Consider the following 276,602-nt stretch of genomic DNA (forward strand, 5'->3'; position numbering starts at 1 on the left):
AGGTAATTAGTAAGGACTTACAAAAACCTCATGATTTTCCTTATTGTCCTGAAGATTCTCTGTTGCAATTTCTGTGGTGTGCCAGTCACAGTGGACTGCCTTCCTTGCGTTTGCCCACCTGAAATATAAATGAACTAACTCCCAACCTACTCCGCCCTCTTTTTCACAAAGTTTCAAGGGTCTTGATAATTGTTGAAGAATCAGACATTCTGGAATTCATGAATAACAGTCATCGTAATTCATGCAGACCATTAGCACTTGATGAGAGAATAGTTAGTCCCCATTGAATTTTCTTGATGCATTTCATTACAACATGGTAGCCACCATTTGTATCTAAAACAATACAAAAAGAAGAAATGAATATTTACTCCAAATGCATTTTAAACAGTGGGTATCAAAGCATGTGTATAAAATCAATAGATCTGAAATCTTTGTGTAGGGATTCAATAAAGAGTATCATCCCAACTTCAAACCACTTTCCTCCATTTCTTATAATCTTATGAGAAAATGGCTTCCAATTAGGAGTCTAGAAATCAGCAGCACTACCCCAACAAATAGCACTTACTGTTTTCAGAAGTCAAGCCTGTGCCTGTGTTAGGGTAATGCTGATGACAAATTGATGTACATAGCTAGTCCTGAAAATAATGCTGCAGAAAAAAGTATGTCTGGCATGCTTCCTATTTTGTGGAAGTGATTTAATCAGTGCTTTAATCAGCACTGTGGACATGTTTCTGTGGCAAAATTTCCCAAAACCAAGACAACCCCAAAGAGAAGCTCTGTTTGAAGTTATCAGAGTTGGATTTCCAAAAGAAAATGGCTTCCAAAGAGGTCCTTTGCTTCTGTCCATTGAAACTGCCCCAACAAGTAGCACTTACTGAATTCAACAGTCAAGTCAATGCTCAAGTTAGGGTAATAATAAGGACTTGAATACATGTGAAGTGGAAGTCAAAATTCCCAGTACCCTGTTCAAAATGGCTTTGGCATTGAATTCTTTGAAGGGCTAAAGAAATCAGCAACACTACCCCAACAAATAGCACTTACTGTTTTCAGAAGTCAAGTCTGTGCTTGTGTTAGGGTAATGTTAGTGAAAAGTTGATTTATGTAGCTACTGGTGTGAAAAGAACTCTTTAACCAATATCATGTGAAATGTTTCCCATGATTGTAGAAGTCATGTTCAGTTAATCAGCACTGTGGAGATGTTTCTGTGGCAAAATTTCCCAAAACCAAGACAACCCCAAATAGAAGCACTTATGAAGACAGCTATCATGAGTGGCTCTGTTTGAAGTTTTCAGAGTTGGATTTCCAAAAGAAAATGGCTTCCAAAGAGGTCCTTTGCTTCTGTCCATTGAAACTGCCCCAACAAGTAGCACTTACTGAATTCAACAGTCAAGTCAATGCTCAAGTTAGGGTAATAATAAGGACTTGAATACATGTGAAGTGGAAGTCAAAATTTTCAAAATGGCTTTGGCATTGAATTCTTTGAAGGGCTAAAGAAATCAGCAACACTACCCCAACAAATAGCACTTACTGTTTTCAGAAGTCAAGTCTGTGCTTGTGTTAGGGTAATGTTAGTGAAAAGTTGATTTATGTAGCTACTGGTGCAAAAAGAACTCTTTAACCAATATCATGTGAAATGTTTCCCATGATTGTAGAAGTCATGTTCAGTTAATCAGCACTGTGGAGATGTTTCTGTGGCAAAATTCCCCAAAACCAAGACAACCCCAAATAGAAGCACTTATGAAGACAGGTATCATGAGTGGCTCTGTTTGAAGTTATCAGAGTTGGATTTCCAAAAGAAAATGGCTTCCAAAGAGGTCCTTGCTTCTGTCCATTGAAACTGCCCCAACAAGTAGCACTTACTGAATTCAACAGTCAAGTCAATGCTCAAGTTAGGGTAATAATAAGGACTTGAATACATGTGAAGTGGAAATCAAAATTCCCAGTAGCTTTTTCAAAATGGCTTTGGCATTGAATTCTTTGAAGGGCTAAAGAAATCAGCAACACTACCCCAACAAATAGCACTTACTGTTTTCAGAAGTCAAGTCTGTGCTTGTGTTAGGGTAATGTTAGTGAAAAGTTGATTTATGTAGCTACTGGTGTGAAAAGAACTCTTTAACCAATATCATGTGAAATGTTTCCCATGATTGCAAAACCCATGTTCAGTTAATCAGCACTGTGGAGATGTTTCTGTGGCAAAATTTCCCAAAACCAAGACAACCCCAAATAGAAGCACTTATGAAGACAGGTATCATGAGTGGCTCTGTTTGAAGTTATCAGAGTTGGATTTCCAAAAGAAAATGATTTCCAATGAGGTCCTTTGCTTCTGTCCATTGAAACTGCCCCAACAAGTAGCACTTACTGAATTCAACAGTCAAGTCAATGCTCAAGTTAAGGTAATTAGTAAGGACTTACAAAAACCTCATGATTTTCCTTATTGTCCTGAAGATTCTCTGTTGCAATTTCTGTGGTGTGCCAGTCACAGTGGACTGCCTTCCTTGCGTTTGCCCACCTGAAATATAAATGAACTAACTCCCACCCTACTCCGCCCTCTTTTTCAAAGTTTCAAGGGTCTTGATAATTGTTGAAGAATCAGACATTCTGGAATTCATGAATAACAGTCATCGTAATTCACGCAGACCATTGGCACTTGATGAGAGAATAGTTAGTCCCCATTGAATTTTCTTGATGCATTTCATTACAACATGGTAGCCACCATTTGTATCTAAAACAATACAAAAAGAAGAAATGAATATTTACTCCAAATGCATTTTAAACAGTGGGTATCAAAGCATGTGTATAAAATCAATAGATCTGAAATGTTTGTGTAGGGATTCAATAAAGAGTATCATCCCAACTTCAAACCACTTTCCTCCATTTCTTATAATCTTATGAGAAAATGGCTTCCAATTAGGAGTCTAGAAATCAGCAGCACTACCCCAACAAATAGCACTTACTGTTTTCAGAAGTCAAGCCTGTGCCTGTGTTAGGGTAATGCTGATGACAAATTGATGTACATAGCTAGTCCTGAAAATAATGCTGCAGAAAAAAGTATGTCTTGCATGCTTCCTATTTTGTGGGAGTGATATTGAGCTTCTTTAATCAGCACTGTGGACATGTTTCTGTGGCAAAATTTCCCAAAACCAAGACAACCCCAAAGAGAAGCTCTGTTTGAAGTTATCAGAGTTGGATTTCCAAAAGAAAATGGCTTCCAAAGAGGTCCTTTGCTTCTGTCCATTGAAACTGCCCCAACAAGTAGCACTTACTGAATTCAACAGTCAAGTCAATGCTCAAGTTAGGGTAATAATAAGGACTTGAATACATGTGAAGTGGAAGTCAAAATTTTCAAAATGGCTTTGGCATTGAATTCTTTGAAGGGCTAAAGAAATCAGCAACACTACCCCAACAAATAGCACTTACTGTTTTCAGTAATCAAGTCTGTGCTTGTGTTAGGGTAATGTTAGTGAAAAGTTGATTTATGTAGCTACTGGTGCAAAAAGAACTCTTTAACCAATATCATGTGAAATGTTTCCCATGATTGCAAAACCCATGTTCAGTTAATCAGCACTGTGGAGATGTTTCTGTGGCAAAATTTCCCAAAACCAAGACAACCCCAAATAGAAGCACTTATGAAGACAGCTATCATGAGTGGCTCTGTTTGAAGTTATCAGAGTTTGATTTCCAAAAGAAAATGGCTTCCAAAGAGGTCCTTTGCTTCTGTCCATTGAAACTGCCCCAACAAGTAGCACTTACTGAATTCAACAGTCAAGTCAATGCTCAAGTTAGGGTAATAATAAGGACTTGAATACATGTGAAGTGGAAATCAAAATTCCCAAAATGGCTTTGGCATTGAATTCTTTGAAGGGCTAAAGAAATCAGCAACACTACCCCAACAAATAGCACTTACTGTTTTCAGAAGTCAAGTCTGTGCTTGTGTTAGGGTAATGTTAGTGAAAAGTTGATTTATGTAGCTACTGCTGTAAAAAGAACTCTTTAACCAATATCATGTGAAATGTTTCCCATGATTGTAGAAGCCATGTTCAGTTAATCAGCACTGTGGAGATGTTTCTGTGGCAAAATTTCCCAAAACCATGACAACCCCAAATAGAAGCACTTATGAAGACAAGTATCATGAGTGGCTCTGTTTGAAGTTATCAGAGTTGGATTTCCAAAAGAAAATGACTTCCAATGAGGTCCTTTGCTTCTGTCCATTGAAACTGCCCCATCAAGTAGCACTTACTGAATTCAACAGTCAAGTCAATGCTCAAGTTAAGGTAATTAGTAAGGACTTACAAAAACCTCATGATTTTCCTTATTGTCCTGAAGACTCTCTGTTGCAATTTCTGTGGTGTGCCAGTCACAGTGGACTGCCTTCCTTGCGTTTGCCCACCTGAAATATAAATGAACTAACTCCCACCCTACTCCGCCCTCTTTTTCACAAAGTTTCAAGGGTCTTGATAATTGTTGAAGAATCAGACATTCTGGAATTCATGAATAACAGTCATCGTAATTCACGCAGACCATTGGCACTTGATGAGAGAATAGTTAGTCCCCATTGAATTTTCTTGATGCATTTCATTACAACATGGTAGCCACCATTTGTATCTAAAACAATACAAAAAGAAGAAATGAATATTTACTCCAAATGCATTTTAAACAGTGGGTATCAAAGCATGTGTATAAAATCAATAGATCTGAAATCTTTGTGTAGGGATTCAATAAAGAGTATCATCCCAACTTCAAACCACTTTCCTCCATTTCTTATAATCTTATGAGAAAATGGCTTCCAATTAGGAGTCTAGAAATCAGCAGCACTACCCCAACAAATAGCACTTACTGTTTTCAGAAGTCAAGCCTGTGCCTGTGTTAGGGTAATGCTGATGACAAATTGATGTACATAGCTAGTCCTGAAAATAATGCTGCAGAAAAAAAGTATGTCTTGCATGCTTCCTATTTTGTGGAAGTGATACTGAGCTTCTTTAATCAGCACTGTGGACATGTTTCTGTGGCAAAATTTCCCAAAACCAAGACAACCCCAAAGAGAAGCTCTGTTTGAAGTTATCAGAGTTGGATTTCCAAAAGAAAATGGCTTCCAAAGAGGTCCTTTGCTTCTGTCCATTGAAACTGCCCCAACAAGTAGCACTTACTGAATTCAACAGTCAAGTCAATGCTCAAGTTAGGGTAATAATAAGGACTTGAATACATGTGAAGTGGAAGTCAAAATTTTCAAAATGGCTTTGGCATTGAATTCTTTGAAGGGCTAAAGAAATCAGCAACACTACCCCAACAAATAGCACTTACTGTTTTCAGAAGTCAAGTCTGTGCTTGTGTTAGGGTAATGTTAGTGAAAAGTTGATTTATGTAGCTACTGGTGCAAAAAGAACTCTTTAACCAATATAATGTGAAATGTTTCCCATGATTGTAGAAGCCATGTTCAGTTAATCAGCACTGTGGAGATGTTTCTGTGGCAAAATTTCCCAAAACCAAGACAACCCCAAATAGAAGCACTTATGAAGACAGGTATCATGAGTGGCTCTGTTTGAAGTTATCAGAGTTGGATTTCCAAAAGAAAATGGCTTCCAAAGAGGTCCTTTGCTTCTGTCCATTGAAACTGCCCCAACAAGTAGCACTTACTGAATTCAACAGTCAAGTCAATGCTCAAGTTAGGGTAATAATAAGGATTTGAATACATGTGAAGTGGAAATCAAAATTCCCAGTAGCTTTTTCAAAATGGCTTTGGCATTGAATTCTTTGAAGGGCTAAAGAAATCAGCAACAGTACCCCAACAAATAGCACTTACTGTTTTCAGAAGTCAAATCTGTGCTTGTGTTAGGGTAATGTTAGTGAAAAGTTGATTTATGTAGCTACTGGTGTAAAAAGAACTCTTTAACCAATATCATGTGAAATGTTTCCCATGATTGCAAAACCCATGTTCAGTTAATCAGCACTGTGGAGATGTTTCTGTGGCAAAATTTCCCAAAACCAAGACAACCCCAAATAGAAGCACTTATGAAGACAGGTATCATGAGTGGCTCTGTTTGAAGTTATCAGAGTTGGATTTCCAAAAGAAAATGGCTTCCAAAGAGGTCCTTTGCTTCTGTCCATTGAAACTGCCCCAACAAGCAGCACTTACTGAATTCAACAGTCAAGTCCATGCTCAAGTTAAGGTAATTAGTAAGGACTTACAAAAACCTCATGATTTTCCTTATTGTCCTGAAGATTCTCTGTTGCAATTTCTGTGGTGTGCCAGTCACAGTGGACTGCCTTCCTTGCGTTTGCCCACCTGAAATATAAATGAACTAACTCCCAACCTACTCCGCCCTCTTTTTCACAAAGTTTCAAGGGTCTTGATAATTGTTGAAGAATCAGACATTCTGGAATTCATGAATAACAGTCATCGTAATTCATGCAGACCATTAGCACTTGATGAGAGAATAGTTAGTCCCCATTGAATTTTCTTGATGCATTTCATTACAACATGGTAGCCACCATTTGTATCTAAAACAATACAAAAAGAAGAAATGAATATTTACTCCAAATGCATTTTAAACAGTGGGTATCAAAGCATGTGTATAAAATCAATAGATCTGAAATCTTTGTGTAGGGATTCAATAAAGAGTATCATCCCAACTTCAAACCACTTTCCTCCATTTCTTATAATCTTATGAGAAAATGGCTTCCAATTAGGAGTCTAGAAATCAGCAGCACTACCCCAACAAATAGCACTTACTGTTTTCAGAAGTCAAGCCTGTGCCTGTGTTAGGGTAATGCTGATGACAAATTGATGTACATAGCTAGTCCTGAAAATAATGCTGCAGAAAAAAGTATGTCTTGCATGCTTCCTATTTTGTGGAAGTGATACTGAGCTTCTTTAATCAGCACTGTGGACATGCTTCTGTGGCAAAATTTCCCAAAACCAAGACAACCCCAAAGAGAAGCACTTATGAAGACAGCTATCATGAGTGGCTCTGTTTGAAGTTATCAGAGTTGGATTTCCAAAAGAAAATGGCTTCCAAAGAGGTCCTTGCTTCTGTCCATTGAAACTGCCCCAACAAGTAGCACTTACTGAATTCAACAGTCAAGTCAATGCTCAAGTTAGGGTAATAATAAGGACTTGAATACATGTGAAGTGGAAGTCAAAATTCCCAGTACCCTGTTCAAAATGGCTTTGGCATTGAATTCTTTGAAGGGCTAAAGAAATCAGCAACACTACCCCAACAAATAGCACTTACTGTTTTCAGAAGTCAAGTCTGTGCTTGTGTTAGGGTAATGTTAGTGAAAAGTTGATTTATGTAGCTACTGGTGTAAAAAGAACTCTTTAACCAATATCATGTGAAATGTTTCCCATGATTGTAGAAGCCATGTTCAGTTAATCAGCACTGTGGAGATGTTTCTGTGGCAAAATTTCCCAAAACCATGACAACCCCAAATAGAAGCACTTATGAAGACAAGTATCATGAGTGGCTCTGTTTGAAGTTATCAGAGTTGGATTTCCAAAAGAAAATGACTTCCAATGAGGTCCTTTGCTTCTGTCCATTGAAACTGCCCCATCAAGTAGCACTTACTGAATTCAACAGTCAAGTCAATGCTCAAGTTAAGGTAATTAGTAAGGACTTACAAAAACCTCATGATTTTCCTTATTGTCCTGAAGACTCTCTGTTGCAATTTCTGTGGTGTGCCAGTCACAGTGGACTGCCTTCCTTGCGTTTGCCCACCTGAAATATAAATGAACTAACTCCCACCCTACTCCGCCCTCTTTTTCACAAAGTTTCAAGGGTCTTGATAATTGTTGAAGAATCAGACATTCTGGAATTCATGAATAACAGTCATCGTAATTCACGCAGACCATTGGCACTTGATGAGAGAATAGTTAGTCCCCATTGAATTTTCTTGATGCATTTCATTACAACATGGTAGCCACCATTTGTATCTAAAACAATACAAAAAGAAGAAATGAATATTTACTCCAAATGCATTTTAAACAGTGGGTATCAAAGCATGTGTATAAAATCAATAGATCTGAAATCTTTGTGTAGGGATTCAATAAAGAGTATCATCCCAACTTCAAACCACTTTCCTCCATTTCTTATAATCTTATGAGAAAATGGCTTCCAATTAGGAGTCTAGAAATCAGCAGCACTACCCCAACAAATAGCACTTACTGTTTTCAGAAGTCAAGCCTGTGCCTGTGTTAGGGTAATGCTGATGACAAATTGATGTACATAGCTAGTCCTGAAAATAATGCTGCAGAAAAAAAGTATGTCTTGCATGCTTCCTATTTTGTGGAAGTGATACTGAGCTTCTTTAATCAGCACTGTGGACATGTTTCTGTGGCAAAATTTCCCAAAACCAAGACAACCCCAAAGAGAAGCTCTGTTTGAAGTTATCAGAGTTGGATTTCCAAAAGAAAATGGCTTCCAAAGAGGTCCTTTGCTTCTGTCCATTGAAACTGCCCCAACAAGTAGCACTTACTGAATTCAACAGTCAAGTCAATGCTCAAGTTAGGGTAATAATAAGGACTTGAATACATGTGAAGTGGAAGTCAAAATTTTCAAAATGGCTTTGGCATTGAATTCTTTGAAGGGCTAAAGAAATCAGCAACACTACCCCAACAAATAGCACTTACTGTTTTCAGAAGTCAAGTCTGTGCTTGTGTTAGGGTAATGTTAGTGAAAAGTTGATTTATGTAGCTACTGGTGCAAAAAGAACTCTTTAACCAATATAATGTGAAATGTTTCCCATGATTGTAGAAGCCATGTTCAGTTAATCAGCACTGTGGAGATGTTTCTGTGGCAAAATTTCCCAAAACCAAGACAACCCCAAATAGAAGCACTTATGAAGACAGGTATCATGAGTGGCTCTGTTTGAAGTTATCAGAGTTGGATTTCCAAAAGAAAATGGCTTCCAAAGAGGTCCTTTGCTTCTGTCCATTGAAACTGCCCCAACAAGTAGCACTTACTGAATTCAACAGTCAAGTCAATGCTCAAGTTAGGGTAATAATAAGGATTTGAATACATGTGAAGTGGAAATCAAAATTCCCAGTAGCTTTTTCAAAATGGCTTTGGCATTGAATTCTTTGAAGGGCTAAAGAAATCAGCAACAGTACCCCAACAAATAGCACTTACTGTTTTCAGAAGTCAAATCTGTGCTTGTGTTAGGGTAATGTTAGTGAAAAGTTGATTTATGTAGCTACTGGTGTAAAAAGAACTCTTTAACCAATATCATGTGAAATGTTTCCCATGATTGCAAAACCCATGTTCAGTTAATCAGCACTGTGGAGATGTTTCTGTGGCAAAATTTCCCAAAACCAAGACAACCCCAAATAGAAGCACTTATGAAGACAGGTATCATGAGTGGCTCTGTTTGAAGTTATCAGAGTTGGATTTCCAAAAGAAAATGGCTTCCAAAGAGGTCCTTTGCTTCTGTCCATTGAAACTGCCCCAACAAGCAGCACTTACTGAATTCAACAGTCAAGTCCATGCTCAAGTTAAGGTAATTAGTAAGGACTTACAAAAACCTCATGATTTTCCTTATTGTCCTGAAGATTCTCTGTTGCAATTTCTGTGGTGTGCCAGTCACAGTGGACTGCCTTCCTTGCGTTTGCCCACCTGAAATATAAATGAACTAACTCCCAACCTACTCCGCCCTCTTTTTCACAAAGTTTCAAGGGTCTTGATAATTGTTGAAGAATCAGACATTCTGGAATTCATGAATAACAGTCATCGTAATTCATGCAGACCATTAGCACTTGATGAGAGAATAGTTAGTCCCCATTGAATTTTCTTGATGCATTTCATTACAACATGGTAGCCACCATTTGTATCTAAAACAATACAAAAAGAAGAAATGAATATTTACTCCAAATGCATTTTAAACAGTGGGTATCAAAGCATGTGTATAAAATCAATAGATCTGAAATCTTTGTGTAGGGATTCAATAAAGAGTATCATCCCAACTTCAAACCACTTTCCTCCATTTCTTATAATCTTATGAGAAAATGGCTTCCAATTAGGAGTCTAGAAATCAGCAGCACTACCCCAACAAATAGCACTTACTGTTTTCAGAAGTCAAGCCTGTGCCTGTGTTAGGGTAATGCTGATGACAAATTGATGTACATAGCTAGTCCTGAAAATAATGCTGCAGAAAAAAGTATGTCTTGCATGCTTCCTATTTTGTGGAAGTGATACTGAGCTTCTTTAATCAGCACTGTGGACATGCTTCTGTGGCAAAATTTCCCAAAACCAAGACAACCCCAAAGAGAAGCACTTATGAAGACAGCTATCATGAGTGGCTCTGTTTGAAGTTATCAGAGTTGGATTTCCAAAAGAAAATGGCTTCCAAAGAGGTCCTTGCTTCTGTCCATTGAAACTGCCCCAACAAGTAGCACTTACTGAATTCAACAGTCAAGTCAATGCTCAAGTTAGGGTAATAATAAGGACTTGAATACATGTGAAGTGGAAGTCAAAATTCCCAGTACCCTGTTCAAAATGGCTTTGGCATTGAATTCTTTGAAGGGCTAAAGAAATCAGCAACACTACCCCAACAAATAGCACTTACTGTTTTCAGAAGTCAAGTCTGTGCTTGTGTTAGGGTAATGTTAGTGAAAAGTTGATTTATGTAGCTACTGGTGCAAAAAGAACTCTTTAACCAATATCATGTGAAATGTTTCCCATGATTGTAGAAGTCATGTTCAGTTAATCAGCACTGTGGAGATGTTTCTGTGGCAAAATTTCCCAAAACCAAGACAACCCCAAATAGAAGCACTTATGAAGACAGCTATCATGAGTGGCTCTGTTTGAAGTTATCAGAGTTTGATTTCCAAAAGAAAATGGCTTCCAAAGAGGTCCTTTGCTTCTGTCCATTGAAACTGCCCCAACAAGTAGCACTTACTGAATTCAACAGTCAAGTCAATGCTCAAGTTAGGGTAATAATAAGGACTTGAATACATGTGAAGTGGAAGTCAAAATTTTCAAAATGGCTTTGGCATTGAATTCTTTGAAGGGCTAAAGAAATCAGCAACACTACCCCAACAAATAGCACTTACTGTTTTCAGAAGTCAAGTCTGTGCTTGTGTTAGGGTAATGTTAGTGAAAAGTTGATTTATGTAGCTACTGGTGCAAAAAGAACTCTTTAACCAATATAATGTGAAATGTTTCCCATGATTGTAGAAGCCATGTTCAGTTAATCAGCACTGTGGAGATGTTTCTGTGGCAAAATTTCCCAAAACCAAGACAACCCCAAATAGAAGCACTTATGAAGACAGGTATCATGAGTGGCTCTGTTTGAAGTTATCAGAGTTGGATTTCCAAAAGAAAATGGCTTCCAAAGAGGTCCTTTGCTTCTGTCCATTGAAACTGCCCCAACAAGTAGCACTTACTGAATTCAACAGTCAAGTCAATGCTCAAGTTAGGGTAATAATAAGGACTTGAATACATGTGAAGTGGAAGTCAAAATTTTCAAAATGGCTTTGGCATTGAATTCTTTGAAGGGCTAAAGAAATCAGCAACACTACCCCAACAAATAGCACTTACTGTTTTCAGAAGTCAAGTCTGTGCTTGTGTTAGGGTAATGTTAGTGAAAAGTTGATTTATGTAGCTACTGGTGCAAAAAGAACTCTTTAACCAATATAATGTGAAATGTTTCCCATGATTGTAGAAGCCATGTTCAGTTAATCAGCACTGTGGAGATGTTTCTGTGGCAAAATTTCCCAAAACCAAGACAACCCCAAATAGAAGCACTTATGAAGACAGGTATCATGAGTGGCTCTGTTTGAAGTTATCAGAGTTGGATTTCCAAAAGAAAATGGCTTCCAAAGAGGTCCTTTGCTTCTGTCCATTGAAACTGCCCCAACAAGTAGCACTTACTGAATTCAACAGTCAAGTCAATGCTCAAGTTAGGGTAATAATAAGGATTTGAATACATGTGAAGTGGAAATCAAAATTCCCAGTAGCTTTTTCAAAATGGCTTTGGCATTGAATTCTTTGAAGGGCTAAAGAAATCAGCAACAGTACCCCAACAAATAGCACTTACTGTTTTCAGAAGTCAAATCTGTGCTTGTGTTAGGGTAATGTTAGTGAAAAGTTGATTTATGTAGCTACTGGTGTAAAAAGAACTCTTTAACCAATATCATGTGAAATGTTTCCCATGATTGCAAAACCCATGTTCAGTTAATCAGCACTGTGGAGATGTTTCTGTGGCAAAATTTCCCAAAACCAAGACAACCCCAAATAGAAGCACTTATGAAGACAGGTATCATGAGTGGCTCTGTTTGAAGTTATCAGAGTTGGATTTCCAAAAGAAAATGGCTTCCAAAGAGGTCCTTTGCTTCTGTCCATTGAAACTGCCCCAACAAGCAGCACTTACTGAATTCAACAGTCAAGTCCATGCTCAAGTTAAGGTAATTAGTAAGGACTTACAAAAACCTCATGATTTTCCTTATTGTCCTGAAGATTCTCTGTTGCAATTTCTGTGGTGTGCCAGTCACAGTGGACTGCCTTCCTTGCGTTTGCCCACCTGAAATATAAATGAACTAACTCCCAACCTACTCCGCCCTCTTTTTCACAAAGTTTCAAGGGTCTTGATAATTGTTGAAGAATCAGACATTCTGGAATTCATGAATAACAGTCATCGTAATTCATGCAGACCATTAGCACTTGATGAGAGAATAGTTAGTCCCCATTGAATTTTCTTGATGCATTTCATTACAACATGGTAGCCACCATTTGTATCTAAAACAATACAAAAAGAAGAAATGAATATTTACTCCAAATGCATTTTAAACAGTGGGTATCAAAGCATGTGTATAAAATCAATAGATCTGAAATCTTTGTGTAGGGATTCAATAAAGAGTATCATCCCAACTTCAAACCACTTTCCTCCATTTCTTATAATCTTATGAGAAAATGGCTTCCAATTAGGAGTCTAGAAATCAGCAGCACTACCCCAACAAATAGCACTTACTGTTTTCAGAAGTCAAGCCTGTGCCTGTGTTAGGGTAATGCTGATGACAAATTGATGTACATAGCTAGTCCTGAAAATAATGCTGCAGAAAAAAGTATGTCTTGCATGCTTCCTATTTTGTGGAAGTGATACTGAGCTTCTTTAATCAGCACTGTGGACATGCTTCTGTGGCAAAATTTCCCAAAACCAAGACAACCCCAAAGAGAAGCACTTATGAAGACAGCTATCATGAGTGGCTCTGTTTGAAGTTATCAGAGTTGGATTTCCAAAAGAAAATGGCTTCCAAAGAGGTCCTTGCTTCTGTCCATTGAAACTGCCCCAACAAGTAGCACTTACTGAATTCAACAGTCAAGTCAATGCTCAAGTTAGGGTAATAATAAGGACTTGAATACATGTGAAGTGGAAGTCAAAATTCCCAGTACCCTGTTCAAAATGGCTTTGGCATTGAATTCTTTGAAGGGCTAAAGAAATCAGCAACACTACCCCAACAAATAGCACTTACTGTTTTCAGAAGTCAAGTCTGTGCTTGTGTTAGGGTAATGTTAGTGAAAAGTTGATTTATGTAGCTACTGGTGCAAAAAGAACTCTTTAACCAATATCATGTGAAATGTTTCCCATGATTGTAGAAGTCATGTTCAGTTAATCAGCACTGTGGAGATGTTTCTGTGGCAAAATTTCCCAAAACCAAGACAACCCCAAATAGAAGCACTTATGAAGACAGCTATCATGAGTGGCTCTGTTTGAAGTTATCAGAGTTTGATTTCCAAAAGAAAATGGCTTCCAAAGAGGTCCTTTGCTTCTGTCCATTGAAACTGCCCCAACAAGTAGCACTTACTGAATTCAACAGTCAAGTCAATGCTCAAGTTAGGGTAATAATAAGGACTTGAATACATGTGAAGTGGAAGTCAAAATTTTCAAAATGGCTTTGGCATTGAATTCTTTGAAGGGCTAAAGAAATCAGCAACACTACCCCAACAAATAGCACTTACTGTTTTCAGAAGTCAAGTCTGTGCTTGTGTTAGGGTAATGTTAGTGAAAAGTTGATTTATGTAGCTACTGGTGCAAAAAGAACTCTTTAACCAATATAATGTGAAATGTTTCCCATGATTGTAGAAGCCATGTTCAGTTAATCAGCACTGTGGAGATGTTTCTGTGGCAAAATTTCCCAAAACCAAGACAACCCCAAATAGAAGCACTTATGAAGACAGGTATCATGAGTGGCTCTGTTTGAAGTTATCAGAGTTGGATTTCCAAAAGAAAATGGCTTCCAAAGAGGTCCTTTGCTTCTGTCCATTGAAACTGCCCCAACAAGTAGCACTTACTGAATTCAACAGTCAAGTCAATGCTCAAGTTAGGGTAATAATAAGGACTTGAATACATGTGAAGTGGAAGTCAAAATTTTCAAAATGGCTTTGGCATTGAATTCTTTGAAGGGCTAAAGAAATCAGCAACACTACCCCAACAAATAGCACTTACTGTTTTCAGAAGTCAAGTCTGTGCTTGTGTTAGGGTAATGTTAGTGAAAAGTTGATTTATGTAGCTACTGGTGCAAAAAGAACTCTTTAACCAATATAATGTGAAATGTTTCCCATGATTGTAGAAGCCATGTTCAGTTAATCAGCACTGTGGAGATGTTTCTGTGGCAAAATTTCCCAAAACCAAGACAACCCCAAATAGAAGCACTTATGAAGACAGGTATCATGAGTGGCTCTGTTTGAAGTTATCAGAGTTGGATTTCCAAAAGAAAATGGCTTCCAAAGAGGTCCTTTGCTTCTGTCCATTGAAACTGCCCCAACAAGTAGCACTTACTGAATTCAACAGTCAAGTCAATGCTCAAGTTAGGGTAATAATAAGGATTTGAATACATGTGAAGTGGAAATCAAAATTCCCAGTAGCTTTTTCAAAATGGCTTTGGCATTGAATTCTTTGAAGGGCTAAAGAAATCAGCAACAGTACCCCAACAAATAGCACTTACTGTTTTCAGAAGTCAAATCTGTGCTTGTGTTAGGGTAATGTTAGTGAAAAGTTGATTTATGTAGCTACTGGTGTAAAAAGAACTCTTTAACCAATATAATGTGAAATGTTTCCCATGATTGCAAAACCCATGTTCAGTTAATCAACACTGTGGAGATGTTTCTGTGGCAAAATTTCCCAAAACCAAGACAACCCCAAATAGAAGCACTTATGAAGACAGGTATCATGAGTGGCTCTGTTTGAAGTTATCAGAGTTGGATTTCCAAAAGAAAATGGCTTCCAAAGAGGTCCTTTGCTTCTGTCCATTGAAACTGCCCCAACAAGTAGCACTTACTGAATTCAACAGTCAAGTCCATGCTCAAGTTAAGGTAATTAGTAAGGACTTACAAAAACCTCATGATTTTCCTTATTGTCCTGAAGATTCTCTGTTGCAATTTCTGTGGTGTGCCAGTCACAGTGGACTGCCTTCCTTGCGTTTGCCCACCTGAAATATAAATGAACTAACTCCCAACCTACTCCGCCCTCTTTTTCACAAAGTTTCAAGGGTCTTGATAATTGTTGAAGAATCAGACATTCTGGAATTCATGAATAACAGTCATCGTAATTCATGCAGACCATTAGCACTTGATGAGAGAATAGTTAGTCCCCATTGAATTTTCTTGATGCATTTCATTACAACATGGTAGCCACCATTTGTATCTAAAACAATACAAAAAGAAGAAATGAATATTTACTCCAAATGCATTTTAAACAGTGGGTATCAAAGCATGTGTATAAAATCAATAGATCTGAAATCTTTGTGTAGGGATTCAATAAAGAGTATCATCCCAACTTCAAACCACTTTCCTCCATTTCTTATAATCTTATGAGAAAATGGCTTCCAATTAGGAGTCTAGAAATCAGCAGCACTACCCCAACAAATAGCACTTACTGTTTTCAGAAGTCAAGCCTGTGCCTGTGTTAGGGTAATGCTGATGACAAATTGATGTACATAGCTAGTCCTGAAAATAATGCTGCAGAAAAAAGTATGTCTGGCATGCTTCCTATTTTGTGGAAGTGATTTAATCAGTGCTTTAATCAGCACTGTGGACATGTTTCTGTGGCAAAATTTCCCAAAACCAAGACAACCCCAAAGAGAAGCTCTGTTTGAAGTTATCAGAGTTGGATTTCCAAAAGAAAATGGCTTCCAAAGAGGTCCTTTGCTTCTGTCCATTGAAACTGCCCCAACAAGTAGCACTTACTGAATTCAACAGTCAAGTCAATGCTCAAGTTAGGGTAATAATAAGGACTTGAATACATGTGAAGTGGAAGTCAAAATTCCCAGTACCCTGTTCAAAATGGCTTTGGCATTGAATTCTTTGAAGGGCTAAAGAAATCAGCAACACTACCCCAACAAATAGCACTTACTGTTTTCAGAAGTCAAGTCTGTGCTTGTGTTAGGGTAATGTTAGTGAAAAGTTGATTTATGTAGCTACTGGTGTGAAAAGAACTCTTTAACCAATATCATGTGAAATGTTTCCCATGATTGTAGAAGTCATGTTCAGTTAATCAGCACTGTGGAGACGTTTCTGTGGCAAAATTTCCCAAAACCAAGACAACCCCAAATAGAAGCACTTATGAAGACAGCTATCATGAGTGGCTCTGTTTGAAGTTTTCAGAGTTGGATTTCCAAAAGAAAATGGCTTCCAAAGAGGTCCTTTGCTTCTGTCCATTGAAACTGCCCCAACAAGTAGCACTTACTGAATTCAACAGTCAAGTCAATGCTCAAGTTAGGGTAATAATAAGGACTTGAATACATGTGAAGTGGAAGTCAAAATTTTCAAAATGGCTTTGGCATTGAATTCTTTGAAGGGCTAAAGAAATCAGCAACACTACCCCAACAAATAGCACTTACTGTTTTCAGAAGTCAAGTCTGTGCTTGTGTTAGGGTAATGTTAGTGAAAAGTTGATTTATGTAGCTACTGGTGCAAAAAGAACTCTTTAACCAATATCATGTGAAATGTTTCCCATGATTGTAGAAGTCATGTTCAGTTAATCAGCACTGTGGAGATGTTTCTGTGGCAAAATTCCCCAAAACCAAGACAACCCCAAATAGAAGCACTTATGAAGACAGGTATCATGAGTGGCTCTGTTTGAAGTTATCAGAGTTGGATTTCCAAAAGAAAATGGCTTCCAAAGAGGTCCTTTGCTTCTGTCCATTGAAACTGCCCCAACAAGTAGCACTTACTGAATTCAACAGTCAAGTCAATGCTCAAGTTAGGGTAATAATAAGGATTTGAATACATGTGAAGTGGAAATCAAAATTCCCAGTAGCTTTTTCAAAATGGCTTTGGCATTGAATTCTTTGAAGGGCTAAAGAAATCAGCAACAGTACCCCAACAAATAGCACTTACTGTTTTCAGAAGTCAAATCTGTGCTTGTGTTAGGGTAATGTTAGTGAAAAGTTGATTTATGTAGCTACTGGTGTAAAAAGAACTCTTTAACCAATATCATGTGAAATGTTTCCCATGATTGCAAAACCCATGTTCAGTTAATCAGCACTGTGGAGATGTTTCTGTGGCAAAATTTCCCAAAACCAAGACAACCCCAAATAGAAGCACTTATGAAGACAGGTATCATGAGTGGCTCTGTTTGAAGTTATCAGAGTTGGATTTCCAAAAGAAAATGGCTTCCAAAGAGGTCCTTTGCTTCTGTCCATTGAAACTGCCCCAACAAGCAGCACTTACTGAATTCAACAGTCAAGTCCATGCTCAAGTTAAGGTAATTAGTAAGGACTTACAAAAACCTCATGATTTTCCTTATTGTCCTGAAGATTCTCTGTTGCAATTTCTGTGGTGTGCCAGTCACAGTGGACTGCCTTCCTTGCGTTTGCCCACCTGAAATATAAATGAACTAACTCCCAACCTACTCCGCCCTCTTTTTCACAAAGTTTCAAGGGTCTTGATAATTGTTGAAGAATCAGACATTCTGGAATTCATGAATAACAGTCATCGTAATTCATGCAGACCATTAGCACTTGATGAGAGAATAGTTAGTCCCCATTGAATTTTCTTGATGCATTTCATTACAACATGGTAGCCACCATTTGTATCTAAAACAATACAAAAAGAAGAAATGAATATTTACTCCAAATGCATTTTAAACAGTGGGTATCAAAGCATGTGTATAAAATCAATAGATCTGAAATCTTTGTGTAGGGATTCAATAAAGAGTATCATCCCAACTTCAAACCACTTTCCTCCATTTCTTATAATCTTATGAGAAAATGGCTTCCAATTAGGAGTCTAGAAATCAGCAGCACTACCCCAACAAATAGCACTTACTGTTTTCAGAAGTCAAGCCTGTGCCTGTGTTAGGGTAATGCTGATGACAAATTGATGTACATAGCTAGTCCTGAAAATAATGCTGCAGAAAAAAGTATGTCTGGCATGCTTCCTATTTTGTGGAAGTGATTTAATCAGTGCTTTAATCAGCACTGTGGACATGTTTCTGTGGCAAAATTTCCCAAAACCAAGACAACCCCAAAGAGAAGCTCTGTTTGAAGTTATCAGAGTTGGATTTCCAAAAGAAAATGGCTTCCAAAGGGGTCCTTTGCTTCTGTCAAAGGACAGAAGTCCTGAAAATAATGCTGCAGAAAAAAGTATGTCTTGCATGCTTCCTATTTTGTGGAAGTGATACTGAGCTTCTTTAATCAGCACTGTGGACATGTTTCTGTGGCAAAATTTCCCAAAACCAAGACAACCCCAAAGAGAAGCACTTATGAAGACAGGTATCATGAGTGGCTCTGTTTGAAGTTATCAGAGTTGGATTTCCAAAAGAAAATGACTTCCAATTAGGTCCTTTGCTTCTGTCCATTGAAACTGCCCCAACAAGTAGCACTTACTGAATTCAACAGTCAAGTCAATGCTCAAGTTAAGGTAATTAGTAAGGACTTACAAAAACCTCATGATTTTCCTTATTGTCCTGAAGATTCTCTGTTGCAATTTCTGTGGTATGCCAGTCACAGTGGACTGCCTTCCTTGCATTTGCCCACCTGAAATATAAATGAACTAACTCCCACCCTACTCCGCCCTCTTTTTCACAAAGTTTCAAGGGTCTTGATAATTGTTGAAGAATCAGACATTCTGGAATTCATGAATAACAGTCATCGTAATTCATGCAGACCATTAGCACTTGATGAGAGAATAGTTAGTCCCCATTGAATTTTCTTGATGCATTTCATTACAAAATGGTAGCCACCATTTGTATCTAAAACAATACAAAAAGAAGAAATGAATATTTATTCCAAATGCATTTTAAACAGTGGGTATCAAAGCATGTGTATAAAATCAATAGATCTGAAATCTTTGTGTAGGGATTCAATAAAGAGTATCATCCCAACTTCAACCCACTTTCCTCCATTTCTTATAATCTTATGAGAAAATGGCTTCCAATTAGGAGTCTAGAAATCAGCAGCACTACCCCAACAAATAGCACTTACTGTTTTCAGAAGTCAAGCCTGTGCCTGTGTTAGGGTAATGCTGATGACAAATTGATGTACATAGCTAGTCCTGAAAATAATGCTGCAGAAAAAAGTATGTCTTGCATGCTTCCTATTTTGTGGGAGTGATATTGAGCTTCTTTAATCAGCACTGTGGACATGTTTCTGTGGCAAAATTTCCCAAAACCAAGACAACCCCAAAGAGAAGCTCTGTTTGAAGTTATCAGAGTTGGATTTCCAAAAGAAAATGGCTTCCAAAGAGGTCCTTTGCTTCTGTCCATTGAAACTGCCCCAACAAGTAGCACTTACTGAATTCAACAGTCAAGTCAATGCTCAAGTTAGGGTAATAATAAGGACTTGAATACATGTGAAGTGGAAGTCAAAATTCCCAGTACCCTGTTCAAAATGGCTTTGGCATTGAATTCTTTGAAGGGCTAAAGAAATCAGCAACACTACCCCAACAAATAGCACTTACTGTTTTCAGAAGTCAAGTCTGTGCTTGTGTTAGGGTAATGTTAGTGAAAAGTTGATTTATGTAGCTACTGGTGCAAAAAGAACTCTTTAACCAATATCATGTGAAATGTTTCCCATGATTGTAGAAGTCATGTTCAGTTAATCAGCACTGTGGAGATGTTTCTGTGGCAAAATTCCCCAAAACCAAGACAACCCCAAATAGAAGCACTTATGAAGACAGCTATCATGAGTGGCTCTGTTTGAAGTTATCAGAGTTGGATTTCCAAAAGAAAATGGCTTCCAAAGAGGTCCTTTGCTTCTGTCCATTGAAACTGCCCCAACAAGTAGCACTTACTGAATTCAACAGTCAGGTCAATGCTCAAGTTAGGGTAATAATAAGGACTTGAATACATGTGAAGTGGAAGTCAAAATTCCCAGTACCCTGTTCAAAATGGCTTTGGCATTGAATTCTTTGAAGGGCTAAAGAAATCAGAAACACTGCCCCAACAAATAGCACTTACTGTTTTCAGAAGTCAAGTCTGTGCTTGTGTTAGGGTAATGTTAGTGAAAAGTTGATTTATGTAGCTACTGGTGTAAAAAGAACTCTTTAACCAATATCATGTGAAATGTTTCCCATGATTGCAAAACCCATGTTCGGTTAATCAGCCCTGTGGACATGTTTCTGTGGCAAAATTTCCCAAAACCAAGACAACCCCAAATAGAAGCACTTATGAAGACAGGTATCATGAGTGGCTCTGTTTGAAGTTATCAGAGTTGGATTTCCAAAAGAAAATGGCTTCCAAAGAGGTCCTTGCTTCTGTCCATTGAAACTGCCCCAACAAGTAGCACTTACTGAATTCAACAGTCAAGTCAATGCTCAAGTTAGGGTAATAATAAGGACTTGAATACATGTGAAATGGAAGTAAAAAATTCCCAGTACCCTTTTCAAAATGGCTTTGGCATTGAATTCTTTGAAGGGCTAAAGAAATCAGCAACACTGCCCCAACAAATAGCACTTACTGTTTTCAGAAGTCAAGTCTGTGCTTGTGTTAGGGTAATGTTAGTGAAAAGTTGATTTATGTAGCTACTGGTGTGAAAATAACTCTTTAACCAATATCATGTGAAATGTTTCCCATGATTGCAAAACCCTTGTTCAGTTAATCAGCACTGTGGAGATGTTTCTGTGGCAAAATTTCCCAAAACCAAGACAACCCCAAATAGAAGCACTTATGAAGACAGGTATCATGAGTGGCTCTGTTTGAAGTTATCAGAGTTGGATTTCCAAAAGAAAATGACTTCCAATGAGGTCCTTTGCTTCTGTCCATTGAAACTGCCCCAACAAGTAGCACTTACTGAATTCAACAGTCAAGTCAATGCTCAAGTTAAGGTAATTAGTAAGGACTTACAAAAACCTCATGATTTTCCTTATTGTCCTGAAGATTCTCTGTTGCAATTTCTGTGGTGTGCCAGTCACAGTGGACTGCCTTCCTTGCGTTTGCCCACCTGAAATATAAATGAACTAACTCCCACCCTACTCCGCCCTCTTTTTCACAAAGTTTCAAGGGTCTTGATAATTGTTGAAGAATCAGACATTCTGGAATTCATGAATAACAGTCATCGTAATTCACGCAGACCATTAGCACTTGATGAGAGAATAGTTAGTCCCCATTGAATTTTCTTGATGCATTTCATTACAACATGGTAGCCACCATTTGTATCTAAAACAATACAAAAAGAAGAAATGAATATTTACTCCAAATGCATTTTAAACAGTGGGTATCAAAGCATGTGTATAAAATCAATAGATCTGAAATCTTTGTGTAGGGATTCAATAAAGAGTATCATCCCAACTTCAAACCACTTTCCTCCATTTCTTATAATATTATGAGAAAATGGCTTCCAATTAGGAGTCTAGAAATCAGCAGCACTACCCCAACAAATAGCACTTACTGTTTTCAGAAGTCAAGCCTGTGTCTGTGTTAGGGTAATGCTGATGACAAATTGATGTACATAGCTAGTCCTGAAAATAATGCTGCAGAAAAAAAGTATGTCTTGCATGCTTCCTATTTTGTGGAAGTGATACTGAGCTTCTTTAATCAGCACTGTGGACATGTTTCTGTGGCAAAATTTCCCAAAACCAAGACAACCCCAAAGAGAAGCACTTATGAAGACAGGTATCATGAGTGGCTCTGTTTGAAGTTATCAGAGTTGGATTTCCAAAAGAAAATGACTTCCAATTAGGTCCTTTGCTTCTGTCCATTGAAACTGCCCCAACAAGTAGCACTTACTGAATTCAACAGTCAAGTCAATGCTCAAGTTAAGGTAATTAGTAAGGACTTACAAAAACCTCATGATTTTCCTTATTGTCCTGAAGATTCTCTGTTGCAATTTCTGTGGTATGCCAGTCACAGTGGACTGCCTTCCTTGCGTTTGCCCACCTGAAATATAAATGAACTAACTCCCACCCTACTCCGCCCTCTTTTTCACAAAGTTTCAAGGGTCTTGATAATTGTTGAAGAATCAGACATTCTGGAATTCATGAATAACAGTCATCGTAATTCATGCAGACCATTAGCACTTGATGAGAGAATAGTTAGTCCCCATTGAATTTTCTTGATGCATTTCATTACAAAATGGTAGCCACCATTTGTATCTAAAACAATACAAAAAGAAGAAATGAATATTTACTCCAAATGCATTTTAAACAGTGGGTATCAAAGCATGTGTATAAAATCAATAGATCTGAAATCTTTGTGTAGGGATTCAATAAAGAGTATCATCCCAACTTCAAACCACTTTCCTCCATTTCTTATAATCTTATGAGAAAATGGCTTCCAATTAGGAGTCTAGAAATCAGCAGCACTACCCCAACAAATAGCACTTACTGTTTTCAGAAGTCAAGCCTGTGCCTGTGTTAGGGTAATGCTGATGACAAATTGATGTACATAGCTAGTCCTGAAAATAATGCTGCAGAAAAAAGTATGTCTTGCATGCTTCCTATTTTGTGGGAGTGATATTGAGCTTCTTTAATCAGCACTGTGGACATGTTTCTGTGGCAAAATTTCCCAAAACCAAGACAACCCCAAAGAGAAGCTCTGTTTGAAGTTATCAGAGTTGGATTTCCAAAAGAAAATGGCTTCCAAAGAGGTCCTTTGCTTCTGTCCATTGAAACTGCCCCAACAAGTAGCACTTACTGAATTCAACAGTCAAGTCAATGCTCAAGTTAGGGTAATAATAAGGACTTGAATACATGTGAAGTGGAAGTCAAAATTCCCAGTACCCTGTTCAAAATGGCTTTGGCATTGAATTCTTTGAAGGGCTAAAGAAATCAGCAACACTACCCCAACAAACAGCACTTACTGTTTTCAGAAGTCAAGTCTGTGCTTGTGTTAGGGTAATGTTAGTGAAAAGTTGATTTATGTAGCTACTGGTGCAAAAAGAACTCTTTAACCAATATCATGTGAAATGTTTCCCATGATTGTAGAAGTCATGTTCAGTTAATCAGCACTGTGGAGATGTTTCTGTGGCAAAATTTCCCAAAACCAAGACAACCCCAAATAGAAGCACTTATGAAGACAGCTATCATGAGTGGCTCTGTTTGAAGTTATCAGAGTTTGATTTCCAAAAGAAAATGGCTTCCAAAGAGGTCCTTTGCTTCTGTCCATTGAAACTGCCCCAACAAGTAGCACTTACTGAATTCAACAGTCAAGTCAATGCTCAAGTTAGGGTAATAATAAGGACTTGAATACATGTGAAGTGGAAGTCAAAATTTTCAAAATGGCTTTGGCATTGAATTCTTTGAAGGGCTAAAGAAATCAGCAACACTACCCCAACAAATAGCACTTACTGTTTTCAGAAGTCAAGTCTGTGCTTGTGTTAGGGTAATGTTAGTGAAAAGTTGATTTATGTAGCTACTGGTGCAAAAAGAACTCTTTAACCAATATCATGTGAAATGTTTCCCATGATTGTAGAAGTCATGTTCAGTTAATCAGCACTGTGGAGATGTTTCTGTGGCAAAATTCCCCAAAACCAAGACAACCCCAAATAGAAGCACTTATGAAGACAGCTATCATGAGTGGCTCTGTTTGAAGTTATCAGAGTTGGATTTCCAAAAGAAAATGGCTTCCAAAGAGGTCCTTTGCTTCTGTCCATTGAAACTGCCCCAACAAGTAGCACTTACTGAATTCAACAGTCAGGTCAATGCTCAAGTTAGGGTAATAATAAGGACTTGAATACATGTGAAGTGGAAGTCAAAATTTTCAAAATGGCTTTGGCATTGAATTCTTTGAAGGGCTAAAGAAATCAGCAACACTACCCCAACAAATAGCACTTACTGTTTTCAGAAGTCAAGTCTGTGCTTGTGTTAGGGTAATGTTAGTGAAAAGTTGATTTATGTAGCTACTGGTGCAAAAAGAACTCTTTAACCAATATAATGTGAAATGTTTCCCATGATTGTAGAAGCCATGTTCAGTTAATCAGCACTGTGGAGATGTTTCTGTGGCAAAATTCCCCAAAACCAAGACAACCCCAAATAGAAGCACTTATGAAGACAGGTATCATGAGTGGCTCTGTTTGAAGTTATCAGAGTTGGATTTCCAAAAGAAAATGGCTTCCAAAGAGGTCCTTGCTTCTGTCCATTGAAACTGCCCCAACAAGTAGCACTTACTGAATTCAACAGTCAAGTCAATGCTCAAGTTAGGGTAATAATAAGGACTTGAATACATGTGAAGTGGAAATCAAAATTCCCAGTAGCTTTTTCAAAATGGCTTTGGCATTGAATTCTTTGAAGGGCTAATGAAATCAGCAACACTACCCCAACAAATAGCACTTACTGTTTTCAGAAGTCAAGTCTGTGCTTGTGTTAGGGTAATGTTAGTGAAAAGTTGATTTATGTAGCTACTTTTGCAAAAAGAACTCTTTAACCAATATCATGTGAAATGTTTCCCATGATTGTAGAAGCCATGTTCAGTTAATCAGCACTGTGGACATGTTTCTGTGGCAAAATTTCCCAAAACCAAGACAACCCCAAATAGAAGCACTTATGAAGACAGCTATCATGAGTGGCTCTGTTTGAAGTTATCAGAGTTGGATTTCCAAAAGAAAATGGCTTCCATAGAGGTCCTTTGCTTCTGTCCATTGAAACTGCCCCAACAAGTAGCACTTACTGAATTCAACAGTCAAGTCAATGCTCAAGTTAAGGTAATTAGTAAGGACTTACAAAAACCTCATGATTTTCCTTACTGTCCTGAAGATTCTCTGTTGCAATTTCTGTGGTGTGCCAGTCACAGTGGACTGCCTTCCTTGCGTTTGCCCACCTGAAATATAAATGAACTAACTCCCAACCTACTCCGCCCTCTTTTTCACAAAGTTTCAAGGGTCTTGATAATTGTTGAAGAATCAGACATTCTGGAATTCATGAATAACAGTCATCGTAATTCATGCAGACCATTAGCACTTGATGAGAGAATAGTTAGTCCCCATTGAATTTTCTTGATGCATTTCATTACAACATGGTAGCCACCATTTGTATCTAAAACAATACAAAAAGAAGAAATGAATATTTACTCCAAATGCATTTTAAACAGTGGGTATCAAAGCATGTGTATAAAATCAATAGATCTGAAATCTTTGTGTAGGGATTCAATAAAGAGTATCATCCCAACTTCAAACCACTTTCCTCCATTTCTTATAATCTTATGAGAAAATGGCTTCCAATTAGGAGTCTAGAAATCAGCAGCACTACCCCAACAAATAGCACTTACTGTTTTCAGAAGTCAAGCCTGTGCCTGTGTTAGGGTAATGCTGATGACAAATTGATGTACATAGCTAGTCCTGAAAATAATGCTGCAGAAAAAAAGTATGTATGGCATGCTTCCTATTTTGTGGAAGTGATTTAATCAGTGCTTTAATCAGCACTGTGGACATGTTTCTGTGGCAAAATTTCCCAAAACCAAGACAACCCCAAAGAGAAGCTCTGTTTGAAGTTATCAGAGTTGGATTTCCAAAAGAAAATGGCTTCCAAAGGGGTCCTTTGCTTCTGTCCATTGAAACTGCCCCAACAAGTAGCACTTACTGAATTCAACAGTCAAGTCAATACTCAAGTTAGGGTAATAATAAGGACTTGAATACACGTGAAGTGGAAGTCAAAATTCCCAGTACCCTTTTCAAAATGGCTTTGGCATTGAATTCTTTGAAGGGCTAAAGAAATCAGCAACACTACCCCAAAAAATAGCACTTACTGTTTTCAGAAGTCAAGTCTGTGCTTGTGTTAGGGTAATGTTAGTGAAAAGTTGATTTATGTAGCTACTGCTGTAAAAAGAACTCTTTAACCAATATCATGTGAAATGTTTCCCATGATTGCAAAACCCATGTTCAGTTAATCAGCACTGTGGAGATGTTTCTGTGGCAAAATTTCCCAAAACCATGACAACCCCAAATAGAAGCACTTATGAAGACAGGTATCATGAGTGGCTCTGTTTGAAGTTATCAGAGTTGGATTTCCAAAAGAAAATGACTTCCAAAGAGGTCCTTTGCTTCTGTCCATTGAAACTGCCCCAACAAGTAGCACTTACTGAATTCAACAGTCAAGTCAATGCTCAAGTTAAGGTAATTAGTAAGGACTTACAAAAACCTCATGATTTTCCTTACTGTCCTGAAGATTCTCTGTTGCAATTTCTGTGGTGTGCCAGTCACAGTGGACTGCCTTCCTTGCGTTTGCCCACCTGAAATATAAATGAACTAACTCCCACCCTACTCCGCCCTCTTTTTCACAAAGTTTCAAGGGTCTTGCTAATTGTTGAAGAATCAGACATTCTGGAATTCATGAATAACAGTCATCGTAATTCATGCAGACCATTAGCACTTGATGAGAGAATAGTTAGTCCCCATTGAATTTTCTTGATGCATTTCATTACAACATGGTAGCCACCATTTGTATCTAAAACAATACAAAAAGAAGAAATGAATATTTACTCCAAATGCATTTTAAACAGTGGGTATCAAAGCATGTGTATAAAATCAATAGATCTGAAATCTTTGTGTAGGGATTCAATAAAGAGAATCATCCCAACTTCAAACCACTTTCCTCCATTTCTTATAATCTTATGAGAAAATGGCTTCCAATTAGGAGTCTAGAAATCAGCAGCACTACCCCAACAAATAGCACTTACTGTTTTCAGAAGTCAAGCCTGTGCCTGTGTTAGGGTAATGCTGATGACAAATTGATGTACATAGCTAGTCCTGAAAATAATGCTGCAGAAAAAAGTATGTCTTGCATGCTTCCTATTTTGTGGAAGTGATACTGAGCTTCTTTAATCAGCACTGTGGACATGTTTCTGTGGCAAAATTTCCCAAAACCAAGACAACCCCAAAGAGAAGCTCTGTTTGAAGTTATCAGAGTTGGATTTCCAAAAGAAAATGGCTTCCAAAGAGGTCCTTTGCTTCTGTCCATTGAAACTGCCCCAACAAGTAGCACTTACTGAATTCAACAGTCAAGTCAATGCTCAAGTTAGGGTAATAATAAGGACTTGAATACATGTGAAGTGGAAGTCAAAATTCCCAGTACCCTGTTCAAAATGGCTTTGGCATTGAATTCTTTGAAGGGCTAAAGAAATCAGCAACACTGCCCCAACAAATAGCACTTACTGTTTTCAGAAGTCAAGTCTGTGCTTGTGTTAGGGTAATGTTAGTGAAAAGTTGATTTATGTAGCTACTGGTGTAAAAAGAACTCTTTAACCAATATCATGTGAAATGTTTCCCATGATTGCAAAACCCATGTTCGGTTAATCAGCCCTGTGGACATGTTTCTGTGGCAAAATTTCCCAAAACCAAGACAACCCCAAATAGAAGCACTTATGAAGACAGGTATCATGAGTGGCTCTGTTTGAAGTTATCAGAGTTGGATTTCCAAAAGAAAATGGCTTCCAAAGAGGTCCTTGCTTCTGTCCATTGAAACTGCCCCAACAAGTAGCACTTACTGAATTCAACAGTCAAGTCAATGCTCAAGTTAGGGTAATAATAAGGACTTGAATACATGTGAAATGGAAGTAAAAAATTCCCAGTACCCTTTTCAAAATGGCTTTGGCATTGAATTCTTTGAAGGGCTAAAGAAATCAGCAACACTGCCCCAACAAATAGCACTTACTGTTTTCAGAAGTCAAGTCTGTGCTTGTGTTAGGGTAATGTTAGTGAAAAGTTGATTTATGTAGCTACTGGTGTGAAAATAACTCTTTAACCAATATCATGTGAAATGTTTCCCATGATTGCAAAACCCTTGTTCAGTTAATCAGCACTGTGGAGATGTTTCTGTGGCAAAATTTCCCAAAACCAAGACAACCCCAAATAGAAGCACTTATGAAGACAGGTATCATGAGTGGCTCTGTTTGAAGTTATCAGAGTTGGATTTCCAAAAGAAAATGACTTCCAATGAGGTCCTTTGCTTCTGTCCATTGAAACTGCCCCAACAAGTAGCACTTACTGAATTCAACAGTCAAGTCAATGCTCAAGTTAAGGTAATTAGTAAGGACTTACAAAAACCTCATGATTTTCCTTATTGTCCTGAAGATTCTCTGTTGCAATTTCTGTGGTGTGCCAGTCACAGTGGACTGCCTTCCTTGCGTTTGCCCACCTGAAATATAAATGAACTAACTCCCACCCTACTCCGCCCTCTTTTTCACAAAGTTTCAAGGGTCTTGATAATTGTTGAAGAATCAGACATTCTGGAATTCATGAATAACAGTCATCGTAATTCACGCAGACCATTAGCACTTGATGAGAGAATAGTTAGTCCCCATTGAATTTTCTTGATGCATTTCATTACAACATGGTAGCCACCATTTGTATCTAAAACAATACAAAAAGAAGAAATGAATATTTACTCCAAATGCATTTTAAACAGTGGGTATCAAAGCATGTGTATAAAATCAATAGATCTGAAATCTTTGTGTAGGGATTCAATAAAGAGTATCATCCCAACTTCAAACCACTTTCCTCCATTTCTTATAATATTATGAGAAAATGGCTTCCAATTAGGAGTCTAGAAATCAGCAGCACTACCCCAACAAATAGCACTTACTGTTTTCAGAAGTCAAGCCTGTGTCTGTGTTAGGGTAATGCTGATGACAAATTGATGTACATAGCTAGTCCTGAAAATAATGCTGCAGAAAAAAAGTATGTCTTGCATGCTTCCTATTTTGTGGAAGTGATACTGAGCTTCTTTAATCAGCACTGTGGACATGTTTCTGTGGCAAAATTTCCCAAAACCAAGACAACCCCAAAGAGAAGCACTTATGAAGACAGGTATCATGAGTGGCTCTGTTTGAAGTTATCAGAGTTGGATTTCCAAAAGAAAATGACTTCCAATTAGGTCCTTTGCTTCTGTCCATTGAAACTGCCCCAACAAGTAGCACTTACTGAATTCAACAGTCAAGTCAATGCTCAAGTTAAGGTAATTAGTAAGGACTTACAAAAACCTCATGATTTTCCTTATTGTCCTGAAGATTCTCTGTTGCAATTTCTGTGGTATGCCAGTCACAGTGGACTGCCTTCCTTGCGTTTGCCCACCTGAAATATAAATGAACTAACTCCCACCCTACTCCGCCCTCTTTTTCACAAAGTTTCAAGGGTCTTGATAATTGTTGAAGAATCAGACATTCTGGAATTCATGAATAACAGTCATCGTAATTCATGCAGACCATTAGCACTTGATGAGAGAATAGTTAGTCCCCATTGAATTTTCTTGATGCATTTCATTACAAAATGGTAGCCACCATTTGTATCTAAAACAATACAAAAAGAAGAAATGAATATTTACTCCAAATGCATTTTAAACAGTGGGTATCAAAGCATGTGTATAAAATCAATAGATCTGAAATCTTTGTGTAGGGATTCAATAAAGAGTATCATCCCAACTTCAAACCACTTTCCTCCATTTCTTATAATCTTATGAGAAAATGGCTTCCAATTAGGAGTCTAGAAATCAGCAGCACTACCCCAACAAATAGCACTTACTGTTTTCAGAAGTCAAGCCTGTGCCTGTGTTAGGGTAATGCTGATGACAAATTGATGTACATAGCTAGTCCTGAAAATAATGCTGCAGAAAAAAGTATGTCTTGCATGCTTCCTATTTTGTGGGAGTGATATTGAGCTTCTTTAATCAGCACTGTGGACATGTTTCTGTGGCAAAATTTCCCAAAACCAAGACAACCCCAAAGAGAAGCTCTGTTTGAAGTTATCAGAGTTGGATTTCCAAAAGAAAATGGCTTCCAAAGAGGTCCTTTGCTTCTGTCCATTGAAACTGCCCCAACAAGTAGCACTTACTGAATTCAACAGTCAAGTCAATGCTCAAGTTAGGGTAATAATAAGGACTTGAATACATGTGAAGTGGAAGTCAAAATTCCCAGTACCCTGTTCAAAATGGCTTTGGCATTGAATTCTTTGAAGGGCTAAAGAAATCAGCAACACTACCCCAACAAACAGCACTTACTGTTTTCAGAAGTCAAGTCTGTGCTTGTGTTAGGGTAATGTTAGTGAAAAGTTGATTTATGTAGCTACTGGTGCAAAAAGAACTCTTTAACCAATATCATGTGAAATGTTTCCAATGATTGTAGAAGTCATGTTCAGTTAATCAGCACTGTGGAGATGTTTCTGTGGCAAAATTTCCCAAAACCAAGACAACCCCAAATAGAAGCACTTATGAAGACAGCTATCATGAGTGGCTCTGTTTGAAGTTATCAGAGTTTGATTTCCAAAAGAAAATGGCTTCCAAAGAGGTCCTTTGCTTCTGTCCATTGAAACTGCCCCAACAAGTAGCACTTACTGAATTCAACAGTCAAGTCAATGCTCAAGTTAGGGTAATAATAAGGACTTGAATACATGTGAAGTGGAAGTCAAAATTTTCAAAATGGCTTTGGCATTGAATTCTTTGAAGGGCTAAAGAAATCAGCAACACTACCCCAACAAATAGCACTTACTGTTTTCAGAAGTCAAGTCTGTGCTTGTGTTAGGGTAATGTTAGTGAAAAGTTGATTTATGTAGCTACTGGTGCAAAAAGAACTCTTTAACCAATATCATGTGAAATGTTTCCCATGATTGTAGAAGTCATGTTCAGTTAATCAGCACTGTGGAGATGTTTCTGTGGCAAAATTCCCCAAAACCAAGACAACCCCAAATAGAAGCACTTATGAAGACAGCTATCATGAGTGGCTCTGTTTGAAGTTATCAGAGTTGGATTTCCAAAAGAAAATGGCTTCCAAAGAGGTCCTTTGCTTCTGTCCATTGAAACTGCCCCAACAAGTAGCACTTACTGAATTCAACAGTCAGGTCAATGCTCAAGTTAGGGTAATAATAAGGACTTGAATACATGTGAAGTGGAAGTCAAAATTTTCAAAATGGCTTTGGCATTGAATTCTTTGAAGGGCTAAAGAAATCAGCAACACTACCCCAACAAATAGCACTTACTGTTTTCAGAAGTCAAGTCTGTGCTTGTGTTAGGGTAATGTTAGTGAAAAGTTGATTTATGTAGCTACTGGTGCAAAAAGAACTCTTTAACCAATATCATGTGAAATGTTTCCCATGATTGTAGAAGTCATGTTCAGTTAATCAGCACTGTGGAGATGTTTCTGTGGCAAAATTCCCCAAAACCATGACAACCCCAAATAGAAGCACTTATGAAGACAGCTATCATGAGTGGCTCTGTTTGAAGTTATCAGAGTTGGATTTCCAAAAGAAAATGGCTTCCAAAGAGGTCCTTTGCTTCTGTCCATTGAAACTGCCCCAACAAGTAGCACTTACTGAATTCAACAGTCAAGTCAATGCTCAAGTTAAGGTAATTAGTAAGGACTTACAAAAACCTCATGATTTTCCTTACTGTCCTGAAGATTCTCTGTTGCAATTTCTGTGGTGTGCCAGTCACAGTGGACTGCCTTCCTTGCGTTTGCCCACCTGAAATATAAATGAACAAACTCCCACCCTACTCCGCCCTCTTTTTCACAAAGTTTCAAGGGTCTTGATAATTGTTGAAGAATCAGACATTCTGGAATTCATGAATAACAGTCATCGTAACTCATGCAGACCATTAGCACTTGATGAGAGAATAGTTAGTCCCCATTGAATTTTCTTGATGCATTTCATTACAACATGGTAGCCACCATTTGTATCTAAAACAATACAAAAAGAAGAAATGAATATTTACTCCAAATGCATTTTAAACAGTGGGTATCAAAGCATGTGTATAAAATCAATAGATCTGAAATCTTTGTGTAGGGATTCAATAAAGAGAATCATCCCAACTTCAAACCACTTTCCTCCATTTCTTATAATCTTATGAGAAAATGGCTTCCAATTAGGAGTCTAGAAATCAGCAGCACTACCCCAACAAATAGCACTTACTGTTTTCAGAAGTCAAGCCTGTGCCTGTGTTAGGGTAATGCTGATGACAAATTGATGTACATAGCTAGTCCTGAAAATAATGCTGCAGAAAAAAGTATGTCTTGCATGCTTCCTATTTTGTGGAAGTGATACTGAGCTTCTTTAATCAGCACTGTGGACATGTTTCTGTGGCAAAATTTCCCAAAACCAAGACAACCCCAAAGAGAAGCTCTGTTTGAAGTTATCAGAGTTGGATTTCCAAAAGAAAATGGCTTCCAAAGAGGTCCTTTGCTTCTGTCCATTGAAACTGCCCCAACAAGTAGCACTTACTGAATTCAACAGTCAAGTCAATGCTCAAGTTAGGGTAATAATAAGGACTTGAATACATGTGAAGTGGAAGTCAAAATTCCCAGTACCCTGTTCAAAATGGCTTTGGCATTGAATTCTTTGAAGGGCTAAAGAAATCAGCAACACTACCCCAACAAATAGCACTTACTGTTTTCAGAAGTCAAGTCTGTGCTTGTGTTAGGGTAATGTTAGTGAAAAGTTGATTTATGTAGCTACTGGTGCAAAAAGAACTCTTTAACCAATATCATGTGAAATGTTTCCCATGATTGTAGAAGTCATGTTCAGTTAATCAGCACTGTGGAGATGTTTCTGTGGCAAAATTCCCCAAAACCATGACAACCCCAAATAGAAGCACTTATGAAGACAGCTATCATGAGTGGCTCTGTTTGAAGTTATCAGAGTTGGATTTCCAAAAGAAAATGGCTTCCAAAGAGGTCCTTTGCTTCTGTCCATTGAAACTGCCCCAACAAGTAGCACTTACTGAATTCAACAGTCAAGTCAATGCTCAAGTTAAGGTAATTAGTAAGGACTTACAAAAACCTCATGATTTTCCTTACTGTCCTGAAGATTCTCTGTTGCAATTTCTGTGGTGTGCCAGTCACAGTGGACTGCCTTCCTTGCGTTTGCCCACCTGAAATATAAATGAACAAACTCCCACCCTACTCCGCCCTCTTTTTCACAAAGTTTCAAGGGTCTTGATAATTGTTGAAGAATCAGACATTCTGGAATTCATGAATAACAGTCATCGTAACTCATGCAGACCATTAGCACTTGATGAGAGAATAGTTAGTCCCCATTGAATTTTCTTGATGCATTTCATTACAACATGGTAGCCACCATTTGTATCTAAAACAATACAAAAAGAAGAAATGAATATTTACTCCAAATGCATTTTAAACAGTGGGTATCAAAGCATGTGTATAAAATCAATAGATCTGAAATCTTTGTGTAGGGATTCAATAAAGAGTATCATCCCAACTTCAAACCACTTTCCTCCATTTCTTATAATCTTATGAGAAAATGGCTTCCAATTAGGAGTCTAGAAATCAGCAGCACTACCCCAACAAATAGCACTTACTGTTTTCAGAAGTCAAGCCTGTGTCTGTGTTAGGGTAATGCTGATGACAAATTGATGTACATAGCTAGTCCTGAAAATAATGCTGCAGAAAAAAGTATGTCTGGCATGCTTCCTATTTTGTGGAAGTGATATTGAGCTTCTTTAATCAGCACCGTGGAGATGTTTCTGTGGCAAACTTTCCCAAAACCAAGACAACCCCAAAGAGAAGCTCTGTTTGAACATATCAGAGTTGGATTTCCAAAAGAAAATGGCTTCCAAAGAGGTCCTTTGCTTCTGTCCATTGAAACTGCCCCAACAAGTAGCACTTACTGAATTCAACAGTCAAGTCAATGCTCAAGTTAGGGTAATAATAAGGACTTGAATACATGTGAAGTGGAAGTAAAAAATTCCCAGTACCCTTTTCAAAATGGCTTTGGCATTGAATTCTTTGAAGGGCTAAAGAAATCAGCAACACTGCCCCAACAAATAGCACTTACTGTTTTCAGAAGTCAAGCCTGTGGCTGTGTTAGGCTATTTTGTGGAAGTGATATTGAGCTTCTTTAATCAGCACTGTGGAGATGTTTCTGTGGCAAAATTTCCCAAAACCAAGACAACCCCAAAGAGAAGCACTTATGAAGACAGGTATCATGAGTGGCTCTGTTTGAAGTTATCAGAGTTTGATTTCCAAAAGAAAATGGCTTCCAATGAGGTCCTTTGCTTCTGTCCATTGAAACTGCCCCAACAAGTAGCACTTACTGAATTCAACAGTCGAGTCAATGCTCAAGTTAGGGTAATAATAAGGACTTGAATACATGTGACATGGAAGTCAAAATTCCCAGTACCCTTTTCAGAATGGCTTTGGCATTGAATTCTTTGAAGGGCTAAAGAAATCAGCAACACTACCCCAACAAATAACACTTACTGTTTTCAGAAGTCAAGTCTGTGCTTGTGTTAGGGTAATGTTATTGAAAAGTTGATTTATGTAGCTACTGGTGTAAAAAGAACTCTTTAACCAATATCATGTGAAATGTTTCCCATGATTGTAGAAGCCATGTTCAGTTAATCAGCACTGTGGAGATTTTTCTGAGGCAAAACTTCCCAAAACCAAGACAACCCCAAATAGAAGCACTTATGAAGACAGGTATCATGAGTGGCTCTGTATGAAGTTATCAGAGTTGGATTTGCAAAAGAAAATGGTTTCCAATGAGGTCCTTTCCTTCTGTACATTGCAAATTTTTGTATATGATTTTGACATTATTAAAAACGCTTTTTCAATATTGTACATCATTTATTCATAATTCAATATGGTCAACCCTGTTATTCAATTTTTGGTGAAATTATGTAGATGTATTTAAAAAAAAAAAACACTGTACCACCATTTGTTTATTTTTGTTTAACAGATGATTTGTTAGGCATTGACAAAAAATCTTAAATTGGTCCACACAATCTCTCCCTTCCGGGGCGGATCCACCCTCAAGTCAGCACCTCCTCTGGACACTCTCAGACATGAGCATAAGATACGGCCTGCCTACAGACAGCTCGCTGTCAACCAGCGGATCCGTTGCGGACCTGGAATGGATCTGGACAGCGAGTGCGCATTTTCAGAGTCAGAAGTTATACGGACTGGCGGCATTGTACACCCGGTTGAGAACAGTAGTGCGTCGATTGTGAAATTTTGAGGACAGAAAACGGTAAGTAACCTTTGCTGTCAAAGTGTATTTTCTTTGTATTGTCACTAATTATGTTTTACCAATCGTATAATGTAAATAGATATGTTTGCTGTGAAATTAGCATTTGCGTGAGCCAGTTGAAATTAGCATTAGCTTTTGTAGGTTCGAGGTAAATTTAGCAACATGTAGTTTATAAGGGCTTTATGTTTTTTGGTAGATTTGTGACTTATTTCATCGTTCCATCTTGTTATTTTGCTGTTCAATCTAGCATTGTGCCTGGAGGCATCCCCACAATCAAAATTAAGCTAACATTAACGGTTTAAATCTCCTCCGGCTAAATTATGTCGCTAGCAATTATAATTTGCGCCATTATAGCATGTTACATTAACGTTTTATTATGGGACATCAATGAATAAAACAAACTTTAACACGTCATGTTACATTAGTTAAATGAATAATTATATTTGTAGGAGAAGTTAACAAGCTTCCATTCACATTCTTTTCGCCAGTCTGCTATTTATCTTCCACACAATGCTAATTGCTAATGTTGAAACAATCGCTTGATTCCACATTACTTTTTATGATGCATTGTAGTGTGTACATTGAGGGCACAATATAGTCTTAAAAATCTCACTACACATTTGGACAGCCCTACAAAATGATGAAGACACTATAGAGGGCCATATACAGTGAGATGGAGGTGAATTTGGGCACCTCCATACAAGTAATCAGGTTATTAATAAATAAGGCGTCTGTGTTCTTTTGCAGATATTGCTGGAAGTCAGTTTTGTTTAATGTTGCCAATTTCTTCTCATTTTCCTGCCTCCTGAGAAAAGTAAGTTTAAATGCTGAAGAATGTCCTATACTGAAAATGTTATATATGTATTAGCATATATTGTATATATTTGTGTGTGTTGAAAACTCTCAAGTGTTCACTTGTCACTACGGAATGTTGCAATCTTTGTGTTATTTTTCTGCAATATTTTTTTTAGGTAATATGAATAGGAAGACTGCACCTGTCTCCAGCACAACTTTAAGACGGAAGACCCGTGTAGATGTAGATAAACGACTAAAACAAATTAGGGATGACTGCTCAAATGTGACAGACTTTCAGATGACAGCACGGCTTGGAGATGAGTTTTTTGAAGAAAGCTTAAATTGTACTTGTCATCCTAATCTTCCAAAAGATGCTATGACCCAAAATATTCAATTCAGGAAAGGGCTGGGGGACAGTACCACTATTTTGGTATTCTTCCATCACTTAAAAACACGCTGTGTAAATGGGTACACACACTGGCAGACAATTTCACTTTAAAGTTGCAAATAAACATAGATGGACTTCCTTTGTTCAAGAGCTCTAGTCTGCAACTGTGGCCCATCCTTGGTCTGCTCCTGAGTGTTCCAATGAAAGAACCAGTAGTGATAGGTTTGTTCTGTGGACCAAAGAAACCCAGCTCAGCCAAAGATTTCCTTCAAGATTTTGTTACTGAGTTACAACAGCTTGAACAAGTTTTGATTTTGAAGGCAAGAAATTAAAGCTTAAGCTGGACACTGTTATCTGTGTCACACCAGCAAGGGCCTTTGTCAAACACACAAAGGCCCACAATGCCTACCATGGTTGTGACAAATGTATGCAACCTGGTAAATACATAAACAGGCGCATGACATTCCCATGTACAGACTATGCTCTAAGGACAGATGAATCATTTGAAAATATGGTTGATGAAAGTCATCATCAGGAGGGGCCACATTCATTTCAAGGCAGCAGTGTTGGCATGGTCTCACAGTTCCCATTAGATTATATGCATTTAGTTTGGCTTAGGTTAGGCGAATATTACTAATATTACATCTGGCTCAGGGGTCCTCTAAATTTTAGAATACCTGCAAACATAGTTGAAAGAATGTCTGCAAAACTGCTGGAAATGCGTTCTCACGTTCCTGTGGAGTTTGCTCGAAAGCCCAGATGCCTGAGGGAATTAGACCATTGGAAGACCACTGAATTTAGGCAGTTTTTGCTTTATACAGGACCTGTAATGTTAGGCTCCTATCCGGATGTAAATATGTACAATTTCATGCTACTCTTCTCTGGTATTGCTATTTTAATAAGTCCTACACTATCTTGCCATACACAGTATGCTCACACTTCGATCTTTTGCTTGTCACTTTGGTGAAATATATGGGAAAGATCAGATTGTTTATAATGTACATTCTTTGGTCCATCTGGCAGGTGAAGTGCAACTGCATGGTTGCCTTGACTCATTTTCAGCCTTTCCCTATGAAAATTATCTGCACAATCTAAAAAAACTAGTCAGAAAACCAGACTTTCCCCTTGCCCAAATTGTCCGTTGAATGTCAGAGATAAGGATGACTGATGCACCTTTTAATCATACCTCTTTAAAAAAGCAGCACTATGTTGTGCCAGTTGTAAGTGGATTGTTAGTGAAAGCTCAGTATGGTGAGATGGCCTGTGACAAATGGACAGTTAAACTTTCAACAGGGGACAATATTTTTGTTATTGGAAATGACATTTGTGTCATACATAACGTTGTGGAATGCAATGATGGAGTGGATGTAGTATACAAGTCTTTGTTCTTTACTTACCCATTTAACTCTGATTATCTGAACATATATACAATTTCACAGACATCAGACATACTGTAATGTGTTAAAGTTTCACAGCTTGGTCAAAAATGTGCTGTTTTGCCCACAGAGATGGTTTTGTAGCCATACCCCTATTTCATACCATTTAGGGCTGTCTCATGTTTGCAAAGAGTTGCTGGGTAGCGCAAAATTGAGCGATACAAATTTTGGTCCATCTTATTTCTTCTGGCTAGCTTACAGGCATATTCATTTAGTAGTCAAGCCTTTAGTCTTTTTTAAAATGGTAATTAAGAGATAAGTGATGAAACAATTTTAACATGTTGTCGTATTGTTGTTTTTCCAGTGTGAATGATGGTAGTAGTGTTCGTGGTAGTATTAGTTAAAGTTCTTGGTTGCACACTTGTTTGACTGATGATATGTGTTGTTATGTGATGGTGATCACAGACTGTGACGAAGACTGACACTGACTGCATAACTATAAACACTTTAATTTTTTCCAGTGTCATTTAATGTGACACTGGATAACAATTGATTGTAAGTACTTTAAGTTGTCTTTAGTGTTTATACCTGACTATTGTTTTTGTTCAGTAATTACCTATTACATTGTATATGTGGTGTTTTATTATGTTGACATTAACTGTTTACAGTTGTGTCAGACAAGAGCAGAAATTTTGACCTAACACAATCTTAATGTAATTAATGGTTTGTTTGTTTGTTTGTTTGTTTGTGTCTTTCCTCAGTTAAAAATGTTCCATTTAGTGGAGAAAAAACAGTGGCGGTGGTGCCACAAAACTGGTGCAGTGATGGTGTCACATATTGGCCAAACTACAAAAATGATGAAAGAGTTGAAAGGGCAGTGAAAAACATGGAGGAACCTGGACCTGAGTGGAAAACTTATGATGTTAGAGTTATGTTAAATCATGTGGTATGCCAAGTTTTCTATTTAGAAAGTTTTTACGTTAAAAAAATTACAAACTTTATACTGTCATCTATAATTCTGTTCTGTTTTCTAGTGTTAACTATGTGTTAAAAGTTTTGACATTTAATTTTTAGATGACTACCTTGAGGCAAGACATCTACTGAGAAAATCCCTGACCTGCAACACATCAGATCTGCAGTCTAAAGAGGAGGATGTCCGACCAAAAAGAAGGCCAAAGCCTGTGTTAGTATATACATACATACATTTTTCTGTTATCCATATGAACTCTCAACTGATGTGTCTGAAAATTTTCATTTAATATGGTATGACAAACTTGACAACACACAACTAGCTGTCTCTACTGCTGTCTGTCAGGAGCACATTCAGCAGTAGAGACTACCGAAGAGCACCACAGAACGCCACAGGAGGTCCTTCCTGTCTGTGGCCCTCAGACTGTACAACTCCTCCACTTTCTGTAGGGAGGAGAGATGGAAGAACAAATAATGAACATACTCTTCACTGTTTTACATTTAGGTCCCTGATCATCACCACCTTATACTACAGCTAAACAATATATACACTGTGTATAGGCATTCTGCTGACCGCTGTTACTTTGATTTTTTATACTTTATTTATAATCTGTAGCTGACACAACTGCCTGCACTGGTGAGCAAGGCTACATTTGCTTATGACAATAACATTTAAACTTTCAGTCATTTAAATATTAGTTATTGAACTGAATTCAAGTGAATATAAAGAGGGTTGGCTGTTGTAATTGAGTGTTATTGTTGCCATGTATCATCACTGCCTGAATCGTATTTTTTGTAGGAAATGAATATTAACATTAATTGCCAACTGTAAAATAGTATATGTTACATGTAATTGACAATTTCCAAATCAAGATTGCTTTGCAAACAGTTAAATAATTGTCCAGAGCATACTGAATTTATTTATGTATCTATTTTTGCTTTCTTTTGTAACAGCTGCAGAAGTCCAGATCATTGGCTTATTAGAGTATATAAAACACCAACAAGAACAATTAATTGCAAAGGTCAACTATCTCACCAGCAAGATGAATCTGCCAGGCCAAGAAATAGAAACATCTCATCCTGTGCAGTTTCCACTGGGAACAGGAACAGGAGGAAGAGGAGGATTTTGAGGACTTGATAAAGGACCCTGGCAATTCTCAGTTGAAGCAGAGTTTGATGAGTTTTTTTTCTTTTTTAGAACAGTACTATTTTTTCCTGCTTGTTACGTGCCTGACGTGCCTGCACCTGGAGCACTGCTTCACAGTGCTCCAGGTGCAGATTCAAATGATCTGGCCTGACCAATCAGCACGCGAGGCCAGCTGATAAAAGGAGGGCACAACAATGGCCCTCTCTCTCTCTCTTTTTCCTCTGGTGGCATACGGCAGTTGAGTAAGTGTGGTTTGTGATTGCGGACAAGTGAGTCTGGGGGACCCTGTACATTTTTGCAGCACGCAGGAATTTTCTTGTATAAAGACACTACGTTATTGGTTGATGCCACTCCCCTGTATTTTGTTTTCTTTATCTTTTTAGTTAGCTCAGCCAGGTCTTTTGTTTCCTTTGTTTTCTGAGGTAGCCGGTAATCTAGGCCTGGTTTTATTGTAAGTCTTTTGATTTTGTTTGGCACAACCTCTGGTCCACATCTCCCCCACCTTTTCTGTTTTGTTTCATTTAAAGATCTATGTGTTGAATAAACTGACCGTGATGATGCCACCGATACTGACTCTCACTAAGTTCTTTGGTTGCTTGTGTTACATACCTGAAACCCCTAGCTTCCACCAACTAAGGTTGTAACACTGTTACATTTTAGCTCCATTCAGAGGCTTGAAGCGAGGCATCTGGACTTCCAAACCAAACTGGACTCACCTGTGTCCACAACTGTTGCCAAACTTTACATGGAAGAAGTGGTGAGAAGAGCCCTGATTTCTTTTTCTGGGTAACAGAACAAACCATACCCACTACCGCAGAGGGAAAGAAGAAGGAACAACAGCACAGTCCAGTGAGAGAAAATTTCCTCAAGCTAAGGTCCGGAATATCATAATGTCAAACATTATATATATATATATATATATATATATATATATATATATATATATATATATATATATATACTGTGATGATCCCTCCTACTCTGTGGTCCTGGGTTTGTATTTGGTGTTTATTTTTCCCTTTCCCTCAGGAGATATACAGAGAGAGAGAGAGAGAGAGAGAAAGAGAGAAATAGCCTCATTGTTGTATCATCTGCAACTGACTATTAAATTAAACAAAGTACAAATTCAAAAATATTTATTGTCACTTAACATTGAAGTATACATGTGTATGTTGAACTATACATATGATAATCATAATCATAATCATAACAACAACAATAATGTTTTTCTCTCATTGGCTTAAAGCTGCATTTAAAAATAAAATAGAGAAAATAAATAAAATAACATTGGAAAAATTGTGCAAAATTTTTTTAGAAAAATAAAATACCAGCAGCTTGAGTTTAGCTTTTTCTTTGTTAACTGTCTCAACAAATTTTTACAATAAATGAATATAAACACATCTTAACAACTGAACAGTTTTACTCTTACTCTTTCTGACCCTCTTATATTTTATGCCCCCACTTTCTGTTGTTCAGTGAGAGAACTGAGCTCTAACTTCTCCTGCCAGGACTTTAAATCTGGGCTGGAATGGTGTCAGGGCCATCGTCTTTCCCTGTCTCCGGCTCACTTGCCTCTCTGTCTTTCTCCCTGTCTCCCGCTCACTCGTCTCTCTGTCTTCTCTCCCTGTCTCCCGCTCACTCGTCTCTCTGTCCCCTCTTCTCTTCCTGTCTCCAGCTCACTTGTCTATAAATGTCATCTCCTTGTATCGCTAACTTCCCTTTCCACCTGTCACCTCTCATCTCTCTTATCTCTGTATTCAGAGTCGCGCTTTCACTCTCAAATTTGATTGGCTGAGCAGCATCACATGGGATGGCTTAACTCGCATGCAATTGGTCTGTAGGGTCTGCTAAACAGATACTGTAAAGACTAGAAAAGCTGTGCTGGTTAAAATATTTGCGCCCCGTCATAAAGTAGAATCTCTCAATAATTTATTGATTGTATACAGTAAAATCGGCAGTGTATATTTAACACTTAAAGAGTCAATTTCAACACTGAGTCAGTGAACATATTGTCCTTATCTACAGAGTGTAAAAGTTACACTGAAGGTAGTGTTGAAATTTCAGTGTCAATTTAACTCTAGTTAGAGTTAATATTTTGCGTTTAATTACACTTGAAAGTATTAAATAAGTTTTACTCTACAAAGAAAACACTGGGGGTGTTGCTTGCATTTAACAAGTTAATTGGTTTTAAGTGTTAATCAGAAATTACTCTTATTTATTAACTCTTTCCAAGTGTTAAACTTACTTCACTACAAGTGTTGATTGAGAAATAACTCTATATAGTGTTCTTATATAACCTTTTCCTACTAGTGTTAAATAATCCCCCTCTATATATTTACTCTCAAGTGTTTTTCTTACTAACACCTTAAATATCAATTAAATTATTTTCAGTAGAATTACAGTAGTCAATTGTGATTTCCTCCTTAACCATCCACATTTAAATACTTTTTAAAAGGCAGAAAACAAACACCATAACATACATTCTTTATAACAATTTATTAAACATAAAACTTAAACCTCAGGGTTTTAAGTTTTCAACCAGCAATACCTTCCAGAGGAAATGCGTGCAATCTGCAAATCTTAAAATTTTGACAAGAAACAGAAATACATCAGTCTCCATAAAACATTAACAATGCTTTTGATTTAAAAACACTCATCTAAACCTTCATTAGATGGCAGTACGGAACTATGAAAAGGGAGGATTCTGTTGGTCCATATGCCATCTGAACATCCACTGGTTTAAAGTAGAACAACTCCTGAACATCAAACACCCAAAGTGCCTGGAATGGCTTCAACAAGACTTCAAATGCATGGTAATGTTCTTCAAAACAAATGTTGGTTTCCACACCTGAGCCAGTGAGTACAACTTGTTCATCTTTTACAATAATATTATGAATCTTACAAAAAACTGGCATCTCATAAGCTACCTCAACGCACACTAGTAAGCCAGGTCGGTATTCTGTGCCAAAGTGCTTTACCCAGTTCACCAACAGCACATTTGTAGATTGTGCAACATTTAGTTTTGCAGCAATTTCAGGACAATTTTCTAATTCTCCAAGTCGCATCATCTTTCCAGGACCAGTTGTTAACCTACACTGGCTGAAAGACTCCCAATGCAGAGCCATGTATCTTTGGTGCTTTTTAGCCAATGTCTTTGTGATATTTTTGAAACTCTTTAGTTGTGTCTTGAAAAAGTTGTGCTTTGCCTCATAGCGCATGCACCACATATGCAAAATAGGTCCAATGTATGCATCGAGGATAATGCATCATGAAATGATGCTTCGGCAAGAGGTTTTTAGATGGAAACAGATGTTTAAAAAGCTGATGATGCTCAACAATAATTTTTTTCAGAAAGATTGTCATACCCTCTGTTAGAGCTGGGGAAAACACTATATTTACTATGTGCAGAAGTAACATTAAAAGATGCCAGTACTCATTGTCTCGCTGCACTAGATCTCCAAATATCAATGGCAATAAAAACCAGGTCTGAATTGCATTCAGTCCCAGATCATTACTTCCATCAGATAACTTTACTGCTGGAGGACAGTATCTCCTCTCTGTGTAGCCATAGTTGAATGATTCTATTCTAGAAGCCAGTTCTTTAGCAGTCAAGTAGTTGTCCAGTATGTACTCCAAAATAAGTTTTACCTCAAATTGTGCTACTCCTTCTAAAATGTCATGCATGATATCTACAGCATGATTATCAGATGTGAAAATACTGTAAAGAGTTTAATAAACATGTACGCTTTACACCGTATACATGAGGGAGCTGTGGATTTTTTTGTATAGCACTGCAATGATCAGTATGCATGTCCTTTGTTCGCAAAACACTCTCATCATGCTCACAGAATATAGTTTGAAAATCACTTTTCTCCATGATACAAAACCGACAACAATTTCGAGCACTGAACGATTCCACAAACCCAAACATTCCATGTATAGCAAGGTTATCTCCTGTGACTTGCACAATGCTGGCGCGAACAGGATTTTTAAACATCGAAACTTTAATTCCATCTGTTTCGAGTACTCTCAAGTTTTTGATGATTGGCTCAAGTATGACATCAAACCCATAAGTTTTTATGTCCTGAGCATGAAACAATGCACACAAATGTATGTTGTTGTATAGGTCTGGGTCCACATAGGACGGCGTCTGGGTCCAGACCCGGACCGCGGTCCGCCTGTTAGTGACCTCTGTGCTAAACTGTCTAATCTGCTAAATCAAGCAAGCTAAGCTAAGCAAGCACGAACACTAATCGGTTTTTAGCTAGTTAGATCTATTAGCTATATCGTCTAGTCTAGCTAACTTTATCGACATGACATGTCAGCGTGGTTTGGATAGTTTTGCTAATCCCACATGGTGAATGCAGATTGATGCAAGAAGATAAGCTATCGTAACATGAAACATTGAAGAACTTGTTCTTGTGCTATTAAGCATAGTAGTAATTGTTTTAGCTGGCGTGATAACTAGAGATGGGAAACAGTTCAGGTTGAGAATCAGTAGTAAACCGCTCTAACGAGCTAGCTACTACATTTTCTATCAATAACCCTGTTTTCATGCACAACTTTTTTTTTTTTTTTTTATTAAAATGGTTAAAATTGTGTTGAAAAAAAAAAGATGTCCTGATTTTTGGAGATTTTTCTCACATAAATCAGGAATCGATAAGTGAGTCATTAAAGAATCAGATCAATAAGCAAAACTAATAATAGCTTTGACATCCATAACATTTTACCAATTCCCATCCCAAGTTATAACACAATGTTATAGTAACAGTCACTTTTGATTAACTAGCTGCCACTTGTAATTTCTGTGTGGTTTCAGGTAACCAAATGCCACTGTCCCCCACAGCTGTGCTGTCAGCCAAGAAACTGCACACACAGACCAAGAAAAAAGATGATGCACAACCAAAAAAATTAGAGGAGTTGACCTAAGCGAAGGAGGCCCTGTTAGCAGAACAAACAAACAATTTTTAATCTGTATTAACAGTATTTTGTATGTGAGGGCTATTGAAAAGCACTTCATTGTTATTGCTATATGTTGTTTCGTAGCACATTGGTTGCTGTGTTTGTTTTAATAAAATGTCATGTCATGGGTCCAGGCCCAGGTTGCAGGGGCGACTGCTGCCCAGTCCACAATGCACCAAAGTCCTACGGCACCTCCCACTGGTGGTGAGCCCATGGGAGGTGTTTAATAAAATGTTTTATACTCTTAAACTTTGTACTCCTAATTCTGTCACTGATGTCACAAAGAAGAATGGATCCCAAAGTTGTCTACAACATTTATTACATGTGATGAGAAAGTCTACAAATCTTTAGCAAACATTATTAGATATTTGTTAATGATGAATATGGTTCACTTTAGATAAAGGTACATAAGAACATCTCTAAATGATTTATAGATGTTTTATGAATGTCTAACAAATCATTTGTTTCAACATGAAAGGACAAGTTAGTAATTGCTTCCTATTTATTAAAGCCAGATCCTTCATAAGAGGTGAGTAAAACGTCCACAAATTATTTATAAACATTAACAGACATTTGTAAATAATGAATAGTCTTCACTTTAGATTAAGGGACATAATAACATCTGCAATGATTTATAGAATTTTTTTATGAATGCCTAACTGTTAGCCATCTGTTAAACATAAATAAACAAATGGTGGTACAGAGGGGTTTGTAACACATCTACACTATAGAAAAACTGATTTTCTTGACTCCATGTTTCCAAAGGAACAACTCTCTGAAACACTAAATCATTTCCTGAAGTAGATGACACCATAGATGATCTGATACACAGAGAAGATTGTGAGATCCTCTGGTTAATGCACCTGTGCACATTTTTATCTCCCTTCTCAATAAAACCTCTGCCTGAGATCATCTCTCCTCCATATGTCAGACCTGCTGCTGTCAGCCAGGAGAGATTCAGATATTTTTTTGTGCCAAACCTCATTCAACCTCTGATATTTTCTCCTTTTCTTTGGAGATGATATCTCAAATAAAATTTATTCTTTTAATGATTATCACTACATTTTAAAACATATCATGTGCTTTAACCTCCAAATGGCATTGAACTGCTTTATTCTGAAATGCAACCCTTTTAGCTTATCAGGCTCAGCACTGAACCACATAACCCTCATTTTTTTCTGGTTTCTATGAACAAGTGAAGAGTCATCAGTGGTGACAAATTCACTGTGACTCCTGCTGCAGGAGGTTGTTAAAAGGACGAGAAAGAGAGAGAAAAACCAAAGCTAATATCAGAGTGTGAAAGTACAAACATGGTGTGAAACTGTTTGGAGCTGCTCGTGTTTTCTTCTCTGACATGTCAGTTTTTTAGAACAGCCTGCTCCAGACAGACATACATCATTCACCATGTCACACTCCTTCCATTTCATAGTGATTGGTTTAACTGTTCTTCAAGGGAAGTTCAGTGATTTGGAAATTCTCTTGTATCCAGCCACTGATTTCTGCTTTTCAACCCAATTTTCTCAGAGACACTCAGTGTTGTTCTGTCTTCATGGTGGAGAGTTTCTCTGCTCACTCACCAAAAGCTGGATCCTCCAGATGCAGGTGTATTTATACTACAATCACCTGAAAGCCCTTGGCTGCACACAGGTGATCTCCACTTATCTAATTATGTGACTTTTCAAACCAACTGGCTTCACCACTGATGATTTAGATGTGTCCTGAGTGTTTTGTGTTTTAAATTAATAATGAATTCAGATCACATTATTGAGATCTGTGTAACTTTGTCATTAAAAGGACTTTTTTCTGTTTGTGTCAAAATAAAATAAAATAAATTAAATTAAATTAAATTAAATTAAATTAAATTAAATTAAATTAAATTCCCTTTGATTCAATGTTATGTTGTTTTACAACACTGAATGTAAAGAGGAAGCAGCAGATGAAACACTGCTCTTAAGGCGAGTGACATACAGTGGCTACAGGAAGTATTCAGACCCCTTCAGTTTTTGCAGACTTCACTGTTGTAGATTTAATTTTAAATAGATGAAATCAGCATTTTGTTAATCAGTCAGTATAGATTGAAAATGGGCCTGATTCACATTTGGTTAATTATCTCTTTGAAATTTATTTGCTTTTGTTACTTAACAATAGGATGAAAAAATACAGCACAGAAACTTCTCTCTTCACCATCTTTTAGTGGAGAGGTTAGAAGTCGACAGTCTCTCCCTCCTTCCTCGTGTTTCTGGGAGAACCTCCCTAGTGTTTCTTGTTTGTCCCCTTTTTGTCTGTGTTCTTGTCTGTGTGTGTGTGTAGGCCTGGGTGTGGTTGACTTACTTTGGGTTTCCTGCCAGAGCTCCTGCTCACCTGTTTGCAATCACCTCATCAGCCACACCCTCAGCCTGCAGTGTATTAACACCACTTCTTCTCTCCACACCATGTTGTCAGTTCACAGTAGTGTTAATACTCCTGTTAATGATAATGTTTGATGTGTGCAGGTGGATAAAGCTCAGTGTTGATTAAATGGAGAAGCTGAATTCTCCCTCCACCTGTGTCTGTGACACAGACTCTGACACTTCACATAAATTCTACTAGTGAAGACAAACAGTGTGTGTCCCACTGCTGATCACTGTAAACCTCCATTTCTGTCAGGAGGACTTTTGAACTGGATTCTCTCATCCTGTCGTCCTTTGCTTTTTCCTTTACCTTCAGTAGCAACTTTCAAATACACTTTAACATTTGTTTCACTGTTTAATTTGATGTAATGTTGTAAACAAATGGTGTAAACAAATATTTAATCAGTTTACTCAGTCCTGTTCTATCCCACCACATTGTGTCCTCTCAGAGATAATGATGCTGTCCATTAGTTTCCCTGATGCAAATCTATTTAACCTGTTATAAATCAAAGGGCAGGTGCATTTCTGCTGTTTCGATGGACGAGTTGTTCCAGCTCTTATCACTGAGATGCACAAACCATTTTGGTCATGTCTGCATATTAGAGAGTGAGAGTGTGTCACATGACCAAACACAACTACAACAACAGTTTCTGACAGTGCTGGTGTCAAACAGGTTTAGTAATAAGAAGATGTAGGTTAGTTTGGTTTGGCTTCTCACGTCTCTTTAGGAAGTGAAATAATGAATTAACTTGACTCCACTGAATGAGAAGCTCACTGTCTTTCAGTCCTTGTGTGGTCTGAGGTTTCTTTCTGATCCATGTTCTATCACAGAGGTGAACCATGCACTAAAGCCTCATCACAGTTTCATAATGTCCACCATAAAATGTTCATGTTCATGCAGCAGGGAGGATCTCAGGGTCGCCTTAGTGTCAGTCACACGTTATAGTGAAAGTGTTCTTTTTTAAGTACTTGTTGTGTTATTTATATGTGTGCCTTAAGCCGAGATTCTCTGAAAAATTTCGTTATGCTTGCATAATGACAATAAAGACTTTTGAATCTTGAATGAAGGCTGTGGGATGTTTGATCCCTCTCTGCTGGTGGACAGAGGGATCCTGCTCCTGAATCTTGTTTTCTTGTGAGTTTTAAAGAAAATAACTCAGAGAAACAAAATCCCACATGATACAAACACAGTCTATAGTGTGATTCCTCCTGTCTGAAGAGTCAGACGTTGTCTGACGTCTATTCATTTCTAAAAAATCCACTCTGCTTGTTAACCACTGCAGTCCAGTGGGTTGTGTTGAAGCTGTAGATCAGTGCATAAATGAGAGAGATTGTTAAAAAGCACAGTTGTTGAGTAAAGTTTGCTGTTTGTGAAAATGTGAGGCTGATCAATCACACTTCAGCTGCACCTGGTGTTGAAATGTTCTTCATCTGCATGTTCTCCTGCATTATGATAGATCCAGTCATGCTCCAACATTTGTTATGTAGGAGCATTACATATGTGATAAAAACTGATAAGAAAACAGGTTTACTGGTGTGAGCGTAACAGCTGGATGGTCAGAGTTACCAACATGGGGGAGGGCAGCAGCTCTGTAAGAGTCCTTGTTGTTTGTAGACATTAGGTCTAGTTCAACACACTCACAAAATGTGTCGCTGCACTGAGACACCAGATGAATGTGATTTGATTTCATGGTTCTGCAGATCTCAAGGTTATTGACAGAGAGAGAGAGAGAGAGAGAGGGAGAGAGAGAGAGAGAGAGAGAGAGAGAGAGAGAGTGTGTGTGTGTGTGTGTGAGAAAGATGCAAAGACATCTTTCAATTGTTCTGCACAATCCTTTAAAAACGCGTTCAGGGATGTTGTCCGGTCCTGCCTCCTTACGTGGATTGATGCTGGCAAAGGCCTTTCTCACTTCAGCAGTCAACAGCTGGAGTGCCTGGTCTCTGGATGGTAGTGGGAGTGTCTGTGTCTGGATGATGCTTTTGACCTCAAACTGTGCATAAGAGGTGTTCAGTTCATCTGGTAGAGAGCGGTTGTTTTGGCATATCGTTCAGGGAGGGGCCTTGCAGTCAGTGATGTTCTGAAAACCCTTCCACAGTCGACGTGGATCTTTATCACACATGAAGTGGCTGTTCAGTTTTTGTGCATACAGCCTCGTCCCCTCTCTGATCCCTGTGACAGGTTTTAAACAGTATATTCCTGGAGGTCAGAAATATTGTCATATGTTGCTGCCTCTTTGAAAATGTCCCACTGACTGGTCTCAAAGCAGTGGTCTCTGGCTTGACCTGCTTCACTCTGGGTTTGTAAGCTGGTGTGAGCGTAACAGCTGGATGGTCAGAGTTACCAACATGGGGGAGGGCAGCAGCTCTGTAAGAGTCCTTGTTGTTTGTAGACATTAGGTCCAGTGTGTCCTCTCCCCTGGTTGCAATGTCCACATAATTGTTTCCTTGTATTCAGTGAGACAGGTATTGACTGAACTGCAATAACTGTCATTGATAGTGGTGCTGAATTATGTTCGAATTTAAAGAACTTTCCAGCATGTTGTCAGAATAATTATTGGATTTATTATTAGTGTTAGGAAACAGCCTTTAAACCATTCAATTCAATACACACAGGAAACAATACAGAAATTCAGAGGTTCATTAAAACTCAGGGACACACTGCTGCATTTAAATAACATTTAATCACAGAGAGTTCAGAGCTGCTAGATAAATGAGTTATATGGTTTAAGAAAATCCAGATAAACAGAAAATAGAAGTTACAGGAAAAAAAAAACATTGTCTAAAGGAAGCTTGACCTCATGACCTCAGTATTTCTAAAATCCTGACTACAGCCTTAATGAGAAGAGAAAATCTTCTGTTCAGCTCCTGAATGCAAAGGTGAAACCTCAAATACACAGTCACAGTATTTTAGGCATGGCACTTGTACTGTTTCATGTAGTACTGAGAATGAGTGTAATTTAGAACATTTTAAATAATTGTATTAATGAGACAGTGTAAAAGTATTCTTTAAGTGCTTCTAGTATAATATTTACATTTCTCAGGAACAATAAGATTAATAGGAATTAGGATTGGTGTGTTATTTTTAGAAGTCGTTTGCAGTGATTGTAGTGGCTGTTGTAGCAGTAGTAGCAGTAGTAATATCTATACTACTTGCAGTAGTAGTAAAAGTAATTGCATCAGAGTAACTGATAGTGATTTAGCTTTATTGTTCATGTCGTTCTAATAACATGTTATACTATAATGCATTTTGTAGTATAATTTAATTATTATATTTATTTTTTCCAGTTTAAATGTTCTGCAAGACAGACCAAATGATGTGGAAATGAGCAGCAATTCTCCATCACACCACATGATGGAGATGATTACTCTGATTCATCACTTTGGGTTCAGCATCTGTGAATGAATAAAAAAAGTCCAGGTGGAGGGTGGAGGAGGTGGAGGAGTCTCAGTGTGTCTACAGAGACTGTGTAGAAGGACAGAGCAGCAGCAGAGCAGTCCAGATACACTGATGATTCTCTTTCAGATCCAGAGGAACACACAGGGATGATGGTGGACTTGACAGTGGAGCTGTTCTCAGAGCAGTTCAGACTGCAGCACTGAGAGTCTTCTCCACTTCTTCTGGTTCCTATGTCAGTCACTGCTGGATAAAGCTCTCCTCTCCACTCTACCTCCCAGTAACATGGACCAATCAGAGCCTCTCTACACACAAGCTGCTGCTGCTTCAACCTCTCTGGATCATCAGGACACAGCTCGTCCTCTCTCAACACACACGCTGTCCTCTTCACTCTGTCCTTTAGAAAGATCACTACCTCCATCTGTTGAGAGAAGAGGACAGACAACAGAGGTGATAAATCAGTGTTTACAGAGACTCACTTCATCAGCTGTCAGTCACTGATGCAGCACATCCAGTATAAAGAGCAGCAGGGACTTCAGTCCTGTTCAGAGCAGAAGTGGAGCAGCTGTGTAGTGTAGCAGCTTCCTCTCAGCTCTCATGTTAACGTATTGGAGTGAAGACACTGAGCTGGAAGCTCACACACCTGCAGAGACTTTTAGCATCAAGTCTGTTTACTCTGAACATTTCACTCAAGTCCACAGTGGAAATAAACTGCTGAGTCATGAAGCTTCATTACTGCACAAACAGTTTAGTGATGGATTCACTGCTGTTACATGTCAACTCATGTTCCATTTAAAGAAAGAGTCTCTGTGTGTTGATGAACATCTGATCTGCTTCTGAAATATCAGCTGACAAATAAACATGGAGGCTGTCACTGAAAGTATCTGACAGATGGACAGATATACAAATGTGATCACTGGACTTCAGCAGAGGTTCTGCTGAAGTCCACATGCAGACCACATGCTGACAAAATGTCATGATGCTTCTCTGAAATCAGAGCCAGTGATTTGCAGGCTGCAGTCAGACTGATCTCAGAGCTGTGACAAAGATCAAACTCATCAATTCTTTAGTGTTGAAATGAGAGAACAGTTTCAGATCAGATTTGATGCTACAACACTTTGATGAATGAGGACCACTGTCTCTACACATCTTGTGAGGCTGTCAGCTGTAATCCAGCTCTACTTCCTGTAGACATGAATACAACAACAACAGTCGTCTTCCCATCACCTCAAACACACAATCACAATCAGGCTTGTGGCTGATCTGATTGGCTGACTGCTGTCTGTCTCTCTGTTTTTCTGTCCAATCCTGAAGCCTGTCCCCGTTCTCCTCTCACAGCTTCAATGAGGAAAACAGCCACTGAGAAGGTTGGAGGTTTACAAGAGACACTGGATTTTTGCTTTGATACAAACTGTGTTTAGGACAATACTGATGAAAGCATCATGGACTGACTCCAACCCTCTACTGACCTCAGAGTCTGCAGTCTACAGTTTGGACTCCTCACAAGATCAGACAGATCCTTCACTCCTGAATCCTTCAGCTTGTTTCCCCACATTTCCAGGTGTCTCAGATGGGAGGGGTTGGTCTTCAGAGCTGAGGCCAGAGAAGCACAGCTGATCTCTGACAAAATGCAGGAACTCAATCTGAATAAAGAATAAATCATGTGGATAAAAATCATTTCTAATCCAATCAGATATGTCCTAATCAATGAGTTTTCACTAACATGAGCAGAGGGACTTTGTCCTTCTCTTATTGTGGATCATCATAATGTCAGCCTTTTACACAAATCATCCAAATGTCACCACATCATACAACTGACAGCGACAAATACGAGTGTGTGAGTTCAGAAGGTTTCACTGAAGAACAGATGTCATTCATGACAACTGACTGAAATGAAGTGAAACTGAAGGAATAATTCTTAGTCTGAGATAAGAAAAAGTCACAATATGGAACAACAACTATTTCAAATCTCATTCATTCATTCATTCATTCAAGATGAATGGATTCAAGTTCTGGATGAAGATAAACCAGGTTTAGTTGTGGATTAAAGATCTAAGATCTACAACAGTAACAGACAGTGAACTGACCTCAGAGTCTCCAGTCTACAGTGTGGACTCTCCAGAAAAACACACAGCAGCTTCACTCCTGAATCCTGCAGCTCATTGACACTCAGGTCCAGGTGTCTCAGATGGGAGGGGTTGGACTTCAGAGCTGAGGCCAGAGAAGCACAGCTGATCTCTGACAAACTGCAGCAACTCAATCTGAATAAAGAATAAATCATGTGGATAAAAATCATTTCTAATCCAATCAGATATGTCCTAATCAATGAGCTTTCACTAACATGAGTCGAGGGACTTTGTCCTTCTCTTATTGTGGATCATCATAATGTCAGCCTTCTACACACATCATCCAAATGTCACCACAACATTCATACAACTTTATACAACTGTGACAAATAGGAGTGTGTGAGTTCAGAAGGTTTCAGTGAAGTCAACAGACATAATTCATGACAACTGACTGAAATGAAGTGAAACTGAAGGAATAATTCTTAGTCTGAGATAAGAAAAAGTCACAATATGGAACAACAACTGTTTCAAATCTCATTCATTCATTCATTCAAGATGAATGGATTCAAGTTCTGGATGAAGATAAACCAGGTTCAGTTGTGGATTAAAAATATAAGATCTACAACAGTATCAGACAGTGAACTGACCTCAGAGTCTCCAGTCTACAGTGTGGGCTCTCCAGAAAACTACACAGCAGCTTCACTCCTGAATCCTTCAGCTTGTTGTCACTTGGATCCAGGTGTCTCAGATGGGAGGGGTTGGACTTCAGAGCTGAGGCCAGAGAAGCACAGCTGATCTCTGACAAACTGCAGTAACTCAATCTGAATAAAGAATAAATCATGTGGATACAAATCATTTCTAATCCAATCAGATATGTCCTAATCAATGAGCTTTCACTAACATGAGTAGAGGGACTTTGTCCTTCTCTTATTGTGGATCATCATAATGTTAGCCTTCTACACACATCATCCAAATGTCACCACAACATTCAAACAACTATTCATGGCAACACAGATTCATAACATGATGCTGACCTCAGTCAAGTCTGTAATTAGAAGATAAAGATCAAATCAGACATGTTGGACTAAAAACTGACTTTGATTCACCACTGAAATGGATCAAACTTCAAATGTTCAGTCCTGATCCAGGAAAAATGTCTTGCTTGGTCCTGGTCTCTATCCTGCAGATCAGCTCAAGAAATCCACAACGAAACACATATTCAACTGAACAACAAGTATTTGATCCCAAATTACAGATGGATTTAATTCAAAACTTTGGAAAATGGTCAGAAGTAAAGTCACATACATACAATTTAATACTACTACTGATAATAATAACAACAACAACAATAGTAATACATATTTTTCAATTGATCTTCTGTATATTGTTGTGATAAAAATTGACTTTTTCTACACTTCATTTAGAAAACAGTCTGCTGACTGTGACAAATACGAGTGTGTGAGTTCTGAAGGTTTCATTGAAGTCAACAGACATTATTCATGACAACTGGATCTGGTGGTTTTGAGTCTTTGGAAGGTGTTCTGCGACTCATCAATATTTTTATCCAGTTTTAAACCACTTTTTATTCCTCAGGTTTTAGACTCTGGTGGTTTTACAAATCTGTTTAAATTAGGTCAAAAGATTTTGGTCAGCTGCTTTTTCATTTTCAAACTTGCTTTACTGTATGAATTTTATTCAACATGTTACACAGCCTGCCCATAACAAAGGCCACATTTTAGATCTATGTATTATCTACAGCCTGTCTGTTAATATTTCTTCAGTTGTGGATTCAGGCTTATCTGATTACTTCTGTGTCTTTTTTTACTGTCCCTAATTGATAACTGACAACTGAATCAACCCCAAAATCCTCTTCTCAACCATGGATCATCTAATTAATCCTGCCTTTATGAAGGCTGGCAGTCTAACAGCTTCAAATGTGAAGACTTTAGAGTCCACTTCAAAAATAAAATAGACTCTATCAGATGAAAATGATCTCAGTGTAAGCATACAAATTCAATCACCAAAGAACCTTTGTATGAGGAAACACTGGAAAAAATGGCCCTGGTTGATGCTGAGATGCTTGGTAAAGTCATTTCTCAATTAAAACCATCAACCTGCCCCTTAGATCCCATACCTACATCCCATTTTACAGCCTTTTATAGATTTTTTACCGAAGACTTACTTAACAAAGCAATTTATTCTCTTCAGATGGGTGTCTTCCCTGCTGCTTTTAAGACGGCCAGAGTCAAATTCCTTCTGAAGACAAACAATTTAGATCCCTCCATACTTAAAAACCACAGACCAGTATCCAATCTACCATTTTAAAGTAACATTTTAGAAAAGCTTGTTTTTAATCAGTTGAATGGTTTTTTAAACTCTCACAGTATTTTTGAAATATACCAATTTGTCTTTCGGACCAATCATAGTACTGAGACTGCACTATTCAAGATTGTAAATGACCTCAGGAGATATATGGATATGAAAAAAAAAACCTAAAACAAAACAAAAAACAAAAACAAACAAAAAAGCACCTGCATTAGTATCACATGACTTAAGAGCACCTTTTAACTTAAGGTCACACCATTCTTCTAGATAGACTTCACATCCTGACTGGCCTCTCTGGTACTGTTTTTATTTGGTTCAAGTCTTATCTCACTGACAGAGAATTTTATGTTAGCATGGGTGAATGTTCTTCTAAAAGCTATAAATTAAATTGCGGTGTTCCCCAAGGTTCAATTTTAGGTCCTACACTTTTTAACCTTTCCATGCTGCCACTTGGAAATGTCATCAGGAGGCACTGCATCAGCTTCCATAGCTATGCTGATGATACACAGCTTTACATTGCTGTGTCTCCTGTTGACCCAGGGCCAATCCAGGCTCTTTTTAACTGTATTTTAGATATCAAGTTATGGATGGCAGAAAAATTTCTACAGCTCAATGAGGACAAAGCTGAAATATTGGTCATTGGTACTGAGGCTGAGAGAGAGAAACTCAATGTGAAACTTCAAACTCAGTGAAAAACAAGTGAAAAACCAAGGAGTCATCTTTGACTCAGATATTAGTTTTGAGCCCCACATTAAAAAGGTAACTAAAACTGCTTTTTTTCATCTGAAGAACATTGCCAGAGTGCAACCATTTCTCTCTCAAGCCAATGCAGAGACATTACTGCAGGCTATTTTCACCTGCAGAATTGATTACTGCACACTCTGCTTTCTGGTCTCCCTAAGAAGAACATATCTCAGCTACAGCTGCTTCAAAATTCAGCAGCACGTGTACTGACAAAGACCAGACAGAGAGAACACATTACACCAATTTTAAAGTCTCTGCACTGGCTTCCTGTCTGCTTCAGAACTGATTTTAAGATCCCTTTATTGGTTTATAAAGCTCTTAATGGTCTTGGTCCAACCTATTTATCAGATTTGCTTTTAACCTATGAGCCCTCTGGAACCCTCTGATCTTCTGGTAGTGGCCTTTTAGTTAAACCTAAAGTCAGAACAAAAACCTATGGAGAAGCCTCCTTTTATTACTATGGTCCACGTCTCTGGAACAGCCTCCCTGAAGACCTGAGGGCAGCAGAGAACTCTGATACTTTTAGAAGCAAACTCAAGATCTACCTCTTTAATCTGGCTTTTAATTGAAGTTTATTTGTTTATTTATTTGTCTGTTTAACAACACATTTTATTCCGTTTTATCACTCTTTTCGTGTATTTGTTTGTGTTTTTGTTTGTTTTCCAGATTTCTGTATTTACTCTGTGAAATTTTCTCTTTTAACATTTTTCTGATAATTTTTTAAACTTCACTTTGATTTCTTTAAATTATTCACTTCATTCTATTATCATTTTGATTGTTCCTGTGTTTTATGCATTTATTTTATATTGTTCTGGTATTTTGATTATTTATCCTGCCTCCAGTGTTTTCTCATCGCAAAGCCTTGAGATTTATGATAGTATTTCCTGAGTTCCTGTTTTTTTTGGAAACTTTACTTAACTGTGGTTATTGATGATTTTGGCTATGTGTCTGTGTGGGGTGGAGGGACTAATACTGTGTACAACACTTTGTGCTACAATGTATTTGTATGAAAAGTGCTATAAAAATAACATCTGATTGATTGAACTGACTGAAATGAAGTGAAACTGAAGGAATAATTCTTAGTCTGAGATAAGAAAAAGTCACAATATGGAACAACAACTATTTCAAATCTCATTCATTAATTTATTCATTCATTCATTCAAGATGAATAGATTCAAGTTCTGGATGAAGATAAACCAGGTTCCGTTGTGGATTAAAGATATAAGATCTACAACAGTAAAAGACAGTGAACTGACCTCAGAGTCTCCAGTCTACAGTGTGGACTCTCCAGAAAACCACACAGCAGCTTCACTCCTGAATCCTGCAGCTTGTTGAGGGTCAGGTCCAGGTGTCTCAGATGGGAGGGATTGGACTTCAGAGCTGAGGCCAGAGAAGCACAGCTGATCTCTGACAAACTGCAGGAACTCAATCTGAAAAAAGAATAAATCATGTGGATACAAATCATTTCTAATCCAATCAGATATGTCCTAATCAATGAGCTTTCACTAACGAGTAGAGGGACTTTGTCCTTCTCTTATTGTGGATCATCATAATGTCAGCCTTCTACACACATCATCCAAATGTCACCACAACATTCAAACAACTATTCATGTCAACACAGATTCATAACATGCTGCTGACCTCAGTCAAGTCAAATCAGACATGTTGGACTAAAAACTGACTTTGTTTGGTGATCACATGACCCAAATAGAAAAGCTAGAAATAATTTACAATAATGTCAGACCAAGGATATAATGTAGAAAAGTACAATAATTATTTTTAAGTTTCTTACTTAATTAGCAACAAATTATTATGAGAGTGTGATGCATGTTAAAAAAGTAACAGTGAATTAACTCTTTCAGCTTCCAAAGCAGGAAGGAGCCGACCGACACCTGCTCCACATGTCCAGTCCGCACCTCGGCCAACACCTGCCCCCTGGCTTGCCTTTGCCGCCGTCGCCCTACTGGTTGGTCAACTGATCTGCTCTGCCTGTCTGGTCGGCCTCCCAAGTGCCATCGCCTGTCTGTCCAGCCTTCTGGTCGGCCTCCCAAGCGCCATCGCCTGTCTGTCCAGCCTTCTGGTTGGCCTCCCACGCACCTTCGCATGTCTGGTCGGTCTCCCAAGCGCCATCATCTGTCTGGCCAACCTCCTGGTTGGCCTCTCCAGCGTCTTCGCCCATCTGTCTGGCCTCCAGGCCATCCGCCTGAGGTCCCCTGTTCTGCCCTGGCTCAACCTTCAGGCCGTCCGCCTGTGGTCTCCTGTCCTGCCCTGATTCAACCTCAAGGCCGTCCGCCTGAGGTCTCTTGTCCTGCCCTGGTTTGACACCTAGGCCGTCCACCTGAGGTCTCCTGCCTCTCTCACCAGCTCTCTGATTGCTGATCCCTGACTTGTTTCCCACCTTTGTGATTGTCTGCCCCGCCTTAACTGGTTTCACCTGTTGCCCATTGCCTTGTGTATTAAAGTCTCGTTGTTTCCCAGTGTTCTTGTCGGTTCGTCTGTTTCCATGTCTGTGTCCATGCTCGAGTCTGCACCATGGCAAGTCCCTAAGTTTATTCATGTTCCTGTGTTTTTTTTCTCCCTCATGGATTTACCTCGGTTTCCTTTGTTTTAAGTAAGGACTATTGTATTTTTGTTTAGTTTTGTTCCTTAGTGTTTTTTCTCCCATGCAGATGATTTTTGGTTGTTTGAGTTTTGTTCCCCCTGCCCTGGACTCTACCAGGGATTTTTGGTTTATTAAAAGAGTTTAAGTTCTCCCATTCTACCTGTCTTTGGGGTTTTTTGCATTTGGGACCAAGTCCCAAATGCAACAAGGAAATCGAGAACTAAACCCAACTAAAAATCTAGAACTAAACCCATGTTAAAGTGAAGAGAAAGCATTTTAATCCCAAAGACCCTGATTCAATTAAGTTTGTACTTAGATGATAAATATCAACTCAGATAAGGACAAATAAAATCCTCTTCATTGTTGAAGTTTTTACATGACCTTCTGCTTTATGAACTTTGTAGCTGAATAGGTTTTTGTAATTAAATGTGAGGGTTGAGTTAGGCTTAGAGGCCTGACTGGTTTAGGTTTGTAACTCCACCCACTAATGGGTAGGAATAGATATGCCCATCTTTAAAAGCCCAGGTGAGGGTGCAGCACTTCCTCTTTGTCTGAGGCATCCTGTGAGCAGTGCTTTGGCATGTGAAAAGGTTATTTGTTTGGATAATGGAGGTATTTTCTGATTCCACAGATCTGTGCAGTCCTGTGAGCCTGTAGGCTGTGGATGCCATGCTCAAGAGTTAGGTCGTGGTTGAATTAAACTCAGCAATAGCAATGTGTGTTTCCATCTGGCAGGAAGACTGAGGGTTGCACCTTGTTGAGTCTTATCCACTGAACCAGACAGAGCCAGGGGATTCTGTAGTAGGCCCCCACATGTCCTTAAATATGAAACTTATTTAAAGGCAGTGTAGTGGGGCTGTCTCCCCTAAAGTATTAATACACATTTTTAATAGTTGTTGTCGCCTCTTTCAGGCCCAGATCCAGACTGCTGCTTTAATGATTTTGCTGCACCAACATTAGTTCCTGTGAACTCATTATTGAGTTTTTAATTATCTGTCCTTTCTCTGTCCTCAAGTCCTTTCTTATTCATTTTATCTGAACCAACTGATTTTAATTGTTTTTATTTTTAGGTAGAGGTCCAGTCTGTGGGGAGTAGTTTGCAGAGTACACACTCTGTATGCTGTGTGGTAATATAAATGGTGGCGGTCACATAGTTGTGTCTTGAGTTTTCTCATGTGCAGTGCAGTGTTCGTAGACTTGCAGTGTTTGAAGTGTCTTCTCGTGGGACCAGCACCAGGTGAGCACATGGTGTGAGTATAAGCAGGTTGTGATAGAATCTCCCCGCAGTGAGGACTCTACCCTTATTTTAAACTTTTATTGTTGTATTCAGTTGGTGCTATCTAGGTTATTTCAATACTGTAGAATAAAGGCTATCATTTGTACTTACCTGAGTGCTTTTGTTCATTCAGGCCTGTTAGTTCTCAACACTTCCTGTCTTAATTGTCTAGGTTTAAATAAACGTAATATTTGTTTGAATGCATGTCTGCCACTCTTCCTTTTTGAACTTTTTTGTTATTTGTGTCACCACTCAGTATCAGTAAGTTATATTGAGATTTATAATTTTAACTCCTCAGACCTCTCTACACTCTGAGTTGGGTCATATAAAGTCAAGTGAAATGAAGTGAAACTGAAGGAATAATTCTTAGTCTGAGATAAGACAAAGTCACAATATGGAACAACAACTATTTCAAATCTCATTCATTCATTCAAGATGAATGGATTCAAGTTCTGAATGAAGATAAACCAGGTTCAGTTGTGGATTAAAGATCTAAGATCTACAACAGTAACAGACAGTGAACTGACCTCAGAGTCTCCAGTCTACAGTGTGGACTCTCCAGAAAACCACACAGCAGCTTCACTCCTGAATCCTGCAGCTCGTTGACAGCCAGGTCCAGGTGTCTCAGATGGGAGGGGTTGGACTTCAGAGCTGAGGCCAGAGAAGCACAGCTGATCTCTGACAAACTGCAGGAACTCAATCTGAATAAAGAATAAATCATGTGGATAAAAATCATTTCTAATCCAATCAGATATGTCCTAATCAATGAGCTTTCACTAACATGAGTAGAGAGACTTTGTCCTTCTCTTACTGTGGATCATCATAATGTCTTCTACACACATCATCCAAATGTCACCACAACATTCATACAACTATTCATGTCAACACAGATTCATAACATACTGCTGACCTCAGTCAAGTCTGGAATTAGAAGATAAAGATCAAATCAGACATGTTGGACTAAAAACTGACTTTGATTCACCACTGAAATGGATCAAACTTCAAATGTTCTTTCCTGATCCAGGAAAATAATTTACAATTGATAATGTCAGACCAAGGATATAATGTAGATAAGTACAATAATTATTTTTAAGTTTCTTTCTTAATTAGCAACAAATTATTATGAGAGTTTGGTGTATGTTAAAAAAAAGTAACAGTGAAGGAGAAAAGCAGTTAACTTCTTATAGGCTCAGTCTGAGATGTTCATTTCTAATCATATGAAATCTTTAAGTGTGTGGACAGTTTTTCTAACAGACATCAGAGGGTTTAGTTTTAATCAACAATTATCATCACAAAGTCTCCTCATGTTATTCTGAGCTGCAGTGATGCAATAAGAGTAAAAGCATCAACAGTGTCAGGAATTCTGTCAGATTAAAGAATCTTTGTTCACTTCAAATGAAACTAGAATATTTATTATGTTGTTATTTAGTGATAAACTCTCTTGTTTGTTTTAAAACCAGAGTGAACTCATGGAAAACCTCCAACAGAAAAATTATTCAACTCATCCAGAAAAAAATATCTGTTGCTCTTAATTTTTTTGCCACTTTGTTATGAACACTTTTTCCCATTTGGGATCCTGTAGGAATGATGATTCAATTTTTCAGTGATCTGATTGGTCAATATTCAGGTTGTTGACAGGTTTTGATCTGATCCTCTGAAGTTTACCTGCTCCAGAGCAGGTTAGATGTGCAGCATAAGTTACCATGGCGACGTAACCTTTTCACAATTGAACCACCTTCATAATTCTGAAAACCCAGAGTTAAACCTGAAGTTACCGGGCTAATCCCAAATTTAAAATATCATTCATTCATTCAAGATGAATAGATTCAAGTTCTGGATGAAGATAAACCAGGTTCAGTTGTGGATTAAAGATCTAAGATCTACAACAGTAACAGACAGTGAACTGACCTCAGAGTCTCCAGTCTACAGTGTGGACTCTCCAGAAAAACACACAGCAGCTTCACTCCTGAATCCTGCAGCTCGTTGATGTTCAGGTCCAGGTGTCTCAAATGGGAGGGGTTGGACTTCAGAGCTGAGGCCAGAGAAGCACAGCTGATCTCTGACAAACTGCAGGAACTCAAGCTGAATAAAGAATAAATCATGTGGATAAAAATCATTTCTAATCCAATCAGATATGTCCTAATCAATGAGCTTTTACTAACATTGTAACTGGTATAGAATGAACCCAGTTGCAGCACAAATCAGTATAAACAGTCTTTATTCAGCAAGTACACAATCAACCAGAGGATGCAGTGTAGGTGAGTACAACAGGATTTGAACCCAGGTCTCCTGTGTGCTAGGCAAGCACTTAACCACAGGACCAACGGGGAGTGGAGACGTGGAGAGCCACACTTGCTGTCCCACTCGGTAGGTAGGTGCAGTAGTACAGCAGCGGTTGGCAGTGGCAGCATAGCAACCCACAGAACGAAGGAGAGTGGAGCGAGCTTGGACCCATGTTCTGCGACAGCGACAGATGAAGGCTTGACAGACGGACAGGAAATCTCTTTCTCTTGAGCTGGGAACAGTGGTGGTTGATAGCTGTATGCACACTGAAATAGAGAGAGGCCTGTGGCGGAGCAGACAAGAGAGTTGTGAGCATATTCAACCCACAGTCGGTGTGACAACCAGGAAGAGGGGTTCGGGGAGGCCATGCACCGCAGGGCTGTTTCCAGTTCTTGGTTCATGCGCTCAGTCTGTCCATTGGTCTGGGGGTGGAATCCAGAGGACAGACTGGCGGTGGCACCCAACAGACTGCAGAATTCCCTCCAAAACACAGAAGAAAACTGGGGACCATGGTCTGACACCACATCAACAGGGAGGCCGTGCAGGCGGAATACATGGAGCAGAACCAACTGAGCAGTCTCTTTAGCAGTGGGTAGCTTGGACAGAGGCACAAAGTGGACCATCTTACTGAAGCGGTCCATGATGATCAGGATGACAGTGTGGCCATCAGAGGTGGGAAGACCAGTAACAAAGTCCAGGGATATGTGAGACCATGGGTGGTGAGGAACAGGAAGAGGTTGAGGCAGTCCAGCAGGAGGCAGGTGGGAGGTCTTGTGTTGACTGCAAGTAGGACAGGCTTTGATGAATTCCCGGATGTCTTCCAGCACAGTGGGCCACCAGAAACGTTGGAGGAGGACATGCCGTGTCCGTTGAACACCAGGGTGGCAGGAGAGTTTGGAAGAGTGGGCCCACAGGAGCACATCTGACCTCAAGGCTGGAGGGACGAAAAGGCAGTTCGATGGGCAGGAGCTGGGACCTGGCTGTCCTTCTGTGGCTGCTCTAACCCTCTCCTCATTGTCCCAGGTCAATGTGGCAACAAGGCAGGATGGAGGGAGGATGGGTTCAGGTATGTCCACAGAATCCTCTGTCCTCTGGAACTGGCGGGAAAGGGCATCGGCCTTGGCATTGCGGGATCCCGGACGATAAGAAAGGGTGAAGTTGAACCGGGCAAAGAACAGGGAACAGGGAAGAGGCTGGTACAGGTGCAGGAGCAGAAGCCGATGCTTCAGAAGGAGGGGCAACTCCAGTGGATGAGGACAGCTGGGAAAGTTGGGCTGCTAGTTGCATCTGTCTGGCTAATGCCGCTAGTGCTCGTCCCTGAGCCTCAGCAGCCTGTCTAGCTTCTGCAGCTGACTGTCTGGCTTCAGCAGCAGACACAGTCATCATGGCCTCATGTTGCTGCAGGACGCCCTCAATTGTCTCGAGGCGACTAAGTGGTGTAGGACTGTGTGCTGGGTCCATAGCTGGCCAGATTGTACTATAACCGGTATAGAATGAACCCAGTTGCAGCATGAATCAGTACAAACTCACTGTTGGTGAAGCCTTGCTTGAAGGTGGTTAGAATGAGGGCTTGGCGTGGATCCGGACCTTAGACAGAGTCGGAGGAGCTGACGACAGAGGGGGTGAGCCGGAGAGGTGAAGCTGAGTGCCGAGCAGCCACAGGCAGGTGAGGAATGGAGAACAGGCAGGCAGTGCTCGTAGTCAAGGACAGAAGGCTGGTGGATTACCGGGACAGGGACGTGAAGCAAGGTTGAGGGCAATACGGGTCAATACCAAGTAAGCAGTCCGGGAATAAGTGCTGGAGAGTCAGGCATGAGAGCGAAGACAATCTGGCAATGAGTGAGAGGAGTGAAGCTGCATATATACTGGCTTGATTGGAGATGGTGAGTAGGTGACAGCAGCAGGTGGAAGCAGTTGGGCTGATGAGGGGTGTGGCTGAGCAGCAGGGCAGGAGAGGGGCAGAGCAGAATGTGACAAACATGAGTAGAGGGACTTTGTCCTTCTCTTATTGTGGATCATCATAATGTCAGCCTTCTACACACATCATCCAAATGTCACCACAACATTCATACAACTATTCATGTCAACACAGACTCATAACATGCTGCTGATCTCAGTCAAATCTGGAATTAGAAGATAAAGATCAAATCAGACATGTTGGTCTAAAAACTGACTTTGATTCACCACTGAAATGGAGTTAAAATAAACGCTGTTACTAACGCCCATGCTTTTTTTAGTAATGGGTAATCTAACTAACTACTTTTTCTATCGTTAGAACGCCGTTACCATTACCAACATGCCGTTACTACAAGTTACTGAAGCTACGAAGTGGTCATCCCACTTGGCTCACACAGACACAGGAGCTCCAGATGTGTGTGTTTTTTCCCCCTTTAGTGAGGGGGGGCGGGGGATAACCACATAAGTAATGAGGATTGGAGTAAGATTTTATGTTAAGCCAACTACAGACATCAGGTGGGCGGGTGTTTGCAAACAAACCCAGCACAGAAGCACGCACACAAACTATCAGAGATGGCGAGTCCGCAGTCACAGGGAAAGACAGCGTTTTCGAGGTGGAAATACAGGCACTACTTTAACTTTATCGAGGTAAAAGGTAAAAATGTACATGTTGAGTGTACATTGTGTCCCAGAGCAAAGGGTTTGTCCATGTCCTGTGTAAGCAACTCCAATTTAATGAAGCACCTCTCGACTGCACACGCTTCCACTAAACTTTTGGCCAAAAACGCTGTCGACACCGGTAATGATAGCAGGCCAGGTGTTGCTGATCCAGGAAAAATGTCTTGCTTGGTGATCACATGACCCAAATAGAAAAGGAAAACTAGAAATAATTTACAATTGATAATGTCAGACCAAGGATGTAATGTAGATAACTACAATAATTATTTTTAAGCTTCTTTCTCAATTTGCAACAAATTATTATGAGAGTGTGATGCATGTTAAAAAAGTAACAGTGAATTAACTCTTTCAGTTTCCAAAGCAGGAAGGAGAAAAGCAGTTAACTTCTTATAGGCTCAGTCTGACTGAGATGTTCATTTCTAATCATATGAAATCTTTAAGTGTGTGGACAGTTTTTCTAACAGACATCAGAGGGTTTAGTTTTAATCAACAATTATCATCACAAAGTCTCCTCATGTTATTCTGAGCTGCAGTGATGCAATAAGAGTAAAAGCATCAACAGTGTCAGGAATTCTGTCAGATTAAAGAATCTTTGTTCACTTCAAATGAAACTAAAATATTTATTATGCTGTTATTTAGTGATAAACTCTCCTTCTGTGTGTTTAAAACCAGAGTGAACACATGGAAAACCTCCAACAGAAAAATTATTCAACTCATCTAGAAAAAAAATATCTGTTGCTCTTTACTTTGTTGCCACTTTGTTATAAACACTTTTTTCCCATTTGGGATCCTGTAGGAATGATGATTAAATTTTTCCCAGTGTTCTGATTGGTCAATATTTGGGCTGTTGACAGGTTCTGATCTGATCCTCTGAAGTTTACCTGCTCCAGAGCAGGTTAGATGTGCAGCATAAGTTACCATGGCGATGCAACCTGTTCACAAGTGAACCACCTTCATAATTCTGAAAACCCAGAGTTAAACCTGAAGTTACCGGGCTAATCCCAAATCCTGATTCACAGTACAGGTCGACAATGATTTAATTAAGTTTGTATTTGTAGATGATAAATATCAACTCAGATGAAGAAGAATAAAATCCTCTTCACTGTTGAAGTTTTTACATGACCTTCTGCTTTATAAACTTTGTAGCTGAATAGGTTTTTGTAATTAAATGTGAGGGCTGAGTTAGGCTTAGATGCCATGTTGGTTTAGGTTTGTAACTCCACCCACTAATGGGTAGGAATAGATATGCCCGTCTTTAAAAGTCCAGGTGAGGGTGCAGCACTTCCTCTTTGTCTGAGGCCTCCTGTGAGCAGTGCTTTGGTGTGTGCAGGTGAGGGAAAGTTGGATTTGGAGAGAGAGAGAGAGAGACAAAGGGAAAACGTTCTTTGTTTTGTTAATAGAGGTATTTTCTGATTCCACAGATCTGTGCAGTCCTGTGAACCTGTAGGCTGTTGATGCCACGCTCAAGAGGTCGGCTGTGGTTGAACTAAACTCAGCTCTCTCTCTGTGTTCTATAGCAATGTGTGTTTCCATCTGACAGGAAGACTGAGAGTTGCACCTTGTTGAGTCTTATCCAGTGAACCAGACAGAGCCAGGGGATTCTGTAGTAGGCCCCCACATGTCTTTAAGTATGAAACTTATTTAAAGGCAGTGTAGTGGGGCTGTATCCCCTAAAGTATTAATACACATTTTTAATAGTTGCTGTCGCCTCTTTCAGGCCCAGATCCAGACTGCTGCTTTGCCTGAGGGGTTCTTTTATTGGCTGGCTTTATTTACTTCACGTTGTTTTTACAGGGACTGATGTAATGATTCTGCTGCACCGACATTAATTCCTGTGAACTCATTATTGAGTTTTTAATTATCTGTCCATATAAGTCCTTTCTTGTTCATTTTATCTGAACCAACTGTTTTTTATTGTTTTTACACTACTCACAATAAGTTAGAGATATTGTTATTTACATGAATGCTTTTCCTATTTGGTCTGAATTTTAATGAAAATAAAAGTTCCCTTTGATATCACTAATAATGAATGAGAAGAAACACCATTTTCATTAGTTTAATATTACCCCCAAAATTTAGACAATAACAAGGATAGCCCCAAATAACAAAAATTGACAATGTCAGTAGCGGGTGTTTCCACCATTTGCCACAATGACAGCTTGACAGCGACATCTCATGCTCCTCACTAGCCTCATGATGTTGTTCTGAGGCAATGCGTTCCACTCTTCCACAAGTGCTACACACAGTTCTGCCAAATCACGTGGGGATGGGGTACGATCATCCAGTCTCTGCTTCAGTTGGTCCCAGACGTGCTCTATGGGGTTCAGGTCAGGGGACATTGATGGCCATACCATACGAGGCACTCCGACTTCCTGAAGTCGAGCTGTGACAATTCTGCCACGATGTGGTGGAGCATCATCATCCATGAACAGAAAGTTGGGGGTGTGCTGGCGGAATTGGGGGATGATGATGGGCTCTATGAAGTCTCTGAGGTAAGAACGTGCAGTGACTGAGCTATCTACAATAACCAAATCTGTTTTGCGCTGACTGGTGATGCCTGCCCAGACTGTTGCACCTCCTCCAACAAAGCAAACCCTGGGGACCATGTTGACCTCGGCGTATCGCTCACCTCGCCTTCTCCAGCAACGCTGACGACCATCATTTTGGGCAAGGTGACCTGACACTCATCAGTGAACAGGATGGTAGACCACTGCTGCATTGTCCAGGTCACATGGTCTTGTGCTCACTGCGGCAGTGTCTTGGTGTCAGTGGAGTCACCTGCAACGGTCGTCTGGCATTCAAGCCAAAGCGGTGGAGTCGGTTGCGAATGGTTTGTCTGGAAACCCTAGTACCTCTCACATCTCATAAACAGGCCTGCAGCTGTGTGGCAGTTGCATAACGATGTCTGAGTGCATAGGTCCTTAGGTACTGGTCATCGTTGCGGTCTGTCACTTGTGGGGCTCCACTCCTGCGTCTGTCACGAACTCTGCCAGTAGTTCTGTGTCTTGATGCAAGTCTGCTGATGACACTTTGAGACACACCAAGTTCACGAGCAACATCTGACTGCCTGCCACCGACCTGAAGGCGCGCTATGGCCAGGTGGCGCTGCTCGTCCATTAAGTGACGTTGTGTGTTCATGGCTGTTTGAATGATGAACTTGGAATGACTTACTGACAATACCAGCTTTTTACACCCACAGAATGTTGAAATTGATGCCACATTGATAAGGGTTGTCTTCTAGTATTTTTTGGTATTGGCCCCAAAATGTAAAGCACACTGTACACAGTGAGACCATTACGTGGTATACAATTGCCTCCCTATCCCAAAAATCTCTGAAGTAAAACAAACACTTTATGTAAAATTGTAAGATGGCGCCGCGTGAGTGGCGTCCAGTTACAGCAGCTCTGTACCTTTCTACCTCTTTTTAGTGTTTTTTATAATTTTTAGCGTACTTTTTGTTACCAGTTTTTTATCACACCGACACTTTAAGCAAAGGTGCAGCTATGGATGGTCTTTTTGTGATTCTTGTAGCTTGCGCTTTGCTGTTTTTGGAACTTTTTGGTGTGGCTGTGGGGAACACACACAGCCACGGGACCCCATTCACCCACGGCTCCATTGTTTACACCCGGGAGCAACTGTTGGCCCTGCGTCACACACCTCTTCTCTGCACTGTGAGACCGGAGATCCCCCAGGAGCTACGAAGGAGGAAACGTGGATGCAGATCGGGAGTTAAGCGCAGGGAGCGGAAAAGACGGTATAAACCATGTTTACCGTCTGTCATCATGGGGAACGTAAGATCTCTCCCCAACAAGATGGAAGAGCTTACGGCGCTGACCCGACTGCAGAGGGAGTACAGAGAATGCAGCCTCATGTGTTTCACTGAGACGTGGCTGAACGAACTTTCTCCGGACTCACACGTCACTCTGGACGGTTTCCAACTTCTTCGAGCCGACAGGAGCTCAGCTGAGAGCGGTAAGAAGAAAGGAGGGGGGATAGCGATGTTTGTAAATGAGAGATGGTGCCACCCGGGACATATTACTGTGAAGGAGCAGGTCTGCACCAGAGACTTGGAGCTGTTAGCGGTTAGCATGCGCCCATTCTACCTGCCGAGGGAGATTTCACACGTGATTGCTGTGACTGTTTACATTCATCCCTCGGCTGTCGCTGCTGCAGCTGCAGCTACAGATCAGATCCACACCATCATCTCTGATCTCCAGAACCAGCACCCTCAAGCCCTCATCCTCATATCCGGTGACTTTAATCATGCTTCCCTTTCATCTGCTCTCCCTACCTTCACCCAGTATGTGAAATGCTGCACCAGAGACAATAAAACTTTGGACCTACTGTATGCAAACATCAAGGATGCATACACAGCTTCCCCCCTCCCCCCGCTGGGTCGTTCTGATCACAACCTTGTCCATTTGGTCACAGACTACACCCCTGCGGTGATCAAACAACGACCTGTGAAGAGGCCTGTGAAACAATGGACTGAGGAGAGCAGTGCTAGACTCAGAGACTGCTTCCAGACAACAGACTGGGATGCACTCTGCAGCCCCCATGGCGATGACATCAACAGCATGACCCACTGCATCACGGACTATATCAACTTCTGTGTGGAAAACACTGTGCCCTCCAAGATGGTATGGTGTTTTGCCAACAACAAACCCTGGGTGACCCCTGAGATTAAGGCTCTTCTGAATGAGAAGAAGAGGGTCTTCAGCTCAGGGGACAAGGAGGAACTGAGGAGAGTCCAGAAGGATCTTCGGGTGAAGATCAGGCAAGGGAAGGAACAGTACAGGAGGAAACTGGAGAAGAGCCTGGAGCAGAACAACGCCAGAGAGGTCTGGAGAGGACTGCAGACCATCACAGGCCATGGGAAGGGAGTGGGGAGAGAACAGGCTGGCGGGGACAAGGACTGGGCGGACCAACTGAATCTGTTTTTCAACAGATTTGATTTGGCCTCCTCTTCCTCTTCCCCCCTCCTCTTCTTCCTCTCCCCCCTCCTCCTCCCCTTCCTCTTCCTCCTCCTCCTCCCTCCCCTCCCCCCCTCCTCCCCTTCGTCCTCCTCCTCCTCCCCTCCCCCCCTTTCCTCCTCCTCTTCCTCCCTCCCCTCCTCCTCCTCCTCTCCCTCTCCCTCCTCCTCCTTCACCTCCCCTGCCACCTCCCCCCCCATTCCTCAGCCTGCCACCCTCAACACCTGATGACTGCCCCCTCATCAGAACACCAGCCCCACTGAGAGATTCTCCTACGACCTCCCCCCCACCCCCCCTCTCCATAACTGACAATCAGGTGAGGAGTCAGCTTAAGAAGATCAAGGCAAGGAAGGCCCCAGGCCCGGACGGGATCAGCCCTCGACTCCTGAAGGACTGTGCTGATCAGCTCTGCGGCGTGTTCAGTCACATGTTCAACTTGAGCCTGAGACTGGAGAAGGTCCCGGCCTTGTGGAAAACCTCCTGTGTGGTTCCGGTCCCGAAGACATCGCGTCCAAAGGAGCCAAACCACTTCAGGCCTGTTGCTCTGACGTCTCATCTAATGAAGACTATGGAGAGGATCATCCTGAGGCAGCTGCGAGAGATTGTGGGCTCACAACTAGATCCTCTGCAGTTTGCTTATCAGACGGGGATGGGGTGGACGACGCAGTGACCTACCTGCTGCACAGATCACTGCTACACCTGGAGGACAGCGGGAGTGCTGTGAGGGTCATGTTCTTTGACTTCTCCAGTGCTTTTAACACAATCCAGCCGTCACTGCTCAGTGTGAAGATGGAGAACATGGGAGTGGACCAACGCCTGGCTGCATGGACAAAAGACTATCTCACAGACAGACCACAGTATGTGAGGCTGCATCACTGTGTGTCTGATGTAGTGCTGTGCAGTACAGGAGCCCCTCAGGGTACCGTGCTCTCCCCCTTCCTCTTCACACTGTACACCTCGGACTTCACCTACAACACCACCCACTGCCACATCCAGAAGTTCTCGGATGACACAGCTGTCGTTGGCTGTGTTTCTGAGGGAAATGACCTGGAATACAGGAAGGTCATCAAGGACTTTGCCTGCTGGAGTGAGCTCAACCAGCTGCAGCTCAACACGAGCAAGACAAAGGAGATGATCATCAACTTCCAGAGGAAAGGACATCACCTCACTTCGGTGAACATCCAGGGATTGAGCTGGTGGACAGCTGGTGGACAGCTACAAATTCCTGGGTGTTCACCTAAACAATAAACTGGACTGGACTGACCACACCCATGCCCTCTACAAGAAGGGACAGAGTCGACTCCACCTGCTGAGGAGGTTGAGGTCCTTCGGAGTGTGCAGGCCTCTGCTCAGGACTTTTTATGACTCTGTGATGGCCTCAGCCATTTTTTATGCTGTTGTCTGCTGGAGAGGGGGCAGTACAGACAGGGACAGGGGAAAGCTCAACAGACTGATACGGAGAGCAAGCTCTGTCCTGGACTGTCCTCTGGACTCTGTGGAGGAAGTAGGGGAGAGAAGGATGTTGGCTAAGCTGACATCCATCATGGACAACACCTCCCACCCCCTACATGACACTGTGGGGTCCCTCAGCAGCTCCTTCAGCTCCAGACTCCTACACCCGCGGTGTAAGAAGGAGAGGTACCGCAGGTCCTTCATCCCAACAGTTGTGAGGTTGTACAATGACAACACATAATGAAACCATGTTACATATTACATATTACTACTGCTCTGCACTGCCATAATTCTGTTTTTATGTTTACATACATCACCAGTCACTTTCTCTACAAAGACTCAAGCACCTTTTGTATATAGTATATAATATAACCTGAGTACTTTTGTCTTTGTTTTTCTCCATTGTGTTTTTGGATTGTATATTGTTATTTTTATATTTTCTGTTACTGCCGTTTTCTACCTTTTTCTATATGCTGCTGTAACAATTGAATTTCCCCGTTGTGGGATGAATAAAGTCTATCTTATCTTATCTTATCTTATGTATGACATCCACTGAGTCTCTCACACTATCCCTAACTTATTGTGAGTAGTGTATTTTTAGGTAGAGGTCCAGTCTGTGGGGAGTAGTTTGCAGGGTACACACTCTGCATGCTGTGTGGTAATATAAATGGTGGCGGTCACATAGTCGTGTCTTGAATTTTCTCAAGTGCAGTGCAGTGTTTGTAGACTTGCAGTGTTTGAAGTGTCTTCTAGTGGGACCAGCACCAGGTGAGCACATTGTGTGAGTATAAGCAGGTTGTGATAGAATCTCCCCACAGTGAGGACTCTACCCTTTTTTTAAACTTTTATTGTTGTATCCAGTTGGTGCTATCTAGGTTATTTCAATAATGTAGAATAAAGGCTATCATTTGTACTTACCTGAGTGCTTTTGTTCATTCAGGCCTGTTAGTTCTCAAGATTTCCTGTTTTAATTATCCAGGTTTAAATCAACTTAATATTTGTTTGAATGCATGTCTGCTGCTCTTCCTTTTTGAACTTTTTAGTTATTTGTGTCACCACTCAGTATCAGTAAGTTATATTACTTTGAGGTTTATAATTTTAACTCCTCAGACCTCTCTACACTCTGAGTTGGGTCACATAAAGTAAAGTGAAATGAAATTAAACTGAAGGAATAATTTTTAGTCTGAGATGAGAAAAAGTCACAATATGGAACAACTATTTCAAATCTCATTCATTCAAGATGAATGGATTCAAGTTGTGGATGAAGATAAACCAGGTTCAGTTGTGGATTAAAGATATAAGATCTACAACAGTAACAGACAGTGAACTGACCTCAGAGTCTCCAGTCTACAGTGTGGACTCTCCAGAAAAACACACAGCAGCTTCACTCCTGAATCCTGCAGCTTGTTGTAGTTCAGGTCCATGTGTCTCAGGTGGGAGGGGCTGGACTTCAGAGCTGAGGCCAGAGAAGCACAGCTGATCTCTGACAAACTGCAGGAACTCAATCTGAATAAAGAATAAATCATGTGGATAAAAATCATTTCTAATCCAATAAGATATGTCCTAATCAATGAGCTTTCACTAACATTGTAACTGGTATAGAATGAACCCAATTGCAGCACAAATCAGTATAAACAGTCATTATTCAGCAAGTACACAATCAACCAGAGGATGCAGTGCAGGTGAGTACAACAGGATTCGAACCCGGGTCTCTAGGGGTGTGCCAGATTCATCGATTCATAGATTAATCGTGACGCAACACTTTTCGATTCAGAATCGATTAATAAATGTTCAAAAATCGGTTATTTTAATAACGGAAGGAAAGTGCAGCGGTCGGAACGAAAAAAAAAGTTGCGCGTGCCCCCCGGACATATTATAGGGCCCTTTGATTTCCGCGATCACTGAATTGCGGAATTGGCCGATCAAAACGGAGTCAACTTTTTAACGTGGAATTTGACATAATTTGAGTATAATGCTGTTTTCATGTGGAAGAGGAACGTGTGTCTAGGGAAAACTGCACGGAGGGAAGCAAATCTGGGTGGCACAACAAGCCCCTTCCACATACTAAGCCCCTCCCCCTTCAAAACAATGCAAGCATGGCGGAGCGGCTGCCTACTGCTCTGTGTTCGTCGGCGAAAAAACTGCGAAACCCGATGCGAACTGCTCGGCTCTGTACTGAGGGGTTAGCGTTGAGTGTTGCATATTCTGTCAACACTCTGTTTACTGGAAACGTAAGAATACGCACAGTGACCATATAGTGTCCAAAATCCATAGGAGAAACAATCTGGCTGACATGCACATACAGTAAGATTTAAAAGGATTACTTTCTGGACATGTAAATCAAGATATCAGATTGTAATAGAAGTGGAAATATTGTCAATTTCCTTTCCCTCTTTTTTTCTTTTCTAACAGTTTTTTTAAATTTACATGTTCATAATAAAATAATCAAATCAGAATCATGTACAGCCACACAATATATATTTTTTAGTATTATTATTATTGTTTTTAATCTACATCAATAAATGAATCAGACATTAAGAACTACATGTGCAAGCTAATTTTTTTTTCTTCTTTTATCGGGAGTTGAAAACTAATACTTTTTTGTGTACATTTTAGTCATTTACATTAAAATGGATGGATGAATGGATATTAAAAAATATACATTATTTTACAAGTAACTACAGAGTGAGAAAAGAATCATTCTATGTGTGGAAAAAAAAGATTAATCGATCGATCACCATCGATAATCGGTGAATCGTCGAATCGTAGCACTGTGAATCGTAGTCGAATCGAATCGTGAGGTGACTTAGATGGCACACCCCTATAATCCAATCAGATATGTCCTAATCAATGAGCTTTCACTAACATGAGTAGGGGGACTTTGTCCTTCTCTTATTGTGGATCATCATAATGTCAGCCTTCTACACACATCATCCAAATGTCACCACAACATTCATACAACTATTCATGTCAACACAGATTCATAACATGCTGCTGAGCTCAGTCAAGTCTGGAATTAGAAGATAAAGATCAAATCAGACATGTTGGACTAAAAACTGACTTTGATTCACCACTGAAATGGATCAAACTTCAAATGTTCAGTCCTGATCCAGGAAAAATGTCTTGCTTGGTCCTGGTCTCTATCCTGCAGATCAGCTCAGGAAATCCACAACTAAACACATATTCAACTGAACAACAACTATTTGATCCCAAATTACAGATGGATTTAATGGAAAACTTTGGAAAATGCAGCAAAGTCACATACATACAATGTAATACTACTACTGATAATAATAATAATAATAATAATAATAATAATACATTTTATTTGTTGGTGTCTTTCCAAACACCCAGCGACACTTTACAATACAACAAGATTTGCAGTTAATGGACTGAAACATGTCAAACCAACAGTGTGGTCCTTTAAGTCTTTGCTCCTTAACACATTTAACAAGTCAATTCAACTCAATGAGAAAAGACCACAATTTACACACTTGTGTTGAAGATCAAAACACACACACACACACACACACTCTGAAGATCTGACATTAGTCCTGACACTTCATTGAAATGAACTTGAAAGGAAAGAAGAGTTTTTCAGTTGATTTGTACAAATATTAGTTCCGAGGATCTTCTGTATATTGTTGTGATCAAAATGGACTTTGAACAACTCACACTGGACATTTTCTACACTTCATTTAGAAAACATTAGTCTGCTGACTGTGACAAATACGAGTGTGTGAGTTCTGAAGGTTTCATTGAAGTCAACAGACATTATTCATGAATATGTCTGTTGATATGTCATAATATGGAACAACAACTATTTCAAATCTCATTCATTCAAGATGAATAAATTCAAATTCTGGATGAAGATAAACCAGGTTCAGTTGTGGATTAAAGATATAAGATCTACAACAGTAACAGACAGTGAACTGACCTCAGAGTCTCCAGTCTACAGTGTGGACTCTCCAGAGAACCACACAGCAGCTTCACTCCTGAATCCTGCAGCTTGTTATTGTCACTCAGGTCCAGGTGTCTCAGACTAGAGGACTGGGAGCTGAGAACAGAGGACAGAGCTTCACAGCTTCTCTCTGAGAGGTTACAGCTGCTCAGTCTGAAGAGGAAACAATGAAGAAAAAGTCAAATAACATTTGTGTTGAAAGGACAATCAAAGGAACAAAACTCTCAGTTTGCTCTGCAGCTCACAGCAAACTAACAGACCTGCATTTGAAAACTGGGCCAAACATCAAACACAGATTTGTTCAGTGTAGCTCTGACAGCTCAGAGATGATAAAGAATTAAAGAAGAGAGGAATTTATTTTCCCTCCTGTTGAATAAAATAGCAGAGTCTTTATATAATGATGAATAAATCCAACTATCTATATGTAATGTCAATTTATCATATAACCATATACTCTTTTATAAAGCATTCGTATATTCTCATGAACTCGTATATTCAATTCTGGGTGAAGTACATATAACATGACCTGTAGTGGCCTAATGTATTTTGTTTACTGTACTTTGTGAAGAAACCTGTTATGTCTCCGGTGCCTCCGAGCACAACTTATCTCTATTTTTTGACCTTCAGATTATTTTGTCTCCCTGCCCTCCTTGTATGTGAGAAAGATAAATACAGCATAAATACTCTTGTAACTTGTAACCTGGGATCAGACCTCTGTAGCATTTGATGCTGCGTGAGCTCTGTCCTTTCTGCAGAAATTGATTACTCTGTAAACCTTATTTTATAATAAAGCATCAAAAGACAATAACGAAGAATAAGAATTCTATTTCACTTCTCATCAGGAGGAAAGTATTTTTCCATCACACTATACACTTACAGAGCTTTGTTAGAGGCTTTGACAACTGGCAGCAGCTTCAGAAGAGCCTCCTCTGAAGCAGAGTATTTCTTCAGGTCAAACACGTCCAAATCTTCTTCTGATGACAGTAAGATGAAGACCAGAGCTGACCACTGACCAGCAGATAGTTCACCTGTGGAGAGACGTCCTGAACTCAGGGACTGCTGGATCTGCTCCACTAGAGAATGATCATTCAGTTCATTCAGACAGTGGAACATGTTGATGCTTTGCTCTGCAGAGGGAGTCTCTTCAATCTTCTTCTTGATGTACTTGACTGTTTGCTGATTGGTCTGTGAGCCACTTCCTGTCTGTGTCAGCAGACCTCGTAGGAGAGTCTGATTGGTCTGCAGTGAAAGACCCAGGAGGAAGCGGAGAAACAAGTCCAGGTGTCCATTTGGACTCTGTAAGGCCTTGTCCACAGCCCTCTGGTAGAGCTGTGTTGGATCAGGTTTGTCTCTGAACAGTTTAGACCAGTTGGAGGTTGATTGCTCTTCTGACAGCAGATTGACTCCAGACTTGATGAAGGTCAGGTGGACATGAAGAGCAGCCAGAAACTCCTGAAGACTCAGATGGACGAAGCAGAACACCTTGTCCTGGTACAGTCCTCTCTCCTCTTTAAAGACCTGTGTGAAAACTCCTGAGTACACTGAGGCTGCTCTGATATCGATGCCACACTCTGTCAGGTCTGATTCATAGAAGATCAGGTTTCCTTTCTGCAGCTGCTCAAAAGCCAGTTTTCCCAGAGACCCAATAATCTTCCTGGTCTCTGGACTCCAGTGTGGATCTGTCTCAGCTCCTCCATTATACTTAACGTTCTTCAGTTTGGACTGAACCACCAGGAAGTGGATGTACATCTCAGTCAGGGTCTTGGGCAGCCCTCCTCCCTCTCTGGTTTCCATCACATCCTCCAGAACTGTAGCAGTGATCCAGCAGAAGACCGGGATGTGGCACATGATGTGGAGGCTTCGTGAAGTCTTGATGTGGGAGATGATCCTTCTGGCCTGCTCCTCCTCTCTGAACCTCTTCCTGAAGTACTCCTCCTTCTGTGGGTCAGTGAACCCTCTGACCTCTGTCACCATGTCAACACACTCAGGAGGGATCTGATTGGCTGCTGCAGGTCGTGTGGTTATCCAGAGGCGAGCAGAGGGAAGCAGTTTCCCCCTGATGAGGTTTGCCAGCAGCACATCCACTGAGGTGGACTCTGTAACATCAGTCAGGATCTCAGTGTTGTGGAAGTCCAGAGGAAGTCGACACTCATCCAGACCGTCAAAGATGAACAGAACCTGGACCTCTTCAAACCTGCAGAGTCCTGCTTCTTTGGTTTCAGGAAAGAAGTGATGAACAAGTTCCACCAAGCTGAACTTTTTCTCTTTCAGCACATTCAGCTCTCTGAACGTGAATGGAAATGTGAAGTGTATGTCCTGGTTGGCTTTGTCTTCAGCCCAGTCCAGAGTCAACTTCTGTGTTAAGACTGTTTTCCCAATGCCAGCCACTCCCTTTGTCATCACTGTTCTGATTGGTCCATCTCTTCCAGGTGAGGCTTTAAAGATGTCTTCTTGTCTGATGCTTGTTTCTGGTCTGGCTGGTTTCCTGGATGCTGTTTCAATCTGTCTGACCTCATGTTCATCATTGACCTCTCCAGTCCCTCCCTCTGTGATGTAGAGCTCTGTGTAGATCTGATTCAGAAGGGTTGGGTTTCCTGCTTTAGAGATCCCCTCAAACACACACTGGAACTTCTTCTTCAGAGCAGATTTAAGTTTACGTTGACAAACTGGAGCAACATGTCCTGAATGAACAGACAAGAAACAACATCAATGACTGATTCATAAAGAAAACATGACATGTTCATCCCCCTAAAGAACACACATGAACATATTTCCCTCCATGTCTTGAGATGTTAGTAAATGTCCCATTTGTCCATCATGTTGAATCTTTAGAGAAATCCTCTTACTGCTGTGCAGACAGTCAGCCAGCTCCTCCTGCTTCATTCTCCTCAGGAAGTTCACTGTGATCTTCACAAAAGCCTCTCTGCTGCTCCTCCTCTGCTCTTCATCCTCACCATCCAACACCTCCTCATCCTCCCTCTGACTCTCTGAGCATTCTGGGTAATCTGGACTCACAACCTTCTGGATCTTCTTCAGCTCCTTCTTCACAAAAGTGACAACGTTCCCCTCCAGCAGCTGGAACAGAAAACTATATGAATGACACAATCAAAGTAAAACCATGGAGCCAAACATCAGATCCATGTTGGACACACTGACAATCCACTGCTCTAAAAAGTGCAGCATGGAGATTAATGTCAACACAACAGATGTCAAAGTAGTTGTTGTCCATGTACAGACCATAAATATGGAGTCCAGGTGTGTCTGATGCTGCTGGGCAGACTGAGCATTGGGAACCTCTGAGCTCTCCTGGTCCGCTCTGTGGAGGAATCATGAAGAATTAGCTCACATTATGTTTGCAGCATCTGTGAGAGTTTTATGCTTTGTACACAAACAACAGCTGCTTTTATGTTCTGTGGTGACTGTCCTGATTAAAGCAAACACTACTGTGCTGTGACATTCTCAATGAGAGGAAACAAGCAATCAATTCTATACCTCATGACCTAGAGTCATCACAACAAGTCCACCTTTTAAATAATGAGTTTTAAGGACTCACACTGGGTTTGACAGAAGTCTCACCTCTGCTACAGGACACTAACACAAACACTGGAACTGGATAGGTGCTGAGTTACAGGGAGTTTTAGTTCTGATCTGAATGATACATATAAGAACATAAGAAGTGATTTTCTTGAAAAGAGAAACATCAACTTTGCCACTAAAGCCTGTGTTTCAGCCTGATCATGTTCATATACTGTGTCATTCATGAAGCCTGGAGACAAAACACAATCACTTCATCTTTCATAGAAGACCAGTTATACAGGACAGCTGTCTGATACATTTTAAACTCAGCTGCAGCTCACTTCTTTGCAGCAGAGGGAGGCTGTCCTTTGAAATTAATGGGGACATCCTTTGACCTGTCACTCTTCATGGACACACAGCTGGGCTCAGGTCCAGGGAAGTCTGGTCTCTGATGGATCCTGGTGGACACAGAGATTAAGATCATCATGGACAGGGGGACAGGGACAACATATCTATTATTCATACAGTGTTCTCATAGTAAAGAAGAAAACATGTAGCCAGCTGCAGCTCACTTCTTTGCAGCAGAGGGAGGCTGTCCTTTGAAATTAATGAGACCACCCTTTGACCTGTCACTCTTCAGGGACACACAGCTGGGCTCAGGTCCATGTTCAGGTCCAGGTCCAGCAGAGTCTGGTGTGTGCTGCTGCTCTGGCCTTCAACACAACACACACAGAGCTTTGAGTGTGAATAATGATGGTGCAGTGATGTGAGTGCTGAGCTCTGACATGGTGAAGAGTCATGGACAGTTAGAGATCCTCATCTCACCTCTGAGCTTTGGTCTGGATCTCATGGTCCCCACACAGACTGCTTTTAGGGGGAGGGGCTCCCTCCTCTCTGTCCTCACACTGATTCATGATGCTGAATTCACATCCACATCAGCTCACACACACTTTCTACCTTCATCTGGAGAGAAAACACAAATCATTCATCTGCACATCAACTGAAATCATCCTCTCCATCATTTGTCCTGTAGAAATATCAGCTGCTCCTCCACTGATTGGCTCTTCTTTCCTCTTTCATATCTTTCACACACGATTCAGAGACGACCATTTCCATTCACTGACACACAGATGGACTGAGATCCACTGGTTTTATCTGACAGTCTGTTTGTCTGCAGTGTTTCTGTAGAAAATGACTTGATGAAACAAGCTGCAGGTGATTATTCCACACAAAACAACTGAGACTCAGTTCATTTCTCCTCAATATTATTCCAGGGGCCCTTTAAGTTGGGGCCCCTGGCACTTCCCTGCCTTTTCTAATAGTAAAGTCTGAACTATATGAAGCAGCAACAACAAACCAAAACCAAACCAAACAGCAGAGACACAAATGGACATCAATAAAAACAGCAAATATGTCCTGACAGACAGTTTTTCTGTTTGTACTGTGACCAGCCACAGAGATATAATCACCTATCAGAGCTGCTGAGACGCTTTATTGTGAGAGTATTTATGGATTTGGGTCTTTATCATCTAATTCATCAGGTAGAGTTTGTCCTGATAGGACCAGGAGGCCTCTGACTCTGTGGATGGAGTGTTAACTGTCTCTCTGAAAATCACATAGAGCCTGAAAAACCCGTAGAGTTCATCTAATGACAGAGAAAGTCAGAGCTGTTCTCCAGCCGCTGTCCGGCCGAGCTCAGACCGCATTTAGCGGCTCAGACTGCGGGAGAGCAGCGGCTCAGGTCCGCCTCCTCCACAGGCTGATTCAGGCAGGAAAAGCTGCCTTCAGTCAGCAGTAAGTGGAGCCACAGACTAACAAAGGCTCCGTGTTCAGCTACTGACCATCAGCTCACTCTGCTTCTACTCTGACTCCACCGCTTCTACTGTGAATATCCACACAACATGGCGGATAACAACGGTCCTCCTCCTGCCTCACCCCGACTTTACAGTGACAACTCAGTCTATACAACTAAACACCACAACGCGGTATAAAAAACACAATAAAGCACAACAACATCCAAAAAACTCGAACGTCAGATAATTCAGGTAACTACAGGAAGTGTTGACGAGTAAAACATTAAAAGTTACCTACATTTACCTTCAGACAAAGAAAATCCGCGCCACAAACTTCGGTGAAAGTGAAAGTAAACTTTCAGGAACCGTGGGGTACAGGGATGGAATTCCGCGGGGGCGGAGCAAGCTTTTCAAAAGAGTGAGGGATGTGTCCAGCTGTGGCCCTATAAAACCTCAGTGAACACTGAAAAGTAATACTATGAAATAAATGTAAACAATATCTAATTGAAAAAGGCCACTGTCGTTTAATTTCAACATTTTTCAACTTTAAGCTTTTAACTTACAGGATTTTAAGGTGTTCATCTTCTCCTGTCTTTTTCTTTTCTGCATTTTATGATTCTGCGTGACAAAAAGACAGAGGTAAGCTTGATAATGACATCGGGGTTGGCAGTGAACAATGTTAGAGAGTCAGCATTCAGATTACAGAACAGTTAGTGGATACTGTGTGCTCAGCAGATTACAGTTATGATAGGAAACAGAGCACAGAAGCTAAAAGCTTCATGATTGGTAATTATTTACATTACAGTCTGCAGAGAATATTAATCCAACATGTATCTGTAGCAGAGTGGAACGTTAAATGTTCTGACTTTGTCAGTGTTTCAATAAAGTTATGTTGTGTTGTGTGGGGTTGAGCTCCACCTAGTGACGTTTTCTGCGTACTGCAGTTTTTCTGCCGGACTCTGGTGTGTGTAGCGATGTTCGAGTGCTCCACCACAAAGTTGATTGTCGAGCCTTGAAATGGAACCGACGGTATGAGTGGATGCATTTCGTTTGTATGTTTGTTTGTTTGTGGCACTGAGGTCTTATTTGAGGTAGTGTTTAAGATGTTTATTTTAAGTTTAAGAAAACATCGCTCAGCTAAGCGCTAGCAAGAAGCTAGTTAAGCCATTATGGCTAATTTACTTTATTGTTTAGCCTCATTGTGTGTTCTGATGTGAACTGTAGTATGTAATAATAATTATTTTGTAACATGTTGTGTATCTATTTGTGTTTCAGTTTTACAAAAGACATAAGAAGAGTCAGTAAAGCAATAAGGAAAGTCTACTGGGTCTTTTTATTTATTTGTTAGCTATCTGTCAGTCAGGACAGAATATTAAACATAGTAATGTGTTAGAAATGGATCATTGTAGACAATAAACAGCAGCAGGTGGGTGGAGCCAGGACCACAGACAGAGAACATGCAGCTCTGTAGCCAGAGATACCTGCAGAAAGGTACAGAGAAAGAGAGACCAGAGAGAAACAAACACAGGACTACGGGAGAGAGAGGACACAGAGTTAGTGACATGGAATAAATGCTAATACATGAGAGAGTGGGTCTGAGGAGAGAAAGAGAGAAGAGAAGAGGTGTGCAGAGGATCATGCGTCCCCCAGCAGCCTAGGCCCATAGCAGCATAAGGGATGGTTCAGTTGCCTGAGCCAGCCCTACTATGGGCTTTATCCTTAGTTGTAACAGTGTCTATATAAATAACTGTGACTAACTAAAGGTTTTATCAAAAAATAAATAAAACTGTAACTACAACTAATTATAAGCTTTGTCAAACAAAAAGGTTTTAAGCCTAATTTTAAAATTACAGAGTGTGTCTGCTTCCTGAACCCTTATTTTAATATTTCCTGGTTGTTAATAATTTGGTTTGCTCAGCTGTTCATTTATTTATAACGAAGTAGTGTGGCCCAATATAAATAGTACAGGCGTTGTAATGTTGTAGTTTCACCACAAGAGGGAGTTGGTGGTTTGGAGTCGCTCCCGGTCAGTGGACGTCGACACGTGATTGTGTTGCTGCAATGACACATAGACAGGAGCGCATCAGTGATAATGCTGCTGTTTGTCCATTTTACAGTTTGATTAAAGCAACATACAACTACCCAGCGCTCTGTGGTTTCTTCAAGAGTGCTACAAACACATGAATGCATATATTAGTAATATATTGACCCAATTTATACACTTTGTATTGACATATACTTTATAAGCAAGACTGAAATCATTTTAGGTCAGTTTAAGCTTTGATAACGTTGCTTGAGCAGAACCTGACACATGAATGTGGTTAGTATTATTAAAGTCAGTCAACAAATGAATTGTCATCTGTCACTGAGTTGAAAGGAGAGAGGACGAGTGAAAATCCCAATATAAACAGCATGAAAACTTAGTGAAGCAAGTTTCCAGACACAGTTCTTAACCTGTGCTTTGGCGTGTTTCTAATTAAATATGTTTCAGTCTCTTTACCTTGCTCTGACTGACAGGCATCATGTTGGACCTGTGTCACCTGTGTGATGAACAAATGTCATGTAAACTGCCTCTGACTGTTAGCTGATGTTACTTCAGTAAAAGTCTGTAGCATTGTTCTTTAACTATCAAAGTAAAAGTAGGTAATGTGAAGGCAGCATTTAAATATTTTATTCAGCTGCATAGAACTATTTTTAGATCCCAGTGCTTCCACTTTGACTTCCTAGTATCATGTTGTTGAATGTGACAGACATCACTCACCTATACCTCAGGATGAGGCCACTTGAAAGATGATCATTTTAATGTGACTCTTCTGTTTGTTTTATTTACTGCAATGTCAACATGATGTTTACATGGTTATATAATAAATGTTTAAAGAACAGTAGTCAGTGACTGTTTCAGATCCCTGATTTAAGTAAACATACCAATACACCAATGTAAAAATATCATTGGATATGACATGATCAGATGATTAATACTGAATCAAAGCTGTGGTCGTCTTTAATTCACTGTGGTTAAAAAGAAATGGATTCCAACAGTGACAGGTTTTCAAACAGGACAAAACAGGCAAGATTTCAGAATCAAAAGCTGACAGAGAAGATAGAGACATACAGGATCATCTGTAAGTTCACATACAACAAACATTCAGCCTACAGATGCAATTATTTAGATTCTTGCTGCATTTATTTTAAACTCACAGAATCTTTATCAGAACCATGTTTAGTTCCTAAAAGTTCAAAATGACTTTGCAGTATATTGTAGTGATTACTTATGATTTAATAAATGAAGTGACTCGGACCACATGTGTAAATGTAAAAGACTATATTAGTTATAAGGTTATTGTGTTTGTCCTCATCCCAGTTCAATCTCATGACTGGATTTAAAATATCATTTGGAAATTTACTGTTTTGATGTAAAATAACTTCAGTGTCTCACTATGAGAGACTCCCACTCACTCATTCACTCACTGTCACCACTGAGACAGCTGATAGATACACTTTGAAGCAGTGAAGGTGTTTTTTTTCTGTGTGTGTGTGTGTGTGTGTTTGTCCTTTGATGCCTTTGATGTATCTACATTCTACAGTCTGATGTCACAGGCTGCAGTAAGTGGACACACAGCCAGAGACAAGTTCAGAAGTCAAACAGGAGCAGAAACAGTTGGACTGGACAGGACTTGCTCATGATTTAGGAAGAAAGAAGCACTCAGATATTTCTGCACAATTATTGACAAGGAAGGGAGGAGCTACTGCTGTTACAAGGACAAGAGGAAACCACAGGAAAGTCCAGATCAGCTCCAAGGTTTTCAGTAAGTCAAACCTTTTTTAGCTGATGTCAGTGTTTCAGTTCAGTGGGATGTGTTTGTTAAATTGGCATGATGTCTAATCACACAAGAACTTCAGCCCAAGGGTTTCAGTACATGTTCAGTTTATTTATGCTGATTGTATCTGTGAGATTTTCATATTGTTAACTTTTTTTCATATTGTCAAAGGTTTTCATTTTTTTGTTCAAAGCATTATGGTTCATGTTAAAGGAAAGGTGCCTATTTTTTTCAAGTTTGTCTTTCAAATGTTCAAAAACATTCACACACTTTAATGTAAATTGAAATCATTTGTGGTTGTTGCTTTGGATCCTCCTAAATGATGGAGCATAAAATCCACAGTCCATGTCCTGTGTAAAAGGGACTTCCAAAGTTCAAAAGAAGCAAACATGAGGCTTCAGCAGTCTGACTTATATAGTTGAAACAGACGTCCTCCAAGTCTTTTTTATCATTTATGTTGAAGATCAACCAGCAGTGCTTTGCATGTGGAACAGTAGTTTGCCTGCAGCCACAGATCCAGACTCTGCAGCTCTGGAGGTGGAAGTAACTGCAGAGACGAGAAAGCACAACACCATGGGAGAGAGAAGAAGCCAAGTTAGTAACATACATTAATGGGATATGAATGTGTACAGATGGAGAGGGAGAGGAGGAGAGAGGAAATCAGTGCATCATGGGAAGTCTTCCAGCAGTGTAGACCTATAGCAGCATAACTAGTGGCTCATTCAGGAAAGCCTTACTCAGCTCTGACTATAAGGTTCATCAAAAGGGAAAGTTTGAAGCCTCCTCTTAAACATGGAGAGGGCGTCTGCCTCCAAGACCCAAACTAGCAGATGGTTCCACAGTAGAAGAGCCTGATATCTGAGGGCTCTGCCTCCCATTCTCTCTATTGGAGACTTTAGGAACCACAAGTAAACCTTCATTCTGGGAACACAATGTTCCAGGGTAGTAGGGGATGGCTGCACTGCTGCTGTGACCCGGCTTGGTAACACAGCCAGCCATTGCCAACTCTTAACATTCTCCTCTCCTTAGCTGTGTCTTCAGTAGCTAAACTTGTGTATCTATGCTGAAGATTAGAGAGAAAGCTCTGTTCTAAAACGTCTCTCTGTTTTCAGCTCTCAGGACTTTTGCAGCTTCTACCTCAGTCTCTACAGTTTGGAGTTTAGTCTCACTCCTGTGCTCTTGTTTGTACTTTGGGATATCAGCCTTATGTCACTGTTTACTGATCAGTTACAGCCATATCAGAGCTGTGTTATGTTACTGATAATGCAAACCAAACTTTTCCTGCTTAACTGGGGAAAAGTTGTAGGAATCTGTGACCCTCTCTTGTTCCTGGCTCCAAGGCCCACTTCCTGGTCGCCCGCTTCCCTCCGCCTTGTCGTCGCTGGCACAGACGCCGAACTGCCGATCCTCCACCGACGTGCGCGGCTCGTGGGTTCATTCCCAGTGCTGCAAATTAGCCGCAGGTTGCTGCTAGCCTCCACTGTTGCTGAGTGGACACGCTCAGCTTCTCTCTCCCTCAGGTGATCACACGTAGCCTGATCGAGAATTATTTACCAGCTGCTTTGTCCTGCACGGAGAAGAAATACTGCTGCTTTGCCTGCTTTACCTTGTTCTACCTTACCGGGGTGTTCCTGCCGCGGTTCTCCGCTGCGGTTCTGCCGGTCGCTCGGGCGCTCCGGTGTTGCTGCTGTCGGGCTGCGCAGGTGGACAACGCAATCACCCCCTACCTACGCGAGTATTGAATGGGCAGTTTCGTTTGCCTTGCGCCTGGAGTTTTAAAAATTGAATGAATGCACGGTGGAGTTGCTCTTTATTTAATGCCCCCATTTCCTTTGTTGCATTTAGTTAGAATGAGTTTTGGGTTATTATTTTGATTATTTTCTTTATAGCTGTGTTTCTATTAAGTTAGGTTATTTGGTTTATTAAATATTCTGTTTAACTAGGTTCTGTGCTGGTTTATTTTTCTTTTTTTCTTTTCTTTTCCTTTCTTTTCCTTAATTTTTTTAACGTTCTGTGATTCAGTTAGCCCTGATATTCAGTTGGATTTTTTTTTTTTTTTTTTTTTTTTTTTGTTTCTTGACTGTTTCTTTTGCTTGTGACAACAATTTTATGTTATGTTTAGTTACTGATATTCTTAGTGCTTTGATTAATTTGTAAGCATTAATTTTTTGTTTTCTTTTGTTAGTATTTGTATATTGGTTGTTTACCTGTGTTGGCAGTGACCCCACTAATTTTATTTCCTTGTCCCCTTTTCAGTGGCTCAGCGCCGGGTGGTGGTTCCCCCCTCTTTCCTGTGTCATGTGCCTCCCCTGGTCCTGGGTTCCTTTGACTACGTGTGCGTGGGTGTGTGTGGCTGTCACATGTGGCTGGGGTGATAATTTTTGTATATTATTAGGGATCCCTCACCCCTCTCCTCGAGCTGGCCCCCTGGTAAGCCTCAGCCCTGATAGGGTCTCTCCCCTTTCCCCTTACGTCCCCTGTGTGTGAATGCTGTTTTATAGTATTTTAATACTCTGTGTGTGAATGGTGTTTTATAGTATTTTAATACTGAGTGTGAATGGTGTTTTATAATGTTTAAAGACATACTGAAGTTATTTTGAAATAAAGTATGTTGATTATTGCTCTGGAACCACGTCTCTGCCCGTTGTAAAACAAACCTGGGTGCCTTGGAGTTGGTACAGTTGACTAAAACTATTTCCTTGGGCGAAATTCCCAAGGTGGCGTTGTCTGGCTTCGTAGGTTGCTCTTAGTTGGGTGTTGTAGTTATCGACACCATCCTCTATCTGCTACAACCCCCATTATCATCTATCTCATCTCCCTCGCTCGCCACACTCAGATCAACAACTTCATTTGCTGTGCAGTAAAGTGGAAAAACACTTTTTTCACTGTTCCAGCACAGTTTGAGTGTTAGTGACCATTCATATCATGACTTGATGTGACTACAACCAACACAATGGAAAATCCTATTTCTATCTCTAACACTGAAATATCACATTCAGTGTGCAGCTCACACTGTTGGTGGTTGGTGTCTTCAGACTCCCTGAAAGCTGACATACAGTATTATTTGAAGAAGGTAGTATTTTTATTTTGGATGAAACACATCCAGGTGTATCACTGTCCCTGTATAATGTGCTGACTTCAAAAAATTGAATTCCTAAACCATCACGGAAGTTCATTGTGCAGAAGTGACTGTTACATGTCCAGGCTCCACAGTATACCATGGACCTTCTGCAGCCCCACACCATGAGGTGATCTCTTAGGTCAGGACTTTCTAAATGTACCTCGGACATGTTTTAAGACTCAGGAAGATTGTGCTTTCCAGTTTGCAGCCTCTAAACTTTGGAATAATCTCCCAGTAAGTCTGAGGTGTGTGGACTCTTTCACAAAGCAGATACAAATCCATCTGTTCAGACAGGTTTTTAGGTAACGTAGTATTTTATGTTTACACTTGTGTTCTATATCTGCTCCTCTCTTGTATTTTATCTGCTGTTCTTATTGTTTTATTTATTTGTTTCTCTCTCTTTGACTGTGAAGCAGTTTGTGACTAGATTAGAGCCTTTGTGGAGGCAGAGTGATGAGTCTGTGCTTTAAATGACAACTGGGATTGTGGCCAAAAACTTCTTAGCTAAAAATACAAAACGCTGCTTCATCCTTGATAGACTTGATAATGAGCTCACGATGAAACTAATCTCACTTAAGGTCTCAATCATTGTTCTCCTTCAAATCTTATACCAACAGCCTGTAAAAGAAACAGTGTTCTCCTGTTGGCTTTTTAATTAGCTGTTGAATTTAATGTTTTATTAGTGATATGATTGTCAGTTGTTAATGTGAATCACAGTATGTTGCCTCTTAAATACAGTCACAGCAGTGTTTGTCCTTCAGAGCTGTGCAGAGGCTGAACTGGCCTGTGTCTCTTTTGTCACAGTGAGGTGTAAAGGTGCTCTCATGAGTGTTTGTCTGCTGACTGCTGGTAGAAATGAGTGTAAAGTGTCTTTCTGTCTCCTGTCAGTCCATAATAAGTCCTCCTTCAGGGACTCCAGGACTGGTTTCAGAGGGTTCTTCATCTCTCTCTGCTCTCTGTGCTTTGCACCACCTACATTCCAACTTTGAGAAGAGTTTTTGTCCATCAGATCTTTGTTTTTTCATCAATACAGTAATGTGCTCTTTCCTCACACTCTGGTTTTCCTGTGACTTTGCAGTAGACATTATTTTCTGTCTTCACCTCTTTATTGAAAGTGAGGAGTGATATTCACTATCTCTCCATTGCCACAGACAGTTTTAGTTGTTGTTTCTGCAACAGATCAGCTGCTGCACAGAGAATCATTTTGACTCATGTTTCTTTTAGATCTCGTTCAACTTATCTTGTGCTGTTAGACCTTAAATCCACAGAGTCCTGCTGTATGTTGGTCTCTTCTCTGCATCACACTGAGATAACAGTTACACCTGTCACCTGAATCAAGTAGGAAGCTGATGGTGAAAGTTAAAGCTGACACTATATCATCATGTTCTGGGAGTAGAAGCTGTAAAATAACCAGGCTGGATGGAAGGAGGAAGCATTTTTTTCCTCCAACATTATTTCATCATTATTTTCAGTTACTGGTATTTTCTCAGTCTGGGTCCAGAAACAAAACTTTGTTTACTACAATGACTTTAAGATGATTCTTCATCTGTTTGTAAGTTTGTGTTTTAATTGTATTTCTTTTATTTCTCTCTCTTCTGTTGTGGGGCTCCTGTCTCCTGATCTCCTTCATCCTGGATCTTCTTCTTCAGATCCTAAAACAATGACTTATTTTTATGCTGGTGTGAGAGTTTACATGCAAGTGTGTTTGTTAACTGAGAATCACATTGTGGTTAAGTTTGTGTTTGGGAGATTTCCTCCATGTGTTTATGGAAACAGATGAAGGTATCAGGTCATTCCATTATCTGATGATCTCTACCTGTTAAACCATCCAAAGCAGCTCTGCAGTGTTTCCATCTGTGTTCATGTTGCTGTTTGAGGGTTAAGACTTGGTTTCAGGGTTAGGGTTAGGGTAAGGGCTAGGGAATGCATTATGTCAGCAAGTGTCCTCACAAATAAATAAGTACAAGTATGTGTGTTTGAGTGTGTGTGTGTGTGTGTGTGTGTGTGTGTGTGTGTGTGTGTGTGTGTGTGTGTGTGTGTTTGTCCTTTGATGCCTTTGATGTATCAACATTCTACAGCCTGATGTCACAGGCTGCAGTAAGTGGACACACAGCCAGAGACAAGTTCAGAAGTCAAACAGGAGCAGAAACAGTTGGACTGGACAGGACTTGCTCATGATTTAGGAAGAAAGAACCACTCAGATATTTCTGCACAATTATTGACAAGGAAGGGAGGAGCTACTGCTGTTACAAGGACAAGAGGAAACTACAGGAAAGTCCAGATCAGCTCCAAGGTTTTCATTAAGTCAGTACATGTTAGTAGTTCATGTCAGTGTTTAGTTTAGAAGTTAGTGTTTTGAAATGTTTTGTCCAAATGATATGTTTGTGAAACTGTGACGGCAAGTAATCATACCCATAAGCCCGGTGGTTTGATTGTGTGCTTATCATTCATGGACAATATTGTTTTGTTTTTTTAATGCTGATCATGATTGTGAGATATTCTCATGGTTTCTCAACTTCTTAACTTTGTTTTGGTGTGATGTTTGTGTTAAAGGAAAGGATTTCTAGGAAGTCTGTACTGTCTGCAACAAGATCCTTTCTAAAGAAATTCTAATGGAAATGATGGAGTTGGATGTCACAGCACAAAGTGGAGTGTGCTGTGTGTTATTTTAGGAAGTTACGTCAATGTACTGTAGGTCAGGTCTGTGATGTATGATGATACTTAATGGAGGACTTCACTTTAAGTGCTGTGAACAGGAAACAGTTTGATGTGTTGGTAAAATCTTCTTATTTCCAATGTATGAATCACTTTCATCATCTCTCAAGATTTGGCTCAAAAACAAAGAAGCAGAGTTTAAGACTAATGCAAACTAACCAGCACACACTGTTTCCACTTCTACAATCATCTACTTATTATTGTGCTTTAAAGTTTCAGCCTTCTTACATTTACCTATCACTGAGTCCACTTGTGTCTTATACTGAACACTAGGTTCAAATCTCCTTTTGGCTTTGAGCCTTGATTTTTAGTTCATTTCCAGTGCAATACAATTATGTCCTGTAGTAAATCTCCAGAATGAGTCGTAGGACTTAAAGCTGGATCAGCTGTTGCATGAAGTGTTTCAGGCTGTGTTCATGTTCACCCTCTTTGGTTAAGGGACAGTAAAACAATCAGTGATTTCCTCCCTGTGGAGTAAATTTAGGCTGCTGAGAATTCTTCCTGCCTTGAAAACCTTAGTCCTGAAACTGGAATCTAAAATGTGTTGATGTGTTTGAGGTGGCATGTGATGCATTTGGATGAGTGTTCATCTGCTGTGTTTTGAGTGTAGGAGTAAAACTGTTGATGACTGTGAGGACAGAATAAGTTTGGAAGTTTAACTCTGCCACTTTAGACTCTCAGCTCTGATTCTTGTTTTCTGCTCCATGCAGCTCATCTACAGGACTGTATTAAGTCCTAGTTGTTGAAGGATCTTAATTATTAAGCAGTGAAACTATTTCATATGAGGAAATGGTGCATTCATTCTTTGAAATGTTTCCTTTCTTCTGTTTCCTTGTCTTTTGATGATGGTCACTAAGCTCCAAATCTTGTATCTGTTCAGAATTCAGCCTCAGTCAGTGTGAGAGAGCTGATATGTTTAAAGCTTCATAGACTGAAAAGGTTCTGAGAAGTTCTCTTGAAAAATGGATCCTAAATTTAACTTTGAGGAATTTAATTGTGTGTTTGCTCCAAATGCTATGCTAGGTCTATGTGGAGCAGCTTGTGTGATACATTATGTTTCTGTTTGTTTTCTATGAAACTGTGAATATTATTAGCTGACTGGACGAATAGAACACAAGAAAGATTTGTTTGTGCAGATAGATGAGACCTTAATGTGTCGACTAACACTTATTTTAAGATGCACACACACACTTTGTTCTGCAAGTAGTTATAGTTTGTTATGTCAGAGCAGCATCAGGTAAAACAATGAAGAATGATCAATACAGATCCTGATTTGCTGCAAGTCCTATATTCTCCATGATGGTGTGTGTGTGTGTGTGTGAGAGAGAGAGAGGTGTTTATGGAACTGACAAAATCATCTTGACGTCTTGAAAAGAAGGATGAAGGAAAAGTTCTCTCTGCAGCAGCTGTAGAATTTTATTATTATGAGCACAATTACACCACAAGAGCCAGTTTGACTCTGTCATTTCCAGGCTCTGTGTTTCCAGTTCACCATTCACCACACAATGATGTACTTTATTTCTTCATGATGACTCTTGAAAGTTTTTGAAGAGAGAGGAGAATATTTCTTCTGTCATTTTCCCCTTTTTTTCTCACAACAAAACTCGTTTTAAAGCTTTTCATGATTTGAAGAAAAACACATTTTCTTGGTGGTCGGAGAAAATGAGGAACTGTTCCATCATTTATCCAGAAGTTTCTATAGTAATGTGATCATTATTCTGTGACTGTGACAGGAGGAGTTCAGTGAATTGATGTGACTCGTCTGTGCTCTTTCACTGCTCATTTTAATGAAGTATATATTCCCTCTCTGTATTATGATATTGGATTGTAACTCAGCTTTACCACAACACTGTCATTGTACACCTGTATGTTTTGTTCACCGTGTTGATCCATCTGTCTTCCTGTATTCATTCTCTCACTCCCTCGCTCACTACAACCACATACACTAAATACACTAAACTGTAGTAAACTGTGGAAAAGCAAATCCATTATGTGTGAAACATAATGTGGCTGGATGATGTTCAGAGGAAACAGATTTTCTGAATGAATGAGGTAATGAAGTTTATTAACAGCAGTGGAGGTGGGAGACTGGGGTTTGTATCCAGAGTCCACTCTGTGGTTAGGTTTGGTATTTACAGCTATTTAACAATACACACAAGCTAACTTGCATACGGCCTAATACAAATGTCACACACACACATTTCATCAGAGAGACCAGCTCTCAGAAATAAGTCCAGCAGTGGAGACAGTCCAACAGGCTCCACATGTTTCTGCACTACTCTACTACTGTGCTGAGAGGAGACTGTACTGAAGCTGTCAGCTGTACCATCAGCCTCTGAGGCTGCTCTGCTCTCTGTGTCACACACTGCTACTGTACATGAAGACTGCTGTCAGCTCGGCTCAGCTCCACTCATCACTAACTTCATTTAGAGCAAACAGAGCTCTGCTGTAACAGGAAGCAGCAGAAAGTCAGAGGCTTCGCCGTGAGGAGCGCAGACCTCTCTGTCATGTCAGGTGTTTTCAGGAAGGGACGTCACTTCACAGACCTTCACAACTCGAGTCAGCATCAGACGGACACACGCACAATAAACATCCACGGTAGCTGGAATTTCCCTCTCAGCTCCGGTGTTTCCTAGTGGAAAACGCCAGGACATGAGATGAAAAGAGTGAAACGATCCTTTGCCTTGAAATCCAAAGAGGAAAGCGACGGCGGGGATCCACACGGTGTGTATCCAGAAGTAAAGCATGGTGTCCTTTAATCAGGTGCAAAAGCTCCGCGCTCTTCCCGACGAAGCTCCGTGTCCAGCGGTTCATTTCCAGAAGAGAAAGCGCTGCAGATGAAGCCGAGCGGAGGAAGAAATCCCAGTGTGAACGCTGCTGATGAACACAAGAGCTGGAGACTCTGTCGCTGCTTCTTCTGCTGCTTTCACACGGACATTAGCGATCCCTACCGGAACTGTTATCCAGAGAGGAAGAGACTGTGTCTGTGTGTGAGTCCTCTGTCTCTGTCTCTGTGTGTGTGCTCAGTATGTTGCTACTAAAGCAGCGTTTCATGGTTCAGGACTAATGTTGACAAGTCCAACTCATTTCATTCAGCACCACAACCATGATTTGTCACATGGAGTGAAGTGAAGCCAGTGAAGAGGAGGGGGATGGGAGGAGGAAGCTACACAAAGTGTTTGCTGGTCAGAGTCAGAGAAGTGAGACGGCTGATTCTCAGAGACAAGTCAGGTCTGTTTCATGTTGGTCAAACTGGTCAGGTGGAGGAAATGGAAATGATTTCTGCACTCACACTGAAAGCTTTCATACATTATTACTGTCCACATGATACCAGATGTGTGTGTGTCAGTGCCAGAGTGGAGCTTCAGTGTGATGGTGTAATGCATTCACACATGGTTCACACTGTAAATGTGTGAACCCTGGTCCATTAGTGAATTTGCTGTTGGGATGATCAGAGGGTTTGTAGAGTTATTATGCTTCTTCCTCTTTGCATCATGATTTTCCACAGACTCTTGTCAGTTACAAAACAAGTAGAAAGTCTGAAAGTGCCAACGTGACTTTCCATCCATCCAGTATCAGGAGAGAGTTGAGAAAAGATGTGTATTGATTTAAGCTCTGAATCTGACAGCACATTACACAGCTCTCTCTCCACTCTGAGCTGTGACCTCCAGCAGTGGATGATTCACAGTAAAGTTGCAGACACTCTGTGATACTTGTTCTCTGATGCTAATGACTCTTGGAGCTCTACTTTCCTCTGCTGTTGGTCTCTGTCCTGAATATAGAGCTCCTCTATCTATTTCTGCTGACTCCATCCCAGTGGTTTTCATTGTTTCATCATGTAAAACCTGTGAAAGTTTCCCTCATTTACCTGGTTTTAATAACACGTTGCCTCTGACTGAGAGCCAAGCGACTGTAGAGCAGAGCATCACTTTCTGGTTCAGATCCAGTTTAAAGTGTGTTGGTCTCTGTCACTGGGCCTTTACTCCACAGAGAGAACTGGATCTATTCAATTCAATTCAATTCAATTTTATTTATATAGCGCCTTCCATAATCAAAATTGTCTCAAAGCGCTTTACAGAGACCCAGAGCCTGACCCCAGAGCATGCACTTAAGGCGACAGTGGCAAGAAAAAACTCCCTTTTAACAGGAAGAAACCTTGAGCAGAACCTGGCTCAGATGGGGGACCCTCCTGCCGATGGCCGGGCTGGGTGAAAGGAGGAAAAGGAGGAAGATAGGACAGCTAGGAATGGAGGAGAGGAGGAGAAGGACATGGAGCATAATACAGACAATGTGGGTCAGTATTTACATTACAGTTAGTGAACAGTTATTGGATAATGTGTGCTCAGCAGATTAGAATTATGAAACAGAGCACAGAGACAAAAAGCTGTCATGACTGGTAATTATTTACATTACAGTTTGCAAAGAATATTAATCCAATATTTATCTGTAGCAGAATGGAACATTAAACATGTTAGAAATAGATCATTGTAAACAATAAACAGCAGCAGGTGGGTGGAGCCAGGACCATAGGACATGCAGCTCCGGAGCCAGAGGTACCTGCAGAAAGGTACAGAGAAAGAGAGACCAGAGAGAAACAAACACAGGACTACGGGACAGAGAGGACACAGAGTTAATGACATGTAATAAAGGCTAATAAATTTGAGAGTGGGTCTGAGGAGAGAAAGAGAAAGAAGAAGAAGTGCGCAGTAAATCATGGGATGTCCCCCAGCAGCCTAGGCCTATAGCAGCATAACTAGGGGATGGTTCAGTTCTTGATGCAGTACTTCCACTTTCACTTGAGTATATTTTTTGCGGGATGTTTGTACTTTTACTTAAGTACTAAGCTTCAGTACTTCCTCCACCACTGGCTGTAAGTGTGTGTGTGTGTGTGTGTGTGTGTGTGTGTGAGGTGTTTAGGGAACTGACAAAATCATCTTGACATCTTGATGGAAAAGAAGGATCGTGTCGCGCACATTCTTCTGTTTTTCCGTGTAAATCTGTGTAAAATGAGGAAAAGATCTAGAGCGCGGCTCCATTTTAGCAGCATCGATGCTGACAGTGCACAATGCAAAATATGGCAACAAGTTATCTCTGTATGCAAGCAACATCCACACCCTCAGAATGTACCTTTTCTACTGCTGGGGATACTGTTAGCCTGGAGCGAGCGTGTCTGACACCTGAAAAAACAGACATGCTGATTTTTCTAAAGAACAATTGCAGAGTGATATAATGGTAAACTGCAGTAAGCCTAATATACTGACTTGAAACTGTTAATTTTGCAGTGAAAACTATTTGCAGTAGTTCATTGTGTTGGTTACATTTGTTACATTCTACTTTTTTCACTTTTTACTTTGTACGTTTTCCATGAATGTATGAATGAAAAAGTGCAGAAACTGAAAAATAAACCCAAAGTTTTTCAAAGTTATGTGTAATGTAGATTTTCTAGAATAGATTTTTAGAAAATTTGGTATTGAAAAAGTATCGTTCAGGTATCGGTATCAAAGGCAAGGTATCGGTATCAGTATTGCCCACCTGTCTGATGTGCTGTTGATCCTCCACATACTGCCAAAACAGCTCCGACCTGCTGATGCATGGACCCTACGAGGCCTCTGAAGGTGTCCTGTGGTAACTGCTTTTGTTTGAATGGTGTTTGTTAAAAGTTGATGCTTCACAAATAAAAAAGCTGTGATCTCCTTGAATACAGCAATCACAAGATTTTAAGTCTGGAAAAGTATAAAAACATCAACAGAAATGTCTCCAAATACTCCTGCTACAAGCTCAGTGTCCAACTATACACTCAGAACTAAATCAATTCACTAATTAATCATAGACATTTTTGTTGGAGGTTTGAAAGATGCCACATCACAGCTCATTGATTCAGTTCATCTGGGTTTATTAATAAGATACTTGTAGATAAATGGACGGGAGCGTCTCCATGTCTTTGTGTTTGAGTGTCTGACGAAGGCTTCAAACTATCAGGTGGTTACTGATTCCAGCTCTGACCCTGAAGACCTGATCAGATTTTCTAATGATTTTCAGATGAAGTCAAACTGAGCAGCTGATCGATCACTGCAGCCATTACCAAACATTTACAATTCCTCTCAGAGCCGATACACTTACAGTCTGTAGAGCATCATTACTTACTGCTGACATTTAAGTACTAAAGTAGACAAGAGAGAGAACAAAGAAACTCATCCTTTCTTATCCTCTGTCCTCTGTGTTTCAAATAGACTTTGAACCAAACCTGATTTATAAATACAGCTATTTAACAATACACACAAGCTAACTTGCATACGGCCTAATACAAATGTCACACACACACATTTCATCAGAGAGACCAGCTCTCAGAAATAAGTACAGCAGTGGAGACAGTCCAACAGGCTCCACATGTTTCTGCACTACTCTACTACTGTGCTGAGAGGAGACTGTACTGAAGCTGTCAGCTGTACCATCAGCCTCTGAGGCTGCTCTGCTCTCTGTGTCACACACTGCTACTGTACATGAAGACTGCTGTCAGCTCGGCTCAGCTCCACTCATCACTAACTTCATTTAGAGCAAACAGAGCTCTGCTGTAACAGGAAGCAGCAGAAAGTCAGAGGCTTCGCCGTGAGGAGCGCAGACCTCTCTGTCATGTCAGGTGTTTTCAGGAAGGGACGTCACTTCACAGACCTTCACAACTCGAGTCAGCATCAGACAGACACACGCACAATAAACATCCACGGTAGCTGGAATTTCCCTCTCAGCTCCGGTGTTTCCTAGTGGAAAACGCCAGGACATGAAATGAAAAGAGTGAAACGATCCGTTGCCTTGAAATCCAAAGAGGAAAGTGACGGCGGGGATCCACATGGTGTGTATCCAGAAGTAAAGCATGGTGTCCTTTAATCAGCTGCAAAAGCTCCATGCTCTTCCCGACGAAGCTCCGTGTCCAGCGGTTCATTTCCAGAAGAGAAAGCGCTGCAGATGAAGCCGAGCGGAGGAAGAAATCCCAGTGTGAACGCTGCTGATGAACACAAGAGCTGGAGACTCTGGTTCAGGACTGACAGCAGGACTAATGTGGACAAGTCCAACTCGTTTCATTCAGCTCCACAACCATGATTTGTCACATGGAGTGAAGTGAAGCCAGTGAAGAGGAGGGGAATGGGAGGAGGAAGCAACACAAAGTGTTTGCTGGTCTCTGATGGGATCTTAGCCAGCAGTTTGTCTCTGTGTTATTCTGTCTCTGCACCGTTAAACATTCATACTCAGGTGGACAGTCACAGTGGACACTGTCTAATGTCCAAAGGGAAAAAAAAGGTCTTTTATCTCATATTAAAGCTGTGTGATGTGTCACTGACACTGACCATGTGTAGTTTAAATACATGCGTACAAGTTTATTTTCCTTAAGAGAGAAGATGAGCTGATTAATGCAGGAAACTTGAGAAACATGAGTCAGACTCAAGTAAGTCACTTTAGGGGCTCTGTAGAGAAGTGAGACAGCTGATTCTCAGAGACAAGTCAGGTCTGGTTCATGTTGGTCAAACTGGTCAGGTGGAGGAAATGTAAATGCCGCTTTGTGGACAGACTGCAAAAGTTGACATATAACTCCAAATCAACAAAGCCACCTCATGAGATGGAGAGTCTTCAACAGGTTAGCACATGGGCATTCCTGACACATTGTGTTTTCTTCTACACGCACATATCAGGGGAGAGCGCGAACGCAGTCCCCCACTACCAGAAATTATGCAGTCGAAATTCCTACATTTGGGGAATTCGCAGGGGTCAGCACAGCCGGAGTGCAATGGCTGAGCCTCACCCTGGGTGAACCACCTTGTTGATCATGGTATCTCCCCTGCCAGGTAAGTATGAGCTGCAGTTGGAAGAGAGCGGGTGGTGGTCACCAGGCACAGCGCTCTGGCTGACACAATCCCACATTTCAGTGCCTTGAGCATCAGCTCCCCTTTGCCTGTTACGTTTATGGCTGAAAAGACACAAACACTGCTGCAAATAGGCTGCGACGTGCGGCAAACGCACTTTGTTGGATCCACCCATCATGCACTGCTCTGCCAAAAACAAAGGAACACTGTGTGAAATGCCACTAGTCAAGCTGTCTCTTGGGAAAGAAAGCAAAGGCCCACGTGGAACACTTTTCTTGTCTCAAAGACGCCAGCATCCCCTCCAACGCCAGAGAGCTTCTGCAGAGCAACACTGCCGTTTTGTGGACAGACTGCAAAAGTTGACATATAACTCCAAATCAACAAAGCCACCTCACAAGATGGAGATGAACCACACTAGTTTAGGGATGATATTTTTTGTTTATTCTGAATTAAAACTGGAGATAAAAGGCTTATAGCACCTAGTATTCCCAGGTGGTGTCCCATCCAAGTTCTAACCAGGCCCTACTCTACTTATCTTCTGAGATCAGGCGAGATCGGGCGTGCCCAGGGTGGTATGGCCGTAAGCAACACCAATCCATGTAAAAAACCTCTTTATACATGCTAAAACGCCACTAACAAATCCAATGTTTAATAGAGACAATAATCATCTCGATTTCTCTACAAATCCAAGCACCAGAAGCAATCAAAAATCACCTTATCCACCTGATGAGAATTCTCTGACTATCCATCATCTGATAAAGGCTGTTACTGAGTCTGATCACTTATAGGTCCATTCCTGTCCAACATTTTGTAAGATGTAAGATGTAAGATGGAAATATTTAAAACAGCTACTTTTTGTGTGTGTGCCCAAACACTTTTGGGGCTGAACATCGTGTTCTTGTGTGCTTAAATATCACATCAAGTTAACAAACAAATCATCTGAACAAAACATTTCACTAAATGAACTAAACACTGACATGAACTACTAACATGTACTGACTTACTGAAAACCTTGGAGCTGATCTGGACTTTCCTGTAGTGTCCTCTTGTCCTTGTAACAGCAGTAGCTCCTCCCTTCCTTGTCAATAATTGTGCAGAAATATCTGAGTGCTTCTTTCTTCCTAAATCATAAGCAAGTCCTGTCCAGTCCAACTGTTTCTGCTCCTGTTTGACTTCTGAACTTGTCTCTGGCTGTGTGTCCACTTACTGCAGCCTGTGACATCAGACTGTAGAATGTTGATACATCAAAGGCATCAAAGGACAAACACACTCACACACACACACATACTGGTACTTATATCTTTGTGAGGACACTCTCTGGCATAATGCATTCCCTCGCCCTAACCTCTCTCTCTCTTAGCATCTCAGACCTATGTCAGTACCTGTGCCTCTGTCAAAGACCTGTACACACATAAAGTCATGTATTCATGTGGTCATCTGTGAATGTGTGTTTGATGAGTGCAAAGTGAAAATGCAGCATGAACCTTGTTTTTGTAAAAGCTTCTCTTGTTTCCTTTGCTTCTTACAACTGTATATTTTTCAAGCATCATCTGTCATATTGAAGAAATAAGTTCATTCAGTAGCGTTATTTCTTTTTTTATTGTCATCATGTACAGTGGACTGGTAACCTCGCTCACAGCTGCTTCTTAGTTACACAGTTTACATTTCCTGATTTGAGAGGAATACACTGTGCAGGGTGTGTGGAGGAAACAAAGCCGTAGCTCCCTCAGAGAGGATCAATGAATGAGGCCAACTGATTGTTTGTATAATAACCATCTGTGGTTATACACCTGAGAGCAGAATGATAAATGAATGACATCTACTTTGCACCTATGTTGCTGGGACAAAAGATGATGAAAGAATGATGAAGAATTATTTTCTTTCTGGTGAAGAACAGATTGAATATGGAGGCTCCATTGGACATAATAGCTGTTTATCAAAGGGCTGCTGGTGTCAATATTATGTGTTGATTTTTCTAAACATTGGTTTAATAAGAATCTCTCTGCAATGTGAAACCAATTTTGTGGGAAGGCTGAGTTACCTTGAAGCATTTCACCACCTGACAGCAGCAAAGCTGGAGCCTTTTTTCATCTGTCTGATGATTTAACAAACTGATATTGAAGGGTCACTTCACTGCTACAGACGGCTCCTCTATGGCTCTGATTTGTCTGCTAAATAAAGCTGTTTGACAGTTGATTTAAACACCATGTACAGTTCAGCAGCTCTGAGGAGAAGAAGTGAATCAGTGTCCAGTGTCCAGTGTCTTTGTCTCTGTCTTCTGTGAGCCAGTGGAGGAGTTTCTGTGGATGAAGATACTGAATGTTAGTTGGAACATCTGCACAGATTATAGTACAATGTGACTCACAGGGAAATACATCAGATCAATGAAGCAGATGCATCATAAAGCAATAAAACTGTCAATTGTATCAATGTCAATGTTTCAGTATATAGAGTTTTTCTTGTCAGTGAGATTCTGAATAATTTTCAGTGTTGAAAAGTTAAAACGCTTTCAACAGTAGTTTTCAACATCAGTTCTAAAATCTGCAGACTAACACCGAGGCCACAGAGTTTTCTCCGAAAATAAAGTTGCTGTGAGCATCTTTTGTATTTTCAGAGAAGCTCACCAGGGAGTCCAGAACTGTACCAAGGCATCTGAAGTTTTCCTCAGCTTCAGCATGTTGGCTATCAAGTGAAACTGGCTCTGTGTTCACATCTTGTTTTGTACTGATAAATAATTATTTATTGATTTCCAGCTGGCTAATGAAACAGCATGTTTGAAAGTTGACAGTAAAGTGTCCATCACCTCAGAGGATGTTTTTTTTTTTCTGATTTGTTGTTGTTGTTCCAGATGGTTGAACATTGACACCAACAGTCCCTTCAAAGATCCCATTATTCTGTGTTGACTGGCTGTGGATCATCTTTCTTCCTCCTTTAACTCTTCTATGAACAGTTACTGCAGCTGGTGTCTCTGTCCACAGCATAGTGAACTCCTGTAAAGGAGAATAAGTGAAGTGGAAAGAGAAGATGGAGACTCACTTCTCTCTCTGCCAGGATATTTAGGATTGTTTCCATTAATGATGAGATCCTGTTCTCTCTGTGGAGTAAAGGCCCAGTGACAGAGACCAACACACTTTAAACTGGATCTGAACCAGAAAGTGATGCTCTGCTCTACAGTCGCTTGGCTCTCAGTCAGAGGCAACGTGTTATTAAAACCAGGTAAATGAGGGAAACTTTCACGGGTTTTACATGATGAAACAATGAAAACCACTGGGATGGAGTCAGCAGAAATAGATAGAGGAGCTCTTTATTCAGGACAGAGACCAACAGCAGAGGAAAGTAGAGCTCCAAGAGTCATTAGCATCAGAGAACAAGTATCACAGAGTGTCTGCAACTTTACTGTGAATCATCCACTGCTGGAGGTCACAGCTCAGAGTGGAGAGAGAGCTGTGTAATGTGCTGTCAGATTCAGAGCTTAAATCAATACACATCTTTTCTCAACTCTCTCCTGATACTGGATGGATGGAAAGTTTGCACTTTCAGACTTTCTACTTGTTTTGTAACTGACAAGAGTCTGTGGAAAATCATGATGCAAAGAGGAAGAACCATAATAACTCTACAAACCCTCTGATCATCCCAACAGCAAATTCACTAATGGACCAGTGTTCACACATTTACAGTGTGAACCATGTGTGAATGCATTACACCATCACACTGAAGCTCCACTCTAGCAGGTGAAAAGTAGCAGCTGACCTGCAGCATGTGGACAGAAGGAGGAATATATCTGTCTACACCCTGCAACAGTAGAGTCAGTGGAGACGAGGCTGCAGTGCAGGAGAACTGGACTTGGGATCTGGGGAAAAAAGGATAGGATGGAAATAAGAGATGATAGAGAGATGACTGTACAACTGTGATTTCATCAATTTGAAGTAACACTGAAAAAATGGAACCATATGAGAAAAATAAAAAGTGTAAACAGTGCTAATTGTTTTGTACTGAAGAGAGAACAGCAGTCGTCTCTGCCTCTTTCCATGGTGCTGACTGAGAGCTTGTTAATGCTTCACTTCACAGTCCACATTGTTTGGAGTTGAGGAAAATCTACAGCAACAGGATTAAAAATAAAGTAGCAACTCTCATAAACCTTCAAATGCTTCTTTTTTAAAACTAATTGTCTTCATCCTGTGTTGCAAATAATAATATGTGTGAACTTCATTATAGAAGCTAATGGGCTCATTATTGGCTAATTGCAGCAGGTTACTGCCATCAGCCTGGAGGCCACTTTATGCTACTTCCAACAGGATTTCAGCAGATACATTAACATGAATGTTGTACACACTCCTATCTGTCAGTAGTTGTGTACAGTTCAGCTGCTGCTGTCCTTGGTGCTGAATTCACCAACCCAGCTGAATGGTCCTGAGTGAACAGTGAACACATGAATATCTCTTTGACCAAAAGCAGCTTCAGTTCCTGCAGACAGTCCCTATGAGGAGTAGTAGTTAGCTGAGTGGAGAAGCACTTTTATTTGTGGAGCATCTATCAAATCAGTCCAGAGTGAGTCCTCAGGGTCTAAAAGATCTCACAGCTTCTTCTCTCAGTCAACACAGCCTCAGATTCACCAACATCAGCTTGACACACTGACATCCAAAGGTTTGCTGGAGGACAGAAACACTGTGGGCTGGAAATGAATTATGAAACAAGGCTCTTAGTGAAGTTCTTTGTTCTTTCTATCCTGTGACAGTGGAAATAAAAAGTTGTGTTGAGTAAATGTCCATCATTTACACTTTACTGTGTTGGACAGTAAATAATAATAATAATGTTTCTTCTGTAGATGTTCTCACTGCAGCTCGAGGGAAGAATAAAAAGTAAAGAAACAGCTTCAGTGGCTCTGACAGAACTAAGTGGAATAAATCTGCTGTCACGCTTGTTTACACACAGATAACTGGCTTTATTCAATGAGACCAACTAGACTGTCTTCACTTTGACCTCTGACATATACTGGAACACCACTGTATATATGGGACTGATCAGCTCCTGTAGATACACTAGAAGGATTTTAGACTGAAAAGACATATATATTTTTATAATACCATCATATATCAAAAGTGGAAAATATGCACTAATGTTATTCACACAAATAATATATGTTTTCTTAATGTGCCAATTTTCCATATGCGCTGTCGTCTTCACCTTTTGTCCTCAGCTCATGTTTTTAGAATTATAAAGGCAGATACTTGAGTCTGACTCATGTTGTTTCCTGCATTAATCAGCTCATCTTCTGTCTTAAGGAAAATAAACTTGCACGCATGTATTTAAACTGCACATGGTCAGTGTCAGTGAACATCACACAGCTTTAATATGTGATAAAAGAACTTTTTTTTCCTCTGGACATTAGACAGTGTCCACTGTGACTGTCCACCTGAGTATGAATGTTTAACGGTGCAGAGACAGAATAACACAGAGACAAACTGCTGGCTAAGATCCCATCAGAGACCAGCAAACACTTTGTGTTGCTTCCTCCTCCCATTCCCCTCCTCTTCACTGGCTTCACTTCTCTCCAGTGGTGGAGGAAGTACTGAAGCTTAGTACTTAAGTAAAAGTACAATTATCCCGCAAAAAATATACTCAAGTGAAAGTGGAAGTACTGCATCAAGAATCTTACTTAAGTAAAAGTACTAAGTACTTACTTTTAAATTTACTTTAAAGTATTTTTTAAAGTAAAAGTACTCATGCAATGGGTTGTCTCAGTGCCGGGGATATTTTTTATTCTTTCTTTTAAATTACTGTATTGATCCCTCCTGGGGAAATTATTCTCTGAATTTCATCCACACCAACTGAACGAAACACACACACACAAGCATTATGCACATGAGCACCATGCACTAGAGACGCTGGGGCAGGGGGCTGCCTAGTGAGGCGCCCGGGGAGCTGGGGAGAATCGGTGCCTTGCTCAGGGGCACCACAGCCATGGTCGCAGAGGCAGGGGAGGCGCGTCTCCTTCACCACCACCGTATCCGTTTTTTTGCGCTTGGTCGAGGGATCGAACCCACGACCCTCGGATCTCAGGCCAGTCCAAAGTCCAAAGCCGCACTCTTAACGTACTGCACCCGCAAATTTGATAAAGAATGTAGATATACTGATTTATGCCTCTGCCTATGTCACCTGCTAAATATGGCCAAAGATGGCTGTCTAATTCTGAGCTGGAGGGCTCAGACTCACGCTCAGCCGACGTTGGCTCTGGGTTCTGTTGATGTCACGTGTCGTTTCTTCTCGCCGGAATCAGGCCAGCCCACTAGCTCGTGCTCCTACCAAATGCGCGCTCTGCCACCATTGGAGGTAACAGAGCCACCTGATAGGCTGGCAATGGCAAACAACGCCTCAACGCAATCAGTCTGTTTTTTTTTTTTATGCAAGATTTTGAGGAAATTATGTTCATAACATGTAACGAGTAACGGCATAAATTGTAGAAATGTAGTGGAGTAGAAAGTACAGATAACTGCTGCGAAATGTAATGGAGTAAAATACAAAGTATGAATTATTATTTTTACTTAAGTAAAGTACAAATACGTAAAAAAAATACTTAAATATAGTAACGAAGTACAAATACTTAGTTACATTCCACCACTGCTCACAGACATGCTGCCAAAAATAGGGGAGTAGATTGTAGGCATAATTGTGGTTCAGTCAGTCTAAGGTGCACTCAACCAAAAAGGATTATTTTTTACTCTTTCTCTCACATACGCACATGCACACAAACACACAAACACACATACTACATTCTGTATATTTACTATGCACACTGCAGACTGTGGCCAGACACACTTATGATCTCAGTAGAGTATAGCTAAGAATAATGTGTGTGTGTATGAGAAGAATGTGGATTAGCATATGATGATATGGAAATAATACTATGTAGACGTAATCCTCAGTGTTTGCTGCAGGGACCCAGAAAACTCCTCCAGCTTTTACACTGACATGGAAAGTAACAAACCACAATACTGTAGACTTATTTAAATATATAAATATTTAAATGTAAATGATTGGTTCTTTGATAGACATCATTGCAACCATTGCATTTTAATCTGCAAAATCTGCTTGTTAGCTCAGTATCTCAGTTTTCCTGAGAGAAGGTGAAATAAAAATCAACCCTGTCTCCGAAAAATTATATTTCTATACAACTGAACTGCAACAGCAAATATGTTAAATAACCTAAATGCAGCAGGTTCAGTTTTCCATAAATATGCGTTTGTTACATTGATACTGACCATAAAGTGTTTATAGACAATTTATTTTCCACAAAAAATATCGTATCTTGCAGAATAACATCTGTTTGTAGTGACCACAGCATTATTCCACTTTTTATGGTCATGTTCAGGCTCTCACAGAGCTTGGTTGAGGTTTAGCAAAGATCATAGTCTGGTTTAATACAGAAAGAGTTCACAGTGACTTCAGACACAGCAGCTGTCTGACTACATTACAAGGTGAATGGAAATGATAACAGAAGCCCAGAAGTGTGAACTCTGGGAACAAACAAAGATCCTGGAGCCACTTTAACACTTGAGCTGTATGTGGATTTGTTCAGTTACTCAAATCAAAACATAAGGATAAAGTAAGAAAAACAGAATAAATGGCTCATTAATTCTAAATGTTCCTTCACATTAATCAGTCACAGATTTTCAATCTCCTCAGCTCAACATCCAGTGAACAGCAGATGTGTGGTGCCTTCTGTTTATGAACTAGAGTACAACTATGACACGTGCTCATGTTCACACGCACAGTTTCAAAAGTTATGTATGTTCTTACAAACATTAGATGTGAGCTACAGATAGATGGAGCCATACTCGTCACTCAGCTTTACATCGGTCTGTGGACAGTAAACAGGTGTCTTTTGGATCTGAATCAGCACCATGGACAGAGACAGTGCAGCACCAGAGGACAGACATGGTTCGACTCTGATGGTTTCACTAAAGACACTGTTTTAATCACACGAGTGAAACCACAAGAACAAAGTGGTTGTATCTCCAAACACACCTGATATTTTGGTTCATGTATGTGCAGCATTGTGAAGGTGTACTCACATTAAGCCATGCTGTGAATGCTGGGACCAACAGAGCCCAATCTGTATGGGTGAATAACAACATCTCCAGTGTCATCTCCCTGAGCATCGGTTCCCCCCAGGGCCGTGTTCTCAGCCCCCTGCTGTTCACCCTGATGACTCATGACTGTCGTCCCAGATACAACACCAATCACTTTGTTAAGTTTGCAGATGATACGACAGTAGTGGGCCTCATCCAGGGCGACGACGAGCTGGCATAGAGGGACTAGGTGAAACACCTGGTGGACTGGTGCAAAGTCAACAACCTGATCCTCGATGTGAACAAGACAAAGGAGATTATTGTTGACTTCAGGAAATCTCAGCCCAGTCATACACCACTCCTCATCAATGACACTGTGGTGGAGGTCGTCAGTAACACTAAGTACCTGAGGGTGCAAATCTCTGACAACCTAACCTGGTCCCTCAACACCACCTCCCTGGTGAAAAAGGCACAGCAGCGCCTACACTTCCTGCGCCGGATGAGGAGAGCCTCCCTCCCCCCTCCCATCCTGACTACCTTCTATAGAGGCACCACTGAGAGTCTGCTGACCAGCTGCATCTCTGTCCGGTTCGGGGCCTGTGTGGGGTCATAGGAAGGCTAAGTTGTTGATTGTCTGACTAGTTATGTTAGGTCATGCAAGGTTGACCTGCAAATGGTGTCATAAACTGTAAAAGGGTCTGGTAAACAGTTGTAAAGTAATTGAACTCAGGGGGTCAAATTCTTGGTGTGCAATGGGGGTGTTGCTTACGATATATAATGAGTTGTTCTGAACTGTTTCTTTAGATCTGTGACAGAAGGTACAGGGTGCGTGTCACAGGTCTCCAGATATCTGCATCTGAATTACCCATATATACTTTGTAAGAATAAAGTGTATTTTTAAATTGGAGAATTTGAGGTTCAGTGATTCCTTCTTATTAATTAAGTTGGGGTGAAGAGAGATAGCAGTTCCCCGACACCTGCAAGGCCTCTGACTGGAAGTCTCTGCAGAGAGTGGTGAATACAGCGGAAAGAATCACTGGGTCCCCGCTCCCCTCCCTCCAGGACACTGGGCGCATGGGCATCCTAGCCAGAACCCAACGCATCTCCTCTGACCCCACCCACCCCCACCATGGACTGTTTTCTATGCTGACCTCTGGTAGGAGGCTCTGCAGCATCCACAGCAGGACGTCCAGGTTCAGAGACAGTTTCATCCCCCTGGCTGTAAGACTGGTCAACACTCACACACAGTAAATAAACTGTATCTACAGTCTGCAATAACCCTCCACCCACCCTCAATGAACCCACACTGGACTATAACATGCTGCTACCTCAGACAGTGCAATATCAGCATCTCACTATGTCACTTTACTGTCTTTACTCTTTCTTTTGTCACTTTAACTCTTGTATTAGAATCTTACATTTTATATTCTAGATTCTGTGAATATATTATTTCTGTATTTTGTATGTCCACCTTACTGTGAGCCAAGGTATTGATATTTCGTTTAATATATACACTGACGGTGTATCTGTTGAATGACAATTAAAAAGTCTAAGTCTAAGGTCTAAGAACAGCCACTATCACTAAAGCTGTGCTGGAGCAGTGCAAGTGTTTCTTCCACTTTACTGCACAGCAAACTGATTTGTTCATCTGAACCACTAATAAAGTGATGCTAACTCACTGAGAAACACATTTCATTTTCTTACAACCTTTTCCTAGTTTTAAAGAAACAGCAAAAAGTTTGCTTTGCATTAGTAGTAACATAACAGCTGTGATGTGGCTGAAAATGATCAGTAAACAGTGAAATAAGGCTGGTATCTGAAAGTCCAAACTGGAACAGAGGAGTGAAAGTAAACCCCAGATCACAGAGGTTCAGGTAGAAGCTGCAAAAGTCTTGAGAGCTGAAAACAGAGAGAATTAAGAATAGAGCTTTCTCTCTAGTCTACAGCATAGACACACAGGAGGGTAGCGACTGCAGACATAGCTAAAGGGAGGAGAATGTCATAGGTTGGCAATGGTTAGCTCTGCTACCAAGCAGGACCAACACAGTGCAATTTGGCACAGCTACCCTGCTAACTCCTGTGAGACTGTAATGGAAATGCATGCCATCACAGCTTATGTGCTAATGGAAAAAGCCCATAATATGCTACTTTTCAGGGCACCTCTGTAACAACCTTAAGCTTCTGAACATCTACCACAACATCCCTAATTCAGTTTCCACTGGAAACATTGATGCCTCTGCCTCCACCTGATTTCCTGTCATCTCTCTACTGTCCATAATAAAGGCACAAAAAACCCAAATCACTTCAAGATATACTCACATTCCCATTTCCACATTCAAAGCACTGGTGTTTGATCTAATTCTTCCTGCTGTCCATACTAGCTGCCAGGAGATCCCTTCTTTAAACAATTTCTGTGGAAATGATAGGCCACAAAATCCACAGTCCTATTTCTGTGCAAATAGTAATTCCAAAATTCATCAGCATTGTTAAACAAAATCAAGTGTGTATCTTCAAATGTTTGTCTTTTAGTGCAGAATTTCCTCTCTGTGTTTCCATCTCTCCACCACAGATTTGCAAGGAAACATTAGGTGTAGAAACACAAAGAGGAGAATTTTGAACTAAAAATACCTGGAAGATAGAAACTTCATCTACTCAGACTGTTGAAGCCTCATGTTTGCTTCTTTTCAACTCTGGAAGTCAACTTTTCCACAGGACAGGGACTGTGGATTTTATGCTCCATCATTTCCATTAGAATTTCTTTAGAAAGGATCTTGTTGCAGACAGTACAGACTTCCTAGAAATCCTTTCCTTTAACACAAACTACAGAGCATCACACCAAAACAAAGACATTGAGCAACCATGAGAATATCTCAAAATTATGATTACCATTAAAAAAAACAAAAAAACAACTCAATATTGTCCATGAATGATAAGCACACAATCAAACCACTGGGCTTATGGGTATGATTATTTGTCGTCCCAGTTTCACAAACATATAATTTGGACAAAACATTTCAAAACATTAACTTCTAAACTAGACACTGACATGAACTACTAACATGTACTGACTTACTGAAAATCTTGGAGCTGATCTGGACTTTCCTGTAGTTTCCTCTTGTCCTTGTAACAGCAGTAGCTCCTCCCTTCCTTGCCAATAATTGTGCAGAAATATCTGAGTGCTTCTTTCTTCCTAAATCATGAGCAAGTCCTGTCCAGTCCAACTGTTTCTGCTCCTGTTTGACTTCTGAACTTGTCTCTGGCTGTGTGTCCACTTACTGCAGCCTGTGACATCAGGCTGTAGAATGTTGATACATCAAAGGCATCAAAGGACAAAAACACACACACACACACACACACACACACACACACACACACACACACACACACAAACAAAACAAAAACTTTCCAAACACCTTCCTGCTTCAAAGTCTATCTGCTGTCTCAGTGGTGACAGTGAGTGAATGAGTGAGTGGGAGTCTCTCATAGTGAGACACTGAAGTTATTTTACATCAAAACAGTAAATTTCCAAATGAAATTTTAAATCCAGTCATGTGATTGAACTGGGATGAGGACAAACAAAATAACCTTATAACTAATATAGTCTTTTACATTTACACATGACGTCTGCTGACCAGGAGTGACTCCAAACCACCACCTCCCTCTTGTGGTGAAACTACAACATTACAATGCCTGTACTGTTTATATAGATAGATAGAGATACTTTATTAATCCCCGTGGGGAAATTCGTTTTCGTTTGTAGCAGCAGTAACAAGGAGACAATAAATACACTCTATAAAGGAAAAAATAAATTTGTAAAAGAAATGCAATATATACAGGAGGGGGTCTTATATACACATAGATACACACACACACACATAGCAGCAGACAATTGCACATATATATATATATATATATATATATATATATATATATATATATATATATACACACACACACATGTATCCACACGTACATATATGTCTACATATACAATATATATATAACAGATATATACAGATAATGTAACTGATATTTATAGCGCACCCTAGAAGATGCATTAGTCCAGGTTTGTGAGCACAGACACAGATGTGTTATAGTGTCTGATGGCGGATGGCAGGAATGACTTCCTGTACCGTTCCTTAGAGCACCCTGGTAGCAGAAGTCTGTTGCTGAAGCTGCTTCCCAGATTGTTCACAGTTTCATGGAGTGGGTGGGAGGGACTGTCCATGATTGTCCTCAGCTTTGACCGCATTCTGTCCCTCGCCACCTCCTCCAGGTTGGCAAGTTTAAAGCCAACAACAGACCCTGGCTTTTTAATGAGTTTATCCAGTCTGTTGGCATCCTTTGCTTTAATGCCAGCACCCCAGCACACCACAGCAAAGAAGATGGTGCTTGCCATTACAGACTGGTAGAACATGTGGAGCATCCTGCTGCAAACACTGAAGGACCTGAGTCTCCTCAGGAAGTAAAGTCTACTCATGGCCTTCCTGTAGACAGCATCAGTGTTTGTGGACCACTCCAGTTTGTTGTCCAGGTGAACTCCAAGGAACTTATAGGAAGTCACTATTTCTACCTCTTTCCCACTAATACAGACAGGAGAGGGCGGGGACTGACTCCTACTAAAGTCCACCACCATCTCCTTTGTCTTGGCCACGTTCAGCTGCAGGTGATTCTCCCCACACCACCTGACAAAACTCTCCACAAGGCCCCTGTACTCATCCTCCACACACCCGACAATGGCTGTGTCATCCGAGTACTTCTGGAGGTGACATAACTCAGAAGAGTACTGGAAGTCAGCCGTGTAGGTGGTGAATAGAAAGGGAGACAGCACAGTTCCCTGAGGAGCCCCCGTGTTGCTCGTCAGGAGGTCAGACACACAGCTCTGCAGCCTCACAAACTGTGGTCGACCTGTCAGGTAGTCCTCAATCCATGAGACAAGGGGAGCCTCCACCTGCATCTTCTCTAATTTAGCACTCAACAGTCTCGGCTGGATGGTGTTGAATGCAGAGGAGAAGTCAAAGAACATGACCCATATTGTGGTGTTCAGTCTGTCCAGGGAAGAGTAAGCCCTCTGCAGCAGGTATATTATTGCATCATCAACTCCCACCTTGGGCTGATATGCAAACTGCAGTGGGTCTTGGTATGGGCTCACCAGGGGTCTGAGGTGTGACAGCACCAGCCGCTCCATGACCTTCATAACATGAGAGGTCAGTGCAATAGGCCTGTAGTCATTCGGTGCCACAGGGTGGTTCTTCTTTGGCACCGGGACCAGGCAGGATGTTTTCCACAGCACTGGAATCCTCTGCAGGTGAAGACTCTGATTGAACAGGTGCTGTAGTACTCCACACAGCTGGCTGGAGCAGTTCTTCAGCACCCGTTGGCTGATGCCGTCAGGTCCAGCAGCCTTTCCCTGGTTGAGCCTCTCCAACTGTCTCCTCACCTGGCTGGATGAGATAGTTAGTCCTATCTGGGGGGAGGGGGAGATGGTTGGGTCTGTTTGGAGAGGGGAGGGGGAGGAAGATGGCGGAGGTGTTAGGGGCCCTGGAAGGTGTGAAGAAGTCCACTGATCACTCAGAGGAGAAGTGGGGGCATAGTTGGGGGAGGGGGAGCTGGAATCAAACCTGTTGAAAAACTGGTTTAACTCATTGGCTCGGTCCACATTCCCTTCAGCTACACATCTTCCTTTCCTCTGGAAACCAGTGATCGCTCTCATTCCACTCCACGCGTCCCTGGTTTGGTTCCTCTCCAGTCTCTCCTCCAGCTTCCTCCTGTAGGCATCCTTACTCTCCTTCAGGCTGTGTTTCAGTTCCTTCTGGACTCTCCTGAGCTCAGTGCGGTCCCCAGCCATGAAGGCCCTCTTCTTATCATTCAGAAGGGCCTTCAGGTCACTTGTCACCCATGGTTTATTGTTAGGGTAACAGCACACCTTCTTGGTGGGGATGGAGTTGTCCGTGCAGAATTTGATGTACTCAGAAACACAGTCAGTTAGTCCATCCAGGTCGTCACCATGTGGTTCATACAGAGCAGGCCAGTCGGTGGTTTCCAGAGCGTCACGCAGGGCGTCCATGGCACCATCAGACCATTTCCTAACAGTCCTCACAGTGACTGGCTGCTGCTGAACCACAGGTGTGTATCATGGGGAGAGCAGGACAAGATTGTGGTCAGACTTGCCCAGTGGAGGGAGTGCAGTGGAGGTGTATGCATTGGTGACATTAGCATAAAGTAAATCGAAAGTCATATTGCCTCTTGTTGTGCACTGGACATACTGATGGAACGTGGGGAGAATGGGAGAGAGACAGGCATGGTTAAAGTCCCCTGTGATGAAAATGAAGGCACCGGGATGTTTAGTCTGCAGGTCGGCTGTGACAGAGTGGATGACGTCACAGGCCGCGTCTGCTTTACCGGTCGGAGGAATATAGACGGTGATGGCGATAACGTTTATAAACTCCCGTGGCAAATAATATGGACGAAGTCCGACAGCAATAAGTTCCACGTCTGGACTGCACACGCGCTCCTTGACGTGGATATGCTCCGGTTTACACCACCTGTTGTTGACGAGCACGGTGACCCCCCCTCCTTTCTTCTTACCGGCTGCAGTGGTGTCCCGGTCCGCTCGCACTGTGTGGAATCCAGCGATCGTAACATTTGAGTCCAGTATCAGTCCGTGCAGCCACGTTTCCGTGAAGCACATGATGCTGGCCTCTCTGTACTCCTGCTGGGTCCGTGTGAGCGCCTCCAGCTCGTCCATTTTGTTTGCCAGTGACCTGACGTTCCCCGTGATGATCGCGGGGACACAGGGTTTAAAACGCCTCTTCCTCAGCCGTCTTTTCACTCCTGCCCTGCATCCTCGTCGTCTCCTCCTCAGTTCCTCTGGGATTTGGGGCTTCTCTCCGGCCACGAAGGATGGCGGCCTCAGAGCCAGCAGCTGATCTCGAGTGTAAACAATGCCAGGGGGTCTTCTCGGCATGGCTGCTGGGGGCCCCGAGCAGCCCAAGCACCAGGAGCAGGAGAAAAAAGTGTCTAAATCTCCGAGTCATGCTGCCAAAACACTAAAAAATCTACTGAAGACAGAACAAAAACTAAGTAGACAAGAAACAGACACACTAAAACACTAAACACTAAAGAAAAGCTTAGAAAAACGTTAAAAATTACTGCAAATGCAGGGAGCTGCTGCTACAAGCTGCCATCTGAGACAGCGCCATCTTGAAATTATATTGTGGCCACACTACTTAGTTATAAATAAATGAACAGCTGAGCAAACTAAACAATTAATAAGCAGTAAATATGAAGATAAGGGTTCAGGAAGCAGACACACTCTCTAATTTTAAAATTAGGCTTAAATCTTTTTGTTTGACAAAGCTTATAATTAGTTGTAGTTACAGTTTTAATTATTATGACTAAACCTATAGTCACATATAATCATATAGTCACATATAATCATATAGTCACAATTATTTCTATAGACACTGTTACAGTTAAGGATAAAGCCCATAGTAGGGATGGCTCAGGCAACTGAACCATCCCTTATGCTGCTATAGGCCTAGGCTGCTGGGGGACTTCCCATGATCCTCTGCACACCTCTCCTCTTCTCTTTCTTTCCTCAGACCCACTCTCACATTTATTAACCTTTATTACATGTCATTAACTCTGTGTCCTCTCTGTCCCGTAGTCCTGTGTTTGTTTCTCTCTGGTCTCTCTTTCTCTGTACCTTTCTGCAGGTGTCTCTGGCTCCGGAGCTGCATGTTCTCTGTCTGTGGTCCTGGCTCCACTCACCTGCTGCTGTTTATTGTCTACAATGATCCATTTCTAACACATTACTATGTTTAATGTTCCACTCTGTTACAGATACATTTTGGATTAATATTCTCTGCAGACTGTAATGTAAATAATTACCAATCATGAAGCTTTTTGCTTCTGTGCTCTGTTTCCTATCATACCTGTAATCTGCTGAGCACACAGTATCCACTAACTGTTCTGTAATTTGAATGCTGGCTCTCTAACATTGCTCAAGGTTTCTTCCTGTTAAAAGGGAGTCTTTTCTTGCCACTGTCTCCTTAAGTGCTTGCTCTGGGGTCAGGCTCTGGTCCTCTGTAAAGTGCTTTGAGACAATTTTGATTGTGGAAGGAGCTATATAAATAAAATTGAATTGAATTGAATCATCTGGCTGCTGATAATACTTCTGTAATTTTATTGCTGATGTTGTCATTTGACGTTTCATTTTCATTTCCACATTGTCACCCTGGTTGTTGTTTTTAACAGTGCAGCCAAACTTCCACTTTACAATATGTCTGCTGCTTTTTATTTTTTAAAAAGCAGCTCTGATAGGTGATTATATATTATAATTGTCTGTCAGGACATATTTGCTGTTTTTATTGATGTCTATCTGTGTCTCTGTTGTTTGGTTTGGTTTTGGTTTGTTGTTGCTGCTTCATATAGTTCAGACTTTACTATTAGAAAAGGCAGGAAAGTGTCAGGGGCCCCAACTAAAAGGGCCCCTTGAATAATACTGAGGAAAAATGAACTGAGTCTCACTGTTTTGTGTGGAATAATCACCTGCAGCTTGTTTTCATCTGCCCCAGCGTCTCTAGTGCATGTGCATGCTTGTGTGTGTTTCGTACACTTGGTGTGGGTAAAATGCAGAGAGTAATTTCCCCAGATTGAGGGATTAATAAAGGAAAAATCTTAACTGAACTCGTCAGATAAAACCAGTGGATCTCAGTCCATCTGTGTGTCAGTGAATGGAAATGGTCGTCTCTGAATCGTGTGTGAAAGATATGAAAGAGGAAAGAAGAGCCAATCAGTGGAGGAGCAGCTGATATTTCTACAGGACAAATGATGGAGAGGAGGATTTCAGTTGATGTGCAGATGAATGATTTGTGTTTTCTCTCCAGATGAAGGTAGAAAGTGTGTGTGAGCTGATGTGGATGTGAATTCAGCATCATGAATCAGTGTGAGGACAGAGAGGAGGGAGCCCCTCCCCCTAAAAGCAGTCTGTGTGGGGACCATGAGATCCAGACCAAAGCTCAGAGGTGAGATGAGGATCTCTAACTGTCCATGACTCTTCTCCATGTCAGAGCTCAGCACTCACATCACTGCACCATCATTATTCACACTCAAAGCTCTGTGTGTGTTGTGTTGAAGGCCAGAGCAGCAGCACACACCAGACTCTGCTGGACCTGGACCTAAACATGGACCTGAGCCCAGCTGTGTGTCCATGAAGAGTGACGGGTCAAAGCGTCACCCCCTTGATTTCAAAGGACAGCCTCCCTCTGCTGCAAAGAAGTGAGCTGCAGCTGAGTTTAAAATGTATCCTGTATAACTGGTCTTCTATGAAAGATGAAGTGATTGTGTTTTGTCTCCAGGCTTCATGAATGACACAGTATATGAACATGATCAGGCTGAAACACAGGCTTTAGTGGCAAAGTTGATGTTTCTCTTTTCAAGAAAAGCACTTCTTATGTTCTTATATGTGTCATTCAGATCAGAAGTAAAACTCCCTGTAACTCAGCACCTATCCAGTTCCAGTGTTTGTGTTAGTGTCCTGTAGCAGAGGTAAGACTTCTGTCAAACCCAGTGTGAGTCCTTAAAACTCATCATTTAAAAGGTGGACTTGTTGTGATGACTCTAGGTCATGAGGTACAGAACTGATTGCTTGTTTCCTCTCATTGAGAATGTCACAGCACAGTAGTGTTTGCTTTAATCAGGACAGTCACCACAGAACATAAAAGCAGCTGTTGTTTGTGTACAAAGCATAAAACACTCACAGATGCTGCAAACATAATGTGAGCTAATTCTTCATGATTCCTCCACAGAGTGGACCAGGAGAGCTCAGAGGTTCCCAGTGCTCAGTCTGCCCAGCAGCATCAAACACACCTGGACTCCATATTTATGGTCTGTACATGGACAACAACTACTTTGACATCTGTTGTGTTGACAATAATCTCCATGCTGCACTTTTTAGAGCAGTGGATTGTCAGTGTGTCCAACATGGATCTGATGTTTGGCTCCATGGTTTTACTTTGATTGTGTCATTCATATAGTTTTCTGTTCCAGCTGCTGGAGGAGAACATTGTCACTTTTGTGAAGAAGGAGCTGAAGAAGATCCAGAAGGTTGTGAGTCCAGATTACCCAGAATGCTCAAAGAGTAAGAGAGAGGATGAGGATGTGTTGGATGGTGAGGATGAAGAGCAGAGGTGGAGCAGCAGAGAGGCTTTTGTGAAGATCACAGTGAACTTCCTGAGGAGAATGAAGCAGGAGGAGCTGGCTGACTGTCTGCACAGCAGTAAGAGGATTTCTCTAAAGATTCAACATGATGGACAAATGTCCAACGTCTCAAGACATGGAGGGACATATGTTCATGTGTGTTCTTTAGGGGGATGAACATGTCATGTTTTCTTTATGAATCAGTCATTGATGTTGTTTCTTGTTTGTTCATTCAGGACATGTTGCTCCAGTTTGTCAACGTAAACTTAAATCTACTCTGAAGAAGAAGTTCCAGTGTGTGTTTGAGGGGATCTCTAAAGCAGGAAACCCAACCCTTCTGAATCAGATCTACACAGAGCTCTACATCACAGAGGGAGGGACTGGAGAGGTCAATGATGAACATGAGGTCAGACAGATTGAAACAGCATCCAGGAAACCAGCCAGACCAGAAACAAGCATCAGACAAGAAGACATCTTTAAAGCCTCACCTGGAAGAGATGGACCAATCAGAACAGTGATGACAAAGGGAGTGGCTGGCATTGGGAAAACAGTCTTAACACAGAAGTTGACTCTGGACTGGGCTGAAGACAAAGCCAACCAGGACATACACTTCACATTTCCATTCACGTTCAGAGAGCTGAATGTGCTGAAAGAGAAAAAGTTCAGCTTGGTGGAACTTGTTCATCACTTCTTTCCTGAAACCAAAGAAGCAGGACTCTGCAGGTTTGAAGAGGTCCAGGTTCTGTTCATCTTTGACGGTCTGGATGAGTGTCGACTTCCTCTGGACTTCCACAACACTGAGATCCTGACTGATGTTACAGAGTCCACCTCAGTGGATGTGCTGCTGACAAACCTCATCAGGGGGAAACTGCTTCCCTCTGCTCGCCTCTGGATAACCACACGACCTGCAGCAGCCAATCAGATCCCTCCTGAGTGTGTTGACATGGTGACAGAGGTCAGAGGGTTCACTGACCCACAGAAGGAAGAGTACTTCAGGAAGAGGTTCAGAGAGGAAGAGCAGGCCAGAAGGATCATCTCCCACATCAAGACTTCACGAAGCCTCCACATCATGTGCCACATCCCGGTCTTCTGCTGGATCACTGCTACAGTTCTGGAGGATGTGTTGGAAACCAGAGAGGGAGGAGGGCTGCCCAAGACCCTGACGGAGATGTACATCCACTTCCTGGTGGTTCAGTCCAAACTGAAGTATGTTAAGTATGATGGAGGAGCTGAGACAGATTCACACTGGAGTCCAGAGACCTGGAAGATGATTGAGTCTCTGGGAAAACTGGCTTTTGAGCAGCTGCAGAAAGGAAACCTGATCTTCTATGAATCAGACCTGACAGAGTGTGGCATCGATATCAGAGCAGCCTCAGTGTACTCAGGAGTGTTCACACAGGTCTTTAAAGAGGAGAGAGGACTGTACCAGGACAAGGTGTTCTGCTTCGTCCATCTGAGTCTTCAGGAGTTTCTGGCTGCTCTTCATGTCCATTTGACCTTCATCAACTCTGGAGTCGATCTGCTGTCAGAAGAACAATCAACCTTCCTGTGTTCTAAACTGTTCAGAGACAAAGCTGATCCAACACAGTTCTATCAGAGGGCTGTGGACGAGGCCTTACAGAGTCCAAATGGACACCTGGACTTATTCCTCCGCTTCCTCCTGGGTCTTTCACTGCAGACTAATCAGACTCTCCTACGAGGTCTGGTGACACAGACAGGAAGTGGCTCACAGACTAATCAGGAAACAGTTCAGTACATCAAGAAGAAGATTGAAGAGACTCCCTCTGCAGAGCAAAGCATCAACCTGTTCCACTGTCTGAATGAACTGAATGATCGTTCTCTAGTGGAGCAGATCCAACAGTCCCTGAGTTCAGGGCGTCTCTCCACAGATGAACTGTCTCCTGCTCAATGGTCAGCTCTGGTCTTCATCTTACTGTCATCAGAAAAAGATCTGGACGTGTTTGACCTGAAGAAATACTCTGCTTCAGAGGAGGCTCTTCTGAAGCTGCTGCCAGTTGTCAAAGCCTCTAACAAAGCTCTGTAAGTGTATAGATAGTTGGATTTATTCATCATTATATGAAGACATTGCTATTTTATTCAGCAGGAGGGAAAATAAATTCCTCTCTTCTTTAATTCCTTATCATCATCTCTGAACTCTGAGCTTCATCACATTGAATCTGCTGTAACCATGGCAACTGAACACAACAGTGATGGAGACAACTTGAGCTTAAAAATCCTCAGACTTAAAAATCATGACTCAATTTTCACAGACTAAACCTAGAAACTACTAAATGGCTGTGTTTATATAGAACGTTTACCCAGGTTGAGGTTGAGGTTTTTAGCCTAAGGACATTTGATGTTGACAGGAGGAGAGCTGTGATTAATGGACAAACCTCTCTACCTGCTGAGACACAGCTGCCCTGTACTTACAACTAATAAACTATTTTATAAGAGGATTCAAACTAAATCAAATCAGGTACCAACATTAACACAGTTACAGTCAAGACCTGAAGTATTTGGACAGTTACTGAACAGTAACCTCAGGCTCTGAGCTTCAGGACATTGAATCTGAATTAAAATAATGGATCCTACATTAAAGAGCCAAGCCTCAGCTTTAATTTGATCAGGTTGACATCAGTGTAGAAAGAACTGTGTGGGAGATTCAGCCCTTTTAGTGGTTCAAAAGTAACTGGACAAATACACATGAAGGGAAACAAACTCATCAGATTTAACATTTAGTGTAAAATCCTTTGCAGTCATTGACTGTAGTATCCATTATTGTATTTTAAAGTGAACGTGCTGAGAGCCTGAAGAACAAAATATGTGTAACTGTCCAAATACTTTGTACCTTGACTGTACATGTCTGTTTATTACTGATTGTGTCATTTTTAACCGTCATGTCTCCAACTTGTTGAGAAATGAGCAAACTGAGAGTTTTGCTCCTTTTATTTTCCTTTCAACACAAATGTTATTTGGCTTTTTCTTCATTGTTTCCTCTTCAGACTGAGCAGCTGTAACCTCTTTGAGAGAAGCTGTGAAGCTCTGTCATCAGTTCTCAGCTCCCAGTCCTCTAGTCTGAGAGACCTGGACCTTCGTAGCAATGACCTGCAGCATTCAGGGGTGAAGCTGTTGTCTTCTGGACTGAAGAGTCCACACTGTACCCTGGAGACTCTCAGGTGAGATCAAGTTCCAGTTTGTTTGAAATGACTGCAGATATTTCTTGAGTCCATCAATGCTGACTTTAGAGAGGCTCATACCTAACGATTTTCATAGTTTGTAAAATCTTTTAGTTTTTCTATTTTGTTTTTATCCAGCTTTACATTTATGAACGCTGGCTGAGATACACAAGCTCTTGAATGCTTTTTACGCCTATGCGTTGGCAGTAGCCAAGGCTAGAGGCATTATCCTTTCGGGTTTTCCGTCCATCCATCCGTTTCGGATTATTCTTCCCACAATATTTCAAGAACGCTTTTAGGTCTCTCTGTCAAACTTTGCACAAATGTTCACTGTGACTTAAAGCGGACCTTAAAGTTTGGAGGTCAAAGGGCTAATTAATAATAAGTTAATACTAATAATTTAAGTTCTCACTAAAGGAGTAAGTTGAGGATTAATGTGGACAGTCAAACATCTAGATCTTCCTCTAGATGTTCACTAATGAAATATCACTACGTTATCCCACGTTTTAGCTTCTCCTCTCAAGATAAACCCAGAGACTGAAGAGGATTTTAGTCAGTCAGCTTCTGAATGATCAGCTGCTCTGCAGTGGAGAGGACAGGCAGCTGTGCTAATGCTAAGTGAGCAGTTCAGAGTTTCTAATGAGAAATGGATTTAAGGAGGAGACTCATTCTGTTTTTTAACTGCAGAGCAAAGTCACATGGGTGATTGTGTGAGTCAAGAAGTAAACAGTCGTAACCATGGTAACTGAACACAACAGTGATGGAGACAACTTGAGCTTCAAAATCCTCAGACTTAAAAATCATTTACCCACAGCTCTTTACATGCTGCCTCTCATTCACCCATTCACACACAGTTATGGCAGCCAGCTACCATACAAGGTGCTGATCTGGCCATCACAGCTGGTTTGAGGTTTAGGTTTTTAGCCTAAGGACACTTGATGTTGACAGGAGGAGAGCTGTGATTAATGGAAAAACTTCTCTACCTGCTGAGAGACAGCTGCCCTGTACTTACAACTAATAAACTATTTTGTAAGAGGATTCAAACTAAATCAAATCAGGTACCAACATTAACACAGTTACAGTCAAGACCTGAAGTATTTGGACAGATACTGAACAGTAACCTCAGGCTCTGAGCTTCAGGACATTGAATCTGAATTAAAATAATGGATCCTACATTCAAGAGCCAAGTCTCAGCTTTAATTTGAGCAGGTTGACACCAGTATAGAAAGAACTGTGTGGGAGATTCAGCCCTTTTAGTGGTTCAAAAGTAACTGGACAAATACACATGAAGGGAAACAAACTCATCAGATTTAATATTTAGTGTAAAATTCTTTGCAGTCATTGACTGTCCATTATTATATTTTAAAGTGAACGTGCTGAGAGCCTGAAAATCATGTCTAACTGTCCAAATACTTACAGCTTTGACTGTACATGTCTGTTTATTACTGATTGTGTCATATTCAACTGTCATGTCTCCAACTTGTTGAGAAATGAGCAAACAGAGTTTTTCTCCTTTGATTTTCCTTTCAACACAAATGTTATTTGACTTTTTCTTCATTGTTTCCTCTTCAGACTGAGCAGCTGTAACCTCTCAGAGAGAAGCTGTGAAGCTCTGTCCTCAGTTCTCAGCTCCCAGTCCTCCATTCTCAGAGACCTGGATCTTAGTAACAATGACCTGCAGGATTCATGGGTGAAGCTGCTGTCTGCTGGACTGAAGAGTCCACACTGTACCCTGGAGACTCTCAGGTGAGATCAAGTTCCAGTTTGTTTGAAATGACTGCAGATATTTCTTGAGTGCATCAATGCTGACTTTAGAGAGGCTCATACCTAACGATTTTCATAGTTTGTAAAATCTTTTAGTTTTTCTGTCTATTTTGTTTTTATCCAGCTTCACATTTATGAACTCTGGCTGAGAAACACAAGCTCTTGAATGCTTTTTAAGTCTATGTGTTGGCGGTAGCCAAGGCTGGAGGCATTATCCTTTCGGGTTTTCCATCCATCCACCCGTCCCGGATTAATCTTCGCACAATATCTCAAGAAAGCTTTGAGGTCTCTCTGTCAAACAAGCAGATCTGAAAGTTTGGAGGTCAAAGGTCAAACGGCTAATTAATAATAAGTTAATACTAATAATTTCAGTTCTCACTAAAGGAGTAAGTTGAGGATCAATATGCACAGTCAAACATCTAGATCTTCCTCTAGATGTTCACTAACAAAATATCACTACGTTATCCCACGTTTTAGCTTCTCCTCTCAAGATAAACCCAGAGACTGAAGAGGATTTTAGCCAGTCAGCTTCTGAATGATCAGCTGCAGTGGAGAGGACAGGCAGTTGTGCTAATGCTAATGCTAATGCTAGGTGAGCGGTTCAGAGTTTCTAAAGGGAAGTGCATTTACTGAGTAGAGTCAGTCTGTTTTTTAACTGCAGTGCAAAGTCACATGGCCAGTGTGTGAATCATCAAGTAAACAGCTGTAACCATGGCAATTGAACACAACAGTGATGGAGACAACTTGAGCTTCAAAATCCTCAGAACTAAAAATCATGACTCAATTTTCAGACTAAACCTAAAAATTGGTAAATGGCTGCGTTTATATCAAGGGGGGAGTTGTAGGTTTCAGCAGTGAGGATCACTTCCGCATTCAAAAAGCTGCAGTTCCTCGGCTGCCACTGGCTCCAGAAGTGAGCAATTCTCCATTGACCCCCATGTTAAAATAGCCAACTTTACAGCCTAAAAAAACATATTTACAGCCTGGTACATTTTTTGTTTTTGGTCCCTATTGATAGTTTCCACCTCCGTGAACACTGTGAGGGGGGTGAATTTTTTTGTACCACAACCGTTTTAGTGTTATTTAGGCTTAATAAATTAGGGCGTGGTTACGTTGAGTGACAGCCCATAGACAGGCACTGGCAGTTAGCTCTTTGCTAAAACATCGGCTGGGCTAGGCAGCTACATCCAGAGGCCTCCGGCTACCTCCAACGGTTGACAGGGGCTGCAGTGTCCGTGTTTGTTTGCCAATGTTCGGATAGGTTTTTGTGACAGTATGGCTTCTATGACCTTCTAAGGAGTCTGTGTTGCAGTTTTTTCATTAAGTAAATTTCTGACTATTTTACCTGTATGTTTGCACTAATTAGCATGTACCTGCATATTTTGCCGCTGGCTTGTGACTTAATTGCCGATTTATGGTCGCTGCTGATACAGATAGAGGACTGGAGCAGCTAATGTTAGGAACGCTGTTGCGGTGTGTTCCGTGCTCTCAGAGTCCATTTATTGCGGGAATACTAGGCTACAATTTTATTTCGTCTCATTTTTCTGTTTAAAAAGTCTGATATTGCATGGACAGAGCAGCTCTGTCAGTAAGCGGCTGCTGTTGTTTGTGTGCTGCTGTACCTTTAAGTGGATAGTGGGTGGAGGCAGCGGTGAAACCCGGTAAATATTAAACATTTAAATATATTATTATCATTATTTTTTATCGTTATCATTAATAATAATGACAATAATAATAATAATAATAATAATGATGTTTTTAACTTTTTAATTTATCAATATGAAATAATAATGATTGTTTCACAGTTAAATAACAGACTAGAAATAAATTTCCCCCCACAACTCCACCAAACTCTACAGCTCCACCTAAAACCTCTCTATCTGAAACAGTCATGTTTAAAACACAGCAGCAACATTATGATCTCTGTTGTATGCTCTGTGTTGCGGTCGTACGGGGTTGAACTAGTCGGGTCGGACTCGGGGACTGTCGTGTGGTGGATGTAGCTGCGTGCAGCTGCCGCTTAGCTATTTAGCCTAGCTGATTAGCCTTAGGCTAGCTCGGCTGCTCCGAGCTAAGTGGCCGGGTTCTCGGCTGGCTGACCCCAGCTGACCCGCAGAGTAACTGCCTCTTCGCCAAATATGGAAAGTACACTCCCACTAAAATCCAAGATGGCGCAGCTCAAATGCCCATGGTTTGGTCACAAAACTGACTCCCCGAAACCAATGGGTGATGTCACAGGTGTATGTCCATGTCTTATACAGTCTATGGTTTATATAGAACCCACAGCTCTTTACATGTTGTTTCTCATTCACCCATTCACACACACACTGATGTCAGCCAGCTACCATACAAGGTGCTGGTCTGACCATCAGGGCTGGTTTGAGGTTGAGGTTTTTAGCCTAAGGACACTTGATGTTGACAGGAGGAGAGCTGTGATTAATGGACAAACCTCTCTACCTGCTGAGACACAGCTGCCCTGTACTTACAACTAATAAACTATTTATCAGAGGATTCAAACTAAATCAAATAAGTTACCAACATCAACACAGTTACAGTCAAGACCTGAAGCATTTGGACAGTTATTGTTCTTCTGGCTCTGAGCTTCAGGACATTGAATCTGAATTAAAATAATGGATACTACACTAAAGAGCCAAGTCTCAGCTTTAATTTGAACAGGTTGACACCAGTATAGAAAGAACTGTGGGAGATTCAGCCCTTTAAGTGGTTCAAAAGTAACTGGACAAATACACATGAAGGGAAACAAACTAATCAGATTAAATATTTAGTGTAAAATTCTTTGCAGTCATTGACTGTAGTATCCATTATATTATATATTATATATTATATATTTATATATATAAAAGGTCTAACTGTCCAAATACTTACAGCTTTGACTTTACATGTCTGTTTATTACTAACTCTAGATGTTCACTAATGAAATATCACTACGTTATCCCACGTTTTAGCTACTCCTCTCATTATAAACCCAGAGACTGAAGAGGATTTTAGTCAGTCAGCTTCTGAATGATCAGCTGCTCTGCAGTGGAGAGGACAGGTAGCTGTGCTAATGCTAATGCTAATGCTGAGCTTACAGCTTTGACTGTACACGTCTGTTTATTAATGGATACTACATTGACTGTAGTATCCATTATTATATTTTAAAGTGAGCATGCTGAGAGCCTGAAGAACATAACATGTCTAACTGTCCAAATACTTACAGCTTTGACTGTACATGTCTGTTTATTACTGATTGTGTCATATTTAACTGTCATGTTTCCAACTGAGAGTTTTGTTCCTTTGATTGTCCTTTCAACACAAATGTTATTTGACTTTTTCTTCATTGTTTCCTCTTCAGACTGAGCAGCTGTAACCTCTCAGAGAGAAGCTGTGAAGCTCTGTCATCAGTTCTCAGCTCCCAGTCCTCTAGTCTGAGAGACCTGGACCTGAGTAACAATGACCTGCAGGATTCAGGAGTGAAGCTTCTGTCTGCTGGACTGAAGAGTCCACACTGTACCCTGGAGACTCTCAGGTCAGGATCCATCAACCTGTTTAGCTGATGATTTGCTGATATCTGATTCACATCAGTGGATAAACATCAAACTTGTGTAGGATTGTTCAAAGTAAATTTTACTGAAGTTCAGCAGAACTTTCTAGACTCAGACAATTATTCAGAATTTCTCTTAATTTTTCTTAGTTGTTGATTTTTTTTAATCCTACAGATGATGTTACAGATAAGGCAAATGAAGGAATTTGCCTTAAATACATTGAACCTGGACCAAAATGGACCAGAACCAAAAACAAAAATATAAAAAAGAACAACAAAACAGACCAGCAGGTGTTGACAGAGGGTTCCTGTGTGATGCTGTGTGTGTCTGCAGGCTGTCAGGATGTCTGATCACAGAGGAAGGCTGTGCTTCTCTGGCCTCAACTCTGAGCTCCAACCCCTCCCATCTGAGAGAGCTGGACCTGAGCTACAATCATCCAGGAGACTCAGGAGTGAAGCTGCTGTCTGCTGGACTGAAGGATCCACGCAGGAGACTGGACACCCTCAGGTATGGAGAGGCCTGCTGCAGCCACAGACAGTGTGTGATAGAGGAGGAAGTGCTGGAAACATTTAGTGTGTCACAGCTGATGACTGATCTCTTCAGAAGTGCTTTGAATTCAACAACAACACAAAGAGGAGTTTTCTCCAATTCGGATTTCAGTATCTCATCATGACTCACTGTGTCATATTTAAGAGAAAACGTGACAATCATTAAATCATGTGTGGTCAGCTGTTTTCTGTGACCTGAGCAGGACTTTCTCAGACTGGATTTCATGCTGCATCAGCACAAAGCCAGAGTGGAAACATTTGAGCTGCAGCTGGTTGAACTGCTCCTGAAACAACAGAGCCACTTTGAGCACTCAGAGTGCTTTCACCACAACAACCCCAAAGACTTTAGATACCTGTTCAGTGCTGACACACTAATAATAACATCCCAACAATAATAAGACCATCTACACTGCTCAGAGACATTCATCTGCCAGTGTCTCAGACCAAGGAGGAAATGAAATCAGGTCTCTGATCATGTGTCTGTCTTCTAAAATGTCCATGATCAATAGTCAGCTCAACCTCTCTGAGATCCTGATCTTGTCATTCTGAGATCTTTTGTTGTGTCTGACACCAAAAGTGATATCAAATGGAGAAGACATGATGAAATCTTTCCTCCATGTCACCTCCCTGCTCCGTATAATTCCAAGATAAGGACTCCAGGTCCTTTGTGTCTTTGCTGAATGAACAGAATAATCAAAGCATCTGTGTATTAGAGCCATGTAATGTCCATGTTTGCATGCTGAAAGAGAACGTGCTGGTCTGACCCCCCTCCTCCTTTCAGGGTAGAGCCTGGTGGAGTCCGATGGTTGAGACCAGGTCTGAGGAAGTGTAAGTGTGGTTTTCATTTGATTCCTGAAAACAAAGAAGCTCACATTCAACCATCTTGTGTCAATCAATGATCAGGTGATAGATCAATAACTGCAGCTGTGTTGTGTCTTCTTCTCTCCATCAGATTTCTGTGAACTCACCATCGACACACAGTAAACAGAAAGCTCAAACTGTCTGACAACAACAGGAAGGTGACACATGTGGAGGAGGATCAGTCATATCCTGATTATCCAGACAGATTTGACCAGTGGCCTCAGCTGCTGTGTAGTAATAGTCTGACTGGTTTCTGTTACTGGGAGGTCGAGTGGAGAGGAGCAGTTTATATATCAGTGAGTTACAGAGGAATCAGAAGGACAGGAGACAGAGAAAACTGTTTGTTTGGATGGAACAATCAGTCCTGGAGTCTGTTCTGCTCTGATGGTGGTTACTCTGTTTGGCACAACAACAGAGTGACACCTTTGTTCTCCTCCTCCTCTTCATCATCTTCCTCTGTCTCTGACAGAGTAGCAGTGTATGTGGACTGTCCTGCTGGCTCTCTGTCCTTCTACAGAGTCTCCTCTGACTCACTGATCCACCTCTACACCTTCAACACCACATTCACTGAACCTCTGTGTCCTGGGTTTGGACTCTGGTGGTCTGGTTCCTCAGTGTCTCTGTGCAGAGTGTAGTGTTAGAGAAACTCTCTCACTGTTGAACAGATAGTTCAGTCTGTACATGTCTGTCTCTTTCACTCACACACACTTTTTCAGATTCATGTATTAAAGCAGTTTATTTGTTAAACTCTTCTAAATGATTCCTTGTAAACTTCTTCCTCTTCCAGTCCTTTAAAGATGGAAGCTACGATTATTACAGGAGAAAAATGTTGCTGACTTTTACTTTTTAAGATTCTAATCATGATCTTGTCCTTTCACATTAAAATAATCATTGTGAACATTATTGTTTTGTCTTTCTCTGAATCTTTGGACAGAAGCACTGATTCAGTTCAAACTAAAATGCTGCCACAGTTTATCTGAAAGATCTGAGAAAAAACAAAGATAGAAACTTGTCAAACTGTGTTTCAGAGGTTCACAGAGTTAGAAAGCTCCTGACTACTCTGAAGAGTTTGAGCCTCGATTCGATGAAATTTAAGTCAACTTAAAAAAAAAAAAAGATTCAGAAAAGATGAGAGTGAAACCCAGCAGCTGAATTCTGACTAAAACAAGAAGCTGTGAAGTTTATTTGAAAAATGTTTAAAGAGTTTTTCAACTTCATCTGTAATTTTTACAGTGTACACCTGGTTTTCAACCTATTTTTCATGTTTTCATCTATGACCATCATTTTTTATTGGATATATCCTGTGTCACCTTTGTTGCCATTTTACACAGTGCACAGACTCCATTAAATTATTTTACAGCGTATTTCCTGATAAGCAATTTTAGAATTTTTAACAGTGCATCTCCTATTTATCATTTTATTTATTTATTTGTTTGTTTATTTAACAGGGACAATGCATAGCTCTCAGCCATGCCAGAGTTAGCTACCAGCTAATTTTCATCTGTAGTCCCTGAGCAGGAACAATAAACACTGAGTATTAAGACAAAACACTACAGTCCAAGATAAGTAAATACATACATAAGAATACAACAAATATTAGAATACTGTCACTGAAACAGCCTTCTCAAACAACAACGGGTCAACAAACAATAACAATCAGACAGCAACAATAACAGTTTCACACAGCAATAAAATCACAATGTTAAAATTACAAATCAGTGGATTATGAACCAATAGAATTTATGGTTGATGAGTGCATGATTGGGTTGATTTAAGCCATGATTTTATCTTAGATTTAAAACCAGTGAGTGTGCTTATCTCTCTGATCTCGCTTGGTACTGAGTTCCAATAATTAGTGGCTTTGACAGAAAAAGCTGATCTGCCAAACTCAGTACGTCTGTGCTGTACTACACAGTGAGCTCTGCTGGTCGTCCTGGTTGTTCTTCTATTGTCTGGGCGCAGTGATATGAACTCCTTTAGTGGAGGAGCAGCCAGATCATGTACTATTTTGTACAGTAAACTAACATTGGCAAGGAATACAAAATTATCAAAGGTCAGAAGTTTATGCTTTTGGACAATATTACAATGATGATAACTTGATGGCTTTTTGTCTAGTACCTTAAGAGTTTGCTTATAAAGTGTTTGCAATTGAGTGAGTGTTGTTTTTCCAGATTGTGACCAGCTTGTGATGCAGTATGCAATATGTGAGAAAATCATTGAGTGCATATATAGTTTGGCGGCATCTAAGGGGAGCTGATTTCGGATGTGTCTAAAGTTTCTTAAGTTAAATTTAACAGTGTTACACACTTGCTTTATGTGTTTCTTGAAGGACAGCTGTGAATCAACAGTAATCCCCAAATATTTAAAATGTGAAACAATCTGGATCTTTTCCCCATTTACAAGGATATCTGGCTGGTTTCCATTTTTTCTTATGTAAAAGTACATACATGCAGTTTTACTGATGTTTAGTGTCAGACAGGACCTTGAAAGCCAGGTGGAAATTTTGGCCATCGCTACTGTTAATTTGGCTGCTACTTCATATCTGTCTCTTCCATATGCCAGGATGACCGTGTCATCCGCGTACATTTGTGTTTCGACTTCAGGACATGCAAGTGGTAGGTCGTTAACATATAGACTAAATAATAGAGGGCCTAAAATTGAGCCTTGTGGAACACCAACAGAGCAGTCAATGAATGATGACGTCTTATTCCCAACTCTGGTGCATTGTTTTCTCATAGTGAGATAGGATTCCATCCATTTCATTACATCATCAGAAAAGTTGAAATTTGACAGTTTTGAAAGAAGAACATTATGGTTTACTGTATCAAATGCTTTTTTCAAGTCTAAAAAAACAGCTCCCACAACACTCCCACTGTCTAGTTTTGATTTAATTTTTTCAATAAAATAACAGGTAGCCATTTCAGTTGAATGGTTTTTTCTAAAGCCAAATTGCATGGGATGTAAAAGGACTTGTCCAGAATTTAGAAAGACAGTTAGTTGTTCAGTTACAGTTACAGTTCAGTTTTACAGTGATCTTTTTAGTTGTCACAGTTTTTACAGTGTATCTGCTTGTAGTGAAAACATGGATGGAATAATACATGGAACATTATTCAAACTATGACCAGTCCTCATCTTCCTGCTGATGTCATCAATACTGATTGGTACATATTGATCCTAATAATCAGTGAGAGTCCTGTTGGACGCTTGTCAGTGTGACCACTGGAGGGCAGTAAACTCTCTGATTATTTGTCCATCAGTCAGACATCAGTATTTATAGCAGTGTAATAATATGTGTTCACATACAGAGAGTCATTATCAGACTGATGAACATTAGAGCAAAAATAAGTCAGTAAATGTGGAATAATGTCAGTGTGAACATCAGTATCATTGTCAGTGCTGTGTGCAGAGTTGTAGTTACTGACAGTGACCACTGGGGGACAGCAGAGCCCTGTTCAGTCAACACTAAAGACTGAGAAGCAACAATAAATGAACAAAACAAATCAGATCAGACGATCAGTCAATAAACATGTTTACATGTGTTGATGGAAAAATGTGGAGGGTTGAAGAACTGCATGAGGAGAAGGAGCCTCAGGGGAACTGATGTGACTCTGGAGGATTCTCACTCTATTTCATTTGTGTTTAGGTGAATTGGATGAATAATGTAAAGAGATCAGTGGGGTGTGTTGCATTGTAGACTCTGAGCTGGACCACAGAGGAGCATCTGAATTTCATCTGTGAATCCAAACATTGTGGTTGAAGAGGTTATAAAGTCACTTTGAGGGAGCCTGTCACCAAGTGAGGGCATTGGAGCATTGTGTGCCCCCATTACACCCCTACACCTCCCACAATGACTTTTCAAGTAAAAGAAGAAAATGAGATACATTAACAGTTTTCACTGTTTGTTGATGCAGGTCAGACACAGCTGCTCCTCAGCCTGAGCAGAGGCCAAAAGTAGAGGTGGTGAGGCTGCAGCTAACCCCCCTCCAGGTGGCTGAGGTGTATTATTGTCACACAAACACTGGTTTTCTTTTTAGTTTAGGAAATAAAAAAAAAATCATGGCTGGAGTTGCAAATAGCATTTGAGCAGTGCATTTATTTACAGGCAAAAAAGCTACCAGAAATCAAGGCAAAATGAACAAAAATTAAATCCACAACTTACTGGGTGTTGCATCCCTCACTCTCTCTTCGAGTGCTTTGTTGGCCGGAACATTATAAACCCTAAGCTCCTCTCAAGACCAACCAATTTACATTCAATGCATTAAATATTAGATCTCTGGTCACCACATCTTCATAATCAGGTCCCACATTAAACCCACAACAAACACTAATCATCATTTCAATAATTCACTCATACATGAACCTGCTTCATCATATCATCCATTAATGCCAAACCAAAATCGCCCCTCCCATTCAGTGGGACCTGGTATGTACAGGTTCCTCCTACCACTATATAAGGCAGCCTTCTTCAGCTGCTCTGGTTCAGGCCCCAGGCAAAGAGAAGGAGAGGACCAAGATGGCAGCAGCACTGGTAAAAGCATATGAGTGAATAAACCATCTTGAAATAACAGAGCTGGTGTGTAGTGTGTTTCTTATGTTTTACTGTGAGGGTTGGCTATATGGTGTATGAACATGTGTCCAATGTGGTGCGTGCACTCACCAGGAAAACAGTGGGAATCATTTGTTATGAACCATGAATGGGTACAGGGCTGAGTGTCTGTCCTACCATGTGCTACCAGTGAGCAGTGACGTGGTCTTCGTCTTAGAGGGAACAAGGAAAAAGACAAGAAGTAGACAGAGGACAGATACACAAGGGCTAGGGTTTCAAAGGGCCTGGTCACAATGCAAATAGAACTGAGAGACAAGAAGAGGGAGAGAGATGCTGGGAGCAGTGGTCAGATGGACATGTGCTCTGGAGATGCAGATGACCAGGTGAGAAAATCAGCTACAGCATCAGATGTTGTTCCAGGGATCAGTAAACTTTCAAGTGGCCTCATCCTGAGGTTTAAAATCCTTTCAGATGATTTTGTGTCCACATGGTGTCATATATTTAAACACAGTGTAAAAATATGAAATGAGAGGTCAGCAGGGACCTGTTACAGTCACTGCTGTGGCCAAGAACACTAAGGGGGAGGGCACAGGTGTAGAAACCCCAGGACGGACGGACGAGTCAGTTAAAGTCTTCTTTATTAAACTCAAAATCACTGGATCAAAGTCGAAGGCCAGGAAACAAAACTTAAACAACTAAATCGTCCAAGAAGGAGAAAAACTTCAGAAACTCAAGTTCAAAACTTAAAACTTTGAAGTCCTTGCTTTAGGTGAACAAACGAAAGTGAATCCAAAGTTAAATCCTGGAGGTGACAAAGGCAGGGAAACAGGTAACACTAAGGACAGGACAGCAGGTGAACACAGAGTCCAGGATGAGAAAAGCAGGTACAACCACAGCAAGAACACAGCAGGAACAGACTTGGACAAAACACTGGTGAACACAGTCTCAGAGACAAGGGAAGAATGAGACTTAAATACACTAGGGCTAATTGACAACAGGTGACACACATTAGGGCGGGACAGACAATCAGCAAAGGAGGGAAACAGGAAAAGAAAAGAAGTAGAGAGAGGACAAATACACAAGGGCTAGGGCTTCAAAATAAAACTGGAAAAGCAAAACTCAAGAGACCAAAACTAGAATAACATGAAATCTTAGTTATTACCTAACACAGTGAAACCACTGAGTACATTTGTGAATAGTTGTCTCTGTTCAGGAAGCAGCCTGACTTCCTCTAGTAAATAATAACAAATAAGCAGCTCTTACATGGACTTATACAGTAAACAATCATCACAATCATTTCAAGTTTCCATCATATTATTCCTGAGATAATATGACACATTTCCAAATCAACACTTCAGGAGCTTTGGCACCTTCTAGAGGCAGTTAGTGGAAAGAAGCTCAGGTGAAGAGCAGATTTCATTGTTGACTCTCTTTAATATCACACTTTGTGAATGTGTTCCTCTTCTGCTCTCAGCTTTCTTACCCTGGACTTCATCTGTCAGCCAGTGATGATGTTTAACCCAGCACGTGCTTCATGGTTCACTTCTGTTTATCTGAACATCTCAGCTGCCATCCCTGGTGGGGTGAGTGCAAAGAGGTTTGGAAACAATATAGAGATGACATTTCTGGAAATCACATTCAAAATGATCAACTTTACTCAGTACCCTAAAACAGCTCCTATTGGCCCACATTTTCTCTGCTCCTCCTCTGTTTAGGGGCCAGGAACCATGGTCAAGCCCTAAATGTTACATGGACACTTTTCTTCATCACTACACAAGTGTTTATTTTTGTACAAGTTCATGTGTAAAGCTGGAAATACTGCACACACAGCTAATTTTAGCCTCTGGAATAAACTCTGTGTGAGTTAAAATCAACTCAGTCTGAGTGAACATGTGTGACCATTGAATAGACTCTGTGGCAGAGTTAAAATAACTCTGTTCCTGGAGCTGAATTTTTAACTCTGAAACAGAGTTAACTTGAACTCCTCCTGGTGTTAAAATACTCATCCCTCACTGAGTGTGACTCTAAAATTTAGTTATTTTCAATATAAACTCTTCTCCAGTGTTGACACCTAACACTCAAAATGTGTTTTATTTACACTTTTTAGAATTAAAATGTATTCATTTATTATATCATTTAGTTTTATGGGAAAATAACCACCAAACACCATCGTGTTGATTTTTTTTGGCTTTTATTTGTGCAAATACATTTAAAAATTCAATACATGACACTTTGAATTAATTGCTGTCTTAAAACTGTAAAATTACATAAAAATAACAGCACAAAGGCAGCAAATAATGGCAATGAAAAACATTAGTGAAGTTGTACAAAACACTGTAAACAACACATTACTGCATAATAAAATGTCTGCAAATGTATAAAAAACTGACACATTTCTCTGTGGTGCATTGTGTAACTTGAGGTAGACGACTACTCACTTTACAGTTCAAGTATAAAACAGTAAGAGAACTCATTTAATTCAGATTAGAAATAATTTTATGCAACTCTCTGATACAACATAACATTACGAATCACAACCATATGACATCTGAGCATCTGCTTCAGTATTTTGGAAATGAGATGAAGTATTTCATCAGTTACAGACTGAGAATTGTTTACTGTCTCTGTGTCGTTGTTGAAAGGGATCTGGGGCCGATTTCATGAAGGAGGTTCAACAAACTCTGAGTATGAGTGTTAACCCTGAGTTGACAAACCCTGAGATGAAAAACTCTGAGTTTCCTGTTTCAACACAGCTGATTCACATTAGTTTTGTCAACTCTGAGTATGTTGACTCCGAGTCAAGCGCGTGCACCACGACTATAAATAAGCCATCATCAATGGAGCCCCGATTCCTTGATTCACCATGGAAGCGGGATCAAAACGAAAGCGCTCAACATTTTTTTCACCCCTGGAGCTTGAAATTTTGTTGGAGGCATACGGTGAATATGAGCATATTTTCCGGAAAAAAAGCAACACAGTGGCAGCGGCAAAAGATAGAGAAAACGCATGGGGATAAATCACTGCTCGAGTCAATGCGTAAGTTTTGTTTTTAATCACTCATAAAATATTGCAATATTACATGCAAAAAATGCTGTTGGCCCCCTGTTCATGCAGGTGCAACCCAGGGGGCGAAAAACGGACTTGGAGGCAGTTGAAAATGAAATATAAAAATATAATTCAATCAGGTGAGTTGGAAATATAACATGCCTGGTTGTATCTCACTTTGGTAACATTTGATATGTCTATTTCAATTTAATTGTAATTCAATTTTCAATTTTTATTTATATTTTTTTATGTTATTTTATTATATTTATTGAATACTGTAACAGCTCTTTCAGTCCTGCATGATGTTTTCACACATTCTGCCCCCTGTAATGTTTCATTAATTAATGTGGTGAAGTTAACATTTGACTCCTGCCTAGCCAACAGAAAGAGGGCAGAGGCCCGTAAAACAGGTGGAGGACCTGCACCACCACCTCTAACAGAGGCAGAGGAGAGGGCCCTTAGCCAAACAACAGGGAGGCCCATGGCTGAGGGAATCCCAGGGGGCAGCTCATCTGAACCAGTCAGCCCTGAGGACACAAGTGCCTTCATAACATGTAACAAGTCCACACTTCTATATTGTTTTTTTTATGAAGCCTCTTTTAGATGCAAAAGCTGTTTGTTCCTGAATCCAATAGATTCTGAGGGAAGTCTCCACCTATTGGAGCCTCATGTGGCCCAACTCCAGCCTGTTGTAAGTACCTCAACACACCATAACCCCATAACCAATAGTGGTATAAAGTTCACAAAATGAAATGCTTGACTTCAAAGGATGACGAACATGAAGATGAGGACACTGTGTCTGCTGTCACAGACAGGCCCTCAGAGGTATCATGTTAGATCAGCATTACATTGTATGGATTTATATTGACATGGAAGCTAACATATTCATTCTTTTTTAACAGAGCATAACTGGACAGCATGAAGAGGGTCCATCAACTTCTGCACAACAAATGAATACAGTGAGAGTTTCGGTGAACAACAGAGTTTAATTCTGTATAACTGACTGTGTTGAACAATATTCTTGTGGATTTCCAGTTACCAGTCAAGGAGTTATACAAAATTCATCTACTTAAACAAATCGAAAAAAACGGACAAGGAAATGTTATACCTGGACCGCCAGATCCAAAAGGCAGATCTGGAAATCGAGATACTTAAACACAAGCTGGAGGTGTGTGTGTAGTCAGAGGTAAATTTAATGTATTATTAGAGCAATATGAAAAACTAACAGAAAAATGTTCTCTTTGTCTCTGTCTGTCTGTAGGATATAAGGAAGACTAAATAAAATGAATGTGTGACAGTGTGGTATTCTGTGTGGCTGTAATTTAACATGGAAAATGGTTGTTGCAGATCAGATCTCTGATTGCCCTTCCATCCTGATTTTCTGGGAGCTGGATGGGGTCCTCCTCAGGGTCTTCTATTTGTAGGGCAGGGTGTTGCTTTCCTCTAATAGTTGCAATATTATGGAGAATAACACATGCCACAATTATGTCACAGGCTCTCTCAGGGGTTACTCTGAGATGACGTAAGCACTGGAAACGGGCTTTCAACAGGCCTATAGTCATCTCTACCCTGGCTCTCGTCCTGCAGTGTGCCACATTGAAGTGCTGCTGGGGTCCTGGTTGAGGGTCTGGGTAAGGGGTTATAAGATTTCGTTGGCAGGGGTAACCCCTGTCACCCAGAAGGAAGCCATGAATCTCTCCTGCAAGTGAAGTCACATTTTTTACTTCTGATATTTTTCTCAGAAAAATTAGACAAAGATCTTTGCGGTGACAAACAGCAATGTTTCAGACCACTTACCACGTTCCAGTCTATTGCTTATTGTAGACTCTATATATGTGGGAGTCATGCACAGACCCGGGCCACTTGGCTTCCACATTTGTGATAATGTGTGCTGCATCACAAATGATCTTGACAGTACAGAAAATGAGACAAGTTAGTTGAAATATTTGTGCTCTGACATTTAAAAATAGTAGTCAATGTATGTACCTGCACATTGATGCTATGGAAGGACTTCCTATTCACATAATCTCCTTCATTTTCTGAAGGAGCAGTGATAGGAATGTGGGTGCCATCAATGCAGCCAATCACATTGGGAAATCCTAAAAGACATTCAAATTATTGCTCCCAGAGGTCACAGCAACATGTTATTGACAGAAAAATTATTAATCATTTAAAATTATTTACCTGCAATCCCATGGAACTCTTCTTTGATGGCTCTCACAGGTTTGTGTCCGGGAAAAACAACAAAAACTGATAAAAACCGCTTCAGAGCGAGGCACACCTTTCTTATAGCCCTGCAAACGGTTGCTTTGCTTATGTGTTCTGCATCGCCTATATTATAAAGAAAACTTCCATTTGCAAAAAAACGTAGAGCAATGCAAAGTATTTGTTCAGTGGTGAGTGCACGTCCACGGTGGGTGATGTGAGTGATGAGAGGGCGGATGAGGTTGTGAATGTATTGCAGTGACTAACGAAAAACGATAACGTTCAAATAAAAAGTCGGGAGGATATGAAAACGTATCCAAACGTGGACGGTAAATCCTCGCCCGACGCAATCGCAGTTCTCTCCGAATCAGTCTTGCTTCTTCATCAATCGGGTCTTCCAGAAAGGGACATGCCATTTTAAGCAGGTTCTATGGAGACTCAATTATAAGGAAACGGTTCAGCTTTTATGTACTCCAGGGGAGGAGTCAGAAACAAACTCTGAGTTTCTGGAATAAAACCTGCTCCCGACCAGGTTATGTTCACAGACTAAGTTACCATGGTAACAGACTCCGAGTACGAGTTACCTCGCTTTATGAAATGGGCTTAACTTACTCCTTGACTTACCCCTATCTCGGGGTTAATTTACCTCCCTTATTGAAACGGTTAACTCTGGGTTTCCCTCATTTCAGGCTTAACATACTCAGAGTTTCCACATAACCTGCTTCGTGAAATCGACCCCAGCAGGTGAGTGATGTCTGTCGCATTCAACAACATAACTAGGAAGTCAAAGTGGAAGCTCTGGGATCTAAAATCATTCTGGGACAGATGTGACTTCTCTCTGTTAGTTTCAACAACATAGTGTCCCAGTATTCAGAATAAAATCCATAAATAAATGAAGATATTTTTGATATAACACATTTGTGCACACATGAAGACATTTTCAACAGCTAACTGTTGTTGTGAAGACATTTGAGTCGCAAGGACTTTTGATATGTATTTTACAAGTAAATGAATGTTTATGCTACAGACTTTTACTGAAGTAGTAAATCAGGATGGCCGAACAGTCTAAGGTGCTGCGAACAGGTCACAATCTCCCTTGGAGGCAGGGGGTTTGGCAATAACCTTGCATTGGTGGTTCAGTGGTAGAATTCTCGCCTGCCACGCGGGAGGCCTGGGTTCGATTCCTGGCCAATGCAACATACTTTTGGGGGACAGTCGTGGCGCAGCAAGTTAAGAGTGAACCTTTGGATTAGCCTGAGATCATGGATGTGTCGGAGGGTCGTGGGTTCGATTCTTCGACCAAGCCCAAAAAACGGATACGGTGGTGATGAAGGCGACCAGTGATGCCCCTCAGCAAGGCACCGATCCACCCCAGCTACCCGCGTGCTTCACTAGGCTGGGGCAGGGCAGCCCCCTGTAGTGCATGTGCATGCTTGTGTGTGTGTTTCATTCACTTTGTGTGGGTAAAATGCAGGGAATAATTTCCCCAGGAGGGATCAATAAAGTAATTTAAACAAAAGTAACATCAGCTAACAATGTAAAGGTTTACATGACATTTGTTCATCACACTGGTGACACAGGTCCAGCATGATGCCTGTCAGTCAGAGCAAGGTAAAGAATGAAGCATATTTAATTAGAAACATGGAAAAGCACATGTTAAGAACTCTGTATGGAAACTTGCTTCACAAGTTTTCAAGCTATTTATATTGGGATTTTCACACGGTGACAGGTGACAATTCATTTGCTGACTGACTTTAATTAACCACATTCATGTGTCAGGTTCTGCTCCAGACACGCTGTCAAAGCTTAAACTGACCTAATATTATTTCATAGTCTTGCTTATAAAGAATATGTCAATACAAAGTGTGTACATTGGGTCAATATATTACTAATATATACATTAATATATTTGTAGCACTGTTGAAGAAACCACAGAGCGCTGGGTAGTTGTATGTTGCTTTAATCAAACTGTAAAATGGACAAACAGCAGCATTATCAATGATGCGCTCCTGTCTATGCATCACTGGAGCAACACAATCACGTGTCGACGTCCGCTGACCAGGAGCGACTCCAAACCACCAACTCCCTCTTGTGGTGAAACTACAACATTACAATGCCTGTACTATTTATATTGGACCACACTACTTAGTTATAAATAAATGAACAGCTGAGCAAACTAAATAATTAACAAGTAGTAAATATGAAGATAAGGTTTCAGGAAGCAGACACACTGTAATTTTAAAATTAGACTTAAAACCTTTTTGTTTGACAAAGCTTCTAATTAGTTGCAGTTACAGTTTTAGTTATTATGACTAAACCTATAGTTAGTCACAATTATTACTATAGACACTGTTACAATTTAGGATAAAGCCCATAGTAGGGCTGGCTCAGGCAACTGAACCATCCCTTAGTTATGCTGCTATAGGCCTCGGCTATGACCATGATCCTCTGCACACCTCTTCTCTTCTCTCTTTCTCTCCTCAGACCCACTCTCACATTTATTAACCTTTATTCCATGTCATTAACTCTGTGTCCTCTCTGTCCCGTAGTCCTGTGTTTGTTTCTCTCTGGTCTCTCTTTCTCTGTAACTTTCTGCAGGTACCTCTGGCTCCGGAGCTGCATGTTCTCTGTCTGTGGTCCTGGCTCCACCCACCTGCTGCTGTTTATTGTTTACAATGATCCATTTCTAACACATTACTATGTTTAATGTTCCACAATGCTACAGATAAATGTTGGATTAATATTCTGTGTATAAATTCAATACATGACACTTTGAATTAATTGCTCTTAAAACTGTAAAATTTTACAGCACACAGGCAGCAAATAATGCCAATGAAAAACATTTGTGAAGTTGTACAAAACACTGTAAACAACACATTTACACAGAAAGTGTTTAGGAGCACGTTTCAGAGCCTAAGGAGTTGTTTGGACCCCCCTTTTTGTGGTACTTTTTGTAAAGTTGATGTTTAGGGTTGCTAAGAGTGTACAGGGCTTTGCGTTTTAACCAGGGTCTGTTTTGACCGATTCTCAGGGGAGCAAGATAGAGACATGGCCTACCCCCCCCCCCCCCCCCCCCCCCCCCCCATTTGTGTGTACCCTGAGTCCAACGGTACCACCCTCGAGTCTCTAGGACTCTAGGATTAAAATCTAGTTGTATACAAGTCGGAAAACAATTACAATTTCTGCAAGGACACTGTCCATCAAAGGCTGGCATCCAGAACCACTTGTGTCTCTGCTTAAAGTGCTTGAGACTGACAGTGTATCTGTCAGACTTGGAGAGGAGGAGCCTTCACACCCTTGCTGCAAGACACTTAGATCTGAAGATTACACACACACAAGTATAAGGCAAATAAAATCTAAAGTCCAGAATATTAAAACTATATCACATACCTGGCTGGATATTACCTGTCTCAAGACAAAACATTACCATTACCTATAACTCTGCTTACCACAAGTAGTGAGGGTCACATATTCTGTCAGGTCTGAACGATCAGCCAGGTTCATAGATGCTTCAGTAGATGGGAGGTCTGAAATGCAGACAACACATACAGTTTAATATGAACTGATTAAATACTGTACTTTGGAATTCTTATCATCCACTTCTCACAATCACATATTTTTGTCTGTGTCAAGATACAAATCTCTCAAAATATAAGTGCAGCAAAATATGAATTTTTAAATGTCAGTAGATAAAGTGAGAACAATGACAAAAAATCACGCATTTAACGTACTTTTTGATAAAAATCATGCTCTTACCAGCCTTATGACGACGTTCCTTGTGCTGCTCATGCCGCGATAAAATGTGTCGTGAATTCCAGGGGCAGAGTTAAAACCAGATCCTGAACACCAGGGTGTACACCTTAACACACACTGTAGTCAGAGTTATAAAATAAACTCCAGAAATGTAACTCTTTCACACTTTTATTTTGCCCGACTCCAGATTTTAGTACTTTGTGAATTTGCTGTGTGTTAGTACATGTAGTTGTGTACAGTTCAGCTGCTGCTGTCCTTGGTGCTGAATTCACCAACCCAGCTGAATGGTCCTGAGTGATTATTGTTGTAATTCATTTGGTATTTTTGAGGAGATTGAATATCATTAGTATGGGTTATGTTTTGGTTAATGTTAGGTTTTCAGTTATGATGTGTCCTCATAACTATATTAAGACAACAATGTGTGTGTGTGTGTGTGTGTGTGTGTGTGTGTGTGAGAGAGAGAGAGAGAGAGAGAGTTTGTCCTTTGATGCCTTTGATGTATCAACATTCTACAGTCTGATGTCAGAGGCTGCAGTAAGTGGACACACAGCCAGAGACAAGTTCAGAAGTCAAACAGGAGCAGAAACAGTTAAATTTAATTCAATAAAAATAAATTAATATTATGCCTTGATTGGGTTGAATGATTTTTGCTTTGCATCTAATCTCATTGTGGAACAAACACTATTGATTTGCTCTAAAACATGAAGCAAAGAAAAAAGTGGTGTGGAGCTTTGTTTAAAGAAAACAATGGATTTGACTTTGTTCAACAAGGAATAAAATGATGCTGAGCTTCTGTAACACAACAGATTGTGGAGGATACTTTTGTTCCATTACTCTGTGTGAATTTACAGCAACCATAGCAGCTCATGCAGAGGCACATTAAAGGCTTTACCATGCACAGTGACTGTAACCCTGACTAAAAAACTAAATACCTGAGGCTGTGATGTTCCTGGTAAGTTTATCCTGCAAAGAAGATCAAGGGAGATCATGGCTGGATAAAGTCACTCTGGGCAGTGGGGGCAAAAATGATGTGTGGCCCCACCTGAGTCCTCTTTACCTCACTCTATATGTCCTACACCAACTAGTGATCTTATTATGGAAAACTACAAAGCCCCAGGTTTGATGTGTGTTAGTTTAAGATCATTACAAAACAGAGATCGAGAGGCTCTCTCTCATCATTTCATTTGATATTTATAAAACTGAGACACATTTCAAAACAACTGTAACTTGCAGTGAGGAATGCAAGGACCTATATATTGGGGAAACTAAACAACCTTTAAACAAACGCATGGCCCAACACAGAAGGGCCAGCTCCTCAGGTCCAGTATTGTTCACTTTATTGCTCTGCTTGCTAGAAAAAAAAAGAAGGGATTTTAAATCTCAGTGGGTCCAAATGATTGAAAATAGTTCTTGAAGAAGAAGAAGACTTGAAGTTAACACCACTGTTTTGCTGTTTCAGTCGTTCTCTCTCATCTTTTCTTGAAAACCTTCATTTTTGCATCCTGAGTTAAAAGCCAACACCTGGAAGTTACTCTTTAGTGCCTCACTGATCGAAAACAAGGACAATAAAAACATAAGCTGATTATTTAGGATTTATTCATACAAAAGTCAGTTATCACCATGGGTCTAAAAAAGCTACAGTGACAGATGCAAATAATGACTGGACCATACAGAAAAACATGTGTTTCTATCACATTAACCTGTAGCTCTTTCTTTCCAACACTGATGCATATCATATCATATCATATATCAGTACAGGTGAGTGATGTCTGTCGCATTCAACAACATAACTAGGAAGTCAAAGTGGAAGCACTGGGATCTAAAATCATTCTGGGACAGATGTGACTTCTCTCTGTTAGTTTCAACAACATAGTGTCTCAGTGTTCAGAATAAAATCCATAAATAAATGAAGATATTTCTGATATAACACATTCGTGCACACATGAAGACATTTTCAACAGCTAACTGTTGTTGTGAAGACAAGTAGTAAGTCAGGATGGCCGAACAGTCTAAGGTGCTGCGATCAGGTCACAATCTCCCTTGGAGGCATGGGGTTGACAATAACCTTGCATTGGTGGTTCAGTGGTAGAATTCTCGCCTGCCACGTGGGAGGCCCGGGTTCGAGGCCCGGGTTCGATTCCCGGCCAATGCGAAATACTTTTGGGGGACAGCCGTGGCGCAGCAAGTTAAGAGTGCGGCTTTGGACTTTGGATCAGCCTGAGATTATGTATCTGCCGGAGGGTCATGGGTTCGATTCTTCGACCAAGCCCAAAAAACGGATACGGTGGTGATGAAGGCCACCAGTGATGCCCCTCAGCAAGGCACCGATCCACCCCAGCTACCCGCGCGCTTCACTAGGCTGGGGCAGGGCAGCCCCCTGTAGTGCATGTGCATGCTTGTGTGTGTGTTTCATTCACTTTGTGTGGGTAAAATGCAGAGAGTAATTTCCCCAGGAGGGATCAATAAAGTAATTTTTTTAAAAAGTAACATCAGCTAACGATGTAAAGGTTTACATGACATTTGTTCATCACGCAGGTGACACAGGTCCAACGTGATGCCTGTCAGTCAGAGCAAGGTAAAGAGTGAAGCATATTTAATTAGAAACATGGAAAAGCACATGTTAAGAACTCTGTATGGAAACTTGCTTCACAAGTTTTCAAGCTATTTATATTGGGATTTTCACACGGTGACAGATGACAATTCATTTGTTGACTGACTTTAATAATATTAACCAGGTTCTGCTCCAGCAACGTTATCAAAGGTTAAACTGACCTAATATTATTTCATAGTCTTGCTTATAAAGAATATGTCAATACAAAGTGTTTACATTGGGTCAATATATTACTAATATATACATTAATATATTTGTAGCACTCTTGAAGAAAGCACAGAGCGCTGGGTAGTTGTATGTTGCTTTAATCAAACTGTAAAATGGACAAACAGCAGCATTATCAGTGATGAGCTCCTGTCTATGCATCATTGGAGCAACACAATCACGTGTCAACGTCCGCTGACCAGGAGCGACTCCAAACCACCAACTCCCTCTTGTGGTGAAACTACAACAGTACAATGCCTGTACTATTTATATTGGGCCACACTACTTAGTTATAAATAAATGAACAGCTGAGCAAACTAAATAATTAACGAGTATTTTAACAAATTTTAAAATTATACTTAAAACCTTTTTGTTTGACAAAGCTTCTAATTAGTTATAGTTACAGTTTTAGTTATTATGACTAAACCTATAGTTAGTCACAATTATTACTATAGACACTGTTACAATTTAGGATAAAGCCCATAGTAGGGCTGGCTCAGGCAACTGAACCATCCCTTAGTTATGCTGCTATAGGCCTCGGCTATGACCATGATCCCCTGCACACCTCTTCTCTTCTCTTCTCTCTTTCTCTCCTCAGACCCACTCTCACATTTATTAACCTTTATTGCATTTCATTAACTCTGTGTCCTCTCTGTCCCGTAATCCTGTGTTTGTTTCTCTCTGGTCTCTCTGTCTCTGTACCTTTCTGCAGGTGTCTCTGGCTCTGGAGCTGCATGTTCTCTGTCTGTGGTCCTGGCTCCACCCACCTGCTGCTGATCCATTTCTAACACATTACTATGTTTAATGTTCCACTCTGCTACAGATACATGTTGGATTAATATTCTGTGTATAAATTCAACACATGACACTTTGAATTAATTGCTGCCTTAAAACTGTAAAATTTTACAGCACACAGGCAGCAAATAATGTCAATGAAAAACATTTGTGAAATTGTATAAAACACTGTAAACAACACATTACTGCATAATAAAATGTCTGCAAATGTATAAAAAACTGACACATTTCTCTGTGGTGCATTGTGTAACTTGAGGTAGACGACTACTCACTTTACAGTTCAAGTATAAAACAGTAAGAGAACTCATTCAATTCAGATTAGAAATCAGATTATGCAACTGTCTGATACAACATAACATTATGAATCACAACCATATGACATCTGAGCATCAAACCATTTGAAATATCTTAATCTCTCCCTTTCTAGAATCAGTTCACTCTGTGTAGTGTCACTCACTTGGAAAGCATGGAAGTGATCATGGAAACAAGTTTCATGCTCAATCAAAACAAAAAACACTTTGTGCAAAATGATTGATGTTATTTTGCTGAACAATGGTTCATGTTTTCATCAGTACCAGTGCACACAAAGAGTCCAACACGATACTCAGCTCCACAGCATTTCACCCACTGTGTGAAAGACGATGGCTTCAGAATCAAGGTGAAGAGATGCTGTTATATCTTCAGAAAAATCCAGTGTTTCAACTGAACACATTTTAACTGGACCAGACTCAACTGTTTTTAAGGACAGGCATTCCCAGTGATAGCTGCTTGATAACCTGCTTGACAAATTCCTCTAAATTTTCAGTTGTATAAAGAACTACAGTATTTGGTTCACCACTCCCCAAAAGCTTGGCTATAACTGAAGCACACATGTCTTTGTTGTGAGTAGAACCTGAAGGACCTGCTTCAGTATTTTGGAAATGAGATGAAGTATTTCATCAGTTACAGACTGAGAATTGTTTACTGTCTCTGTGTCGTTGTTGAAAGGGATCTGGTTAGACACACTTGTGTTATCAATGGAGCTGTGTATCTTAATGAGATGTCTCCTGAATCCACAATAACTAGAGAGACTTTTACCTGGATACATGGCATGAATTCATTTGAGGTTCCTGAACAAAAGCAACACTGAACCAAAGGATGAATTACAGAGAAAACATCTCAACATTTTGGCTAAATAAGCTACTTATGGTTTGTTTAACAGCTTTGCTCTGAGCTCTTTTACTCTGTCTGCAAAAATGTGTACAGGCTGGAGAGAGCGTCATCATACTTCACACTGAAAACAAAATGTGACTTGAACAGCTCATCAAAAGCACCAAAGGATGTACATGACTGACATGACAGAAGCTTTTTGTCCAAGACAATATAAAAGGTGAAAACCTGGGTCTTTGAAGTTCCTGTGGAAAGAAGATATGACTGATGGGTTCCTTCAGTGGTCAGGAGATGATCCTCAAGGCTTTGGGATGACTGAAACAAGAGAAATATGTTTACAAAAATGTCTTTCTAAAACTCAGCAACATCTACAGTATTTGGAAGTTTTGACAAACCTTCTGAAATTTTACCAGATGATCCGTTGTCTCTCCGACGCTGATCTTTGTGGGACGCTTTCTTCCAGCTGGTTGTGGAGTGAGAAGATGAAGCAGCACCAGAAGAGAAGCCATAATGCTGTCCCACTCTGGGGACAGAGTGAAAAGTACTTTTACACTCATTATATATATTAAATAGTATGTTTATGATATTACTCTGTGCATTGTTCTAATGGTTTTATTATGATCTTAACCAGGGTCTGTTTTGACCGATTCTCAGGGGAGAAAGATAGAGACATGGGGCCTTGTCCTACCCCTCCATTTGTGTGTACCCCGAGTCCAACGGTACCACCCTTAAGTCTCTAGGACTTAGGGTTCCAGAATTATGAGCATTTGAAGTTCCTCCATATAAGTGAGTTGGGAGCGTGAAAATTTGCCTAAGTGTGAGAGTCCAAAAGTGATCCCCCAGAAAGTGTTTAGGAGCACGTTTCAGAGTCTAAGGAGTTGTTTGGACCCCCCTTTTTGTGGTACTTTTTGTAAAGTTGAAGTTGGTGTTTAGGGTTGCTAAGAGTGTACAGGGCTTCGTGTTTTAACCAGGGTCTGTTTTGACCGATTCTCAGGGGAGCAAGATAGAGACATGGGACCTTGTCCTACCCCCCCATTTGTGTGTACCCAGAGTCCAACGGTACCACCCTTGATTCTCTGGGACTTAAGGTTCTAGAGTTATGAGCATTTGAAGTTCCCCCAAATAAGTGAGTTGGGAGAGTCAAAATTTGGAGTTTTAACCAGGGTCAGTTTTAACCGATTCTCAGGGGAGCAAGATAGAGACATGGGACCTTGTCCTACCCCCCCATTTGTGGGTACCCCGAGTCCAACGGTACTACCCTTGAGTCTCTAGGACTTAGGGTTCCAGAGTTATGAGCATTTGAAGTTCCTCCATATAAGTGAGTTGGGAGCGTGAAAATTTGCCTAAGTGTGAGAGTCCAAAAGTGATCCCCCAGAAAGTGTTTAGGAGCACGTTTCAGAGCCTAAGGAGTTGTTTGGACCCCCCTTTTTGTGGTACTTTTTGTAAAGTTGAACTTGGTGTTTAGGGTTGTTAAGACTGTACAGGGCTTGGAGTTTTAAACATTTACACATATAACAACTATTAATGGCCCAGTCATTATAAATCTGTGCTGGAGAGCAAAGCAATGTTCAGCCCTCACACTGTATCTTAACTGCAGACTTAAGTGGCCTATTTAGACTCAGATGCTTTTGTAAAATAAATCAATAAAAACACAATAAATTGACGACTGTTGGACGACTCACATAACTGCATTACTATTCTGATGATAACTGTACCTGCTTCATCAGCAGTGTCAGATCCTTCATTCAGGGCAACTTTCAGTTGTTGTTTTAAGAGAGACGTCTCTTTCAGGTTCCTGCCTCCTTGATAACTTTATCTTTAAAACTGCTGTTCCATTTTTCAAGGAACCTTGAAGCAACCTCTGCTCCAAACATCAGTGAGAAGCCTTGCAAAATCTAAATAAAAAGAGAAAAACATTTTCAAATGTTTAAAATAAACCAATATTTTTACAAAAAAATAGTACATCATCTGACCACTGTGGGTCATGAAGAATCTGCTGAAGAAGGTTTTTATAAACTATTTACAACTACTCTTAGATCTATGTTGTAAGCAAATACATTCATCTCATACATGTACATATTACTTGCATTTTTTAGGAATTATGTCAAATAAGGATTAAAATCTAGTTGTATACAAGTTGGAAAACAATTACATTTTTTGCAAGGACACTGTCCATCAAAGGCTGGCATCCAGAATCACTTGTGTCTCTGCTTAAAGTGCTTGATACTGACGGTGTATCTGTCAGACTTGGAGAGGAGGAGCCTTCACACCCTTGCTGCAGGACACTTAGATCTGAAGATTACACACACACAAGTATAAGGCAAATAAAATCTAAAGTCCAGCACATTAAAACTATATCACATACCTGGCTGGATATTACCTGTCTCAAGACAAAACATTACCATTACCTATAACTCTGCTTACCACAAGTAGTGAGGGTCACATATTCTGTCAGGTCTGAACAATCAGCCAGGTTCATAGATGCTTCAGTAGATGGGAGGTCTGAAATGCAGACAACACATACAGCTTAATATGAACTGATTAAATACTGTACTTTGGAATTCTTATCATCCACTTCTCACAATCACATATTTTTGTCTGTGTCAAGATACAAATCTCTCAAAATATAAGTGCAGCAAAATATGAATTTTTAAATGTCAGTAGATAAAGTGAGAACAATGACAAAATATCACACATTTAAAGTACTTTTTGATAAAAATCATGCTCTTACCAGCCTTGTGACGACGTTCCTTGTGCTGCTCATGCCGCGATAAAATGTGTTGTGAATTCCAGGGGCAGAGTTAAAACCAGATCCTGAACACCAGGGTGTACACCTTAACACAAACTGTAGTCAGAGTTATAAAATAAACTCCAGAAATGTAACTCTTTCACACTTTTTTGCCTGACTCCAGATTTTAGTACTTTGTGAATTTGCTGTGTGTTAGTACATGTAGTTGTGTACAGTTCAGCTGCTGCTGTCCTTGGTGCTAAATTCACCAACCCAGCTGAATGGTCCTGAGTGCTTATTGTTGTAATTCATTTGGTATTTTTGAGAAGATTGAATATCATTAGTATGGGTTATGTTTTGGTTAATGTTAGGCTTTCAGTTATGATGTGTCCTCATAACTATATTAAGACAACAATGTGTGTGTGTGTGTGTGTGTGAGAGAGAGAGAGAGAGTGTTTGTCCTTTGATGCATTTGATGTATCAACATTCTACAGTCTGATGTCACAGGCTGCAGTAAGTGGACACACAGCCAGAGACAAGTTCAGAAGTCAAACAGGAGCAGAAACAGTTGGACTGGACAGGACTTGCTCATGACTTAGGAAGAAAGAAGCACTCAGATATTTCTGCACAATTATTGACAAGGAAGGGAGGAGCTACTGCTGTTACAAGAACAAGAGGAAACTACAGGAAAGTCCAGATCACCTCCAAGGTTTTCAGTAAGTCAGTACATGTTAGTAGTTCATGTTAGTGTTTAGTTCATTTAGTGAAATGTTTTGTTCAGATGATTTGTTTGTTAACTTGATGTGATATTTAAGCACACAAGAACATGATGTTCAGCCAAAAAGTGTTTGGGCACACACACAAAAAGTAGCTGTTTTAAATATTTCCATCTTACATCTTACATCTTACTCAATGTTGGACAGGAATGGATCTATAAGTGATCAGACTCAGTAACAGCCTTTATCAGATGATGGATAGTCAGAGAATTCTCGTCAGGTGGATAAGGTGATTTTTGATTGCTTCTTGTGCTTGGATTTGTAGAGAAATCCAGATGATTATTGTCTCTATTAAACATTGGATTTGTTAGTGGCGTTTTAGCATGTATAAAGAGACTTTTTATATGGGTTGGTGTTGCTCACGGCTATACCACCCTTGGCACGCCCGATCTCGCCTGATCTCGAAAGATAAGTAGAGTAGGGCCTGGTTAGAACTTCGATGGGACACCACCTGGGAATACTAGGTGCTATAGGCCTTTTATCTCCATTTTTGATTCACAATAAACAAAAAAATATCATCCCTAAACTAGTGTGGTTCATCTCCATCTTGTGACGTGGCTTTGTTGATTTAGAGTTATATGTCAACTTATTAAACCCATTTTTAGGAGAGGGAGCTGAAAAGGGAGCTTGCTCCGCTCACTCCACACATCAACCTGGCATTGCAGTGCCGCTGGGAACGGTGCATCTTTCTCTTGCTTTGTAGAAAATCAAGTTTTGACACACATGTTTAGTTAGGAGTCAAACTTTTACAGTGGCTGAAGGAAAATGCGTTTAAGTTTTTATCAAGTGAATTGTGCACAACCAGTCAGTTGATTTACTGATATCACCCAGGGAACCCAGCTCAACAACACAGTGCACCTCAGCTACGATGATTGGTCGCGGACTCCCTGAAGACGCCTGATCGTTTCCCAGACTTTGTAGTCTCCATGTAAAAGCCAGGCCTGGATTTTTCAGGCTGGAGGTGGTGGGGAGGCTGGGATTTAGCACGCGGCAAGCCAAGGGAGGCGCACCGCGACGGTGGTAGCTGGGACGACTAGGGTCCTCAGCTGCTCTCTGAGACAGGCCCGTTCTGACTCTTGTTTCTCTTCATAACGCACAAGTCTTTCGCCTTTTACTAAAGACTTCCGTGGAGAGGAACACCAATGAGTTGAAGTTATTTTTGGCTGGCTTGGCCTTATGGCTGAGCCTTTTGAGTTGGTGAAAAGTCAAACATCTTTATAGAGCGCCACAAGTGTGAGCTCCCCTGTCCGACTTTGCTCTTTCTTTGCGGAAGAAATGCGTGCTAGGTGTTGTCATTTCGCTGGTATACTTTATTTTTAGGCTTTGGTGGGGATGCTGGCGTCTTTGAGACAAGAAAAGTGTACATGATGACAATAAAAAAAGAAATAACGCTACTGAATGAACTTATTTCTTCAATATGACAGATGATGCTTGAAAAATATACAGTTGTAAGAAGCAAAGGAAACAAGAGAAGCTTTTACAAAAACAAGGTTCATGCAGCATTTTCACTTTGCACTCATCAAACACACATTCACAGATGAATACATGACTTTATGTGTGTACAGGTCTAGTGTTTTTTTTTTTTTGTATTCTTTGACAGAGGCACAGGTACTGACATAGGTCTGAGATGCTAAGAGAGAGAGAGGTTAGGGCGAGGGAATGCATTATGCCAGAGAGTGTCCTCACCAAGATATAAGTACCAGTATGTGTGAGTGTGTGTGTGTGTTTGTCCTTTGATGCCTTTGATGTATCAACATTCTACAGTCTGATGTCAGAGGCTGCAGTAAGTGTACACACAGTCAGAGACAAGTTCAGAAGTCAAACAGGAGCAGAAACAGTTGGACTGGACAGGACTTGCTCATGATTTAGGAAGAAAGAAGCACTCAGATGTTTCTGCACAATTATTGACAAGGAAGGGAGGAGCTACTGCTGTTACAAGGACAAGAGGAAACCACAGGGAAGTCCAGATCAGCTCCAAGGTTTTCAGTAAGTCCATACATGTTAGTAGTTCATGTCAGTGTTTAGTTCATTTAGTGAAATGTTTTGAAAAGTGTCCCACGTGGGCCTTTGCTTTCTTTCCCAAGAGACAGCTTGACTAGTGGCATTTCACACAGTGTTCCTTTGTTTTTGGCAGAGCAGTGCATGATGGGTAGATCCAACAAAGCGCGTTTGCCGCACGCCGCAGCCTATTTGCAGCAGTGTTTGTATCTTTTCAGCCATAAACGTAACAGACAAAGGGGAGCTGAAGCTCATGGCACTGAAATGTGGGATTATGCATCGTGGGCACCGTCAGCCAGAGTGCTGTGCCTGGTGAGCACCACCCGCTCTCTTCCAACTGCAGCTCATGCTTACCTGGCAGGGGAGATACCATGATCAACAAGGTGGTTCACCCAGGGTGAGGCTCAGTCATTGCGCTCCGGCTGTGCTGATCCCTGCGAATTCCTCAAATGTGGGAATCTCGACTGTAAATTTCTGGTAGTGGGGGACTGCGTTCGCGCTCTTCTCTGTTGCGTGCGTGTAGAAGAAAACACAATGTGTCAGGAATTCCCATGTGCTAACCTGTTGAAGGCTCTCCGTTTTGTGAAGTGGCTTTGTTGATTTGGAGTTACATGTCAGCTTTTGCAGTCTGTCCACAAAGCGGCAGTGTTGCTCTGCAGAAGCTCTCTGGCGTGCGCTACAGAGTGGCGTGTTTAGTCATGACAATTCCCTGTGTTCCCATTGGAACTGGGGAAGTGGGCATGGCCTTTCCATGACAAAATGAAGTGTGAGCTCTCCTGTCCGACTTTGCTGCTTGTTTGTGGAAGAAATGTGTGCTAGATGTTGTTCTAGTATGCTTTATTTCTAGGCTTTGGTGTGGAACAGCAATGAGTTGAAGCTATTTTTGGCCGGCTTTGCCGTATGGCTGAGCCTTTTGAGTTGGTGAAAAGTCAAACATCTTTGTATAGCAGCAGGGAAAAGTACACAGCAGACAGATGGGTGGAGTTGCTAAGTGATAAGCTGGCTTACAAACGGGACACCGCGACAAGTGACGGTTGTACCAAGAGCTTGATTTGGACGTCAAAGGCTTGGGCCTCATCGCTTCTCGGCCTTTTGGCTAAGATCAAGTGTAGTATCTGTTCTTATCAGTTTAATATCTGATATGTCCCCTATATGGGGATAACGTATTAAACCCATTTTTAGGAGAGGGAGCTGAAAAGGGAGCTTGCTCCGCTCACTCCACGCATCAACCCGGCATTGCAGTGCCACCGGGAACGGTGCACCTTTCTCATGCTTTGTAGAAAATCATGTTTTGACACACATGATTAGTTAGGAGTCAAACTTTTACAGTGGCCGAAGGAAAATGCAGCTAAGTTTTTATCAAGTGAATTGTGCATAACCAGTCAGTTGATTTACTGATATCACCCAGGGAACCCCGCTCAACAACACAGTGCACCTCAGCTACGATGATTGGTCGCGGACTCCCTGAAGACGCCTGATCGTTTCCCAGACTTTGTAGTCTCCATGTAAAAGCCAGGCCTGGATTTTTCAGGCTGGAGGTGGTGGGGAGGCTGGGATTTAGCACGCGGCAACCCAAGGGAGGCGCACCGCGACGGAGGTAGCTGGGACGACTAGGGTCTTCAGCTGCTCTCTGAGACAGGCCCGTTCTGACTCTTGTTTCTCTTCGTAACGCAGAAGTCTTTCACCTTTTACTAAAGACTTCTGTGGAGAGGAACACCAATGAGTTGAAGTTATTTTTGGCTGGCTTGGCCTTATGGCTGAGCCTTTTGAGTTGGTGAAAAGTCAAACATCTTTATAGAGCGCCACAAGTGTGAGCTCCCCTGTCCGACTTTGCTCTTTCTTTGTGGAAGAAATGCGTGCTAGGTGTTGTCATTTCGCTGGTATACTTTATTTTTAGGCTTTGGTGGGGATCAAGGATAAAGGATCAATGAACTTTATTGTCATACCAGGACATTTACATGTTATGGTACGAAATTAGTACTCAGGTCCCAGTTTAAGCCATTCAGAGCCGTGAACAAAATGAAGTATAAACATAAGGGCAATAGTATAAACATTAGAGTAGAAAAAAATAAATATAACATTAGAGAAATTAAAAATAAACATTAGATATTAAATATATAAACATTGTGAAATTAAACAATTAGCAATTAAATAGAGTAAAAATAAGATAAGGTAAGGAAGCCGAAGTTAGCACGTGCATAAACACTCATGTGCAAGTGGGAGGTAGTGTTAGTGCAGAGGTAGCCATGTATTGCACCTAGGGAACAGATAAAGTGTTGTAGTGCTGTCAGTGTGTGGTGAGGGGGGGGGGGGGGGGTCTACACGGCAGGGCTAGAGTTCAGCAGTCTTACAGCTTCAGGGAAGAAGCTGTTCCTGAGCCTGGTGGTCCTGCTCCGGATGCTCCTCAGCCGCCTGCCTGAGGGGAGGGGTTGAAAGAGACTGTGTGCGGGATGGGTGGAGTCCTTCATGATGCGGAGGGCCCTCCCTCTGCATCGTGCTGTGTAGAGGTCTGAGGTGGTGGGCAGGCTGTTCCCCACAGTCCTCTGTGCAGCCTTTACCACCCTCTGCAGAGCCTTCCTCTCAGCAGCAGTGCAGCTGCCATGCCACACAGTGATGCAGGTGCAGAGGACACTCTCCACCACACAGTGGTAGAAGCTCCTCAGGACTGAGCCTCCAAGTCCAGCTTGCCGCAGCTTCCTGAGGAGGTAGAGACGCTGGTGGGCCTTTCTAACCAGATGAGATGTGTTGGTGTTCCAGGTGAGGTCCTCGGTGATGTGTACACCCAGGTACCTGAAGCTGGAGACCACCTCCACAGCTGCTCCTCCGATGTGCAGGGGGGGGAGAGGGCGCCTGTCTCTTCTGAAATCCACCACCATCTCCTTGGTCTTTTTCACATTGATGCAGAGGTTGTTGTTTCTGCACCACTGCTCCAGATGTTCCACCTCCTCTCTGTACTCTGACTCATCGTTGTCAGTGATGCGTCCCACTACTGCTGTGTCGTCCGCGAACTTCACTATATGACAGCTGGGGTGTCTCGCCGAGCAGTCATATGTCAGCAGGATGCTGGCGTCTTTGAGACAAGAAAAGTGTAGCACGTGGGCCTTTGCTTTCTTTCCCAAGAGACAGCTTGACTAGTGGCTTTGTGGACAGACTGCAAAAGCTGACATATACAACTGCAGCTCATACTTACCTGGCTGTGTTGCTGTGCTGACCCCTGCGAATTTGAATGTGAATGTGACCTGTTAAAAGCTCCAGCTTCAGTAAATAGATTTTTAACCTCCAACACTTTGCTCTGAAGAGTCAGTGACAGGCAGCTGAGTGGAACCAAGCAGAGAGGAGAAGTCAGTCATTGTGACGTTCGCCTCCACACTTCACACACTCCTCACACAACTACAAAGCAGGTGGAGAATGTGTAACAGTGTGTGTATATGTGTCCTTTCACGGACACAAATATTATCACTGTTATATTTGGAGGAACAAAGTGGTAACGAGTGATCTCACAGACACAGAGAGCAGCAGTGTGGACAGTCTGTAGGAGGGTGTGCATGTGTTTGCCTGAGAAACAAGAGAATTTTGCTGTTTGAGTGTGTTTCTGACTTTAGGAGCATGTAGAAAGTTTGCTGGACAGCTGTCCTCCCTCCCAGCCTGTCTTCTGTCAGAGGGCTGGAACTGCTCTCTTGTGTCCTCTGTCTTCTGTCCTTCAAACCAGGACAAAGCTCCATGTCTCCTTTAGTCTTCTCGCTGTCATTGTCCTGCTGTCTGCTGTGACAGAGTAACAGAGCTTTAAATAAGATCTGTGATATTTTACTGAAACCATTCTGAACCTTCACTGATTTATTACTTTTATTTCATGCATCCAGGTAAAGAGATATGTTTTCTTCATCTTGAGTCAAATCATGAATGATTTATTTTCATCTGGTTTACTTTACTTTTCAAAAACTGTGTGAGCATCTGGAACATGAAGATGAAGCTAGTTGCTTTAATCTCTGCCTTTCTTGATAAGAATCATTTCTTTGGCACTGACAGGCGTCTGTTGATGTTGCAGCTTCAGTAATTATTCATCTTTTTCTCACCCTCCTCCGTTTCCTCCTCTCATCAGTTTTTCTTCTACCACCTGCTTCTTCTTTGCTCTTCTAACTGAACAGTGACAGACGTTATTCTCTCAGGTGTGAACCAGTGTGCAGCTGCTTGTGCAGTGAATAATGCAATGATGAGTCTGATTATGCAGCAGGTAGTTGTTCATTCATCAGCCCAAAGGTTAAATTAGCTGAAACCAGACATTTACTGGTTTGATTCACATGAACAGAGTTTTGCTTTGGGAAATTTCCAAGTCACAAGTTTGTAGTGGATGAAGATTCTCTCCACATTCTGATACATCCACTGATTCATTTTATCTGATTTTCAAAAACCTCTGAAAAGAAGAAAACAAAGGAAAATGTTCTTCACAGCTGATTTTAGTCTTCAAATATACAAACATTGTTTCTACTCTTTCAAACAGTAAAACAACAGAAACATTAAACTTCTCTTTTTTTTATTACATAAATCATGATGAATTATCATTGATGTTTATTCCTCAGTGCTGGTGCAGCTGTTCGAGAAAATGATTTACATTCTGCATCTACATGCTGCATGACTGTGTTTGAACTGGTTTGAAGTCCAGACTTAACTGGCTGTGTCATAAACCACAGTGTTTGAAGAAGGATGTGTGCAGAGCTACAAAGCTAAATGACTTAGATTTGTTGGGTATTTGGTTGATTGTCGACTGTCGGACATGACACAAACCTAACATTTCCTTCAGCATATGAAATGTATTCATTTTTTTCTGAAGCTTATGTTTTAGACTGTTTGATCAGTGCCTTCATTTCTATAAGTATAGTTGTTTTGAACATACTGCAGTGACTCAGTAACTCAAAGAACTTACTGCTTTTCTCAGATGAATAATCAAGTGATCCAAAAAAAAAGTCCCTTAGTCATTCATGATAAATGTAAAATGAAGAATCAGCTTTGTTTTCATGGTTTCTTTCACTGACTGAACACTCAGGACAAGTATCAGGTAGTTTTCACAAACTATGATGGGGGGGTTGTTTAGCAGAGACTTTGACCTCCATGTGGAGGGTGTGAGGAAAGTGTTTCAGAGGCCGAAAGCCTGTTGAATCAAACTCAGACCAAAAAAAATTTACTTCTTTAAAAAGGAAGTATGGAAATATTACACTCAACCAACACCAGGGAAGGCAGTCTGTAAGATATGCAATGAAGGTGTCAGCATGGGAGCAACAATAGGAAAAAACAAAAATACTTCAAACCTGTGGTCCCATCTTAGGATTCATCACCCTGAGTTGTATGAAACAGCACAGAAGAAACGGGAATCTGAACCTCATCGTGATGAGGACATGTTTCAGAAACAAAGAAAGTAAAACTAATGAACAAACTAGTCATAGAGATGATAGTCACTGACAACCAGCCGTTTACGGTGGTGTCTGATGTTGGCTTTGAGCGCCTCATGGCTGCAGCAGAGCCATGACATGCACTGAAAAGTGAGAAGTATTACCGAACTGAAAAACTGCAAGAAGTTCACTACAAGGTTGTGGACAAGATCGAAGCCCTGATTCAACCAGAGAATGCTGGCAACTCTCACTCCTTCACAGCAGACTGCTGGTCTGGTGTGACAGAGTCTCCCATGAGCCTGATATGCCATTTCATTGATGATGAATGGACAAGAAAGCAGATTGTCTTAAATACAAGAGTGCTGCATGGGTCTCACACTGAGGAATACCTGAATGAGACATTCCTCAGTATGCTTGAGGACTGGAAGATAAGCAAAGATCGTCTAGCACTAGTGCTTCAAGACAGCGGAGCAAATATTGTGAAGGGAATGAGGCTTGCTGAACTCCCAGACCTCAGCTGCACAGCACACACCTTGCAACTTGTGGTGAATGATGGTCTGTCAAGTGAAAGAGCCGTCACAGTTGTCATTGCAATACTTAAGAAGTGTGCCACACATTTCCACCACTCCATTCTGGCCCAACAGTGTTTGAAAGACATTCAGAGGGAACTTGGCCTGACAGAGCACAACATAATCCAGGCTGTTCCAATGAGGTGGAACTCAATGCTCCACATGCTGCAAAGAATGCTGGAGCAAAAGCGTGCGCTTACCATCTACTGTGGTGAACATGGAGGATTTGCAGGTCCCACTAGTCTGATTTAACTGAAACTCTTCTCCCAATAGAGGAAGTTACACTTCAGGTGAGCCACAGCAACTCATCAGCATCATCCCATGCCTGACTGTGCTGAGGGGCCATCCACAAAAGGCATCAGAACGCTCAGGCAAGCCATGAGGGAGTAGAAAAGAAAGTAGAAGACACAAAAACTGTGGTGCTGGCCTGTCTCTTAGATCCTCGTTATAATTGTCATGCATTCTCCTCTGCCACGACATTGAGCAAGGCCAAAGGATGGTTGAAAGAGGAAGAGGACGCTGCCACACTTCATTTAACTTTGTTGAATCCATGCAGAAAGTTCATCTGCTTTCTAGGCTTTTATCTCTGATCACTTCTGGATCTGAGCTCATTCTTGTACCATCAGCACTAAAATAATCAGCCCTGATGAGGAGTATTACTTCCCATCTTTTATACAGTACATGAAGTTTTCACCTCATTTTAATATAAGCTCAGAGAACTTTTTAATGCTGTTGCACCTTTGACAGTTAAAATACCAAAACACACCTGTAATCTGAAAGATGGAGTAGGAAGCTGATGGTGAAAGTTAAAGATGAAACTATATCATATTCTGTGACACAAAACTTTCTTTGTTTGATTCTATATCTGTTTAAAAGTTTGTGTTTTAACTGTATTTTTCTTTCTCCCACTTTTTTGGGGCCTCCTGTCTCCTGATCTCCTTTGTCCTGGATCTTCTTCTTTGGATCCAGAAAATGCAGGTAAAACATGACTTGTTTTTTCATCTGGTGTGTGAGTTGACATGAAAGTGCATTTGTTTGTGGTTAAGTTTGTGTTTGGGGGATTTCCTACGTGTGTTTATAGATACAGATGAAGGTATCAGGTCATTCCATTATCTGATGATCTCTACCTGTTAAACCATCCAAAGCAGCTCTGCAGTGTTTCCATCTGTGTTCATGTTGCTGTTTGAGGGTTAAGACTTGGTTTCAGGGTTAGAATTGGGTTTTGGTTAGAGTTAGGGTAAGGGCTAGGGAATGCATTATGTCAGCACAAAGACATAAGTACCAGTGTGTGTGTGTGTGTGTGTGTGTGAGTGTGTGTGTTTGTCCTTTGATGCCTTTGATGTATCAACATTCTACAGTCTGATGTCACAGGCTGCAGTAAGTGGACACACAGCCAGAGACAAGTTCAGAAGTCAAACAGGAGCAGAAACAGTTGGACTGGACAGGACTTGCTCATGATTCAGGAAGAAAGAAGCACTCAGATATTTCTGCACAATTATTGACAAGGAAGGGAGGAGCTACTGCTGTTACAAGGACAAGAGGAAACTACAGGAAAGTCCAGATCACTTCTTTTGGTTGCTCTACTTGTCTACCAGACATTATGGTTTGTGTTTATAGTTTGTACTTTGAGATATCAGCCCGATCTCACGGTTTATTGATCATTTTCAGTCTGTATAAGAGGTGTGTGATGTTACTGCCAGTGCAAATCAAACATTTCCTGCTGTTGCTTCTTCAGGTTAAAAGTTTTCCACTGGAAAGTCAGATGCTGCATTAGTTGTGAAAAAGTTACGTTTTTTTTTTTCTTTTTATGGTTCATATCACGACTTCATCTTTCTGTCCTTTTTAAAGTTTCTGATCTTTACATTAAGACAGAATGTTTATCAGAACAATTGTGATAAACACACTCATTTTTCCCACCTCACTGTCAACTCTTTGAGCTCCTTCACCACACGATTCCTCATTGTTCTTGGCAAAACTTCATACTCACACAAACGAGGTGTGAATGTGTGAGGATCAGGTGCTACAGACAGATGTTCTGTTGGACTGGAAGAATTCTTTTTTCTGTCAGTAACGACACTGAAATCCATCCCTGCCTGACTGTTCACATTGTTCAAACTCAGTTTTACAGATTTCCTGTCATTAAAACCTGCTGGTTCAGCTGGTAATGGAGTCCAAAACAACTTTATTCAGCCTGTTTAAGCACATGTTAGACTTCAACTACTAAATTCTCACACACAATCAAATATAGCAACACATTTCCTACTTCTGCTCCAGGAAGCCTGAACTCCTCATTGCTCCTCTTCACAAATGAAACTAGTTTCAAAGCTTTTCTAGTCAAACATGACAGGAATTTTTCACACTGACATCAGGAGGAAAGAAACACCGTGATCTGGACATTCATTAGAAATCAAGACACCTAGAGGCACAGTGTGAAATGAATGAGAACTTTCTCACTAATGAGGGAACGTAATGAAGAGGACTTGTTTTTTCCCACAGTGATAAGACTATTAGCAGAAGTATAAAACCCAGGAACTGCATGCAGTTAGACATTTCACTGAACTGGCAGTTGTAAATCTTTTGTCTTGTGATGTAAAATGTCTTTTGATGTTGGAAAAACCTTAATATTCTGTAAAAAAATCATCTTTACTTTCAGTGAAAGTGTTTTTGACTGAAGTTTTACCATCGAAAAATCATGTAATTAGGTTCAAATAATTGAATATAAGCTATTTTACAGTGATGGTACAGGTTCATAGAATAGAACAAAAACAAATGAAGAGGTTATTAGTACATGACACTGCAGTCAGCTGATGTCTGTCTATCTATAAATCTATGTGATACATCAGCCTTATCTACCATCAGATATGGAGAGACGCAGCAGAGCACTGGTTCAGCTATCCCATGTTCTAACATGAAGTCTCTCTACTCTTCCATCTGTTGACTCTTTCCTACCAGCAGCCAGTAGGAACGTGGTTAATATACTGAGCATCCCCCACATCCATGTGATGCTGAATCAGGCTGGTGTGTGATGGTGTATCTGAGAAGAGAGACAAGAGAGAATTAAACAGCTTCACTGGATCTTTCCTCTGAGTGTGTGATAGATAATCTGACCGACTGTCTACGAGGTTTAGATGCTCAGAATAGTTGAGTCTCCCTGTTTAGGTGAAGATAAGACTCCAACGAGCTGAACAGGTTCAACTGTCTGTGGAAACTTCAGAGGAAAAGTGAGCACAGTGATGGATGAAAAAACAGAAGTGAATATTTCCACCAGACTCTGCTAAAGCTCTTTACCTCTGTTATGAAGCCATTAGAACTGATCCTGCTGCTTCTTCTGCTGCTAAAGCTGCTGAAATACTGAAATATCACTACAATCATTACACCAACTGTTACCACTTACACATGTTTATGTTTCTGTTGTCAAACAACTGAACATGATTGAATTTTGCAGCTTAATATTTGGACATGGACAACTCTAAATTCACTATGTAAGACATGAAGATAGAAGGCAGAGTGGGTTAGCCCAGTAATAAAACCAAGCAAAGTACTGTCACAAAGCTTCTGTTACCACATGAGCTACAAATGTGTATTTATGCTGATATGTTGTAATGAGTGTGTCTGTGTTGAACTGTGTAACAGAAGGAAAAAGCTTTAGGAGGCTCTGGCCCTCCCTCACCCTGTGACAGTGTTCCATCCAAATACATGTCTCCTATTGTTCATTCTGCAATGTTTCTATCCAACTCTTCATAATTCAATATATTTAGACAGAATCAAATCATTCTGATATTACTTACAAACATTATGAGACTGTATGTTTAGACAATACTTTTCACATCTTCTGAAGTCAGTGATGTGTGCACTACAGCAAAAAAAGGATTTCAATGGAGCAATGTCTACAGAGCCTGTTACAGCTCTTTGCTTCTTCTACACAGTCATTATGACAAGTTCACCACAGAAAGAGATAAAAATATGGACTCAATGTAGAAAAAGAAGCCAAAAAATGCCACCTCTGTAAGACTGTTAATACATTTTATATTTTAGAAAAAAAAATTATTTTGGCTGGTAAAAAGCTTTAGTCAAATGAAATTAACTTAATAAACACATAATGTTCTGACTTTGTCAGTGTTTCAATAAAGTTATGTTGTGTTGTGTGGGGTTGAGCTCCACCTAGTGACGTTTTCTGCGTACTGCAGCTTTTCTGCCGGACTCTGGTGTGTGTAGCGATGTTCGAGTGCTCCACCACAAAGTTGATTGTCGAGCCTTGAAATGGAACCGTCGGTATGAGTGGATGCATTTTGTTTGTTTGTTTGTTTGTTTGTTTGTTTGTGGCACTGAGGTCTTATTTGAGGTAGTGTTTAAGATGTTTATTTTAAGATTAAGAAAACATGCTAATCGCTCAGCTAAGCACTAGCAAGAAGCTAGTTAAGCCATTATGGCTAATTTACTTTATTGTTTAGCCTCATTGTGTGTTCTGATGTGAACTGTAGTATGTTTGTAACATGTTGTGTATCTATTTGTGTTTCAGTTTTACAAAAGACATAAGAAGAGTCAGTAAAGCAATAAGGAAAGTCTACTGGGTCTTTTTATTTATTTGTTAGCTATCTGTCAGTCAGGACAGAATACATAAAGTACAACTACTTCTCCATCTATGAGGTGTTAATAATTTGATCACATCTGACACAGCAGCTGCTACTGTTAAAAATCCAAACTCTTTATAACTGTTGCAGCAACTGTTGTATTTAATAGATGATTTATTTAGATTATTAATATGTTTAGCACTGCTGTTTCTGACACAACCAAAGTATTATTAAAGCTGCTACAAATAAAGCTACTACTACTCCTACTGATGAATGAATGAATTGAGTTGTATTCTAACATGTTCACCTCTGCTGAACACCTAATAATATAATAGGTCTTTAGGAGGGTCTACACCACCACCATTCATACGTGTTGCATTGTTTATTCATCTGACAGCTAAATGAATGTGTGTTCCACTGGTTTCAGGCTCCAGAGCTCAGGAGATGTGAAAGTTTCGGTTGTAAATCACTCACATTCATTCAGACTGTGAGACACAGAAACTGACATAATCAGAGCACTTTAAATCTGTGCACTCCTGACCTCTAGTGGCTGGAGTCAGTGTGACATGCTCTCACATACACCTTTTAATGCATGTGTGAACTTATTCATCAGTTAATAAATTTTAAACATTAATTGAAAGGAAAATGGGAAATTTATCAAACAAAAAATTCTGTAGATGAACTAAAAATTAGGTCAGAAAAAACTAAAAAAATCATCCAAAAAAAAAAACATTTTACTTTTGATTGGTATTTTCTGTTGTGTATGTTCTGTCATTATACTGACATATGAACTGTGGGAAGAACATGTTGGGATGGAATATTGTCTGTAGACCCTCCTAAAACCTCTGTCATGGAAGTTATGCCAATTTGGTCCCAATCGACAGAATTATTACATTTAGAAATGTTTTAAATTATTGAAATACTGAGCTTAATACTTTGGGACTTATGTACTAAGATACACTAAACCTATATACATAGTAAGGTGAATTTGTTTTTTCCTTTTTTTTGACTGTAGAAGAAAAGAAAAAGTTTGAAGGAAGGAGTTGGAAAAAAGACTTACCAATATATTTTTCTCTTTTAAAAGGTTTTAAAGAAAGTGCTATTAAATACTATTGAGAGTTCAAACTTATCTAAATACTACAAACAGTTAAACTTATCTTACACACTAAAGAGAGTAGAAGCATATCTAAATACTAAAAAGAGTTGAAACTTTCTACATCTGTTTACTAAGATGCAATTTAGAAGGAAGGTCAGACTGGATCAGCTACACCCTTTAGACTGCTGCAGCAGAGTGGGACAGTGTGTGGTGACCACTGAGCCAGGATCAAATGCTTCTGACCAACACAAAGACAGGAGGCAGGTGAAAACCAACACTCGTCTATACATTTAGAGCACTGACCTCCTGCTGGACACTGTCCAGTATGGCCTCAACAAAATAAATTTCATCTCCAGCCTTCAGCCATCAGCACTGACTAAGTGTAACTCTAATGCTGTCATTTTATTGGCTAAATTACAAAAACACTGTATGAAACAATCCAGTGAATCTTCTAAGGTTGGTGGTAAAGCAATGTAGTGTTTGGAACACACACTGGCTGAGTAACAAAAATATAAACACCACACAAGGGTTAACTGGAGGAACTATGACAATGTGTGTCCTCTGTCCTACACTGACACTGATGCAGTCCTCATCTACTTTGACATCAGCAGACAAGAGACATGAGACAGCACTTTCAAGAAGGTGAGTGTTAGGAAGCAGTGATGTGTTGGTCGAATGAAACGGCTCTTAGAGCAGAATCTTTGAAGTGAACGAGCTGAGCCGACTCCTGCCTGGGAGCCGGAGATGCCAGGAGATGGGGATTTGTTTTTGTACTTAAAATGTATTTTTTTGTTCTCTGTTCCATGTTGAGTATAATAAGCCATATAAATTATAAACTTTTGATATAACGTATGTTTTGTACATTAGTAATTCATTTTAAACATAATTTTACATTGTTATAGTAATACATTTATTTAAGGAGCAGTCCCAGTAGTGCCACAGCTGGACACATCCCCCACACGTTTGAAAAGCTTGTTACGCCCCTGCGGTATTCCCATCACTGTATCCCACAGTTGCTGCAAGTTTACTTTCACTTTCACTGACGTTTGTGGCGCAGATGATTTTCTCTGTCTGAAGGTAAATGTCAGCACTTTTAATGTTTTACTCGTCAACACTTCCTGTAGTTAACTGAATTATCTGATGGTCGAGTTTTTAGTGTTTTATTGTGTGTGTTTTTTAATACTGCGTTGTGGTGTTTAGTTGTGTAGACTCTGAGTTGTCACTGTAAAGTCGGGATGAGGCAGGAAGAGGTCCGTCATTATCCGCCATGTTGTGTGGATATCTGCAGTAGAAGCGGTGGAGTCAGAGTAGAAGCAGAGTGAGCTGATGGTCAGTAGCTGAACACGGAGCCTTTGTTAGTCTGTGGCTCCACTTACTGCTGACTGAAGGCAGCTTTTCCTGCCTGAATCAGCCTGTGGAGGAGGCGGACCTGAGCCGCTGCTCTCCCGCAGTCTGAGCCACTAAATGCGGTCTGAGCTCGGCCGGACAGCGGCTGGAGAACAGCTCTGACTTCCTCTGTCATTATGTGGTGGGGAATACTCCCCTAGTCGAGGTGGAGCTGCATCCTTCTTCAATCTCTTTTGTTTGAATTTTTTTAACCAACTGGTTTACGTTACATTTTTCTTTGTTGATTATTGTTATTGCTTATTGGGTTACATTACATTTTTTTGCTATTATCATTGTTTATTTGATTATGATTTAATTTTGTTTTGAGATTCTTAACTGCATGTGAGTTAATACACAGGGACACTATAGACTGCACCGTTTGCTGTGAGGTTGCTGAGGTTGAGTTTGATTTGCTGCACCAAGGGTGAGTAGTGGTAGCACTCCTGGCACTCCTTTGTGAAGTCTGCCTCTCTGCATGTGGCCTCTGCCTAATGTTTTAACTTGAATTTTAAAACCTTAAATATGTTGTCCTTTTTTCATTTAATGTTGAGGCTTCCTCTTTTTAGTATATAAATTGTAATAAAGTACATTTTAACAATTTCATTCAGTTGCAAATATTCTTTTCATCTGCTTGTAACCTTTTACTTTCTTTTTCAGCAGTTCCAGTCCCTGCTTGTTTTTTTGATTATTAAATACATTTATAAATCTTTCAACTCACGTCTCTGCCTCAGTAATGTAGTACCTGTGTGTCTTGTACTTTCACTAAGTATTTATGCTAGGTATTTCTTGGGGTGCAAGTCCCCAGATGGCATTGTCAGTAATCTCAGTCCTCCTCTTAGTGTCCCTCGCCACAATTAGATGAACTCTACGGGACTGAGCTCAGAGGGACTGACAGGGTTTTTCAGGCTCTATGTGATTTTCAGAGAGACAGTTAACACTCCATCCACAGAGTCAGAGGCCTTCTGGTCCTATCAGGACAAACTCTACCTGATGAATTAGATGATAAAGACCCAAATCCATAAATACTCTCACAATTATAAAAATATGCAGTTTCCCCACTGAGGGACTAATAAAGGATTCTCTTATCTCACAATAAAGCATCTCAGCAGCTCTGATAGGTGATTATATCTCTGTGGCTGGTCACAGTACAAACAGAAAAACTGTCTGTCAGGACATATTTGCTGTTTTTATTGATGTCTATCTGTGTCTCTGCTGTTTGGTTTGTTGTTGCTGCTTCATATAGTTGGAATAATATTGAGGAGAAATGAACTGAGTCTCAGTTGTTTTGTGTGGAATAATCACCTGCAGCTTGTTTCATCAAGTCATTTTCTACAGAAACACTGCAGACAAACAGATTGTCAGATAAAATCAGTGGATCTCAGTCCATCTGTGTGTCAGTGAATGGAAATGGTCGTCTCTGAATCGTGTGTGAAAGATATGAAAGAGGAAAGAAGAGCCAATCAGTGGAGGAGCAGCTGATATTTCTACAGGACGAATGATGGAGAAAAGATCAGGGACATAAAGGTCTGGACAGATAAGTCAGTGCTCTGCGTCCAGGGATGTTTTAACTGAACGTACTGGGATGTTTTCACACAGTCCTGTGGGGATGATGGACATAACATGCTCATACATGGTCATTTCCTAGAAAACAAGATGGCAGCAAACAAACTTGGTTCAGTCTGGACAAGCATGAAAACTACTGCAGGCCTTCAGAGCACAGAGCACAGAGCTCAGTACTCGTGTCTTTTTAGATGGATGGAACTCAGACACAGAGCTGGATAATGCTCTGAATTGTTTTTATTGTTGTTTTGATTCCTTTAATTTTGGCACAGAAGCTCAGGAACTGAAACAACCATAAAGACACTATGCACTTTAACGCTTAGCTGTGTGATGTCAAAAAGATGTTCTGTGCAGTCAAAGTGAACAAAAGTCACAGCCTCGATAATATATGTGGGTGTTCAGTGAAGTCCTGTGCACATGAACTGAGTCCTGTGTTTAAGTATATTTTTAATAAGTCCTTACAGACACAACATGTCCCTAAGCTCTGGAAAGATGCTGTGGTTGCTGTCCCAAAACACTGAATGATGTTAGAGCAGTCTCTCTGACTTTAATTTAAATGAAAACTTTTGAGAAACTGGTCAGATCTGAGGTCCTGAAGCAAACTGAACATGCACTGGATCCTCTGCAGTTTGCATACAGGCCTCACAGAGGAGTGGAGGATGCTACAGTGACTCTGCTCAACATGCTTTTTAAACATCTGGATTTTAATGGGACACACACCAGGCTTTTATTTGTGGACTTGTCTTCTGCTTTTAATACAATCCAATTTGAATTGAAAGGCTCCTACAACAGTTTGATTTAAATAATAATCTGGTGGGTTGGATTCTGGATGTTTTAACCAACAGGACACAGAGAGTGAGGGTCAACAGTACATTGTCTGACCAAAGGTGTTCTTCCACTGTTTCTCCTCAAGGGTGTGTGTTGTCACCACTATTGTTCATTTTATACACAAACGTGTCAGAGCAGACATGACAGCAGAAGCATCATAAAGTGCTGATGACTCAGTTATTGTTAGTGTCCTCCAGGACGGTGAGAGCAGCCATGGACCAGTCATTGATGATTTAGTTCAGTGGTGTGAGGAATCCTACCTGCAGCTAAATGCTACAACAACCAAAGATATGCTCATTGATTTTAGGAGGAAACTCCACAGGCACCAAGTCACTGTAATTAAAGGTCAGACCATTGAGTATGTGCAGTCTTACAAATATCTTGGGACTATCATTGACAGCAAATTGACTTTTGAAGAAAATTGTGAAGTGGTTTGTAAAAAGGCTCAGAAACGTTTACACTGTTTAAGGAAACTTGCACATTTTCACATTGACTGAACCATAATGAGCCTGTTCTCTCTCTTTTATAGAATCCATTTTATCATTTTCTTTAGTGTCATGGTTCAGTCAGACAACTTTAAAACAGAGGAAGTCCTCAGACCAAATAGTTCAGTGGTCTAGTCGTCTGCTTGTTGAGTCCCAGCCAAGCCCAGCGTCTCTGTACAGCAGACAGGTACAGAGGACAGCTACCTCCATTTTAAATGATGACTCCACCCTTTGCACTGCCACTTTAAGCTTCTTCCCTCTGGTCGGAGGTTTATTGTCCCAAGGTGTAAAACCCAGTGATATAAAAACAACTTTGTCCCTGCTGCTGTCACAGAGTTAAACAAGATGCAGCGATACATTTTACGTACTTATGGATTTATTTCAGATTTATTTATTATGTGGGTTTAAATATTTTTTATTGGGTGTAACTTCTTTCTCTTTTTCAACTTCTTTTAAACTAAAAGTTTTTATTATTTTACCTTTTTCCAGAGTTATTCTTAACTGAGCTGCCCGGTTTGCTCACTTGGTAGAGCATGAGACTCAATCTCTCGGGGTTGTGGGTTTGAGCCCCACTCCAGTCGGCACCACCTCCATGGGCCCACCACCTATTGGAGGTGCTGTAGGACTTTGGTGCATTGTGGACTGGGTGGGAGTTGCCCCCGCGCCCTGGGCCTGGACCTAGATAAGCGGCAGATGATGACATGGCATGATGACATGACATGACATTCTTTATTGAACCTTCTCTCTCTTTGATCCTGATTGGTGGAGCCTTGTGCACTTTTACTTTTCTCATCATGTTTATAGTCAGCTGTGTTGGTTTTGTGTTACATGTCTTTGTGTTGAGTGTATATGTGTGAAAAGGACGCCATCATCTGTGGGGGTCCGTGGGGGTCCATGTGGGGTCCAACGTCCATGTGGGGGTGGACGACGCAATTATATATCTAGTGCAAAGGGCCTACTCCTCCCTGGACAGACCTTACACCACTGTTCGGATTATGTTCTTCGACTTTTCGTCCGCCTTCAATACCATCCAACCAAGACTGTTGAAGGAAAAGTTGGAGAGCATGGATGTGGACCCTTCCCACATCACGTGGATCACCAACTAGCTGACGGGCAGACCTCAGTTTGTGAGGTTGCAGAGCTGTGTGTCCGTCTGACCGTCTGATCAGCTTTCTCCCTTCCTCTTCACCACCTACACTGCGGATTTTAAGTACTGTTCCGAGGCGTGTCATCTGCAAAAATATTCAGATGACACGGCTATAGTGGGCTGTGTGGAAAGGGGATGGGAAGAGGAGTACAGAGGACTGGTGGATGACTTTGTCAGGTGGTGTGGGGAGAACCATCTACAGCTCAATGTGGATAAAACAAAGAAGATGGTGGCTGATTTCAGCTGTAAGAAGGCTAAGCCACTGCCAAATTCCATCGCAGGATCAGATGTGGAGATTGTAACATCATACAAGTACCTCGGTGTTAATTTGGACTACAAGCTGGAGTGGTCCACAAACACCGAGGTGCTCTATAAAAAAGGCCTAAGTCGACTTTATTTCCTTAGAAGGCTCAGGTCCTTCAATGTCTGCAATAAAATGCTCAACATGTTCTACCAGTCTGTAGTGGCCTGTACCATCTTCTTTGCGGTGGTGTGTTGGGGAGCAGGAATCAGAACAAAGGATGCAGACTAAATAAACTCATAAAAAAGTCAGTTGTTGGCACTAGTCTGGCTCCATTAGAGGTGGTTATGAGAGACATAATGCTTGGAAAGATAAGAGCAATTTTGGACAATGTCTCTCACCCCCTTTACAACATCTTGGACAGTCTGAGGAGCTCCCACAGCAACAGACTGCTGCAGCCCAGATGTTCTAAAGAGCGCTACAGCAAGTCCTTTCTACCTGAGGCCATCAGACTGTATAATACACATGCAGCCTCCAGAACTGTGCTCTGAATTTCACGAGAATCTCACTTAGATTAATCTATTTATAACTATACTGTATTTGTTGTGTATGTGTGCTGCTGGGACAAACTAATTTCTCTCTGGGATTAATAAAGTCTATCTATCTATCTATCTATCTATCTATTATCTATCATCTGATCATCTGACTGCAAAACAAATCTACCTACAGATACAAATAAAGCAACATGAACCTGAACCTGAGGATGATTTCAGTTGATGTGCAGATGAATGATTTGTGTTTTCTCTCCAGATGAAGGTAGAAAGTGTGTGTGAGCTGATGTGGATGTGAATTCAGCATCATGAATCAGTGTGAGGACAGAGAGGAGGGAGCCCCTCCCCCTAAAAGCAGTCTGTGTGGGGACCATGAGATCCAGACCAAAGCTCAGAGGTGAGATGAGGATCTCTAACTGTCCATGACTCTTCTCCATGTCAGAGCTCAGCACTCACATCACTGCACCATCATTATTCACACTCAAAGCTCTGTGTGTGTTGTGTTGAAGGCCAGAGCAGCAGCACACACCAGACTCTGCTGGACCTGGACCTGAACATGGACCTGAGCCCAGCTGTGTGTCCATGAAGAGTGACTGGTCAAAGGATGAGCCCATTAAATTCAAAGGACAGCCTCCCTCTGCTGCAAAGAAGTGAGCTGCAACTGAGTTTAAAATGTATCAGACAGCTGTCCTGTATAACTGGTCTTCTATGAAAGATGAAGTGATTGTGTTTTGTCTCCAGGCTTCATGAATGACACAGTATATGAACATGATCAGGCTGAAACACAGGCTTTAGTGGCAAAGTTGATGTTTCTCTTTTCAAGAAAAGCACTTCTTATGTTCTTATATGTGTCATTCAGATCAGAAGTAAAACTCCCTGTAACTCAGCACCTATCCAGTTCCAGTGTTTGTGTTAGTGTCCTGTAGCAGAGGTGAGACTTCTGTCAAACCCAGTGTGAGTCCTTAAAACTCATCATTTAAAAGGTGGACTTGTTGTGATGACTCTAGGTCATGAGGTACAGAAGTGATTGCTTGTTTCCTCTCATTGAGAATGTCACAGCACAGTAGTGTTTGCTTTAATCAGGACAGTCACCACAGAACATAAAAGCAGCTGTTGTTTGTGTACAAAGCATAAAACACTCACAGATGCTGCAAACATAATGTGAGCTAATTCTTCATGATTCCTCCACAGAGTGGACCAGGAGAGCTCAGAGGTTCCCAGTGCTCAGTCTGCCCAGCAGCATCAAACACACCTGGACTCCATATTTATGGTCTGTACATGGACAACAACTACTTTGACATCTGTTGTGTTGACAATAATCTCCATGCTGCACTTTTTAGAGCAGTGGATTGTCAGTGTGTCCAACATGGATCTGATGTTTGGCTCCATGGTTTTACTTTGATTGTGTCATTCATATAGTTTTCTGTTCCAGCTGCTGGAGGAGAACATTGTCACTTTTGTGAAGAAGGAGCTGAAGAAGATCCAGAAGGTTGTGAGTCCAGATTACCCAGAATGCTCAGAGAGTCAGAGGGAGGATGAGGAGGTGTTGGATGGTGAGGATGAAGAGCAGAGGAGGAGCAGCAGAGAGGCTTTTGTGAAGATCACAGTGAACTTCCTGAGGAGAATGAAGCAGGAGGAGCTGGCTGACTGTCTGCACAGCGGTAAGAGGATTTCTCTAAAGATTCAACATGATGGACAAATGGGACATTTACTAATGTCTCAAGACATGGAGGGACATATGTTCATGTGTGTTTTTAAGGGAATGAACATGTCATGTTTCTTTATGAATCAGTCATTGATGCTGTTTCTTGTTTGTTCATTCAGGACATGATGCTGCAGTTTGTCAACGTAAACTTAAATCTACTCTGAAGAAGAAGTTCCAGTGTGTGTTTGAGGGGATCTCTAAAGCAGGAAACCCAACCCTTCTGAATCAGGTCTACACAGAGCTCTACATCACAGAGGGAGGGACTGGAGAGGTCAATGATGAACATGAGGTCAGACAGATTGAAACAGCATCCAGGAAACCAGCCAGACCAGAAACAAGCATCAGACAAGAAGACATCTTTAAAGCCTCACCTGGAAGAGATGGACCAATCAGAACAGTGATGACAAAGGGAGTGGCTGGCATTGGGAAAACAGTCTTAACACAGAAGTTGACTCTGGACTGGGCTGAAGACAAAGCCAACCAGGACATACACTTCACATTTCCATTCACGTTCAGAGAGCTGAATGTGCTGAAAGAGAAAAAGTTCAGCTTGGTGGAACTTGTTCATCAGTTCTTTACTGAAACCAAAGAAGCAGGACTCTGCAGGTTTGAAGAGGTCCAGGTTCTGTTCATCTTTGACGGTCTGGATGAGTGTCGACTTCCTCTGGACTTCCACAACACTGAGATCCTGACTGATGTTACAGAGTCCACCTCAGTGGATGTGCTGCTGACAAACCTCATCAGGGGGAAACTGCTTCCCTCTGCTCGCCTCTGGATAACCACACGACCTGCAGCAGCCAGTCAGATCCCTCCTGAGTGTGTTGACATGGTGACAGAGGTCAGAGGGTTCACTGACCCACAGAAGGAGGAGTACTTCAGGAAGAGGTTCAGAGAGGAGGAGCAGGTCAGAAGGATCATCTCCCACATCAAGACTTCACGAAGCCTCCACATCATGTGCCACATCCCGGTCTTCTGCTGGATCACTGCTACAGTTCTGGAGGATGTGTTGGAAACCAGAGAGGGAGGAGGGCTGCCCAAGACCCTGACTGAGATGTACATCCACTTCCTGGTGGTTCAGTCCAAACTGAAGAATGTTAAGTATGATGGAGGAGCTGAGACAGATCCACACTGGAGTCCAGAGACCAGGAAGATGATTGAGTCTCTGGGAAAACTGGCTTTTGAGCAGCTGCAGAAAGGAAACCTGATCTTCTATGAATCAGACCTGACAGAGTGTGGCATCGATATCAGAGCAGCCTCAGTGTACTCAGGAGTGTTCACACAGGTCTTTAAAGAGGAGAGAGGGCTGTACCAGGACAAGGTGTTCTGCTTCGTCCATCTGAGTCTTCAGGAGTTTCTGGCTGCTCTTCATGTCCATCTGACCTTCATCAACTCTGGAGTCAATCTGCTGTCAAAAAAAACATCATCTTCCCAAAGACTCAAAATAATAACAGGTAAATTTTCAGGCTTCTACCAGAGGGCTGTGGACGAGGCCTTACAGAGTCCAAATGGACACCTGGACTTGTTCCTCCGCTTCCTCCTGGGTCTTTCACTGCAATTCAGTCAGACTCTCCTACGAGGTCTGTTGACACAGACAGGAAGTGGCTCACAGACCAATCAGGAAACAGTCCAGTACATCAAGAAGAAGATTGAAGAGACTCCCTCTGCAGAGCAAAGCATCAACCTGTTCCACTGTCTTAATGAACTGAATGATCGTTCTCTAGTGGAGCAGATCCAACAGTCCCTGAGTTCAGGACGTCTCTCCACAGATAAACTGTCTCCTGCTCAATGGTCAGCTCTGGTCTTCATCTTACTGTCATCAGAAAAAGATCTGGACGTGTTTGACCTGAAGAAATACTCTGCTTCAGAGGAGGCTCTTCTGAAGCTGCTGCCAGTTGTCAAAGCCTCTAACAAAGCTCTGTAAGTGTATAGATAGTTGGATTTATTCATCATTATATAAAGACTCTGCTATTTTATTCAGCAGGAGGGAAAATAAATTCCTCTCTTCTTTAATTCCTTATCATCATCTCTGAGCTCTGAGCTTCATCACATTGAATCTGAATTAAAATAATGGATCCTACATTAAAGAGCCAAGGCTCAGCTTTAATTTGAGCAGGTTCACATCAGCATAGTGTCACGTCAAGCCTTTGATTCAAGTTAAGCCTTTTTTGTTTCTTTTTTATTTTGTAGCTCTAACCCTCTGTCTTGTTTCAGATTTACTTCCTGCCCTCCTGTGTTTCCCACCTGTTTGATTACCTGGCTCCACCCTAATGTGTTGCACCTGTTTCACATTGTCTCTCCACCCCCTCATGTATTTAAGTTGTGTCATCCTCTTTGTTCTCTGCCAGTTTGTCTTTGTCCTTTGTGTCAAGCATTCCAGCAGTTTAACCTCATGTGTTTTCCTTGTGATATTTGACCTAGCTTTCCCCCTGTGTTTTCTTGAGTTTGCTTAGCGATTTGGATACCTTTGCCTGATTCTACTGACCACCGTGTACCGACCCTTGCCTTCTATTAAACTTGGCTTTCCTTAACTGAGTTTGTGTTGAGTTGTGCTTTTGTGGCCTTGGCCCGGCCTTGATAGTACGAACTGGCCCTGTCGGTCGGGAAAGCTGCGGCTTGCAGCTCAACGTGCAGGTCACATCAATGTAGAAACTCCTCATTGGTTAGCAGGTGGATAAAGAGCTGGTATTTCTGCTTCACTGAACAAATCTGTGTTTGATGTTTGGCCCAGTTTTCAAATGCAGGTCTGTTAGTTTGCTGTGAGCTGCAGAGCAAACTGAGAGTTTTGTTCCTTTGATTGTCCTTTCAACACAAATGTTATTTGACTTTTTCTTCATTGTTTCCTCTTCAGACTGAGCAGCTGTAACCTCTCAGAGAGAAGCTGTGAAGCTCTGTCCTCAGTTCTCAACTCCAAGTCCTCTAGTCTGAGACACCTGGACCTGAGTAACAATGACCTGAAGGATTCAGGAGTGAAGCTTCTGTCTGCTTGCCTGAAGAGTCCACACTGTACTCTGGACACTCTCAGGTCAGGATCCATCAACCTGTTAAGCTGATGATGTGCTCATATCGGATTTTTTTATCAGTCTTATAAACAAGTTGTATAGGATTGTTCAAAGTAAATTTTACTGACTCAGACTCTTATTCACCATTTTCTCTTGTTTTTGCTTCAGCTATTGTTTTTTTTTTTTAATCCTACAGATGATGTTCAAGGAATTTGCTTTAAATACAGTAGTCAACATTTGAAGTGGATCAAAACTTTTCATCAAAGTTGTCCTAAAACCAAAATGTGTGTTTGTTTTTTTTTTTCAGAATTCATGCATGTAAGTCTGTCATTAGTCAATGTTTTCATTATTTCATCATTATTATTATTCATCATTTGATTCTCTGATAGCTTCACTTGAGGTCAGAAAGCATTGAAAATGCCACGTTTAGTGAGACTGCAGGATGCTGACCTCAACAGGGTCATTGGGATGCTGTATATTGAACCTGGACCAAAATAGACCAGAACCAAAAACAAAAATATGAACAAAAAAGAACAACAAAACAGACCAGCAGGTGTTGACAGAGGGTTCCTGTGTGATGTTGTGTGTGTCTGCAGGCTGTCAGGATGTCTGATCACAGAGGAAGGCTGTGCTTCTCTGGCCTCAGCTCTGAGCTCCAACCCCTCCCACCTGAGAGAGCTGGACCTGAGCTACAATCATCCAGGAGACTCAGGAGTGAAGCTGCTGTCTGCTGGACTGAAGGATCCACAGTGGAGACTGGACACCCTCAGGTATGGAGAGGCCTGCTGCAGCCACAGACAGTGTGTGATAGAGGAGGAAGAGCTGGAAACATTTAGTGTGTCACAGCTGATGACACATCTCTACACAAGTGCTTTGAATTCAACAACAACACAAAGAGGGGTTTTCTCTAATTCTGACTTCAGTATCTCATCATGACTCACTGTGTCATATTTAAGAGAAAATATGTGACAATCATTAAATCAGGTGTGGTCAGCTGTTTTCTGTGACCTGAGCAGGACTTTCTCACACTGGATTTCATGCTGCATCAGCACAAAGCCAGCGTGGAAACATTTGAGCTGCAGCTGCTTGAACTGCTCCTGAACCAACAGAGCCACTTTGAACACTCAGAGTGTTTTCACCACAACAACTCCAAAGACCTTAGATACCTGTTCAGTGCTGACACACTAATAATAACATCCCAACAATAATAAGACCATCTACACTGCTCAGAGACATTCATCTGCCAGTGTCTCAAACCAAGGAGGAAATGAAATCAGGTCTCTGATCATGTCTCTGTCTTCTAAAATATCCATGATCAATAATCAGCTGAACCTCTCTGAGATCCTGATCTTGTCATTCTGAGATCTTTTGTTGTGTCTGACACCAAAAGTGATATCAAATGGAGAAGACAAATGATGAAATCTTTCCTCCATGTCACCTCCCTGCTCCGTATAATTCCAAGATAAGGACTCCAGGTCCTTTGTCTCTTTGCTGAATGAACAGAATAATCAAAGCATCTGTGTATGAGAGCCATGTAATGTCCATGTTTGCATGCTGAAAGAGAACGTACTGGTCTGACCCCCCTCCTCCTTTCAGGGTGGAGCCTGGTGGAGTCCGATGGTTGAGACCAGGTCTGAGGAAGTGTAAGTGTGGTTTTCATTTGATTCCTGAAAACAAAGCAGCTCACATTCAACCATCTTCAAAGTGTCAATCAATGATCAGGTGATAGATCAATAACTGCAGCTGTGTTGTGTCTTCTTCTCTCCATCAGATTTCTGTGAACTCACCATCGACACAAACACAGTAAACAGAAAGATCAAACTGTCTGACAACAACAGGAAAGTGACACGTGTGGAGGAGGATCAGTCACATCCTGATCATCCAGACAGATTTGACCAGTGTCCTCAGCTGCTGTGTAGTAATGGTCTGACGGGTCGCTGTTACTGGGAGGTCGAGTGGAGAGGAAGGGTTTATATATCAGTGAGTTACAGAGGAATCAGAAGGAAAGGAGACAGAGAAAACTGTTGGTTTGGAGAGAACGCTCAGTCCTGGAGTCTGAGCTGCTCTGATGGTGGTTACTCTGTTTGGCACAATAACAGAGAGACACCTGTCTCCTCCTCCTCTTCATCATCTTCATCTTCCTCTGTCTCTCACAGAGTAACAGTGTATGTGGACTGTCCTGCTGGCTCTTTGTCCTTCTACAGAGTCTCCTCTGACTCACTGATCCACCTCTACACCTTCAACACCACATTCACTGAACCTCTGTGTCCTGGGTTTGGGTTTGGGCTCTGGTGGTCTGGTTCCTCAGTGTCTCTGTGTAGAGTGTAGCAGAGAGAGTCTCCTCCTGTTAGAGAAACTCTCTCACTGTTGAACAGATAGTTCAGTCTGTACATGTCTGTCTCTTTCGCTCACACACACCTTTTCAGATTCATGTATTAAAGCAGTTTATTTGTTAAACTCTTCTAAATGATTCCTTGTAAACTTCTTCCTCTTCCAGTCCTTTAAAGATGGAAGCTACGATTATTACAGGAGAAAAATGTTGCTGACTTTTACTTTTTAAGATTGTAATCATGATCTTGTCCTTTCACATTAAAAGCATCATTGTGGACATTAGTGTTTTGTCTTTCTCTGAATCTTGGGACAACTGAGCTGATTCAGTTCAAACTAAAATGCTGCCACAGTTTATCTGAAAGATCTGAGAAAAAACAAAGGTAGAAACTTGTCAAACTGTCTTTCAGAGGTTCACAGAGTTAGAGAGCTCCTGACTACTCTGAAGAGTTTGAGCCTCGATTCGATGAATTTTAAGTCAACTTAAAAAAAAAAAAGAATCAGAAAAGATGAGAGTGAAAACCAGCAGCTGAAATTTGACTAAAACAAGAAGCTGTGAAGTTTATTTGAAAAATGTTTAAAGAGTTTTCCAACTTCATCTGTCCTTTTTACAGTGTATACCTGGTTTTCACCCTGTTTTTCATGTTTTACAGTGAATCCTCTGGCTGCTGATAATACTTGTGTACTTGTACTGTAGATGTTGTCATTGGTCGTTTTCATTTTCACACTGCATCACGTATGTTTGACAGTCCTTTCCCGTGACAATAATAAGACCATCTACACTGCTCAGAGACATTCATCTGCCAGTGTCTCAAACCAAGGAAGAAATGAAATCAGGTCTCTGATCATGTCTCTGTCTCCTAAAATATCCATAATCAATAATCAGCTGAACCTCTCTGAGATTCAGGTTGTTGTGTTTTTAACAGTGCAGCCTAACTTCCACTTTACAATACATCTGCTGCTTTTCATGTTTTACAAGTTCATTACACTGCTGTAATATTTTACAGAGCATCCCCTGGTTGTAAGTTAGTCCAGAGCTCATCTATGACCATCATACTTTATTGGATATATCCTGTGTCACCTTTGTTGCCATTTTACACAGTGCACAGCCTCCATTAAATTGTTTTACAGCGTATTTCCTGATAATCAATGTTTTTTTTTTACAGTGCATCTTCTATTTCTTATTTTACAGTAATTCTTTTAGTTGTCACATTTTTACAGTGTATCTGCTTGTACTTAAAACATGGATGGAATTATACATGGAACATTATTCAAACTATGACCAGTCCTCATCTTCCTGCTGATGTCATCAATACTGATTGGTACATATTGATCCTAATAATCAGTGCGAGTCCTGTTGGACACTTGTCAGTGTGACCACTGGAGGGCAGTAAACTCTCTGATTATTTCTCCATCAGTCAGACATCAGTATTTATAGCAGTGTAATAATATGTGTGTTCACATACAGAGAGTCATTATCAGACTGACGAACATTAGAGCTAAAATAAGTCAGTAAATGTGGAATAATGTCAGTGTGAACATCAGTATCATTGTCAGTGCTGTGTGCAGAGTTGTAGTTACTGACAGTGACCACTGGAGGGCAGAAGACTCCTGTTCAGTCAACACTAAAGACTGAGAAGCAACAATAAATAAACAAAACAAATCAGATCAGATGATCTGATAGGAAATTTTAAAAAAATGATGGCTGGAGTCGCAAATAGCATTTGAGCAGTGCATTTATTTACAGGCAAAAAAAAAAAAAAAGTGAAACCAGAAAGCAAAGCAAAATGAACAAAAATGAAATCCACAATTTACTGGGTGTTGAAAACTCTGTCTTCGAGTGCTTTGTTGGCCGGAGCATTATAAACCCTAAGCCCTTCCCATGACCAACCAATTTACAATCAATGCATTAAATGAGATCTCTGGTCACCACATCATCAGGTCCCACATTAAACCCACAACAAAACACAAATCATCATTTCAATAATTCACTCTTCTTTGTCATATCATCCATTATATTAATGCCAAACCAAAATCCCCCCTCCCACTCAGTGGGACCTGGTATGTACAGGTACCTCCTACCACTATATAAGGCAGCCTTCTTCAGCTGCTCTGGTTCAGCCCCCAGGCACAGAGGAGAGGACCAAGATGGCAGCAGCACTGGTAAAAGCATATGAGTGAATAAACCATCTTGAAATAACAGAGCTGCACTGCAAAAAAAGAAAAGTTGGGTCAACTCAAAATTTCAAGGCAACAAACCGATAAAATTTTAAGTTGGACAATTAAACTAAATATTTTAAGTTTTGCTTCTGAGTTTGCTCAACTCTGAATTTTTATTTTTATCAACTCAACAGTAAGTTCTACTAACTAACTACTAACTTATAATTTTACATTGTAATAACTTTTAATTCTTATTTGTGCAACTCGCTCCAAAATTCTACTAACTCATAATTTTACATTGTAATAACTTTTAATCCTTATTTCAACTAACTCTCTCCTAAGTTGGACTAACTAATAATTTTACATTGTTATAACTTTTAAATGTTACTTGTGCTTACTCTCTCCTAAATTCTAACATAATATTTTACATTGTAATGACATTTAATCCTTACTTCTACTAACTGTCCTGTAAATTGTACTAACTTATAATTTTACATTGTAATAACTCTACTGTAAGGTCTTACACAGAATGCACTTTAATTGCATTAAGTTAGTATGTAGAAGAATAATTAATGAGGAATTTAAACTTGCACACTGCAATAGTTTATAATGTAGCTCAAATGTGTAATTCAGATCCAATAATGTATAATCAAATGTATACATAATTACAGATGCATCATATACATTCAAAATATTTGTTTTATTTAAACTGTACCAGCATCAAATCCCTTCCAACAGGACCAAGTACATGCAAACTAATGAGACCCAATTGTCCCAGTAGTAGCTGTTTACTTGTGCTACACTGTCTACTTTTAAACTTTGAGATTGAATAAAAGATCAAGTCGTATACAAGACCATACAGAATCAGTATACACAACTATGAATCTAATAAATCTGTTAACAAGGTTACTGAGCACCATAACTTCTGGTCTCAAAACTGAGCACCATAACTTCTGGTCTCAAAATATCAAGCATAAGTCATTTATACAAGACCATACAGAACCCGTATGATAGACAAGTATGAATCTAAATTTGTTAACAAGGTTACCAAGTGCCATAACTTCTGGTCTCAAAATATCAAGCATAAGTCATTTATAAAAGACTGTACAGAACCTGTATGATACACAACTATGAATCTGAAGCCTAAAACATGGTGTTGGCTGGACAGAAGGGAACTTTTAGAGGTCAACAACTCCAGATCCAGAACTTGTGGATTCACTGAAGGAGTTTGTTTTTGAGAGATCTGACCCTTGCAGAGAGGTCTGTACCAAGTTCCATGAAAACCTTCTGAACAGTTTCAAATGTGTACCTGAGATCCTTTGGGTACTTGAGGTTTAAAGCATAGATCAGTCCAAAGAGGTGAGCAAAAGCAGTTGGCAGGTCAGGGAGATCTTGAAGGACAATCTCTTCTTCCACAACAACAGCAACACTCACGACACTTTGAGGCGCTGTGCTGTCATCATCCTCCAGCACAGTGAGGATACCCACAGTGAGGCCCTTCGTCTGCTCCACTTCTGGGTCAGTGTCCTTGTGTTAACAGACAGGAAAAGACCAACACATGGATTGCAAGACATTAGTCATTAAAACACTGTGAATCAGAATAAGCTCCAACTCTAAAATATCTCCACATTATTAAATGAACATTTTTTTCCAAATAGAATTAATTATGAGCTTGACATATTAACTATTTCCACCCTATACCCCACAATCAAAAATTGAACCCCCATAAACACACCAAATTACATTAATTAGGCTACATCAAGTCACAGCCAGGACAGTACAACTATAAGACACATTGTTAGGGAACCAGTAAGACAGAGAGGTAATGGTTGAAGTCAACATTAAGTACAGGACTATACATAAATACAGTATAATAACATAATTTTCAATTCAACTTCAGACAGTTCCTGAAGAGCTTCTCCTGACTGTCACGGAGATACAAGGGAAGGCCCTTTAAAGCTGCAGTTTGTCGATGTGCAGTGATGTCAGATGTCTGAAACAAGAGTTGCATGAAACATTACAAGAAATAGAGTAAGCATGCAGGCAGATGTCCTCTTCCATATCCAAAAAAAATCCTGTCAATTGCATGTCAAAGGTTTACTCCTTTTTAAAGGGTAATTTGGCATTTTTCAACTATGATTGCTTACTGTCAAAGTGTGTCCACTGAAAGTGCTTTTTGTGTCACTGATTGGCAAATATCATTATCAGTGTCTGACAACATCATGAAAAGGCTCCCCACATGGCAAGATCTTTTTTTAAAGATTAAGATACCCTTTGTACCCTTTATACCCTTTTTACCCGAGGAAAAAGTCACTATATCCGAGTAATTTTATGTCTTTGATCATTGATCATTTGATCATCATTGGTTTGCTTGTTTGTGCTACCCTTAGAAACTCATGCATTTATTCTGAGGATCTGTCACAACAAGGTGACCCTAACCCTATCCATAATGTTCAGCATTATTAAATTACTACATCTAGAATTCACCTCTTGATCCAGGCTGTCAAGGAGCTGATCCATCTCAGACGAAAAAGCTGTCCTTCTTGCCCGATAGAGTCTCAGGAGCCTCCAGGCGTGCTGATGAAGGGCTTCTCTGAAGTTGTCCATTAGGTTCTTGTTTGTGATCCGATAAAACTCTTATCTGTTGAAAAAATGTGAACAGGAAATTTGAATCCTCATCACAAAGTCAAAACAATTTCAATTTTATCTTCGTGTTAAAATGGGCACTGTGATCAACACACTTTCAAAAAAGACTAAACATAAACACAACATAATATATTCTTAGTTCACCTGCTTACCTCTGCCTCACAAAACAGAGCAGGCCAATGTTCCAGAACCTCTGAGACCATGGGCTGCAGCTCCACGATCTCCCTGCGCCTCAGGGAGAAAGTCAGCTCCATCTTTTGTCTGATGAGTGCAAGATTCTTATTCTTCTTCTTGAACTCCTCAACCAGAACCAGTCTTTCATTCTCCAGTGAGTCATCATTATAGTTTTCTGGATGGTCAGGGACATGGTTAATCTCACCTCTCTTTGCTCTCTTCAGAGAAGGACTTGTACCATCATCTTCACTGCCCCTCTTTTTCTGGTTAATGCTAACCTCAGTACAGCCTGCCTGCCGCAGCTTGGACCTGTAATTGCCAGGTTTGTATTTTATGCTTGTTTTCCATCCGTCATACCCTGTTTCACTGCCTGGTTCTCGAAGGCAGGGGTGTCTACTGATGAGAACAGAAGCAACTGACTCAATCTGGTCTGGATCAGGATAGGCTTTCACTTCAAAAACTGCCTGAGCAATCTTGTCCAAAATGTCTATCTTCATGTCTCTTGTTAAGGCGATACCTTTCTTGGTTCGTTCATATGCCTCATTGCCTTTGCGCAACTTCAACTCCACATCGTAGGAGAAGGACGGGATGGAAAAAGGTGAAGGCCACTCTGATACACTTCGCAGATGGTTCCTGATGAAACCTGAGGGACTCTGGAGTGACTCTCTGCTGGATAAACTGGCTGTGTCCAGGGAAGACTCTGAACCAAGAGAGTCTGACTCTTGCTGAACAAGTGGAGATGTCTCATCCCAAAGAATGTGCAATATAGCACGCTCAGGTGGCAAATCATGGATGTCAATCAAATTACACAGAGCATTATTAAAGTCTGAGTCCTCATATTGTAGTGTGAAGCTACCTTGAAGTTCAAGTTTTTCCTTAAGAATGTTTTGCAACTCTTCAACTGATTCAGGTACCTCAGGAATCGCCACTTTACGGGACATTCATGGGGAGATTTTTACTAGCAGCAGCATTTCAGGCTGTGTCATAAGAAACAAGGATAAAACACAGAAGAGTTAAGTTGCAAAGGGTATAAAACAAGACAAGTTAAATTTATAAACAATGTAGCAAGGTCTTAGACGGTGTTAGTTCTACCTGCAAAGCAATATATTATTATAAATGTTTATGTCATTCTAGTAAGCAGATCAAATTTTAACACAAAAAGCAATGTCCATAAGAAGAGCAAGCTGGTCCAGAAAAAAACACATCATACAAACAGGACACTGGTAAATGAAACAAGACACAGGCGAAACAAATCAGGAAATCAACTGAGTAAGTAAAACAGAAAAAAATATCAAAATAATATGACAGACTGCATCTTGCTTGAATGGGAGAAAGGGTCAGAATGAGAGAGTTAGAGCAACATTTAATCAGGGTTCACTTACCATTCTGTGTCACTTCAATGGAGCAGGCACACTTTTGGAGTCACCAGCACCTTCCCTCCCACTGTGTACGCAACCAATGGATGATAGTCGTTGAAAGCCTGAGGATAAAAAATTTCAATGTCTGTGTAGATGCTCTCCACAAGCTCAAAAGACCTTAAATGTTCAAGGTACCAAGATGTGATCTTTTTGCCAACAAAGGCTACTTTTTCAGGGTTAACTACTATGGTCACGATTTTGTAGAATTCTGGCAGACCACTGCAGTGTCCAGATGACAGAATCATACCCTCCACATATCGGGTCCCATGAAAGTAAATGTCTTTAGAAAGGGACACAGTTTCAAGATGTGGATACTGTCTCTTAATCACTGCGCGCAGGTCAGCATCCAAAGAAGATATTTTGATGTCAGTTACTTTCTCCACATGTAACATTGGCTTGAAAAGACTCTGGCTATCAAACTGGCATGCCATCATCTGTTGGTGTTTTAACGACAGCGTGAGGAGTACATTTTTAAAGTTTTGAACATCATGCATAGTCTTCTTGAAGAAGCTGTGTTTGGATTCAAACCTCATCGTCCATAATTCCACCAATGGACCAAAACAGCGTAGAAGGTGAGGATAATGGTCAGCAAAGTGGTGCTTTGGGCGCAAGATAAAATCAGGAAAAGTGTCTGTGAGCAGGCTTCTGTGGTCAGACAACTTGATCTCCAAGTAGTGCAATATTTCCTCTGAAAGAACAGGTGAGACAACAATTTCGACTATTTCTTTGAGGTCCATCAGTATTTCCCATGCAGGTTCTTGTTCTGGCACACTCTTTCCGATGAGAAGCGGGAGGAATCGTAATAAAGACCAATTTTCATGGCCATTGCCACCTATGCTGCCCTTTTCAACATTTGCTTTAGAAATTGCCTTTGGTTTATTCACCCTGTCAGAATATTTGTACGGAAATGAATTGATTAGGCTATTCAGTCTGTCCAAAGTAATATAGCCTTTTGAAATAAACTTTTTCAGGCATAAAGACAGTTCAACAGGTATGACACCTTCAAAAAAATCATGCAATATGTCTGGGGGGAAGCCAGAGACAGGGTGAAAATATGACAGATGCTTACTTAAAACACATTCATTTTTAACACCGTTTACATGTGGAATATTTTCTAGACGAAGTTTTAGCAGACATGTATTGTGCTGTTCTCTGGAGCGTAGCTGAAAATCAGAAATTCCAATAGTTTCTATTTCACCTCGATTTGTTAAACAAAATCTACAAAAATTCTTTACATTGAAATTCTCCTGAAAGCCAGCAAGTGTATGAGCTCCTAAATTGTCTGCACAGACACAAAATACTGACCCTTTTACATAGTTGTTAAGAGTTTGCACAAAGACCCCTGTTTGTTCCAGTGACTTTAAATCCTTAATTAAAGGACTGAAAAACTTTTCAAAACCAAACTGCTTAACATCAGAAGTCTTTCCAAGAAGAGCTAGATGAATTGAGTGTAAAGTGGAACGAAACTTTGAGGGTAAATTAAGAATAACCCAGTAAACACGACTTTTGAATTTTCTTTGATGTGCCTAAAGGGTTACACAACTCAAAATCGTCTATGTATAGACCTAATGCAATATGCAGCTCCTGTTCTCCAAAATTTTGCTTAAAGTAAGAACCATCTTGAAAAGTCTTGTAAAACCCTGGAATAGACTCTTCAATGAAAACAATTTTTTCAAGAAACTCTGCTCTATTCAATAAAAGCTCAATAGTCTGATTCACAGAAACATAAACAAAGGCTTTTCTTGAAGTCTGGTCATACAGTAACTCAGTTGGTTCAATGATGGAGAAATGCTCCCTGAAATATCTGTTTCTCCTATAATCTGTTGATAATGTACCTTTTTCTGATGTGGAAACAAGTACTGGATTTTTTTTTAAACACAATGTTAATTATTTCTTTTATAACTTCTTCCTCAACTTCAATATTATGTTTCGCAAATACCTCCTTGAGAATTTCAGTTGTATGAAACTTGGAAAGGGACAAAATATCATTAAATTCATCTATAATTGCCTGTATTGCATGTTTCGACACATGAAACAGACATTGCATGCGAAGAAAAAGGGAAGCCAATCTGTGCTCAAGTATTTCAGAGTCTACATTGTGTACACAATCAGGTTCACATTTTTCTGTGGAATCTAATCTAGGACTACTTGTCGATGAAACGCCAGCTTCAGGATCAACATTACATGGCTGGTCTGTGCCATTAGACTGAAAATCGCTAACAACCCTGACTGGTGTCAAAAAATCTCTAAGATTATGGTTTTTATGATTCCGTGATGTATGTCCAGTAAAACTATTAAGGCGGTTGGTTTTAAAGCTGCACCCTACAAATGGGCAACATACTATCTCTCTGCATCTAAGGTGATGATACAAATGAATTAATACTTTCTTTTTACTGCAAATGTCCTTGTATTCACACAACCAGCACTGAAATGTTAAGTTCTCTTGCCTTTGGACAGTCCTGTGCAATCTTGAAAGATGTGATTTCAAAGCACTAATGGTTCTAAAAGTGCAACAGCAGTCCCTGTGGATGCAAGGCCAGGTTGAACCTCTGTGATGCAGTTGATAGTGTTTCAGCAGAACAGCTTCAACGGCATGGGTGAACTTGTACAACTTGCACTGCATTAATTTCAATCTGAAAAACAAAGATGGCAATTTGCTGGGGATTAGTAAAGCAGTCAGTAAGAATTTTAAACATTTTATCAATTTAATGACAATCATGTAAGCAGTAGACTAGAGACTATAGTTGACAAGACTAACAATATAATATTCTGTCCCATTTTTTATTTTTAATACATTTTGTTGTTGTGAAGATGAATTTCAATTAACTTAGTAATTAGGGAAACTACTCAACTAACCAGGACAGTCACATAAGTCAGCAGTCAGTTTAAAATTGAGCCAAATATATGCATTTCAACATTTTCAAACACCATGATTCAGTATAACCAGGATGAGGAATGGAAATTCAAAATTTAAAATTTAACTTAAATTAAAGTTTAACTTAAATTTGAATCCACAGATACACAGTAACATATGGGTCTAGGTATAGAATGACCAACACAATAATTGATACGCTACAGGTGAATTGGTCTTTCCTGCCACTACACTATTATGATGATATTAAATCTGATATGAATTAACCTACATCTTATTTTAATACTTAAATCACAGTAGCATGGTGATTTATTGAACTCAGTCTGACGTAACGTTAAACATTAATAAGTAGGGATGTGCATTTCAGGCAAAAGTACTATTCCATAATCACAGGGCCCCCCACCCTTCTGCCGTCTCTCTGCGAGCGCACCCCACATACGCACTTGCGTACATACATACAAACAAACGCGGGTGAATGGACAGGTGTGTTTGGCCGGTAAAAAATTGTACAGTGTTTGAATTGCTGCGAGTGCGCCCCCCACCCACACCCACCGTCGATGGTCTGACCGTCACACCCCCGTAAACATAACTGAGAGAAAGCATTGCTGACGTGAACATTTTTTAACATGCCTGCCTATGTCTGACGCTGTGAATGATGGTTCTTTGCTCTCACACGACTGTGCATGGCTGTCGTAGACTTGTGATATGCAGGTGACTTTACCTCACAGAGTTTTCACATTATTTCACACGGGACTCTGTACGTCGTCTTCGGTTTGTTTCTTCTTCTACAGCGGCATCGAGGCCGTCACTAAAAGTGTATCATCAAATGCTACGCTACCCCCGTGTGGAAGACGCCAGTAACACAGCAAACTCTGTAATAGCACCTTCAACGTTTATGAAAGATGAAATAAAATGTCGGCTAACGTTACAACCACAATTTTGAGTTGAGCATGAATTAACACAATATCAACCAGTCAAAAGACAACATGCCATCATATTTGAATAGGATTTGCCCAGACAAGCTAATGTTACTGGCTTAACTGCTGCAGCCCTGCTAGCATCAGTTAGCCGCTAACTGCTAAGGCCTGAAAAGCCTTGTGTTTAAATGTTGAAAATGTGTAGGTCACTTTCTCCATTACAACACAACTCAAAATAAAATTCCTGTATGATCTGACGTTAAAATAAATTAAATTAAAGGTTGTTTAAAACTTACCTATGCAGACTTCAGCCCGAGGCAGCAGCACTCCAGCTCCTTGCAGCAGCACACAGCCGTTAGACTTGAAGTGAAAAATGCCAACTCGGAAAGTTGGCTTTCCCGCATTTCACAACAAAGAAAAATGAGTTGGCAGAACTGTTGTCACTTGTATTGAACCACAACGTAAGGATTTAAGTATTAACAACTGACCAAATTATTTTAGAGCATACAACTGTCTTGCTTTGTTGTACTTAGATTATTGTCTTAAATGTCAATAATTTATATTTTCAAGTTTCACCAACATAAATTACTGTTTTAGGCCAAAAAATACAAGTTGGTTTTTTTGCAGTGTGGTGTGTAGTGTGTTTCTTATGTTTTACTTTGAGGGTTGGGTATATGGTGTATGAACATTTGTCCATTGTGGTGCGTGCACTCACCAGGAAAACAGTGGGGAATTATTTGTTATGAACCATGAATGGGTACAGGGCTGAGTGTTTGTCCTACCATGTGCTACCAGTGAGCAGTGACGTGGTCTTCATCACAGAGGGAAAAAGGAAAGACAAGAAGTAGAAAGAGGACAGATACACAAGGGCTAGGGTTTCAAAGGGTCTGGTCACAATGCAGATAGAACTGAGAGACAGGAAGAGGGAGAGAGATCCTGAGAGCAGTGGTCAGATGGACATGTGCTCTGGAGATGCAGATGACCAGGTGAGAAAATCAGCTACACCATCAGATGTTGTTCCAGGGATCAGTAAACTTTCAAGTGGCCTCATCCTGAGGTTTAAAATCCTTTCAGATGATATTGTGTCCACATGGTGTCATATATTTAAACATTGTAAAAATATGAAATGAGAGGTCAGCAGGGACCTGTTACAGTCACTGCTGTGGCCAAGAACACTAAGGGGGAGGGGACAGGTGTAGAAACCCCAAGACAGACGGACGAGTCAGTTAAAGTCCTCTTTATTAAACTCACAATCACTGGATCAAAGTCCAAGGCCAGGAAACAAAACTTAAACAACTAAATCGTCCAAGAAGGAGAAAAACTTGAGAAGCTCCAGTCCAAAACTAAAAATTTTGAAGTCCTTACTTGGGGTGAACAAATGAAAGTGAATCCAAAGGGAACAGAGGACAAATCCCAGAGGTGACAAAGAAAGGGAAACAGGTAACAGTAAGGACAGGACAGCAGGTGAACACAGAGTCCAGGATGAGAAAAGCAGGTACAACCACAGCAAGAACACAGCAGGAACAGACTTGGACAAAACACTGGTGAACACAGTCTCAGAGACAAGGGAAGAATGAGACTTAAATACACTAGGGCTAATTGACAACAGGTGACACACATTAGGGCGGGACAGACAATCAGCAAAGGAGGGAAACAGGAAAAAGACAAGAAGTAGACAGAGGACAGATACAGAAGGGCTAGGGCTTCAAAATAAAATGGGAAAAGCAAAACCAAAACTCAAGAGACCAAAACAAGAGTAACATGAAATCTTAGTTATTACCTAACACAGTGAAACCACTGAGTACATTTGTGAATAGTTGTCTCCGTTCAGGAAGCAGCCTGACTTCCTCTAGTAAATAATAACAAATAAAGAGCTCTTACATGGACTTATACAGTAAACAATCATCACAATCATTTCAAGTTTCCATCATATTATTCCTGAGATAATATGAAACATTTCCAAATCAGCACTTCAGGAGCTTTGGCACCTTCTAGAGGCAGTTAGTGGAAAGAAGCTCAGGTGAAGAGCAGATTTCATTGTTGACTCTCTTTAATATCACACTTTGTGAATGTGTTCCTCTTCTGCTCTCAGCTTTCTTACCCTGGACTTCATCTGTCAGCCAGTGATGATGTTTAACCCAGCACGTGCTTCATGGTTCACTTCTGTTTATCTGAACATCTCAGCTGCCATCCCTGGTGGGGTGAGTGCAAAGAAGTTTGGAAACAATATAGAGATGACATTTCTGGAAATCACATTCAAAATGATCAACTTTACTCAGTACCCTAAAACAGCTCCTATTGGCCCACATTTTCTCTGATCCTCCTCTGTTCTCCAACACATCAAGAACTATCTCCCCCCAGACATCGACCCCTACCAGTTTGCATATCGCAGTAACAGATTCACAGAAGATGCTATCGCCGTAGCTCTCCACTCTGTGCTGAGCCATCTGGAGCAGCAGCAGAGCTACGTTCGGATGCTGTTTGTGGATTACAGTTCCGCCTTCAACACAATCATTTCCAATATTCTCATCACCAAACTGGACACTCTCGGCCTCCCCCCTCTCACATGTGCCTGGATAAAAGACTTTCTAACCAACCGACCCCAGACTGTGAGACTCCGCCCCCACCTCTCCTCCATTCGCACGCTGAGCACCGGCTCTCCACAGGGCTGTGTGCTGAGCCCCCTCCTGTACTGCCTCTACACCCACGACTGCAGTCCGGCCCACAACAGCAACCTCATTGTTAAGTTTGCTGACGACACTACAGTGGTCGGACTCATCTCAAAGGGAGATGAAGCAGCCTACAGAGAGGAGGTCCTGAAGTTGGCATCCTGGTGTTCAGAGAACAACCTGGCTCTGAACACCAAGAAAACCAAGGAGATCATTGTCGACTTCAGGAGGCACAGCACCGACTTAGCCCCCCTCTACATCAACGGCGAGTGCGTGGAGAGAGTCCACACTTTCCGGTTTCTTGGAATCCTCATCTCTGCTGATATCTCCTGGACAGAGAACATCACAGCGGTCATTAAGAAGGCTCAGCAGCGGCTACACTTCCTGAGGGTCCTCAGGAAGCACAACCTGGACTCCATCCTGCTGCTGACCTTCTACCGCTCGTCCATTGAGAGCCTGCATCACAGTATGGTACGGCAGCTGCACCATGGCAGACAGGGAGAGGCTTCAGAGGGTGGTAAAGGCGGCACAGAAGATCATCGGCTGTCCCCTCCCCTCCCTGATGGACATTTACAGCTCCCTCTGCCTCAGCAGAGCAAAGAGCATCACCAAGGACAGCTCCCACCCTGGCTTTGCTTTGTTTGACCTGTTGCCCTCAGGAAGGTGCTACAGACACATCAGAACAAAGACTAACAGACTCAGAGACAGTTTTTTCCCGAAAGCCATAACCACACTGAACTCACACATGCACTGAACCCCACAGTCTATTCCCCTGACCCCCCGGACTTCCTTCTTTCCACTCACTGTGCAATATCTGTATATCTGTATACTGTGCAATATTTATTAATGTGCAATAACCCATACTTCCCTGAACTGTGCACAAACCCCCCCTTGTATTTTTCCTTCTTTATAAGTCATATTTTTGTATAGTTTTCTTTTTATATATTTTCGAACTTGCACTAAACTTATTTAATCTTATTTTATTCTATGTTGTATATTTTACACGTTTGCACTGAAGGAGTCGCTTTTCGTCTCGTTGTACATGTGAAAGATATATAATGACAATAAAAGGCATTCTATTCTATTCTATATTCTCTTCTGGCTGACCAGCTCCCCAGCTTTGGAAAATATCCTTCCACAGGGAACAGATGTCTTTCGTGCCACCCAGTACTTCAGGGGATCCTCTGCTCTTGTCAGAATTTGTTCTTTCAAATATGATATTTGAAAGAACTATATATATATATATATACAGTATATATATATATATATATATATATATATATATATATATATATATATATATGTATATGTATATGTATGTATATATACACACACACACACATACATACATACACACATATATATATATATATATATATATATATATATACACATTTATATACACATTTACTTGCATTTCATGTAAGAAATGTATACATCTATACATATGAATTTGTTTTATTTATTTTAAAGCTAGATCACAAATATGCCGGGGGCAGTTGAAAATAAATGAGCGCCAGCGGAACACACTAACTTTTGTCCTCCTCCTTTGATCCACAGGTTGCACAGCGTTGCCTAGCCTGTGTAATCTTTGGTACCGGTCCAGGTTCCCCTGGGTCTGGCTCCAGTAACACAAAGCCTCGGTATCATTTGCTCATCACTACCTGTAAATAAATGCACTGCTGAAATGCTATTTGTGACTCCAGCCTTCTTTTCTTTAAAGTAAAAAGAAAACCTGCAGCCTCACCACCTCTACTTTTGGCCTCTGCTCAGGCTGAGGAGCAGCTGTGTCTGACGTGCATCAGCAAACAGTGAAAACTTTCCTCAGTGCTCCTGAAGGTTTTTCACATTCTGCAGTGAACACACAGACTGTTAATGGATCTCATTTTCTTCTTTTACTTGAAAAGTCATTTTGGGAGGTGTAGGGGTATAATGGGGGCACACAATGCTCCAATGCCCCCACTTGGTGACAGGCTCTCTCAAAGTGACTTTATAACCTCTTTAACCACAATGTTTGGATTCACAGATGAAATTCAGATGCTCCTCTGTGATCCAGCTCAGAGTCTACAATGCAACACACCCCACTGATCTCTTTACATTATTCATCCCATTCACCTGAACACAAATGAAACAGAGTGAGAATCCTCCAGAGTCACATCAGTTCCCCTGAGGGTCCTTCTCCTCATGCAGTTCTTCAACCCTCCACATTTTTCCATCAACACATGTAAACATGTTAATTGACTGATGGTCTGATCTGATTTGTTTACTTATTGTTGCTTCTCAGTCTTTAGTGTTGACTGAACAGGAGTCTTCTGCCCTCCAGTGGTCACTGTCAGTAACTACAACTCTGCACACAGCACTGACAATGATACTGATGTTCACACTGACATTATTCCACATTTACTGACTTATTTTAGCTCTAATGTTAATCAGTCTGATAATGACTCTCTGTATGTGAACACACATATTATTACACTGCTATAAATCTGACTGATGGACAAATAATCAGAGAGTTTACTGCCCTCCAGTGGTCACACTGACAAGTGTCCAACAGGACTCACACTGATTATTAGGATCAATATGTACCAATCAGTATTGATGACATCAGCAGGAAGATGAGGACTGGTCATAGTTTGAATAATGTTCCATGTATAATTCCATCCATGTTTTCAGTAAAAGCAGATACACTGTAAAAAATGTGACAACTAAAAGGATCACTCTAAAACGAGAAATAGAAGATGCACTGTAAAAAATTCTAACATTGATTATCAGGAAATACGCTGCAAAAGAATTTAATGGAGGCTGTGCACTGTGTAAAATGGCAATAAAGGTGACACAGGATATATCCAATAAATAATGATGGTCATAGATGAGCTCTGGACTAACTTACAACCAGGGGATGCACTGTAAAATATTACAACAGTGTAATGAACTTTTAAAAAATAAAAAGCAGCAGATGTAAAGTGGAAGTTAGACTGCACTGTTAAAAACACAACAACCAGGGTGACAACGTGGAAAACATCACAAGGGAAAGGACTGTCAGAAATATGTGATGCAGTATGAAAATGAAAATGACAATGACAACATCGGCAGTAAAAGTACACAAGTATTATCAGCAGCCAGAGGATTCACTGTAAAACATGAAAAACAGGGTGAACACCAGGTATACACTGTAAAAATGACAAATGAAGCTGAAAAACTCTTTAACCATTTTTCATATAAACAGCTTCTTGTTTTAGTCAAATATCAGCTGCTGGTTTTCACTCTCGTCTTTTCTTTTTTCTCGTCTTTTTTTAAGTTGATTTTTAAAATTCATAGAATCGAGGCTCTTCAGAATAGTCAGGAGCTTTCTAACTCTGAACCTCTGAAGACAGTTTGACAAGTTTCTATCTTTGTTTTTTCTCAGATCTTTCAGATAAACTGTGGCAGCATTTTAGTTTGAGCTGAATCAGCTCAGTTGTCCCAAGATTCAGAGAAAGACAAAACACTGATGTTCACAAAACACAAAACACTGTTCACAATGACAACTCTCTCTGCTACACTCTACAGAGACACTGAGGAAGCAAACCACCAGAACCCAAACCCAGGACACAGAGGCTCAGTGAATGTGGTGTTGAAGGTGTAGAGGTGGATCAGTGAGTCAGAGGAGACTCTGTAGAAGGACAGAGAGCCAGCAGGACAGTCCACATACACTGTTACTCTGTCAGAGACAGAGGAAGATGATGAAGAGAAGGAGGAGGAGGAGGAGACTGGTGTTATTGTGTTATTGTGACAAACAGAGTAACCACCATCAGAGCAGCTCAGACTCCAGGACTGAGCGTTCTCTCCAAACCAACAGTTTTCTCTGTCTCCTTTCCTTCTGACTCCTCTGTAACTCACTGATATATAAACCCTTCCTCTCCACTCGACCTCCCAGTAACAGCGACCCGTCAGACCATTACTACACAGCAGCTGAGGACACTGGTCAAATCTGTCTGGATGATCAGGATGTGACTGATCCTCCTCCACACGTGTCACTTTCCTGTTGTTGTCAGACAGTTTGATCTTTCTGTTTACTGTGTTTGTGTCGATGGTGAGTTCACAGAAATCTGATGGAGAGAAGAAGACACAACACAGCTGCAGTTATTGATCTATCACCTGATCATTGACTGACACTTTGAAGATGGTTGAATGTGAGCTGCTCTGTTTTCAGGAATCAAATGAAAACCACACTTACACTTCCTCAGACCTGGTCTCAACCATTGGACTCCACCAGCCTCCACCCTGAAAGGAGGAGGGGGGTCAGACCAGCACGTTCTCTTTCAGCATGCACACATGGACATTACATGGTTCTCATACACAGATGGTTTGATTATTCTGTTCATTCAGCAAAGAGACAAAGGACCTGGAGTCCTTATCTTGGAATTATACGGAGCAGGGAGGTGACATGGAGGAAAGATTTCATCATTTGTCTTCTCCATTTGATATCACTTTTGGTGTCAGACACAACAAAAGATCTCAGAATGACAAGATCAGGATCTCAGAGAGGTTCAGCTGATTATTGATCATGGATATTTTAGAAGACAGAGACATGATCAGAGATCTGATTTCATTTCCTCCTTGGTCTGAGACACTGGCAGATGAATGTCTCTGTGCAGTGTAGATGGTCTTATTATTGTTGGGATGTTATTATTAGTGTGTCAGCACTGAACAGGTATCTAAAGTCTTTGGGGTTGTTGTGGTGAAAACACTCTGAGTGTTCAAAGTGGCTCTGTTGGTTCAGGAGCAGTTCAACCAGCTGCAGCTCAAATGTTTCCTGGCTTTGTGCTGATGCAGCATGAAATCCAGTCAGAGAAAGTCCTGCTCAGGTCACAGAAAACAGCTGACCACACCTGATTTAATGACTGTCACATATTTTCTCTTAAATATGACACAGTGAGTCATGATGAGATACTGAAGTCAGAATTAGAGAAAAAACCCCTCTTTGTGTTGTTGTTGAATTCAAAGCACTTGTGTAGAGATCTGTCATCAGCTGTGACACACTAAATGTTTCCAGCTCTTCCTCCTCTATCACACACTGTCTGTGGCTGCAGCAGGCCTCTCCATACCTGAGGGTGTCCAGTCTCCACTGTGGATCCTTCAGTCCAGCAGACAGCAGCTTCACTCCTGAGTCTCCTGGATGATTGTAGCTCAGGTCCAGCTCTCTCAGATGGGAGGGGTTGGAGCTCAGAGCTGAGGCCAGAGAAGCACAGCCTTCCTCTGTGATCAGACATCCTGACAGCCTGCAGACACACACAACATCACACAGGAACCCTCTGTCAGCACCTGCTGCTCTGTTTAGTTGTTCTTTTTTGTTCATATTTTTGTTTTTGGTTCTGGTCTATTTTGGTCCAGGTTCAATGTATTTAAGGCAAATTCTTAAACATCATCTGTAGGATTAAAAAAGTCAAGAACTGAAGCAAAAACAAGAGAAAATGATGAATAATTGTCTGACTCTGGAAAGGTCTGCTACTTTAGTAAATTTACATTGAACAATTCTACACAAGTTGGCTGTTTATCCACTGATGTAAATCAGATATGAGCAAATCATCAGCTAAACAGGTTGATGGATCCTGACCTGAGAGTCTCCAGGGTACAGTGTGGACTCTTCAGTCCAGCAGACAGAAGCTTCACCCCTGAATCCTGCAGGTCATTGTTACTCAGGTCCAGGTGTTTCAGACTGGAGGACTGGGAGCTGAGAACTGAGGACAGAGCTTCACAGCTTCTCTCTGAGAGGTTACAGCTGCTCAGTCTGAAGAGGAAACAATGAAAAAAAAGTCAAATAACATTTGTGTTGAAAGGACAATCAAAGGAACAAAACTCTCAGTTTGCTCTGCAGCTCACAGCAAACTAACAGACCTGCATTTGAAAACTGGGCCAAACATGAGAATCCTCTAATTGTTTATTAGCTGTATGTACAGGGCAGCTGTGTCTCAGCAGGTAGAGAGGTTTGTCCATTAATCACAGCTCTCCTCCTGTCAACATCAAGTGTCCTCAGGCTCAACCTCAAACCAGCCCTGATGGCCAGACCAGCAGCTTGTATGGTAGCTGGCTGCCATCAGTGTGTGTGAATGGGTGAATGAGAGGCAGCACTAGCACTAATTCTTACACTCAGGCTGTCTCCATCATCTTTGAGTGCACTTGCCATAGTTACAATTGATCCATTATAACTCATTTGACAGCCTTGTTCTTAGGTTTTCTCATCCAACCTGGAAAACATTACAGCCAGTTCAGTTTGTTATAGTGTACCTCCCTCCTGGGCCGAACTCTGAGTTTCTGTCTGAATTCTCTGAGTTTTTGTCAAATCTAGTTCTCAGTACAGATGAAGTCATTATTGTAAGTGATTTCAATATTCATGTGGGTGTTAACAATGATAGCCTTAGCTCTGTTTATCTCATTGTTAGACTCAGTTGGCTTCTCTCAAAGTGTAAATAAATGAACTTATTGTTTTAACCACACCCTCGACCTTGTTCTGTCATATGACATTGAGGTTGAACATGTAACAATCTCCCCACAGAATCCTCTTCTATCAGATCACTGTTTAGTTGCATTTGAATCTGTATTGTTGGACTACACACCATTAGACAAAAATGTCTTTACTAGACTATTACTAGTCTATCTGATGGTACTGTAGCTAAATTTAAAGAAGTGATTCCATCAGTACTTAACTCAGTGTCATGACTCAATATAACAGAGGACTCCTGTGCTGACTTCAGTCCCTCTCAAACTGACCATCATGTCGACAATGACACTTGACTCTATCGCTCCTCTATGAAAGACGACAGAGAAACAAAAGAGGATTGCTCTGTGGTTTAGCTCACAAGCTCACAAATTAAAGCAAACAACATGAAAACATGAAAGGATTTGTCACCAAACTGGAAGAATCCTGCTTGGCCTGGCAAGATAATCTTGAAGCATACAGGAAGTCCCTCTGTAATGCTACAGCAGCCTACTACTCCTCATTAATAGAAGACAATAAAAACAACCCCAGGTTTCTCTTCAGCTCTGTAGCCAGGCTGACAGAGAATCATAGAACTATTGATCCATGTATTCCTATAGCTCTCAGCAGTAACGACTTCATGGGTTTCTTTAATAATAACATTCTGACTATCAGAGACGAAATTGATCACCTCCCTAACCCCAAAAAGCACAGATTTTTCTTTAAGCACAGGAACCTCAGAAACAGTAAAACCTGATATGTATTTAGAAAGTTTCTCTTCCACTGATCTTCACCAACTAACTTCTATGATTTCTTCATCTAAACCATCAACCTGTCTTTTAGACCTGATCCTCACCAGGCTCCTCAAGGAAATTTACCCCTAATCAGCACCTCTCTACTGGAATAAATTCCTCCTTCCTAACAGGCTATGTACCACAGTCCTGTAAACTGTAAACTCTATATCTAACCTTCCCTTTCTCTCTAAGATCCTTGAGAAAGCAGTTGCCAATCAGCTGTGTGACTTTCTACAGAACAATAATTTATTTGAGGATTTTCAGTCAGGATTCAGAGTGAATCATAGCACAGAGTATGGGTGTGCCATCTAAGCCACCTCACGATTCGATTCGATTACGATTCACAGTGCTACAATTCGATTATTCCCCGATTATCGATGCATCTTGATTAATTTTTTTTCCCACATAGAATGTTTCTTTTCTCAGTTACTTGTAAAATAATGTATATTTTTAAATATCCATTCATTGAAGTAAAACAAGTTTATCTCTTTTCTTTTCTAACTCCTCTGATAAAAGAAGAAAAAAGCATTAGCTTGCACATGTAATGCCTGTTTCATTTATTGATGTAGATTAAAAACAATAATAATAATACTAAAATATATATATTGTGTGGCTGAACTGACATGATTCTGATTTGATTATTTTATTATGAACATGTACATGAAAAAAATATGTTAAAAAAGAAGAAAAAAATAGGGAAAGGAAATTGACAATATTTCCACTTCTATTATAATCTGATATCTTGATTTCCATGTGCAGAAAATAATCCTTTTAAATCTTCCTGTATGTGCATGTCAGCCAGATTGTTTCTCATATGGATTTTGGACACTATGTGGTCACTGTGCGTATTCTTACGTTTCCAGTCAACAGAGTGTTGACAGAATATGCAACACTCGACGCTAACCCCTCAGTGCAGAGCCGAGCAGTTCGCGTCAAGTTTCGCAGTTTTTTCGCCGATGAACACAGAGCCGTACGCAGCCGCTTCGCCATGCTTACATTGTTTTGAAGGGGGAGGGGCTTAGTCTGTGGAGGGGGCTTGTTGTGCCACCCAGATTTGCTTCCCTCCGTGCAGTTTTCCCCAGACACACGTTCCTCTTCCACACGGAAACAGCATTGCACTCAAAATATGTCAAATTCCACGTTAAAAATAGATTCCATAATTCCGCAATTCAGTGATTGCGGAAATCATAGGCCCCGATAATATGTCCGGGGGGCACGCGCTACTTTTATTTTTTTTCCCGACCGCTGCACTTTCCTTCCGTTATTAAAATAATCGATTTTTGAACATTTATGAATCGATTCTGAATCGTCAAGTGTTGCGTCACGATTAATCTATGAATCGATGAATCGGGCACACCCCTAGCACAGAGACAGCATTAGTGAAAGTTACAAACGACCTACTAAGTACATCAGAGAAAGGACTCGTCTCTGTACTTGTCTTGTTTGATCTTAGAGCTGAATTTGATACCATTGACCATCACATCCTACTACAGAGACTGGAACATTTAATTGGCATCAAAGGAGCCGCAGCTGGTTTAGGTCTTACCTGTCAGATCGATTTGGAATAACTTCCTTATATTTGATATCAGCATTATTAGACAAATATCTACAGTAGTTCATTTTTTCCCAGATGCTGTGCAGTTCATTATTGTAAATTCAAATGCTATTAAAGAATTATGGGATAAAAGAGGGTTCTGAGGGAATACAGTAAAATATTCAGCTTCTATGCCATAAGTCAGTACAAGATCAAGGGTGTGATTAAAACAGTGAGTTGGTTTGTTAACATTTTGAAAGAAGCCAATTGACTCTAATACTGAATTGAACGCAGTCTTAAGGCTGTCATTGTGGGTATCTACATGAATATTAAAGTCACCCACTATAATATAAAATCAGATAAAAGTTCAGTGAATTCAGACAAAAACTCAGAGTAAGCAGCAGGTGGACGATACACCACAGCAAATAGTACTGGTTTTTCTGTCTTCCAGTTTGGATGTGGGAGGCTGAGGATAAGGCTTTCAAATGTGCTATATTTCAGCTTAGGTCTAGGATTAAATAGTAAACTTGAGTGGTAGATTGCTGTCACTCCTCCTCCTCGGCCTGTGCCTCGAGGAATGTGATAATTAATATGACTAGCAGGGGTTGACTCATTTAGACTGACATACTCTTCCTCCTGCAGCCAGGTCTCAGTCAGACAGAATAAATCAATCTGCTGATCCATTATCAAATCATTTACTAACAGAGATTTAGACAAGAGAGATCTAATGTTTAATTGCCCACATCTGATTGTGGTGTTTTTAGGTTCAGATACTTAGATAGTATTAATTTTTTTGAGGTTTTTATGAATTGCACCTCTTGCTTTTTTTGGTTTATAGAGTTTTTGTTGACGGGGAGCAGACACAGTCTCTATAGGATAAAGGGAATTGTTGGAATGGTAGGAATAGTAAGAATCATAACTCTCTAACTTCACAGTTCGCAAAATGGAGCTCCCAGTAGCCAGTTTTTTCCTCAGTGGGTGTGTCGCTGATTGGGGAAAATCTCTTTGAAATGTGAAGCGGTTGGTGATGAACCACGGGCTGTAGTGGTTTTCTATGGTGCAGAGCCGAGCCTCTACCTCCTGTGAGTTCTGAAGGTTTCATTGAAGTCAACAGACATTATTCATGACAAGTGACTGAAATGAAGTGAAATAATGAGCTAAGAAAAAGTCACAATACAGAACAACTATTTCAAATCTCATTCATTCATTCAAGATGAATGGATTAAATTTCTGGATGAAGATAAACCAGGTTCAGTTGTGGATTAAAGATATAAGATCTACAACAGTAACAGACAGTGGACTGACCTCAGAGTCTCCAGTCTACAGTGTGGACTCTCCAGAAAACCACACAGCAGCTTCACTCCTGAATCCTGCAGCTTGTTGTTGACACTCAGGTCCAGGTGTCTCAGATGGGAGGGGTTGGACTTCAGAGCTGAGGCCAGAGAAGCACAGCTGATCTCTGACAAACTGCAGGAACTCAATCTGAATAAAGAATAAATCATGTGGATAAAAATCATTTCTAATCCAATCAGATATGTCCTAATCAATGAGCTTTCACTAACATGAGTAGAGGGACTTTGTCCTTCTCTTATTGTGGATCATCATAATGTCAGCCTTCTACACACATCATCCACAACACCACAACATTCATACAACTATTCATGTCAACACAGATTCATAACATGCTGCTGAGCTCAGTCAAGTCTGGAATTAGAAGATAAAGATCAAATCAGACATGTTGGACTCAAATCCTCTTCATCATTGAAGGTTTTACATGACCTTCTTCTTCCTGAACTTTGTGTCATTAAACAACATTAAAGGACAAATTCACATTTCTTGACTTCAACCAACAGTCAGATGTCATACGTGGATTTAAAGAGTCTTTGGTGGCAGTCGTCCTTCCTGTGGTCCACACTGACTCTGAAGTGGTCTCCTCCTAACACAACTACACTGTAAGAAATGACTTCATGAGTTCAGCTTTAGCTGAATGAAGCTTCATCAGTCTGACTCAGACAAATGTGTAGAAGAATACTGAATCCTCCCATTCTGCTCTGATATATTCAGACCTCTGTTCTTGGCTGAAGGTGTGTTTCCTGATTCTACTCTCCTCTACACCAGGAGAGAAAACACCTGGTTCTGACTTATTTAACACAAAATATGGAAAGACTTTAAAGGAGCAGTGTGGATGATTTAGGGGGATCTATTGGCAGAAATGGAAGATAATATTCATAATTGTGTTTCAAATGAGTTGAATCACCTGAAATGTAAATTTGATTTATCAGGTTTACATGAAAACAAAAAGACTCCAAATAACATGAATAAATTAACAAATGAATGTAGAATGTAACAGTTACTAATAAATAAACAGAAAAACCTAACAGCAATAATGAATAATGAAAAATCTGTTTGACAAACACATTTAAAACATCTCCAGAAAAACACACATCTGACCTAAAGATTATAAAAATATTATGAGAATAATGAGAATAATTTCATACTGTGTATATTTGGAAAACTAAACTACTAATCTGCACTGACTGATAATGTTAAAGATCATGTCTGGACTTACACAGCCTTTCTGCAGTTCCACACAGCTGGGATCAGTCTCCGTCGTCCCTCCTCTGATGTGTTGTACTTGTTCAGGTCCAACTCATCCAGAACCTCCTCTGACATCTGCAGAACGTAGGACAGAGCTGAACAGTGGATCTCAGAGAGTCTCTTCTCTGATCTGTTCTCTGACTTCAGGAACTCTTGGATCTCCTGATGTACTGAGCGGTCGTTCATCTCCATCAGACAGAGGAAGATGTTGATGCTTCTGTCAGGAGAGATATCATCTCTGTTCATCTCCTTCAGGTTGTTGATGGCTGTCTGGATGGTTTCTGGTCTGTTCTCTTTCTGACCCAGAAGGTCTCCTACGAGTCTCTGGTTGGACTCCAGAGACAGGCCATGAAGGAAGCGAACAAACAGGTCCAGGTGGCCATTTTTACTTTGAAGGGATTTCTCCATGGCATCACTCAGGAGGACATCGAGTGAGGGGTAGCTGCTATTGTTGTTTCCAAAATGCTTAAAAGTATTCCTGATAATAGACTCTGGCTTTGAGTTCCAGTGTTTGTAGTCTTGTCCCAGGAAAGTCCTCAGCTCTGTTGTCTTCCTCTCTGTGTAACAGTGGAACATGTAGACTGCAGCCAGAAACTCCTGAATGCTCAGATGAACAAAGCAGTAGACTGTTTTCTGGAAGATCACACTCTCTCTTTTAAAGATCTCTGTACAAACTCCTGAGTAAACCAAGGCCTCTGTGACATCAAGACCACACTGCTCCAGGTCTTCTTGATAGAACATGATGTTTCCTTTCTCCAGATGTTCAAACGCCAGCCTCCCCAGCTTCAGAAGAACTTCCCTGTCAGCCTCCATCAGCTCCTGTGGACTCGTCTCATGTCCCTCATCATACTTGTGCTTCTTCCTCTTTGTCTGAACCAGCAGGAAGTGTGAGTACAGGTCAGTCAGGGTCTTGGGCAGCCCTCCTCTCTGCTCTGTGGTCAACATGTGCTCCAGAACTGTAGCAGTGATCCAGCAGACGACCGGGATGTGGCACATGATGTGGAGGCTTCGTGAAGTCTTGATGTGGGAGATGATCCTTCTGACCTGCTCCTCCTCTCTGAACCTCTTCCTGAAGTACTCCTCCTTCTGTGGGTCAGTGAACCCTCTGACCTCTGTCACCATGTCAACACACTCAGGAGGGATCTGATTGGCTGCTGCAGGTCGTGTGGTTATCCAGAGGCGAACAGAGGGAAGCAGTTTCCCCCTGATGAGGTTTGTCAGCAGCACATCCACTGAGGTGGACTCTGTAACATCAGTCAGGATCTCAGTGTTGTGGAAGTCCAGAGGAAGTCGACACTCATCCAGACCGTCAAAGATGAACAGAACCTGGACCTCTTCAAACCTGCAGAGTCCTGCTTCTTTGGTTTCAGTAAAGAAGTGATGAACAAGTTCCACCAAGCTGAACTTTTTCTCTTTCAGCACATTCAGCTCTCTGAACGTGAATGGAAATGTGAAGTGTATGTCCTGGTTGGCTTTGTCTTCAGCCCAGTCCAGAGTCAACTTCTGTGTTAAGACTGTTTTCCCAATGCCAGCCACTCCCTTTGTCATCACTGTTCTGATTGGTCCATCTCTTCCAGGTGAGGCTTTAAAGATGTCGTCTTGTCTGATGCTTGTTTCTGGTCTGGCTGGTTTCCTGGATGCTGTTTCAATCTGTCTGACCTCATGTTCATCATTGACCTCTCCAGTCCCTCCCTCTGTGATGTAGAGCTCTGTGTAGATCTGATTCAGAAGGGTTGGGTTTCCTGCTTTAGAGATCCCCTCAAACACACACTGGAACTTCTTCTTCAGAGTAGATTTAAGTTTACGTTGACAAACTGCAGCAACATGTCCTGAATGAACAAACAAGAAACAACATCAATGACTGATTCATAAAGAAAACATGACATGTTCATCCCCCTAAAGAACACACATGAACATATTTCCCTCCATGTCTTGAGACGTTAGTAAATGTCCCTTTTGTCCATCATGTTGAATCTTTAGAGAAATCCTCTTACTGCTGTGCAGACAGTCAGCCAGCTCCTCCTGCTTCATTCTCCTCAGGAAGTTCACTGTGATCTTCACAAAAGCCTCTCTGCTGCTCCTCCTCTGCTCTTCATCCTCACCGTCCAGCACCTCCTCATCCTCCCTCTGACTCTCTGAGCATTCTGGGTAATCTGGACTCACAACCTTCTGGATCTTCTTCAGCTCCTTCTTTACAAAAGTTCTCCTCCAGCAGCTGGAACAGAAAACTATATGAATGACTCAATCAAAGTAAAACCATGGAGCCAAACATCAGATCCATGTTGGACACACTGACAATCCACTGCTCTAAAAAGTACAGCATGGAGATTATTGTCAACACAACAGATGTCAAAGTAGTTGTTGTCCATGTACAGACCATAAATATGGAGTCCAGGTGTGTTTGATGCTGCTGGGCAGACTGAGCACTGGGAACCTCTGAGCTCTCCTGGTCCACTCTGTGGAGGAATCATGAAGAATTAGCTCACATTATGTTTGCAGCATCTGTGAGCGTTTTATGCTTTGTACACAAACAACAGCTGCTTTTATGTTCTGTGGTGACTGTCCTGATTAAAGCAAACACTACTGTGCTGTGACATTCTCAATGAGAGGAAACAAGCAATCACTTCTGTACCTCATGACCTAGAGTCATCACAACAAGTCCACCTTTTAAATGATGAGTTTTAAGGACTCACACTGGGTTTGACAGAAGTCTCACCTCTGCTACAGGACACTAACACAAACACTGGAACTGGATAGGTGCTGAGTTACAGGGAGTTTTAGTTCTGATCTGAATGACACATATAAGAACATAAGAAGTGTTTTTCTTGAAAAGAGAAACATCAACTTTGCCACTAAAGCCTGTGTTTCAGCCTGATCATGTTCATATACTGTGTCATTCATGAAGCCTGGAGACAAAACACAATCACTTCATCTTTCATAGAAGACCAGTTATACAGGACAACTGTCTGATACATTTTAAACTCAGCTGCAGCTCACTTCTTTGTAGCAGAGGGAGGCTGTCCTTTGAAATCAAGGGGGTGACCCTTTGACCAGTCACTCTTCATGGACACAGAGCTGGGCTCAGGTCCATGTTCAGGTCCAGGTCCAGCAGAGTCTGGTGTGTGCTGCTGCTCTGGCCTTCAACACAACACACAGAGCTTTGAATGTGAATAATGATGGTGCAGTGATGTGAGTGCTGAGCTCTGACATGGAGAAGAGTCATGGACAGTTAGAGATCCTCATCTCACCTCTGAGCTTTGGTCTGGATCTCATGGTCCCCACACAGACTGCTTTTAGGGGGAGGGGCTCCCTCCTCTCTGTCCTCACACTGATTCATGATGCTGAATTCACATCCACATCAGCTCACACACACTTTCTACCTTCATGTGGAGAGAAAACACAAATCATTCATCTGCACATCAACTGAAATCATCCTCAGGTTCAGGTTCATGTTACTTTATTTGTACCTGTAGGTAGATTTGTTTTGCAGTCAGATGATGACGTCCTTTTGACACAAAGAAATGTTACACAAAACCAACACAGCTGACTATAAACATGATGATAAAAGTTAAAGTGCTCATGGCTCCACCAATCAGGATCAAAGAGAGAGAAGGTTCAATACAGAATAACTCTGATGTACATCCACTTCCTGGTGGTTCAGTCCAATGTAAAATAATAAAAACAGTTCATTTACATAATAAAGGGGTTAGGGTTAGGGTTATGTGTGGTCATGTTAACAATTCAGAGCATTAACCAGCTCTGTGTCCGAGTTCCAACCATCTAAAAAGACACGAGTACTGAGCTCTGTGCTCTGAAGGCCTGCTGTAGTTTTCATACTTGCTCAGGCTGAACCAAGTTTGTTTGCTGCCATCTTGTTTTCTAGTTCTGACTTGTAATCCTGCTTTGACTGATTTGCTAAATTATGGTTTGTTGTGAAATATTTTAACACACTTACAGGGAATGATCATGTCCCTGCAAAAGACCATGTATGAGCATGTTATGTCTCCCTCTTTACAACAGTTTTATATGTGGGCAGCAAATGCACACAGCTGTGATCAGAGGAGCCCAAAGGAGAGAGAGGAAGAGATTTATAGGCTCCCTGTAGAAAATGACTTGATGAAACAAGCTGCAGGTGATTATTCCACACAAAACAACTGAGACTCAGTTCATTTCTCCTCAGTATTATTCCAGGGGCCCTTTTTGTTGGGGCCCCTGGCACTTTCCTGCCTTTTCTAATAGTAAAGTCTGAACTATATGAAGCAGCAACGACAAACCAAAACCAAACCAAACAGCAGAGACACAGATGGACATCAATAAAAACAGCAAATATGTCCTGACAGACAGTTTTTCTGTTTGTACTGTGACCAGCCACAGAGATATAATCACCTATCAGAGCCGCTGAGATGCTTTATTGTGAGAGTATTTATGGATTTGGGTCTTTATCATCTAATTCATCAGGTAGAGTTTGTCCTGATAGGACCAGGAGGCCTCTGACTCTGTGGATGGAGTGTTAACTGTCTCTCTGAAAATCACATAGAGCCTGAAAAACCCTGTCAGTCCCTCTGAGCTCAGTCCCGTAGAGTTCATCTAATGACAGAGAAAGTCAGAGCTGTTCTCCAGCTGCTGTCCGGCCGAGCTCAGACCGCATTTAGCGGCTCAGACTGCGGGAGAGCAGCGGCTCAGGTCCGCCTCCTCCACAGGCTGATTCAGGCAGGAAAAGCTGCCTTCAGTCAGCAGTAAGTGGAGCCACAGACTAACAAAGGCTCCGTGTTCAGCTACTGACCATCAGCTCACTCTGCTTCCTGCCTCATCCCGACTTTACAGTGACAACTCAGAGTCTATACAACTAAACAGCACAACGCAGTATAAAAAAACACAATAAAACATAACATCCAAACGAACATCAGATAATTCAGGTAACTACAGGAAGTGTTGACGAGTAAAACATTAAAAGTGCGGACATTTACCTTCAGACAGAGAAAATCATCTGCGCCTCAAACTTTGGTCAAAGTGAAAGTAAACTTTCAGGAAATGTGGGATACAGTGATGTGAATTCAGCAGGGGCGTAGCAAGCTCTTCAGAAGTGTGGGGGATGTGTCCAGCTGTGGCAGTAGCAAACCTCAGTGAACACTGAAAAGTACTACTATACTATGAAATAAATGTAAACAATATCTAATTGAAATAGGCTACTGTTTTTAATGTCAACATTTTTCAACTTTAAGTTTTTAACTTCACCTACAGGATTTTTTTTTAAAAGGTGTCCATCTTCTCCTTTCTTTCTTTTTTTTATGCATTTCCTGATTCTGCGTGACAAAAAGACAGAGGTAAGCGTGATAATGACAACAGGGTTGGCAGTGAACAATGTTAGAGGGCCAGCATTCAGATTACAGAACAGTTAGTGGATACTGTCTACTCAGCAGATTACAGTTATGATAGGAAACAGAGCACAGAGGCAAAAAGCTGTCATGACTGGTAATTATTTACATGACAGTCTGCAGAGAATATTAATCCAACATGTATCTGTAGCAGAGTGGAACATTAAACATAGGAATGTGTTAGAAATGGATCATTGTAAACAATAAACAGCAGCAGGTGGGTGGAGCCAGGACCACAGACAGAGAACATGCAGCTCCGGAGCCAGAGATACCTGCAGAAAGGTACAGAGAAAGAGAGACCAGAGAGAGACAAGCACAGGACTACGGGACAGAGAGGACACAGAGGACACAGAGTTAATGACATGGAATAAAGGTTAATAACTGTGAGAGTGGGTCTGAGGAGAGAAAGAGAGAAGAGGAGAGGTGCACAGAGGATCATGGTAAGTTCCCCAGCAGCCTAGGCCTATAGCAGAATAACTAAGGCATGGATCAGTTCGCTGAGCCAGCCCTTCTATGGGCTTTATCCTTAACTGTAACAGTGTCTATAGTAATAATTGTGACTAACTATTGGTTTAATCAAAACAACTAAAACTGTAACTACAACTAATTAGAAGCTTTGTCAAACAAAAAGGTTTTAAGCCTAATTTTAAAATTACAGAGTGTGTCTGCTTCCTGAACCCTTATCTTCATATTTACTGCTTGTTAATGATTTAGTTTGCCCAGCTGTTCATTTATTTATAACTAAGTAGTGTGGCCCAATATAAATAGTAGAGGCGTTGTAATGTTGTAGTTTCACCACCAGAGGGAGTTGGTGGTTTGGAGTCGCTCCTGGTCAACGGATGTCGACACGTGATTGTGTTGCTCCAATGATGCATAGACAGGAGCTCATCATTGATAATGCTGCTGTTTGTCCTTCTTACAGTTTGATTAAAGCAACATACAACTACCCAGCTCTCTGTGGTTTCTTCAAGAGTGTTACAGATATATTAATGCATATATTAGTAATATATTGACCCAATGTAAACACTTTGTATTGACATATTCTTCATAAACAAGACTATGAAATAATTTTAGGTCAGTTTAAGCTTTGATAATGTTGCTGGAGCAGAACCTGACACATGAATGTGGTTAATATTATCAAAGTCAGTCAACAAATGAATTATCATCTGTCTTGAGTTGAAAGGAGAGAGGACGAGTGAAAATCCCAATATAAACAGCATGAAAACTTAGTGAAGCAAGTTTCCAGACAGAGTTCTTAACATGTGCTTTGCCATGTTTCTAATTAAATATGTTTCAATCTCTTTACCTTGCTCTGACTGACAGGCATCATGTTGGACCTGTGTTACCTGTGTGATGAACAAATATCATGTAAACTGTCTTTTACATTGTTAGCTGATGTTACTTTTTTAAAAAATTACTTTATTGATCCATCCAGGGAAAATTACTCTGCATTTTACCCACATCAAGTGAACCAAACACACACACAAGCACGTACATGCACTACAGACTGGGGCAAGCGGCTGCCTAGTGAGGCGCCCGGGGAGCTGGGGTGGATCAGTGCCTCACCACTGGTCACAGAGGCAGGTGTCTCCTTCACCACCACTGTATCCGTTTTTTTGCGCTTGGTCGAGGGATAAAACCCACGACCCTCTGATCTCAGGCTGATCCAAAGTCCAAAGCCGCACTCTTAACGGCTGCCCCCCAAAAGTGTGTTGCATTGGTCAGTAATCAAACCCGGGCCTTCCATATGGCAGGCGAGAATTCTACCACTGAACCACCAATGCAAGGTTATTTCCTGAACCCACGTCTCCAAGGGAGACTGCGACCTGATCACAGCGCCTTAGACCGCTTGACCATTCTGACTTACTACTTCAGTAAAAGTCTGTAGCATTGGAAGCAAAATGTTCTTTAACTATCAAAGTAAAAGTAGGCAATGTGAAGGCAGCATTTAAATTAGTAATATTTTTTATTCATTTATTATTATTCAGCTGCATAGAATTATTTTTACTCATTTTATAAACTGCAAGGTGTTTTGTATAAATACTAATTGTTTGTGTAAACATTCATTTACTTGGAAAACATATCAAAAGTCTGTGCGACTCAAATGTCTTCACAACAACAGTTAGCTGTTGAAAATGTCTTCATGTGTGCACAAATGTGTTATATCAAAAATATCTTCATTTGTTTATGGATTTTATTCTGAACACTGAGACACTATGTTGTTGAAACTAACAGAGAGAAGTCACATCCGTCCCAGAATGATTTTAGATCCCAGAGCTTCCACTTTGACTTCCTAGTATCATGTTGTTGAACGCGACAGACATCACTCACCTGTACTGATATGATATGCATGTGTTGGAAAGAAAGAGCTGCAGGTTAATGTGATAGAAACACATGTCTTTCTGTGTGGTCCACTCATTATTTGCATCTGTCACTGTAGCTTTTTTAGACCCATGGTGATCACTGACTTTTGTATGAATAAATCCTAAATAATCAGCTTATGTTTTTATTGTCCTTGTTTCAGATCAGTGAGGCACTAAAGAGTGACTTCCAGGTGTTGGCTTTTAACTCTGAGGAAGAAAAAATGAAGGTTTACAAGAAAAGATGAGAGAGAACGACTGAAACAGCAAAACAAAGTGGGTGTTAACTTCAAGTCTCTGAAACTAATAGAACTATTTTCAATCAGTTGAACCCACTGAGATTTAAAATGCCTTCTCTTTTTTTAGCGAGCAGAGGAATAAAGTGAACAATACAGGAAGTTACAGATGGACTGGTTATTTAGAACAAAAATAAACATACAATGTATATATGGGATATTGAATCGATTTAGGAGATCAGCTTGTGTAAAAAAATAAAAATAAAAAAGTGAGCTACAAGCAGTGAAATGTTGACTACACTTGATCAAACTATTGTATAAACTATTAGTAAACAAGTCAAATGAGAGACAGCAACAACAGGAAAAATACACATACAGGTAGACACCTGTGCAACAGCTTCAAAAATGATGTAACGCATCATTCACATTGATGGGATGAATGACTGTGCTGAGTTTAAAAAAAAAATAGCCTTGTGGTTCATATAAGATAAAGAGACAAACTGTCTGTCCAGTGTGTGAAGTGACTCATAAACCAATGTATTGCATCCACACTCCCTGTTCTACTGGAAACTTTCAAGGCTGAACTGCCAACCAGGCCAAGCAGGCTGCCCTATAGGTCCTCAGACCCTGAAACTCCTTTGTTTTGAAATGTGCCTCAGTTTTATAAATATCAAATGAAATGATGAGAGAGAGCCTCTCTATCATCTCTTTCTTTTTTGTAATGATCTTAAACTAACACACATCAAACCTGGGGCTTTGTAGTTTTCCATCATAAGATCACTAGTTGGTGTAGGACATATAGAGTGAGGTAAAGAGGACTCAGGTGGGGGCCACACATCATTTTTGCCCCCACTGCCCAGAGTGACTTTATCCAGCCATGATCTCCCTTGATCTTCTTTGCGGGATCAACTTACCAGGAACATCACAGCCTCAGGTATTTAGTTTTTTAGTCAGAGTTACAGTCAGGGAAGGACGGCGTGTGAGACTGAGGTGCATCGGTGCAGCTTCCGCAGTAATGCGGTCGATGTACCGGTTCGTCCTGGTAAAGAAGGAGCTGAGCCGAAAGGCGAAGCTCTCGATTTTATTTGACTTATTTATTAAAAAAGAAACATTTAGACAAATTCATGAGCATAATATTAATTTATTTTATTGATTTACATACACTACACTAATCACACCCCACTTCTAACTGGACGTACACACACCTCAACATACTGCACTATGCAGCTGAACTCCACTGTCTCTATGTGCAATAACTGTCTCCATATGTAATACTGTGTGCAATAACAACAATCAATATTTATTTTAGCTCTGTCTTTCTTGCACTATTTTTTTCTCCTGCAGCACCTTTCTATTCTATTCTATTCTATTCTATTTTTATAAGTATTATTCTATTTCTATTTTTATTTTTACTTCTGCTTTTACTTATACTATTTGTACATACTTTTTTATTTATTTAGATTTGGAGTAACACCACTTCCAGGCTGCTATAATTTCGTTGTATTCTGGTACAATGACAATAAAGGCTTCTGATTCTGATTCTGATTAAATTTAACTTTCTACAGAACAGGAATATTACAAGGCAAGGCAAGGCAAGGTTTATTTATATAGCACCATTCGTACACAAGGTAATTCACAGTGCTTTACAGATTACATTAAAATCATAGAATAAAAGCAAATCATATTACATTAAAATCATAAATAATAGAATAAAAGAAATATATTAAAACATTGGAGCAGAAAAAATAGAAAACAGTAAAATAATTAAATAAGAAGAGTGCAGTTAAGACAATTTAAGAGAATGCTTCAGTGTTTTCAGGCCTGACTTAAATAAACTGAGTGTTTGGGCTGTTTATTCCACAAGTGAGGAGCAGACTAACTGAATCCTGCTTCACTTTGTTTAGTCCTGACCCTAGGAACACACAGTAGGCCTGTCCCTGATGATCTAAGGGGTCTGGATGCTTCATAAGGAACCAATAAGTCCATGAGATATTTTGGTCCAAGACCGTTCAGTGCTTTGTAGACCAAGAGTAGAACTTTAAACTGTATCCTTTGACTCACAGGAAGCCAGTGCAGTGATTTGAGGACAGGTGTAATGTGGTCCATTTTTCTGGTGTTAGTTAGGACTCTGGCAGCAGCATTTTGGACCAGCTGCAACTGTCTGATAGATGGTTTGTTTAGACCTGTTAGGATGTAATTACAATAATCTAGCCTACTGAAAATGAATGCGTGGACAAGTTTTTCTGTGTCTTGTTTGGATAGAAAACCCTTGATCCTAGCAATGTTTTTCAGGTGGTAATAGGCAGACTTGGTGATAGCTTTTATGGTTGGTGAAATTCAGGTCTGAGTCAAGATTACACAGAGATTTCTGGCTTGATTTGTAACTTTCACTGACATGGAGTCAAGGTGAGCACTGATCTTGGACCTTTCATTTTTGGAGCCAAAAACAATCAATTCTGTCTTATCTGTATTGAGCTGGAGAAAATTCTGACACATCCACTCATTGATTTGCTGAATACACTTGCTTAGTGAATGTAGGGGACTGTAGTCGTGTGGTGACACTGAAATATAAAGTTGTGTGTCTGAAGCTATGCAGTTAAAAACATTTTTGAAAAATTTTGTTGGTAGATCATCGAGTGAGCATGTTGTAGATTTTAGTTGTTTGAGAAGTTCTGTAAGTGCTGTATTATCTAGCAGGTTAAAATGTGTTCGGCTAACTGGTGGACAGGAAGGCAAAAGTGACATCATCATTTTACCTGAGCTAGAACTACAAACTGTTTGTCTTATTTTTGATATTTTATCTGTGAAAAACAGTGCAAAGTCATTGCATGATTTTTTGGAGAGCAGTTCAGGTGGGACTGATACTCCTGGGTTTGTCAGTCTGTCTATAACAGAAAACAACATGTGAGCATTGTTACTGTTTCTATCAATAATGTCAGAAAAAAGGATTGTCTTGCCACTTTCAGTTCTTGGTTGTAGTTATGTAGGCTCTCTTTGTAGATGTCATAATAAACCTGGAGTTTGTTTTTTCACCATCTGCGTTCTGCCTGCCTGCAGATTCTTTTTTGAGCTTTAACCAGTGTAGCATTTCTCCAAGGTGACTTTTTCCTTCCTGATAGAACTTTGGTCTTGAACGGGGCAATTGGATCGATAATAGTTTTAACTTTGGAAATGAAACTATTTACGAGGTCATCAACGGGAGCTGTGGGCAGGGTTGGTGATGGTACAAATGTCTGGGTGAATGCTGCATAGGTGTTATCATTAATACAACGTTTTCTGACCACCTTTTCTTCAGCCTTGTTATGATTAGCAGGTGTGATAGTTTTAAAAGAAACAGTAGTGATCAGAAAGAGCAACATCAGTCACCACAACCTCAGAAATATTGAGACCTTTGGAAATAATTAGATCCAATATATGTGCCTTGTTATGTGTTGGATCTGTTACATGCTACAAAAGTCCAAAGTTGTCCAGGATGTTGAAGACTTCTTTAGCACTTCCATCTTTAGGATTGTCAGCATGGATATTAAAGTCACCCACTACAATAACACAATCAAAGTCAATGCATACAAAGGGCTAAGTTTAGTTTACTAAAACCCATGTCCTGCCCATATTCTGGGACAGACTGTGGCTGACATGGAATAGGTTTTAGGTTTGTTGATGTATTTCTTAAAATTTGACTCTTTCTTTTCCTTTTGCTTATCAAAATCGGCACTTTGTGTCCTGTCTTTTCCTTGGAAACGTCAGGAAAAACATTTACTTTACTGTGGGAGAGTGTTCTCTCCCTGGGCCTCGGGTTGATAGAGGGATTATTGTGGCTATACGTCCTCAAACAGCAGAGAAAGTGGGCATCCTAGTCCCTTATAGCAGTCTTGGTGCTTTTAAAGGCCTTAGAAGCCAGTGGTCTGGGTGGGGGTAGAAGAGGCCTAGATGGTGTGTTTATTTGAGTGGAAGAAGGAGGGGTGGGTTGAGTTGACCTGAGCTGCATAATTTGGGGGGAAGAAGAGGAGGAGATACTGCATCTGGGGGGCCTTGGAGGTGGTGTCTGGGGGAATGCTGGTGGGGGTTGCAGTGTTGATGATAGTAGCACTCTTGATCTGGCTAAGTTGGGGGTTAGGGGAACCATTTTAATCCCAGATTTCACCAAACTCTCCATGTAACTTGGGGTGATGCAGGGGGGCAGATGGATGTTGGGGAGTCGGAGGAGGATGCAGCTGAGGCGGTACAGGGCTGTAGAGGAGGACGTGGGATGGGGAGATCCATGTGGAGGGCCAGTGAAGCAGTCCTGTCATTGCCATCACAAGGGAAAGGACTGTCAGAAATATGTGATGCAGTGTGAATGACATCAGCAGTAAAAGTACACTAGTATTATCAGCAGCCAGAGGATTCACTGTAAAACATGAAGAACAGGGTAAACTCCAGGTATACACTGTAAAAATGACAGATGAAGCTGAAAAACTCTTGAAACGTTTTTCAAACAAACTTCACAGCTTCTTGTTTTAGTCAAATTTCAGCAGCTGGTTTTCACTCTCATCTTTTCTGATTCTTTTTTTTAAGTTGACTTTTAAAATTCATAGAATCGAAGCTCAAACTCTTTCCAAGTTTCTATCTTTGTTTTTTCTCAGATCTTTCAGATAAACTGTGGCAGCATTTTAGTTTGAACTGAATCAGCTCAGTTGTCCCAAGATTCAGAGAAAGACAAAACACTGATGTTCAAAATGATGCTTTTAATTTGAAAGGACAAGATCATGATTAGAATCTTAAAAAGTAAAAGTCAGCAACATTTTTCTCCTGTAATAATCGTAGCTTCCATCTTTAAAGGACTGGAAGAGGAAGAAGTTTACAAGGAATCATTTAGAAGAGTTTAACAAATAAACTGCTTTAATACACGAATCTGAAAAGGTGTTTGTGAGTGAAAGAGACAGACATGTACAGACTGAACTATCTGTTCAACAGTGAGAGAGTTTCTCTAACAGGAGGAGACTCTCTCTGCTACACTCTGCACAGAGACACTGAGGAACCAGACCACCAGGGCCAAAATCCAAACCCAGGATACAGAGGTTCAGTGAATGTGGTGTTGAAGGTGTAGAGGTGGATCAGTGAGTCAGAGGAGACTCTGTAGAAGGACAGAGAGCCAGCAGGACAGTCCACATACACTGCTACTCTGTCAGAGACAGAGGAAGATGATGAAGAGGAGGAGGAGGAGGAGACAGGTGTCTCTCTGTAATTGTGCCAAACAGAGTAACCACCATCAGAGCAGAACAGACTCCAGGACTGATCCTTGTCTCCAAACACACATTTTTCTCTGTCTCCTTTCCTTCTGATTCCTCTGTAACTCACTGATATGTCAACCCTTCCATTCCACTCTACCTCCCAGTAACAGCGACCAGTCAGACCATTACTACACAGCAGCTGAGGACACAGGTCAAATATGTCAGGATATGACTGATCCTCCTTCACATAGTTCACCTTCCTGTTGTTGTCAGACAGTTTGAGGTTTCTGTTTACTGTGTTTGTGTCGATGGTGAGTTCACAGAAATCTGATGGAGAGAAGAAGACACAACACAGCTGCAGTTATTGATCTATCACCTGATCATTGATTGACACTTTGAAGATGGTTGAATGTGAGCTGCTTTGTTTTCAGGAATCAAATGAAAACCACACTTACACTTCCTCAGACCTGGTCTCAACCATCGGACTCCACCAGGCTCCACCCTGAAAGGAGGAGGGGGGTCAGACCAGCACGTTCTCTTTCAGCATGCAAACATGGACATTACATGGCTCTCATACACAGATGCTTTGATTATTCTGTTCATTCAGCAAAGAGACAAAGGACCTGGAGTCCTTATCTTGGAATTATACAGAGCAGGGAGGTGACATGGAGGAAAGATTTCATCATTTGTCTTCTCCATTTGATATCACTTTTGGTGTCAGACACAACAAAAGATCTCACAATGACAAGATCAGGATCTCAGAGAGGTTCAGCTGATTATTGATCATGGACATTTTAGAAGACAGAGACATGACCAGAAACCTGATTTAATTTCCTACTTGGTTTGAGACACTGGCAGATGAATGTCTCTGAGCAGTGTAGATGGTCTTATTATTGTTGGGATGTTATTATTAGTGTGTCAGCACTGAACAGGTATCTAAAGTCTTTGGGGTTGTTGTGGTGAAAACACTCTGAGTGCTCAAAGTGGCTCTGTTGGTTCAGGAGCAGTTCAACCAGCTGCAGCTCAAATGTTTCCACACTGGCTTTGTGCTGATGCAGCATGAAATCCAGTCTGAGAAAGTCCTGCTCAGGTCACAGAAAACAGCTGACCACACCTGATTTAATGATTGTCACATATTTTCTCTTAAATATGACACAGTGAGTCATGATGAGATACTGAAGTCAGAATGAGAGAAAACCCCTCTTTGTGTTGTTGTTGAATTCAAAGCACTTGTGTAGAGATCTGTCATCAGCTGTGACACTAAATGTTTCCAGCTCTTCCTCCTCTATCACACACTGTCTGTGGCTGCAGCAGGCCTCTCCATACCTGAGGGTGTCCAGTCTCCACTGTGGATCCTTCAGTCCAGCAGACAGCAGCTTCACTCCTGAGTCTCCTGGATGATTGTAGCTCAGGTCCAGCTCTCTCAGGTGGGAGGGGTTGGAGCTCAGAGCTGAGGCCAGAGAAGCACAGCCTTCCTCTGTGATCAGACATCCTGACAGCCTGCAGACACACACAACATCACACAGGAACCCTCTGTCAACACCTGCTGGTCTGTTTTGTTTTCTTTGTTTTTCCTATTTTTGTTTTTGGTTCTGGTCCATTTTGGTCCAGGTTCAATATATTTAAGGCAAATTCCTTAAACATCATCTGTAGGATTAAAAAAATCAACAACTGAAGCAAAAACAAGAGAAATGAATAATTGTCTGAGTCTAGAAAGTTCTGTTGAACTTCAGTAAAATTTACTTTGAACAATCCTACACAAGTTGGCTGTTTATCCACTGATGTAAATCAGATATGAGCAAATCATCACCTAAACAGGTTGATGGATCCTGACCTGAGAGTCTCCAGGGTACAGTGTGGACTCTTCAGTCCAGCAGACAGAAGCTTCACCCCTGAATCCTGCAGGTCATTGTTACTCAGGTCCAGGTGTTTCAGACTGGAGGACTGGGAGCTGAGAACTGAGGACAGAGCTTCACAGCTTCTCTCTGAGAGGTTACAGCTGCTCAGTCTGAAGAGGAAACAATGAAGAAAAAGTCAAATAACATTTGTGTTGAAAGGACAATCAAAGGAACAAAACTCTCAGTTTGCTCTGCAGCTCACAGCAAACTAACAGACCTGCATTTGAAAACTGGGCCAAACATGAGAATCCTCTAATTGTTTATTAGCTGTATGTACAGGGCAGCTGTGTCTCAGCAGGTAGAGAGGTTTGTCCATTAATCACAGCTCTCCTCCTGTCAACATCAAGTGTCCTCAGGCTCAACCTCAAACCAGCCCTGATGGCCAGACCAGCAGCTTGTATGGTAGCTGGCTGCCATCAGTGTGTGTGAATGGGTGAATGAGAGGCAGCACTAGCACTAATTCTTACACTCAGGCTGTCTCCATCATCTTTGAGTGCATTTGCCATAGTTACAGTTGATCAGTTATAACTCATTTGAAGAAACAATGAAGAAAAAGTCAAATAACATTTGTGTTGAAAAGACAATCAAAGGAACAAAACTCTCAGTTTGCTCTGCAGCTCACAGCAAACTAACAGACCTGCATTTGAAAACTGGGCCAAACATCAAACACAGATTTTTTGAGTGAAGCAGAAATATCAGCTCTTTATCCACCTGCTAACCAATGAGGAGTTTCTACATTGATGATCATCTTTCATTGGCTCTGATTCAAACCCTTTCTGTTTTATTCTCAACAGGTTGAAGACATGACAGTTAAATATGACACAATCAGTAATAATGAAGCTCAGAGTCTGAAGAACAATAACTGTCCAAATACTTCAGGTCTTGACTGTAACTGTGTTAATGTTGGTACCTGATTTGATTTAGTTTGAATCCTCTGATAAAACTGTTTAATAGTTGTAAGTACAGGGCAGCTGTGTCTCAGCAGGCAGAGAGGTTTGTCCATTAATCACAGCTCTCCTCCTGTCAACATCAAGTGTCCTTAGGCTAAAAACCTCAACCTCAAACCAGCCCTGATGACCAGACCAGCAGCTGATATGGTAGCTGGCTGCCATCAGTGTGTGTGAATGGGTGAATGAGAGGCAGCATGTAAAGAGCTGTGGGTAAAAGTTCTATATAAATGCAGCCATTTACCAGTTTTTAGGTTTAGTCTGTGAAATCTGAGTTATTATTTTTGAGTCAGAGCATTCTTACACTCAGGCTGTCTCCATCATCTTTGAGTGCACTTGCCATAGTTACAATTGATCCATTATAACTCATTTGACAGCCTTGTTCTTAGGTTTTCTCATCCAACCTGGAAAACATTACAGCCAGTTCAGTTTGTTATAGTGTACCTCCCTCCTGGGCCGAACTCTGAGTTTCTGTCTGAATTCTCTGAGTTTTTATCAAGTTCAGTTCTCAGTACAGATAAAGTCATTCTTGTAGGTGATTTCAATATTCATGTGGATGTTAACAATGATAGCCTTAGCACTGCATTTATCTCATTATTAGACTCAATTGGCTTCTCTCAAAGTGTAAATAAACCATCTCATTGTTTTAACCCCACCATCAACCTTGTTCTGTTATATGGCATTGAGACTGAATCAATAAAAACAACCCCAGGTTTCTCTTCAGCACTGTAGCCAGGCTGACAGAGTCACAGCTCTATTGATCTATGTATCCCTATAGCTCTCAGCAGTAACGACTTCATGGGCTTCTTTAATAATAAAATTCTGATTATCAGAGACAAAATTGATCCTGAAGGTTTCATTGAAGTCAACAGACATTATTCATGACAACTGACTGAAATGAAGTGAAACTGAAGGAATAATTCTTAGTCTGAGAGAAGAAAAATTCACAATACGGAAAAACAACTATTTCAAATCTCATTCATTCAAGATGAATAGATTCAAGTTCTGGATGAAGATAAACCAGGTTCAGTTGTGGATTAAAGATCTAAGATCTACAACAGTAACAGACAGTGAACTGACCTCAGAGTCTCCAGTCTACAGTGTGGACTCTTCAGAGAACCACACAGCAGCTTCAGTCCTAAATCCTGCAGGTCATTGTTACTCAGGTCCAGGTGTCTCAGACTAGAGGACTGGGAGCTGAGAACTGAGGACAGAGCTTCACAGCTTCTCTCTGAGAGGTTACAGCTGCTCAGTCTGAAGAGGAAACAATGAAGAAAAAGTCAAATAACATTTGTGTTGAAAGGACAATCAAAGGAACAAAACTCTCAGTTTGCTCTGCAGCTCACAGCAAACTAACAGACCTGCATTTGAAAACTGGGCCAAACATCAGAATCCTCTAATTGTTTATTAGCTGTATGTACAGGGCAGCTGTGTCTCAGCAGGTAGAGAGGTTTGTCCATTAATCACAGCTCTCCTCCTGTCAACATCAAGTGTCCTCAGGCTCAACCTCAAACCAGCCCTGATGGCCAGACCAGCAGCTTGTATGGTAGCTGGCTGCCATCAGTGTGTGTGAATGGGTGAATGAGAGGCAGCACTAGCACTAATTCTTACACTCAGGCTGTCTCCATCATCTTTGAGTGCATTTGCCATAGTTACAGTTGATCAGTTATAACTCATTTGAAGAAACAATGAAGAAAAAGTCAAATAACATTTGTGTTGAAAAGACAATCAAAGGAACAAAACTCTCAGTTTGCTCTGCAGCTCACAGCAAACTAACAGACCTGCATTTGAAAACTGGGCCAAACATCAAACACAGATTTTTTGAGTGAAGCAGAAATATCAGCTCTTTATCCACCTGCTAACCAATGAGGAGTTTCTACATTGATGATCATCTTTCATTGGCTCTGATTCAAACCCTTTCTGTTTTATTCTCAACAGGTTGAAGACATGACAGTTAAATATGACACAATCAGTAATAATGAAGCTCAGAGTCTGAAGAACAATAACTGTCCAAATACTTCAGGTCTTGACTGTAACTGTGTTAATGTTGGTACCTGATTTGATTTAGTTTGAATCCTCTGATAAAATTGTTTATTAGTTGTAAGTACAGGGCAGCTGTGTCTCAGCAGGCAGAGAGGTTTGTCCATTAATCACAGCTCTCCTCCTGTCAACATCAAGTGTCCTTAGGCTAAAAACCTCAACCTCAAACCAGCCCTGATGACCAGACCAGCAGCTGATATGGTAGCTGGCTGCCATCAGTGTGTGTGAATGGGTGAATGAGAGGCAGCATGTAAAGAGCTGTGGGTAAAAGTTCTATATAAATGCAGCCATTTACCAGTTTTTAGGTTTAGTCTGTGAAATCTGAGTTATTATTTTTGAGTCAGAGCATTCTTACACTCAGGCTGTCTCCATCATCTTTGAGTGCACTTGCCATAGTTACAATTGATCCATTATAACTCATTTGACAGCCTTGTTCTTAGGTTTTCTCATCCAACCTGGAAAACATTACAGCCAGTTCAGTTTGTTATAGTGTACCTCCCTCCTGGGCCGAACTCTGAGTTTCTGTCTGAATTCTCTGAGTTTTTATCAAGTTCAGTTCTCAGTACAGATAAAGTCATTCTTGTAGGTGATTTCAATATTCATGTGGATGTTAACAATGATAGCCTTAGCACTGCATTTATCTCATTATTAGACTCAATTGGCTTCTCTCAAAGTGTAAATAAACCATCTCATTGTTTTAACCCCACCATCAACCTTGTTCTGTTATATGGCATTGAGACTGAATCAATAAAAACAACCCCAGGTTTCTCTTCAGCACTGTAGCCAGGCTGACAGAGTCACAGCTCTATTGATCTATGTATCCCTATAGCTCTCAGCAGTAACGACTTCATGGGCTTCTTTAATAATAAAATTCTGATTATCAGAGACAAAATTGATCCTGAAGGTTTCATTGAAGTCAACAGACATTATTCATGACAACTGACTGAAATGAAGTGAAACTGAAGGAATAATTCTTAGTCTGAGAGAAGAAAAATTCACAATACGGAAAAACAACTATTTCAAATCTCATTCATTCAAGATGAATAGATTCAAGTTCTGGATGAAGATAAACCAGGTTCAGTTGTGGATTAAAGATCTAAGATCTACAACAGTAACAGACAGTGAACTGACCTCAGAGTCTCCAGTCTACAGTGTGGACTCTTCAGAGAACCACACAGCAGCTTCAGTCCTAAATCCTGCAGGTCATTGTTACTCAGGTCCAGGTGTCTCAGACTAGAGGACTGGGAGCTGAGAACTGAGGACAGAGCTTCACAGCTTCTCTCTGAGAGGTTACAGCTGCTCAGTCTGAAGAGGAAACAATGAAGAAAAAGTCAAATAACATTTGTGTTGAAAGGACAATCAAAGGAACAAAACTCTCAGTTTGCTCTGCAGCTCACAGCAAACTAACAGACCTGCATTTGAAAACTGGGCCAAACATCAGAATCCTCTAATTGTTTATTAGCTGTATGTACAGGGCAGCTGTGTCTCAGCAGGTAGAGAGGTTTGTCCATTAATCACAGCTCTCCTCCTGTCAACATCAAGTGTCCTCAGGCTCAACCTCAAACCAGCCCTGATGGCCAGACCAGCAGCTTGTATGGTAGCTGGCTGCCATCAGTGTGTGTGAATGGGTGAATGAGAGGCAGCACTAGCACTAATTCTTACACTCAGGCTGTCTCCATCATCTTTGAGTGCATTTGCCATAGTTACAGTTGATCAGTTATAACTCATTTGAAGAAACAATGAAGAAAAAGTCAAATAACATTTGTGTTGAAAAGACAATCAAAGGAACAAAACTCTCAGTTTGCTCTGCAGCTCACAGCAAACTAACAGACCTGCATTTGAAAACTGGGCCAAACATCAAACACAGATTTTTTGAGTGAAGCAGAAATATCAGCTCTTTATCCACCTGCTAACCAATGAGGAGTTTCTACATTGATGATCATCTTTCATTGGCTCTGATTCAAACCCTTTCTGTTTTATTCTCAACAGGTTGAAGACATGACAGTTAAATATGACACAATCAGTAATAATGAAGCTCAGAGTCTGAAGAACAATAACTGTCCAAATACTTCAGGTCTTGACTGTAACTGTGTTAATGTTGGTACCTGATTTGATTTAGTTTGAATCCTCTGATAAAACTGTTTAATAGTTGTAAGTACAGGGCAGCTGTGTCTCAGCAGGCAGAGAGGTTTGTCCATTAATCACAGCTCTCCTCCTGTCAACATCAAGTGTCCTTAGGCTAAAAACCTCAACCTCAAACCAGCCCTGATGACCAGACCAGCAGCTGATATGGTAGCTGGCTGCCATCAGTGTGTGTGAATGGGTGAATGAGAGGCAGCATGTAAAGAGCTGTGGGTAAAAGTTCTATATAAATGCAGCCATTTACCAGTTTTTAGGTTTAGTCTGTGAAATCTGAGTTATTATTTTTGAGTCAGAGCATTCTTACACTCAGGCTGTCTCCATCATCTTTGAGTGCACTTGCCATAGTTACAATTGATCCATTATAACTCATTTGACAGCCTTGTTCTTAGGTTTTCTCATCCAACCTGGAAAACATTACAGCCAGTTCAGTTTGTTATAGTGTACCTCCCTCCTGGGCCGAACTCTGAGTTTCTGTCTGAATTCTCTGAGTTTTTATCAAGTTCAGTTCTCAGTACAGATAAAGTCATTCTTGTAGGTGATTTCAATATTCATGTGGATGTTAACAATGATAGCCTTAGCACTGCATTTATCTCATTATTAGACTCAATTGGCTTCTCTCAAAGTGTAAATAAACCATCTCATTGTTTTAACCCCACCATCAACCTTGTTCTGTTATATGGCATTGAGACTGAATCAATAAAAACAACCCCAGGTTTCTCTTCAGCACTGTAGCCAGGCTGACAGAGTCACAGCTCTATTGATCTATGTATCCCTATAGCTCTCAGCAGTAACGACTTCATGGGCTTCTTTAATAATAAAATTCTGATTATCAGAGACAAAATTGATCCTGAAGGTTTCATTGAAGTCAACAGACATTATTCATGACAACTGACTGAAATGAAGTGAAACTGAAGGAATAATTCTTAGTCTGAGAGAAGAAAAATTCACAATACGGAAAAACAACTATTTCAAATCTCATTCATTCAAGATGAATAGATTCAAGTTCTGGATGAAGATAAACCAGGTTCAGTTGTGGATTAAAGATCTAAGATCTACAACAGTAACAGACAGTGAACTGACCTCAGAGTCTCCAGTCTACAGTGTGGACTCTTCAGAGAACCACACAGCAGCTTCAGTCCTAAATCCTGCAGGTCATTGTTACTCAGGTCCAGGTGTCTCAGACTAGAGGACTGGGAGCTGAGAACTGAGGACAGAGCTTCACAGCTTCTCTCTGAGAGGTTACAGCTGCTCAGTCTGAAGAGGAAACAATGAAGAAAAAGTCAAATAACATTTGTGTTGAAAGGACAATCAAAGGAACAAAACTCTCAGTTTGCTCACAGCAAACTAACAGACCTGCATTTGAAAACTGGGCCAAACATCAAACGCAGATTTGTTGAGTGAAGCAGAAATATCAGCTCTTTATCCACCTGCTAACCAATGAGGAGTTTCTACATTGATGATCATCTTTCATTGGCTCTGATTCAAATCCTTTCTGTTTTATTCTCAACAAGTTGGAGACATGACAGTTAAATATGACACAATCAGTAATAAACAGACATGTACAGTCAAGGCCGTAAGTATTTGGACAGTAAGACATGATATGTTATTTGGGCTCTCAGCACATTCACTTTAAAATATAATAAGGGATACTACAGTCAATGACTGCAAATGATTTTACACTAAATATTAAATGTGATGAGTTTGTTTCACTTCATGTGTATTTGTCCAGCTACTTCTGAACCACTAAAAGGGCTGAATCTCCCACACAGTTCTTTCTATACTGATGTCAACCTGCTCAAATTAAAGCTGAGACTTGGCTCTTTAATGTAGGATCCATTATTTTAATTCAGATTCAATGTGATGAAGCTCAGAGCTCAGAGATGATGATAAGGAATTAAAGAAGAGAGGAATTTATTTTCCCTCCTGCTGAATAAAATAGCAGAGTCTTTATATAATAATGAATAAATCCAACTATCTATACACTTACAGAGCTTTGTTAGAGGCTTTGACAACTGGCAGCAGATTCAGAAGAGCCTCCTCTGAAGCAGAGTATTTCTTCAGGTCAAACACGTCCAGATCTTTTTCTGATGACAGTAAGATGAAGACCACAGCTGACCATTGAGCAGGAGACAGTTCATCTGTGGAGAGATGTCCTGAACTCAGGGACTGTTGGATCTGCTCCACTAGAGAACGATCATTCAGTTCATTCAGACAGTGGAACAGGTTGATGTTTTGCTCTGCAGAGGGAGTCTCTTCAATCTTCTTCTTGATGTACTGGACTGTTTGCTGATTGGTCTGTGAGTCACTTCCTGTCTGTGTCAGCAGACCTCGTAGGAGAGTCTGATTGGTCTGCAATGAAAGACCCAGGAGGAAGCGGAGGAATAAGTCCAGGTGTCCATTTTGACACTGTAAGGCCTTGTCCACAGCCCTCTGGTAGAGCTGTGTTGGATCAGCTTTGTCTCTGAACAGTTTAGAACAGTTGGAGGTTGACTGTTCTTCTGACAGCAGATTGACTCCAGACTTGATGAAGGTCAGATGGACATGAAGAGCAGCCAGAAACTCCTGAAGACTCAGATGGACGAAGCAGAACACCTTGTCCTGGTACAGTCCTCTCTCCTCTTTAAAGACCTGTGTGAACACTCCTGAGTACACTGAGGCTGCTCTGATATCGATGCCACACTCTGTCAGGTCTGATTCATAGAAGATCAGGTTTCCTTTCTGCAGCTGCTCAAAAGCCAGTTTTCCCAGAGACTCAATCATCTTCCTGGTCTCTGGACTCCAGTGTGGATCTGTCTCAGCTCCTCCATCATACTTGACATTCCTCAGTTTGGACTGAACCACCAGGAAGTGGATGTACATCTCAGTCAGGGTCTTGGGCAGCCGTCCTCCCTCTCTGGTTTCCAACACATCCTCCAGAACTGTAGCAGTGATCCAGCAGAAGACCGGGATGTGGCACATGATGTGGAGGCTTCGTGAAGTCTTGATGTGGGAGATGATCCTTCTGGCCTGCTCCTCCTCTCTGAACCTCTTCCTGAAGTACTCCTCCTTCTGTGGGTCAGTGAACCCTCTGACCTCTGTCACCATGTCAACACACTCAGGAGGGATCTGATTGGCTGCTGCAGGTCGTGTGGTTATCCAGAGGCGAGCAGAGGGAAGCAGTTTCCCCCTGATGAGGTTTGTCAGCAGCACATCCACTGAGGTGGACTCTGTAACATCAGTCAGGATCTCAGTGTTGTGGAAGTCCAGAGGAAGTCGACACTCATCCAGACCGTCAAAGATGAACAGAACCTGGACCTCTTCAAACCTGCAGAGTCCTGCTTCTTTGGTTTCAGTAAAGAAGTGATGAACAAGTTCCACCAAGCTGAACTTTTTCTCTTTCAGCACATTCAGCTCTCTGAACGTGAATGGAAATGTGAAGTGTATGTCCTGGTTGGCTTTGTCTTCAGCCCAGTCCAGAGTCAACTTCTGTGTTAGGACTGTTTTCCCAATGCCAGCCACTCCCTTTGTCATCACTGTTCTGATTGGTCCATCTCTTCCAGGTGAGGCTTTAAAGATGTCTTCTTGTCTGATGCTTGTTTCTGGTCTGGCTGGTTTCCTGGATGCTGTTTCAATCTGTCTGACCTCATGTTCATCATTGACCTCTCCAGTCCCTCCCTCTGTGATGTAGAGCTCTGTGTAGATCTGATTCAGAAGGGTTGGGTTTCCTGCTTTAGAGATCCCCTCAAACACACACTGGAACTTCTTCTTCAGAGCAGATTTAAGTTTAAGTTGACACACTGGAGCAACATGTCCTGAATGAACAAACAAGAAACAACATCAATGACTGATTCATAAAGAAAACATGACATGTTCATCCCCCTAAAGAACACACATGAACATATGTCCCTTCATGTCTTGAGACATTAGTAAATGTCCCATTTGTCCATCATGTTGAATCTTTAGAGAAATCCTCTTACTGCTGTGCAGACAGTCAGCCAGCTCCTCCTGCTTCATTCTCCTCAGGAAGTTCACTGTGATCTTCACAAAAGCCTCTCTGCTGCTCCTCCTCTGCTCTTCATCCTCACCGTCCAACACCTCCTCATCCTCCCTCTGACTCTCTGAGCATTCTGGGTAATCTGGACTCACACCTTTCTTGATCTTTTTCAGCTCCTTCTTCACAAAAGTGACAATGTTCTCCTCCAGCAGCTGGAACAGAAAACTATATGAATGACACAATCAAAGTAAAACCATGGAGCCAAACATCAGATCCATGTTGGACACACTGACAATCCACTGCTCTAAAAAGTGCAGCATGGAGATTATTGTCAACACAACAGATGTCAAAGTAGTTGTTGTCCATGTACAGACCATAAATATGGAGTCCAGGTGTGTTTGATGCTGCTGGGCAGACTGAGCACTGGGAACCTCTGAGCTCTCCTGGTCCACTCTGTGGAGGAATCATGAAGAATTAGCTCACATTATGTTTGCAGCATCTGTGAGTGTTTTCTGCTTTGTACACAAACAACAGCTGCTTTTATGTTCTGTGGTGACTGTCCTGATTAAAGCAAACACTACTGTGCTGTGACATTCTCAATGAGAGGAAACAAGCAATCACTTCTGTACCTCATGACCTAGAGTCATCACAACAAGTCCACCTTTTAAATGATGAGTTTTAAGGACTCACACTGGGTTTGACAGGTCTCACCTCTGCTACAGGACACTAACACAAACACTGGAACTGGATAGGTGCTGAGTTACAGGGAGTTTTACTTCTGATCTGAATGACACATATAAGAACATAAGAAGTGCTTTTCTTGAAAAGAGAAACATCAACTTTGCCACTAAAGCCTGTGTTTCAGCCTGATCATGTTCATATACTGTGTCATTCATGAAGCCTGGAGACAAAACACAATCACTTCATCTTTCATAGAAGACCAGTTATACAGGACAGCTGTCTGATACATTTTAAACTCAGCTGCAGCTCACTTCTTTGCAGCAGAGGGAGGCTGTCCTTTGAAATCAATGAGGTCACCCTTTGACCTTTCACTCTTCATGGACATACAGCTGGGCTCAGATCCATGTTCAGGTCCAGGTCCAGCAGAGTCTGGTGTGTGCTGCTGCTCTGGCCTTCAACACACACAGAGCTTTGAGTGTGAATAATGATGGTGCAGTGATGTGAGTGCTGAGCTCTGACATGGAGAAGAGTCATGGACAGTTAGAGATCCTCATCTCACCTCTGAGCTTTGGTCTGGATCTCATGGTCCCCACACAGACTGCTTTTAGGGGGAGGGGCTCCCTCCTCTCTGTCCTCACACTGATTCATGATGCTGAATTCACATCCACATCAGCTCACACACACTTTCTACCTTCATCTGGAGAGAAAACACAAATCATTCATCTGCACATCAACTGAAATCATCCTCAGGTTCAGGTTCATGTTACTTTATTTGTACCTGTAGGTAGATTTGTTTTGCAGTCAGATGATCAGATGATGACGTCCTTTTGACACATATACACAGAACACAAAACACAAAGAAATGTAACACAAAACCAACACAGCTGACTATAAACAAGGGACGCTGGGCTTGGCTGGGACTCACCAAGCAGACGACTTCACAATTTTCTGGTTAAAACATCCAGAATCCAACCTACCAGATTATTATTTAAATCAAACTGTTGTAGGAGCCTTTCAATTCAAATGTGAGGTTGGATTGTATTAAAAGCAGAAGACAAGTCCACAAATAAAAGCCTGGTGTGTGTCCCATTAAAATCCAGATGTTTAAAAAGCATGTTGAGCAGAGTCACTGTAGCATCCTCCACTCCTCTGTGAGGCCTGTATGCAAACTGCAGAGGATCCAGTGCATGTTCAGTTTGCTTCAGGACCTCAGATCTGACCAGTTTTTCAATGGTTTTCATTCAATTTGAAGTCAGGGCGTCTGCTCTAACATCATTCAGTGTTTTGGGACAGAAACCACAGCATCTTTCCAGAGCTTAGGGACATGTTGTGTCTGTAAGGACATATTAAAAATATACTGAAACACAGGACTCACCTCATGTGCACAGGACTTCACTAAAAGCCCACATATATTATCGGGGCCGTGACCTTTGTTCAATTTTACCGCACAGAATCACACAGCTCAATGTTAAAGTGCAGTGTCTTTAAGTTTATGTTTCAGTTCCTGAGTTTCTGTGCTAAAATCAAAGGAACTAAACAACAATAAAAAAAACAGCTCTATGTCCAAGTTCCAACCATCTAAAAAGACACAAGTACTGTGCTCTGTGCTCTGAAGGCCTGCAGTAGTTTTCATGCTTGCCCAGTGTGAAAACAATGTGAGTGTCTAATCCTGCAGAGGGAAACTCAGACCGGGTGTTGTGAATCAAGTCTTTTAATGTCATGCAGCATGGAGACAAGACATACAGTTCACAGTGTGTTCTGCAGTGTTGTCTCAACAGTGTTGTTTAGTATGACTCTTTATACCTGTAGTCAGTATGCCATAAATACCTTTCCCAGCATGAGATATTGTGTGTCTGTGAATGTTCTCATTCATCCAGGTCATAGATCTCTCTTTGAAAATTGAATCGAAGGCAACTGGACTTATGTTTGTCTGAGAAGACGTTTTGCCTCTTATCCAAGGGGCTTCATCAGTTCGTATGCATCGGTCTTTCTAGTCCGCACTAGTCTGACCAAGACTGAGTGGAGTAAGACCCAGGCATTTAACCTGTTGTAGGTGGGACCACCAAAGTACCTGTGAAAGTACTGGTTTCACCTGACCATTGTTGTGGTCCCCAGTGAACGACAGTCGTCAGGCTCATGTGACCTTGTTTGTGTCTCATGTGAACGACAGTCATTAGGGTCAGGTGAGTCCCTGGTGGATGACGCTCGTTGAGAGTCGTCTGAGGTTAAGTTGTTTACTCTCCTGGGTACACATGAAAGGGCTACATTGTAAATGGGGGATAGGTGGTGTCGCAGACCCCCTCCTCTGTTTAGTGATGGCTTTTCCACTTTCACATAGATGGCTTCTTTGACTCCTCTCTCAAACCATCTGTCCTCCCTGTCAGAGGCCTCTGACTCTGTGGATGGAGTGTTAACTGTCTCTCTGAAAATCACATAGAGCCTGAAAAACCCTATCAGACCCTCTGAGCTCAGTCCCGTAGAGTTCATCTAATTGTGGCGAGGGACACTAAGAGGAGGACTGAGATTACAGACAATGTCATCTGGGGACTTGCACCCCAAGAAATACCTAGCATAAATACTTAGTGAAAGTACAAGACACACAGGCACATTACTGAGGCAGAGACATGAGTTGAAAGAATTATAAATGTAAAAAAACAAGCAGGGACTGGAACTGCTGAAAAAGAAAGAAAAAGGTTACAAGCAGATGAAAAGAATGTTTGCAACTGAATGAAATAGTTAAAATGTACTTTATTACAATTTATATACTAAAAAGAGGAAGGCCTCAATATTAAATTTTAAAAAAAGGACAACATATTTAAAGGTTTTAAAATTCAAGATAAAACACTAGGCAGAGGCCACATGCAGAGAGGCAGACTACACAAAGGAGTGCCAGGTCTGCTACCACTACTCACCTTTGGTGCAGCAAAACCAAACTCAACCTCTGCAACCTCACAGCAAACAGTGCAGTCTATAGTGTCCCTGTGTATTAACTCACATGCAGTTAAGTGAAGGGCCCTCACCACAGGTGCCTAGCCTCTCCACAGTAGCACTCAGCCTAGAAAGAAAAGGATCTCAAAACAAAATTAAATCACAATCAAATAAACAATGATAATAGCAAAAAATGTAATGTATCCCAATAAACAATAACAATAATCAACAAAGAAAAAATACAACGTAACCCAGTTGGTTAAAAAAATTTCAAAAAAAGAGATTAAAGAAAGATGCAGCTCCACCTGGACTAGGGGAGTATTCCCCACCACATAACGACAGAGGAAGTCAGAGCTGTTCTCCAGCCGCTGTCCGGCCGAGCTCAGACCGTATTTAGCGGCTCAGACTGCGGGAGAGCAGCGGCTCAGGTCCGCCTCCTCCACAGGCTGATTCAGGCAGGAAAAGCTGCCTTCAGTCAGCAGTAAGTGGAGCCACAGACTAACAAAGGCTCCGTGTTGAGCTACTGACCATCAGCTCACTCTGCTTCTACTCTGACTCCACCGCTTCTACTGCAGATATCCACACAACATGGAGGATAATGAATAAATGAAGAGACAGAAATCGCTGCGTCTCTGCGCGCCGCCATGGATGAATGACGACTCTCCTCCTGCCTCATCCCGAGTTTACAGTGACAACTCAGAGTCTACACAACTAAACACCACAACGCTGTATAAAAAAAAAACACACAGAATAAAACACTAAAACTCGACCATCAGATAATTCAGGTAACTACAGGAAGTGTTGACGAGTAAAACATTAAAACTGCGGACATTTACCTTCAGACAGAGAAAATCATCTGCGCCTCAAACGTCAGTGAAAGTGAAAGTAAACTTGCAGCAACTGTGGGATACAGTGATGGGAATACCGCAGGGGCGTAACAAGCTTTTCAAAAGTGTGGGGGATGTGTCCAGCTGTGGCACTACTGGGACCCTTTTAAGAGAGCTGGTTCTTATGACTCGGCTCACTAAAAAGAGCCGACTCTTTCCCCTCCAAGTGGCTCACCAGATTTTTTTTTGCTGCTTAAATGAATTTATTACTAAAATAATGTAAAATTATGTGTAAAATTAATTACTAATGTACAAAACATTCATTATATCAAAAGTTTATTATTTATATGGCTTATTATACTCAACATGGAACAGAGCGCTACAAAAAATAAATTTTAATTACAAAAACAAATCCCCATCTCAATTTGACAAAAAGATCCAATCTCTGATTGTATAAATAATACATTTTTAACTATTTACAGTGAAACAACACAGAGAAGCTTAGAGAATCACACAAGAAAATATAAACGAAAATGTGTAAAACAAAAATAAAAAATCAGCATCCAGGTAACAGTTCCAACTCATCTTTAGTGAAGATTGATATTGTAAGTATTTTAGACTGAAAAACCAAACGCCTCAGATTTGAGGGGTTGATCTTGTCTATGCTGTGTCTGTAACTCCTCCCTCCCCCTCCTGCTCAGTGCAGACACACAGATGCCACCACACAAAATGTAGCTGACCAATCACTTGCAGCTTGAACACAAAATAAAAGAACCAAAGCAGCTCTGTCTCCCAGGCAGGAGTTGGCTCGGATCGTTCACTTCAAAGACTCTGCTCTTAGAGCCGTTTCATTCGCCGCCAACACATCACTGCTTCCTAACACTTACCTTCTTAAAAGCGCTGTGTCATGTCTCTTGTCTGCTGATGTCAAAGCACACTGTAAAACCGAACAGTAAAGGTTTGATAAAAAGTTGTAATCACTCAAAAAAAATTAAAGTTAATTTGTAATTTGTGTCATAAGTACAAATTTCTCATTTCAAGTTTACAGTGCTCAACAACTTTGATTTATTTTTGTCATTGCACTCAAATAGTTTTACAGTGATCCTCTGTCACACACACGTGCATGCTCTGTGTTCACCGAACCTGTGGAATACGTCGCCATGTTTTATCTGCGCGCTTCATACAATATATGTGGAAAAACTTTTGCAGCCTGAGAACATGTTGGTTATATTTCAGAGTTTTAGCAAAAAGGAGGTATTTTCCTCTCTGGAAGTCGCCGTTGGATCACTTTTGACATCACTTTTTAACATTAGAAGTGCAATGCGGTGTGGCACGCAGCAAGTGTCAGTGATTTTCGCTTTGAGAGCGCTTATCTGGTGAGTTATCCATTTATTTTGCACCATGTTTCACAGTATTGCTACTTTATTTTCTGCATTGAATGTGTACAGTTAAAGTATTTTATATTTTTGAAAAGTGAATGAGAGTTTTGAGCTAGTTTTAACACTCACTAAATCCGGAAATTGATTGAATTGTTGAAGATTTTTTTTAAATAGCTCAACATTGGTCTCCTTGCCTCAGTTGTGCATGCACTAAAAGGCTTTCTGGTAACTTGGCCTCAAAATGGCGGGCTTAGGCGCATTTTAACATCTATTGAATCGGCATGTTTGGGCATGAGGGTTGTTTGTTTAATTGCATTAAGTTTGCAGTAAGGTTGTTCCACATGTTGTATGTTTTTGTAAGGGGAGTTATTAACACAAGCAGTTATTTTGACTTTAGAGTGTAGTAGTAGCTTTGTGCTTATGATTTTAAGGGACTTTGTTACTGTTGTTGTTACTATTACCTTTAACTTAAGCCACAGAGCTTAAGTTTAAATAATAATGAAAAGTAATTAGAAAGTGTTTTAAATAGTTTGCACAGTCCAACCTGTAAAGCTTTTGTTATTCAGCGGGAACATTTCTGTGTTGCTCCTCACCTTTTAACTTTTCAAAATAACTTTTTAAATATTAACCCCTTCACATTCCTGCCAAATTTGCCAAAAACGCCTGTCAACTTTCAACACAAAACAAAGGCAACAAAACGAAGAACTGAAGGAGAAATAGTGGGATATATTTTCGAACTGGAATGATGCGATTGCAACTTTTGATCATTTATGGACCTAAAAACATGTTTTTGACTGTATTTTTCCACCGGACGTGATTCTTTTCCTGACAAAACAAGACCTGTGTCTTATTGATTAATAGTGGCTGATGAGCCTCCCTCTGCTTAAGTAAATCCACCACAAGTTCCTTAGTTTTGCTTACATTCAGTTCCAGGTTATTTACGTTGCACCAGTCCACTAATGTTACAGTCTCTTGTCTATACATAGTTTCATTGTTCTCAGTGATTAAGCCCACCAATGTGGTATCATCAGCAAATTTGAACAGTGTCACAGATTGACAATGAGCAATCCAGTCATTTGTGTACAGTGAAAACAGGAGGGGAGAAAGTGCACAGCCCTGTGGGGCCACGTGCCAGTGGTCAAGGTATTCAATACCTGCTGTTGACTTTGACCACCTGAGTCCTGTTTGTCAAAAAGTCCAGTAACCACTTACACATTGACTGTTCAACCCCCCAAAAGCTTGTTTTACAGTTTGGTTGGTGAAATTATATTAAAAGCAGAGCTATAGTCGACAAATAAAACTGACATAGTTACCAGGACCATCTAGATGTTGTAGAATAGTGTGCAAACATATACACCATCATCAACTGACCTGTTAGCTCTATATGGAAATTGGTCCAAAAGAGTAAAAGCAGTTCAGAACCAAATGAAGCATTTGGTTTGGCTCATTTAAAATTTTCTATGAGGCAAAAAAAGTTCATGACATTAAAGTCTTTTCATGTGGAATGATAACCTCAGCTCATCATTCTCAGATATGGTTTGTTTACATACAGTGACCTCAGAAAGTAGACCAGTTTTTTAAGACATTTTCAAATGAACCTTTGCACTTTCTCTCTCTTATGTTTCACCCTTCACCTCTGCCTCACCTGCAGTCTCTCTCTCTCCCTCTCTCACTCAGTCATGTGTTAGACACAAATACTTAGACACACATCTCATCTAATTTTTCACGGTAAGATGGAAATATTTAAAACAACTACTTTGTGTATGTGTATGCGTGTGCGTGCGTGTGCCTAAACACTTTTGGGCTGAACATCTTGATCTTGTGTGCTTAGATATCACATCAAGTTAACAAACAAATCATCTGAACAAAACATTTCACAAAATGAACTAAAGACTGACAGGAACTACTAACATGTACTGACTTACTGAAAACTGTGTGATTCACAGGTAACAAACACACTTGCATGTAAACTCTCACACCAGCATAAAAATAAGTCATTGTTTTAGGATCTGAAGAAGAAGATCCAGGATGAAGGAGATCAGGAGACAGGAGCCCCACAACAGAAGAGAGAGAAATAAAAGAAATACAATGAAAACACAAACTTACAAACAGATGAAGAATCACCTTAAAGTCATTGTAGTAAACAAAGAAAGTTTTGTTTCTGGACCCAGACTGAGAAAATGCCAGTAACTGAAAATAATGATAAAATAAAGTTGGAGGAAAAAAATGCTTCCTCCTTCCATCCAGCCTGGTTATTTTACAGCCTCTACTCCCAGAACATGATGATATAGTGTCAGCTTTAACTTTCACCATCAGCTTCCTACTTGATTCAGGTGACAGGTGTAACTGTTATCTCAGTGTGATGCAGAGAAGAGAGCAACATACAGGAGGACTCTGTGGATTTAAGGTCTAACAGCACAAGATAAGTTGAACGAGATCTAAAAGAAACGAGTCAAAATGATTCTCTGTGCAGCAGCTGATCTGTTGCAGAAACAACAACTAAAACTGTCTGTGGCAATGGAGAGATAGTGAATATCACTCCTCACTTTCAATAAAGAGGTGAACACAGAAAATAATGTCTACTGCAAAGACACAGGAAAACCAGAGTGTGAGGAAAGAGCACATTACTGTATTGATGAAAAAACAAAGATCTGATGGACAAAAACTCTTCTCAAAGTTGGAATGTAGGTGGTGCAAAGCACAGAGAGCAGAGAGAGATGAAGAACCCTCTGAAACCAGTCCTGGAGTCCTTGAAGGAGGACTTATTATGGACTGACAGGAGACAGAAAGACACTTTACACTCATTTCTACCAGCAGTCAGCAGACAAACACTCATGAGAGCACCTTTACACCTCACTGTGACAAAAGAGACACAGCCCAGTTCAGCCTCTGCACAGCTCTGAAGGACAAACACTGCTGTGACTGTATTTAAGAGGCAACATAGTGTGATTCACATTAACAACTGACAATCATATCACTAATAAAACATTCAATTCAACAGCTAATTAAAAAGCCAACAGGAGAACACTGTTTCTTTTACAGGCTGTTGGTATAAGATTTGAAGGAGAACAATGATTGAGACCTTAAGTGAGATTAGTTTCATCGTGAGCTCATTATCAAGTCTATCAAGGATGAAGCAGCGTTTTGTATTTTTAGCTAAGAAGTTTTTGGCCACAATCCCAGTTGTCATTTAAAGCACAGACTCATCACTCTGCCTCCACAAAGGCTCTAATCTAGTCACACACTGCTTCACAGTCAAAGAGAGAGAAACAAATAAACAAAACAATAAGAACAGCAGATAAAATACAAGAGAGGAGCAGATATAGAACACAAGTTTAAACAGAAAATACTACGTTACCTAAAAACCTGTCTGAACAGATGGATTTGTATCTGCTTTGTGAAAGAGTCCACAGAGTCCACACACCTCAGACTTACTGGGAGATTATTCCAAAGTTTAGAGGCTGCAAACTGGAAAGCACAATCTTCCTGAGTCTTAAAACATGTCTGAGGTACATTTAGAAAGTCCTGACCTAAGAGATCAGCTCATGGTGTGGGGATGCAGAAGGTCCATGGTATACTGTGGAGCCTGGACATGTAACAGTCACTTCTGCACAATGAACTTCAGCGATGGTTTAGGAATTTAAGTTTTTGAAATACGACCTTCTTAAACTGATAATGTATGTCAGCTTTCAGGGAGTCTGAAGACACCAACCACCAACAGTGTGAGCTGCACACTGAATGTGATATTTCACTGTTAGAGATAGAAACAGGATTTTCCATTGTGTTGGTTGTAGTCACATCAAGTCATGATATGAATGGTCACTAACACTCAAACTGTGCTGGAACAGTGAAAAAAGTGTTTTTCCACTTTACTGCACAGCAAATGAAGTTGTTGATCTGAGTGTGGTGAGCGAGGGAGATGAGATAGATGATAATGGGGTTGTAGCAGATAGCGGATGGTGTCAATCACTACAACACCCAACTAAGAGCAACCTACGAAGCCAGACAACACCACCTTGGGAATTTCGCCCAAGGAAATAGTTTTAAGTCATTTTACAACAGGCAGAGATGTGGTTCCAGAGCAATAATCAATATACTTTCAAAATAACTTCAGTATGTCTTTAAACATTATAAAACACCATTCACACACAGAGTATTAAAATACTATAAAACACCATTCACACACAGGGGACGTGAGGGGAAAGGGGGGAGACCCTATCAGGGCTGAGGCTTACCAGGGGGCCAGCTCGAGGAGAGGGGTGAGGGATCCCTAATAATATACAAAAATTATCACCACAGCCACACATGACAGCCACACACACCCACGCACACGTAGTGAAAGGAACCCAGGACCAGGGGAGGCACATGACACAGGAAAGAGGGGGGAACCACCACCCGGCACCACGACCACCACCACCTTCAGCTCTCAGCCACTGAAAAGGGGACAAGGAAATAAAATTAGTGGGGTCACTCCCAACACAGGAAAACAAATAACCAATATACAAATACTAATAAAAGAAAACAATAAAGCAATGCTTACAAATTAATCAAAGCACTAAGAATATCAATAACTAAACATAACATAAAATTGTTGTCACAAGCAAAAGAAACAACAGGACACAAAAAAACAAAATCCAACTGAATATCAGAGCTAATTGAATCACAGAACGTCAAAAAAATTAAACAAAAAAAGAAAGAAAAAGAAAAACAAACCAGCACAGGACCTAGTTAAACAGAATATTTAATAAACCAAATAACCTAACCTAACAGAGACAAAGCTATAAAGAAAAGAAAATAATCAAAAAAACAACCCAAAACCCATTTTAACTAAATGCAACAAAGGAAATGGGGGCATTAAATAAAGAGCAACCCCACCGTGCATTCATTCAATTTTTAAAAGTCCAGGCAAACGAGGCAAACGAAACTGCCCATTCAATACTCGCGTAGGTAGGGGGTGATTGTGTTGTCCACCTGCGCAGCCCGACAGCAGCAACACCGGAGCGACCGGCAGAACCGCAGCGGAGAACCGCGGCAGAAACACCCCGGTAAGGTAGAACAAGGCAAAGCAGCAGTATTTCTTCTCCGTGCAGGACAAAGCAGCTGGCAAATAATTCTCGATCAGGCTACGTGTGATCACCTGAGGGAGAGAGAAGCTGAGCGTGTCCACTCAGCAACAGTGGAGGCTAGCAGCAACCTGCGGCTAATTTACAGCACTGGGAATGAACCCACGAGCCGCGCACGTCGGTGGAGGATCGGCAGTTCGGCGTCTGTGCCAGCGACGACAAGGCGGAAAGAAGCGGGCGACCAGGAAGTGGACCTCGGAGCCAGGAGCAAGAGAGGGTCACAGATTCCTACAACTTTTCCCAGCTAAGCAGGAAAAGTTTGGTTTGCATTATCAGTAACATAACACAGCTCTGATATGGCTGTAACTGATCAGTAAACAGTGACATAAGGCTGATATCCCAAAGTACAAACAAGACCACAGGAGTGAGACTAAAGTCCAAACTGTAGAGACTGAGGTAGAAGCTGCAAAAGTCCTGAGAGCTGAAAACAGAGAGACGTTTTAGAACAGAGCTTTCTCTCTAATCTTCAGCATAGATACACAAGTTTAGCTACTGAAGACACAGCTAAGGAGAGGAGAATGTTAAGAGTTGGCAATGGCCGGCTGTGTTACCAAGCCGGGTCACAGCAGCAGTGCAGCCATCCCCTACTACCCTGGAACATTGTGTTCCCAGAATGCAGGTTTACTTGTGGTTCCTAAAGTCTCCAATAGAGAGAATGGGAGGCAGAGCCCTCAGATATCAGGCTCCTCTACTGTGGAACCATCTACTAGTTTGGGTCTTGGAGGCAGACGCCCTCTCCATGTTTAAGAGGAGGCTTCAAACTTTCCCTTTTGATGAACCTTATAGTCAGAGCTGAGTAAGGCTTTCCTGAATGAGCCACTAGTTATGCTGCTATAGGTCTACACTGCTGGAAGACTTCACATGATGCACTGATTTCCTCTCTCCTCCTCTCCCTCTCCATCTGTACACATTCATATCCCATTAATGTATGTTACTAACTTGGCTTCTTCTCTCTCCCATGGTGTTGTGCTTTCTCGTCTCTGCAGTTACTTCCACCTCCAGAGCTGCAGTCTGGATCTGTGGCTGCAGACAAACTACTGTTCCACATGCAAAGCACTGGTGGTTGATCTTCAACATAAATGATAAAAAAGACTTGGAGGACGTCTGTTTCAACTATATAAGTCAGACTGCTGAAGCCTCATGTTTGCTTCTTTTGAACTTTGGACGTCCCTTTTACACAGGACATGGACTGTGGATTTTATGCTCCATCATTTAGGAGGATCCAAAGCAACAACCACAAATGATTTCAATTTACATAAAAGCATGTGAATGTTTTTGAACATTTGAAGTTTAAAAGATAAACTTGAAAAAAAAATAGGCACCTTTCCTTTAACACAAACCATAATGCTTTGAAGACAAAAAAACAGAAACCTAAGTTGACAATAGAAAAATCTCACAGATACAATCAGCATAAATAAACTGAACATGTACTGAAACCTTTGGGCTGAAGTTCTGTGATTAGACATCATGTCAATTTAACAAACATCCCACTGAACTGAAACACTGACATCAACTAAAAAAGGTTCTGACTTACTGAAAACCTTGGAGGTGATCTGGACTTTCCTGTAGTTTCCTCTTGTCCTTGTAACAGCAGTAGCTCCTCCCTTCCTTGTCAATAATTGTGCAGAAATATCTGAGTGCTTCTTTCTTCCTAAATCATGAGCAAGTCCTGTCCAGTCCAACTGTTTCTGCTCCTGTTTGACTTCTGAACTTGTCTCTGGCTGTGTGTCCACTTACTGCAGCCTGTGACATCAGACTGTAGAATGTTGATACATCAAAGGCATCAAAGGACAAACTCTCTCTCTCTCTCTCTCTCACACACACACACATTCTCATCTTAATATAGTTGTGAGGATACATGTTGCCATAATGCATTCCCTTGCTCCTTAACCAAACCTTAACCATCATAACTGAAAGCCTAACACTAACCAAAACATAACCCATACTAATGATATTGAACCTTCTCCAAAATACCAAATGAATTACAACAATAAGCACTCAGGACCATTCAGCTGGGTTGGTGAATTCAGCACCAAGGACAGCAGCAGCTGAACTGTACACAACTACATGTACTAACACACAGCAAATTCACAAAGTACTAAAATCTGGAGTCAGGCAAAAAAAGTGTGAAAGAGTTACATTTCTGGAGTTTATTTTATAACTCTGACTACAGTGTGTGTTAAGGTGTACACCCAGGCCGAGCTGAATTTTGGAGTTTATTCCCTGGTGTTCAGGATCTGGTTTTAACTCTGTCCCTGGAGTTCACGACGCATTTTATCGCAGCATGAGCAGCACAAGGAACGTCGTCACAAGGCTGGTAAGAGCATGATTTTTATCAGAAAGTACTTTAAATGTGTGATATTTTGTCATTGTTCTCACTTTATCTACTTACATAGTACCGCTAATGACTGCGAACTTGATGTTGAACGTAACCCCATTGCTTTTACTCCATTATTTAGAGCAAGTAGCTCCCGCAGCATTAGTTAGCTAACTGTCCTTAGCTGCCATTGTGGAGCTGTTAGCTTTCACTCAAACGTTAATGTCGGCCATACTGTCTGTGGCGTGTGATGTGTCTGTATGACGGTAATGACAAACTGTTTGATAAGCTTCACAAATTAATGACGACGCGCATCTTGAAGGTAATTAATACTGTTTTGGAAATAACCATCCAACAATGCAACCACATGTCGGTGTTTTAAGAGAATAATTTCCGGCTCAACGGCGCAGACGCAGCTGAAAAGTCAGTTTTGGCTAGCATGCTAACAGTTGAGCTTATAAACTGTAGCCTTGCTGTTTTGAACAGCGGTGAGAAACGTGTATTTTAACAGTGTGTAGTTGGGATAAACTTTAACTTGAACATGTTATTCTCAGACATATGACATTTTCTTCCTTTATGTCAAACCAACATGTTGATCAAAGTACAACATGGAGGGAAGAAGAAGGACATTAAACTGGAAGAGGCTTGCTTCTCAGATTTTCTCAGTGCAGGTCAGTCAGATGTTTAGTATTAAATGAATAAAGATGTAAACATGTTGTAACATGGAGTTGTTATGGTATAGTCCAGCAGAAGTTTCTTATCCCAGAGACTACAACACTGAAAGTCACAGATCAACAGGGAGCAGAGGTGGATGAGGATGTTTCAAAGATCTGTGTTTCTTCATCTACAGTGATGATGGTAGGACATTTAAACATTCATATTTTGCTGCACTTATATTTTGAGAGATTTGTATCTTGACACAGACAAAAATATGTGATTGTGAGAAGTGGATGATAAGAATTCTAAAGTACAGTATTTAATCAGTTCATATTAAGCTGTATGTGTTGTCTGCATTTCAGACCTCCCATCTACTGAAGCATCTATGAACCTGGCTGATCGTTCAGACCTGACAGAATATGTGACCCTCACTACTTGTGGTAAGCAGAGTTATAGGTAATGGTAATGTTTTGTCTTGAGACAGGTAATATCCAGCCAGGTCTGTGATATAGTTTTAATGTGCTGGACTTTAGATTTTATTTGCCTTATACTTGTGTGTGTGTGATCTTCAGATCTAAGTGTCCTGCAGCAAGGGTGTTGGTGCTTTTGATGAGCTGTTCAAGTCACATTTTGTTTTCAGTGTGAAGTATGATGACGCTCTCTCCAGCCTGTACACATTATTGCAGACAGCTCTGTACAATATTGATACAACTGAAGAATCTCTCAGAGTAAAAGAGCTCAGAGCAAAGCTGTTAAACAAACCATAAGTAGCTTATTTAGCCAAAATGTTGAGATGTTTCCTCTGTAATTCCTCCTTTGGTTCAGTGTTGCTTTTGTTCAGGAACCTCAAATGAATTCATGCCATGTATCCAGGTAAAAGTCTCTCTAGTTATTGTGGATTCAGGAGACATCTCATTAAGATACACAGCTCCATTGATAACACAAGTGTGTCTAACCAGATCCCTTTCAACAACAACACAGAGACAGTAAACAATTCTCAGTCTGTAACTGATGAAATACTTCATCTCATTTCCAAAATACTGAAGCAGGTCCTTCAGGTTCTACTCACAACAAAGACGTGTGTGCTTCAGTTATAGCCAAGCTTTTGGGGAGTGGTGAACCAAATACTGTAGTTCTTTATACAACTGAAAATTTAGAGCTATCACTGGGAATGCCTGTCCTTAAAAACAGTTGAGTCTGGTCCAGTTAAAATGTGTTCAGTTGAAACACTGGATTTTTCTGAAGATATAACAGCATCTCTTCACCTTGATTCTGAAGCCATCGTCTTTCACACAGTGGGTGAAATGCTGTGGAGCTGAGTATCGTGTTGGACTCTTTGTGTGCACTGGTACTGATGAAAACATGAACCATTGTTCAGCAAAATAACATCAATCATTTTGCACAAAGTGTTTTTTGTTTTGATTGAGCATGAAACTTGTTTCCATGATCACTTCCATGCTTTCCAAGTGAGTGACACTACACAGAGTGAACTGATTCTAGAAAGGGAGAGATTAAGATATTTCTAATGGTTTGATGCTCAGATGTCATATGGTTGTGATTCATAATGTTATGTTGTATCAGACAGTTGCATAAAATTATTTCTAATCTCAATTTAATGAGTTCTCTTACTGTTTTATACTTGAACTGTAAAGTGAGTAGTCGTCTACCTCAAGTTACACAATGCACCACAGAGAAATGTGTCACTTTTTATACATTTGCAGACATTTTATTATGCAGTAATGTGTTGTTTACAGTGTTTTGTACAACTTCACTAATGTTTTTCATTGACATTATTTGCTGCCTGTGTGCTGTAAAATTTTACAGTTTTAAGGCAGCAATTAATTCAAAGTGTCGTGTTGAAATTTTAAATGTATTTGCACAAATAAAAGCAAAAAATTAAAACAGGATGGTGTTTGGTCGCCATTTTCCCATAAAATTAAATAATATGATAATGAATAAATTTTAACTCTAACACGTATAAATAAAACACATTTTGAGTGTTAGGTGTCAACACTGGAGAAGAGTTTATATTGAAATTAACTAAATTATTTTAACACCAGGAGGAGTTCAAGTTAACTCTGTTTCAGAGTTAAAAATTCAACTCCAGGAACAGAGTTATTTTAACTCTGCCACAGAGTCTATTCAATGGTCACACATGTTCACTCAGACTGAGCTGATTTTAACTCACACAGAGTTTATTCCAGAGGCTAAAATTAGCTGTGTGTGCAGTATTTCCAGCTTTACACATGAACTTGTACAAAAATAAACACTTGTGTAGTGATGAAGAAAAGTGTCCATGTAACATTTAGGGCTTGACCATGGTTCCTGGCCCCTAAACAGAGGAGGAGCAGAGAACATGTGGGCCAATAGGAGCTGTTTTAGGGTACTGAGTAAAGTTGATCATTTTGAATGTGATTTCCAGAAATGTCATCTCTATATTGTTTCCAAACCTCTTTGCACTCACCCCACCAGGGATGGCAGCTGAGATGTTCAGATAAACAGAAGTGAACCATGAAGCACGTGCTGGGTTAAACATCATCACTGGCTGACAGATGAAGTCCAGGGTAAGAAAGCTGAGAGCAGAAGAGGAACACATTCACAAAGTGTGATATTAAAGAGAGTCAACAATGAAATCTGCTCTTCACCTGAGCTTCTTTCCACTAACTGCCTCTAGAAGGCACCAAAGCTCCTGAAGTGCTGATTTGGAAATGTTTCATATTATCTCAGGAATAATATGATGGAAACTTGAAATGATTGTGATGATTGTTTACTGTATAAGTCCATGTAAGAGCTCCTTATTTGTTATTATTTACTAGAGGAAGTCAGGCTGCTTCCTGAACGGAGACAACTATTCACAAATGTACTCAGTGGTTTCACTGTGTTAGGTAATAACTAAGATTTCATGTTTCATTCTAAACTCCAGTGCCAGCCAATGGAGACAGGCCAATACTGAGTGAATACAATACTGAATACATATGAAAAAATGTTTTTGGACTTCTTGTCTTTTCCTGTTTCCCTCCTTTGCTGATTGTCTGTCCCGCCCTAATGTGTGTCACCTGTTGTCCTAGTGTAAGTCTCATTCTTCCCTTGTCTCCATGTCAGTGTGTCTGAGCCTAGCCTGTGTTCACCAGTGTTTTGTCCAACTCTGTTCCTGCTGTGTTCTTGCTGTGGTTGTACCTGATTTTCTCATCCTGGAATCTGTGTTCACCTGCTTTCCTGTTACCTATTTCCTTGTCTTTGTCAGTGCTCAGATTTGCTCAAATGCTATTTGCGACTCCAGCCATCATTGTTTTTATTTCCTATACTAAAAAGAAAACCCACGTTTGTGTGACAATAATACACCTCAGCCACCTGGAGGGGGGGTAGCTGCAGCCTCACCACCTCTACTTTTGGCCTCTGCTCAGGCTGAGGAGCAGCGGTGTCTGACGTGCATCAACAAACAGTGAAAACTTTCCTCAGTGCTCCTGAAGGTTTTTCACATTCTGCAGTGAACACACAGACTGTTCATGTATCTCATTTTCTTCTTTCACTTGAAAAGTCATTTTGGGAGGTGTAGGGGTGTAATGGGGGCACACAATGCTCTAATGCCCCCACTTGGTGACAGGCTCTCTCAAAGTGACTTTATAACCTCTTCAACCACAATGTTTGGATTCACAGATGAAATTCAGATGCTCCTCTGTGGTCCAGCTCAGAGTCTACAATGCAACACACCCCACTGATCTCTTTACATTATTCATCCAATTCACCTAAACACAAATGAAATAGAGTGAGAATCCTCCAGAGTCACAAAGGTTCTGTAAAAATGACAGATGAAGCTGAAAAACTCTAACCATTTTTCAAATAAACTTCACAGCTTCTTGTTTCAGTCAAACTTCAGTTCCTGGTTTTCACTTTCATCTTTTCTAAGTCTTTTTTTTTTAAGTTAACTTTTAAAATTCATAGAATCAAGGCTCAAACTCTTCAGAGTAGTCAGGAGCTTTCTAACTCTGTGAACCTCTGAAAGACAGTTTGAAAAGAAAGGTTCTATCTTTGTTTTTTCTCACATCTTTCAGATCAACTGTGGCAGCATTTTAGTTTGAACTGAATCAGCCCAGTTGTCCCAAGATTCAGAGAAAGACAAAACACTGATGTTCACAATGATGCTTTTAATGTGATAGGACAAGGTCATGAATAGAATCTTAAAAGTCAGCAACATTATTCTCATGTAATAATCGTAGCTTCCATCTTTAAAGGACTGGAAGAAGAAGTTTACAAGGAATCATTTAGAAGAGTTTAACAAATAAACTGCTTTAATACATGAATCTGAAAAGGTGTGTGTGAGTGAAAGAGACAGACATGTACAGACTGAACTATCTGTTCAACAGTGAGAGAGTTTCTCTAACAGGAGGAGACTCTCTCTGCTACACTCTACACAGAGTCACTGAGGAACCAGAAGACAAAAACCCAAACCCAGGATACAGAGGTTCAGTGAATGTAGTGTTGAAGGTGTAGAGGTGGATCAGTGAGTCAGAGGAGACTCTGTAGAGCAGGGGTCGGGAACCTTTTTGGCTGAGGGACCCATGAACACCACATATTTTAAAATGTAATTCCGTGAGACCCATACAACATGTTTAAAACTAAATACAACTAAATGTGTGCATTTTATATAAGACCAACACTTTTAAAGTACAATAAATCTCTGAATTCTTTTTTAATAACGTTGTTATGCTGTTGCTCACCGATGATGAATAAAGTACTTCTTACCATTAATGCAACTTCTGGTGCTGCATGGTTTTGCTGATGGCTTTGTAGTCTGGTTGATACGTGGTGAGGTTAAGCTTCATGCAGGCGCTGAGACTTCCATCTCTTAAACATGATCGTAGGTTGGTCTCAATGTTCTTTAGATGTGAGAAAGACTGCTCACATGCATACGTAGAGCCAAACATTGTCAGTACAGCAATACTCACACGCTGCAGTGTGTGGTATATGATGGGAAGCGCGTTCCAAGTTTTGACAATCAGCTGGTCTGCGGGTTGAAGTTTTTTCATTTCTCCCCACTTGTGTTTGCTCACCAATACGCTGTTGTGCAAGTCTTTCCAAATCTTCATTCAGTGACTTGAACTTATTCACCCACATGTCTGAGGCCTTCAGGTCAGCAGCTTGTAGCTCAAAATCTCTGATGGAGACACTGGGGATGTAATTCAGGTCGACGCTGTCCACTGCACACTCGTGTGGATGGGTGATGAACTTAAAAAGACGAGTGCGCTCTGAAGATCAAGATGTTGAGCAGGGTCACTTGCTGTGCATGCATCTTTTTTTCAAAGTGTAGTAAACGACCTGTTTCAATGTCGGCGATGAAGAGTTCTAGCTTGTTTTCAAATGCATACACTGCTTGTTGAAGGGATAAGACTATTTCCAACGCCTTGCATTTTAACATTGAGCTAGTTCAGATGTTCAGTCATGTCCACGAGATAGAAGAACTTCAGGAGCCACTCAGTGTTAGCTATCTCAGGATGCTCGACGTTTTTCATTTCAAGAAAAGTCTGGATTTCGCTCAGACAAGCTGCGAAACAAGCCAACGCACATTGCTGTGCAGAAGCAGACCAGGACAATTATTCCCAACTTCATCCAGCAGTGTTTTAAACTGGCGATCATTTAAAGCTCGGGCAACAATAAAGTTGACCACCTGAATGACAAGCGACATCACCACACCAAGCTGCTCGCCACGCATCTGAGCACAAAGCGTCTCCTGATGTAGGATGCAGTGAAAACTTAGGATGGGTCTCTTTTCATGTTCACGAAGAAGCACTACAACACCTCTGTTTTTCCCCACCACGCACGTAGCACCATCAGTACACACCGAAATAAGTTTATCCATCGGTAGATTTTTTTCCTTAGCAAGCTCATTGAAAGACTTGAATAAATCCTCCTCTCTTGTTGTCCCTTTCATAGGTAAAACAGCAAGACTTTCCTCACGTAGTGTGTCACCGACAGCATACCTTGCAATCACGCTGAACTGGGATAAATGGCTTACGTCTGTTGACTCATCCAAAGTGAGAGAAAAGAATGGTGCTGCATTTATGTCCTTCACTTGTGTTGCTTCAATTTGATTTGCCATCATGATGGCACGATCGTGAACAGTTCTTGCCGAAGGAGGCATGTCTTTTATTCGTTTGATTATCTTGTCTTTATCTGAAAAGTCATCAAAAAGTTCATTGGCAACATCAAGCATGAATGTTTTGGCATACTCCCCATCTGTGAATGGCTTTGTTTCTTACAATTGCTAAAGTAAGTCGAACTCCAGTCACCTTGTTGGGTCCAAACACGGAGCTGCTGCTGACTAGCTTGCACTCTGCACAGTAGCTCTTGACATGCTTTCTTCCTGCTGTCCCCCGCAGGATATTTCGATGCAAATGTAGTATGGCGTGTGTCGAAGTGCCGCTTTATATGTTTCATTGATGCAATGTTATCATTGTATATTAGACACACTGCAGAACCTGCTCTCTCCACAAAGGTGAATTCCTCCGTCCATCCCTGCTGAAAAGTACGATACTCCTCATCTTTTTTTCTTTTAGCCATCTTCTTCGATTAAAGGGTTTCTGCAATTAGCTAGCTGACTACTTGATTAAAAGGAGGGAAGTTTGCCTCCTGATTTCACAACGACCCGTGTACCTTACATTATCCAATAAAAATTTGGTGTTGTCCCAGAGGACAGCTGTGATTGGCTCCAGCCATCCGCAACCATGAACATGAGCGGTAGGAAATGAATGGATTGACATACATGAGAATGTTTTATATTTTTAACGTTATTATTTTTTTTTTATTAAAGATTTGTCTGCGAGGCAGATGCAGCCATCAAAAGAGCCACATCTGGCTCGGGAGCCATAGGTTCCCGACCCCTGCTTTACAGGTTGGACTGTGCAAACTATTTAAAACACTTTTTAATTACTTTTTCATTATTATTTAAACTTAAGCTCTGTGGCAGAATAAAAGTAATAGTAACAACAATAGTAACAAAGTCCATTAAAATCATAAGCACAAAGCTACTACTACACTCTCAGGTAAAAATAACTGCTTGTGTTACTCAATAACTCTCCTTACAAAAACATACAACACATGGAACAACCTTACTGCAAACTTAATGCAATTAAACAAACAGTCCTTATGCCCAAACATGCCGATTCAATAGATGTTAAAATGCGCCTAAGCCCGCCATTTTGAGGCCAAGTTACCAGAAAGCCTTTTACTGCATGCACAACTGAGGCAACTAGACCAACGTTAAGATATTTTTTAAAAAATCTAATTACACTGGCTTCAACAATTCAATCAATTTCCAAATTTAGTGAGTGAGAAAACTAGCTCAAATCTCTCACTCTCTCACTTTTCAAATATATAAAATACATTAACTGTACACATTCAATGCAGAAAATAAAGTAGCAATACTGTGAAATATGGTGCAAAATAAATGGATAACTCACCAGATAAGCACGCTCAAAGAGAAAATCAAAATCACTGACACCTGCTGCGTGCCACACCGTGTTTCACTTCTAATAATCTTTACTTCCGGCGCTGGTGGAGGCTGGCTGCTGGTTGCAACAGCTCTATTGTTTTTCTCTCTTCTTTCTAACTTTTAGTACTTTAACGCTCTATTTCTTGGTTAAACTTTTTGTACATAGCGTATTTAATAGCAGCACTCGTGAACCTATTTTTTTTACTGATATCACTTGTCTGGACACTATTTATCAACAATGTGTGTCGAAGTCGGAGCGCGTCTTGTTTACAGCAGGGAACAGCTGAACGCGCTGCGGAGCGCTGCGAGGGACAAACACATGATCCCAGCGGAGCTGCTTCGTAAGACTCGATGAGGACGCCGTTCAGGAAGGAAACTCCGGGAAAAGAAAAGACGCTTCAGGCCTGTTCTCCCCTCCGTCATCATGGGAAATGTGAGATCTCTTCCTAATAAGACAGGCGAACTGGTGGCTCTGACCCGGCACCAGCGGGAATTCAGAGAGTGTAGCGTCATGGTTTTCATGGAGACCTGGTTAACCCCTCATACCCCGGACTCCATCATCGCATTGGAGTCTTTTCATCTGCTGCGGGCGGACAGGACGAAGGACAGTGGTAAGAGGAAGGGAGGGGGCCTTGGATTATAGGGCAAGTCTTCAACCTGAGCCTGAAGCTGAGGATGGTACCACAGCTATGGAAGACCTCCTGTGTGGTACCAGTGCCCAAAACACCACATGCTAGGGATCCTAGCAGCTTCAGGCCAGTGGCTCTCACATCACACCTAATGAAGACACTGGAGAGACTGGTCCTGGGCCACCTCCGAGCTGAGGTGAGCTCAGAAATGGATCCTCTGCAGTTCGCCTACCGATCCGGGATCGGAGCAGAGGACGCTGTGATCTTCCTGCTGCACCGTGCCCTGACTCACCTGGAGAAGCCTGGCAGCGCTGTGAGGATTCTGTACTTTGATTTCTCCAGCGCATTCAACACTATCCAGCCTGTGCTTCTGAGGGACAAGCTGGTGCGGTCTGGAGTGGACTCACAGCTGGCAGAGTGGGTCCTGGACTACCTCACAAACAGGCCCCAGTTTGTGAGAGCTCGGGACTGTGTGTCTGACCCCCTGACCTGCAGTGTGGGTGTTCCTCAAGGGACGGTGCTTGCGCCCTTCCTCTTCACCCTCTACACTGCAGACTTCAGACACAACACGGACGGCTGTGTTCTGCTCAAGTTCTCTGACGACTCTGCTATCGTCGGCCTGATCAGCGATGACGATGATGCAGAGTACAGAGGAGTGACGCAGGACTTCGTGGACTGGTGTCGGCCAAACCACCTCCTCATCAACGCAGGGAAGACCAAGGAGATGGTGGTGGATTTCCGCAGACACCGGTCTGCCCCCTCACCGGTGAACATCCAGGGAATGGACATTGTGAGAGTGGACTCTTACAAGTACCTGGGTGTTCACCTAAACCACAAACTGGACTGGACTGACAACACAGATGCACTGTACAGGAAGGGGCAGAGCAGGCTCTACCTCCTGAGGAGACTGTGGTCTTTTGGTGTGCAGGGGACACTCCTAAAGACCTTTTATGACTCTGTGGTGGCTTCAGCCATCTTGTACGGTGTAGTCTGCTGGAGCAGCAGCATAACTGAGAAGGAGAGGAAGAAGCTGGACAAAGTCATCAGGAAGTCCAGCTCTGTCCTGGGCTGTCCTCTGGACTCAGTGCGTGAGGTTGGAGACAGAAGGGTCCTAGCAAAACTGTCATCTATGCTGGACCACGAGTCCCACCCCCTGCAGAACGTCCTGTCAGCTCTGCAGAGCAGCTTCAGTGACAGACTGCTCCACCCTCGGTGTGTGAAGGAGAGATTTAGAAGATCTTTCCTTCCTGCTGCTGTCAGACTCTATAACGAACATTGTTAACACACATACTGATTACCATACATCAATGTGCAATAACCCAGTTATTAGTGTGCAATATTTGTGTACTATAGTCACTCAACTCAACAATCTCCATCTCATATTTATTTATTTATGTAGGTATATTTTTTAATTTTTTTACAGCAGCTATTTTCTTGTCTCATAGTTATTCTACCTTATTTAAATCATGTTCTGGCCATATTGGCCTCTTACTTATATCTCACTTTCACTTATTGTACTGTATCCCTGCTGTTGCTAAATGCAATTTCCCCACTGAGGGACTAATAAAGGATTCTCTTATCTTATCTTATCTTATCTTATCTTATCTTATCTTATCTTATCTTATCTTCTCACTCTTTGTACTAAATTCTGTCCCTTTTTTACATTACCAATCCATTAAACGTACAAAATGACATTGCCAAATCTCATGTAACAACCCAGAATCATACACAAGAAAATAGTGGACCAAAACTGTCCAGTAATCTTGTCAGGAACAATAGCTCAACAGGCTGCAAGAGTGACTGGAACATCAAAGACTGTGAGTTCAATCCCAGGGGATGTGTTACTTTCTTTATTACCATGCGCTCCAAATTATGATACATACAAATACTATTTTTTTCTTTATGTACTATGTGAACACTTGATTTATTTTTTCTCTGTCTACAACCAAGCATATGACTTTTAATGCATGAATACTCTGTATGCAGGTTGCATACTCATCCTCTTAAGATTTAATGGAAAACTATATATTTATAGTAAAATTGGTAAGAATGATATATTTCTTACTTGCTAAGAAAAGCTTGTTTTGTTTCCACACATATCACTCTCACAATATAATAAAATACAAACTTTAAACATGATGCAACTTTTTATACTAACATGAATGAACTCTCTTTACCTAAATTCCCTGCCTTACAACAACATTGCTGACATCTTGGATCACATCCCTGAGTTAAACAGAATCAGATGCATATCACCTCTTTTACAGCTCTCAGTCCATCCACACAAAGCAACCATCTGGATTACTTTCATTTCCATTTGTATAACTTGTATAACTAATTTTTTTCATACATTCATAACCACAGAAAATGAGCTCTTACACACACAAAAACCAACTATGTTTCAGTAACTGAGAATATGAGCACAAACTGCCCTGTGAAGCAGAAAGGGCAAGAGCTCAACAGGTTGCACGCATGAGTAGAAAGTCAAAGACTGTGAATACAAAGTCAAGGTAATGCCTTATGTTCTTTATGACCATGCACTCCATGTTATCATACATTATTACTATTTATTCTAGTTATCACTAGTTATTCCAAACATAATAATTTTATGCTTTATGTACTACAGTAAAGCCCGAAATTATTCATAACCCTGGCAAATTTTGACTTAAAGTTACTTTTAAATGTAAATCAAAGCTGAGAAATATTTTTTTCCACAATGATGCCTCTTATACATCGTCTTATTATCTTCTGGGAGACGCCTGTGTCACTTCCAATCAAGAAAACACTTGCTGGTTGAATAAAAGTAACTTTAAGTCAAAATTTGCCAGGGGTATGAATAATTTCAGGCTTGACTGTAAATGGACACTTGGTATATTTTTTTCTCTGTCTACAACCAAGCATATGACTTTTATTGATACATACTCTGTAATACAGGTTGTCATACTCATCCACTTAACATTAATGGGAAACAACATGTTTCTTTCATAAACCACATATGGTGAAACTCACTCATACTCTCACATACCAAAGACTGCCTGACTTAACTTTAACCTACCTTCACAATGCAGCCCTGAGAAAAAAAAAATGTCACATTGTACATTGATGCTTTGTGTATAAAAAATATGTGATTAAAAGAGTGTCTGCTCTGTCTACAAACATGTGGACGCACTCCTAACACAACTCAGCCAACCTATTGTCTATGTAGTTTGAATACTTGCCAGATAAAATACACACCTCTACATGTAAATTCACTCACACAAACACTTCATCTTTACACAAGATAACCACCTGCCTGTAACTTTCACTTATTCAAATACATTCTCATCAGTCCCTGGCCTGACCCATTTCCTCTCACATTCTCTACTCTGACCAAACTCTGCATTTTCACACACTAAAAACAAACACCATGAAGGGGAGGAGCCACTCCATGTTTAAAATCAAATCCTGTTTGTCCTTTGATGCCTTTGATGTATCAACATTCTACAGTCTGATGTCAGAGGCTGCAGTAAGTGGACACACAGCCAGAGACAAGTTCAGAAGTCAAACAGGAGCAGAAACAGTTGGACTGGACAGGACTTGCTCATGATTTAGGAAGAAAGAAGCACTCAGATATTTCTGCACAATTATTGACAAGGAAGGGAGGAGCTACTGCTGTTACAAGGACAAGAGGAAACCACAGGAAAGTCCAGATCACCTCCAAGATTTTCAGTAAGTCAGTACATGTTAGTAGTTCATGTCAGTGTTTAGAAGTTAATTTTTTGAAATGTTTTGTCCAAATGATATGTTTGTGAAATTAGGACGACAAATAATCATACCCATGACTGTGAGATATTCTCATGGTTGCTCAGCTTCTTAACTTTGTTTTGGTGTGATGCACTGTAGTTTGTGTTAAAGGAAAGGATTTCTAGGAAGTCTGTACTGTCTGCAACAAGATCCTTTCTAAAGAAATTCTAATGGAAATGATGGAGCATAAAATCCACAGTCCCTGTCCTGTGGAAAAGTTGACTTCCAGAGTTGAAAAGAAGCAAACATGAGGCTTCAACAGTCTGAGTAGATCAAGTTTCTATCTTCCAGGTATTTTTAGTCCAAAATTCTCCTCTTTGTGTTTCTACACCTAATGTTTCCTTTCAAAGCTGTGGTGGAGAGATGGAAACACAGAGAGGAAATTCTCTATAAAAGACAAACATTTGAAGATACTCTGCCACTTTAGACTCTCAGCTCTGATTCTTGTTTTCTGCTCCATGCAGCTCATCTACAGGACTGTATTAAGTCCTAGTTTTTGAAGCATCTTAATTATTAAGCAGTGAAACTATTTCATATGAGGAAATGGTGTATTCATTCTTTGAAATGTTTCCTTTCTTCTGTTTCCTTGTCTTTTGATGATGGTCACTAAGCTCCAAATCTTGTAGCTGTTCAGAATTCAGCCTCAGTCAGTGTGAGAGAGCTGATATGTTTAAAGCTTCATAGACTGAAAAGGTTCTGAGAAGTTCTCTTGAAAAATGGATCCTAAATTTAACTTTGAGGAATTTAATTGTGTGCCTGCTCCAAATGCTATGCTAGGTCTATGTGGAGCAGCTTGTGTGAGACATTATGTTTCTGTTTGTTTTCTATGAAACTGTGAATATTATTAGCTGACTGGATGAATAGAACACAAGAGAGATTTGTTTGTGCAGATAGATGAGACCTTAATGTGTCGACTAACCCTTATTTTAAGATGCACACACACACTTTGTTCTGCAAGTAGTTATAGTTTGTTATGTCAGAGCAGCATCAGGTAAAACAATGAAGAATGATCAATACAGATCCTGATTTGCTGTAAGTCCTATATTCTCCATGATGGTGTGTGTGTGTGTGTGTGTGTGATGGGAAAAGAAGGATGAAGGAAAAGTTCTCACTGCAGCAGCTGTAGAATTTTATTATTATAACCACAATTACACAACAGGAGCCAGTTTGACTCTGTCATTTACAGGCTCTGTGTTTCCAGTTCACCATTCACCACACAATGATGTACTTTATTTCTTCATGATGACTCTTGAAAGTTTTTGAAGAGAGAGGAGAAAATTTCTTCTGTCATTTTTGCCTTTTTTTTCTCACAAAACAAGTTTTAAAGATTTTCATGATTCGAAGAAAAACACATTTTCTTGGTTGTCGGAGAAAATGAGGAACTGTTCCATCATTTATCCAGAAGTTTCTATAGTAATGTGATCATTATTCTGTGACTGTGACAGGAGGAGTTCAGTGAATTGATGTGACTCGTCTGTGCTCTTTCACTGCTCATTTTAATGAAGTATATATTCCCTCTCTGTATTATGATATTGGATTGTAACTCAGCTTTACCACAACACTGTCATTGTACACCTGTATGTTTTGTTCACCGTGTTGATCCATCTGTCTTCCTGTATTCATTCTCTCACTCCCTCGCTCACTACAACCACATACACTAAATACACTAAACTGTAGTAAACTGTGGAAAAGCAAATCCATTATCTGTGAAACATAATGTGGCTGGATGATGTTCAGAGGAAACAGATTTTCTGAATGAATGAGGTAATGAAGTTTATTAACAGCAGTGGAGGTGGGAGACTGGGGTTTGTATCCAGAGTCCACTCTGTGGTTAGGTTTGGTATTTACAGCTATTTAACAATACACACAAGCTAACTTGCATACGGCCTAATACAAATGTCACACACACACATTTCATCAGAGAGACCAGCTCTCAGAAATAAGTCCAGCAGTGGAGACAGTCCAACAGGCTCCACATGTTTCTGCACTACTCTACTACTGTGCTGAGAGGAGACTGTACTGAAGCTGTCAGCTGTACCATCAGCCTCTGAGGCTGCTCTGCTCTCTGTGTCACACACTGCTACTGTACATGAAGACTGCTGTCAGCTCGGCTCAGCTCCACTCATCACTAACTTCATTTAGAGCAAACAGAGCTCTGCTGTAACAGGAAGCAGCAGAAAGTCAGAGGCTTCGCCGTGAGGAGCGCAGACCTCTCTGTCATGTCAGGTGTTTTCAGGAAGAAAAAGAGTGAAACGATCCTTTGCCTTGAAATCCAAAGAGGAAAGCGACGGCGGGGATCCACACGGTGTGTATCCAGAAGTAAAGCATGGTGTCCTTTAATCAGCTGCAAAAGCTCCGCGCTCTTCCCGACGAAGCTCCGTGTCCAGCGGTTCATTTCCAGAAGAGAAAGCGCTGCAGATGAAGCCGAGCGGAGGAAGAAATCCCAGTGTGAACGCTGCTGATGAACACAAGAGCTGGAGACTCTGTCGCTGCTTCTTCTGCTGCTTTCACACGGGCATTAGCGACCCCTACCGGAACTGTTATCCAGAGAGGAAGAGACTGTGTCTGTGTGTGAGTCCTCTGTCTCTGTGTGCTCAGTATGTTGCTACTAAAGCAGCGTTTTATGGTTCAGGACTGACAGCAGGACTAATCTGGACAAGTCCAACTCATTTCATTCAGCACCACAACCATGATTTGTCACATGGAGTGAAGTGAAGCCAGTGAAGAGGAGGGGAGAGAAGCTCCTGACCTCTAAGAGCCTTGTTTCATAATTCATTTCCAGCCCACAGTGTTTCTGTCCTCCAGCAAACCTTTGGATGTCAGTGTGTCAAGCTAATGTTGGTGAATCTGAGGCTGTGTTGACTGAGAGAAGAAGCTGTGAGATCTTTTACACCCTGCGGACTCACTCTGGACTGATTTGATAGATGCTCCACAAATAAAAGTGCTTCTCCACTCAACTAACTACTACTCCTCATAGGGACTGTCTGCAGGAACTGAAGCTGCTTTTGGTCAAAGAGATATTCATGTGTTCACTGTTCACTCAGGACCATTCAGCTGGGTTTGTGAATTCAGCACCATGGACAGCAGCAACTGAACTGTACACAACTACTAACAGATAGATGGAGTGTGTACAACATTCATGTTAATGTATCTGCTGAAATCCTGTTGGAAGTAGCATAAAGTGTCCTCCAGGCTGATGGGAGTAACCTGCTGCAATTAGCCAATAATGAGCCCATTAGCCTCTATAATGAAGTTCACACATATTATTATTTGCAACACAGGACGAAGACAATTAGTTTAAAAAAACAATCATTTGAAGGTTTATGAGAGTTGCTACTTTATTTTTAATCCTGTTGCTGTAGGCTGCCTGGTTAGCTCAGTTGGTAGAGCATGAAACTCCAACTCTCAGGGTCATGGGTTTGAATCCCACTCCGGGTGGCACCACCTCCCATGAGCCCATGGGCTCACCACCCGTGGATGTGCCATAGGCCTTCGGTGCATTGTGAATTGGGCGGGCTGCCCCTGTGACCTGGGCCTGGACCCAGATAAGCGGCAGATGATAATGATGATGTTGCTGTAGATTTTCCTCAACTCCAAACAATGTGGACTGTGAAGTGAAGCATTAACAAGCTCTCAGTCAGCACCATGGAAAGAGGCAGAGACGACTGCTGTTCTCTCTACAGTACAAAACAATTATAACTGTTTACACTCTTTATTTTTCTCATATGGTTCCATTTTTTCAGTGTTACTTTAAATTGATGAAATCACAGTTGCACAATCATCTCTCTATCATCTCTTATTTCCATCCTATCCTTTTTTTCCCAGATCCCAAGTCCAGTTCTCCTGCACTGCAGCCTCGTCTCCACTGACTCTACTGTTGCAGGGTGTAGACAGATATATTCCTCCTTCTGTCCACATGCTGCAGTTCAGCTGCTACTTTTCACCTGCCAGAGTGGAGCTTCAGTGTGATGGTGTAATGCATTCACACATGGTTCACACTGTAAATGTGTGAACCCTGGTCCATTAGTGAATTTGCTGTTGGGATGATCAGAGGGTTTGTAGAGTTATTATGCTTCTTCCTCTTTGCATCATGATTTACCACAGACTCTTGTCAGTTACAAAACAAGTAGAAAGTCTGAAAGTGCCAACGTGACTTTCCATCCATCCAGTATCAGGATACAGTTGAGAAAAGATGTGTATTGATTTAAGCTCTGACTCTGACAGCACATTACACAGCTCTCTCTCCACTCTGAGCTGTGACCTCCAGCAGTGGATGATTCACAGTAAAGTTGCAGACACTCTGTGATACTTGTTCTCTGATGCTAATGACTCTTGGAGCTCTACTTTCCTCTGCTGTTGGTCTCTGTCCTGAATAAAGAGCTCCTCCGCCTATTTCTGCTGACTCCATCCCAGTGGTTTTCATTGTTTCATCATGTAAAACCTGTGAAAGTTTCCCTCATTTACCTGGTTTTAATAACACGTTGCCTCTGACTGAGAGCCAAGTGACTGTAGAGCAGAGCATCACTTTCTGGTTCAGATCCAGTTTAAAGTGTGTTGGTCTCTGTCACTGGGCCTTTACTCCACAGAGAGAACTGGATCTATTCAATTCAATTCAATTCAATTTTATTTATATAGCGCCTTCCACAATCAAAATTGTCTCAAAGCGCTTTACAGAGACCCAGAGCCTGACCCCAGAGCAAGCACTTAAGGCGACAGTGGCAAGGAAAACTCCCTTTTAACAGGAAGAAACCTTGAGCAGAACCTGGCTCAGATGGACCCTCCTGCTGATGGCCGGGCTGGGTGAAAGGAGGAAAAGGAGGAAGATAGGACAGCTAGGAATGGAGGAGAGGAGGAGAAGGACATGGAGCATAATACAGACAATGTGGGTCAGCATTTACATTACAGTTAGTGAACAGTTATTGGATAATGTGTGCTCAGCAGATTAGAATTATGAAACAGAGCACGGAGGCAAAAAGCTGTCATGACTGGTAATTATTTACATTACAGTTTGCAAAGAATATTAATCCAATATTTATCTGTAGCAGAATGGAACATTAAACATGTTAGAAATAAATCATTGCAAACAAACAGCAGCAGGTGGGTGGAGCCAGGACCATAGGACATGCAGCTCCGGAGCCAGAGGTACCTGCAGAAAGGTACAGAGAAAGAGAGACCAGAGAGAAACAAACACAGGACTACGGGACAGAGAGGACACAGAGTTAATGACATGTAATAAAGGCTAATAAATTTTAGAGTGGGTCTGAGGAGAGAAAGAGAAAGAAGAAGAAGTGCGCAGTAAATCATGGGATGTCCCCCAGCAGCCTAGGCCTATAGCAGCATAACTAGGGGATGATTCAGTTCTTGATGCAGTACTTCCACTTTCACTTGAGTATATTTTTTGCGGGATGTTTGTACTTTTACTTAAGTACTAAGCTTCAGTACTTCCTCCACCACTGGCTGTAAGTGTGTGTGTGTGTGTGTGTGTGTGTGTGTGTGTGTGTGTGTGTGTGAGGTGTTTAGGGAACTGACAAAATCATCTTGACATCTTGATGGAAAAGAAGGATCGTGTCGCGCACATTCTTCTGTTTTTCCGTGTAAATCTGTGTAAAATGAGGAAAAGATCTAGAGCGCGGCTCCATTTTAGCAGCATCGATGCTGACAGTGCACAATGCAAAATATGGCAACAAGTTATCTCTGTATGCAAGCAACATCCACACCCTCAGAATGTACCTTTTCTACTGCTGGGGACACTGTTAGCCTGGAGCGAGCGTGTCTGACACCTGAAAAAACAGACATGCTGATTTTTCTAAAGAACAATTGCAGAGTGATATAATGGTAAACTGCAGTAAGCCTAATATACTGACTTGAAACTGTTAATTTTGCAGTGAAAACTATTTGCAGTAGTTCATTGTGTTGGTTACATTTGTTACATTCTACTTTTTTCACTTTTTACTTTGTACGTTTTCCATGAATGTATGAATGAAAAAGTGCAGAAACTGAAAAATAAACCCAAAGTTTTTCAAAGTTATGTGTAATGTAGATTTTCTAGAATAGATTTTTAGAAAATTTGGTATTGAAAAAGTATCGTTCAGGTATTGGTATCAAAGGCAAGGTATCGGTATCAGTATTGCCCACCTGTCTGATGTGCTGTTGATCCTCCACATACTGCCAAAACAGCTCCGACCTGCTGATGCATGGACCCTATGAGGCCTCTGAAGGTGTCCTGTGGTAACTGCTTTTGTTTGAATGGTGTTTGTTAAAAGTTGATGCTTCACAAATAAAAAAGCTGTGATCTCCTTGAATACAGCAATCACAAGATTTTAAGTCTGGAAAAGTATAAAAACATCAACAGAAATGTCTCCAAATACTCCTGCTACAAGCTCAGTGTCCAACTATACACTCAGAACTAAATTCACTAATTAATCACAGACATTTTTGTTGGAGGTTTGAAAGATGCCACATCACAGCTCATTGATTCAGTTCATCTGGGTTTATTAATAAGATACTTGTAGATAAATGGATGGGAGCGTCTCCATGTCTTTGTGTTTGAGTGTCTGACGAAGGCTTCAAACTATCAGGTGGTTACTGATTCCAGCTCTGACCCTGAAGACCTGATCAGATTTTCTAATGATTTTCAGATGAAGTCAAACTGAGCAGCTGATCGATCACTGCAGCCATTACCAAACATTTACAATTCCTCTCAGAGCCGATACACTTACAGTCTGGAGAGCATCATTACTTACTGCTGACATTTAATTACTAAAGTAGACAAGAGAGAGAACAAAGAAACTCATCCTTTCTTATCCTCTGTCCTCTGTGTTTCAAATAGACTTTGAACCAAACCTGATTTATAAATACAGCTATTTAACAATACACACAAGCTAACTTGCATACGGCCTAATACAAATGTCACACACACACATTTCATCAGAGAGACCAGCTCTCAGAAATAAGTCCAGCAGTGGAGACAGTCCAACAGGCTCCACATGTTTCTGCACTACTCTACTACTGTGCTGAGAGGAGACTGTACTGAAGCTGTCAGCTGTACCATCAGCCTCTGAGGCTGCTCTGCTCTCTGTGTCACACACTGCTACTGTACATGAAGACTGCTGTCAGCTCGGCTCAGCTCCACTCATCACTAACTTCATTTAGAGCAAACAGAGCTCTGCTGTAACAGGAAGCAGCAGAAAGTCAGAGGCTTTGCCGTGAGGAGCGCAGACCTCTCTGTCATGTCAGGTGTTTTCAGGAAGAAAAAGAGTGAAACGATCCTTTGCCTTGAAATCCAAAGAGGAAAGCGACGGCGGGGATCCACACGGTGTGTATCCAGAAGTAAAGCATGGTGTCCTTTAATCAGCTGCAAAAGCTCCGCGCTCTTCCCGACGAAGCTCCGTGTCCAGCGGTTCATTTCCAGAAGAGAAAGCGCTGCAGATGAAGCCGAGCGGAGGAAGAAATCCCAGTGTGAACGCTGCTGATGAACACAAGAGCTGGAGACTCTGGTTCAGGACTGACAGCAGGACTAATGTGGACAAGTCCAACTCATTTCATTCAGCACCACAACCATGATTTGTCACATGGAGTGAAGTGAAGCCAGTGAAGAGGAGGGGAATGGGAGGAGGAAGCAACACAAAGTGTTTGCTGGTCTCTGATGGGATCTTAGCCAGCAGTTTGTCTCTGTGTTATTCTGTCTCTGCACCGTTAAACATTCATACTCAGGTGGACAGTCACAGTGGACACTGTCTAATGTCCAGAGGAAAAAAGAAAAGTTCTTTTATCACATATTAAAGCTGTGTGATGTTCACTGACACTGACCATGTGTAGTTTAAATACATGTGTGCAAGTTTATTTTCCTTCAGACAGAAGATGAGCTGATTAATGCAGGAAACAACATGAGTCAGACTCAAGTATCTGTCTTTATAATTCTAAATGAGCTGAGGACAAAAGGTGAAGACGACAGCTCATTGAAAATTGGCACATTAAGAAAAAAATATAAATTTTGTGTGAATAATATTAGTGCATATTTTCCACTTTTGATATATGATGGTATTATAAAAATCTATATGTCTTTTCAGTCTAAAATCCTTCTAGTGTATCTACAGGAGCTGATCAGTCCCATATATACAGTGGTGTTCCAGTATATGTCAGAGGTCAAAGTGAGGACAGTCTAGTTGGTCTCATTGGATAAAGCCAGTTATCTGTGTGCAAACAAGCGTGACAGCAGATTTATTCCACTTAGTTCTGTCAGAGCCACTGAAGCTGTTTCTTTACTTTTTATTCTTCCCTCCAGCTGCAGTGAGAACATCTACAGAAGAAACATTATTATTATTATTTACTGTCCAACACAGTAAAGTGTAAATGATGGACATTTACTCAACACAACTTTTTATTTACACTGTCACATAATGTCTCTACATGTTGTGAGCTTCACTTGGTTTTTGGATCTTTGTCCTCACACAGAGGAGACACTGCTGCTCCCAGTTACATTTTCTATTATTATATTTGTAATTCATTGTATTTTTGTTCTCACTTTTGTTTCCATCTGTGAAGCTTCCACCCACGAGACCTTGTGGCACAGGTGGACTGTGTTTGTAGAGTTTATTTACATTCTCCACCTGTTTCCATCCCACTGCTCATTTGTATTTTAGGCTCAGAGGAAGAAGGAAGAAAACTGTTTTCATTATAACATGCCAGCAGCAAGAGAAGCAAAGCAAAGGTTAGATGGAATCCCATCACAGCAACATGATGGTGTGTGTGTGTGTGTGTGTGTGTGTGTGTGTGTGTGTGTGTGTGTGTTGTGACACAATTATCTTTATATTTTTAGGTTTCTTCAAAGTCTAGAAACAGACTTTAACCTGAGAAACCTCCTCTGTCAGAATATGTCCTCCACATTACATTTTCTCATTAGAGAGAAAAATTCAGATTCATTTTACAGAGTTCAGTCCACTCATGTCTACTGCTGAGTTCAAAGCTCCTGACCTCTAAGAGCCTTGTTTCATAATTCATTTCCAGCCCATTGTCAGTGTGTCAAGCTGATGTTGGTGAATCTGAGGCTGTGTTGACTGAGAGAAGAAGCTGTGAGATCTTTTAGACCCTGAGGAATCACTCTGGACTGATTTGATAGATGCTCCACAAATAAAAGACAGCAGACACATAATGATGCCTCAACTTACTGCATAACTCTGAACCTCCAAGATCTGCAAGACAGAAAAAATAATGTGGAAATTAGCTACAATTCTCCATCACATCACATGATGGAGCTGATTAATCTGACTCATCACTCTGGGTTCAGCATCTGTCAATGAATAAAATAAAACCAAATAAAGTCCAGGTGGAGGAGGTGGAGGAGTCTCAGTGTGTCTGCAGAGACTGTGTAGAAGGACAGAGCAGCAGCAGAGCAGTCCAGATACACTGATGATTCTCTTTCAGATCCAGAGGAACACACAGGGATGATGGTGGACTTGACAGTGGAGCTGTTCTCAGAGCAGTTCAGACTGCAGCACTGAGAGTCTTCTCCACTTCTTCTGGTTCCTCTGTCAGTCACTGCTGGATGAAGCTCTCCTCTCCACTCTACCTCCCAGTAACATGGACCAATCAGAGCCTCTCTACACACAAGCTGCTGCTGCTTCAACCTCTCTGGATCATCAGGACACAGCTCGTCCTCTCTCAACACACACACCGTCCTCTTCACTCTCTCCTTTAGAAAGATCCCAACCTCCATCTGTTGAGAGAAGAAGACAGACAACAGAGGTGATAAATCAGTGTTTACAGAGACTCACTTCATCAGCTGTCAGTCACTGATGCAGCACATCCAGTATAAAGAGCAGCAGGGACTTCAGTCCTGTTCAGAGCAGAAGTGGAGCAGCTGTGTAGTGTAGCAGCTTCCTCTCAGCTCTCATGTTAACGTATTGGAGTGAAGACACTGAGCTGGAAGCTCACACACCTGCAGAGACTTTTAGCATCAAGTCTGTTTACTCTGAACATTTCACTCAAGTCAAGACTTAGAAAAATCATTATCTTTTAATGATTATGATTATTTTCCATAATGATTATATTGATTTTTTATGATTATTTTTCCTATTTTATATTTGTTATACTTTGTATAAAAAGGGGGGAAATTATGGAAAAATAATGTGCAGCCTGACCTACAATACCTTGAATTACAGCAAGGGCACACATTGTTCCTGTCCGGTGCATATTGTTCTTCGTACACAGATCACAAGTCCACAGTGGAAATAAACTGCTGAGTCATGAAGCTTCATTACTGCACAAACAGTTTAGTGATGGATTCACTGCTGTTACATGTCAACTCATGTTCCATTTAAAGAAAGAGTCTCTGTGTGTTGATGAACATCTGATCTGCTTCTGAAATATCAGCTGACAAATAAACATGGAGGCTGTCACTGAAAGTATCTGACAGATGGACACATATACAGATGTGATCACTGGACTTCAGCAGAGGTTCTGCTCTGTATCAGACCACATGCTTCCAAAATGTCATGATGCTTCTCTGAAATCAGAGCCAGTGATTTGCAGGCTGCAGTCAGACTGATCTCAGAGCTGTGACAAAGATCAAACTCATCAATTCTTTAGTGTTGAAATGAGACAACAAACACTTTCAGATCAGATTTGATGCTACAACACTTTGATGAATGAGGACCACTGTCTCTACACATCTTGTGAGGCTGTCAGCTGTAATCCAGCTCTACTTCCTGTAGACATGAACACAACAACAACAGTCGTCTTCACATCACCTCAAACACACAATCACAATCAGGCTTGTGGCTGATCTGATTGGCTGACTGCTGTCTGTCTCTCTGTTTTTCTGTCCAATCCTGAAGCCTGTCACCATTCTCCTCTCACAGCTTCAATGAGGAAAGCAGCCACTGAGAAGGTTGGAGGTTTACAGGAGACACTGGATCTTTGCTTTGATACGAACTGTGTTTAGGACAATACTGATGAAAGCAGCATGGACTGATTCCAACCCTCTACTGACCTCAGAGTGTCCAGTCCACAGTCTGGACTCTCCACAAGATCAGACAGATCCTTCACTCCTGAACCCTGCAGGTTGTTTCCCCACAGCTCCAGGTGTCTCAGATGGGAGGGGTTGGACTTCAGAGCTGAGGCCAGAGAAGCACAGCTGATCTCTGACAAACTGCAGGAACTCAACCTGAATAAAGAATAAATCATGTGGATAAAAATAATTTCTAATCCAATCAGATATGTCCTAATCAATGAGCTTTCACTAACATGAGTAGAGGGACTTTGTCCTTCTCTTATTGTGGATCATCATAATGTCAGCCTTCTACACACATCACCCAAATGTCACCACAACATTCATACAACTATTCATGTCAACACAGATTCATAACATGCTGCTGAGCTCAGTCAAGTCTGGAATTAGAAGATAAAGATCAAATCAGACATGTTGGACTAAAAACTGACTTTGATTCACCACTGAAATGGATCAAACTTCAAATGTTCAGTCCTGATCCAGGAAAAATGTCTTGCTTGGTCCTGGTCTCTATCCTGCACATCAGCTCAGGAAATCCACAACTAAACACATATTCAACTGAACAACAACTATTTGATCCCAAATTACAGATGGATTTACTGGGAAACTTTGGAAAATGCTCAGCAGCAAAGTCACAGACATTCAATTTAACACTACTACTATTACTACTACTACTAATAATAAATTTGTTGGTGTCTTTCCAAACACCCAGCGACACTTTACAATACAACAGTGTGGTCCTTTAAGTCTTTGCTCCTTAACACATTTAACAAGTCAATTCAACTCAATGAGAAAAGACCACAATTTACACACTTGTGTTAAAGATAAACACACACACACACAGAGAACAGTGAAGAACTGACATTAGTCCTGACACTTCATTGAAATGAACTTCAAGTGTTTTTCAATTGATTTGTACAAATATTAGTTCTGAGGATCTTCTGTATATTGTGATAAAAATGGACTTTGAACAACTCACACTGGACATTTTCTACACTTCATTTAGAAAACATTAGTCTGCTGACTGTGACAAATACGAGTGTGTGAGTTCTGAAGGTTTCATTGAAGTCAACAGACATTATTCATGACAACTGGATCTGGTGGTTTTGAGTCTTTGGAAGGAGTTCTGCCACTGATCAATATTTTTATCCAGCTGTAGGCCAGAGGTCACTAACAGGCGGACCGCGGTCCGGGTCTGGACCCAGACGCCGTCCTATGCGGACCCAGACCTACAATCAATAAATTATCGATTATTCTACATCACAACAGGACACTAATATTTTAACCAGCACAGCTTTTCTAGTCTTTACAGTATCTATTTAGCGGACCTTACAGACCAATTACATGCGAGTTAAGCCATCCCACGTGACGCTGCTCAGCCAATCAAATTTGAGAGTAAAGCACGACTCTGAATACAGAGATGAGACAGATCAGAGGTGAGTGACAGGTGGAAAGGGAAGTTAGCGATACAAGGAGATGACATTAATAGACAAGTGAGCTGGAGACAGGAAGAGGAGACAGAGAGACAAGTGAGCGGGAGACAGGGAGAGAAGACAAAGAGACAAGTGAGCGGGAGACAGGGAGAGAAGACAGAGAGGCGAGTGAGATATTTTTGAATTGTACTTTGTTTAACAGTCAGTTTCAGATGTTGATACAACTATGAGGCTACTCCTATACACACATATATATATATATATATATATATATATATATATATATCACTAATTCAAAACAAGATTCAGTTGTGGATTAAAGATATAAGATCTACAACAGTAACAGACAGTGAACTGACCTCAGAGTCTCCAGTCTACAGTGTGGACTCTCCAGAAAACCACACAGCAGCTTCACTCCTGAATCCTGCAGCTCGTTGTAGCTCAGGTCCAAGTGTCTCAGATGGGAGGGGTTGGACTTCAGAGCTGAGGCCAGAGAAGCACAGCTGATCTCTGACAAACTGCAGGAACTCAATCTGAATAAAGAATAAATCATGTGGATAAAAATAATTTCTAATCCAATCAGATATGTCCTAATCAATGAGCTTTCACTAACATGAGTAGAGGGACTTTGTCCTTCTCTTATTGTGGATCATCATAATGTCAGCCTTCACAGGTTCACACACACACACACTCAAGACCTTGTTGATATTGTAAGGGTTATTCTTTATACCCTTAGCTACACTCATGACCTGTGTTCTTAACCGGAGGCTTTTCTGTGGGTGTAGTCAATAAGCACGGGGACACCGTCTTGTGTAGATGGGTCTTTCTTTAATAATGGAACAGAAGCACCCTTTCAGCAACATGGACAAAACCTAACTAACTGATGTGGCACATCACACATCTCCGGATCACTCCGCCAAATAGTCCAACATTAATATAACCCCAGAATAACCTTTAGAAAATTAAAAATAAAATAAATCTCATCTTACATTCTTCCCTTTCTTCAAATGAAATGTCCTCATTTCAAAATGTATAAAATAAATCTCATCAATGCTGAAATAAAAAACTCCCAGGATTAAGCCTTACTTTTCCCCCAAACCAGAAACCTTGGCTGAATGCGGAGGTCAGAGCTCTGCTGAAAGCTAGGGATGCTGCGTTCAGGGCAGGTGAGGCATCAGCGCTTTGAGTGGCAAGGAAAGAACTGACAGCGGGCATCTCGAGGGCCAAAGCCACATATGCTCAGAAAATTCAGGGTCACTTCCCCTCCAACGACCCCCAGAGCATGTGGAAGGGCATCAAGTGCATCACAAATTACAACACCAGGGATGCACAATGCCCACTGGACCCCTCCCTGCCAGAGGCACTAAACAGGTTCTATGCCCGCTTCGAGGATCCTGACTCTCCCGCCTCTTGCACCAGACTCACACCACCACCTGGTGACACACCCCTCAGAGTGACCACAGCTGACGTGAGGAGAACCCTGATAGGAATTAACCCCAGCAAAGCTGCAGGCCCCGACAACATCCCAGGGCGGGTTCTGAGGGACTGTGCTTATTAGCTGTCTGAGGTACTGACGAACATTTTCAACACCTCACTGTCACTGGCATCTGTCCCCTCCTGCTTAAAGACTGCCACAATTGTCCCTGTCCCCAAGTGCTCCACAATGACCGGCCTCAATGACTACCGTCCCATAGCTCTGACCCCTGTAGTCACGAAGTGCTTTGAGAGGCTGGTCATGGGCCACATCAAAGACTTCATCAATGTCACTGTGGACCCCCACCAGTACACCTACAGGAAGAACCGCTCCACTGATGATGCCATCTCATCAGTGGTCCACACAACCCTCAACCACCTGGAGAGCAGGAACTCGTACGTCCGTCTGCTCTTCCTGGACTTCTCATCTTCCTTCAATACCATCATCCCACAGACCCTGGTACAGAAGCTCTCCCTCCTCGGCCTGAGTCCCACACTGGGGAACTGGGTCCTGGACTTTCTGACCAACAGAACACAGACTGGCAGAATCCACAACACCATCTCCTCCTCCATCACCCTCAGCACTGGCTCGCCGCAGGGCTGTGTGCTGAACCCCCTCCTGTTCACCCTGCTGACATATGACTGCTCGGTGAGACACCCCAGCTGTCATATAGTGAAGTTCGCGGACGACACAGCAGTAGTGGGACGCATCACTGACAACGATGAGTCAGAGTACAGAGAGGAGGTGGAACATCTGGAGCAGTGGTGCAGAAACAACAACCTCTGCATCAATGTGAAAAAGACCAAGGAGATGGTGGTGGATTTCAGAAGAGACAGGCGCCCTCTCCTCCCCCTGCACATCGGAGGAGCAGCTGTGGAGGTGGTCTCCAGCTTCAGGTACCTGGGTGTACACATCACCGAGGACCTCACCTGGAACACCAACACATCTCATCTGGTCAGGAAGGCCCACCAGCGCCTCTATTTCCTCAGGAAGCTGCGGCGAGCTGGACTTGGAGGCTCAGTCCTGAGGAGCTTCTACCACTGTGCGGTGGAGAGTGTCCTCTGCACCTGCATCACTGTGTGGCATGGCAGCTGCACTGCTGCTGAGAGGAAGGCTCTGCAAAGGGTGGTAAAGGCTGCACAGAGGACTGTGGGGAACAGCCTGCCCACCACCTCAGACCTCTACACAGCACGATGCAGAGGGAGGGCCCTCCGCATCATGAAGGACTCCACCCACCCCTCACATAGTCTCTTCCAACCCCTCCCCTCAGGCAGGCGGCTGAGGAGCATCCGGAGCAGGACCACCAGGCTCAGGAACAGCTTCTTCCCTGAAGCTGTGAGACTGCTGAACTCTAGCCCTGCCCCGTAGACCCATATTTCTCTCATGTTTATATTTATATTTCTCTAATGTTTATATCTATATTTCTCTAATGTTTATGGCTTAAAACTGGGACCAATTTCGTACCATAACATGTAAATGTCCTGGTATGACAATAAAGTTCCTTGATCCTTGATCCTCGATGAATGAAAAGAACAATAACAAAGATTCCGCTATAAACACCACAATATATATGTACTCATTTAACAGTACTTACTGTATTTTAAAACCCAAAAATGCATGAAAATTAACCATACTTAGGTTTAATCGTTGTGGTAGAGAGGGGTCGCTCACAGCAGGAGTCGCTGTGGTCTCCGTATAAGATAAGATAAGATAAGATAAGAAATCCTTTATTAGTCCCTCAGTGGGGAAATTGCATTCAGCAACAGCAGGGGTACAGTACAGTAAGTAAATATAAGTAAGAGGCCAATATGGCTGGAACAAGATTAAATAGGCACTATTCCAATAACAGAATAACTAAGAACTAAAACTAAGAACGATCTGTAGTATGTACATACATAAATATGAGATGGGCATAGTTATGAGATGACCAGACCCGACCAGAACGAGTTGTTGATGGGCCACCGATTTGTGTCTCAATAGGCCTTGCAGGAGCAGTGTCAGTCCTACGATCTTGTCGTGGTTGAACTTGTGATATCCGACCTGAAGGTCTCCGCATCAGAGGTACAGAGGGGCCGGCAGGGGCAGAAGCCTGTCCAGTGTCAGACAGTCCAGGGCATACGGGGAGTGAACCTGACAATGATGTATACCTTGGAAAAGTCTCTATGGCTTGTGGAGGTACAAGCAGATTCACTGGTACTGAAGATGTATCCCAGGCGGACCGATAAGGTTTCAGTCGGTCATAGTGGATCACCTTAGATCTAGCTTGAGGACGTGTCAAATCTATGAGTTCATACAGAAGTCCCTTGGCATCTGATGAGACAACTTTATGAGGTCCAGTCCAGTTAGGATCAAGTTTCTTTCTCTGTGTAGTGGGATCATCCATCCATACCAAATCTCCACACTCATAAGATTTGAACTTGACAGATTTGTTGAAGTAGTACTCACGTTTAAGTCTCTGGTCCTCACAATGAGAGTGAACAGCTTGAAAAACTGTGTTTAGCCGTTTCACCAGTTCTGAACCGTAGTTCTGTGGAGTCTGTACTACCCCTGGTGTAGAGCGATCCACATTAGCTGGAACACGAGGCTCTCTCCCATGAGCAAGGAAATAAGGTGAGTATCCAGTGCTGGAATGTGGAGTTGAGTTGAAGGAGAGAACTACTGCTGACAAATAGTGGTCCCATTCACCACCATTCTGATAAATGAGTTTAGCCAACTGTTCCTTCAGAGTCCGGTTAAATCTTTCAACCATCCCATTTCCACGGGGGTGGTATGGTGAGGTTCTTTTCTTTTTAATGTTCAGTCTCTGGCATATTGTTTGAATGATTTCAGATTCATATTGCCGTCCCTGATCAGAAAATAGTTACTCTGGAACACCATGTTCAGGAATGTTTCTCTCACGAAGTAGCTTTGCCACAGTAATGGCCGTCTGATCTGCCATAGGAAAAGCATTAACGTACTTTGTAAAGTGATCTTGCACTACAAGCACATACTTGTGTCCCTGTGAAGTGAGTGGGAGCTCAGTAATATCTGTGCACACAAACTGGAATGGTCTTTCTGCTTGTATGGATTGCAGGGGAGCTCTGTGTTGTGGTACAGGTTTTCTGTAAGCTTCACATGTATGACACATATTGCAAAAGTTATCAATATCAGATCGCATGCTTGGCCAATAACACATAGTTAAGGCTTTCTTGAATGTGCGATCAGCACTGTAATGACCAGAACAGGGATTACCATGAAGAATGTTCATAGGCTCTGTGATTAGTGAAGTGGGAACCAGGACTTGATACACAACTGGCTTCCCTGGTGCAATGTGGGCCTTACGACAGAGTAAGTCATACACAGTACAAGTCTAGGGAACTGCCACCAGAGCTTTCTCAGAATTTTCCCTTTCACATGTCTGAGGTATGGTCGTTTGTTTTTCTGTACCCATGTGTAAACATGGGTACACAGAGGATGGGATCAGAAAGCTGTTTAGTTAAAATGTCAGTAGATAGCGTGTGTTGCAACATACCCATGTCTGTGTCTGTGTTCTGAACAGCAGTAGTGAGCTGTTGTTCTGGAGACTACAGAAGGCTTGGGTGACTGTGGAACTGGAGGAGAATTTTCCACTGTGATAGGAAAGGAGTGGTCATCCTGGGAAGGAGGCACTGTTCCTTCTGAGACCACAGGGTCCTGTTTTGAGAGTGGAATCCGTGACATTGCATCAGCGTTTGAGTGTTTCTTTCCTTCTCTATGTATTATCGTCCACTGGTATGGATCCAACTCCATTGCCCAGCGACCTCGTCGTCCTGTGGGGTCATGAGTGACATCCAGTTTACGAAGGCTGAGAAGTGGACGATGGTCAGTTATGATGGTAAACGGATTACAACTCAGGTAGTGTCTGAAGTATCTGACAGACCAGACAATGGCCCAGAGTTCTTTATCATATGTGGACCATTTCTTCTCTGTGCGGGTCAGAACATGACTTGCGTAAGCTATAAACCGTTCTTTTCCTTTTGGACTTGAGAAAGTACTGAGCCAACTGCATAGTTAGATGCATCTGTACTGAGAATGAATGGCTGATGGAAGTCGGGAAATGCCATTATTGGAGGAGAGGTGAGTGCATCTTTTAATGTCTGAAATGCAGTGGAACATTCCTCTGTCCATGAGAAGATGTTTTTGTGTCAGTCTGTGAAGTGGACGAGCGATGAAAGCATATTTGTGCACAAAACGTCTGTAATAGGAACACAGTCCCAGAAATGCTCTTATCTCAGTGGGTGATCTCGGGACAGGCCACTCACAAATGCGATGGCTGTTTTCAGGGTCCAGTGTCAGTCCATCCCGTGAAACAACGTGTCCCATGTATTTGACTGCAGATTTGCAAAACTCACATTTCTTTGGATTTAGTTTCAAACCTGCTTGTCTGAATCTTGTGAGAATGTCTTTCAGGCTTTGAAGAGGATCATCAAAGTCCCGTCCCCTACAAATGATGTCATCGAGATAAATCACACATGTTGTCCAGTGAAGACCTCTCAAAACAAGCTCCATTAGTCTCTGAAAAGTTGGTGGTGAGTTTTTCAGATCCATGGGCATCACTTTGAACTGATAGAGACCATCACCAGTTGTAAATGCCGTTTTAGGTCTGTCAGCTGGATGCATTTCAACTTGCCAGTATCCGCTTGACATGTCCATGGTAGAGAAAAACTAGACCAGACAGCGCATCCAAACTGTCATCCACTCTCGGGAGAGGATGTGCATCCGTGATGATAACTGAGTTCAGTTTCCTGAAATCGACACAAAATCTGTAGGAGCCATCTTTCTTTTTGACCATGACCACTGGGCTGGCCCAAGGGCTAGTACTGTTTTCAATGATATCCTAAGCTTTAAGCTCCTCTACCTGACGTTGTATTTGAGCTTTCAAGGAAGGAGAGGTGCGATAGGCTCTTTGTGAAATGGGAATCTCACAGCTGGTGGAGATTTTGTGGGTAACCAGGTTTGTCCGTCCAAAATCATGCGAGTGGTGACTGAACACATCTGAGAATGAGTTCAAAGTGTCCCTTAATTTGTCATGTTGTGCACTTGTCAGGTCAGGGTTAGAAATATACGGCAGAATAGGTGTCTTGAACATCACTGGCCTCTGAATGTTTATATTGCATACAGAACTGTCAATTACAGTGTACTCATCATTGTCACTACCAGAGGAGGCATGAAAAGTTCCTATCTGAGTGCCACCATGTAACCTGACTTCCTCACTAGAAGGATTAGCTACTTTCACATAGATGGAACCCTGTTCAGCTTTTGCCACAGTCCATGCAAAACCAGCAGTTGAATGATCAGTGTAGTGTGGTTCAAACACACCTGCATAGTTCTGAGGTACAAGTCCTTTAAGTGGCACATCCAGTTTAGCTGTGATGAACATCTCTGACATAGCTGGGACTGTAACTGTAGAAGATACTGTAACATTAGTCAGTTTAGGGACATACTGGTGTGGGCTAACCAGTGGCACTACTTTTCCATCTACAATAAGTGTCATGTTGCGAGTGTTTACAATAATGCCATTAGCAACCAGAAAATCCCAACCCAAAATCAAAGGTTTTGAACAGTTTCTGACAACCTGAAAGGAATGTGTCATTGGTTTGTGAGAAATACTCAAATTGACTGAGATTGAGCCAACCGAGTCCAGAGGGTCACCTGTGACGCTGGTAAGAGGAACAAACTGTTTTACAATGGGCTTTTTGTGAAGCGAGAATGTAGACATCCTGAAATCTTCACTGATAACTGATATGTCAGCTCCAGTGTCTACAAAAGCATGCATAACAGTGTCCTCAATCACAACTGATACATATCTTTTTGACACATCAACCCCAGATAAATTGTCTCTGGTTACTTCTGTTGGCAGGGCATTACTGTCTTTATGGGCCTGGGTGAAATCAGTAGCTGGCAATTGGCCCCCATTGTCAACTACTTGTAGTTTACCTTTTCGGCATGTGAAGGAGAATGGAAGCGTACATGTCCAGGACTTGGAGAATGGTGAGAGAGATGTCTGTCCTCACGGCGTTCTGGAAAGCGGCCACGCTGTGCATAGTCCCTCAGTGATGGGCTGTAGGCACGTGCATGACGCTCAGAAGATCCAGGACGAATGCTTGAATCTCGTCTGTCGTATTGGTCTCGTTCATACCTTGAGGGTCTGTAGGAACTATCACGAGCAGAGTACCGATCGTAGGATGAGTCCCTGTAGGTGTTTCTGTCTGATGAATAGTAATGGCTGCGGTATCGTCCTCTATCATGAGTGGGGCTCCGCTGACGAGATCTGTGGTCTGCTGAGCCACGTTGTGCATCTTGATTCTGGCGTTGCACCTGCAGCTGTAGCTGCTCAACTTTTTCTGTAAGTGTCTCCAGTGTTCGCTGCATATTCCTGAAATCATCAGAGTTGGCAGAGTGAACACCAAGAGAAGTGGACGATGCAGACAGGTGAGTAGGTGTCACAGGAGGCGCCGAAGATGAGAGAGATCCTTGAACACCACAGGGCAGAGTGTTTGGGGATGAAAACACCCTGCTAGCAAGATGGGCAGTCTCAATCTGTAGTGCAAACTGCAGAGCAGAATCCAGTGTTTTCACACCCTGTTCATGACAACGCAACTGAAGATATGGCTAAGTTCCAGCAATGAAGCGTCAGAATTTTTCTCCATCTTTAGCATTTTCACCATATGTGGGGAAAGCTTCTTCCACTAGTCGGCTAATTTCAGCAGCAAATACTGGAAGAGGTTCACCAGGCAGGCGAGCGCGTGCATTGATGTAGCTTTGAAATGTGGACAGATAAGCAGTCTGTCCAAAAACAGCTTTCAGTCTTTCTTTCACTGTTGTGTAGTCAGATTTTGTTGCATCAGATAGGCTATCCCAGTAACTAAAAGCGGCACCACCAAGGCGTGTAGGTAGTAGCTTAGCCAAACTGTCTTCATCATAATTAGGAGTAGCCTCTACAGCCACTTCAAAACGTCTGCACCATCTTGAAAAATCCTCTTTTCCATCTCCCATGAAAACATGAGGAAAATCCCATTTATAGTATCGTGGCATAGCATAACTTGAGGTGGGGGAGAATGGCAGTTCTTCCTAACGTTATCTTGATTGGCCATTTTTTTTTTTTTTTTTTTCTTACAGTGACCACCGGTTAAATTGGCTTAGTCACGGTTCTCAAAATGTAGTTAAAGTTCAGAATGAGCATGTGTAATTTCACAGTCTTAGCTTTGGTCAGCTAGGCTAGTCCATTTAGTCGTCGCTGCATCCAGGCTAACGTGAACAACTTTACCGTACTGCAGGTTGGCGTAGAAAAGTTCACAAGCAGCACATCCCCGTGAAGCCGCATGAAAATCCACAAAAAAAGAGCAGGAAAAAAAAAGTTATGTCCACTATGCCAGTCTCTGTTACTCACGTAAGGTTCCCGTTGTTGTTATCATGACGACTTAATGTCCCTAAAAAAAAAATCTGTTTTAATCCATCTGTTGCCGTAACCGAGTCATTGTCGTAGTGTTAGCTTGAAGCAGGAGCGGTCCATGGCAAGGAGCGCCGTCGTCGCACACAGTTCGGCTGTTAATCCCCGGCAAAACTCAAACTCCGCCAAAAATTAGCAGTCCACAAAATCCACTGCCACCAGTGTAAGGGTTATCCTTTATACCAGAGGTCACTAACAGGCGGACCGCGGTCCGGGTCCGGACGCCGTCCTATGCAGACCCAGACCTACAATCAATAAATTATCGAATATTCTACATCACGACCGGACGCTAATATTTTAACCAGCACAGCTTTTCTAGTCTTTACGGTATCTGTTTAGCGGACCTTACAGACCAATTGCATGCGAGTTAAGCCATCCCACGTGACGCTGCTCAGCCAATTAAATTTGAGAGTGAAAGCGCGACTCTGAATATAGAGATGAGAGAGATCAGAGGTGACAGGTGGAAAGGGAAGTTAGCAATACAGGGAGATGACATTTATAGACAGGTGAGCCGGGGACAGGAAGAGAAGACAGAGAGGCGGGTGAGCGGGAGACAGCGAGAGAAGACAGAGAGGCGAGTGAGCGGGAGACAGCGAGAGAAAGAGAAGACAGAGAGGCGAGTGAGCGGGAGACAGCGAGAGAAGAGAAGACAGAAAGGCGAGTGAGCAGGAGACAGGGAGAGACGATGGCCCTGACATCATTCCAGCCCAGATTTACTTATGCTTAACAAATTCAGTGACAATAAATATTTTTGAATTGTACTTTGTTTAACAGTCAGTTGCAGATGTTGATACACACGCATATACATATATACATACATATATGTACTGTATGTATGTATGTATATGTGTATATTTATATATTTTATATATATATATATATAACTAATTCATAATGTTTGACATTATTGTGTTCCGGACCTTCGCTTGAAGAAATTTTCTCTCACTGGACCTCTTAAAATTTTAGTTGAATACCCCTGCTTTATACCCTTAGCTACACTCATGACCTGTGTTCTTAACCGGAGGCTTTTCTGTGGGTGGAGTCAATAAGCACGGGGACACTGTCTTGTGTAGATGGGTCTTTCTTTAATAACGGAACAGAAGCACCCTTTTAGTAACATGGACAAAACCTAACTAAGTGATGTGGCACATCACACATCTCCGGATCACTCCGCCAAATAGTCCAACATTAATATAACCCCAGAATAACCTTTAGAAAATTAAAAATAAAATAAATCTCATCTTACAATATCATCAGTAACAGCTGTGCTGATCTGAATTTGAGTCAGTTTTCCAGTTCTGTTCAGATACTGCTGAATCATTGGTTGCTGTGGTGACTAGACCCCTGGACCAGAATGTAAATACACAGAGAAAGCAGTCTGGATGCCCAGCAGACAAAAGGGTATAGGCCAGAGGTCTTCAACAGGAGGTCCGTGACCCCTAGGAGGTCTGCGGAGGTACTGCAGGGGGGCTGTTGGTTGATTAGACAAATATATATATATATATATATATATATATATATCCCACCCCCCATTTTTTCCCCACAAATTTAAATGTCTTTAAAAACATGTTAACATGAATTGAACATATTAGAGAATGGATAAATGGAGGCTTAAGATGTTCAATCAGAAATGCACACATTCAGCGACACAGAGGAGCTCTCTCAAGCTGGGCACTGGCTCACTCACTGCACAAGACTAGACCTGTCCCTCCAAGCCTCCTGCACACTAAGAGGAGGACCCGCCCCTTTCGCTTCTGTGCCAATCATTTGGCACAATTCAACTGGCCTAGAGCCTATTCAGTCTCCCAGCTAACTAAGATCCCAGATACAAGGATGCACGCTGCAATATTATTTGAGCCACAGGAGATACCTGTGTTTATATATGGCAGTGACACAGCCACTCTACTCACTGTACCTTGCACAAGTTTAAAATAAAAACATTAATATATGAACCTGTGTATTGTTTGAATAGCTTAGTACTGAATGAACAAACAGGTTATGTTTATACATGGCACGAGCTTCAGTTTAATATAAAACACAATTTTATAAAATATAGGGGGGTAGGGGTCCCTGCTCCATTTCTCCATCAGTTTCGGGGTCCTTGGCCTGAAAAACATTGAAGACCCCTGGTATAGGCCAAAATTTTTCATCAGGGGAGCTGATGAAAAATTTAAATGCCCTGATAGCTTGAAAATGAAAAGCCCTGTCAAGAAAACTTTTTCACCATGAGCATCACAAGGCTTCAGTGAAGACACTGATGTATTTTATATGTCCCTACTGTTTATGGTGTAGGAGCTGTCACAGTTTAAATACTCCCATCATCTCTGTTCATGACAAGGACTGAAGAGCTCAGTGTAACATGGCAGTCTGTGGGAGTTTTGGTCAGTACTCTGCACAGAGCAGACTGTCACGTCTCGCCCTTGACTCAGTTATGTCTCCTTGTTCCTTTCTGTTATCATTGTATTTTGTGTTCCTGTTTTATTTTGTTGCTCTAACTCTCTGCCTCTTTTCAGATTTACTTCCTGCCCTCCTGTGTTTCCCACCTGTTTGATTACCTGCCCCGCCCTAATGTGTTGCACTTGTCTCTCCACCCCCTCACGTATTTAAGTTGTTCCCTTTGTCTGTGCCAGTTTGTCTTTGTCCATTGTGCCAAGTGTTCCTAGTGTTTTTCCAGTGTTGTTTTAAACTTTGCTTTCCCCTTGAGTTTTCCTGAGTTTGCCTGTCCTTAGATACCTTTGCCTGTTTCAACTGACTTGCTGTGTACCGACCCTTACCTGTCAATAAACCTGTCTCACTCACCACTCTCTGAGTCATCATCGAGTCGTGCAGACTGACTTAAAAACTGTGGGTCATGTCACAATGAGAGTAACACTGAGTGAGAAAGGACACATTTCTCTACTTTCTGATATATAATTTATCCCTGAAGTTTGGTAACTGTGAAAATGAAAAGAGGTTGAAAGAAGTTTTCTGGGAGATTTTTCAGTGATGGCAGTCAGAGTGTGGGTGATGTCACACACTCCAGCTCTGAACATTCCACACAATACACACCCATTATAACATCTGAGACAGTCAAAGAAAGATCAACTGGGATTTTGTAGAAATCAGACTAGAAATCAAAATACTAATTTAACCTGAGATAGTCTCAAGTCTGATGAACCAGTGAACAACTTTTCAACCATGTTTCTATGGGATAGTGTGACAAAGTTTTATGGCTCCAAATATGAGTGGGTTTGATCATTTTCTCTCAACTTCCTATTGATTTTCAAAGGGAAACTTTTCAGTTTTTTGAGACTTATGTCAAACTGCATGTTCTGATGTATACTTTGCCTGGGTTTTCTCAAAGCTGTGGGACGAGGAATGTGCCAGAATTTGTACAGAAGAATTAGAAGAATTAGAAAATGCATTTCCTGATGATAATGTGTGTGAATGCTGAAAACTGAAGGAAACTGGAATCTGAAACCTGAAAGTAACTGCTGAAGCAATGATGAAAATGGCTGAAAAGTGATAGTAACTGACATGATTTGCTTTGAAAACTTGGGAAAGAAGAATGTTTTTGTATCATAATATCAGATTAATGAACTGCATCCTGAAACAGAAGAAAGTTTTAATTTCTTAACATTTAAAATGGAATTTGATTGATTACACACACTAGTGGAGCTTACCTGTAAACTCCACTTACCTGGCCTAGGCTCTTGTTTTGAAATTGAATCCACAAGGTGGACACAATGTTTCTGTGTGTGTGTTTATATCTGTGTGTGTGTGTGGAGGCAGAAACTGCTGAACATGTCTTCAGTCAGGTAAAATCATCTGTGATAATAAATCTGGCTCCTGAAGCAGCTGAATATTTGACTTTACTAAAACCTAAAATGCAGAGAAAATGGTAAAATGGCCTTTGCTCAAAAATGATATTTCACAGTGCTGCAGTTTCTTCACAATGAAAATCAAGAGAATTTGCTGATGACATACATTTGTCAGTTTAGATAAAATGAATAAAACAGCTGAGGGATCCTCTTGTTGCTCAAAGGCTGGAAACCAAAAAAAATGTTAGTCCAATTGCTGAAGTAGTTACACTGTGTGAAAAAGCACAAATTTGTCCGCAGATTGATGTAGAACTGTGTGTGAGAAGAGACAGATGTGAGAGGAAAAAGACCTGAAGATAAAGCAGGTTCAGTTGTGGATTAAAGATAGAAGATCTACAACAGTAACAGACAGTGAACTGACCTCAGAGTCTCCAGTCTACAGTGTGAACTCTCCAGAAAACCACACAGCAGCTTCACTCCTGAATCCTGCAGCTTGTTGTTGTCACTCAGGTCCAGGTGTCTCAGATGGGAGGGGTTGGACTTCAGAGCTGAGACCAGAGAAGCACAGCTGATCTCTGACAAACCGCAGCACTTCAATCTGAATAAAGAATAAATCATGTGGATAAAAATCATTTCTAATCCAATCAGATATGTCCTAATCAATGATCTTTCACTAACATGAGTAGAGGGACTTTGTCCTTCTCTTATTGTGGATCATCATAATGTCAGCCTTCTACACACATCATCCAAATGTCACCACAACATTCATACAACTATTCATGTCAACACAGATTCATAACATGCTGCTGAGCTCAGTCAAGTCTGGAATTAGAAGATAAAGATCAAATCAGACATGTTGGACTCAAATCCTCTTCATTATTGAAGGTTTTACATGACCTTCTTCTTCCTAAACTTTGTGTAATTAAACAACATTAAAGGACAAATTCACATTTCTTGACTTCAACCAACAGTCAGATGTCACACATTGATTTAAAGAGTCTTTGGTGGCAGTCATCCTTCCTGTGGTCCACACTGACTGTGAAGTGGTCTCCTCCTGACACAACTACACTGTAAGAAATGACTTCATGAGTTCAGCTGTAGCTGAATGAAGCTTCATCAGTCTGACTCAGACAAATGTGTAGAAGAATACTGAATTCTCCGATTCTGCTCTGATATATTCAGACCTCTGTTCTTGGCTGAAGGTGTGTTTCCTGATTGTACTCTCCTCTACACCAGGAGAGAAAACACCTGGTTCTGACTTATTTATCACAACATATGGAAAGACTTTAAAGTAGCAAAGTGGAGAATTATGAATATTATCTTCCATTTCTGTCAATAGATCCCCCTAAGGATCTATTGGCAGAAATGGAAGATAATATTCATAATTATGTTCTCAGTAGAGTTGAATCACCTGAAATGTGAATTTGATTTATCAGGTTTACATGAAAACAAAAAGACTGAAAACAACATGAATAAATTAACAAATGAATGTAAAATGTAACAGTTACTAATAAATCAACAGAAAAACTTAACAGCAATAATCACAACCAACTGAAAAATCTGTTTGACAAACACAACATTTAAAACATCTCCAGAAAAACACACAGCTGACCTAAAGATTATAAAACTATTATGAGAATAATGAGAATAATTTCATACTGTGTATATTTGAAAAACTAAACTACTAATCTACACTGACTGATAATGTTAAAGATCATGTCTGGACTTACACTGCCTTTCTGCAGTTCCCCACAGCTGGGATCACTCTCCGTCGTCCCTCCACTGACGTGTTGTACTTGTTCAGGTCCAACTCATCCAGAACCTCCTCTGACATCTGCAGAACGTAGGCCAGAGCTGAACAGTGGATCTCAGAGAGTCTCTTCTGTGATCTGTTCTCTGACTTCAGGAACTCTTGGATCTCCTGATGTACTGAGCGGTCGTTCATCTCCATCAGACAGTGGAAGATGTTGATGCTTCTGTCAGGAGAGATATTATCTCTGTTCATCTCCTTCAGGTTGTTGATGACTCTCTGGATAATTAGTGGTCTGTTCTCTGTCTGACCCAGAAGGCCTCCTAAGAGTCTCTGGTTGGACTCCAGAGACAGGCCATGAAGGAAGCGAACAAACAAGTCCAGGTGGCCATTTTTACTTTGGAGGGATTTCTCCATGGCATCACTCAGGAGGACATCAAGTGATGAGTAGATGCTATTGTTATTTCCAAAATGCTTAAAAGTCTTCCTGATAAAAGATTCTGGCTTTGAATCCCAGTGTTTGTAGTCTTTTCGCAGGAAAGTCCTCAGCTCTCTTGTCTTCCTCTCTGTGTAACAGTGGAACATGTAGACTGCAGCCAGAAACTCCTGAATGCTCAGATGAACAAAGCAGTAGACTGTTTTCTGGAAGATCACACTCTCTCTTTTAAAGATCTCTGTACAAACTCCTGAGTAAACCAAGGCCTCTGTGACATCAAGACCACACTGCTCCA

At 41.0% G+C, this 276,602-nt stretch overlaps 3 protein-coding genes, 1 long non-coding RNA gene, 8 other non-coding genes and 5 pseudogenes across 12 annotated transcripts; 11 read left to right on the forward strand and 6 right to left on the reverse strand.

Moving 5' to 3' along the window:
* Positions 1 to 51,108: 51,108 nt before the first annotated feature.
* Positions 51,109 to 52,879, reverse strand: LOC121190065. The gene is made up of 3 exons (XR_005894923.1): positions 52,835 to 52,879; positions 52,217 to 52,390; positions 51,109 to 51,168 (listed from the first exon to the last, which is right to left on the reverse strand). It is a non-coding gene; the product is annotated as an uncharacterized LOC121190065 (long non-coding RNA).
* Positions 52,880 to 97,705: 44,826 nt separating this feature from the next.
* Positions 97,706 to 97,869, reverse strand: LOC121190128. The gene has a single exon (XR_005894926.1). It is a non-coding gene; the product is annotated as a U1 spliceosomal RNA (small nuclear RNA).
* Positions 97,870 to 98,346: 477 nt separating this feature from the next.
* Positions 98,347 to 98,465, reverse strand: LOC121190127 (annotated as a pseudogene).
* Positions 98,466 to 112,913: 14,448 nt separating this feature from the next.
* Positions 112,914 to 126,741, forward strand: LOC121189283 (annotated as a pseudogene).
* An 8,217-nt stretch (positions 126,742 to 134,958) lies between these two features.
* LOC121189284 lies at positions 134,959 to 136,257 on the reverse strand (annotated as a pseudogene).
* Positions 136,258 to 136,966: 709 nt separating this feature from the next.
* On the forward strand, positions 136,967 to 137,037 carry trnag-gcc. Its single transcript has one exon. It is a non-coding gene; the product is annotated as a tRNA-Gly (tRNA).
* Positions 137,038 to 141,662: 4,625 nt separating this feature from the next.
* trnag-gcc lies at positions 141,663 to 141,746 on the forward strand. The gene has a single exon. It is a non-coding gene; the product is annotated as a tRNA-Gly (tRNA).
* Positions 141,747 to 148,214: 6,468 nt separating this feature from the next.
* LOC121190138 lies at positions 148,215 to 148,333 on the forward strand (annotated as a pseudogene).
* Positions 148,334 to 148,395: 62 nt separating this feature from the next.
* LOC121190146 lies at positions 148,396 to 148,547 on the forward strand (annotated as a pseudogene).
* Positions 148,548 to 148,927: 380 nt separating this feature from the next.
* LOC121190147 lies at positions 148,928 to 149,042 on the forward strand. The gene has a single exon (XR_005894942.1). It is a non-coding gene; the product is annotated as a U5 spliceosomal RNA (small nuclear RNA).
* Positions 149,043 to 150,201: 1,159 nt separating this feature from the next.
* Positions 150,202 to 150,364, forward strand: LOC121190135. The gene has a single exon (XR_005894933.1). It is a non-coding gene; the product is annotated as a U1 spliceosomal RNA (small nuclear RNA).
* Positions 150,365 to 150,931: 567 nt separating this feature from the next.
* Positions 150,932 to 151,122, forward strand: LOC121190139. Its single transcript, XR_005894935.1, has one exon. It is a non-coding gene; the product is annotated as a U2 spliceosomal RNA (small nuclear RNA).
* Positions 151,123 to 151,502: 380 nt separating this feature from the next.
* LOC121190155 lies at positions 151,503 to 151,617 on the forward strand. The gene has a single exon (XR_005894950.1). It is a non-coding gene; the product is annotated as a U5 spliceosomal RNA (small nuclear RNA).
* Positions 151,618 to 172,242: 20,625 nt separating this feature from the next.
* On the forward strand, positions 172,243 to 178,402 carry LOC121189285 (neoverrucotoxin subunit alpha-like; the record flags this gene model as incomplete). Its single annotated transcript, XM_041049239.1, has 4 exons — positions 172,243 to 172,400; positions 172,974 to 173,133; positions 174,166 to 174,650; positions 178,336 to 178,402. Coding segments are annotated over 4 exons (870 nt in total), but the record flags the coding sequence as incomplete, so codon positions are not given.
* A 374-nt stretch (positions 178,403 to 178,776) lies between these two features.
* On the reverse strand, positions 178,777 to 199,976 carry LOC121189286 (NLR family CARD domain-containing protein 3-like; the record flags this gene model as incomplete). Its single annotated transcript, XM_041049240.1, has 8 exons — positions 178,777 to 178,786; positions 190,268 to 190,278; positions 191,087 to 191,649; positions 191,778 to 191,824; positions 192,649 to 192,822; positions 193,158 to 193,315; positions 197,657 to 197,828; positions 198,916 to 199,976. Coding segments are annotated over 6 exons (2,157 nt in total), but the record flags the coding sequence as incomplete, so codon positions are not given.
* Positions 199,977 to 210,838: 10,862 nt separating this feature from the next.
* LOC121189288 (NACHT, LRR and PYD domains-containing protein 12-like) lies at positions 210,839 to 222,146 on the reverse strand (the record flags this gene model as incomplete). The annotated part of the gene is made up of 8 exons (XM_041049241.1): positions 210,839 to 211,013; positions 211,918 to 212,435; positions 213,460 to 213,625; positions 213,960 to 214,133; positions 216,051 to 216,224; positions 218,142 to 218,315; positions 220,233 to 220,390; positions 221,280 to 222,146. Coding segments are annotated over 8 exons (2,406 nt in total), but the record flags the coding sequence as incomplete, so codon positions are not given.
* Positions 222,147 to 252,303: 30,157 nt separating this feature from the next.
* Positions 252,304 to 252,376, forward strand: trnaw-cca. The gene has a single exon. It is a non-coding gene; the product is annotated as a tRNA-Trp (tRNA).
* The last annotated feature ends 24,226 nt before the right edge of the window (positions 252,377 to 276,602 follow it).

The sequence above is a fragment of the Toxotes jaculatrix genome, chromosome 11 (assembly GCF_017976425.1).
Source record: "Toxotes jaculatrix isolate fToxJac2 chromosome 11, fToxJac2.pri, whole genome shotgun sequence".
NCBI classification, from domain to species: domain Eukaryota; kingdom Metazoa; phylum Chordata; class Actinopteri; family Toxotidae; genus Toxotes; species Toxotes jaculatrix.